Source organism: Pinus tabuliformis, chromosome 3_1 (genome assembly GCF_031772625.1).
Source record: "Pinus tabuliformis cultivar Carrire ecotype Pingquan chromosome 3_1, CPIR1, whole genome shotgun sequence".
Classification (NCBI taxonomy): Eukaryota; Viridiplantae; Streptophyta; class Pinopsida; order Pinales; family Pinaceae; genus Pinus; species Pinus tabuliformis.
In genome coordinates, this window is record NC_142301.1 from 404,100,541 (window position 1) to 404,388,898 (window position 288,358).

A 288,358-nucleotide genomic window follows, 5' to 3' on the forward strand; every position below is an offset into this window, starting at 1 on the left:
GGAACCATGTCAAGAGCATTAAACTACATATTAAGCTTAGCATGTGGTGTTACAACACATGGCTTGGAATGTTATAACATTTCTAGCAGTTTCCGTGGCACTTCTTGTTATATCACGCCATAGAGTTGTAATCCCAATACTTTATTGCCACCTTTGACTTGCCATTGGTACCCATGTTAACTCTGCTTACCAAAGCCACCATGTAACATATGTTTGTAATTAAATTCCATTTTCCATAGTTTAAACTTATATCCATTTTCCATTCTGCTATATAGTTTGTACATAGGTTTTTGGTTAATAAATCAAATGCGCACTATACATGTTAGATCGATATTAAAAAGATGGCTCCGAGGAACCCTAGCTTTACCGCCTTCTTGCCCTCGGCCGCCATTGGATCTCTGATCCTCCCTGCCGCGGATGGTCTTGAGATACGCATGCACAGGTCCCGGGTTCTTTCCCTCTCTGCAGACAAGCAAGAGGCTCTTTCTAAGACAGCCGTTGCAGCAAACACGATTGCCCACGCTGATCTCTCTGCAGAAAGATATGGGGAAGCATGGCCTCAGCTACCTGCTTCCACAACGCGATTAAGGAGCCAACCCCAGATTGCAGGCGCAGCAGCCAAGGGCGTCCATGCAGAACCCTTCACAGCTCCTCCTCGGATCTTGGCTGGCGGAATGGAAAAGCCTGAACCGTCTGACTGTAAGCCTCTTCCGCCCGAGAATCAAATCCAGGAAACGATTATCAACCTGCGTGCATGCTGCCTCTCTTCACAGATCTGCAGGGGAAAGAGGCATACGGAAAGGCCTGCACCGTTTGATGGTAAGCCTCATCCGCCCATGAGGCAAACCCAGAATACGGAAACAAAACAGTGCGCATGCTGCCTCTCTTCACAGATCTGCAGGGGAAAGAGGCAAACAGACACTTCTTCCTCATTTCAGATACAAATCAAGCTCATTACTGGCAAAACTATGCTTCAATGGGTAAGCCAGTCGGATCTAGTGCAGAATCTCAAGCACGCTCTGAGCATCAAACTTGGGATCCCCTCTGCTGCTCAACGGCTTCTGCATGAAGGTAAACAACTTGAGGATCCCTTTCCTATTTGTTTTTACGGCATTAAGACAGATGCATCCATCATTTTAACCCTTCGTTTGAGGGGAGGAGCTGCTGGAGAGTCATCCACAGCTAAAGCATTCTCATATAAAGATGCAGTCCATGCTAAGAAGCCTGAAAAGTCAGATCCACAAGTACAGGCTCCACCCAAGCCTTTTCAGGTGGACAAATCGGAAGAGGTTCCCTCTGTTGAGATCTCTTACCCTGACCTGGCAGACGATACCCAACAATTTGCTGAAAGGGCCATCATCTGCAGATTCAATGGGCTATGGCCACGCTCAAAGGATCTTCAGGACTGGATCAAGGACAACTGGACTCACCGCTGCAAGACTTTCTTTTGTGCAAAGGGATATTTCATAGTGTTGTTCGACAATCTCGAGAACTACGAAGCAGCCTTAGAGGAAGGACCTTGGTTCATGGGTTCGGCAGGCCTCTTCCTAACTCCATGGTTCCCAGACTTTGATCCAGCTTCTGCAGTTATCACTAAAGCCCCTGTCTGGATCAGACTTCCAAATCTCCCAATTTACCTGTGGCGCACAGAAGTATACAGGCAAATAGGCAACACTTTGGGCTGCTTCCTGATGGGAGATTTCGAGAGGGAACAGCAGGGTCTCTACACATATGCGAGAATTTGTGTGGAGCTAGATTTAAGCAAGGGATTGCCAGAGCAAATCAATCTCAAGATCAAAGACACTGTCTGGACTCAGTTTCTAGACTATGAAAACACTGCCTTCCGGTGCCGCCATTGTCATCTAACAGGGCACCTTCAGAACTCCTGTCCATCGCTTACAGCAAGATCGAAGAAAGGAACCTTCGCAAAAACCAAGCCCAAGCGTTGGGCTCCCTGCCCTCCTCCGCCTTCTGGGAGCTCCAGCTCCCCTGATCCGGAGAATGGGATAAGCGATTCAGAACCGGACCAGGCACCTCAGCAGATGGTTCCACCCATGGATAACATGGGATGCACCCAGGACATGGTAATCTCCCAGAAACGTGCACATGAGACCTCCTCGGAATCAGAAAAGGAATTCCCGATGTCAGAGAATTCCAATCTACAAGTTGTCTTAGCTCATCCTCCCCATAATGGCTGGACAAAAGTTAACAAAAAAAAGGGAAAAAACATTGTGTTGTAGCTTCTACCCCTATGGGGTAAAATTCAGTTAGTCTGTCTGGGATTTCTAGTCATATGCTGTAGCTATGAGTCAGTCTGTGATTTCATGTCTTCTGCTGTAGCTATGAATCCTTTCTCCGGGACCGAGGTTGATGTATTCATCATTTCCGGTTTGCCGGTCTCTTGCTTCTCCTGATTGTACTATATTTGCCACTTAATAGAATTAGTCTTTATACAGAAAAAAAAAAAAAAAAAAAATGCGCACTATACATGTTTAATATATGTTATGTGACTTAAATCATTTTTGTGCGTAGCATATAATTTAATATATGGTTTTTGTAAACTTTGAAGTTTATATGTCATCATGTATAATAAGAAAATCACCTTTTAATCCATTCAACCCATCATTTCACCTTGCAACCAAACTGAAGATGTTGCACCTAAAACTATAAACGCCATGTGTCGAGCAATAAAAATGTGACGTGCATTGATTCATCACAAACTTCAACAAGCAATTTCTCATTCATCCGGAGGAAAAATGCACCCATTCAAGCTGCATTGGAGTCGTTTCTGCTAGCTCTACGCAATGGTGATGTTTCCACTTGAATCCAGTAACTTTGACTTTTAGGCCTTTCCATATCCTTAATCAATTTCGGATCATTGAAGATGGAAAATATTCAAGTCATATGAATGACATAATGCTAGAGACACAACCTGTTGATGACAGATTTCACCCCTCCTGGGCTATGTCTTTGGGCCCTGCTCAAAAGGCTAAGCCATTTTATTGGTCTCACTACAAAGTGAGTACATTAATATTCTTTGTCTCTTTAGGGTTAAGCTGGTGATGAAGTGGAAATATTTCCCTTCAGGAAACGTCATCCTACAAAGAACTCTCACCTTTGAACTAACTCAATTCTACAAATGGGAGATTGCGCCATTACAAGGAGGACTAAGAAGCAATGGTCTTCGTACTCAACTCAAGATCAAAAAGCAATATGCGGGCTTCAAAAAAGTATCATTACTTGTAAGAAGAACTTCAGCGTAAATCACATCAGGAAAGACCTTTGTCAACGCGTTTCGAACCAACTAGTGTGGTTCATCGTCAGGACAAGTTGAAGAAACAGATCCAGCTATGCAAGTTAAATAGACTGAGCAGAGCCCCCAACGGCTATCTTGGTCAACGGCTAATTTGACTTTGGGACCAGAGTCAAAAAGTCATTTTTATAATAAAGTTATATTTGGTGACCATTCCTTTAAAATATATATAAAAAAACATTTAAATAAATAAATTAATTTAATAGGTGCTAATGTATTTAGTTAGTTAACAAGTTTAATAATTAAAAATAAAAGTTATAAAAGATATTATAATAACAATATACAAATGGTACTTTATAGGATAATAGTTAGTTAGAATTAGAACAAGAAAATAAGTTAAAAATAAATAAATAAATAAAATAAAAGAACGTAGCTGGTAAAAGTTAGTTGAAAAGTCAAAATTAATAATAAAAATAAAAGAGGAAAAACAAATGAATAAATCAAAATATAATAAAAAAGGAACATAGTAAATAAAGGTAAAAGTTAGTTTAAAAATTAATAAAAGTAAAAATAAAGTAAAGGAATAATTAAGAACATAGTAAATAAAAGTAAACGTTAGTTTAAAAATAAAAGTAAAAATAAAGTAAAGGAAAAAATAAAAAATAAAAAATAAAAATAAATAAATAAATAAAAACAAGACAATAAAACAATAAATAAAAATATAAACTAAAACATAAAAATATAAACTAAAACTAGGAGGGGGAACAAAGAAGTGTCTTGTTTTTATTTATTTATTTTTATTTTTATTTTATTATTTTTATTTTTTATTTTTATTTTTTATTTTTTATTTTTTATTTTGTTATTCCTTTACTTTATTTTTACTTTTATTTTTAAACTAACGTTTACCTTTATTTACTATGTTATTAATTATTCCTTTACTTTATTTTTACTTTTATTAATTTTTAAACTAACGTTTACCTTTATTTACTATGTTCCTTTTTTATTATGTTTTGATTTATTCATTTGTTTTTCCTCTTTTATTTTTATTATTAATTTTGACTTTTCAACTAACTTTTACCAGCTACATTTTTTTATTTTATTTTATTTATTTATTTATTTTTAACTTATTTTCTCGTTCTAATTCTAACTAACTATTATCCTATAAAGTACCCTTTGTATATTGTTATTATAATATCTCTTATAACTTTTATTTTTAATTATTAAACATGTTAACTAACTAATAACATTAGCACCTATTAAATTAATTTATTTATTTAAATGTTTTTATATATATTTTAAAGGAATGGTCACCGAATATAACTTTATTATAAAAATGACTTTTTGATTCTGGTCCCAAAGTCAAATTAGCCGTTGGCCAAGATAGCCGTTGGGGGCTCTGCTCAGCCTATTTAACTTGCATAGCTGGATCTGTTTCTTCAACTTGTCCTGATGATGAACCACACTAGTTGGTTCAAAACGCGTCGACAACGGTCTTTCCTCATGTGATTTACGCCGAAGTTCTTCTTACAACTATTATGGATCACAGAAGCCTCAATTCATTAAGTATCATTACATCAACATCACCATTTTAGAATGTGCTCGTAGGCATCAATGTCTACTGTCAGAAGACATGCCTCGATCTCAACTTCCCAATGCAACTTACTGATCTAAAAAATAACAAATGCAACTCCTGAAAGAACAATAGTCCTTAAAGGAACGACCATTACTAACATTTTAGAGAAAGAATCTCACCTTCTCAGGATGGTTAAAAGTATCTCTCAGCAAAAACTGGATTATGGTAGGGTGATCAATCTTCGACTCCACTATCAGCAATTCAGTTCTATTCCACCCCCTCCTCCAACCATGTGGCAGTGATGCAAGAAATTTTCCAATCCTCACATGCTTCAAATTGTTCGTCCATGGGGTTTTGCAGCTTCACACCAAGCATCCACGTCATCTCGTTGACCATGAATATCATGTTTATTTCACTAGTGATGGCCTTTGATTTTACTTTCCAGTGGTTTTTACCTCATGTTTATTATGTTTTTAACAAGACATTCTATTATGGTTAAGAGAGTTGTTCCTTTAAGTATGATCAAATTTTGATTCATGATTTTTGTAATGATAATAAATATCAAGAAGGAATGTCTTCTTAATGGCCTATGCTTCAGAGGATTTTTGGTATATATACATTCTTGAAAAGGAAAAACAAGTTCAATATCCGAAAGAAGAAACTCTATGTTATTTTTGATAATTTATGACTTTGATATATGTATCTGTCAAAATGTTAATGAAATCATGGTGATTCCTCGTTCTAGTACTATAGTATGTTATCTCTCTGTTTAAATTTTGATTATGTTCATTTTCCTCTCTAATTTCATGTTATTGTAGTTGCCATAAGCATTTCATGTGTTCTCACAGGCTCATTTGTATTAACGTGTTAATGCCTATGTATGTATGAATATTCGAAACTAATCTTTAAATTGAACTCCATGAATCATCACACCCATTACTCACTAATCCATTATGTCTTTCCTAACTCATAAAAGTATAGAATTCTTGATGTTTCAAGCTCTATGTGATGAGTTATCCATTATATTTATCTTCCTTCATCTCTCTGCTAAAGCAATTGAACTGTAAGTCCTTGAACTTCTCAGCCTTCATGATTTATCATATATATTTATGTGTGTTACATATGTATGAGAATGTATCAAGGAATACATGCACTATTTCTTTTAATGAATGAACCAACCAAATGTTGTTTATGATATATGTATATGTGTGTATAAGGAAAATATATGTGATGTCTCCAATCTTCGAAGAACTATCTGAGACACCTAAGATCTATATGTTCTAGGCACTAGTATTGTAGCAATATGAGGTTGTTTCTATAATCAAAACAAGTACCTTGGTTCTTGCATATATCAATGGAAATTTTCCTTGCTATCGGCAACATGTTTACATCATTGGCCTTCGAACAAAATATTTTGTGTGTTCTTCGACATCAACTCATTTATTCACACCATACGGACTGTACTTGAGTACCTTGAGATGCATTAACATCATCAGTGATTTTTATCGCGTTTGTTAACAACTTACATCATTGGCTAGTAATCAGACAGTATGTACCATGTTCAACTTCATCTCATTGATTCACATGGTTAGACTCACATGTTGGTTGGTCGTGTGAACAAGATAAAAGACCCCAGATATATTTTCCACCATTCAGGCTGCAATTTTAGGATTATACATAAATCACTATGTATGATGGCTATGATCATATTAATAGTAATCTAATCATGGGTCCACCATAAATAATCAATTGACATGTTTTTTAATCATTATACATGTAATTTTAGCTTATGTGTTAAGTATGGGTATGCCTCCCTCAACAAAAATATGTCATGATGTAAATGTATTGTAACATAAGCTTAAGCTCACCAATTGTTCTTGATCATAACTTGCCATAAGGTAAAGCACTTCATCTTCATTCATCATCTTTGACTTTGTGATTTAGGGGGCACTATATTATAGGATATTTTGTCTCATTTGATCAATCAGCCTCCTATTGGGATCATTCACATCTTATGCCCCGTTTACATCATCATTGCACAAAGCCCTCTGCATGACTCTCTCATTCCCCATAGTTTCTACCCTGAACTGCATCTTCTGAACTAGTTTTAGGACCAAAGCACCCTAGCCTCTTGTTCGAAAATGTTCACCTACAGGTTTCTCCACTATGGCTTGCATACATCACCTATAGGTTTCTCTCCTTGCACCTAAATTATTTCTAGAATTTTGGAAAAAAGAGAGAGAATCTTGAAGCCTCCATTTACAAAAGCTTCCAAGATCTATTGTAACCATTTACCTACGATAAAACTTTAGAATCCTATCATATCCTAAGTTGGAGTTTCTATCCCTTATTCTTAGATATCATCCTCCCATAAAGAGTGTGAATATCAATTCTAATTTTGGTAAAAGGATAAGAACTACCAACTTACCTCACTCCTCTATCTATTTATAGCCTTCCATATACAGGGGGTTTGCCTTTGGAGAGTGATTATATCCTTATGCCTATATTATGAGAGTTATCCCTTACATGCATTTGGGGTTATTGGAGGTTTACTTTGTGACAAAGGAAGAAGAAGTCAAATGAACTTGGAGGAGCTCTTCTACAAGATCAACACCTATTTATGGTTGTAACTCACTCCCTTTATAGTTGAATAAAAAGATTTATTTTGTTTTCCTATATATATTGTCCTTATTTCATATATTTCAATACCATTTTGATTTGTTGAATAAAGTAGATAGATGATTCTACATAGATTGTGTAGTTTCTTGGCTTGTGGTGTTTGGTCATGCAGGTTCTAATTTTGAAAGCTAGAGCTAGGAATGGAGCATTCAAGCCAAACAAGGAAAGAAACATATGATAGACTCCAAGTAGGTTTATTTCCCTCATCTACTTACTTTAATGAAAACACTATTTCATTTTTCATTTTTTTGTTCTTGCTTAGCCACCAGACCTACGGTAGATATTTCTGTCTACAGTCATAAATCCTGCATAACAATTTTTTATGCAGGATTTATGACCGCAGATAGAAATATCTCCCCTAGGTTTGTTGGATATCATAGAACAATAGAATGAAAAATGACCCAATGTTTTCCTTATGTAATTAGATGAGGGGAAGAAACCTACTTGGAATCTACGTATATTTCACCCCTTGTTTGGCTTGAATGCTCCAATCCTAGCTCCAGCTACTAAAATTAGAACCTGCACAACCAAACAACACAAGCCAAGAAACTATGATATCTATGTAGGAGAATATATCTACTTCATTCAACAGATCAAAATGGTATTGAAATATATGAAATAATGACATCACATACAAAAAAAAAAAAAAAAAAAAAACTTTGTATTGATATAAATGGAGTGAGTTACAATCAAAAATAGGTCTTGGTATTGTATAAGATCTCCTCCAAGTTGCTGACTTGTCCTTCCTTTGTCACAAAGTGCACCTCTAATCACCCCAAATGCATGGAACAGATAACTCTCATAATAACAACATAAGGGTAGAATCACTCTCCAAAATCCAACCCTTTCACATCAAAGGTTGTAAATATATAGAGGAGTGAGGTAAGTTGGGAGTTCTTATCCTTTTACTAATATTAGTATTGAGATCCATTCTTGATGGGAGGATGAGATCTAAGGATAAGGGATGGAAACTCCAAGTTAGGATGGGATATGATTCAACAATTTTATCTGAGGTAAATGGTTACAATAGATCCTGGAAGCTTTTAGAAATGGAGGCTTTGGGGTTCTCTCTCTTTTTCTTGAATTTCTAGAACTAATGTAGGTGCAAAGAGAGCAACCTGTAGGTGATCAACGCAGGCCACCGTGGAGAATCTTATAGGTGAACATTGTCCAAAAAGAGGCCATGGTGTGTTGGTCCTAAAAATGACTTAGATGATGTGGTTCAAGGCAGAAACTGTGGGTAATGAGAGATTCATGCATAGGGATTTGTGCAATGATGATGTAAAGGGGGAATAAGATGTGAATGTTCCCATTAGGAGACTCATTGATTAGATGAGAAAAAATAGCCTATAACAAATTTCCCACTAAAGCGCAAAGTTAGAGATGATGATTGATGGCTGAAGTGCTTTACCTTGTGACAAGTCAAGATCAAGGACAACTGGTGAGCTTTATCTTATGTTACAATACATTTACATCATGACACATTTTTGCTGAGGGAGGCACATAAGCTAACATTACATGTATAATTATCAAAAGACATGTCCACTGATGACTTATGGTTTACTTATGACTGGATAATTTGGTCAATATGATCATAGCCATCATATATAGTGATCTTTGTATAATCCTGAAATCATAGCCCAAATGGTGGAAAGTAGATCTGAGTTCTTTTATCTCATTCACATGACCAACCAACGTACGAGTCTAACCATCTGAATCATTGATATGAAGTTGAACATGGTATACACCATCTGATTACTGACCAATGATGTAAGTCGTTAATCAGAACTGTGTGGACTTGCAGTAGCATATATCGTAACCTCTGGTGAGCATTTACACTCCAAAACTATGGATACATATCATGTAGATCTATAGTATCATATACTTCAAACTTGTGGTGAGTTTTTACATTCTAGAAGTGTATATACATATCTTTTGGATCTATAGTAGCATATACTTCAAACTTGCGGTGAGAATTTACACTCCAGAACTATGGATACATGTCTTGCAAACTTACAATATCATATCTTTCGAACCTTTGGTGGGCATTACACTCCAGAATTATAGATATATTTCTTGTGGACCTATAGTAGCATAATCTTGGACCTATGGAGATTGTGAACCTGTGAAAGTATTTTTGTGCAAATTATATTGCAGAACTGTAGAGAAGCTTTCCTTTCATAGACTTAGCAAACTTGTGGTAGCTTATTATTGCATACAATTTTGAGATACTTGTATTGATATGGTTCATTATTGTAGAAAAAATCTCACCCTCTTGAAGACTTTTGATTGCTCATTAGAAGTGTTATTCTAGACTTCTAAAGACATCTTAATTGAATATATAGTTACATCTTGGTTATCCTTGCAGATAGTTGTTGATGTAGTTTGGTAATTTTCTTTACCATTAACATTTTGGGATTGGTGTCCTAGTATAAGATTGTATTTTGGTAAAGGATTGGTGTCATGAAGGTTGGAGCCTTGAAATTTTTTTGAAGCTTGTATTTGGTTGAAGGATTGGAGTCCTCAAGGTTGGAGCATTCGAACATCTTTGTACAAGTTGGAGCTTGTTTCTATTGTAAGAGAGGATTGGTGTGCTCAATTTCTTATTAATAAAATCACTTTATTTTGTTTTGGTTAAATTTGTGAAAAAATATTAACTTGCATAATAAAAATGGTAAGAAATACTTTTTCACCCCACCCTCTCAGTATTTCAACAAAAAATGGGTAGATGGAGGTGAAAAGTAGAGCTTTGAAGAGCATCTTAATCAACATTTTTAGCAACAACAAAAAAGGATTGGGAAACCAAATGCATGGAAGCCACTTGGGGCTATAATACCACATGGAAAACCACCACTGGGTTCACTCCCTTTGTATTTGTTTACGGAAAAATGGAATTGTTGTCAATTGAGTTTGAGTACAACACCTTGAGAATGGAAACACAATTGGACCTAGACATAACCAAATCTCAACAAGAGAAGTTGCAACAACTTAATTCTCTTGATGAATTTAGGTTGCAGGTTGTCATGCATACTAAGGTGGTCCAATTGTAGAGGAATAATTGGCATGATAAGAAAATCAATAAAAGTACCTTCCAAGAGGGTTATTGGACCCTTTTGTATTACTTCAAATTTATAGGCTTCAAGATAAAGCTAATGATGAGATGGATAGGTCCCTACCTAATAAAAAATGTTATGGAAATGGCTCTATCCAAATCATAACAATTGATGAGTAAAAATTTTGAATGTTATTCAATGGTTATTGTCTGAAGCTTTACAAGAAAACTTTGTCAAAATAGGAGTTTATCAATTCAATAATATAAGATGTTAATTTGATTGGGAGCCTCAAAGCTATTGATCTATCCAGCCTCCGATTAGCAAAAAGAAAAAAAAATGAAAAAATAAATAAAAAAAGATGGAATACAAGTCCTGGGTGAAAACCTCTATGAGGCACCTAAGGTGAGCTCTTGGATTGAAAACCTCCATGAGGTAGTCCAAGAGTCCCTCGGTGATGAAAAAAACCAAAAAATGATGAAAAAAATAAAATATCCCTAGATGAAAACCTCCATTAAGGCGCTTGGGGTAGTCTTATGAGTTGAAAGCCTCCTTTGAGGTAGCTTGTAGGTCTCAAAAAAAAAAAAACAAACACAAAAGAGGAGAAAAAATGGGACCCTTACATTATTGTTTTCTAATATTTCTATAGGGTTCCAATGACAATCGATGGAGGTCAACAGATAGGGAAGAAAATTCAAAAAATTCAACTTCACACCCTCCAAATTGGCTCTCTGAAGGCACTCCATCCCTCCATTGATTTATCCCAAGTTTTCCATCATTAAATGGCCTTCCTCACCCAATTCTTCCTCAGTCCTAAAATTCTACAGGATTTTCCTCTACTACTACAAGATTATATCCATCAAAATCACTCATCTTCGCCCCTTCTTCCACCTCTTCCACAATGGAAAAGGCCTGTGACCATTGTCAACAATTTATTCATGAATTATCAATGATTTTTGAGGCAACTCTTGAAGGAAATTTTGATACTAGAATGTTGGATGTGTTCTATATTCTTTCCACGAAAACGACACGCACAGGGGGATGACAATCCCCCCTGTACATTGCGTTGCTCGCAGCAGGAGGAGGTCTGGGAAAATGCCCCAAGAAACGTTTTTTGGACCCTATATTAGGTGGGCAAACCTAACTATGGTTTTATGCATGGATTTAGCACACGGTTTTGTGCATGGCCTTATGTCCATGGTATTTTGTAGATCCAGTCAAGGGAACTGCGTTTATGTTCTAATCCAAGGTTAATGGATTTTGGTTTATGGATGCTTCAGAATGTATACATATGTATTCTAACATTGAAAGGAATATAATGAAAAATCTTTGTGTATATTTGTTTTATGTTTTATCCTCCCACCATTGTTTATTTTCTATTTTTTAGAATTCGTATGCAGGTAATTTTTATACAGGGTTAAAACCTATAGAGAAGGGTTTGCGTGATTTCTACAAGAAGACACATATTCTTATAGAATTCTACACAAACCTTATAGGACCATAGCTAGCACACCATATTGATAAAACAAACATCATTGAAGCATTAGAGGTCTACCACTCTGATATTATGCAACTACAGGACCCTTTGCAAGTTGTTACAGGATCCCTGTTCACCCACGAGCAACAACATCTAATCCACATCCTGAAGAACCTGCATTATCCAACTTCAATCAACAAGGAACACTTCAAAAAACAATTCTCAAGCAAACAAATGCATTGAGCAAGGGAAAAAAAATATGACATCTCAAAAAATATGCAAAGCAACCTCACACATGTTTAGAAATTCCATGCAAGCATCAAGTGATCAACACATCAACGAGGAACACCAGGTAGGCACAAGTGTGAAAAAAACCTAAATTCCTTTTTTAAGCACATCATAGTATTAAAACATGTTGCTAATGCATGAGAGGCGATGTTTTATAGGGGATAAGTGTATCAACAGTCATGGCCACCCTTAAACAGTTAGTTGGAGTTATCTTTCTCTCTCATCACATGTGGATAAAACAATAAAAGAAAAAGGGTAATGAATACAAGGAGTGAGCCACTAAGTGTTGGGCATGGAATTCCCCCAAGGCATGTTTTTGGGCTCAAAGCCCAAGTTTTGACTAAATCTTGTTGTAAAGCTTCGTGAATTGCAGATGTAGGGCGCGAAAGTATGATGGAGTCACAGGGTTATTCACCCTAGTTTTATAATGTAATGTCAGCTGGATAGACCTACCCATGGTCCACAACCATGGGATTGTATAAATAGAGTGAGGCTCTAAGTGTAAAAGAGAACCAATAATAGAGAAGTAAGGAAAAGAGTCTAAGTGACTGAGTCGTAAGTTGAAGTTTTTCTTTGGGTCTTAGGGTAGGAGAAGGCTCTGTAGCTGAGTGCGCAGAAGCCTAGTAGTCCACAACTGAATGCGCAGACTCCTACAGTTGAGTGCACAGGGCGAATTTGAGTGTGTAACCAAGGAAGGAATTAATAAAGAGAATTTTTATCATAATTCCATGTATCTGTTCTTGGGTTAATGCACGTTTGATATAATTTACAAATGTACTATTTATTTACGCACCTGTGTGAATGGTTTATGTTGTTAAGTATAACTTAAAGCATGAAAGTAAGCTAAGATAATCAACTAACATTAGAATACTAGTAAAGTCTTGGGGAATAATGCAGATCGTGGTGTTTAGCCCCTGGATAGGGCAGCGTGAAGGCAGTATATCAGGCTGCGAGGTATGGGAAAGTGAGCAAAAAAACTTGCACGCAGGGTAAAATATCTGACCACTTGAACTCATTAGACATCTCTAGGATACAGAAACCTGGTTCTAGCACCCACCCATACTAGTTCAAGTGAGACCTCAGTCCGCACTCTGTGTATTATTGCCAAACGGGCCAGTAGTACCAAGATTTGTTTGGCTAACTTAACTCCAAACCTAGGTCAGGCCCCAATAAGCCAATAAATGGTTCTGTTGCCGGGACGGGGATTTGCATAGAGATGTCTGATGTCGTATCACTAAAATCCAACAAAGAAAGAAATTGAAGAGTGGTTGGATAGAAATATTCACGAGTTCACAGCGTAGGAAAATAGGAATCTACGATTATCAAAGGAAGAGTGGTTAGATTGCTACTTATATATGTAAATCCATGAAATTTTCTTTTCAACCTTCCCCTCTGAGTTGTACGAGTGGATTGTGAAGCTATCAGACAGTCAAAGAAGGTGTAGGCTTGACAAATCTATTGTGTTGACTCCAAAGTTGGTGTGCAAATTGGAAGCATCGAAAGATAAGATCATGCACATTGTGTATCACTGGCTCAATTGAATTATACGAGGATTTATCACAGAATTCGCAGTAGATACTTCAGTCAGCTCTAGCGAGGCGGAATGACGCTTCCTCAAAGGACCGTAAGGTAAGTACGTTAAATCTTTGAACACTTGGATTAAGATTATATTGTGTGAAAAGTGGGTTATGCGAATAAATTGATGTTTGGGGCTACGCGGAGTGGGAGGATCTACAGAAACGAAGGTAGCGAAAAACTAGAAACTAGCCCCTTGATTTCACCTCCACGAGAAAGCGAGGAATAAATCGCAAAGTTTTCACCAAGAAGTGCAATTAGTTGGATAAAGCAGTGAATTCTACACATACCACTGCCACCTACACCACCACCAATTTCACCATCTTCACCCCCATCTCCACCCACACCACCTCCGCCACCACCACAATTCAATATGGCAAGCGCGATAAAGTTGATGGTGTTTAAAGGAGTAGGGAATGAAGATCCGGACTAATTTTGGTTCATGGTAAGGGTTGTATGGGAAGTGCAGGGAGTCATGGATGACAATATAAAGAAAGAAACGTTGGTCATCACTCTACAGGATTATGCACTGGCTTGGTATATTAAGCATTCCAATGACAATCCAAATGCAGGGATCATGGATATCCAAGCTGCGCTAAACAAGGAATTTAGCAAGCCAAAATCAGAGACACCGTCGATCATTGGATTTAAGGAAATTGTGATGCTTCCAGGTGAGACCCCCTGGGAGATGGATCAAAGACTGAAGTGTACAAATCGTGAAGCCAATATGACCTTGACAGATGGACAACACCGCGCATGGTTTGTAGCATCGCTAATGCCACATCTAAGGAATTGTTGTCGCAAAAAAAGCTAACCACTCAGGACGAGGCCTTGGAGATCGCAATGAGACTGCACGAGACCTTGATACAAGATCCTAACCTAAGAGTTCAACAGATCCACGTGCAGTTGAAAATCTTGTGCCTTGAGATGCCAAGTTTGAAATAAGACAGGATGGCTCACCCAGAAGTGCGTGAGGAGGTATGGTGCGTAAAGTGAAAAGGCCAGGGACATGACAAGGACCATTGTCCAGTCTTTGCGAACTACCTAGCGGGAGGAAGACCAATGCCATTGAGACCGGAGGCACAAACAAGACCAAGCATGATGCCTACATTATGGTGCATGATTTTTCAGATAGGAGGGAAGCATGCAATAGATAACTACCATCTATTACAGAAGTATATGCAGAATTCCCAACAGTTGGTCTATAATTTATCTAGGTCAGTAGGCCACGCTAAGTGCACCTGTAGAAGTTATGAACTGATGATGGATTGGACTCCTACCTATAGAGTTTAAACCAAAACACAGGCCCTCGATCAAAATGTAGGGATGGCACGCACTGGATTTCAAGGGTACAAATGAGATTGAGGTGGAATGGGACCAGGAAGAGGTCATGGATAACTGATATGTTACAATTGCAGAGGGCCAGGGCATTATGCCCGTGATTGTACAAATCCAACAAGACCATCATGTTTATATTGTACCTATTTTGATCATGAGATGGAGGATTGTCCCAAGATGGTAGCAAGGTTGTGCGATAAAGGAGTACTCCAACCACCCCCGACTCAGAACCTGCAAATGATGAGGTCTCAACTGTGTGAGGAAGACCTGAATGTAAATATCGTGCTCTAAAGTGGTATCACAATAGGAGATGACAAACGCAAGAAGCTCGAAGAGAGTGCCTGGGTTTGTAGGGATCCAATAAAGCAACTAGAATTTGATTTAGAGCGCGCTAAGGAGACATTCATGGAAGCTAAGAAGAGCTTCATGGATTCCTCCACTTAAGGAAGTAAAGACAAAATGGAATCTGAAATGGACCCATGAAGTTGTTGCGCAGTAGCAAGGCTATGAAGGGGCTGTAGGAACTCATAACTAGATTTGCTGGAACCACGCCAAGAGAATTGTGCATAGTCCGGAAGATTGGGAAGCACACAACATGAACAGGAAGAGAGATGAGATTGACCGCGTAGATCGGGGAATATGAAATGGATCAAGTGATTTTGGATCTAGGACCAGACGTGAATGTCCTACCAAAGTAGATGTGGGAGTGCATGGGAAGGCCTACACTGCAATGGTCTCCTATTCAATTGCAAATGACAAACCAGCAAAAGATCCTACCTATGGGAAGATTGCAGGGAATAATGGTAGATATCAAAGGTGCGATCGTGCTAGTAGATTTCGAAGTGATAGAGATTGTTGATGAAAATAATCCCTATCCCACATTACTGGGAATAGATCGGGCCACTGACATGAATGGAGTGATAAATCTAAAGAAGCGCAAGATGATTTTTGAAAAAAAGTCACTATGCGTAGTGGTACCTTTAGACCCTGCAGAAGGATCGTGCTACATGGAGCCAGTGCATGACTATAATAGTGACAATGATCTAGACTGTATCTACAAGATAACCACATGAGAGCAGGACTAGGTGAATTTAAGAGCAGATGGCAGACTCTCGTGAGAGCGCGAAAGCTCCTACACCTCAGATTCGGACAAGGAAATAGAAATATGATAGAATCAGTTACACGAGGTAACCACGCTCAACTGTAACATGATGACAAGATCATTGCATTGCATGGAAATAGAGGTAAGAGATCTACCTATGTATGATGTGTTGAGAAAAGTGGATGTTTTCTTGAACAAATTTGAAAGAGAAGTATCGGAACAGTAGCATTTCGACACTCTAAAATGGGTACTACGCGCTACACCCGCAAGATGGAGGGATACGCATGAAAGAAGTTTTAAGGACTGGTGCGAATGAAGAAGGATGATGCACATGTGGTTTGGGATGCCTCAGATGTGGCTAATAGACAAGTATGACGGACGGGATGATCCACATGCACACCTCGCGAAATGGACCAAGTTCTATAGGGAATAGCCACAACTTGAGTAGGTGCACCTGTTCTGTCATACCCTAGATATCATACCCATGAATTGTATATTGAGATGAAGCTCCACCATGGCACGAGTGAATGTGATATCTTGTGTGAAGGATTCATATTAACCTTCATGTTTGAGGATCGTTGGTGGGATACTATTGACAATGCACTATAAGCAGTAAAAGCAGCTATCTTCAAAATACCTTAGGAGCCAATGGAAATGTTTCAGCTGGAATGGGCGACCCAGCTGAGCTGTGCACTCGAGTGTTACAATGTAAATATGGAGGAGGATGATGATGATCCACGAAAAATTAACATTCCAAAAATGGAAGGCTATCACGAGGTTCAAGGACCATTGATTGAAGATCCTGACATCATCACGCTAGTAAAACCGAAGAAGTCAAACATTGGGATGGAGGCCGAACCAAAGTATACAATGCTTGGTGACTATTGGGATGATGCCATGGTGGATAAGGTTGTTGAGTTACTCCACGAGTACCAAGACCTATTCCCAACCAAGATTACAGACTTAAAGGGGATCGTTGGTGATTTAGGGATGATGAAGATCACCATAAAACTCGACGTGAAGCCGGTTTAGTAGAGGCCTTACCAATTGAATCTGAAGTACAAGGAAAAGGTCCATGTAGAACTAGAAAAAATGGTCGCAGCCGGAATGATTGAGCTAGTGGAAGAATCTGACTAGGCAAACCCTATGGTAGTGCAAAAGAAAAAGTAGAAAGGTGAGATAAGAATATGCGTGGACCTCAGGAAGTTGAATGATGCCTGTGTACGTGACCCATTCCCGACCCCATTCATAGATGAAGTATTAGAAAATGTCAACAGGAAAGAAGCATATTCTTTCACCAATGGGTTCTCAGGGTACTACCAGATCAAAATTGCACTAAAAGACAAGAGCAAGACCACCTTCACCACTGAATGGCACTACGTTTAATACACCATCATGTCGTTTGGGTTAAAAAACACACCAGCCATATTTTCCCAAATAGTTGTTGCCGCCTTCAAAGAATATATCCACAAATTCCTAGAGGTCTGTCTGGATGATTGGACTATCTTTGGATTGGTTAAGAACCATGTAGCAAGCTTACGCTTGATGCTGGATACTTGCCGATGACACCAGATTTCACTAAACCTTAATAAGTGTACATTCCTTGTTTCCTTTGGGAACCTACTCAGACATGTGGTCTGTAAACAGGGACTAATGGTACACCCCACAGTAATTCTGAATTTGGAAGCATCGCATAGTGTTAAACAATTGCGCGCTACCTTGGGACACACAGGGTACTACAGGAATTTCATCAAAAGTTATGCCTAGATCACTGCGCCAATGGAGAGGCTATTGAAAAAGGATGTCACATTCTACTGGAACGATGATTGTATGAAGAGCTTGGATGTCCTAAAGGGAAATTGACCTCCACTCCAATCCTAGTCTTCCCAAAATGGGATGTGGATTTTCATGTGCATGTTGATGCGTCATGTATCACACTGGGAGCGGTGCTCACACAAGGGGGAGGAGAAGGCTTGGATCACCCTATCGCATTTGCAAGTTGTAGATTGTCCAAAGCCAAAAATAACTATTCCACAACCGAGCATGAGGGATTGGCTATGGTGTATGCACTTCAAAAATACTGGCACTATTTTCTAGGAGGACATTTCAAGATGTATACAGACCATCCCGCGCTCAACACAGGACCGAATCACTTATCATGTATTGAGACGGGCGAGGAACCTACTAGTTTGGAGGAGGGATTACCTAACGCACAGCTCTTTATTGTGCCCATCACGGATGGACACTTCAAAGATATAATCCACTTTCTAACAACAGGGACTATGTTGAAGGAATATTCTTTCCAACAAAAGAAGGAATTGGTGGTGCGCATGATGGATTTTTCTGTCATTGTGGGGCACCTATACAAAATGGGAAATGATGAGATATTGCAAAGGTACGTACCTGAATTTGAATGAAGTCAAATCCTCGTGGAAGTACATGGGGGCACTACAGGAAGACACTATGCAGGATGAGTGACCGCACGAAAGATTCTTCGTGTAGGGTTGTGGTGGCCAACCCTTCATCAGGATTCAAAATCACACTGTAAGGTTCGTGATATATGTCAAAGGACTAGTAAACCATCGTGGAGGGATGAGATGTCGTTGAATCCACAAATGACGCTACAACCCTTTGAAAAGTGGGCAATGGACTTTGTAGGACCTATCAAACCTCAGGGAAAAATGGGCACACAATACATCATCACTACGATGGAGTACCTGACTCGCGGGGTGGAAGCGCAGCCAGTCAAAGACTGCATGGTCACTGCGGCTGCAAAGTTTTTGTTTGAACACGTGTTGACTCGGTTTCTCTATCCAAAAATCTTAATGAGTGATGGCAGTACACAATTCTTGAATGAAACCATCAGTGCACTCAAAAAAGAGTTCTAGGTGTATCATCATAAAAGCACACTGTATCACCCACAAGCCAATGGGATAGTAGAAGCATTCAACAAAATATTGGAGACTGTGCTAACCAAAGTGTCCAACGTGTAGCAAAGCGATTGGGACCTACGCGTACCTACAGTACTATGGGCGTATAAGACAATGTGCAAGAAACTGACGAGACAAACACTTTTCCAGTTAGTTTATGGCATGGAAGATGTCATGCCGATGGAATATATTGTACCTAGTCTGCGCATAGCATTGCTTACAGGTATGACAGACCGTAAAACTCTAGAGGAAAGGCTAGCACAATTGGAAGAACTTGAGGAGGAATGATTCCTCGCTGGTTTTCATCATCAGGTACAAAAGCAGCGTGAAAAGGCCTAGCACGATCACCATATTAAGTTGTGCAACTTCAAGGTAAATGACTTAGTGCTACTGTATGACAATAAGTTTGAAAAATTCCCGAGAATTTTTAGAATGCATTGGCTAGGACCATACGTGGTTAAGGAGGTCACAGATGGAGGTTTAGTATAGCTAGTCAAACTAAATGGAGAGCCTTTCCTAGGCAAAGTGAATGGTAGCTGCTTGAAGCCCTACACGGGTGGCCTGACTATTTGATTAACTGGTGGAAGCACAGTCTTGGCACTCCAAGGATTCAAGCAAAGGCGTGGGAATATAAACAAATGCAAGGGATACTGGCACAAATGCAGAGAAACAACTCAACCACAAAGGCCTCAGAACAATGAATACAACAAATCTAGCAAGCAACAACTCAGCGCGCTACTGACCTCCTCGCAGTTCGAGAACAGTTGGAGGGACTTTGTACAAAGATCGCTGCACTGATAGAGTGACTTGAGGGCAAGTCATGATGATTGTGTTGGGGGCCTGTTGGGCATGGAATCCCCCAAGGCATGTTTTGGGGCTCAAAGCCCAAGTTTTGATTGAATCTTGTTGTAAATCTATGTGAATTGTGGGCGCAGGGCATGGAAGTATGATAGAGTCACAGGGTTGTCTGCCCTAGTTTTGTATTGTAATGTCGACTGGATAGACCTACCCATGGTCCATGGACGATGGGATTTTATAAATAGAGTGAGGCTCTAAGTGTAAAAGAGAAACAATAATAGAAAATTAAGGAAAAGAGTCTAAGTGACTGAGTTGTAAGTTGAAGTGTGTCTTTGGGTCATAGGGTAGGAGAAGGCTTTGAAGCTGAGTATGTAGAGGCCTAGTAGTCCACAACTGAGTGCGCAGACCCCTGCAATTGAGTGTGTAAGGTGAAGTCGAGTATGTAACCAAGGAAGGAATTAATAAAGAGAAGTTTTATCATAATTCTGTGTATCTATTCTTAGGTTAATGCATGTTTGATATAATTTGTAAATATACTGTTTATTTACTGCGCACACTTCTGAGAATGGTTTATGTTGTTAAGTATAACTTAAAGCACGCAAGTAGGCTAAGATAATCAACTAACATTGGAATACCAGTAAAGTCTTGGGGAATAACATAGAGTGATGTGTTCAACCCCTGGATAGGGTGGTGCGAAGGTAGTATATCAGGCTGCAAGGTATGTGAAAGTGCACAAAGCAACTTGCATGCAGGGTCAAATTGCAGACCACTTGAACTCATCAAACATCTCCATGGTGCAAAAACCTGGTTCTATAACCCTCCCATACTACTTCAGGTGAGACCTCAATCCGCGCTCGATGGATGTTTCCAAAAGGGCCAGTAGAATCGGGATTTGTTTGGCTAACTTAACTCTGAACTTGGATCAGGCCCCAATAAGCCAATATTGAGCTTATGGAGGAGTTTGAGAAGGCAGTAGATGGGGCCCAGCTCATATAATGTGTTGAACCCACCACCCTACCAATGTTAGCATAAAAGTGGGCTTGATCCTCATTTGGCATAAAGGTTTCATACTAATAAAGGCAACAAGGCCCACTACCATCGTCGTAAGTCAAGCTACCTAGACCAAGGGTATCTAGGCTACTACAAAGGAAACTATAGGGTTGATGGATAGTTGCTAAAGAATATAGACCATGTGCTATAGGATACAAATTCCATGCTACATGATTGATCTCAAGTGCTATAGGATTGTCTCGAGAGGTGAAAAAGGGTTCGGGTATTGCACAATTTTTCCCACAGAACTGTAGAGTTATGAAGAAGCATCTAAGGGAAGGGTAAGTAAATAATTTCCCTCACCTCTTGTGAAAAAAGGGTCTATGAAATTGTTCATATTTTTCCATAAGAACATCTTGTAGCATATTTTGAAACTGAAAGGAACTTGAAGTATAAATATTTCTTGTGAATTAAGCATAATAGTAGTGGAATGATATTTTTTTGAGTTGGACATAAAAATTTCCTTCCCCTAACCAACAAAGAGAAAACCACTCCTCTTATCTCTGGTTTGAAACGCTAAACTACTCTAAAAATCATAATTGGTAGCATAATTGCCTTGTAAAACTTTGGAAAAAACTACAATATGCATCATGAGGGGTAGTTTTAAAAGAAGAGAGCCCATATAATCATCAAGGATCCACCAACACCCTCTTGTCAAAAATATATTTGAAAACCACCTGCTAGGTTCCTATACCAATAGGTGTCACCTATCATGATTGACTTGTTTTAACTCTGAAATATGTTCATACCTTTGCTTGTTGCAAATGTTTTCCATATTTGTGAAAAAATCAAAAAAATTAAAAAAAAGTAAGAGGGTATGCCCTAAAAGAAAAATCAAAGGGTAGAAAGAATAAAGAAAAGGTCAAAAAATGAAAGAAAATGAAACCCAACAAAAAGAAAAGACCATGAAAGCGTGCAAGTCCAAATGCCACTGCTTTACTTTTGTGTAATAAAGGTTGTGTGCAGCTTGTCACCTATGCCACAATCCATGGTAGCCAAATAGTTTAAACTTGGTTATTCCATGTTTTCAATTTCATGCTTATAGAGATAGAGAATAAAATCCGACCAAACTGTTTAATCTCGACAGATAAGTAGAAAGGTAGAGTGAATAAAAGGAGCTCAACAATTTAAGCTGAGCCCTTGTATGTAATAAGGCTAGAATTAGATAGATATCTATATGTAAAAGAAAAGAAAGTATGATAGGGGTTTGCCAATTTAAGCGCACCCTAATAAAGAAGTAAAAATGCTAGGTTAAGTAGGTAGGGTAAGTAGGTGATTGGTTGCAAAACAAAGGTGTGATGAATGGCTAAGTTTAATGCTTTAATATTTTTGCTTTCATCACTTGGACAAAGCATGGAGCACAGTAAAGACAGCATATCAAGAATTCAAAGTCAAATCAATTAGCTTCCTCACTCTTTTTCCCCTAATTTTTACTAATTTCCTCTAAAGTACTAAAGGCACCTACAACAAGTTAGAGGGGTTCAGAGCATTTCTATGACTTTTGGAGGGATTGAACCCTTAGCCCAATAATTTGAAATGCCTAAAGTACTTAAGCCCCCTTCATCAATATTTCCCCTTCATAAATTCATTCATCCCCTTTATAGTGTTTTTCCTAAGTCAAATCCTTATTTTACTTAGGAAAATTAAAACATTCTGTATATCAAAAACCCTCATATTCATTTAAACTAAGTCATAAATTTTATATGATGAAAATTCTTTCGAAAACATTTAACTTAGCGCATTTCATATCCTACAAGGTCATATTCATTTTAACTCGTATTATTATTTAACTCCCAAAGAGAATAAATAACCCCTTTCCCGCATTACTATTATAAAACCCAAAAATATGTATCCCGCCCCATTGGTTTACAAAATAACCATAATAAAGTTTGATAAATGGGGTTCATTAATCGACGCTTGACTAATTAGGAGCCAAACCCCCTGCCAACCTAATAAAGGATTAATTAATCATCGGATTAATTAATAACTTATTGTCCAATCACATCACCCCCAATATGATTAAGGCATTTAATTATGGCCAGGCCCCTCCATTTAGCTCCCTGCCACTTTCCAACGCCAACTACCATCTGATTAGACCTCCCAGATACAATGGCTATCACTCATATCACACGGGCCCTTCGGTCAAACGTTAAGCACGTGATATGGGAAATTTTCCAAAACTCATTGATGTAATGTGTCAATCGATTAATGGAATCGCGTGAACCTCCTCTGAAACCACTCGCCTCCCACAAGCAGTGCAACAAAACCCGCTTGCGGCCTCCCATAAATGACAAAATGTCTCGTCATTCAATTGATACCAACTGTCACTGTCATTAACCCACCAAAATATTGACTTATGCACAAAAACAAAAATGTTCATTAAAAACAAAAATGTTCATTGTTTTCCCTTTTTGTCTGAAAAATGACCTTTGCCTCCCATTCATGCGTAGAGTACATCACAGTCCATCAACCATGAACCACCATCAATTGCTGAACTCAAAAACTGTTCCAGTCTACTGTGCACACCCGCAGAGCTGTCACTATAGCGAATTGTCCCTTCGACCATCTAAAAATAGGTATTTACCTAACTTTCCAGAAACCTTGTTGTGAACTGAACTTCCCCTGAATTGCTTAAAAAAAAAATCCCAAAGTTTTCACTGCAATTGAGTCGCTAGCTTAGTCCCAATACTTCCTGGCAGCTCTCTCTGTCAGCAATTTATTGAAAATCCCCATTTTATTCCCTGAACACACAAGAACCAGGGATGGAAACCCCATTTTCCCTAAACATTTCTCCAATCACTACTCACAGGGATTTGGACCACCTTCCCTTAGCTAATAAGGATTTCCAAATTAAAGACCTTACATTTGGTGACTCCCCCCTGAAGCTATACTGCGAATACTGAGACAATTATCTAAATAATGCAGATAAAATTGGTCTTTGGGAATCAAACCTCCCTAAATACCAATTTCCCATTGTCCATATCTTCCCAGAGATTGTCCATCAATGCCACACAAATTATAATCCTAATTTAAGAGATGTGATGTCCCCCAACCAGAAAATCATTTTCACCATTACAACAAAATCTATCAATAATATGTTGCAACTACAGCCTAGCCAAGACCTTGCCTCCTATCCATTGCTGATTTACTTGAGAAATCCTCAAAACTATCCAGCTCAGAGATCACTCGAGTTTGTCAAACCTTCATGGAAGAGAGATACATAACAAAGGACCCCCCTCCTTACATGACATGTGCTTTTACTGGCCTAGGTAGGGACATTATCTCCATGATTGCTTGCATTCTAGGTTTTACAACTAATGAGTATGTAGATGAACTGACCTTTGCCTACATGACTATCTTCACCCCTGGTCAGCCTCCTGCTGCCAAATATGACTATGTTGCATTCATAGCTGACAAGATGCATGACCAATTCATGAGGCTAGAGAATGAGAGAGTGTTCAAATATTCCACAGTTCTGTATCACCTCTTCCTTTACTACCAAACTGACAAATTCCCCTTCTCTATGTATAAGCTTGATACCAAAGGGAACCCTAGGTCAGTCATTTTCTCGGCCTCTATTTTTCACTACTCACCCTCTTCTCCCTATTCATATATATATTTCATTGATCAATTTGTCCATCCTATAACTACCACGCTGATAGGATGTCCACCTCCTAGAATCAGTGATGATATCAAAAGAATCCTTCAATTATCCAAGTACTACAGGATTTGGGACTGGTACTTATAAAAGAACCATACTGAGATTAGAGTTTATGGGTGTGAACTGCCTCCCTAAAAATTGCCCAAGTATTTCCCCATGAGATTATTTTCCCTATAGTACTATAGACAAATAATCAACTCTGGTCAAAGCAATTTCATGAAAGCAAAAAGGAAAGCCCAACTGGGGATCAAAGACCACTTAGGCCCATTTGTGTGAAACAACAGGAAAGAAAGGCAAGAAGCAGAAGAAATCCTTGAGAGAATGAGATTGAAAAAGATTTTTATCTATCCATATGATCCTCACAGTTTCCTCTATGATAGAAGGATAAAACACAAGTTGTCACCCTACCTCCATCATATAATTCCTGAAATAGAACTATATGCCAATTTAAATGGGAGGGAAGGGACATTGATAGAAAAAGATAATGATGAGGTTGAATTTGAAAATGTGATGAAATATTTGGAGAAGAGACTTGACCTGGACTCCTTTTTATAGGTACCTGTAGAGTCTCCCCAAAGGCCAACACCAGAACCTAGCAAAGCTTTCACAGAGGCAAACCCAGGAACCAAGTGCCCCTACATCAAAACAACCAGAAACAGTAGAACAAACAAAGGAATCAAAGCAACCTAAGATCTTGGAAGAATTGGCTCCACCACAACTCAAACAAACATGGGTAATCCTCCAGTACTACAGACTCCTCTAAATGAGGAAAGAAACTTTAAAAGAGAAAGGGAAGTAGCTACCCCTTCTAGCAGACCCACAGATCAAACCTTTGCTAAGAGGCAAAGGTTGAATCCTTATTCAAAGGAAGAATTCATTGGAGAGACTACAGAGAGCATAAGGAGGGAAGCAACAGACAACTTATAGACTTTTCCAACAGGTGGGACACCCTCTAGTTCACACAGGTAGGTACTGGAAAGGAAACCCAACACAAAAGTATCATCTTTCAGGTCTTCTTCAGAGAAGATCATAGATTTAAAGGGGAAATACAAGGAGATCAAAACAAAGAATGAGCAACTGAAGGCCCAAGCCTATGCTCAATACTTAAAAATGGCCCCCACAAACCAGACCAGACTGATGTCAGCCTTTGACATCAAAGAGGGTAAAATGCAAATGAGTTTCCTGAAGCCCACAGTGCAGTAGCCAAAATCCTTGGTTGATTATCTTAAAAATAATTTTGAATTTTTAGCAAAGGACATCCACCCAATCGATCAGATTGAGCTTCATAAGCAAATGGGTGAGATGGTCTACTCAACACTAACCAGCAAAGAAATGATGGCTCATAGGTTGCAAAATTCATTGATCAACACTACAACTCAATTGCAGTTGGAAAAAGCCTCATCACAAGCTAAAGATAATAGAATAAAATCATTGGAAGAATTAGTAATTGAATTGGGTCATGATAGAAATGATGTTAAGGCAGTAGAAAGCTTAATCAAGAAGAAAAATGAAGATATAGCTGCACTTAGAAAACAACTTAAATTTCCACCCCTCATACACCCTCAAACTGCTAAGGTTATTGAGAAAAAAATTGATGAGGAACTTATGGACTTGATCCTTAAGTTGAATGAGAAATTAAAGAACACTGAGCAAGAATTAGAGAAAGTGTTGCAGTCAAGGCAAAGTGAATCAACCTCCCAGCCTCAAACTGTAGTGTCAATAGTTTCCACAATATTCCCTTCCAGTATGGCAACTGTTTTAGTGCTAAGCATTCCTTTTGCAATAGTGACACTAGTGGAAGCAATGGGTGCAACACAGGCAGATACATCAACACAGAGCACAGAGGACTTAATTAAGTCAATGGAAGAAATGAAGCTCCAAGTAACAGAGCTATAGAAGGTAAAAGAGAAATTGACTACCTTGGAGCAAAAGTATGATCTTTCAAAGATCAATTATGCAGAGGAGAAAAGAAAAAACAAAGGCGTGGCTAAACAAATCAAGACATTAGAGAAGGACCTGACATTTGACAAACCTTTAGCAGAGATCAGAAAAATATTGTGGACCAATATCATTGACTCCATCAACGATATTTGGTCATCCATTCAAATTATATTTTGAACAAATTGATTTGGTTAAGCTTGCTCTTGAGGCAATTCAGAAGACCGAGAAGAAATGGGTGGAAAGACTGAAGAGGCAGTCCAGTTAATAAATTTTCTAAATAGTAAAAGTAGGCAACAGTTGGAGCAACTGGACATTGAGGATAAGACTACTACTATCCTCGAACTGAAGAAATTTCTGACAAAAAGGAACTTAATGCAAGACCTGGAGCGAATATGTTAAAGTATGTAGGAAGACATAGATGAGTTCATGAGAAAGTTTGACATCTTAAGGAGTAAAGGACTTCCAAGCCCTTTAGTCATTAATGATAGGCTAATGGTTCAGATAGATTACATCAACAAATTAATCAGCAAGCTGAAAATCAAGCTAGTTCATCCTCAGTGAAGGCACTACCCATAGGAAAAGTGCTTTACGATGGTTTACAGAACCTCTTCTTCATTGAACATGAAGTAAAGAACTTATTCACTGTTCAATCTAATTTTGTGAAATATACTGAGGTTGATGAAATTTATAGGAAGTTGATAAGGACGAAAATACCAAAGGAAGAATGGTCGACTAGCATGACAGACATTCTTTAAAATTACTATGGAAACAACAAGGTAAATAGAAATATTTACCACACTAAAGTTGGGTAAAAAGGATGAAAGTTGGTGGACAAGTGTGTCAAAAATAGGTGAAAGAGTATCAATAGAGAAAAAGTAAACCAAAGTCCAACACAGATTTACTGAAGCAACAACAAGAAACAAATCCATATAAAAGACTCTAGCTCCTTCAACAATGTGGGGGATAACAACAATCAATTTACTATATGTTTCTATATTTGAGACGATCTGTCTCTATATTTTTCTAAAAGATATTATGTACTCCTAGAATAAATCTCATATAGTTATGAGATACTTTTTATGTAAATTTTTGTATAAATACTTCTCCATTTGAAGTATTAGGGGTGGATTCTATAACATTTCTATAACTCTATACTATCAAGCGGAGAAAGCTTTGTACTCAAGTCTGGATTTTTGATGGAAAAGGAATAAAAGTTGAGGACATTTCATTAGATTCATGTGCAGTCTAATTGCAAATAATTATTCTATCCTTGTGATTTATGTGTTTTCTACATGTTTCAATGTTTCATGCATCTTAAAACTTAATGGTAAAATAGTCAAAGTATATCAGAATTAGTTTCATTGCTCTCTGTTATCAATAGTATGTCATTTACATGATTTCTTCTAAACTATTTCATTAAAGGAATTCTTAATTGCTCCTCTATCCCTGTAGTTTTCTTTAATAAGTCCCTAGTATAGGATTCTTAATTGCCTTATGTTGGTTGACCTATCTTCCCCTCCTCTTTCTAATCCTCACTTGAAGATTCTTAATTTCCCTCTTGTTTTGAATAGAAATATCATCCATTCAAGCCCTGAATTTGTTTTTACTCTGTTATCCTGACCGTTGAACTCATACCTCAGTAATTTGACTTAATCTAGTGAATTATCCCTAATTGACTCCATAGCCCAATGGCCTGAAGCCTAGTTTTCCCATTTGTTTAATAATTCCACCACTCTTAAACAAAACAACCCTGAAAATTTATAACTAGCCTAAAATATTTTCAAATATAGCTAAATTATAAAGAGAGAGCCCTCTCTGACTACAGATTGGCTAGATTCTATACTTAAAATATTGGTTTGTGGTTACCTTGGACCCCTTTCCTTCTTCCCGTAACTTCTAAGGAAAATATGACTGCTAACATAGTGGCGACCATACTTGGGAATGAACAATTCCTAAGTTGAAATAAACCTTTAAGAAACCAAAGAGTTTTATTTAAAGCACCTTAGAGTATTTTAGAAGTTATTTTGGAAAGTTTATATAAGAAAATTCATAAAAATTTAAAATTTGTCTTCAAAAAAGACTCGTTACACTAGGGCTAATCCTGATCCCAATCCACCACCTATGTTTGAGAATCCTAACCTGATTCCAAGAATCATCAAAAGACAAGAAATTTCTATTAGCCCTAGCCATTGTACAGATTCCATTCATGTCCTGTTGAGTGGCTTTTCCTAGAAGACCTCCCTTTTGACGAACATTTTGAATTCTCTCTATTCAGAACCACATCTGACAGTGAACTCTTGGGCCAGGTCCAAGATCTCGAATTCCTTAGGGAACTTGAAACATAACGAGCTAATTTGTCAATTGATCAGTATTTGCAAAACTCTTGTCAGTCATCCCTTACGACTGAAAGCATACCTGGAATTTTTGAAACCACCTCACTTTCGGCTCGTTCATCCTTATTCCCTCCCTCTTCTGAGATCCATTCCACTCCCCTTTTCATCTCTTCACTCCCTCTCCAACCAATTACCACCCAACATCCCACCACCACTTCTAGTTCCTCCTCCACAACACAAACACCTCCCATTACCCCAACTCCTCGTTCTAGTCTCACCCAACCCAAAACAATGGCCAATAGATATGCTCCCCTGGTGCTACCTGCTGACCTAGGTGCAATGCCTGAAGACTATCATAGTAATATTACCACCTTTGATGGCACTAGAACCTACATTGCTCAGCAGCACATTAAGAAGATGACCAATTACTTCGAAATATATGCGATAGAAATTGTTGATGTTTAAATGAAATTTTTTGTTCAATGTTTGTCTAGAGAGGTTAGAACCTGGTTTAGAACCTTAAAACCCAACAGTATAGATAGCCTAAGAACTCTCTACCAACAATTCTTGAACAGGTGGGAAAAAAGGAAAGACCCCCTTCAAATTTTATTTAAATACGAGAACCTTAGAAGGGGACCCCATGAAACTGTCTAGGACTATTGCACTAGATTTAATAGTGTTTATAGTGCCATTCCACTCGAACTTAGACCCCGTCCTGGTTTAGCCCTGATCAAATTTCCTGATGGATTTGATTCAGACATGGATTTTTAGCTAAGAGAAAGAAATCCCCCCACTCTGGAAGAAATGAAAAGCGTAGCTGTAAGTGTTGAAGCGAACCTGCTCTCCAAAATAGCTAAAGCTAGAAATGAGAGAAGAATACCTACAAAAGATGAAATTTCACCCTTTGAACAAAAGCTTGATGCTATTGTTAAAGGAATGGACAAATTGTTTGACAAGGTTGATACAATTGAAATGAAATCCCCTTGGGATGGCTAGTAGGCCAATTCAAGGGAAATCCTAATTTTAGGAAAAATTAGAATCAAAACACTGGTAAGAATATTCTTGACCTAAATATCATACCACCTTTCCAAGAAAACTATGCAGAAGCCTCTCAATTAGAAGACCTTAAACAAGACACTCAGATAAATTTATTGGGTGTAGAAGGGGAGGAAGATGCATTTCTAACTTAGGATGACCAAGAATCCCATGTGCTGCAACAATTTAAAACCCAAATAGGAGATTCATTTGATTTCAGACAGGGACATGACTCTGCTATTTTTGAAGTACATAAGCAGTATAATTTAAGAAGTAGAAAAAGTACTAATAATCCTAAAAAAAAACAAAAAACAACTCCTAATCAACCTAAAAAGGGCAAAATAGGTCCAGTAAGAAAAACACTTCAAATCCTTTCAAGAACTAATAAAAACCCTTCCAGCCCCACCATAGAAGATGTGTCTGATAACCAGCCCAGTAATGAACAATATTCCACTTCACTTCCCTCCAAGGAAACAGTGGAAGAACCTCAAAAGATCACATCAGAGAAATTAGCAAAGGAGGTTTCAAATCCTAAAATAGCAGTAAACATAGAAAACACTACTGCCAGAAATCCTAAAGTTCAAACAGACAAAGTAACTCTACCCTTCAATTTGGAGTATAAGTATCCAAGCTTAAAATCTCAGTTCCTTTGACAGAACTAGAAAAACATGATGTTTACAGGTCTCAAATAAAGAAATCATTAAATATCATTGAAAATGCAGATTCTGTAAATCTCTTTGATGACCATCCTGAGTTGATCTTTGGCCCTGAAGTAAATGGGAAACCACTGGGAGGAGGGATACCACCTTCTTATGTCAGTTTCAATATCCATGATAAGATTTTGCATAATGCTATGTTTGACTCTGGTGCTTCTCACAACCTCATGCCCAAATCTGTTATGGAGAAACTGAACCTAGACATCACTAGACCCTATAAGGATTTATTTTCCTTTGATTTCAGTCAAGTGAGATGTTTGGGTCTTATAAAGGATTTATGTGTTTCATTGGTTCAATACCCTGCTAAAACTATACTTATGCACATAGTGGTAGCTGAAATTCCACCCAAGTATGGCATGCTGTTGTCCAGATCCTGGGGTGCCAAACTTCAAGGGTCTCTACAATTAGACATGTCCTATGCCACTATATCTATTTTTGGACAACCCAAGAAATTATATAGAGAAACATTAATGAAATATGTAGTGAGTAGTTAGGAGAAGCCTCAAAACTTTCCCATTTACTCAGTACATTTTGATATGGATTCCTTTATTCTCTATAATGCTAAAATAAATCCAGAAATTGATAATCCTAAAGATTTAGCAATAGAACCAAAAGAAATTGAAAATTTTAATGTTTTGGCAACAGAACCAAAAGAAATTGAAAATTTCAATGTTTTGGAAATAGAACCAAAAGAAATTGAAAATTTCAAAGTTTTGGCAACAGAACCAAAAGAAATTGAAAAAGAAGAAAGGTCAACTGTTCAAATTCAAGAGATATCAGATGACAAAGAAAAATCAGATGATGAAGAAAATCCAAAAACCTTAGCTAAGAAAGACTACACTACCCCAGATACAAATTATGAACATGAAATTTTATGGCATTTAGAATTTGATGGTTTAGAAAACAAACTAGGTGCAGGGGTAGGTGTATCAGTCCATAACTTAGAGAATGATCATGCAGAAGGGCATTCCTATAGGTTGAATTTCAAATGCACAAACAATATGGCAGAATATGAAGCACACTTGCTAGGCATCAAGTTCGTCAAAAGATTAGGAGCTATAAGGGTATCAATCATGGGAGATTCTAAACTAATAGTTAAACAGATAAAAGAAGTTTACATAATGAGAGATCCTAGATTGGGATATTACAGAGGGACAGTCATAGAAATTCTTAACACTTTTTTAGAAACCCAGCTTGCAACTATTCCTAGAAAACATAATATGCAAGCTCATAGCCTGGTCATGTTTTCCAATACATGCAGATTGCCTTTCCAGCCCAATCACCAATACCTGCAAATTGTCTTTCCAGCCCAATCACCAGTACACTACTAAGATTAAGCATGGGCTAGGCATCCCTGATAATCTTAAGAACTAGCAGGTCTTTGATAGTGATAAGCAGATTAATAATTTTCTAACTTTAAATGAGGAATTTTCTAACCTTAGTATAGATGTTGACACACTTACTAGTTTTAATCAGAAAAATGAGTTAGATATTAACAATCTGGAAGAGAATTCAATAAAAATGCTTCATCCTACTAAATGCTCACAAGCAGAAATCAAAGACCTCAAACAAATGGACCTAGATGAGATAATTGAAGAAGAAATAGAGGTTATAAATCTGAAGAATAATCATTTACCCAAAGGATTGACTCCATTGGAGGATTTGTTTGACTCTAATGACATTCCTAAAAAGCCTAAGATGGAGCCCCTAAAAGCAGACATGGAAGAGTATAACATAGGAATGCAGGATAATCCCAAATTGATAAAATTGTCAAAATATTTACCTTCTGATTAGAAGCTAAAGTATGTTGAACTTAGGAGGGAATTCCAAGATGTCTTTGCCTAGAGTTACGAAAATTTGAAATCCTATGACACCTCTATCAATCAGCACACCATCCCTTTGAAAGAAAATCAAAAGCCCTTTAAGCAAAAACTCAGAAGAATTAACCCTGTGTTGTTACCATCAATTGAGAAAGAAATCAAACACATGTATGAAGTAGGAATTATTGCCCCTATTAGATTTTCAGAATGGGTATCTAACCTAGTACCTACTAGGAAGAAAATGGGGGAAATAAGATTATGTGTTGACCTGAGAAATGTGAACAAGGTTTCCCTTAAAGATAACTATCCTTTACCCAAAATGGACCATATACTACAAAGGGTAGTGGGTCTTCTAGAATTTCACTTTTAGATGGGTTTTTAGGTTATAACCAAATCTTAGTTCATCCTGATGACCAAGAGAAAATTGCATTCTCTATACCATGGGGTACCTTTATGTACATTAAAATGCCCTTTGGACTAAAAAATGCAGGAGAAACTTTTCAAAGAGCATGGACATTTCCTTTGCAAAATAGATTCATGATTTTCTTGTTATATATCTTGATGATCTCACTATTTTTTCCAAATCAAATCAATAGCACTTGGAGCATCTCAGGCAAGTTTTTCTAAAATACAGAAAATATGGTATTTCCTTAAATCCAAAGAAATCTTTATTTAGTTTAGAAGAAGGAAAACTGTTAGGTCACATGATTTCTAAAGATGGCATCCAAATTGACCCCTCTAGGATTGAAGCTATTTTGAAAATACCTCACCCAAGAAACATTAAAGAACATCAGGCATTTTTAGGAAAGATAAATTTTTTAGAAGATTCATCTCTAACTTAGCTGAATTAATTAGATTATTGAATAACATGTTGAAAAAAGATTCAACCATTAAGTGGACAGTGGAGGCTAAACAATCATTCGAAGTAATGAAACTAGCCTTAACTCAAACACCAGTGATCATGAGCCCAAAATTTGACAGAGACTTCATTATCTTTTCCTTTGCTTCATAACACACCATAGTTGCAGTTTTACTACAAAAGGATGATTAGGGATGTGAAAAACCAATAGCCTTTTTTATTAAGGCTCTTAGAGATGCCTCATTAAAATAAAAAATAATGGAAAAACAAGATTTTGCTTTGGTAAAGGCTATTAAGGATTCCAGGGTCTATATTTTGTATTCTCATGTAATAGCTTATGTTCCTAATGCTGTAGTCAAAGACATCCCAACACATGATGGAGTTGATGGCAAAAGGGGAAAATGGATAGCTACTATTTTAGAATATGATATAGAGATAAAGCCTACTAAGTTAATTAAAGATCAGGGGTTTGCCAAACTCATGGCAGAAACGAATTTCCAAGCCCTAGACATAAATCTAATTGCAGAACTGGATGACGAACAGGGAATGGCGACTCCACAGATCATCCAGCCTTTTCTAGATTCGCCCTGGTATGCTAATATTATATATGTTTTACAAAACCTGCAGGCTCCTCCAGGGTTATCTAGAACTAAGAGTAGGTTTCTGAAAATGAAAGCATCAAAATTTTGCAATATGGATAATACTTTATTTTGGAAAAATGATGAAGGCATTTTGTTAAACTGTTTATTAAAAGAAGAAGCTGACAAAGTACTCCAAGAATTTCATGTAGGGGGATTGTGGTGGACATCTCTATTGGAATTCAACTGATGAAAAAATTCTAAGAGCTGGATTTTATTGGCCAACCTTGTTTGTAGATGTGAAGAAATTTGTAACTTCCTACCGTAAATGCCAAATCATTAAAGGCAAAAGAAAATTGTTACCTTTACCATTGAAACCTATTTCCACTGAGAAACCTTTTCAACAATGGAGTCTTAACTTCATTGGGAAAATTCATCCACCCTATTCTGGTCAACATAAATGGATACTCACTGCAACTGATTACTTTACTAAATGGATAGAAGCCATTCCCTCCAGACAGGCCACTAACACTGTGATAATAGGTTTTCTAGAATCTAATATCCTCTCTAGGATTGGTTTTCCCCACAAAATTATCACAAATAATGTTGTAGCCTTCAAGTCAAAGAAAATAATTGATTTTTGTCACAAGTATCATATAACACTTGGTCATTCCACAGCTTATTATCCTCAAGTGAATGGTCTTGCAAAATCTTCTAATAAAATTCTAATAAATATTATCAAAAAACTATTGGAAGATAATAAGAAAACTTGGAACAATAAATTAACCAATGATTTGTGGGCAGACAAGCTTACAACTAAGAAATCCATTGGAAGCAGTCCTTATCAGCTAGTGTATGGAATAGAGGCGGTTTTCCCTATTGGAAATAATACTGAGAGGGGGGGTGAATCAGTATTATTAAATTCTTTTTCAATTCATACAACGATTTGTATATGCTACTTCAGTTAGTGAAAATAGCGTGTATATGCAAATATGGTTAATGAAACTCGTGTATATCTTGCAGACTTATAATTTATTTATTCCTCAGATGTTGATCATTAATCTGTGTGTCAGAACTATATAAACAGTAACTAGGAATAGAAAAATAGAGTAAACAGTCACACACAAGAACACAAGATATAAGGTGGAAACCCAATGTGGGTGAGAACCACTTGCTGCAATTTGTCTCAATCTTCTTTCAATTAGAAAATTCTTTTTACAATGATTCTGTACTAGTGTAGTCTTATACCAGTACACAAGCTGCTACCTGCAGAAGGCTACAACCTTCTCTCGTTCTCTAGTTTCTCCTGGAAGGAAGCTCCAACCCCCTTAGCTCTTGTACTAGTTGAGGTACTAGTACGTAGGTGTTGACCTACAAAAGGCTAGAACCTTCTCTTTTCTTCCAGGGACCACGTTTCATAAATTTTTAGACTGGATCCATGAACAACATCAATCAAACATCAAAATCTGCATCAATCAATCTCCTTTGTACAAACCAATATAGAATCAACCAATCACTTCTCAAAATTCTGTAACTAGAAAATAGTAATAGTAACCAGACACCAATTTTGAACCTAGAATACTGCAGCAATAAACAAAAGCAGCTAAAGCATATTTCATGAGATGTACACTACTTCAAAGTGTAGAAACCTGCATATAACTGTATCAAGGCCAACCAACATATACGCTATCTTCGCTTACTGAACCTACGTGTATAAGCGCCTCTGATGTATCGAACCTGTGTACAGATCTATAAAAGACGATTTTCCCTTTTCAAGTATTCAGACATCAGTTATACCCAGATTATCATATTTATAGAATAAAACAGGTGCTAAATATAATAGATCAGAAACATAGAAAGATACTTCTCTTCATGCCTTGAGATTTGACCTATCAATAGAACTTATCCATCTTGTAATGCTCAGGTTCCTCCTTGATTTAGATCAAGCTATGCACCACAAACCAATCACCAGTATTCCAGATCTTTCTCCTCTTAAGATATTCAATACTTTAGTCAATGCACTTGCCAAATGATCTCCTTCCCTTTTTATAGTCTTAGGCCTCACTCAAACCATGGTCCAAAACCATTAGGAACCAATACTAGGGACCCAATACCTGGGTTCAACACTTTGGATGCAATACCAAGGACCAAAACCATAGGTTCAAATATGTCGAACTAAATACCATGGACCAAAACATAAGTTTTCCTACATGTACGCGCTTTTCTCTGCATGAAAGTGCATGCGTACATATACGCGCCTTTTTATTGGTACACCCATGTGTATACGCGACTATGTTACGAGGAACCTGCGTATACCTCATTTTCTTTCATTCTGAGAGCCTGAACTATGATCTGTCAGTTGAGTGAGTTGCCATCAAGGACAACACCTATGTCATAGAGCCAAACCTGTGTCATAATGCCAAAAATCTCCCCCTTTGGACTTGATGGCAACCCCAAGTCACTCAAAGTCATTCTCCCCCTTTGACATCAAAGGCAAAGGGTTATGCTCCCCGTGAGTACATGCTAAATTCTCTGCGCTATTGTGTTGTCCAAGCTCCCCTTGACTGTAGGCAAGGTCTACAAGAAGATGTTCTACAAGAAGATACATAACTTAATACATTATAAATGACCTTCCTACCATCAAAGACTCATACATACATCCATCTCCCAACCAAGTGGGGATTGACTCTTCTACTTAACCAAGTGGGGATACACCAAGAATTCTCACATGATAAAACAAGATCATTACCTCATCCATCCCAGGCATAGTGGGGAAACCAAGATAGGTCGTTACATGACCTTGATAGGAAAAGAAACACATGACATAGAGACGAAATATCTACAGCAAGATTATGATGGTTGTCAACAACTATCATCAATAGCATCTATCAATCATTATTCAAACCAGTAACCACGTTCTCGCTCTGCACCAATTTCACCTGACATCAAAACAACTGCGAAATTGAACCAAGACCTTCTAGGATAATGCCAACAATACATTATTAGAAGAATATATGTTCCCCCTATACCTGTGCCAGATGGTCTACTTCAGACCCATATCAGACTCTTTTCATCATGAGCCTGGCCCCACTACTTTTCTTCAAACCAACACATACGCGACTATATCCACATAAACCAACGTATGTACACGGATTCCCCATATGAAACTCGTGTACAAGCATTAACCTCTAAAACAGACAAGATTGAACAGCAAGATGATGCATCAACTACCCCCAGCTTCTATAGAGGTATTCAAATGTCTCCCTGGGTAGTGGTTTGGTGAGTATATCAGCAACTTGTTCCTTAGAGGGAACACACTTCAATTTGACCTTTTGTTTAAGCACTTGTTCCCTGAGAAAATGATACTTGATAGGTATGTGCTTAGCCTTTGAATGCATGATAGGATTCTTTGAAATATTGATTGCACTTGTATTATCACAAAAAATGGAGATAGGTGGAGTACAAGTGATTTGAAGGTCTTGCAATGTTTGCATCATCCAAAGGACTTGTGTGCAGCAAGATGCAGCATCTACATATTCTGCTTCAGATGTAGATAATGCAATTGAACTTTGTTTCTTGTTGAACCAAGATACTAATCTAGGACCCATGAAGAATGCACCACCACTAGTGCTTTTTCTGTCATCCGCGCTTCTTGCCCAATCTACATCCATATATGCATGAAGTGTGAGATATGTACCTCTAGGATACCATAAGCCATAGTTTTGCATTCCTTGAAGGTACTTGAAAATTCTCTTGACTGCTTGAAGATGAGTTTCCTTTGGATTTGCCTGAAACCTTCCAACTATTCCCACTACATGCATAATGTCTAGTCAAGTACCCGTTAGATAGAGCAGACTACCAATCATGGATCTATAGGTTGGTTGATGTACTACTGCTGATTCATCATTTGCGCTGAGGCTGCATCCTGTTACCATAGGGGTACATACTGGTTTCGAATCCTCCATCCCATATTTCTTCAAGATCTGCTTGAGATACTTGGTTTGTGATAGAAAAATACTGTCTTTGTTTTGTTGGACTTGTAAACCAAGAAAATATGTGAGCTCACCAAGCAGGGACATTTCAAATTCTTTTTGCATCACCAAGGCAAAGTTTTGACTCATGTCTTCTTCATTTCTACCAAAGATGATATCATCAACATACACAACAAGTATTAGCAACTTATCATTGTAAATTTTTATATATAGATTGCTATCTGTTGATCCTTTTGTAAAACCTTGTTGATGAAGATACTTATCCAAATGATAAAACCAAGCCCTTGGAGCCTATTTAAGGCCATAGAGAGCCTTTTTGAGTCTACACACAAGTTTTGGATCATTTCCAAGAATAAACCCATCTGGTTGCTCAATATACACTTCTTCATCCAAGTCTCCATTCAGAAAGTTAGATTTAACGTCCATTTGAAATACTTTGAACTTCTGGAAGCTAGAAAGAGCAAGGAACATTCTTATGGCCTCAATTCTAGCAACTGGTGCAAAATTTTCTTCAAATTCTATGCCTTCTTGTTGAGCATACCCTTTACAAACAAGTCTAGCCTTGTTTCTAATAACATCTCCATTTTCATTCAGCTTGTTTTTAAATATCCATTTTGTCCCTATGACATTCTTATCTTTTGGTCTAGGAACCAACTCCCAAGTGTTATTCTTACCAATCTGCTCAAGTTCTTCCTCCATGGCCTTGACCCATCATTCATCTTTGCATGCCTCTCTTACATTTTGTGGTTCAGTGGAGGAGAGCAATGCTAGATAGCTTGAAGCTTCTGAAATAGTTCTTCTTGTTTGTACACCTGCCTCTTTCTGCCCCAAAATTTGAGTTTCTAGATGATTCTTCTAGATGTACCTGGATGGAGTATTTTATTCTATCCTTATCTATTCTTTTGGTGCCTCATGGGTTTCTTCTTCATCATGAATCTGATTTGATGTTGAAGGATAGTCCTTATCATCTTCGAAATCTTCAGATTTTACTTTCCTAGGAGTGTTTCCTTCTTCATCAACTACTACATCAATGCTTTCAACAAATTTTCCAAGTCTTTTATTGTAACACTTATATGCTTTGCTTTGGGGAGAGTAACCAAGGAGAATGCCTTCATCTGCTCTAAGTTCAAACTTGCCAAGGTTTTCATCAGTCTTTTTGATGTAGCATTTGCTTCCAAAAATTTTGAAGTATTTTACAGTGGGAGTCTTACCATACCAAAGTTCATGAGGAGTCCGAGTGCTATTTACCTGGACATTTTTCTTGTTGAGAATAGTAACTGCAGCAAATGCGGCTTCACCCTAGAAGGTTGCGGGAGTTCTAGACTCATCAAGCATAGCACGAGCCATTTGTTGAACCATTCTGTTCATCCTTTCCACTACTCCATTTTGCTGAGGAGTCCTTGTAGTAGAAAAATCCCTTCTTATTCCATGTTCTTCACAAAAATCAAAAAATCCATCCGAGGTAAATTCCCCTCCTCGATCAAACCTGAGGCATTTGATTCTACGATCTAATTCGTTTTCCACCAAGGCTTTGAATGCTTTGAACTTTTTTAAATCTTCATCTTTATGCTTCATAAGTCCTATCCAACACATCCTGGAAAAGTCATCAATGAACAATATAAAATATTCTTCTCCTCTAGGTGACCTTTTCCTAGATGGACCACATACATCAGTACGGACAAGTTCAAGTGGCCTGCTGGCTGATCCTTCCTTCTCATGGAAATTAGTCCTGGTTTTCTTACGAAACTGACATGATTTTCATATTGTATTGTCTGGAATTCTGATGTCAAGGAGATCATGGACCGCCTAATATTTGCATTCTTTCCTTATCTGAGAGAAGCTTAGATGCCCCAATCTTCTGTGCCATAGCCAGTGTTCATCATTCTTGCTTAGATAACATTGTTGTTGTCCTCCTTTGAGTATGTGTAAATTATTTAGAGTTCTTATGCCTTTGATCATTGTTTCTCCTATATCAAGCTCATGAACAATGCATCCATTTGATCGAAAGATAAATTCATTTCCTTGATCAAACATTTGACTGACACTTAATAGATTATGCTTTAAGCCATCAACATACATAACATTTCCAGCCTTGACCTTTTCTTTTAAAAGAACAAAACCTTTACCTTTTATGAGTGTAGGGGTGTCATTTCCAAATGAGACCTTCTTTTCTTTTTCTAAGGCACTATATGACTGAAGTTTTTCTTTATCACCTGTCATATGTTTCGAGCATCCACTGTCGATGTACCATTGATTTTCCTGTCCTTCTGCATATAACGCTGTCCCACATCTTTCTGGTTGCGATTCCTTCTTTCTCCATGTTTTAGGATTCAATGAAACTTGCTCCTTCTGAGTTGTTTGCCGAAACCTACTCCTGCATTTAGAATCTTCATGACCGCAGTTGTTACAATAGAACATTCTACTTCATTCTCAAGAGCAGAAAAGTTACTGTAGGTCCTTTTCATGATCCCAGTCATACTCCTTTGTTTTTGAGCTTCTCTAGTCATGATGGTCTTGTAGGCAACACATTGATCAGCTTTATCCAAAGTGAAGACAAGAGAAACATTGGCCATTGAAGAAATTTCTGTGATTATCAAACCTACCAACCAAATGATTGTAGTTTCCATTGACATCCCTTCTTGAGGAAAATTGAGAAGTATTTACCTATGGTCGGTTGTAGCATATGCTCATCCTTGAACTAGATTGCCCTTGATTTACTTAGTAATCTTTGTTCATTCTTGAAGTAAATTGTCCCTGATTTACCTTATGCTTTTGTTGTCGATTGTCAACTTGTTCACTTCTCTTTGTTGCATCAAGATAACTTTTGGAGGTGGATGGCTTCTATGCTTGCTTCTGTGCTTGAGATGCTTCATCAGTATATCCAAGACCTGTCTTGATTAGAGGAGAACTCTGCACTTTGATAATCTCATCTCAAGTTTCAGATCCTTTAGCAAATTTAAGATTAAGAGCTTTTGTTTTCTCAATATCTTTTCTAAGTCCCACAATTTCACATTCTAACTTTTCATTGTGTTTTTCCCTTTCAGCAAGTTGGAATGTCAGAGTGTCTATAATCATGTTCTTTTCTTCTAAATAAATTTTGAGTTTAGAAATTTCTTCATAAAGACCTTCTTCATCTATAGCATCCAAGAAGTCATCATCTTCAAAAGCCATCAAAAGTCTATAATCATTACCTTGTTCATCTTCATCACTATTTGAAAATCCATCACTGTCTTCATGTGTTTAATAGCTCTTCTTACTTACATTATGTTTTCTGTTCCATCTAACAGGTTCCTTACCTTTGTCTAGTTTATCTTTATGAGGACACTTTGCAGCATAGTGACTGACTCTTCCACAAGCAAAGCATTTGAAAGGAAAATTACCTCTGAATCTTCTAGTTCCTCATTGAAGGTTCTTGACAAAATTTGATTATTCCTCTTCTTCTGACATATGTCCTGACTCATTGTAATCTCTTTCTCCTGAGGATTTGAATGCAACTTCTCTCCTATCTGATGGTCCCCCCTTTCTCATTTCATAAGCAGTTAGGATTTCATGCAGTTGTGACATGGTAATGCTCTGTAGATTCTATTTTTCTTCTATGGCAGAAACTTTTGAATCAAACTTAGGAGACAAAGATCTTAGTACCTTTTCAACCAAAACAACTTCTTTTATTTCTTCACCCAAGTTTTTCATACAATTAACAATCTCATCTATATGTAGAAAATAGTTAGCCACACTTTCATCATTGTGCATTCTAAGATTTTCATATTGAATTCTGAGAGTTTGTAGTTTTGCTTGTTTTACCTGTTCATCTCCTTCATAGCTCAGAATGATCTTGTCCCATATTTCTTTTGCGGTTTTCAGCTGCATAACCTTGATGAATTCTGATTGAGATAGACTCCCTAATAGAGTATTGACAGCCTTTGCATTTGTTTCATACTGCTTCTTACCAGCCATATCTGTAGGAGTTGTTGACGGAAATGTGTATCCTGTTTCCACAATATCCCAAACTTCTGTACCAAGAGATTGAAGATAGGCATTGATTCTTACCTTCCAATAGATGAAGTTGCTCCCATCAAAAATTGGTGGCCTAATTGATGCTTCTTTCTCGTAGTTTCTCATGATGATAGATCTTCCTTCAAGCGATCAAGCTCCTTCTGAAGGACCTGCTCTGATACCAATTGTTGGAAATAATACTGAGAGGGGGGGTGAATCAGTATTATTAAATTCTTTTTCAATTCATACAACGATTTGTATATGCTACTTCAGTTAGTGAAAATAGCGTGTATATGCAAATATGGTTAATGAAACTCGTGTATATCTTGCAGACTTATAATATATTTATTCCTCAGATGTTGATCATTAATCTGTGTGTCAGAACTATATAAACAGTAACTAGGAATAGAAAAATAGAGTAAATAGTCACACACAAGAACACAAGATATAAGGTGGAAACCCAATGTGGGTGAAAACCACTTGCTGCAATTTGTCTCAATCTTCTTTCAATTAGAAAATTCTTTTTACAATGATTCTGTACTGGTGTAGTCTTATACCAGTACACAGGCTGCTACCTGCAGAAGGCTACAACCTTCTCTCGTTCTCTAGTTTCTCCTGGAAGGGAGCTCCAACCCCCTTAGCTCTTGTACTAGTTGAGGTACTAGTATGTAGGTGCTGACCTACAGAAGGCTACAACCTTCTCTTTTCTTCCAGGGATGACATTTCATAAATTTTTAGACTGGATCCATGAACAAAATCAATCAAACATCAAGTATCTGCATCAATCAATCTCCTTTGTACAAACCAATATAGAATCAACCAATCACTTCTCAGAATGTTGTAACCAGAAAATAGTAATAGTAACCAGACACCAATTTTGAACCCAGAATACTGGAGCAATAAACAGAAGCAGTTAAAGCATATTTCATGAGACGTATGCTACTTCAAAGTGTAGAAACCTGTGTACATACGTAGCTGTATCAAGGCCAACCATCGTATACGTTGTCTTCGATTACTGAACTTGCATGTATACGCGCCTCTGATGTATCGAACTTGTGTACAAATCTATAAAAGAAAATTTTCCCTTTTCAAGTATTCAGACATCAGTTATACCCAGATTATCAGATTTATAGATTAAAATGGGTGCCAAATATAATAGATCAGAAACACAGAAATATACTTCTCTTCATGCCTTGAGATTTGACCTATCAATAGAACTTATCCATATTGTAATGCTTAGGTTCCTCCTTGATTCAGATCCAGCTATGCACCACAAACCAATCACCAGTATTCCAGATCTTGCTCCTCTTAAGATATTCAATACTTCAGTCAATGCACTTGCCAAATGATCTCATTCCCTTTTTATGATCTTAGGCCTTACTCAAACCATGGTCCAAAACCATTGGGACCCAATACCTAAATTCAACACTTTGGATGCAATACCAAGGACCAAAACCATAGGTTCAAATATGTTGGACTAAATACCATGGACAAAAATATAAGTTTTCCCACATGTATGTGCTTTTCTCTGCATGAAAGTACGTGCATACGTATACACGCCTTTTGATCGATACACTCACGTGTATATGCGACTATGTTACGAGGAACTTGTGTATACCTCATTTTCTTTCATTCTAAGCTTGAACTGTGATCTGTCATTTGAGTGATTTGCCATCAAGGACAGCACCTATGTCATAGAGCCAAACCTGTGTCATAATGCCAACATTCCCCTCATTTTTATGAGTTCCTATCATGAAACTACTTCAAGAAGCTCAAGTGGAACCAAATGATATACAGAGAAGAATTAACCAGACTATCCATTTACAGCAAACCAAGGAGGAAGTATACAACAGAGCCCAAGTAATGCAAGAAAACTCAAGAAAATCTTTGATAAAAGGACCAAAGTAAAAGACTTTTATCTGGGAGACAAAGTGTTAAAGTGGGATTCAAGAAGAGAGGACAAAGGGAAACATGGGAAGTTCGACTTCCTGCGGAAAGGGCCATACATTATATCTGCCTTCAGAGGAAATAATGCTTATTTATTGAAAGAATTAGATGGTGCATAAGTTGAAGGAGGACCAGTCAATGGTCGGATTTTAAAGCACTACATTGACCCCATTTACTAATTTTACAAGTTAAGTTGTACATACTATATCCTTCATAAAGTTTAGTGTTGATTGGATGGTAAAAGTTTTGAAGTTGAAGCCCAAAGAGAAGGCCCTAAGCATCAGAAATATTGTTGCCATACATACCAATAAAGCAACAGGGAAAAGGAAAGTGTAGAGCACAATCAAAGTCTTTCAAAGGCCATTGATCTATAGTTATTGAATTTCCACCAGGGAAAGCCATCCCCAAGTGGAGCCACTGTTAGGTTCCTATACCAATAGGTGTTATCTATCATGATTGACTTGGTTTAACTCTGAAATATGTTCATACCTTTGCTTGTTGCAAAAGTTTTCCATATTTGTAAAAAAATAAAAATAAAAAATAAAAAAATGTAAAGAGAGTATGCCCTAAAAGAAAATTCAAAGGGAAAAAAGAATAAAGAAAAGGTCAAAAAATGAAAGAAAATGAACCCCAACAAAAAGAAAATACCATGAAAGTATGTAAATCCAAATTTCATTGCTTTAATTTTGTGTAATGAAGGTTGTGTGCATCTTGTCACCTATGCGACAATCCATGGTAGCCAAATAGTTTAAACTTGGTTATTCCACGTTTTAAATTTCATGTTTATAGAGATAGAGAATAAAATCTGACCAAACTGTTTAATCTTGGCAGATAAGTAGATAAGTAGAGTGAATAAAAGGAGCTCATCAGTTTAATTTGAGCCCTTGTATGTAATAAGGCTAGAATTAGATAGATATCTATATGTAAAAGAAAAGAAAGTGTGATAAGGGTTTCCAGTTTAAGTTCACCCTAATAAAGAAGTAAAAATGTTAGGTTAAGTAGGTAGGGTAAGCAGATGATTGGTTGTAGAACAAAGGTGTGATGAATGGTTAATTTTAATGCTTTAATCTTTTTGCTTTCATAACTTAGACAAAGCATGGAGCACAGTAAAGACAACATATCAAGAATTCAAAGTCAAATTAATTAAGTTCCTCACTCATTTTCCCCTAATTTTTACTAATTTCCTCTAAAGTACTAAAGGCACCTACAACAAGTTAGAGGGGCTTAGAGCATTTCTTTGACTTTTGGAGGGACCAGACCCTCAGCCCAATAATTTGAAATGCCTAAAGTACTTAAGCCCCCTTCGTAAATTCATTCATCCCCTTTAATGTTTTTCCTAAGTAAAATCCCTATTTTACTTAGGAAAATTAAAACATTCTGTATATAAAAAAAACCCTCATATCCATTTAGCCTAAGTCATAAATTCTATATGATGAAAATGATTTTGGAAACATTTAACTTAGCGCATTTCATATCCTACAAGGTCATATTAATTTTAACTCATATTATTATTTAACTCCCAAAGAAAATAAATCACCCCTTTCCTGTATTACTATTAAAAATCCTAAAAATATGTATCCCGCCCCATTGGTTTGCAAAATAACCATAATAAAGTTTGATAAATGGGATTCATTAATCGACCCTAGATTAATTAGGAGCCAAACCCCTACCAGCCTAATAAAGGATTAATTAATAACTTATCTTCCAATCACATCACCCCCGATATGATTAAGGCATTTAATTATGGTAAGGACCCTCCATTTAACTCCCCGTCACTTTCCAACGCCAACTATCATCCGATCAGATCTCCTAGATCTAACGGTTATCACTCATATCGCGCGGGCCCTTCGCTTGAACGTTAAGCACGTGATATGAGGGATTTTCCAAAACTCACTGATGCAACGTGTCAATCGATCAATGGAATCGCGCGACCCTCCTCCAAAACCATTTGCCTCCCACAAGTGATGTGATGAAACCCACTTATCGCCTCCCATAAACGACAAAATGTAATGTCATTCAATTGATACCAACTATCACTGTCATTAACCCACCAAAATATTGACTTATGCATAAAAACAAAAATGTTCATTAAAAACAAAAATGTTCATTGTTTTCCCTTTTTGTCCGAGAAAACGACCTTTGCCTCCCATGCATGCATAGAGTACGTCCCAGTCAATCAACCATCAACCGCCATCAGTTGCTAAACTCCAAAACTATTCCAGTCTACTGTGCGCACCCGCAGAGCCGTCACTATAACCAATTGTCCCTCCCACCATCTAAAAACATGTATTTACCTTACTTTTTGGAAACCTTGTCGTGAATTGAACTTTCTCTGAATTTCTTTTAAAAAAAAAAGAACCCCAAAGTTTTCAGTGCAATTAAGTCGCTAGCTTAGTCCCAATACTTCCCAGCACCTCTGTGTTAGCAATTTATTGAAAATCCCCATTTTCTTCCCTGAACACACAAGAACCAGGGATGGAAACCCCAATTGCCCTAAACATTGCTCCAATCACTACTCCTCACAGGGATTTGGACCACCTTCCCTTAGCTGATAAGGATTTCCAAATTAAATACGTTACATTTGGTGACTTCCCCATGAAGCTATACTACAAATACCAGGACAATTATCTAAATAATGCCAATAAAATTGGTCTTTGGGAATCAAACCTCCATAGATACGAATTTCCCATTGTCCATATCTTCCCAGAGATTGTCCATCAATGCCACGCAAATTATAATCCTAATCTAAGAGCTGTGATGTCCCCCAACAAACAAATCCTTTTCACCATTACAGTAGAATCTATCAATAATATGTGGAAACTGCAGCCTGGCCAAGACCTTGCCTCCCTATGCATTATTGATTTACTTGAGAAATCCTCAAAACTATCCAGCTCAGAGATCACTCGAGTCTGTCAGACCTTCATGGAAGAGAGATACATAACTAAGGACCCCCCTCCTTAGATGACATGTGCTTTTACTTGCCTGGGTAGGGACATTATCTCCATGATTTCTTGCATTCTAGGTTTTACAACTAATGAGTATGTAGATGAACTGACCATTGCCTACATGACTATCTTCACTCCTGGTCAGCCTCCTGCTACCAAATATGACTATGCTACATTCATAGCTGACAAGATGCATGACCAATTCATGAGGCTAGAGAATGAGAGAGTGTTCAAATATTCCACAATTTTTTATCACCTCTTCCTTTATTATCAAACAGACAAATTCCCCTTCTCTGTGCATAAGCTTGATACCAAAGGGAACCCTAGGTCAGTGATTTTCTGGACCTATATTTTTCACTACTCGCCCTCTTCTCCCTATTCATATATAGATTTCATTTATCAATTTTTCCATCCTATAACTACCATGCTGATGGGATGTCCCCCCCAAAATCAGTGATGATATAGAATCCTTAGATTATCCAAGCAGTACAAGATTGTCGACTAGTACTTATACAAGAACCATACTGAGATTAGTGTTTATGGGAGTGAACTGACTCCATACAAATTGCCCAAGTATGCCCCCATGAGATTATTTTCCATGGAGTACTATAGACAAATAATCAACTCTGATCAAATCCATTTCATGAAAGCAAAAGGGAAATCCCAACTAAGGATCAAAGACAACTTAGGCCCATTTGTGTACAACAACAGGAAAGCAGGGCAAGAGGTATAAGAAATCCTTGAGATAATGAGATTGAAAAAGAGTTTTATCTAGCCATATGATCCTCACAATTTCATCTGTGATAGAAGGATAAAACACAAGTTGTCACCCTACCTCCATCACAGAATTCCTGAAATAGAACAATATGCCAATTTAAATGAATGGAGGGAAGGGACATTGATAGAACAAGATAGTGATGAGGTTGAAGTTGAAAATGTGATGAAATATTTGGAGAAGAGACTTGACCTGGACTCCTTTGTATAGGTACCTGCAGAGTCTCCCCAAAGGCCAACATCGGAACCTAGTGCTCCCACAGCAGAGCCTTCACAGAGGCAAACTCAGGAACCAAGTGCCCCTACATCAGAACAACCAGAAACAACAGAACAACCAGAGGAATCAGAGCAACCTGAGATCTTGGAAGAATTGGCTCCACCACAGCCACTACCAGCTCAAACAAACATGGGTAATCCTCTAGTGCTACAGACTCCTCTAAATGAGGAAAGAAACTTGAAAAGAGAAAGGGAAGTAGCTACCCCTTCTAGCAGACCCACAAATCAACCCTTTGCTAAGAGGTAAAGGTTGAATCCTTACTCGGAGGAAGAATTCATTGGGGAGACTATAGAGAGCATAAGGAGGGAAGCAACAGACAGTTTACAAACTTTTCCAACATGTGGGGCACCCTCTAGTTCACACAGGCAGGTATTGGAAAGGCAAACCAGAACAAAAGTATCATCTTTCAGGTCTTCTTCAAAGAAGATCATAGATGTAAAGGGGAAATACAAGGAGATCAAAACAAAGAAAGAGAAATTGAAGGCCCAAGCCTATGCTCAATACTTAAAAATGCCCCCCACAAACCAAACCAGACTAATGTCAGCCTTTAACATCAAAGAGGGTAAAATGCAGATGAGTTTCCTAAAGGCAAAGTGTAGTAGCCAAAATACTTGGTTGATTATCTTAAAAGTGATTTTGAAGTTTTAGCTAAGGTCATCCACCTAATCAACCAAATTGAGCTTCATAAGAAAATGGGTGAGATGCTTTACTCAAAACTAACCAGTAAAGCAATGATGGCTCATAGGTTGCAAAATTCATTGAGCAACACTAAAACTCAATTGCAGTTGGAAAAAGCCTCATCACAAGCTAAAAATAATAGAATAAAATCATTGGAAGAATTAGTAATTGATTTGGGTCATGGCCCAAAGGATGTTAAGGCAGCAGAAAGCTTAATCAAGAAGAAAAATGAAGATATAGTTGCACTTAGAAAACAGCTGAAATTTCCACCCTTCATACACCCTCAAATTGCTGAGGTTATTGAGAAAAATAATGATGTGGAACTTATGGATTTGATCCTTAAGTTGAATGACCAATTAAAGGAAACTGAGCAAGAATTAGAGAAAGATTTGCAATCAAGGCAAAGTGAATCAACCACCCAGCCTCAAAACTATAGTGCCAATAGGTTCCGCAACAGTCCCTTCCACTATGACAACTATTTTAGCTCCAAGCATTCCTTTGGCAACATCCACACCAGTGGAAGAAACAGGTACAACACAGGCAGGTACATCAACACAGAGCACAGAGGACTTAATTAAGTCAATGGAAGAAATGAAGCTCCAAGTAACAGAGCTACAGAGGGTAAAAGAGAAATTTACTACCTTGGAGAAAAAGTATGATATTTCAAAGATCAATTATGCAGAGGAGAAAAGAAAAAACAAAGGCATGGCTGAATAAATCAAGGCATTAGAAAAGGATCTCACATTTGATAGGCCTTTAGCAGAGATCCGGAAAATATTGTGGACCAATATCATTGATTCCATCAATGATATTTGGTCATCCATTCAAATTGTTTTTTGAAAAAATTGATTTGGTTAAGCTTGCTCTTGAGGTAATTTAGAAGACTAGAGAAGAAATGGGTGGAAAGCCTGAAGAGGCTATCCAGTTAATAAATTTCTAAATAGTAAAAGCAGGCAACAGTTGGAGCAACTAGACGTTAAGGATAGGACTGCTACTATCCTCGAACTAAATAAAGTTCTAACAAAAAGGAACTTAATGCAAGGCCTGGAGTGAAGATGTTAAAGTATGCAAGAAGACATAGATGAGTTCATGAGAAATTTTGACATCTTAAGGAGTAAAGGACTCCCAAGCCCTTTAGCCATCAATGATAGGCTAATGGTTTAGATAGACTACATTAGCAAGCTGAAAATCAAGGTAGTTCATCCTCAGCAAAGGCACTACCCATAGGAAAAGTGCTTTATGATGGTTTAGAGAACCTCTTCTTCATTGAACATGAAGTAAAGCACTTATTCACAGTACAGCCTAATTTTGTGAAATATACTAAGGCTAATGAAATTTATAGGAAGTTGGTAAGGACAAAAATACCAAAGGAAGAATGGTGGACTAGCATGACAGACATCCTTTAAAATTACTATGGTAACAAAAAGGTAAATAGAAATATTTACCACAGTAAAGTTTGGTAAAAATGATGAAAGGTTGTGGACAGGTAAAGTGTATCAGAAACAGATGAAAGAGTATCAGTAGAGAAAAAGTAAATCAAAGTCCAGAAAAGATTTACTAAAGCAATAGCAAGAAACAAATCCATATAAAACCCTCCAGCTCCTTCAACAAAAAGGGGACAACAACAATCAGTTTACTATCTGTTTCTATATTTCAGATCATTTGTCTCTATATTTTTGTAAAAGATATTATGTACTCCTAGAATAAATCTCATATAGTTATGAGATATTTTTTATGTAAATTTTTGTATAAAGACTTCTCCATTCGAAGTATTAGGGGTGGATTCTATAACATTTCTATAACTCTATACTATCAAGTGGAGAAATCTTTGTACTCAAGTCTAGATTTTTGCTGGAAAAGGAATAAAAGTTGAGGACATCTCATCATATTCATGTGCAGTCTAATTGCACATAAGTATTCTATCCTTGTGATTTATTTGTTTTCTACATGTTTCAATGTTTCATGCATCTTAAAACTAAATGGTAAAATAGTCAAAGTATATCAGAATTAGCTTCATTGCTCTCTGCTATCAACAGTATGCCATTTACATGTTTTCTTCTAAACTATTTCGGTAAAGGAATTCTTAATTTCTCCTCTATCCCTGTAGTTTTCTTTAATAAGTCCCTAGTATAGGATTCTTAATTGCCTTATGCTAGTTGACCTATCTTCCCCTCTTCTTTCTAATTCTAACTTGAGGATTCTTAATTGCCCTCTTATTTTGAATAGAAATATCATCCATTCAAGCCTTGAATTTTTTTTACTCTGTTATCCTGCCTATTGAACTCATACCTCAACAATTTGGCTTAATCTAGTGAATTATCCCTAATTGACTCCATATCCCAATTTCCTGAAGCCTAGTTTTCCCATTTGTTTCAGAATTCCGCCACTCTCAAACAAAACAACCCTGAACATTTATAACTAGCCTAAAATCTTTTCAAATATAGCTAAATTATAAAAAGAGAGCCCTCTCTGAGTACAGATTGGCTAGATTCTGTACTTAAAATATTGGTTTGTGGTTACCACCCCTTTCCTTCTTCCCATAACTTCTAAGGAAGATCTCAGTGATAACACCACCAGTGTTTGGAATTTTTCCATAAATTCAAAGGTGTTTATGATGAAATTACTCATGAGTTTGTAGTAGGCCTCCAACCTCAAGGGGAAGATAGTGCTACCACCATTATGAAAGGGATTATTATCCATTTAAATGCAGAAGTCAATTGCAAAATGACCACATTTCCCCTAGGAGTAAGATGGAGCAAGGAGGAGAGAACAAAGGCTATCACATCCAAAAAGAACTTCTTCCTCCCTGAGGAGAAACTAATTGAAGATAAAAATGGGGTTAGAAGAGAGAGTCTACCCTACCCATGGGATGAGGTAGCCTATCACATTTTGAAATACATATCCTATGAGGGGAGACTCAATGTTGTCTAAGCCTATCATTTTAGACTACTTTATTAGCTAAGGTTCCAAATGGATTTGCCTGTCCCAAGTAGATGTCGCATTCCCCAATTTCTTCTTCGGTCCATAATATTAATGATCCAAAGGGTAAGAAGGGTAAAACATTAGTACATGGATCATCATGGCTTGATAAGTCTTATTTTCATGGATTCTCTGGAACATATAAAAGGCCCTATGTCTTGTATAGATTTTGTGGACATGGACAGGAAGGCTTTCCTTGAAACTCCAGCCCAAACCTTATTACAACATGGTAAGGCCACAAAGCATCATTGTACAAAAGTAGAGGTTGGTGAAGGAAAGGAAGATGATAAAGTAGAGGAAGATGAAAATGTCGGTAAAGGAAAGGAAGAAGAAACACTAGAGAAGGAGACAAAAGAAGGAAAAGGGGAAAAAGGAACCCCAAAGATCACTGGGGCCTATTCTAGATTTCAGAAGAGGAGACAAGAGTAGTAGGAAAGCCTTTTAGAAGTAAATAGTGAATAATAAGTGGTTGCCACTATGGTAGCCTTAAGAACACCAGTCAAGGTCAAGTGGAGGCCACCGTAGAAATTTCTTGCAGATTCAAACTGCTTATGTAATATGCTAAAACAAAAGACTTGAATCTATTCAACTCATTAGCGAAAACAATTAAACAATCATGAAATCATGAAGAATACAAGAAAAATAATTCAATCAACACATTACACAATGATTTCTTGGGGAAAGCCACAACTAAAAATGCTTGCCATCTTTATATTGCATTAGTGAGAAAATATCAGAAGATTACAATGCTTTTCTCAAGCCCGGGAAACCTTTGTACTATCTCTATCTGTCTCACTGCTTCCTAGGCTAACTCTAGCCAACACTTAGCCAATTTACTAGCCTTCAAAGCTCCTACTTCCTTGCACTATTAAATGAGGAATTAGGCCCCTATTTAAGAGGATTCATCTGTTGGATTATGCAGTTCCTGTAGTATCTTCCTCTCACTGCATGCACCACTTGTACAACTCATAAAATTGTACAAATGATAGTTCACTTTCTTTGAACTCCAATCTCAATTGGGTAACTCAAATTTCATGCATGCATGAGTTAATTATGGCTGATTTATTAGTTAACTAGTTGAACACATGAATTTTCATCCCACTGCTAGACCTCCTACTAGTTTCTCCAATAGTTGGAACTAGTTTAACTGACTTTAACTCAATTAAATTGAATTAATTAATTCAACACAAAATAAACTCAAATAGGTCTTGTATAATGTAAGATACAATCTACATGACTCTAGTTAGACTCTAAACTCAAATTAACTGAACCAACTAAATCAAATTAACTTATTTAACTCGTACAAGTTTTCTTGTGATGTGGAATTACAATTTTTCTCCTAATTCAATTCAAGGGGAAATTAAATCAAGATTTTTCTTATTGCATTATCAACACTCACTCTCAATAAGAAAGGGATCCACATCTACCTTGATCTAGCATGTTTGGAATGTATTGCATACAACACTTCGCATTTTTGTTGTTGCTACTGCAACATTTGCAACTGAAGAGCATAAAAAATAAAAAAATAAAAATCACTAAGTCAATCTGTAACTGCCTACTAGGAAAATTGTGTTGCTTCTAACTTTGATACTAAGCCTCCTGCTCTTATACCAACACTCTTCTTCACTCCTCAGTATTTGACTAACATTAATCCTCATATTACTGAATATTGTGGACCCCTATAGCAATGATAATGATCCATGAGACAAAAAACACCTCAATGGACCTTGCCCAAATTTTTGCAACTCTTGGGACTATTGCTTCACATTTCCCCACCTCTCACTTGGAGGTATGGATGCATGTGCTCCCTCTACCAACTTGGCTTGAAATTCCCCCTTACTAGAGGTCTCTTCTTGAGTGGATGTATCCACTCGGCCTCCTCTCCGCTTCTCCAATTATGGTTGCTCCACAACTTGTCGAGGTTTCTTCCAAGGCTGCATGTTGAGAGGTAATTCATGCTCCTGCTCAACCACCAAGTCTCTAACATTTTCCTTGCTCCTCAAGGCCTTGCATGCATATTTTATATCAAGTGCATATAGTTTCTTTACTCACACATCAATATGTTTCACCTGTCTCATGGTGATGTGTCTAAGAAAATCCTTCCCTTTGTTAAATACCACATCATAGCCACACTTCTAGTACCGTGATGAAAACAAGATTCTTCTTTAGTCTTGTTGATGGTGTTGGACCTTCCAACATTCATGGAATCTCCCTAGTATGAAGTCCCAACTATAGCTCACAATGTTTGGTGTAGGAGTCCCATCTAGTACAATGGACCGATTTCCATTTACTTAGATATTTTCCTTAGCTCTTTCTGTTCAGCACATAAGAGTGTTACGCTGGTATCTTCCAAAAGCGAGGTGAGTATACCTAGTGAGTGCATAATGTAACTCTGTGTCTAGGTTCTCTTACTATAAAGGGGAAGAGTAAAGTGAGCCTCTAAGTGAGAGGTAGTAGTACCACCCAAGAAGAGACACACACAAACCATAAAGGGTTTATCTAGCATCCAGTGGAAGAGTCCACATCGAATGTAGTAGTCGTTAAAACTTAAGTACAAAGGAAGACCCATACACCATCCAATGAAGTATTCCACACAGATGTCGCGGTCATTATAACCATAAAGAAGGAATGTTTGTCTAGTATCCTGCAGATAGTCCACAAGGATGAAATATCAGTGATAACTAATACATCACATTCTTAACAATGTAAGTACTAAAACAACCAAAGTAGTTCAACTATCTTAGTACAGGTGAATAATCATGCATTACAAATGCTGAAAGAATAGTCTTACAAACATCTACAAAACGTGCATGAAGATGTGTTGGCCTTAACAGGCTTCTGAATTAAGAAAAAGTTTCGATACACATCTGTACACCATACATCACTAGTCCTAGTAGTGGGAAATTGGAGCCACTCCTCGCTCCTCAAAAAACTGACTGAAAAATCTCAAGGCTATGTGGGAGGATCCAAGGTGAAAGTTACTTTAACATACAATGGGAGGGGTTTATATAGCCAAGGGTGATGCTTGACCCTTATGACTTTTGGACTACCCTCATAACTGTTAGACTTCATATGACTTTTCAACTAACATGACTCTTCATCTTTATGTGTACTGCTATTGGAATTTCACTTTACATTACATTCGGTGACAGCAGCTATGGCCCATAGTAGTGATGTGGCCTTGAAAACTCATGACACAACTTGACATGACATCATTGACATGGACTAGATGGATGTCGTGGCAATGTCAAGTTGTTGTTTTTGTTGAGTGGTGGATGTACTCTTGGGTGTGCTTTTTCTTCTCCTCTGCATGGCTTGATGCTACGAGGTATTCAAAGGTCTTGGTCTTGTAAGATGGTTACATGCATGTGTTCCTTTCGCTTGCTTTTGATGAGCTTCTTATATTCATCCAGTTGCAATTGAGCCTTCTAGCTTGTGTGCTCCTTCTTCATCTCGTTCGTCATATTTCCATGATATATGAGTGTACATTTTCCTACAATTCACTCATGATGCGACGAAATCAAGTCCGAAACCTCTTAGTTTAAGATATGCAATGTTTTTCATGGCCTAGGCCTGGGACAGATGATAGGCTCGAAAGAGGGCCCAGTAACTGCACATTTCATAGTTCCAAGTGGTAAGGAGGGAGACTAGTCACTCAAACTATGCAGAGCGTAGCTCAGGCTTGGATGAGGAACTCTAGGGCACAATATTCATTGTCAGGAAAAACTATGCAGTTTCCACTAGAGGCAGAATTGCGCAATTGAGGTCACTAGTGGCAGTTGTGTTGAAGAATCTAGGGAAATTAGAGTTAATAATATTCTTCTTCCCATGATAAATATTTGTGATATTTTCTTATTAGTACAATATTTCCTTATTATTATAGTGTTTCTTCTTGAGTTCATCAGATAGCCACCAAAATAAAGAGAAAAGAACACAAGATGTTGGCTTTCTGCCATAGCCAACATCTCTCACTCTTTTAGAGGAAAACCTGCGCAAAATTCTTCTTATAGAGATTCTAATTGATGAATAACAAGACCATAACCCTGGACCTACTATGCCACTCCAAGACCAAGACACCAATATTCTTCATCATCACTACTGAGATCATTATCATTGTTGCTTCACCATTGTTCCATTTGCACTTAGATCATTGTTGCATTCTCACTGAGATCATCTCTATTGCACCACCATTACTATTACATCATTGTTGCACCAAGTTGCACTACCATCAAGATCTTCATTAGAAAACCACCAAGACCATGGTTTCAATTGGGATCATTACTGTGTCTAGAAGGTATGTTAAGACTATATGATCACAGATATCCTCTTCATCATGAATACACCAAGACTGAGAGACAATGATCACTATGACTACGTTTATAATATATATGTCGAGACAGAGTGTTACCATGATATTTCTTCTAACATAAGACTATTATTATGTCTACTTCTGCACTGTGATCTTCACTGAAACTATGACAGTGTTCTCCTTGCACCGAGCTCTTCCAAAACTATGATGATACTGTATCACTGTGACCCTTTAACATGGTTGATACTTCGGAGATGTATGTGAATATATCACGGTAATTATCATAGAGATTTCAGAGGTATGTCGAGATTCTATCCTCATATGAAGATGTAGAGACTTGTCTGAGCTTCTGTCTCTCTGTGGTAACTCTAGCCTCATATATATAGTTGTTTTTTCTCCATATTAAGCTGACATGTTCTAGTGAACTATTGTGTCTTCATTTTTTAGCTGACATGACTATATTTACTTCATTTTGTTGGCTGACATGATGAAGAGGATTTTTCTTTTCATTTGGAGGTATTCTTCCAAGTATAACATGACTTATTAAATATTATAATGTCTTTATTTATTGACAAATCCCAAAGACATCAACAATAATTCTTTGACCTATAAATAACACTCCTTTCACATGAAACCCATGATGCAAGGAATACAATAAATATACATATTTTTTTCTCTTTATTACATCATTTACATCAGTCATAATTACATGTCATTATGAAGAACAAACCTAGTTTCACTTTCTTCAACACTCCCTCTTAACTAGGGAGGTATTCATAATGGTACTTGGTCATTCTCAATCTAAGGAATTTCTTATAAGAAGAATCGGATTGGTAACCCATATGTATAGCATCATAGTAACGAACATTGTTTCCACGATAAGGCCTTGACTAACAGCTCTATATCTTATCATATTAGAGCACAATGTTAGCAAGACCAATGACTATAGACACCTTCATGATTGTCTCTCAACGTACATACCCACCTGGGTGTTCATTGAATATGTCCTTCTAGGAATATTATTACATTGGGTTCCCAACCCTCAAAGAATATTGATCCTCTTTCTTACTCTTGTCTTGGATGCCCTACACATCCTCAAATAGCATTGGATGCTAGATGATAACCCTATCCTCCATTATTTCTTCCAAAGTCAAGACAAGAATGATGTGTCTATCTCTCCCTCTCAACAGGGGAAGATATGCTCATTCCTTGAAGGAATGTACCCAAGTTCCCTTTGATCAGGAACTTTCCCAAGCTCCCTCTTAGCTAGGGACTCTTTAATACATCATGAACCTCTTCTTCATGGTTCCTTTAGCTTCTTGATCAACTTCTCTTCTTGATGTAATGAAATTCAGTTGAGATTCTTCCTTGTATGGCAATAGCCATCGAGCACTTTCCTCCTTAGTTTGTCATGTCATTTCTTTCTTCATGGTAAGTTGCCTTCTTAATATTTGGAACCTTCATCATATGACTACTTCATTCTCATATTTCTTCTTCTATCCACCACTTGAATTCTAGTTGTACTTGTATTTACAACTCTTGTTTGAGTAGCCCTGCATGAACTTATCCAAACATTATTCAAGAAATCAAAAAATAATATTAAATTAGATCATACCTTACGAGATGGATCTTCATCATGACATATTTTTGTAAGTGTCATAATCCCACATACATGTTGACAAATCTCCCAAAGATATCCATTGTCAAGAGTCTTCATTTTTCTAGACTTCTATCAGAGTCTCCATATCCTTCTGGGATATTTCCTAGTTAAATCTTCTTCGTCTTTTGGATGTTGATTTCCTTCATCAAGGTTTCATATCTCATTATCTCTTCCTTCCTCACACATTCCATTCCTAGTATATTTAAATAAGAGTTTCTTAATTGTAGTCAACCACCTCATACTTCATATGAGGACATATTATGTTGATCTCATCTAGTGTGACTTATGTCTTCCTACATCCTTTTAGAGGAGGAGATTCTTTTTCTCTTGATCATTCTTCTCAAGATATAAGTAATGATTCTTCTTACCCACAATCATATGACATGACATTATAATATTAAACACAAGCATACATACCTTATTTTACCTTTAAGTCATCTAGGCTTATTTCAATGGCTTCCTTGACTAAAGTGTCTTCAACTCTTTGATTTCCTTCTTATCTTATGTCACCATAACATAAGCCATGAATTCCACAAGTTGAAGTTCTTGATGAAAAACTTGCTTCCTTTCTAGATTAGTGGACCCTTCAATGAGGATTCCATCATAGAATATTGAGGATCTTATATATCCCCATCTAGCATATTTTTCCTTTTTGACTTGATGTATGATGAACTTTGTCCTGGATGACTTCATTCTTTTCTTCAATGTTCAATGAGATTCCCACGATCCATATCCTTCATGTTTGAATTCTATAGATTTTTTCCTCCAGGATTCCCACGATGATGTCATGAGATCTTGTTTCTAATGATTCCATGATGCCAAAATGCATCTTATTATCTTGGTCATATCTATAACACAAGATTTAAGAGCTTATGATAGGACCCTTTTGTGAGGAGTACCATCTTACTCATAGTAGATATTTGTTACTCCTTCTTTCCTTGGCCCCTTTTCTTCAGCTTCCTCCATCTTTTCAATGATATGAGCTTCTTTCTATAATCTTTCCATAACATTGAATCTTAGCTATACTAATTATGTCTTGCTTGAGGACCAAACTTTACTTTCCTTTTTTGATTAAATGTTAGTGCATTATGAATCAATGATGGTTATATTCCTTCCTAGATCTTGTAGATGGGACCTTATGAAGATATCCTACATCCTTTGATACCATTTACTTTCATGTAGATCAGATTTCATGTGACCTTCTCTATTGCACCTTCATAGAATGATTTTAACATGTACATCTCTTTGATGTCTCCAATGTTGCTATATAAGGGGATATTTCATATGTATCCCTTTCCATGAATTCAAAGGAGACCTTTTGATTTGTTTGAATTCAACTACCTAGAGGACTATTTCCATCCTTGCTCTTCATGCAAGGAACCTTTGATGACCCAACCTATAGATATCCTTACAGTCATGAAATCATTTTACCAAATTGAGTAATGAAAATACTTACTTGAGATGTGAAGATGAAACCTTCACCTTGATCATGTTGAAAGTCGTAAATGCATTAGAGGTTCTTCTTGAATGGTCTTATTTCAAATGAGAAATTCTTTCCTCAATAGAAAAGGTTGCTTCTTTTGATGAGGATGATTTGGTACTTCCTGAGGTGATCTTCTTCTAGGGCAAGGAGATGATTCTTTCTTGAAGATGACCATGCCTTATTTTCTTCAATATATTTTTCCTTCTCTTGTAGATCAAGATTGCTCCTAGAGTTTCGATCTTCTCCAAGATGATGTAATCTTTGTTTTTGAGGTCCTTTGAGCTACCTTACTTTGTAGACAAATTGATGAGGGCCTTGGTGGCATTTTCGTGATGACTATGGAGATAAAAGCTCTTGTTGTTGTAGACTGTCTCCTTGATTGCGTAGACAAAAACCATTGCTGATGTAGATTGTTGTTGTAGACTGATCCTTCAATTTTGACAAAGCCCTTCAACTTGCTTTGATGCCCTTCTTGAAGTTGATCCTTGAATGTTTCTTTTTTTTTTTACCCTTCCTTTGACTTCAACACCTTATCTTTGATACCATGTTAAAGGATCTAGGGAAATTCGAGTTAATAATATAATTCTTCTCATGATAACTATTTGTGATGTTTTCTTATTAGTACAATATTTCCTCATTATTAGAGTGTGTCTTCTTTAGTTCATCAAATAGCTACCAAAACAAAGAGACAAGAACATGATATGTTGGTTTTCTGCTAGGGCGAAAACATCTCACTCTTTGATAGGAAAACCCACCAAAATTCTTATTATAGAGATTACAATTGATGAATACCAAGACCATGACCCTCGACCTACTATGCCACTCCATGACTAAGATACCAATCCTCTTCTTCATCACTACTGGGATCATCATCACTGCTTCTTCACCATTGTTCCATCTTCACTTAGATCATGCTACATTCTCATTGAGATCATCTATACTGCACCACCATTACTGTTACATCATTGTTGTACCCAGCTACACTGCCACTGAGATTTTCATTAGAACACCACCGAGATCATGGTTGCAGCTAGGAGCATGATTGTGTCTAGAAGGTATTCCGAGACTGTTTGATCACAGAGATCCTATTCATCATGAATACACCATGACTGAGAGACAGTGATCACTATGACTGCATTTATAATATATATGCCAAGATAGGTTGTTACCAATATACTTTTTCTAAAATGAGACTATGGTTGTGTCTTCTTATGCACTATGATCTTCACCGAAACTGTGAATATGTTCTCCTTGCACTGAGATCTGCCACAACTATGCCGAGATTGTATCACTGTGACCCTTTAACTAGGTAGATACTTTAGAAATGTATGCAAAGATATCACTATAATTATCACTAAGGTTTCAAAGGTATGCCAAGATTCTGTCCTCATCTGGAGTTGCAGAAACTTGTCTGAAGTTCATTCTCTCTGTGGTGACTTTATCTACATATATATAGTTGTGCATCCTCCATATTAAGCCTACATGTGCTAGTGAACTATTGTGACTTCATTTATGAGCCAACGTGACTGTATTTACTTTGTTGTGTTGGATGACATGATGAAGATGATTGTGCTTGTCATTGAGAGGGCTTCTTCCAAGTACAACATGACTTTATAAATATTACAATGACTCTTATTTATTATGACAAATCCTAAATACATCAAGAATAATTCTTTGACCTATAGATAACGCTTCTTACTCATGAAACCCATCATGCAAGGAATAGAATAAAGACATATTTTTGTTCTCTTTATTACATCATTTACACCAGTCATAATTACATTCCATTATAAAGATCTAACCTAGTTACACTTTCTTCAAAAAGTTTCAAGGTGGGACCCTAAGGGACACCTCTGCTTAGTTTCCTAAGGTAAGACAAGATAGGGTAGCATAGGGACCAGAAAGGATAGTTTTATGCAGTTTCTAGGTGTAGTGAGTACCAGTTGAGGGAAGACACTAAGAGGTCATCTCTATATAGTTCTGGATGGAAAAGTAGGCTTAGGTCACTACACATTGCATGGTTCCAGTAGGAAGGGAGGAGGCTTGATGACATATCTCGCGGAGTGAGTAGTTTAGGTCAGGAAATGAGGCATTTTTTACACAATTCTGGGAAGGAAGGCAAGTTGCTCACTTTTGGGATTTCACAATGGAACTATCTTGGAGGACAACCTCAAGCACTGCATAGTTCCAGACAATAGAGTAGCACCATTGAGGGTTGAGATTACACATTGCAGTTCAGTTGGGGACCATTAAGAGGGGGGTCGTTCGGTCGGAAGGATTTTTAGAAAAATGGCTAAGTGTGGGAAGCAAGCATACCTGTGAGCATTCAACATTGTGATCACACACTTAACAAACTTTGAAAACATGACAACATAGACTGCTAGGACAACAAGACAAAGCATTGCCCTCTGTGAGACTCTCTAGAGCTGAAAGCGACAAGTGTGACACTTGGAATAGACCTTTGGATGTCCGTGAAGACACTTATGCAATAATGCTTACAACTTTGTGTATGAGTGCAACCGATGTTTAGATATCTAGGACAACTCAAACACACAAAGACAAACCTTCGAAATCACCAGAAAAATAGCACAAGCGTGAGAAAGTAATCAACATCCCAAAAGACGATAGTTGGCCAAGAAATAAAAAGGGTGGAAAAGAATATTAAGGAGCTCAAGGGATCATCTCATATTTTCACAACCATCATGGAAAAACCAAGGAAGTCTCTAAAATTTGAGTGAAAGACAAAATTTTGGAGGGTGTTTTAGCTGCTACAACATTTGGCGACACCTTGGTTGAATACCAACTTCTCTATTTTGGTCCATTTTTAGCACAGGGCCTTGGTCCTTCAGGGAGTATTGATTCATCATGAAGATTACTTCAGCTTACCCACTTATCCCATGGACAGAAATGGTTCACATTGTACCTTCTCAATTGAACACAACATAAGATTCAGCCAAATCACAGTGTTTCAAATTGGGAAGCATAGTTTGGCTCATGAGCTTAATATTTTTAGAGTATATTTTTTCATCTCTAGTGTTTCTCTTTTGCCAGCAGGCCTAGATAGTAACTTGGTTGAGTCACGCGGGAACACTAGCATTTCTCCACTACTAGCGATCCTTGACAGTACCCTGGTTGAGTTTCCTGCTTCACCTCTCAGCACAGGAAGCCTTCCTCTTATTTCGCCTTTGTTACATTTTAAAGAGAATTTTGCATATGAACTTATTTATTTTTGGGGCAGAAGAGGGATCCCAACTTATTGAGAGTAGGAGAGATTGTTCCTTCAGAGAGGCATGTAAATACCTTTGATTTAGGTTTTCTTATATAAATTTTCCCCTTCTCTGGTTCTATTAGTTGGATAAGCTTGAACACTCCAAAGTAGAAAACTGAATGTAGGCATTAGGTTTCCTAGACTGGACAGAGGTTAATGGTTTAACCAAAACTCTCCTTACAGATGGATCATATTTTCTGTGAAGACTTCATCGAACCAAAGTTACAACCAAGCACAAAGAAGATGAACACAGGAATGACTAAGGGTTGTAGTGTCGCATGACTCATTGAACTTCAGCCTCATACACATTCAGAAGCCATAATGCAGTGAGGCACAACACTTACTGAAAAAATAGCATAACAATAAAAAAACAAAACAACAAGAAAAAACAACACAAAAAGCAATGGAAGTACTATGTACATAGCACAAGGCGCAGGCTTGGATCATTAAAAATAACATTTTAAGTCTTGGCCATTGATAGGGAGAGAGTCAATCTTCTTGTCAAGTGATTGAGGATAATATGTGTGTTGGCTAAGCCTCTCATGGACTGTAAAAGGACCAATCCATAGGGATTGAAACTTCGTGTGCTTTCCTTTGTCCTCTAGGATTTGTCCCACTTTAATACTAAGTCACCCACACTGAAGCTAATTCTCCCTAAAGGATTTTTTTCAAACAATCTTTTGATATAGTTCTGGTGGAGAGTAAATTTTTATTTTTCTTTCATCCTTTCTTCTTATAATTTTTGCAGTGTGTCCATCCTACATTTGACTAAAATACAAGGCTTTCCTTGAGATTCATGGGACAACTGGAGATCAAGCAAGTAGATTTTCGGTGGGAGGATGACTTCCTTTCCATATACTAGGAAATAGGGGGAGGTATTCCAAGATGGCTTAGGGGTGACACGGTTGGCCCATAAAGAATTCACTATAGTGGAGTGTCAGTTTCATTTCTCATAGTAAATGGTATTTTTGATTATGCAAACAGAGTTCTTGTTTGTATATTAAACAAGACCATTTCCCCACGGGTAGTAATTAGCATAATTCTTCAACACAATACACTTTTCCAATGCAAATTCATAGATATTTAATGAAGAAAAGTATGTTGTATTGTCAAAAAAGTGATGTAGGAATGACAAACCTAGAAATGATGTTCTGTTGTAGGAGGTTGATGACTACCTGGTCGTTCACTTGTTTTAGAGGAACTACTTCTGTCCACTGCATGAAGTAATCTATGGTTCTTTGATGAATAGTGGTGGTTCTTTGATGAATATAGGAAACTCTCCCCAATGATATCCGAGCCCTACTGTTGGAATGGTTCTTTCACTACAATAGGCTGTAGCAGAGATGTTGACCTTCAGTTTCTGTCGACTAATTGTGTGCATCCTTGAACAATGTAGGCTAGTAGAAACTGGCCTACATAACCTTCTACATTGTTGTGTTAATTGCAAAGTGTCCCTCGGTTGGTCCGTCGTGGAGATCACATAACACTGTTTCTAAATCTTGTGCCTCTAGGCACCTAAGTAGTATACTATTGTGGTGTTTTATGTATAGCACCGAATGCATGAACTGGTAAGATAGAGCTTTCAGTCAGAGTGCCCTCTTCTACCGCATAGAAAAATGGGAGGGCATGGTGCCATGCTCAAGGTACTGGCACACTTCTATGTACCAAGAGTTTCCATGTGAAGTGGGAGAGGCTCGCTCAACATTGCACATTTCTATTTCTTCCTCGCATCCTGTGAGCTCTTCTTCTTCCTCCTGCACATGTACTACTTCCGCTGCCAGTCTACAAAGACCATGACCCTTGATGGTGTGAACTAGCTTAATGTCAAGATCATACTCTTGCAATATTTTCATTGATTTCACCCTTCCTTCACCCATCTCTTATTGAACAAGCAGTGATTTGATCACTAGGTGTGGCACAAAGACAATGCAATGGTTTTTCAATAGATAGGGTCTAAAATGCTTCACCACCTTGTACACTACATATGATTTTTTTTCCATGATGATATAATTGAGTTTTGGTCCCTAAAGGCTCGCAATCATGAAGGAGATAGGTTGCTCATTGTTCAACTCATTCTTCTGAGTGACCACCAGAACAAGTGAAGTGACAAAAGCAAAAGCATAGAGCAAGAAATATTTGTTGAAGTTTGGGTTGTACAACACAGGTTCCTCTGCTATCACTTGCTTGGTACGAGTGAGCGTGTCTATTGTAGTGTTTTTGGAGCACAAGTGTACTAAAAAACACCCCCTTAGTATTTAGATTATTACCTGCAAAGGATCACAATCAAAATTGATGTTGTTAATGGAGAAACTTAAATAAACATAACATTGTAAATAATGGAAACAATTCATACATAAACATAAAGTTAAACAAAGAGGTACATATAGAAAAAAATGCTCAATGGGGCAAAAACATCAATAATATATGGGAAAATATCCTTTTACTGACTGCTAGTAGTAGAGGTTGAATACAATTAGAATCTCAAACACTTGAAGAGAATTCTTTGAGCTAGGGAGCCCAAAATTCCTCAACAAGGAGGTTTCTTTTCCTCAATCTCTTTGCAAGTTTCTCCTCTCTCTCAAAGAAGTGAGACTCTTTAAAGGGTGGATTCCTCTTCACTCACTAAGATGTTGGGTTTCTTAGAATAAATTTGGTGAACATGCTAGTGCTCTTCACTTCCTTGGTTTCAACAATGGAATGGTGGTTTTCTCAAACAACAATTTAGCCAGCATAAGAATGTCTCTTCTTTTGGTTCTCCCATGGCCTGTTTATATAGACGTTTTTGAATTCCTCTTCCCTCTCTTGGTACATGTATGATAAAGACACACAAGTAGGATAAGAGGATTCCATTAAGGGATGCACTCCTCCAAGGAAACTCAAATTTGGATTTCCTATGATGATCTGATGTCATAAAATCGGGTCCAAGTGTGTAGAGTGGTCTCAATTACTGAGTCATATTTTCTATGACCTCAGGGTTTTTTGGTGTTATAACACTTTCATGAGTTTATTGAAGAAATATGTGCATGAACTTCATTAAATTACTTTAGAAACTTTGGACTTGAGGAGAACCTTTGATTTTTTAATCTTCATAATGTATTCAGCGGGAAAAATGTCAACCTGTGCATTCTACTGGACACTTTTAGTGTCTTTTGGATTGTACTAATAGGTGTATGATTGTTTCGTGTTAACAACATCCTTTTCCCTCTTTCCAAAACTGTAAACTACGTTCTTATTGATCATCTCTTGAATGGGTTTTAACAATCTGCACGTAACCAGAGATGAACTTTCTGAGAAAGTTGATCTTCCCTAAGAAATACTGCTTGGCTTTCTTGTTCATGAGGTGAGGAATCTATGTGATGTTATGAATTCTGTCCGGATCTACCTCAATCCCAATTTTAGCAATGATGTGTCCAAGCAGGTTACCCTTGGACATTGCAAAGATGCTCTTCTTAGAATTCAAGGATATCCCATATTTTCGACATTACTCAATTTTTTTTTTGAGATGGCGCAGGTGGTCGACTGCTGCCTAGAGAAGATTGTCACATCATCGAGGTAGACCACTATGCTCTGCCTAATGATTCCATCAAAGATGATTTCCATTGTGTGCTGAAACATTACACCTGTGTTCACCAACCCAAATACCATTCTACAAAAAGCGAACGTACCCCACTTTGTACAGAATGTTGTTTCAAGTCTATCAGGATTTGCTACCAGAACCTGGTTGTATCTTGAAAAGTAATCAAGTAAAGGGAACATCTCTGCTACAGATACTATTTGCAATATATACTCCATGGACGAAACTGGGTAGTTGTCCTTGCCTGAGGCGCGATTGAGATTATGGAAACCTACGCACAGGCGGATCTCCCGAGACTTCTTTCTAACAGGGACTAAATTGGACACCAGTGCTGAATGTCAAACTTTGTAGATGATCTGAGCATCCAACAGCTTAGTTAGTTCTTTCTGTATGAGGGGCTCAAGTGATGGATGAACTTTCCTTAGCTTTTGTTGAAAATGGTTGGCCCCTTCCTTGATTGGTATGACATGCTGGATTATTTGTGTGTCATACGTCTTAAAATCATCATACATCCATGTGAATACATCATGGTATTGTCTCAAAAGGTGGATGAAATCTTGCCTCTCTTGTGATGTACAACATGTATCAAGATTTACAAACTTCGGATCCTTTTCCATTCCCAGATTAATTTGTTCGTGCAACAATGTAGATTTGTGGATTTTCACAGTTCCCTAAAAGTGGTTCTGCAAGTCATACAGCTTCTCAGGTGATACCACACCCTTTGGTATGAGGTTTCCTTTGCTTTCATCGACTATGTCTTGTAGATACTTCTTATGCTCATCCTCATCTATCACTGTGTCTTTGAAAACATTAATATTAGCGATGAAATGTAGTATTTTTTTATCATCATCAAAAACACATAATTAGTGATGTTGTCTGAGACAGATAGTTTATATAAATCCTCAATAAAAAATCTATCCCTTAACGGTGAAATCCTAGTAGTTGCTTTCGCCAATGCATCTGTAGTTGCATTACACATTCATGGTATTGAAATAATGTTAAAAGTTTGGAATTGAGAAATGGTTCGCCATACCTCTCATTGATAACTCTTAAAATGGAGTGACACACAATGTATAGTGTTACTTACCTGACACACCATGATATCTGAGTCACCTACCACTTTTAGAACAACAACATTGAGATTGATGGCTTTCTATAAGCCCGAGATGAGTGCTTCATACCCAGCAATATTGTTCGTGCACTCTAACGCCAAGCGGATAGAGGTTAAATGTTTGCTTTGTAGTGAGTCTATTAAAACAGAACTAGCTCTAGAGCCTTCTTGTGTCTTGGATTAGTCAAATTACATGGTCCACATGTCATATGTATAACGACTACTTGCCACATTAGTACTACTATCACTACTACTACTATTGTTACAAACTATTGTTCAATCTTCATTTTCACTATTTGGGCATGGTAGTACACCCAACTATGTATCTGGTGGGTCAGAGGATGGCTCTGCAAGATAACACCCCAACTATTTTTCTAGAAAGAAACTGCCAAACCTAAGTTCTGTGAAATCCAACAGTTCATTTTCTCGATTCAAGGGAGTCAAATTGTGCTTCATGTATCTTTATGACAATACTCGGATCTAGTTCCTTTTCCCTTGTACAGAAACCATAAGTGTGACCATTCAGTAGCAAAGTATCCTTGCAGCTTTCTTGACCAGTCTATGCTCAACAATATGTTGTATGCTTTCAGGACATCCAAAACTACAATGTTGATACATTTATGAACTCGTCCATCAAATGATAACCGAGTGATCACATCCCTGAGTTCACTAATTGCTAGTACACATGTTCTGTCTAATTGGATGATCTTTGTACTTGTGTTACTGATGGGCTAAAATCAACCAAGCAGTTGTGAGCATTTAAGTTAAATATTTCAAATGATAACAACAATGGTGGGCAGAGTGAGTTCATCTCCTCCATGCAAACCGTGTTGAGCATAGATGCGAGTATGTTAGGAGGCTTACTTGATCCCTCGTTGGAAGAGGTAGAATTACCTATAGAGGTATGCCCAAGTGCTTGCAGAATAATGTCCAGTTGACTCATGATTTTGGTTAGCTAAGATAGAAATATGTTTTCATGAGTCTTCTTCATACCTTCTACAATGTTATAGTCCAACATGGGGAGAGTCACCGAGGTGTCAGGGGGTGGACTTGAATTCATGGTTTCCAGTGGGATACTCTTGCCTTTGTTGCTTGCAGAAGCACATTTTGTTGTAGTTGTATTCCTTGACTTTCTTTGAGTTATCTTTCACCTTCATTGTCTTGTCCGAGTCATATTTTGTCCATACTTTCTCTACGTGTCTTGGCATCTTGTACAGAACACCCAGGAGTGCCAATGGGCCCTAAGTCATACATTCCATATTTTGTTCAGCCATGTTTTACTTTTCGTCATCCTCCTCCTCTTCTGAACCTGATGCTTCTTCCTATGAATCTGTTGGTTCTTCACCCTCTTCTCCTCCTTCTTCATTTCCTTCCCCTCCACCTCCTCTACCAACACTTGAGCCCGAGAGTAAGAGGTTGTCTTCTTCTTCCTTTTGAAATATTGGGGGTTCCTCTTCCTTTTCCATAACTTCTTCCAAATCTTCAAGAGTGGTGAAGATCACTTCTTCCATAGATAAAACTTCCACTATTGTGGGGGTAGTCTTCTGATTCCTATGAGAATATGGAAGAGTGTACACTCCCAAAATGAGTCCAATAATTTTTTGCAAATTGACAAGTGACATGATGGACAACTTAGATATGTTAATACAATATCTCACGTTCAGGTTTGGGAGGTGAGAAATGACCAACTTCAGAATTGCATGTAAGGGAGAGGGACTGAGTGTTACTACCTTGACTAGATGATGAGTGAGTTGGTTGGTGGGACAATCAGGCATAAATTGTTGGCGGTGCTCTTTCTAGTGCTAGAAATGTTGATAGTGTTGGACCCACCAACATTCAAGGGATCTCCCTGGTATGAAGTCTGAGCTAGACCTCACACCATTTGGTGTAGGAGTCCCATCCAATACGATGGCTTGGTTTCCAGTGTTATGATGTTATCCTCATAAGGCGAGGTGAGCATGCCTGGTGAGTGCATAATGTAACTCCATGTCTAGGTTCTCTTGCTGCAAAGGGGGAGAGTAAAGTGAGCCTCTAAGTGAGAGGTAGTATTATCACCTAGGAAGAGACACACGTGAACTAGAAAGTATTTTTTTAGTATTCAACAGAATAGTCCACAACGAAGACAGTAGTCGTTAGAACCAAAGTACAAAGGAAGATGCTTACACCATCCAGTAGAGTAGTCCACACGAATGTGACGGTCGTTATAACCAGTAAATAAGGAAGGTCTGTCTAGTATCCTATGGAATAGTCCACAAGGATGAGACAACAATGATAACCAATACAACACATTCCCAACAATGTAAGTACTAAAACAACCGAAATAGTTCAACTATATTAGTATAGGTGAACAAACTACTCTATTGATTAGTGGAAACAATTCAACGATCAAAAAATCATGAAGCATACAAGAGAAAGAATACAATAAACACATTACATAATGATTTCCTAGGGAAAGCCATCACCAAAAACCCATGTTATCTGTTAGTCAGAAAATATAAGAATATTACAATGCTTTTCTCAAGCTTGAGCAACCTTTTCACTATCTCTATCTATCTCACTACTTCCTAGGCTGACTCTGGACAACACTTAGCCAATTTCATAACCTTCTAAGCTCCTACCTCCTTGTGTTGTTCGATGAGGAATTAGGCCCCTATTTAATAGGAATTTTCCTCCATTTGATTGTGTAGTTCCTTTAGGATCTTCCTCTAACTGCATGCACCGCCTATACAACTCATAAAATTATACAACTGAAAGTACATTTCCCTTGCACTCAAATCTCAATTGGGTAACTCAAATTTAATGCATGCATGAGATAATTATGGTTGACTTATCAGTTAACTTGTTGAACACATGAAGTTCCACCCCACTGCTAAACCTCCTACTAGTTCCTCCAACAGTTGGAACTAGCTTAACTTATTTTAACTAAGTTAAACTGAATTAATTAATTACATCTCAAAATAAACTCAATCAAGGCTCCTATAATGTAGGAGACACTCTACGTGACTCTATTTGGACCCTCAACTCAAATTAACTGAACCAACTATGTCAAATTAACTTAGTTAACTCGTAAAAGTTTTCTTATGATGTGGAATTACAATTTTTCTCCTAATTTAATTCAATGGAAAATTAAATCAAGATTTTTCTTGTTGCATTTTCAACAACAACCAAAGTAGGGCCCTCCATATTTCAAGAAGAGGAGAATCAATATACCTAAGCAAGGAAAGCCTCAAACTTCATCAATAACCCCCATCATCATTGAGGGGTCAGCTAGCCACCAGGAGGGTTAATTGGAGAAGGATAAGGAGAAAATTAAATAAATAACCTCCCTCAATGTCAAATGAAAACAACCCCAAGCCTCACAAAGGAGGCCAAACACTAGGGGAGCAAATACTAGACAACTACAAGAGGAATATTCCATTGTATAGGAAGGCAAAGAAGTGCTACACCAACAATGGAAGGAGATGAAGGGACACAAGAGATGCAAGAACCTTATCACCAACTAGGCCTTGGGTCTTATTACAAGTTTTATGAAGATGGAAAAATAATACCCACTAAATTTGTAATCCCAATCCTCCTTGAGCTAGACAGGGAAATAAGTAGAAGCCACCAATGGAGGAACATTGTGAGGTCCAAGGGAGTTGAGGATGTGGACCTGATGGAAGAGAAAATGAAAAATATGGGTGAGGAGATGGTTGATTTGAGACTCAGAGAGGTAAACATGAGGGAAAAACCGTAGATAAAAAATAAGAGATTGAAAGAACAACTACAAGAGAAAGAGAGGTAGATTTCCACTATGGCAAGCTTGGTATGGAGGCCATCCAATTCAGACAACCCTCAAAACACTATGCCATGTTCCTCAAGGAAGAGTGGATTTGGTTCTAGATCAAGACCATAGCATAGTATGGTTCAATCCCTTTCCATGAATACAAAATGTTTATTGAATTTTGTCATAGGTCCATTGTGGAGGAAAAAGCTAGAGTGGAAGAATTCTATATGCACAATCTCATAGTGACTAATATGAAATTTTTGGATACTAATTCTAGAATGGGATATATACAACTAATGGAATTGGCCTCTTCGATTACTCATGAAGAAGTAAGGGTGGAATAAACAAAAAGGGTCATATCTAGGGAAACTGATGAACCCCTATGGATCAAAGCATAATTGAGAGCCCCTTATCTTTTCATCAACAACCATAAAATCATTTATGGAGATGCTAGATTGGTACCACTCCACATAGAAAAATAAGAACAACTAAGCCTACACTTTGAGGATATTTCTAGGTTGCTAGGAACCAAGAGTTTGTTTCATTTTCATAGGAGGTGGAACTCCTTACCACATAGCTTAAAAATCAGAGAGTGTCTCTCTCTACAAATATAGAGGAATGCTTTGGAAAATACACCCTTGTATAAAATATAGTTTAAAGGATGAAGGTCAATTGAATTGGGATTAAATTATGTACTCCTTTGCTATTGGGGATATAGGCAAGAAGAGATCAGGGAGAAGAGAAACAAGAATGGGCAAAGGGAGAGAATAATATAGGGTTCCACCCTTTAGAGGGCACTTCATCAGAGACACCTTGGGATGTCAATTATGCTACCAACGCTATGAATGAGTTGCAATTAAGTCAATGGTTTTCTGAGAGGGTGAGAAACACATTCAGTGGGAGGGTGATGATGTGATTCATTAATAGGTATAAATCAAGGCTCATCTAGCTATCCTTCATCATACATTTATCTCTCTCTTTGCGTTTGATAACAACTTTGTGGACTATAATGTGTTTATGAGGGAGATTAAGGAATATTTATCATATCTTATGGCCTAACATGATTAATGTGCAGGAATGTATGATCCTTGTTCCCTGCATTGACTGACCGAGCAACTTAGTTGGATATTGGGCTCTTACTACACTTAGTGGATGCGAGGATCTCAGGGAACTAGATCCACTTTTATAGGTATTTTGGAGGGAAGCAACCCTCCTTCAAAGGAGGCTTCGACCTCACTCATTTTTTATAAATAAAGGAGCCCAAGATCTCGAGTAGGATTCGACCTTTTAGAGGTGCATAGTGACTACTAGAGCTAGGAGCTCGTACTTGTAATTTTCATTTCCATATCATGTACTTGAGAAATTTTGATATCAATGAGAAATATTTATTTTACTTCAGTTTGTGTGTGTTCTAGAGGGATGAGCACCCTTGGGTTAGGGCCTAACTAAAGCACTCTAGTCTCTCTCCTTTGTACTTTTTTATCATGTATATTTCTTTTCTGTACTTAGTTTAGCAGTATTTCTTTTCTTGCAAGTTTTGTTTATATAAAAAGTTTCCTTTGTAAATTTATTAATCATATCTCTTGGAAAGTGTGCTTGTAGGCCTTGTATTGGAAATCATAAAAATATAGGTTTCCTTTTGATGCAATAGTTAGATCTTAAATAAAATTCAACTCATCCTTTCCTTTCTAGTTTACTTTTATGCAATTAGTATTAATAGCATGCTTTAGTGTATAAAATTTGTGATTGGTTAACCCGATAATGCAATATAAATCAAAGCAGAATACTATAACCTACTTCTACTATCAATTTGTGGAAGCTTAAAGATCGAGCTGAAAAATATAACCAGAAGAAGAATAATAAATGGCACAATACACATGAAAATACTTTTGGGGAAATCCTTAGATAAAAACCCCACACTATTGTATTATCATACATGGTGGAAATACATAGGAATTATAGCTAGCCAGCTCTCAGTAAAATCCTCACAGATGCTCACTGGAAATTGATGAGCCCCAACAATGGGTAACTTATTGGGCTCATTTTGCCTATTATTCTCGATTAATCCACCATTCTTCATAGTTTGTGCATGCTTTTGAGTATATTTACGTTAATTGAATGAATGAGGATAGTCACTTGACCAAGAAGTCTCATACGTGTTTATTGCAGATTTTTGGACAACTTTTGGACCAACGTCAACCATTTATGAGTCAGTTGACAGCCAAATACGAGGGAATAAGGCTGAGGATTTGTAGGAAGGTTATCTCCTGCACTAAATGGCCCCTTCCTTGAGTTCTCCACCATTAGCTCGGAGTTCAGCAGCCCACCAAAGTTGATTCCCAAGGGTAGCCAATCAGCGTTTGTAAAGTGGCTGATTACTTGCAGTTTGAGCAGCCAATCCCCTTGAGTTAAGGAGGGCTATTGGAGGTCCTCGTAGTGCATAATTAGGAAGGCTTCCAACCTTCGTAGTTTACTTCTTGAACATTTGTATTTGCAGTTTAGTGTTGCTCTGCCTTCCAGCCCATTTTGGAGCTTTTGCTATAAACATTTTTGTGACATGGTTATTTTTTGAGTAATGCAGATCAGTTTCATTTTGCATCAGCTCTGAGCTTCTTCTTAAGAGGTTGTAGCTCCTGGGGTTGGGCCCAACCCAAGTGCCAGTACCTCCTTGGTGTACTTTTATATGTTTTTGCTGCATTCATAGAATAATTTCTGCTAGTAGATTAAAATATTGCTTGGTTATGTAGGTCATTTTTATGGTTGAAATAGCTTTTCATGTTTCAGGTTGATTTGATAGGTTGGTAACATCAAATATCTTCGAAAAGGCCACCAAGCAACCCTTGATTTCACCTCTCCCTCCTTGGGACCATGAGCTGAGACCAAGGCGTCCTTGCTGCCACAAAAACATTGTTCTTGCTTCTTCATGCAATTGCTAGTGTTAGATTCTTAGTTGCAAAAGTTGATACCAATTGTGATTACATGCTTAGATCTATTCTTGCTTAGTTTTCATAGTTATCTTACATGATTTTCTACCAATAAAATTATGTTCATCATGGTTGCTGGTTTCTAGGTCAAATTAGGTCAAAATAGCTAGATCTTTGGTTTGCATAGTCTTTGTTTGGTCAGTTTTGGAAAATAGTGTGCAGAACACCTGTGATACCTCCCTGCCTACCCTTCCTCCATTAGACAACCTACTCCAACCCCATAACTCAAATTCCTCCCCTTCATTTGTCACCCTTTTCCGACTTGACCTAATTTCCATATCTTTGTTTAACCTTGCTCTATCCATCCTTGAACAAATCCAACCATCCTTAATCACTCCTCAACTTCATTCACCAGGTCCTAAAACCTCTCCACATCCTCATCCAACCTCCATCTCCACTTTTCCACCTTTCTTCCAGCATCAACCCTCCAAATTCCCCTTTTAGAACATCCTGTAGAACCCCTGCAGACTTCCTGCAGAAGTTCACGTGAGTGGTTTTTCGAGATACGAACAGTGTGAAACTCTCTGGAAGGGTGTTAGGGACCCCTTAGGCCCTATTCTCACCTTCCCAACCTCCTGCAAGCACCTACCCCATTTCCGTTCACCAATCGACCTCTGCACAGTCAAAAATAGTTAAAGCACATGCATAATAATTTTAAAAGATTACTCAAAAATATAAAAAGATGTTACTTCTCAAATTTCACTTCAGAAGTAGCTTAGACACATGCACTTTACTTTCCAAGATTCAATGGCATCCATTTCTATAGCTTTGATCCTTTTTCTTGCACCAGTAGGGTTAGTCAGTAAAATTAGGGTTTGCTAGGGTTTGCATTTCCTTTCAGCTTTCAGCTTCTTTCTGCAAGTAGATTAGCCTCCTTTGAGTTAGATTTCATCCATCACAGTTAAAAGCTTCTTCTAAGAGCTCATAGAAGTTGACTTAAGCTCCTAGCGGATTTGTGCCAGTTGATCCAGTGACAGCCTGCGGCAAGAGCTAGTACTTGTGGATATAGCACCATCGTTTCCAAGTTTGTTACGAACTACCGGGTTGATAAAAGTAAAGAAGGGAATCCCAGGAGTTGCAGCATTATTGCTGCAATATTGGAGCCCACCATATTTTTGGCACCATTGCCGAAGAAGCATCAGAGTATTTGTGATTGCTACTTTTCTTCTATTTTCTACTGCAACCTTCTGCTCAATAGTTTATTTTAGCAAGTGTAGAATAGTTGTTTCATTTCCATTCTACAATTTCATTTCCGCAAGAGTAGATTAGATATTTCCTACTTTCCTACATTAGCATTTCAATTCTGCAAGTGTAGACTAGCATTTCAATTCTGTAAGCGTAGCTTAGCATTTCCTTTCTGCGATTTCATTTCAGCAACATAGATTAGTCATTCCTTGCTTTCATTTCAATTCTGCAGTTTTCATTTCAGAAAGGTTTATCATAGTTAGTTGCAATTTTTTGTTCAGTCGATTTCAGTTTTGCAGGTACAAGCGGAAAAAAAAAAAAAAAAAATAAAATAAAAAATAAAAAAATTGAAGTCCCTGGTACCTTTTTGTTTGAATTTTCTGTCCTTTCTCGAACTTATGACTATTTAGAAGATGAGCAAAAGTTGAAACTCTTTCCCTCTATCCTCAAGGATGTGCCCTATTCTGGTTCATGGTTTTACCTAGAAACAGTGTCACAACTTGGGCTTAGATGCAACAAGCCTTTAACAACAAATACCGGGACTACTGTAGGTCAAAGGAAACGAAGGGAGAGATCTTTCAGATGACCATGGAAAGTGATGAATCTTTGGAAGCCTATGAAGAAAGGTTCCAACTTAGTTATAAAAGGGCTAGGTGCACACTTCACCCCGAATCTATGAAGCTCGTTCTACTCCGAGGAGTCCCTGAAGACCTTCTACATACCCTCCATCTGCTAGTTGGTGGAGACATTACCAACTACCTTATGATGAAATAAAGACTGTGTTTAGAAACAATTCTAGGGCAGCCTGGAAAAGAGGTAGGGGGAATCCACTTTTAGCCAGTGCCACCTTCTCCAAACATGAGTTTACAAATCAGATGGAAGACCTTAAAAGTATGGTGAGATAGACCATTTCCATGCAACTGGATACTTTCTGAATCCAACAGAAGAAAGAGGAAGCTGAGAGGGCTTTGGCCATCTTTTGTCCCAAATGTACAAGGAATCATCCTAAGAATGAGTTTCCATCACACTCAGTAGAGGTATGTTTCATTTGTGAGGAAGACCACCCTACAAACCAGTGCCCAACCTTACCCGGACTTAAAGCTATGTACCAAGCGGTTGAGGGTGTTAACACCCAGGTTGTTCCCTATGACTCCCAAGGGAATACGGCCGGGGTAACCACTAACCAATCTTTGGATCACTGTTTCTAGCCAAACTGTGATCAGAGAGGGCTCTCTCTTTATGATTTGTAACTGTTTATGATAGGGTTTTAGGCTAGCTATTATGCACAGGTTTTGTTGATGTTCTGGTTGATGAAACTCCTTTTAGATTCCAGTGATGTAGTTTTCAGAGAGGTTGAGTACCATTGGGCAATGGAGTCTGTGGCTATATGTGTTTGAAAGTTTGAGATGAAAGATGGGACTTACAGGGCCATTTGAGTGCTTAATAGAACAGATTTTTGATTAGATGACTGGAAACAGGTAACACAAGCAGTGAAAGCATTTAAGAATTTTCACTTATTGTCTATATATTCCCAACAGACAGCTTTAAGAGGAAAAGACAGAGGTCTCAGGGGCAAAAATTGAATCCCTGAGAATGCCTATCACAGTAAAAGACACAGTTTTGAAATGCAGCAATTAAGAATTACAATTCTGTCACTGTATCTGAGGAAAACATGTATAATAGCTCAGTTTGAGTCCAGGGTAATCATGGTTAAGTCCTGGAACTATCCTTTCACCTTGCTATCAAGTGTAAAACATTTGAACAACAAAAGAGAACAAAAGACTCGAAAACATATAACAAAGAGATTTGAGAATACTTATTGTTTTATGCAACACCCTGGAATCCTGTAACCTTCATCTTTCACCACAATACATCAAAGAACACCAAGCCTTGGAAATTCCATTCTTCCTTTGTATTACTTCTCTGAAAATATTACAACGAGCGAGAGCTCTTCAAAGGAAAATTACAACAACCCCTTCAACTGCTGTGAAGGGTGAATATATACTTGCGGTGATTTACAAAATATCTGAGTTCTGAGTTATCTCAGATTTTACATTCTTACCAACTACTTAAGATATTATGACCAAAATTTAATACAGCATTGATTACAGAGTACAGGCATTTTAATGCTCTGTCAGAAGATATTTTAGCTTTTGGAAACAGCTAAGTCGGTCGAGATATTCTGAATAAATGCTGGAAGACCTGTCTTTAAGGCTTGTACGCTGTATCCTGGACTTGTCACCTGTGATTGTGACTGTTGCTTGTGGTGAGTCAATGGTCCTGCTGAGTTGGCTCAGCCTCTGCCTCTTCTCTGTAGATATCTTTCTTCAAAATTGTGCCTGCGCATGTATGCTCACTCGCCTGGAGAATTAGCGCTACTGATTCTGGCCTGTCAAAACTGTCTGTGTCAAATTTCTCCAGACATCCTGTGTGGGCAGTTGGTGTGCTAAGATTGCCCCTAGAGTTTCATCTGCTTCTGTGAATTTGAAGAAGTTAGGTGGTGTATCAAACAGATGCTCAACTTCATTCATGAGTAAAAACAGGTTCTCCACCCTGTCATACATAGTCTGCCCGGTGGCTGGCCCTGTGTCTGTTGAAGTGCTGGGCGGTTTTGCAATCTCTGCTACTACATGGGCATCAATTCTCTTATTGTAATTGTCTAGGGTGAGCAGTCTTCCTACACTGCTTAAAATGCTGGGGAGGCCTCTGTTCTGTAGTGCCACGAATTTTTCCAGGAATCTATTGATTTCAGTCTGCATATCCTGTGTCCTCCTCTCTAGCGTTCCAACCAAGTTCCTCAATGTTATGACTCTTTTGGCTACAGCAATTGTTTCTGTCCTGTTGGTGATTCCCATGACAGCTAATTGAGAGCTAGTCTTATAGTTCAGAATATTGATCATCCTAGTAGCAGCTTCTGGCATGTGTCCGAGGCTTGCCCTGGCTCTCTGTATTTCTTTGTTTGCTTTAGTGATGAGCACCATTTGCTCATCCATGGTCTCAATATATTTCCACTGGTTGGCAATGGACCGCCCAATGTTGCTCCATAGCACTGCTTTCATTTCAGCTGTCACTTTTTCTAGTGCAAGCTCTTTCTCTAGTTCAGCAATTCTCCTCTTAAGAGCTTTTACCTCTCTCTCCTTGGCTGCCTCATTCTGTTTGCTCTTGTCAAACTTTTCATTTACCTTAGTCAAGGTTTTCTTAAGTTCATCCAGCTCTTTCATTTGAGATTCCATGGCTTTGATCTCAGCTTGCAGCTTTTGCATGTCTAAACTAGTAGCCTGTTCCGATGTTGTAGTTGTTGTTGCTGTGGATGGCGCTGTAGTTGGTGCTGTAGCTTCTGTTTGCTGAGGAGGAGGAGTAGACTTTGGAGGGACTTCCTCAAGATTTATTATCACAGGAGGAGGCTGGGAGGGTTGGCCCTCTTCTCTTTGCTTCAGTGCTTCTTGTAGTGCTGCCTTTGCAGCTTCAGTTTGTCCTAGCTGGTCTTGAGTCCTAACTAGCTCTTTGTATAGGGATACCAGCAGATCTGTAGCATCCTTTTCTTGCCTTTGCTGGGCAACTTCATCTGTTTGTGGATGTATGGTGGCCGGGAGTTTGATTTTCTTTCTTAGGGCCGCCATGTCTGCATCCCTTATCTTCAGGAGTTCTTGGATGCCTTTGACATCTTTAGGATCATGCCCTATTTCTATAATTACCTCTTCCAAGGACTTGATCCTATTGTCCTTGGCTTGTGATGATGCTCTTTCTAATTCCAGCTGAGAAGCTGTGTTATCCAGGCTGCTCTTTAGTTTATAGTTCTCCAATGTCTCATCTGCCAGGGAGGCATACACCATTTCACCAGTTTGCTTATGTAATTCAATCTTGTCCATAGGGTGTATGTCTTTGGCAAGAACCTCCATGTTGGTTCTTAGATAGTCCGAGGTGGACTGAGGCTGCAAAGTTGTGGGCATGAAGTGGCTCATTATCATTTTGCCTTCGCTCACATCGAAAGCAGACATGAGTCTCTGCTGGTTGCTAGGAGCTAGGTTTAACAAGTGATCATACAGCTGCACTTTTATGGGATCACTCTTCCTTTTGATGTCAATGAATTGCTGTTTTATACTTGACTGCCCTTTTCTGTGTTGACCGGAGGAGCTGACCTCTCCTCCCATAGTCATGTCATGTCCACGCTGAGATGAGCTGGCCGAAAGTTCTCCACTGGGTGGGCCCATGCCCATGGCTTGCCTTACTGTTATGTCCTCCTCTTGGGAGTCATTCAGTCTTTGTCTCTTCTCTCCTCTGATGAAGGATGGGGTGTGGGGGGTCTCTCTCTCCCTTTTCCTGGTCAAGTCCTCCTTCTGTGGTGTTTGGAGGACTGAGGTGTCTACATTGGTGTCTGTCCTGGGAGGCACCTCTGTTTGGGGCTGCTGCTCAGTGGTTTGCTGCTGTGCTGCTGAAGATTTAGCAGCTGTTCCAGTTTGCTTTCTGTAGGAGAGGGGCACCTGTCCACAAGTTTCCAAGTCAGCTTCTTTTTGCACATTCCTAGCTTCTTTCTCAAGTAATTCTACCTCAGTGACTTGTTCTACTAGTGTACCCTCTTCCCAATCTAGTGCATTGGCATACTGTTCAATTTCAGGTTGTCTTTTATGTGCATAGTTGCCCAATTTGTATCTAATTCTCCTGAGGGAGATAGAATGATTGGGGTCATAGGGAATCCATTCAAAACTGGTCTGCAATCTGAGGCCTTCCAGTATGCTGTGTGCCTCTTTCCACCCTTCCTCTTTCCTGTTATATAGGAAGGAACCTAGCTGGTTTCTTACCTTCAATTGTGACTTCTTGTTTCTACTCTGAAAGTGAAGGTAATCTGAGTTCCCAAACTGCCTGAAATATTCTAAGGCAAAAAGCCTCATGGGGACATACCTTGGCAACCTAAATGGGTTCAATTCACAGCCATATATCCTAATGACTGTGTGGTTCTGGTAGAAATACCAGTTGCCAATATTGTAAGATTTGTTCAAATGTAGAATCCTCTTCATATCATCGGTTAATCTAGGAGGAGGAGTACCTTGCAAAGCTGTTAGGGCTGGATGAACAAATAAATCAATAAACTCACAGTATGTATAGGGTGATACTGAGGTAGAATGAAAAACGGAGGTCCAGAAAACAACTGATCTTGGGATTCCTTGGGCATTGAGTGGCCTCAAAGGAACAGAGAAGGTAGCTGGCTGGTAGAAAAGGAATAAATGATATATATAGGAGCTGTACCTGAACAGTCTCTCCCTTTTCAAATTCATGAACTGCTCATGGATTTTCTCTGCTATGTAAGTTGCATAATCATACTGCACAGCTGGAGGCTTACCAGGGGCAAACATAGACAGCATTGCCATTATGCTGTCATCTACATCTTCCAACCCCCTGAATCCTAGGACATAGCCAATTAGATCCACCAACATCCTGCCCAACTCATTTAGATAGTGGTACCCAATAGGAGGGGTTCTGACTGTTTCAGAGCCTGGTGTGACAAACAGTTGGTTAATTTTGATAATCTGGTCACTGGACAGCTTGATCCCTGTGTTAATCAGATTCTGCATGGACAGAGGGGTCAATTTCTTGGCTGTTTTGAAGCGCAGCATCTGGTTTATGCTCTCTGGGGTGATCTGGAACAGGACTAGGCCTGTGGGGCTTATGACTGCTCTTTGGCTGGGGTCATAGCATTCCTGGCAGCTATAAATGAGCTCTGGCATAGGATTGACTTGGGGAAGGTTGTATATGGGCAAATTTGACTCCCAAATCCCCAAGATATCTGCCCCACTGAGGTGCTGGGCTCTTAATTCATTCAACATTAGCACATTGTACTTGGCTCCCATGGGGAACCAATCCAGCATTTGGTAGTCCATGTCCCCCAGGGCTTTCCATGCTAATTCCTGGTGAGGGGCATTGATGGGCTTAATATTCAGTGCAATAGGGGTCTCCATAGCTCTTCAAGTTGCAATAATTGTAGGTAGACAGGAGAAATGGTAAAAACACAGTCTGGAGGCAGTTTTCTGTGGAAACAGTTGATGTTTTGAGTATTCAAGGGGAATTCTCTCAATAGCAATTGAAATACTACTGGAGTCTAGTGACAGAACTTCTCTGTGGCCTAACTGAACTCTCCAATCGGGTGAATTATGTCTATTAGGAGTTCTGCCGGGAAAACGCAGAATTACAGAGGTTTTATGTGAATTGCAGGTTTCTAAAGCTCTGCAGGTACTTCTTGGCCCTCACAATGACAATGGTGGATGAATGAATGGAAATGAACGGTGTAAATATCGTTTTTATGGTTCTATTATCCCTCTGAGCAATTTTAAGCTTAATGAAGGTCGTATGGAGGGCGAAACGGTCTAAATACCTGTAATTCGACGAGCAGAGGTTGAAACACAGGTGCACAGTTGCTGTTTGAGGAGGTCGCCCGGGCTAATTGACTGGTTGGCGAAAATTCGAGTTCAAACGGTCATGCAGAGCAATCAGCAGAAATCACAGTGAAAATGGTAAAAAACACGGGAAAATTGGTAAATATGGGTTATTTTACCAATTTGGCGCTTTTTCCTGCTGACGTCAGCATGACGCCATTGGTGGGTCATGGTGAGGTGACGTCAGCTGACGTCATCGGGCGACGTGGCAGTGGGTGACTGGTCAAAGGGGCGGCGAGGTGGCAGCCCAGTCAGCAGTGAGGTGGGCCAATAAGAGAGGCTGGTACGAGCAGGCAAGGACGTGGCGGTGAGTCAGCGGTGGGTAGGTGGCGGTCAAACTGCAGCGGTCACGGTTAAGGCCTTAACCGCCGTGGTTTCTCGGGGCGGTTTAGGTACGGCGCAGAGGCTGTCAGAGCGGGCTCCGAGATGGTTCAACGGTTGACGCGTGGAGGAGGCGTGACAAGGCGCAACGTCACTTTCCCGGAGGTTAAAGCGCCGCCATAGGATGCGCTCCGATATTGCTGTGGACCGTCGGATCTGATGGGCTTGATCCGACGGCTGGCGGAGGGGAAAGACGCGCGTTTAATACTGCGGGCGGAAAAATTAAAGTTTGTGGGTTTTATGGGTTTTTTTCAAATGTTTTGCTTAACCAACCATGCGGTAGGATTGGGAAACGTGCCAGAGGCGGGTACTAACCTTTGCAAAGGTTTTATAGGCAAAAGGGGTTTGGAGAGGGGTTTTATCAGTGCAGAGGTGATTTGAGGGCAAATTGACTTGCAGCAAAGGGGAAATAGGGTGGAATAGGTTCACCAAAGTGGCCAGATGCCATTTTGGTCCCTTTTGAACAATACACGGCTATTATGCCTAGGGGAGGGAATATACATAAGATTTGGGGTTTTATACACCTTAGTGTTAATAATATTAGGGGTGGGGGTAAGATAGGGGAGGTTATATAGTAGAATTAGGAGTTAATATGAATGAAGGAGGGGAATTAGAAAGGGGGTGTTAGTGATGGAGTAGAGAGGGAAAGAACAGAAGTTAGTGATGCTCTTCGCTGTAATTTCATGGAATTCACCACTTTGTTTGCTGATAGATTTGTTGCCTTGGCAAGAGACCTATTGATGCCTGAGTAATGGTGATCATATTGTTTCTGCGACCACAACTGCCTACCCAACTATTTTGCCTAGCATTTTTTTGTTTCTTCTTGGAGGGGCACTTGGACTTGCAACCCTCAATTGCCTTTTCTTTTCTTTGGCTTTTTTTTCTTTTCTCTCTATCTACTTCTACCCTTATGTCTTCCAAGGTCCCAGATTAAACTTTTGGGAACCTTTGCTTCTCTACCTGGACTACTTGTCTGCCAAGATTAAGCTGTTTGGACAGACCACTTTCTCTATTCTACAACTCAAAATTGAAACATGGCATGATCCAGCTTAGACTGTTGAATCATCCACAAAATTTGAAATAAGGTCCTCAATACTTGAAACACTTTACCCAGCTCTTGCTTTCTAGGAAATATGGGATCTTTGGGATACCAGAGCAGAGCATATTTGGCTTTTCTCTTGCCAATCATGAAATATGAAACCTATTACTATAGGTATCCAACAGAGGGAACCACTGACCACTCCACTTCCTCGACCAAACGAGACCACATGGATCCAGACCTTACCAACAGGGGATGCAAGGGACATCCCAAACTTATTACAACCCCAACCAATCTGCTCATATACTGTCTTGGGGTCCCCCTGCTCATCCTTCTTGGTCCGCACCTCTTCCTTGGTCTTATCCATCTCAATACCATACTCAACCTGCTACTCATTCGTTTCACTCTCATGTTCAGCCACAACCTCAGTGGAATGCACCTCAGCCGGGGTGGAGGCCTCAATACAACTCTCCTCCCACTATTTTTCCTCCACCACTTGCTCAACCACAACCATTACCTCCTACTCCTCCAAGACAGCCCCAGATACCTACTCAATTGAACCTGAACCCCAATAACAGACAGGTCCAGCAGGTATATACTAGAGAGATAACATGCCCTACCTATGATGTCGAGATTCAGGAGATCAACCTACGATCTGGGAAGGTCCTTCCAAATCTCCAACCTCATCCTCCGGAGGATGAAGAGAAACAGGAAAGTTAACCCAAAGCCATTCCACCCTTTCCTGAGAGGCTAACAGCAACCATGCAACCAAACCCAAAGGAGACTGAACTTCTGGGAGAACTTAAAAAGTTGTGTGTAAAAATACCACTTCTCTAGGCCATAAAATATGTACCAATCTACAACAAATTGATCAAGGAGAAGTGTTTCAGGCACCCGGGCAGGCGCAAGAGAGATGCCCCAACTATCAATGTCATAGGAAAATTGTACGATCTGATGTTGGGACAAGTAAGCTATCCAAAATATTTGGACCTTGGGAGTCATGTAGTTGATGTCCACATCAATGGCACCATAATCCCCCACACCTTGATTGATTTAGGGGTTGCCATTAATGTAATGACCAGGGACACTATGCTCAAATTGAACCTTCAGAATTCCCTAAGAAAGACCTCGACAGTACTGCAATTAGCAGACCACTCCACCATGACTCCCGAAGGGATTGTGGAAGATGTCATGGTCTCTGTTGATTCTTGGGAGTACCCTGCGGACTTCTTGGTCCTTCAGCCAAAGGAAAAACTCACTGGATACCCCCTCATTTTGGGAAGTCCTTGGTTAGCTACTGCGGATGCTTACATCATTTGTCTAGCTAGGAGCATGACCATCAAGAATGGGCCTATGTCCAAATAGCTAGTACTATATCCTCTTTCCCAACCTCTAATAGGACATGACTTACCTCTCTGGTTGGAGGAGGGAGACGAGGATGAAGTCTACTCCGCACCAGTGTGCGCAGTGGAAGACACTCGGGGAGGTCCTCAAACCAAGGATGACTTGATTGAGAATTTGATTCAAAATCCACCTCCCAATGTGCTTCCATTAGAGGATTTGGTGGAAGGTACCAAAGCTAGTGCTTTAGTGGACCTTCGTGTGGCTGATCTGACCTCTCGCAAAGTTAAGAGTTTGGAATTTGGCCTTGAAAGAACCTTGAATATCAGCTCATCCCTATCCCCATCTCAGGAGAAGGAGATGTGTAGCCTACTGAACTGCCATTTGGATGCTTTCGCTTAGAGCTATAAGGAGATGAAAGGAGTCCACCCTTCAGTCTGTACACATCACATTTACATTAAATAGGATTGTAAACCAGTTAGGCAACCTCAGAGGAGAATGAATCAAGCCCTTAAGGACATTGTTAAAGAGGAATTGCAAAAGTTGTTGGATGCAGGATTCATCTACCCCATCTCTAACAGCGAATGGGTTTCTCCTCTGGTGCTTGTGCCCAAGAAAAATGGGAAGTGGAGAATCTGTGTAGATTATTGAGAACTTAACAAATCCACCAACAAGGACCATTTCCCTTTTCCTTTCATAGATCAAGTGTTAGATGGGCTAGCGGGGAAGAAGTTCTTTTCTTTCCTAGATGGGTTCAGTGAGTATAATCAGATCCAAATTAGCCCGGAAGACCAAGATAAGACCACTTTCACTTGTCCATGGGGTACCTTTGCCTACCGGGTCCTTCCCCTTGGGCTATGCAACACTCCTGCCACTTTCCAGAGAGTAGTACTGAACATATTTGCTGAGTTGGTTCATGATTCGGTGGAAATCTATATGGATGATTTTAATCCCTATGGGTCCAACTTCCAAGAAGCATTGACTAACCTGGAAAATGTTTTAACCAAATGTATTGAAATGAACCTGTCCCTCAGTCCTGAAAAATGTAAATTCCTGATGACTAAAGGGACCGTGATAGGTCATATAATTTCTCAACAAGCATTACAGGTGGATCCTAACAAAATTGCTATCATCCAAAAGGTTCTACCTCCTCAAAAGGTAAGAGATGTTCGGAGTTTTCTAGGCTTAGCAGGATATTATAGAAGATTCATTAAAGATTTCAGTAAGCTAGCCTCGCCATTGTTTGGTCTTTTGGGGAAAGATGTTGAGTTTAAATGGACTGACAACTGTCAAGAGGCTCTGGATGAGTTGAAAGATAAGCTGGTAACTGCCCCAATCTTGAGAGGTCCAAACTGGGCCCTACCTTTCCAAATCCACACGAATGCCTTGAACAAAGCCATAGGGGTAGCCTTAGGACAAGTTGAAGAGCAGCTACCATATACCATATACTTTGTCAGCAAAAACCTGTCCAAGGAAGAATTAAACTATACTGTGACCAAGAAAAAGCTCCTAGCTATAGTCCATTCCCTAAACAAGTTTAGACACTACATCACTGGTTATCAAACATTCGTACACACTGATCATGTTACGATTAGGTATTTGATGAATAAACCTGATGTAAATGCTCATATCATTAGATGGTTACTTTTGTTGCAGCAGTTTGACTTAACCATTGTTGACAAGTCAGGTAAGGAAAATGTTGTTGTTGATTTTTTGTCTAGATTAGATTTGCCTGCAGGTGAAGAAGGGACTGTAGATGGTCAAATGTTAGATGAACACCTGTTTTCTATTTCATTACTCTCTCCATGGTTTGCTGATATAGCAAATTACTTGGTTTCAGCACAGTTCCCTCCACACCTATCCTCAAAAGAGAAGAACAAAATCGTGAAGAAAAGTGCCCCATTCACTTGGATTAGGGGTAACCTGTTTAAACATGGCCCAAATCAGATCTTGAGGCATTGTGTTAGGGAGGAGGAAGTTTTTGACCTTCTCCTAACCTGTCATGATGGACCCTATGGAGGCCACTTTGCAGCAAAAAGAACCACCTTCAAAATTCTACAGGCAGGCTACTATTGGCCCACTCTTCATCAAGATGTCAGAAGATACATCAGCCAATGTGACCGATGTCAAAGGATGGGGAAACTGACTCCAAGGGATGAAATTCCCCTCGAAACTCAAGTGACTTTCAAGCCATTTGAGAAGTGGGGCATGGACTTTCTGCCTATCAACCCTCTTTCAAAACAAAAGTCTTACATCATTGTGTGCACAGACTACCTGACAAAGTGGGCAGAAACAAAGGTAACCAAGGCAGTGACAGAAGAAAAAGTGGCTAAGTTTTTGAGGAAAAATATCTTCTACAAGTTTGGCTACCCAAGAGAATTAGTCACAGATCAAAGAAGTCAGTTCACCTCTAACCTGATTGAAGACTTGCTCGCTCATCACAAGATTAAGCACAGAACTTCCACCCCTTATCATCCACAAGAAAATGGGCAAGTGGAGGTCACTAATAAGGCTTTGGAAGAGATTTTGACTAAAGTGGTGAGCAGCAGTAGAAAATATTGGGCAGATCACTTGGTTGAGGCCACGTGGGCCTACAACACCACTTGGAAAACTACAATAGGTTTCACACCTTATGAGCTGGTCTATGGGAAGAAGGCTCTACTATCCATAGAGCTTGAGTACAATACACTGAGGTTGGCAGCTCAGCTGGACCTAGATCTTAGCCATGCACAACAGGAAAGGTTACTACAACTGAATGGATTAGATGAACAGAGAATGCAGGCCCTCCTCCACTCAGAAGTGGTCCAACTCCAGAGAAAGATATGGCATGACCAGCACCTTAACGAAAAGCAATTCCAACCAGGAGATTGGGCATTGTTATATGACTTGAAATACAAGGATTTCAAAGGGAAGCTGAGGTGGTTGGGACCATATACAGTGGAGAAATGCAATGAAAATGGTTCAGTCCTTATCAGGACCATTGATGAAGAAGCCATCCCCATGCTCGTCAATGGGCATCAATTGAAAATCTACAGGAAGCCCCTTTCTAAGCAAGATTTCAATTGAAACTATGGATAAATCAGTGCTGGTAGTGGAGCAGGGCCCTTTCTCTACTCCACCCACACCTTGATTGAAAAAAAAGAAAAAAGAAGATGGAGATGTGCAGCCAGCACGTGTGGAGTGTCCATTCAGGGAGAAATTTTCGAGACTGGTAGTAGTGATGGCGGATAATGGTAGAGGGGAGATGATGGCGGTCAGAAACACGCAGAAGCATTATGGTCATGAGGTCGATTCAATGGTCTGGTTCGGCCACCTCATTCACTCACCACGAATCACGCCACAGTTAAAATATGCCCAGCTAAAACTTACACCACCTTCTATTCATTTTTCACTTGCAACATCCTCAACTGGAGTACGCATCCTCCACTTCCAAAAATTGTTAAATAGTCGTCCTCCATCATTTTTTCTGCCTGTTTCAAAAAGGGAGGCCTTCTACAGGAAGGTTTCTATAGGAAAGATTGCACAGCTTTCCGGAGCAGGAAAGCCTGGGATTTTTTTCGTCGAATTTGGAGTTCCAAACTAGGTAGGCCTAAAAAACTCCTCTATGCATGGTATGTTTTGCAAAGGTGGTGAATTGAACGGCATCAGGTTGGAAAATCAGAGGAAAAATATACATGTGTATTGGAAGTAAAGCGTTTTCCTGTGTATTGCACTAGGTTTCCCAGTTTTTCTGCATCAAAATTCTTCTCCACGTTTCCTTTATTTTTTAGAATTCTCCTGTAGGAAAGATATATGCAACTGTGGAGGCAAGCCTGTGTATGTCAAAAAAAAAAGAATTTTCAAATTTGAATATCTGTCTGTGTGCTAAGAAGAAAACTTGATCTATGTACTCTATCTGTAGAAACAAAATGCTTCCTTTCATAAACAGACAGTCGAGTTCTCGGTGGCAATAGTCTTAAAACTAGAGAATTGTTGCTAGTTGATACTGGACACTCGAGAAATTCCTTCTTGGGTGCAGGGGAAACCATAAATATCATTTCCTTTTCTGATTAAAGCATAAAAAGATCACTCTCACCATGTCAGGGGGATTCATAAGGAAAGAACCCTCAGACTCTAGCAAACTACGTGAGCATCCTGAGGTGGCGGACCTCTTCACCCGAGCCAATTGGATATCCTTCTTTGACAAAATTTAAGGTCATGACGAGGAGATAACTGAGGAATTTTTAATGTCCCTGAGACCTCAATAAAAGACACAAGCCACAGTTAGTTTTAGGGGTTTAAACCTAGAACTTACCCTTGAGCTCATCAGTCGAGTTACTGGTCTACCATTGGGACTCCCTTGGAGCAAAGAAGAGAGATCATTGGGCCAAGTTTCCAAGAAAACATTCTTTCTACTTGAGGAACATCTTGTAGAAGACAACAACGGGTTAGAAGAACCAGCTTGTCTCCTCTCTAGAGTGAAGTCAGTTTCCAAATTATGAAGTACATTACATGTGAAGGGAGATTTAGCATTATCTATGGTTATCATTTCTGGTTGTTGTGTGAACTAAGGCATGGGATTGATTTGCCTCCAGCCAAGAAGCTGAGCATTCCCTATTTTCTTCTTCAGTAACTAATTGAATGTGGTACAAAATTAAATGAAGGGATCCCATATCAGTTGGCCCATCATGGGCTAATCAAACTATTAGTGGAAGATGCCTTGCACACCTACACTATCCCCATATCTTGGGAAATCTTCCGAAACATGTCTAGCTATGAAAATATTAGAATTTTGGCCGAAAACATCACCCCATCCAGTAGTGAGGAGGGAGAACACACTAAAGAAGGTGAGAAAACCAATGGTCAAGGAGCACAGGACATTCAAGCACAGCAAGAACAGTAAGAAAAAGAGGAAATGGACCAGATTGTTGAGCCTAAAACAAAGGAGGAAACAACAGCACAAACACCAAGGGAAAAGAGAATGCAGAGTAGAGTAGAGAGGGTTGAAAGATCCCAAATGAAGGCTATCACAGCCAAAGCAGGCACACAGAAACAAAAGGAAAGGCACATCCTGAAATAGCAGTAACACAGACAGAAACAGTTGACACAGGGATTTCTACAGGAAGCAGGGAAAAAGAATAGCAAGAGGAGAAATCACCTGAGATATTGGCCAGGGAGGCAGCAGCTGTGCTTGCTGCTTTAAGCACACCTCCAAAAAAAAAAGGGAATAGAAAGAGGAAAACCTCCATGTACTTTAAAGCAAGGAGGAGCACACGGATCAAAGTGGGCAGACCCCAGCCACAGTCAAAGAATCTAATTGTCATTGAGGACACAACAACTAAACCAAAAGAGGAGTCTCCTTCAAAGATATCCATCATCTATGAACGAGGAAGCCCCAAAACCTCCACCTGGAGAGAGAGAATTAGGATTATGGACTCAAAGACAGCTCTACAGGAAGCTGAGATGGCTCTTCAAGAAACTCTGTGTAAGATAAAAGAGACTGAGGAATTGGAGGAAAGGTAGCCAAACAAGCACAAGGAGAAGAAAAGACTGAGGAAATACTGGAACCAAGCCCTCAACCTAGTTTGGGCTCATACTATAACTTGTTAGAATCCAGGAAGATAATACCCTAGAAATTTACGGTTCCACTCTTCTTTGCACTAGAATAAGAAAGGGTTAGGACCCACACTTGGATGAGGATTGCCAATTCCAAGGGTGTGGCAAACATAGGCCACTTGGAAGAAAAACTCAAGGAATCAAGGAAAGAATTGGCCATGGTAAGGCATGTGGAAAGTAGTCAAAGGGCCAAACTACAGGAAGAGAATGAGTTGCTGAAATAGTAGCTACAACTACAGGGAAGTCATAGGGAAGATAGCCCCTCCATTTTTGGAGAACAGCAGCAGCAAGAAAGGCCTCCAGTGGGCAAGGAAGCATCTGATGAACAATGGAAAGAGAACAAGCTATAAGTTGAGGTTGAGTTGCTAACAAAATAGGTACAGGAAAAGGAGTCACAAGCAACATATGAAATAAAGTTTCTAAGGCAACAGGTACAAGAGAAAGAAGCCCAACTGGCCTGCATGGCTAGCTAGGCAGTAGAATCCTTACAGTGTAGGAAACCTGCCAAGTCATATGCCTTATATCTTAAAGATCAATGGTTGCAATTCCAAATTAACACCTTGGCCCAAAGGGGCACCATTCCATTTCAAAATTACCATCAATTCATGGCTTTGTGTGACAGTAGCTCAGCAGAAGATAAGGCCAAGTTATCAGAATTCTATTTACACAACTTGGCCCTTCCAAACATGAATCTGTGGGACCCCAATGCTGCATTGGGCAATGTGCAACTTATGGCCATGGCCTCTTGGTTAAATCATGAGGAAAAGAGAGCAGCAAAGATTCAGAATATTATGAACAGGGAGCTAAGTGAGCCACTCTTGATCAGAGTAGAACCAGAGGATCCATCAGCCTTAATATATGCCCATTAGCACCTGGCCAACAACCCTTAGGTTCTTCCAGATTACATTGAAAAACAAGCCCAGGCCATTGCTCACTTTGAGGACATGGAAAGACTGTTGGGGGATAACTGCATTCATGCTTGCACAAGGAGGTGGAACACACTATCCCACAGTCTAAAAATAAGAGAATACCACTCCCCAACAAGGATGAGGGAGGCCTTGGCAAGAGTACCACTCTACAAACAGTCAATGCAAAATCTGCAGGCCAACTGGATCGGCCTAAAGTTCAGTCCTCCCTTGCTTTTAGGACTACTGGAAGGGGTCAAAGAAGAAGAGGAGCATAGGTAGTGGGAGGAAGTAGAGAGAAAATCAGTGTTTCATGACCGAGAAGAGGAAATCACCTTGGAAGCCTGGGATGTTAGCGAAGCAGTCAAGGAAATCAAAGATGACGAGCTGGATTAGTTGCTCAGAGGATGAGCAACCCATTTAGCAGGGGGTGATGATGAGCCCCAATAATGGGTAACTTATTGGGCTCATTTTGCCTATTATTCTCGATTAATCCACCATTCTTCATAGTTTATGCATGCTTTTGAGTATATTTATGTTAATTGAATGAATAAGAATAATCACTTGACCATGAAGTCTAATAAGTGTTTGTTGCAGATTTTTGGACAACTTTTGGACCAAGGTCAAGCATTTATGAGCCAGTTGATAGCCAAATATGAGGTAACAAGGCTGAGGATTTTTAGGAAGGGTGTCTCCTGCATTAAATGGCCCCTTCCTCGAGTTCTCCACCATCAGCTCGGAGTTGAGCAACCCACCAAAGTTGATTCCCAAGGAAAGCCGAGTAGCTTTTGTAAAGTGGTTGATTACTTGCAGTTTGAGCAGCCAAGCCCCTTGAGTTAAGGAGGGTTGTTTTAGGTCCCTGTAGTGCATAAGTAGGAAGGCTTCCAACCTTCGTAGTTTACTTCTTGAAAATCTGTGTTTTGCACTTTAGTGTTGCTCTGCCTTCCAGCCCATTTTGGAGCTTTTGCTATAAACATTTTTGTGACATGGTTATTTTTTGAGTAATGGAGATTAGTTTCATTTTGCATCAACTCTGAGCTTATTCTTAGGAGGCTGTAGCTCTTGGGGTTGGGCCCAACCCAAGTGCCAGTACCTCCTTGGTGTACTTTTATATGTTTTTGCTGCATTCATAGAATAATTTATGCTAGTAGATTAAAATCTTGCTTGGTTACGTAGGTCATTTTTGATGGTTGAAATAGCTTTTCATGTTTTATTTTGATTTGATAAGTTTTTAATAGAAATATCTTCGAAAAAGGCCATCAGGCAACCCTTGATTTCACCTCTCCCTCCTTGGGACCATGAGCTGAGACTAGGGTGTCCTTGCTGCCAGAAAAACATTGTTCTTGCTTCTTCATGCAATTGCTAGTGTTAGATTCTTAGTTGAAAAATTTGATACCAGTTGTGATTACATGCTTAGATCTATTCTTGCTTAGTTTTCATAGTTATCTTACATTATTTTCTACCAATAAATTTCTGTTCATCATGGTTGCTATTTTCTAGGTCAAATTAGGCCAAAATAGCTAGATCTTTGGTTTGCATAGTCTTTGTTTGGTCAGTTTTGGAAAATAGTGTGCAGAACACCTGTGATACCTCCCTGCCTACCCTTACTCCATCATACAACCTTCTCAAACCACCTAACTCAGATTCCTCCCCTTCATTTGTCACACTTTTCTGACTTGACCTAATTTCCATATCTTTGTGCAACCTTGCTCCATCCATCCTTGAAAAAATACAACCATCCTTAATCACTCCTCAACTTTATTCACCAGGTCCTAAAACCTATCCACATCCTCATCCAACCTCCATCTCCACTTTTCCACCTTTCTTCCACCATCAACCCTCCAAAATCCCCTTTCGGAACATCTTGTAGAACATCCTGTAGAACCCTTGCAGACTTCCTGTAGAAGTTCACGAGAGCAGTTTTCCGAGATACGAACACTGTGAAACTCTCTGGAAGGGTGCTAGGGACCCTTTAGGCACTCTTATCACCTTCCCAACCTCCTGCAAGCACCTACCCCATTTCCGTTTGCCAATCGACATTTGCACAGTCAAAAACAGTTAAAGCACATGCATAATAATTTTACAAGATTACTAAAAAATACAAAATTATGTTCCTTCTCAGATTTCACTTCAAAAGTAGCTTAGAAACATGCACTTTACCTTCCCAAGAGTCAATGGCATCCATTTCTGTAGCTTTCATCCTTTTTCTTGCACCAGTAGGGTTAGTCGGTAAAACTAGGGTTTGCTAGGGTTTGCATTTCCTTTCAACTTTCAGCTTCTTTCTGAAAGTAGATTAGCCTCCTTTGAGTTAGCCTTCATCCATCACAGTTAAAAGCTTCTTCTAAGAGCTCATAAAAGTTGGCTTAAGCTCCTAGCGGACTTGTGCCAGCTGATCTAATGATAGCCTGCGGCAAGAGCTAGTACTTGTGCATATAGCACCGTTGCTTCTAAGTTTGTTACGAACTATCGGGTTGATAAAAGTAAAGAAGGGAGTCCCAGGAGTTGCAGCATTATTTCTACAATACTGGAGCCCACCAGAAATCTTGGCTTCTCTCCAGCCTTCTTCTCTGCCCTCCAAACTCCTATTTCCTTGCATTGTTCCTTGTGGATGATGACCCTATTACCAAGTGGAAAACCAACCTTCAAAACTGCACAATCCTCACGGATGAATCCTTGACTGCATGCATGAGTTTTCTCCATGAGAAAACACATGCAACTAATAGTACACTGTCCTTGAAAATAGACATGCATGAGTTTCTGATGAGGGAATCTTCAGTTAACTGGAGTAGCACTAGTTGAGTGCATTATTGCATCAACTGACTGTTAACTCACTATTAGTTCCTCAAACAGTTTGGAACTAATTTAACTGGACTTAACTCAGTAAAATAAGTTAACTAATTACAATTCAAATATAACTTAATCTTATCTCCTTAATTTAAGGGATAGCTCTTGCATGACTTCAGAAAGACTTCTAACTTGAATTTCTCCAATGAATTAATTTAAAAAAAAATTAATTAATTATTTCCAAGTAGTTGTTAAGACTAAATTCGATTCTAATTCGCAATTTAATTCAAGGACAAATTAAATTGGAATATTCTTGTTGCCATATTTCAACACTCCCTCTCAACAAGAAAGGGATTATCTTCCACCCTGATCCTGTCTCTATGGAACTCGAATTTACACTTTGACGGTGCCTTTGTCAAAATGTCAACATCTTGCTCCTCTGTCAAAAGATACTGTAGCAACATGATCCTCTCGACCTGTGAAAAGCCACGAGCAACAAGTCTTGCCTTAAGCTTCTCCACACTACCATCAATAACTTGCTTTACCTTGTAAAGCCGACGGGAACTCACAACTAACTTGTTCTCTAGTCTCAGAACCATGTCCCAAACATTGTTACGAACTATGGAGTCATACTCCTCTACCATAGCATCAACCCAAATTGGCTACAACATTACTTCCTCAAAGGAAGATGGCTATATCTCAACACATTCCCTAGAAAGGGCCATGTATCCAGTGTACATCTAAGGTAGCCTCCTCTCGCTATGCTGAGAATATGGTGCTCCCACATTCTCTCTCACATCCTCCAACAATATGTTAGATTCTCTTATGTGCTTTTGTCCATCTCTCGAAGACTCTGCTTGAGTGGATGCCTCCACTTCCGAAATCTTTGCATGCAGATGCTATACATCAGTCTAAGGCTCCTCCTCCTCAGGAACCAACAATTCCTCCACATCCTGTAGTTGGAGCTCCCTCTCAAGGGAAACTCGCATGGCCTTATGTTCATCAAACTTGATATCTCTACAAAACACTATCCTCTAACTGGTAGGAAATTACATCTGATAGTTGTGAGGTGTATTAGCATACCCCAAAAATATCCCCACCTATGTTGTCGGCTCAAGCTTCTTCCACGCATCCTTTGTCACATGGAAATATACCGATGAGCCAAAGATCCTGAAGTGACCCACATCTTGTCTCTTACCAAAGAAAGCTTCCTCTGCTGTCTTCATCCCAAGTATGCGATGTGGGCTTATATTATGCAAATAGACTATTGTGTTGCATGCCTCAGCCCATAAGTGAATTGGTAGGCCTTGGTCATGCAGCATTGCCCGTGCTGCCCCTACAATAGTTTTGTTCTTCCTCTCGACCACCCCATTCTGCTGTGGGTTATGAGGTGTCGTCAACTGTTGTTTGATTCCTTCCATTGCACAGAACTCCTTAAACTCTTAAGATACATATTCTCCATTGTTGTCACTTCTCAAGGCCTTGATCTTCTTCCCTGACACTTTCTTGACCAAAGCTTTGAACTCATAAAACTTTGTGAAAGTTTGGTCCTTCTTCTGCATGAAATAAATCCAGCATTTACGAGAATAGTCATCAATGAAAATCACATAATACCTTTTCTTATTTGTGGATTCCGTCGAGAATGGTCCACACAAATCAGTATGAACTCACTCTAAGATAGCCTCTGCTCAACTACCTTGATCATGAAAGGAAGACATGGTGTACTTTCTGTTGGCCAGATAAATCGATCTTGCGGACAAGACCGATCTCCTTAGTATCAAAAGATAGTCTAGCAACAAACAAACAAACAAATCTATCTTTCTCTAGACATATGCGATTTATAATTAAATAATACAAAGGTGTTAAGATCCTACTTTAGATCAAGTGCTTGTTCATAGTATTCATTCTCCAGTCGTTCGAAAGAGTTATCTTTGAAGACTTGCAATAAAAAACAAGCAAACATTAAATAGCACCTGCATAGCAAATATTATAAATCATGACTATTATGGTGATCAAGTAATCGATAAAATAAGCAATGAATTAAGAACTTATTGAGAAAAACAAATATATTTGTATTAACTTTGAATACTAGAAGAAATTTACAACCTTTTCAGCCTTGATGTTGAACAAGTTCTTCTGGGGGTCTGAAATAGGAATTTCCTTTACTTTGACAAGTCTTGCACTCTTCCAAATGAGATTTGTAGAGGTAAGTAATCTCTCCTCATAAAGACTCAACTAAAGGAGACTAAGTTCCAACAACATTTTTCCTCAAAAAATACTAAGCTTCTAACTCTAATCGGTTAACTAGGTCAATCCTTCTTTTTATAGTGCAGAGGAGGAGGTTACAGCTCCACCTATGAAGGGATAGAATCTTGCTTCAAAGGAATATGCTCCTTCAAAGGTATGGGTTACATGAACCTTAAAAGAGAGAACTTGCTACCTCAAGATTCCTTCCAGAAGCTTCTAGAAATAACTGAAAGTGAGTTTTTTCAGAATATATTTGTGCCTTTTTAACTTCTACAGGGGTCCGCACCTTTAACACAAAGACAGTGCAGCCAGGTGCGCCGGAGACATGACCATTAGGTGCGGGACCACAAGTAAGACAAATATAAAGTGCGAAACCAGAGTTTTAAAAACTTTTGAGAGTTTTTCTCTTATTTTCAAGACTTGATATGAGGAACTGATGTTTTAGACTTGCAAAGGAGGAAAGTATGAGTGGTAATGAACTCACACAGATAGCAGAATGTCAAGGTGACAATTTTTAGTGCACCACATTGCCCCCTAAAGTGCAAGGTTTGTAATAGATGAAGATAGAGTCTGTCATGTATGAAGAGTGAAGTACTTTATCATTTCAAGGATCATCTTTTGGACACCCCAGTCGGAACTTGTAAAAACATTCAATGCAATATATATATATATATATATATATATATATATATATATATATATATATATATATATATATATATATATATCTAGAGAGAGAGAGAGATATATATATATCATCGCTGAGGTAGGCATTCCCATACTCAGATCAAAACTAACTAGAAAATTGACTAAACTGTTCTGATACAGGAATGATTTTGTAATACATCAAGAGTATAGACATGTGTAGACACAATATGGATGCAGCCATCTGTTTATGAATAGTCCACTATATAATGAATAACAAAATTCCTCGTAACCTGGATGGTAGAAACTAGATACAGGGTCTTGATTTCTTCTTCCCGAACTAGTACGATTCTATCCATGTGAATGAATGTGTCGAAGTCGAACATGGTAGAAACCACTTGATTACCAGTCAATGATATGAACTGTTAACAAGTGTGAGAGAAACCACCAGTAATGTCAATGGCTCTCAAAGTACTCAGTACAATCCATGAAATGTGAATAAATGAGCTGAAGTCGAACATGTCATAGAATCATTCGATCAAAGGTCAATGATGCAACCTATCATCGAAGGCGAGAAACCTACCATTAGGGCATGCAAATTTCAAGGTACTAACGATTTCTAGATCCACTTCCTAGTTAATGAGCTGAATTCGATAGAAAGTGATCCGTCATAGGCAAGCCCACAACACGAAATCATAGATCAAGTTTTGAAGAAATATATTGGCAAGGACTGACTAAGGGATGGTCAAAATGGATGACAAATATTTCACAGATGAATGGTTTGTTTGAAATGTTCTCTTGAACACATAACGACACTGAAGATGGCTTGGTGACAATTGACCCAAAGCTAATACCCAGAAACCGACTAAAGACTTTCAATGTGATTTGATTAACTGTTAGGCAAAGGATTTTCCCAACCCAGGTGAAAAAAAAGTGTCATGTTCAAGAGTCGTTAACGGATTTTAAAAAAAAACAGTGTAATAAACAGGTTCATTTTTCTCTCTTTCCCCCACCATTTCTGGCAAGTTCCTCTTTATTTTTTACAAGCTTGAGGAGGATAACATTTGCTTCTTTATAAGCTCATCCAAACTTAGTTTAAAATTTGAACCCTAAGAAGGAGTGGTTCGTTCCTGTTTAAGATTGAACAGGTCCTTTAATGTTAAATTTTAACAAGTCCAGTATAGGAAAAACTCGGTGTTTTTCAATTCTACGGAGTCAGAAGAAAAACTTAAGAAAACTCCATGGGGGTAATTTTTCATAAATTTAGTCCCTCGAGCCCGAAAAAGGATAAATAATGCAAGAGAGAACTCCATTGACCGTAATTAGTCAACATATACCTTTTTCGTAAATAGTCCATAAAAGGGGTAAACTTATGCTGAAGGGACGATTATTCATTTATTTTAACAAGTTCAAACAATCAAGTGCTTGGCAATCTTTTCAATTTTCGAGAGTCTGAAAAGGGCTTAAAGAGGACTCCAATGTTTTGCTTTTTTGTAAATTTTTGAAAGAGTCCGAAAAAGTGATAAAAGTATGCACTTTGTTGAAAAATGATCAATTTTCTCGAAAAATCCAATATTCTCCACAAAAACTCGAAACATTACACATGCCTATTTAAGATAAGTAAAAATGTTTTTAAAAATTTACCTTTTTAAAGTGAAAAATAGATAAATTAAAAATTCATTTATTTGAAAAAAACTTATAAAAAGGGCTTTTCTAACTTCATTTTTACCATTTGAGTTCAGTGTGAGAAGTGAGAGCTTTTGGGTAAATAAGTTCCTGTGAAGATTCTGGAAAATCCATCTGTTGGAATCGAAAACCATCAGCTCCAGGTAATCCACGTCTCCTTAACTTGCATTTCATCCTTTTACATTTTGTTTTTAAGCTTTAAATTTGATTTTTAAAGGAAAAATAGGTTTAAAAAATTGCTCATGGGGGTCCGTAGGTGTAACATGTGGGCCTTACGGACCCCGAATTTTTTCTATAAAGAAAAATTCATGGGTCCACACCTATTGCTCACAACCCATGCAGACCTACGCACTATTTGTAAGCAGCGGGTACAGACCCCGCGCAATGAGTTTTAAAACTTAAATTTCTCCATTTTTGCCCAAAATTTTTCAAACAAGCTTTTTCTAATATGTCTTTTTATGCATTATAGGGCATTCAAAATGCTTATTTGGCAAGAAGGCAAGCACGAGGATGTAGATAATGCCGCAATAAATCATATGCCCACATTGCAGGCATTGAAAGCATGCAGACTGTATAAGTTTTGGGCCATACTGGGCATGAGGGTCCACGTAGACCTCTTGACATGACTAGTAGATAGATGGAACACACAGGACCAATGTTTCGTGCTTGGTGGCCACCAGCTCAAAATCGAGCTGGAGGATATATATACTTTTTGACCGGTTTGTCCAAGAGGGGTGAACAATTATCTCTTTTTGAGACTAGGCCAGGTGGCCAGTCTGTCGCTAGTCTCCGATTGGAGTTTTGCAATGATTTAGCAGACCCCAAGGATAAACAAATTGATATTAAAACCACCATCCATCCCAAGCTTAAATTTATTGCATTCACTATTATCAAACTATGAGGGAGTGTAGCATTGCATGTGGCTACTAGATCCTAGATGCAGATGGCTGTAGACTATTTTCAAGGCACCATATACAACTGGTTCGAGGCTATGTTGGCAAATGTGAAAGGCCAACTAACCAGAGAAAAGAATGGAAAGCTGAAAAGCTTTGGATATGGATTTATCGTAGTCACCTTTGCTCTAGAGAGGATCCCAATGCTAGCCTCGCAGCATATTCCCATTGATGTTGGCCTTCCTCGAGAGCCTAGAATGGTTCATTAGGTTGCTTTGATGGCCCATCACACTGAGGGCATAGAGGTTGTTCGATTTCCACCTACATATTTCCATTGTTTGAACAACCAAATTTTTGTGATTCAAGACTTTCCATACGCCAGGATGGATTATCGCGACGATCGAGACATGATTTTTCCACTAGGAGAGCAATGGGATGATTCAGGTAAAAGCCATTTTCAACACTTTCTAAGTTTTATTTTTTATTTTTATTTCAAATCATCCAAATTGACAATCAAATTAGTTTAAATGCAGATGTGGTTCCATGATGACCAATTGTTCTCCAGCCTTACGAGAGAAGACACCTAGCTATAGCAGCACCAGCCCCATAGGGCCAATTGTTATAAACATATTTGGGCACTGCAACCCCAATCACATATGTCGATAAACCAAGCGATCTTAAACCCCTAAAATTTTTGTTTCACACCCTAAAGGATCATGGTCAACTGATTACATCATTTCCCAGAAGTTCCACTTGAAAAACCACTCAGAACTGGCCAAAACTAGACCATACAGACTGCTCCATGCTGAGGATGCGATGCATGCTAACTGTAACACTGGCCAGATGCGATGCATACTAAAAGAGCCTTTTGTAGGGTGCGATGGGCGAGAGTAGACAAATAGCAAAGACAATTTGCTAAGTGGAAACCCAGGGAATCTTCTAGAAACTTCTCATATGACACTTGCCTCTTTGAATTCGCCCAGGGATGAGTAAGAGATCATGAAATCTCCAAGTGGAACCAAGAAATATCAGTGAAATGACACTAATAAAAAACCCAGAAGCTAACTCACCCCTCTACAAATATCTATAAATGGATCCCTCATCCCAGAGATCCAAAAGGCTGGAATTTTGTAATTGGTAAGGAAGTGTTGGTGTTTTCTCTTTGAGACATTATATTGTTGGGTGATCTTGCTTTTCATAAGGTGAAGAGGGCTTTCATGCTGGGAGGATAATGCTGGATCAGATAGCTGGGTTGTGATCCTCTCTTCTACTTCTACTATCAATAAAGTTATTTGAGTTTTCCTCCATATACTTGTGTACTTGTAAATATTGTGATGGTGAATGCAATTGTATGGTTAATGTACTTCTAATTCTGCATTGTTTACGGTATTATAGATCTCTATGCTTTGATGGTTTTCTGTTGCTTTGTCTCTATAGGTGTTCTTTGAAGTGGGACAGGTGAGAAACGAGTGACAAATTCTAACAAAGGAGAGAGAAAACAAGAAAGGAGCCAATTGAAAGATCGAGATTGGTGCTCTCTACTTCTCTCTTATCTATCATCCATAAAGGAAAACACAAGTTACTTTGAATTGTTTGTTTCTGAGATAGCTACCCATCTTAGTGGGACTAGTAGATCAAATAGACACTAGTTTTCCTGGAAACAAAATGGTAACTCCACTGGGGAGTGAATAGTTTGTTTGTTTGTTACTATTGTTTTCTTTATAAACTATAGACAGAGCTTGAAGTTAAGCCAGCTAGCTTTCGAACTTCACTTGTTATGCAAGTGAAAAGTAGATCAACGCTTCTTCAGTCAATCTCTAGGTTGGTTTATGAACTGAACATCTGACTTGAAAAAATCCTAGGTGCCCTATTGGTAGCTCAATAACCTCATAATATCATACCCCTATACTTTGTTGTTACTATCCATCATAAGCTCAACCTAAATCACTGAACTTAGCTACAAATTGTGAGTGAAAACCAAGCATAGTTTCATTCCCTGGTCCATCACACTATCTCTAACTAGAAATCTGGATACATCCCACCTCTCATGTGTTGCAGGTGAGATGCATCCCTGTTTCCCTTAAGGATAGGTGCGATGATTGAATGAGATTGTTTCCCTCTCTGGAATTTGGTTTTTTCTTCATTATTTTTAGCTCTATTCAGTAGTTTTGCTGTCTATGATCAGTGTATCATTGTTAAAGCCTTATTCCTTTACATTATTCAGCCTCCATTGATCAGGAATTGTGAATGTTTTTTATGTATTTTTCATCATTTACAGTCCTCCTTTGCAAACAGTAGGGTAATCGAACTGTCGTCTTTTGATTCAAAAGTGTCGCAATTGTCATCGTGAGTCAAAAAGAAGAGTGTCGTAAAGTCTTCCTCTTCTAGATATTCAATTTTACTTTTGCCATTGTATTTGATTTGAATTGTCAATATTTGAAGTGTCAAAAGTAGTCGCCCATTTGAAATTGTAAGTGTCATCTTAGTCTTCCTTTCGTTTTGAAAATAAATTGCTAAAGTGTCACTTTGAAGAAAAGTAGTTCAGATCTGTACTTAGTTTTCTTTTTGGCATTCTCACATTAAGGAAACGGAAAAACAAATACATGCATGTGCATTTGCATTTAGACTGCATGTGGAAAATGATTTAGGAAAAGTGCATTTAATGTGTGCTCTCTGCTCTTTGTCGAAATAATCGTACTCTTCTTTCCTTAGTAGCTAGGATTTTCATTGCTAAAAGAAAACAAATCACTGTTTATCATTTTAGATTGCATAGTTAGGAATTTTACATCTACATCACACGGTGAACCTTGAAAGGCAAACTTCTTAAAAAAGATCAACTATAAAATAAACCTCAATGAACATAAAAATGCTTTGGAACCTAATGCACAACATCTAGAAGTCTAGGCTAGATATGTATTCTGGCGTCGTAAAGCCTAGTAACTATCGTTTTCATCGAAGGTTGGGTGATTCCTCCTCTTTGATATGACAAGTGCCAGTACGGACTTGTGCTCCCCGTACCATCGAGTATATATTGGGAGACCACAATAGGCTGATATCCTTTATCCTTAGGAAGTTGTGTCTGTCGCCCTATCGATCGTAATGCACTGAACATAGCATTCAGGAAGATTGACTGCCGTAAGTAAAGTCCTTGGTAATTTCTCTTTTATTTACCACCAAGGTGTATATTGCAGTTTTGCAATTGGTTTGGTAATCCCTCTGTCTAGATTTCCAGAGTAGTCACTTTCGTTCCTTTTTGACTCCTTAAAATAAAAGGTCCATCTAAGCACTTGTCACTTCAGGCTCATTAAAAATGGAAGGCGACTAGAGCCACCTTTAGCTTTTTCTCGACTCTTAAAAATTTGAAAAGCAAGTCGTGTCAAAGCGTCATAAAATTTATTTAATTCGGAATAATACTTTCCCCTTTTAATTTTGAGTTGATCAAGTAATCCGCAATTGTGGAATAAAGTCAATCAAAACCCTGTCATTCACAGAGACTAATGAGTCAATTGTCTTTGACTCTAGAAACGAAACCATTCCAAGAAAGACGATCTCATTTAACTAGGTCAAAATCTCTTGGTTTATTTGAAACTTGTGTTTCAACATCATCAGAGACTCCAGTTACTCCAATTATCTCCGATACATTTGCCTTTACAGAAGAAGTTCCACGATTACAAGAGGACACTAGAACTGACCCTAGTGTAACAGTAGATGCCTCGATACCTGAAACAACTCCACCTAGAGCTGATCCAGAAACTGAAGTTCACTCACCTGAACATCTGGGAGTTGAGTTCCAAAATTCAGAAGTTGTCACCCCTCAGGTATCTATCACTGCAGAAACTATACCTTCTTCGGCCCCAAAAATATTTTATGGACCTGACGATCTACCTCTTCCACCTGGATTGACTGCTATAGAAGAAGTTGTAGAGGATCTTCCATCCAGTACTCCATTACATTTTGGAGCTAGGATCAACTTATATCCTTCTATTCCCGAAGTTAGTTCTTTCAATAATCCTTCATCGCAAGTTCCTATCGAATCGCTAGGAAATATTTTGGATAGACTTAATATGTCTGAAAAACCATCAACATCTAGGACTATGCCATCTGATACATCTGCAAAAAAACTTCTTGCTACCACTCCTACGATATTTGTTGGTATACCATTTGTCCCAACTAGTTATCAATCACTAGATGGAGTCCACCCAGAGACTGTTTTGACGACATGGTCTGTTCCCGTTGGTTCTTTCGGGACCTTATCTGGCATTTCTTATGTTGAAGCTCAGCAAATTGATCATGCGTACCAGTTTCAATTTGGGCAACCCAGTATTCAAAGACCCATCTATCCTTTGAACACTGGATTACCACCATACGGGGGGTAGTATGCTTTTTCATTGTTCCCTCCTGGAGAACAACCGTATGAGAGCTCACAACAAAAGTCAGGTCAAACTGGAATTACATCTAGTGGTTGGATACCAATATTGCCTCAACAACCAAGGGTTGTATATTCAATGAAACCAACCCAACCTGTGTCGAATATTACCACTACACCTGCTATTGTGACTGTGTCACAAGAACAAGCACAGCTTGTTGTATGTCAACCTCAAATTACTCAAGTTGTAGTACAACAACCTCTTATCTCTGTGGCGCCATAATCTCATATTAGTGCCTCCTTAACCAAAATGACTCAGGCTCAAACAGGTGTTATGACTCCGCATCTTAGTCAATCATCCAGTATTGGGCAACAGCAAATGGTTCAACAACCATGGCTGGTGGAATATCAACAAACCCAATTCCAGCAAGTTTACCGAGGACCTGAGAAATAAGGCTCTTTAGGTAATGGACAACCGCATTGCCAAAACTGTTATCAACAACCATTTTATACTGGTTATGTCCATCAACCTTATCAAAGTTATCAGAATTAGATACATTATGTTGGTATGCAAAGACCCACTGCTAAGGCAATCCCATCTTATCTTGGGTACGCTTTGCCAAACCTGAATCAATAGTTGCTCTTTGTAGCAACTCTAGAGTTACCAGATTTAAACCAGTTAACCAATGATCCAATTGTGTATGCAACTTGGTGGCCGGCAATTCCTCATAAAATTCCCTCAAATATTCATAAATTCAATGTAAATCTGGGTGAAGATCCATCAAATCACGTAATGACATTTCATTTGTGGTGTTCATCCAACACCTTCAATGATGATTCGATTAGGCTTCACCTTTTTCAATGAACGCTAATTGGTCCGGAAGTGAAATGGTAAATTGAATTGCCTAGAGCATCATTTGATAACTTCAGCGCCCTTGCCACTACCTTTTTAACCCACTTTTAATTACCCATAAGGTATGAAACAGGAACATAACTCCTTACGAATTTTAAGTAGACAATAGCCACTCACATATCTGATCATATTCATGAGTGGTGACAATGTTGTCGAATGGTAAAGACCCATGTTCCTAATCAGCTTATAGCTGAGTGATTTATTAAATCATTATTACCTTCTATTACAGAAGATGTGGTGAAAGGAGGAGTTGTCACTGAAGAGCAAGTAATTACTCGAGCACAATATTTAGACTTGATCTATACTCAGTCTGGCACGCTCTATGACAAAATTCCTAATGCTCCTAGGCTGGAATTTTCCATTCCTTCCCCTCCTAAATCAAACAGGGACTCTCATGCTAGCAATGGCGTGATTGGTACCTCAAGTATGCAAACTGCAAAGGATCAAACTATTAAAGCCCTTGCAGTTTCTAGCAAAAAAGCAAATGACAAACTTCCTGCCTCGAAGGTTAATTTCATGTCAACTGAAAAAGGAAAAGAACCGAAGCAACCAGGGGGCAAGAACAAAGGGAAAAACAAGAAGAAGAAACAGGAAGATTCACCTCCTGAAAAATCTTCTAAAAACCCTACTGGGCAAAAGAAACCTAATCAGCCATGTTTCATATGCAATGAGGACCATTAGACAAGAGATTGTCCGCATTGAGCTGAGGTCAAGAAATTTTTAAAAACTTCAAGCACCTCAGCAGTATTGACTGATCCGTTTCCAAACCCGGAAACTAATCTGGTTGTTATTGATAATGCTTCCCCATCCCAAGTGCTTATGTTATCCATATCGGAGCAGCAAAATGATGCTTTGATATCGACAAGGAATAAAGATTACAGGAATCCATAAATGTCGAACAAAAAGGCTATAGATCAACCTAGTAGTTTGACAACAACTTTGTCAAAAGTTGTGCCACCCATCATTCTTGAACTAACAATAAATCTGCAAAAGGGAGTAGTACACAAAATGATATTTAATCCTCGTGCTGGAGCAACATAGAATTATAATATAGTAGAAGATCTAGCTCAATCGCCATCCTCTATGTCAACACATGAAGTACTGTAGAATTGCCCCTCCCAAAAGCAAGCCTTATAATCAGCAATAGGTGGGATTGACCCAAAGGATTCCAATCATGTGGCCTTTAACCACAAAGGATATGAACCTCTGTTACCAACCCAACTCACTTTCCTTATACAAGTAAAAGCCCTCAACAAAACTGTTCATCAAACAATCATTGACAAGGACGCATCCACCTATATAATGTCAACAAGTTGTTGGAAAACTTTAGGTTCACCACCCTTGTCGCGATCATCAACGACATTAAAAGCATTCGATGGAAGAACATACATTCCGTATGGGATATTAAATAACTTACAAGTGGAACTGGGGGGAAAGACAGTAGAAATTGAAGTCGAATTTATCGATGGAAACCTTGATTACACTATCCTACTGGGAAGGCCCTGGATTGATGCTATGGTTGTTGTTGTGTCAGCATATTTTAGAAAGATTGCATTTCCCTTCCAAGGTGGAATTACAATCGTTGACCAACTAACCTTTCTCCCCAATAGTTCACAAGTTACGGGAAGCATTCCAATGATCCATGGAAGCTCTCAAATGCTTCAAAATGTTGGAGTAGGCATCCTAAAAGACCTTCCCTTAATGGGTACTTTTTCCCTCCCGCCTCCAAGTAATCTGGTGAAAGTGGCCACGATGGAAACCTGTAATATGGTATCTTATATATCAGCAAAGATTAAGAAGATTTCTGAACATTTTATTAGCATGGATCATCACTAGGTATTGCCTCCAAGCCCCATAGAAATTTTGTAGCAATCAATTTTCTTGGCCTAGGTGGCAAACCCAAATCAACGCTCATCGAGTGTTTGGATAGATAGGTCTCAAGAATATGGCACCTCTTCAAATCCTTGGTCACATGTACATTCTACAGATGAAGGAATCATTCAGTCAATGATGATAGGAGAGGCTTCATGGGAAGATTACCACCATCGTTCCCATCTTCAAGATAACAACGAAGATTATTCCAGCAACCTAGATCATCCTTCAGTTTTTGATTTTCTATCACATACTGTAAATATGGTGGACTTCGAGTGAAATCTATCCAATATTGAAGAAACTATCACCATAAATATCTCGACCAAACCTAACGTTGTAGAGAATATTCATGTCGGCAAATCTTACTCTTCTTCAGAACTGGAAATATACTCCACTCTCTTTTGTGAATTCGGAGATGTCTTTGCATGGTCATATGAAGAAATGCCAGACATCAACTCGAGCATCGTTGAACATGAAATAAAGATGTATCCATATGTCAAACTAGTATGACAGTGGCTTCGACAGGTTCACTCGAAGAAAGCTGTTGCCATCAAGGCAGAAGTTGAAAAAATTTTACATGTTGGTTTCATTTACCCTATTCCTCTAATTGATTGGGTATCAAATATTGTTCCTGTCATGAAAAAATAAGGAACGATTAGAGTGTGCATTGATTACAAGGATGTAAATCAAGCTTGTCCAAAGGACAACTACCCTACACCCTTCGTCAACCAGATAATTGATGAATGTGCTAGATGCGAAATCTTTTCATTCATGGATGGATTTTCAGGATACAATCAAATAAACATCCGCCCACAGACCAGTTGAAGACTGCATTTATATGTCCATGGGGCACATTCGCATACCGTAAACTACCATTTGGCTTAAAGAATGCAAGGGAAACTTTTCAGAGGGCAATGAACTACACCATCCATGACATCAAAAACATCGTTCAACCATATCTCGACAATCTACTGGATTATTCGCAAAAGTGGACTAATCATCCACAACATTTGAGAGCTATATTTCTATGTTACTAACACTACAAGATATGACTCAATCCACACAAGTGTGTGTTCTGTGTTGGCTTTGGTCGTTTACTTGGTTTCGTAGTTTCTAAGGATAAGATTCGACTTAACCCATGTAAGGTTCAAGAAATCATTGACATGCCTCCACCTTCAAATTTGCTTCGGATTTAGAAACTCCAAGGGAAAGCAAACATTCTAAGGAGGTTCATTCCGAATTACGCCAAACTTGCTAAAGGTTATACATTTTAGATGAAAAAAGAAGTGCCCTTCAACTAGAATCAGGTTGCGCAAGATTCCTTTGACGCTTTAAAGGATTCCCTAATAAAAGCATCATTAATGTGCATTCTTGACTATCAAAAGGAATTTAACCTGTATCTTGCTGCAGTAGATACAACCATCGTAGTGGTCTTAGTACAAGAAGACAATGGAATTGCACATCCTATCTATTATTTAATTTGAAACTTAAATGATACAGAAAGCAAGTACTCTTATGTTGAAAAGCTGGCTCTGGTGGTTGTTCACGTAGTACAGAGATTTCGACACTACATCCTCTTTCACAAAACTACCATTCTGTTAGATTGCAACCCTATGACCTACATTCTATCGCATCAATTACTAGGGGGAAAATATTCAAAATGGATAGCCATTTTGCAAGAGTTTGATATGGAATTCACAAAATCCAAATCAAAGAAATCTCTAGTTTTTGTAGAGTTACTATGCGACCTCCCATCATTGTCCAACAATTCAACATCTAAAGCATCAATCATGGATGAATCTCTATTTTTGATATCAACAAGTGCTTCATGGTATGGAGATATACTAATCTATCTCCAAACCCAGACCTTTAGGCCTAACACCTCTCGCTCCAAACAACGACGTACTAGATACCAAGAAAAAGACTACATGATCGTCGATGATACCTTTTACCGTCATGGTGTCAATATAGTTCTGCAAAGCCTCACGCATGAGGAGGCCGAAAAAGTCTTGAATGATTGTCATTTAGGCACATGAGAGGGGCACCAATATGGTTACGCTACAGCACAAAAGATCTTACGAGCAGGTTACTTCTGGCCTACTATATTCAAAGATTGCATAATCACAGTTAGAAGTTGCCATTCCTTTTAGATCTTCAACCACAAAACCAAACAGTAGCCCGCACTGCTGCATCCAGTAGTTGTTGTTGGGCCATTCGCCAAATGAGGCATAGATTTCATGACATGTAACCCCACCTCGGCTGGGAGGTTACAAAATGGGCCGAGGCGATGCCTACATTAAACAACAGTGGCAAAACGGCTGCTCTTTTCTTTTTCAATCATGTAGTCTCTAGATTTGGTGTTCCACAAGCTATAGTCACAGATCATGGATCATATTTTCACAATCACATGATGGTTGAATTGGCTGCCAAATTAGGACTGTCCCACGATAGTTCTACTCCATATTATCCGCAAGCTAACGGACAAGTTGAGGCCATCAACAAAGTCCTGAAGCGCATGCTACAAAGGATGATTGGAGTCCACAAACGGAGTTGGCACTTAATCATGTACTTGGCCTTGTGGGCATATAGGACATCGGTGAGAAATGCGATTGGATTTACACTCTTTCAGTTGTTGTATGGCCTGGAAATGGTCTTACTAATTCAGTGTGAAATTTCATCTCTCAAACTCGCAATCGATCTACTTCCCGAAACTTCGGAGGAAGAGGCTTGTTTCTTGGAACTAATCCATTTGGATGAAACCATCGTGATGCTACCCTAGCTAACGAAGCTCATAAGAAATGAGTCAAGGCACAATTTGACAAAAATGTTAAACCCTGTATCTTCTTAGAAGGTGACCTAGTCTTGTTGTACGATCAGGAATCCAATAAATTGGAGTAGGTAAGTTCCAACCATTGTGGATGGGCCCCTACATGGTTAAATGGATATTAACAAAAGGAGCCTATGATCTAGTAGATTACGATGGGATTCCACTATCACAACCCCAAAACAAGTTGTATCTTAAGCGTTACTGTGCTTGATTAAGTGTAGTAATCTCTTTATATGATTTTGTTATGTTTTGTTTTCGTCAAGACTGATATTTTTGGTTAGGTAATCCACTTTGAATTTGTTTCAGATATCGGGCCTATTGCAATCATTCATTGGATACGCCAATGGAGCTAGTCGTAGTCCTCAGAATCTATCTTCTGTAACCTGGGCCATTTTTTATCCAAGCGGCGAGTTAGTGACTTCCAAAGGGATATGTATTTCTAGGTCAACAAACAACATCGCTGAATACAGTGCATTGATGGAACTTCTCTTTGATGCCATCACACATGGCATACGCTGACTTTTTGTCAAGCTAGATTCACAACTCATCACCCTACAACTTACTGGCGTTTATTCCATTTGGAATCTAGCTATCCATCATATGTTCCTAAGGGTCAGGATTTTGGAAAGGTAGTTTGATTCTATTCAATATCAACACATTTCCAGAAACTTAAAGACATTAACTGATTCATTATAAAATTATGTGTTAGATAGACATTTGCAGCATTTATAAAGGAAAAAGCATTTTAATCAACATTTGAATCAAGATCATATAACTTAACCGAAATAAAACTCCGAAAATAAAAAAATATATATAGTTGTTTATAGTTTTTTACAAAATGTTATGTGTCTAGGACAAAATCGGTCATACGACTCAAAAACTAAAAAATGCAAAAAATCACCCTAGCCTAATGGTGCTGGTGATAGCAAGTCACTGCTTATGCGATCATACGTAAGAGCCTAGTCCATCGTCTCGATACGCCGATAGTATGGCATTGTAATCTCAGAGGTAACTCATCGGTCCTCACATCCTGAATACCAAGGGTAAGACCCTCAATCTAATCCTGCAACAATGCAAGGGTTTTTGTTATGTCCAGATCGCGAAGGACAGCCCTCCCTATAGCCTCTCCTACTGGAACGATAGCTGCTACCCTCAGGCGCGTTGTTAGTCACACTGGTCCAATATCTGCACACATATATGAGTCTAATTAGTCTTGATAACCTTTAAAAAACACATGAACATTATAAAAACAATAAACAAATATACAATCAGATCTTTTTACCTATAATACCCCACTGCTCACTAGCTAGTAGTGTAAAATATGGGTTGCCTCAGAAATCCATCCCAATGTATGCATACTCTATGAAGACCATCTCCTAATGGTCAAACCACTCAAATAAGGCATCAGAGAATGAAATCTGTGATTGACCAGCATGCCTTCCATGAGATCAACCCATCTCTGCATCCGTGGTTCCCTCGGTGCTGGAAATCTGAGTGAAATGTATTGTGGCTGCATTAGTGGAATCCTCTCCAAGGCGAAAGTAGTTAGGATGGAACCATAACCAAAGTTCTTGGATCTTCCATTCTTCACCTTGGAAAGCTATTCTTTTATAACTAGAAGTACTACATCACACCAGTTGAATACCTTTGGTTCAAGGCATTCCAGGGTATACTGCATATAAGACCTGTTGGCCAAATGAAGAGCCACGCTACCAACCAATCTAGAAAAGGTGAATAAAATAGTCCTCAAGGACCAATCAGTGACATCTCAAATACTAATCTTTCCATCCCTACTTAGCTGAGATCCATCTCTACAAAACTGGTGAATATAATGCCTCACAGATTCACCCCCACGGGCAGATCCTGATAGTGAGAGAGGAGCACCACGCCTCGATAAACCAATCAAAAAGTAGATATCCTCAACTGTCAAAGGGATGGATTTGCCTCTAATCTGGAACACCTGGTTGGTCAGATCCCATGCATTGAGAAGATATTGCAACAAATTTATTTGTTGCCTCATGTTGGATATGTGGAAGAATTTGAGCAAGCCACAGTTTTGCAATGCAGTAACCGTACCCGAATTGTGTCACACAATCATGTCCTCTTCTTCATGCTCACGTTCACACCATGTAATGACCATCTTGATCTGATGAATATCTGAAACACAAACAAGAGATGAATTAGGATCCTGATTTGGGTAAAAAAGGGCAAAATTTCCATGAGAAAACACTGCATAAACTTTCCCTCCTGCGCCATCGCACCCTGGCTATGTATAGGGTGAGATGCATACTGATTGGCCAATGGCTAGCTCAGTATGCATCACACCTTTTGATGCATACCAGGTGTGATGGGGAGAGAACGAATTGTTCAAACCACTGAGGCCCATAAAAACAGGAAAAGTTGCTCAGAATCAGAAAAGGAAGGAATGTAATTGAAGAGCTCAAGGTTAGCTCCTACTTGGTCCAGACAGCACAGAAAATAGTCCACCGAATCTCCTGAAATCAGCTGATGAAATTCGAGGGGGAAAACACCTCCAAAGCTCCAACAATCCCAAATTTGAATGAAATGGTAAAAATGAGAGGTAAAACTGCTTTTATGTTACTATTCATGTAATTCAAGTAAAATGTTAGTTTTTAACTCATTTTTCAAGCATGTATTTGCATTTCTAATCAATTTGATGGAGTAATTGAACAGGTTGTATGACCGTCGAAAGAATACAATGTTAATGGTAAATTGAACATCTCTGACTATTATCACGAGCAGTGTTACCACAGGGTTCAAACTCGTTAAAAAATAAACCCACCACTAAGCATATTTTCTAAAGATTCAAGCTCATTAAAAAAGGAATCCACCCTCGGTAAATAACCTTTGTGATGGCATTGCTATCAGCCTTTTGAGCCTTGGTCATGTTCTTACAATCACCTCCACTCTTTTAGTCGGTCATACGCCTCCACTTGATTGTTTACCCTTTTGAGGAAGCGACGTGACAAGTTATTCTATTAGCCACCCTCATTACACTGCCATGTTTGAGAAGTTGCAAACTTACCTAGAACCAGTTGCTACCCAAAAATACCACTCATTCCTTAGAAACGAGTCTCTTTTAAGCTCTTTTTAGACTCGTAAAATATGAAAATATTGTCAAGCTACTGGCCTTTCCAACTTGTTAAAGTAAAGGGAAGCGCCATCTCTCCTCTAAACTTTAATCTTTTTGGACGTGAGGGATCATTACACAAAAAGATCGAGCGCTTGTCTTGTTCGGCTCGGTAAAACTATCAAAAAGTCATCCCTTTCGTATTATTTTATACTTTTTTGGAATTAAGGGATTATGCCAAGAAAAAGGACTACTGGAGCTTCCTTTCTGTCTCTTTTCAAACTCTCTAAACATGAAAAGGACTAAGTTATCTTTGTCATTAAACTCATTAAAAAAATAGCGACAAACTTGTCCATCTAGACAAGAGCGAGTTTCACTATAGCTAGGCTCGCTAAAACATAGCGACAGGTTTGGCCGAAGGGAAAATTATAGAACAAGCATATGTTATCCTCCTCAAGCTTGACAAAAATAAAGAGGTACTAATAAAAAATGACTGGGGAAAAAGGGAAGAAAACTTGAAGAACTTCATTGGTAGCAGGTCGCTCTTGAACATGACACTTTCACTCCATCACCATGATTGAGTCGGGTAAGGTTATTTCGTTCATCATCACCATTGGTCCTCCATGCCATCCATGGGGTTAACACTACCGATCCATCTCATTGTCACCGATATGTTCAAGAGAAGTCATTCAGAAAATTCACCAACCCAGCTAATGCCTCATCCACTGCAATGGTAAATTGAACATCTCTGACTATTATCACGAGCAGTGTTACCACAGGGTTCAAACTCGTTAAAAAATAAACCCACCACTAAGCATATTTCCTAAAGATTCAAGCTCATTAAAAAAGGAATCCACCCTCGGTAAATAACCTTTGTGATGGCATTGCTATCAGCCTTTTGAGCCTTGGTCATGTTCTTACAATCACCTCCACTCTTTTAGTCGGTCATACGCCTCCACTTGATTGTTTACCCTTTTGAGGAAGCGACGTGACAAGTTATTCTATTAGCCACCCTCGTTACACTGCCATGTTTGAGAAGTTGCAAACTTACCTAGAACCAGTTGCTACCCAAAAATACCACTCATTCCTTAGAAACGAGTCTCTTTTAAGCTCTTTTTAGACTCATAAAATATGAAAATATTGTCAAGCTACTGGCCTTTCCAACTCGTTAAAGTAAAGGGAAGCGCCATCTCTCCTCTAAACTTTAATCTTTTTGGACCTGAGGGATCATTACACAAAAAGATCGAGCGCTTGTCTTGTTCGGCTCGGTAAAACTATCAAAAAGTCATCCCTTTCGTATTATTTTATACTTTTTTGGAATTAAGGGATTATGCCAAGAAAAAGGACTACTGGAGCTTCCTTTCTGTCTCTTTTCAAACTCTCTAAACATGAAAAGGACTAAGTTATCTTTGTCATTAAACTCATTAAAAAAATAGCGACAAACTTGTCCATCTAGACAAGAGCGAGTTTCACTATAGCTAGGCTCGCTAAAACATAGCGACAGGTTTGGCCGAAGGGAAAATTATAGAACAAGCATATGTTATCCTCCTCAAGCTTGACAAAAATAAAGAGGTACTAATAAAAAATGACTGGGGAAAAAGGGAAGAAAACTTGAAGAACTTCATTGGTAGCAGGTCGCTCTTGAACATGACACTTTCACTCCATCACCATGATTGAGTCGGGTTAGGTTATTTCGTTCATCATCACCATTGGTCCTCCATGCCATCCATGGGGTTAACACTACCGATCCATCTCATTGTCACCGATATGTTCAAGAGAAGTCATTCAGAAAATTCACCAACCCAGCTAATGCCTCATCCACTGCAATGCCTTCACTCTCCAGTTTTCATGACCGCCATTCCTAAACCTTGTATCATCAGATCGTTTTCACCTCCAGAAAATTTTCTTCGTTTTGTGTCATAGATGTGGGATTCATTAAGGACCTCCTATGATGGGTCACTTCTTGTCGACATTAGCTCATTATCCAAGAAGTTGACTTAGGAACAACCCTTTCAGTACTTTGAAGCTTCCATGCCTTAATGGCAAGTTTCTCACTTTTGGCAACAGGTTTACATCAATGGCCTTCAACCGAAAAGTTTTACGTGGTGTTTGAAATCAAGTCCTATATTCACACTACATGAATTATACTGTAGTACCTTGAGGGTCATTATCATTATTGGTGATTCCTCTCGCACCTGTTAATAGCTTACATCATTGGCTGGTAATCAGGCGATGTCTTTCCATGTTTGACTTCAGAACATCTCTTCACATGGATCGACTTGTACATTGAGCGAAGATTGAACGAGTTTGAAGACCCCAAATCTAGTTTCATCCATCTAGACTGCGATATATTCAAGAAAATAAGGACATCAAATGTACTCCATAGCTGCACAGATGATCATCCAAGCTAAGGGATGATGGATCTACAAGAATCATCAGTCTGCAACACAGATGATTGTTTGTCGTATATACATGAAAATGAATTTATAAAGCTGAGCATGGGAATGCCCACCTCAGCTAGATCATGAAAATAATATGAAGATAATGTATTGTATTGTATTTTATATAGATCACCTTCCAGTTCAAAAAACCTTGGATCCTCATGATAAAGCATTTCACCCGATGTCAGAAGATTTACGACCTCATGCTTTAGGGGGCAACTGTTACAAACATATTTGGGCACTGCAACCCCAGTCACATATGTTGATAAACCAAGGTCTCTTAAACCCCTAAAATTATTGTTTCACACTCTAAAGGATCATGGTCAACTGATTACATCATTTCCCAGAAGTTCCACTTGAAAAACCACTCAGAATTGGCCAAAACTGGCCCATATAGACTGCTCCATGCTGAAGGTGTGATGCATACTGACTGTAACACTGGCCAGGTGTGATGCATACTGAAAGAACCTTCTGTAGGGTGTGATGGGCAAGAGTAGACAAATGGCAGAGACAGTTTGCTAAGTGGAAACCCAGGGAATCTTCTAGAAACTTCTCATATGATACTTGCCTCTCTGAATTCACCCAACAATGAGTAAGAGATCATGAAATATCCAAGTGGAACCAAGAACTACTAGTGAAATGACACTAATCAAAACCCAGAAGTTGACTCAGCCCTCTACAAATATCTATAAATGGATCCCTCATCCTAGAGATCCAAAAGGTTGGAATTTTGTAATTGGTAAGGAAGTGTTGTTGGTTTCTCTTCGAGACATTGTATTGTTGGGTGATCTTGCTTTTCATGAGGTGAAGAGGGTTTTCATGCTGGGAGGATGATGTTGGATCAGACAATTGGGTTGTAATCCTCTCTTCTACTTCTACTATCAATAAAGTTATTTGAGTTTTCCTCCATATACTTGTGTACTTATAAATCTTGTGATGGTAAATGCAATTGTATGGTTAATGTAATTCTAATTCTGCATGGTTTATGGTATTTTAGATCTCTATGCTTTGATGGTTTTCTATTGCTTTGTCTCTACGGGTGTTCTTTGAAGCGGGACAAGTGAGAAAGGAGTGACAAATTCTATCAAAGGAGAGAGGAAACAAGCAAGGATCCAAGCGAAAGATCGAGGTTGGTGCTCTCTGCTTCTCTCTTATCTATCATCCATAAAGGAAAACGCAAGTTACTTTGAATTGTTTGTTTCAAAGATAACTACCCATCTTAGTGGGACAAATAGATCAAATAGACACTAGTTTTCCTGGAAACACCAATCAAGAGAGATCCTGACCGACTTGGAGCATCATCTAGAGTGCTTGACACTAGATATTCCAGAGACTGATATAGATGATATTCCACTTAGGTTACAAAGATATGTGATTGGAATCCCAGGACCTTTTAGGAGGTTCCTAGGTAGGGTGGCCCGTGAAGTAGTTTCTTATCGTGATCATCACTAGGGATAAAATGATTGATTTTGTAGACTCACGACATTTTTGTCTTTTTTTATTATCATTTTTGCCGATCATAAGGTGTTTTTCAACCAATGATCGAAGACGATGTATATTTTGAAACACACTCCTATGCCATGATATATCATTATTACCGACTATCTCGTGAAACATGTCAAATATTATTAAATTTACTGTTTTGATTATTGCAAATGTCTATTTATCATACTAGAAGCAACTGCATCTGCTAATGTATTTAAATGTCTTGGAATATGCTGATATTCAATGTAATCAAATTCACGTTCCAAGAGACGAACTCTCAAAAATAACCTTAATAACACTGGATTTCTAATGGCATAAACCCTGTTAAGCTATAATACAACGAGTTCAGAATCCAACCTAACAATCAAACTCTGAATCCCAAATGAGATGGATTCAGATAATAACTCAATCACTGCACTATACTCTACAATGTTATTCGTTGTTTGACCGAGGCTTACCCCATGCATAGACACTAACTCATTAGAGGGTGAATCGATAACCCAAGCTGCAAAAGAAATGTTTCGTGTACTACGAGAAGCACCATCAGCAAAACCAATGTATGTTTGAAGAGACGTCAACATCTGCAATATCAAGAGTAAAATCAAGATAAGCAGGAATAGTGATAAGAGCGCTCTCTAAACTAGGCACACTTTTCTAATCTAAAACACACCAGTTGTAAAGAAACTAATCTAACAAAAAATCTCGACACAAAATTTAAGCATAATATTTCTTCAAATAAAGTCCATTTCTGGGTCTACCCAAAGAGACATCGTCAAAATTTATCAATTCATAAGCCTCTTTTGTCAGCTTTTGCTTAACAATGTAAGGACCATGCCACATAGGTACAAATTTTCTAGCCCCTAGCTTATTGTGCGCTTGATCATATAGTAAAACTAGGTATCCTTCTGAAAAATTACGAGGTGTAACATTTCTGTCGTACTAAGCTTTCATTCATTTCACATGAGTCTTGTTCGCTATTGTAGCAATGCGTTGATTCTCATCTAGCTTAGCTAAGTACAAAAAGCATTTATCTTCTTCAAAAGTAGCTGGGAGTAATTCTATGGCTAATTGTAATGACGGAAGTTTGCATTCAATAGGTAACACTGCTTCCAAACCGTAGACCAGTTGAAAAGGAGTGAAACCAGTCGATGTTTTCACTAAGGTCCGATATGCCCAAAGTGCTGAAAATAACATTGTATGCCAATTTGAATTATGAATACCAATGATTCGTTTGATCATAGTGACTAAAACTTTATTGGTAGCTTAAACCAAACCATTAGCCTTCGGGTAATATGGAGTAGAACTATCATGGCGCATGCCAAGTTGATATGTCAGTTCAGTCATCATGATATTTCAAAAGTGGCTTCCATGATCAGTAATAATAGCTTGAGGAACACCGAATATAGCAATTATATGATTGAATACAAAAGTTGCAGCAATCTTTCCATCTACCGAAAATGTAGGCATTGCCTTGACCCACTTAGTAAAATAATCTATCGCTAGGATAATATATGCATGCCCCCCAGCCAAGTGAGGGTTACATGTAATAAAGTTAATGCCCCACTTTGCGAAAAGACTGATAGCAATTATAGGGTGAAGAGGAGAGGGTGGAGCACACATTTTACGATTAAAGATTTGACAATTGTGGCATTTCCAGATTGCATAGATACAATATTTGAATAAGGATGGCCAGAAATAACCAGCACGCAATATCTTTTGGGTTGTGGCATACCCAGACATATGACCACCACATGCTCCAAAATGACAATCATTTAGAACCTTTTTAGCTTCTTCATGAGTTAGACAACGTCGGAAAACAGAATCTGCTCCACGATGATAAAGTGTATCACCAATAATATTGTATTGTTGGGATTGGAAACGTATTTTCTGTCACTGAGATCGTGAGATTTTAGGTCGAAAATATTGGGTTTGGAGATAAACAATAATATCTCCATACCAAGGATCAAGAGTACTGATAAGAAACAAGGATTCATCCGCAATGGGCTGCTCTGCCACAGTTTCAGTATCAGTACTCGGGAAATCACACATCAGTTCGAAAAAAACCAGAGATTTCTTTGCCTTGGATTTCTCAAATTCCAAGTCAAATTCCTACAGGATAACTATCCATTTGGAATACTTTCCCCCTAGTAATTGTTTAGTTAAGATATACATCATAGGGTTACAGTAAAAAATTACCGTGGTTTTGCATAATAAGGTGTAGTGACGAAACCTTTGGACAACTTGGATCACTGCCAAGGCTAATTTCTCCACATGAAAATATTTAAGCTCATTCAGATGCATATTTCAACTGAGATAGTAAATCACATGTTCATTGTTGAATTCATCTTCTTGAACTAAAACCATGCCAATGGTGGAATGAGGAGCCACGAGATACAAAAAGTAATCCTGGTTGTAATTGGGAGGATGCAGTAACGGTGCATGGGTTAATGCGTGTTTAAGTGCATCAAAATATTGATCAGCAATCTCATCCCAAAAGAATGGAATATTATGTTTTAACAACCTGGTAAAACCTTTCGTTATCTCGGCATAGTTATGAATGAAATGATGTAAAAAGTTTTCTTTGCCTTGCAAACTTTGGAGTTGGTGAAGAGTTGAAGGAGGAGGTAGATTGACGATAGCTTCAACCTTCGAGGGGTCGACATGAATGCCAGCCTTTGAAATGACAAATCCCAGTAAGCGACCCATTTCTACACAGAATACACATTTGTGTGGATTCAGTGGACTTCGATAATGCCTACATCTCATAAAGATAGCTCGTAAACGAGTGAGATGATCAACTCTATGTAATGAATGGGTAGGTAAATCATCGAGATAAGGCTACACAATGTGCTTGATGTCATGAAATGTGTAAGACATAGCCCTTGGAAAAGTTGCTCCAGCGTTCTTCAATCCAAATGGTAATTTGCAATAAGAAAATGTCCCCCGTGGACAAATGAAAGTTGTTTTAGGTTGATCAGTAGGGAGTATGTTGATTTGATTGTAACCAGAAAAACCATCCATAAAGGAGAAAATCTCACTGCCGGCACAATCATCAATAATTTGATCGATATAGGGAGTTGGATAATTGTCTTTAGGACAAGCTCAATTAATATCCCTATTGTCGATACATATTCTTATCATTCCTTTTTTTTTGTTGACATGAACAATATTTGATACCCAATCGGTTAAAGGAATTGAATAAATGAAACCTATGTGAATTAATTTCTCAACTTCAGCTTTGATAGCAGTGGCTCTTCTCGGATGTATCTGGCGTAAGTGTTGCCGGACAGGTTTAGCATCTGGGTAATCTTTAATTTCATGGACAACAATTAATGGATTGATTCCTGGCATTTCTTGATATGACCAGGCAAACACATCACGAAATTCTTGAAATAGGGCTTTATAAGTTTGAATTTCATCGTCCGTACAGGATGCACCTATATGAATGTTTTCAATAATTCATGGCTTAACTGAAATGTCAATAGCAACCGTTCGAGATATATTTTCCAAATTTAACTCAGAATCATAATGTTGCAATGGGTTTTGTGGTTCTTTGACATAATCAGTAGTAAAAATAGAAGAAAAATCATTTTCAAAATGATCAAGCTCAGGTAAAAACGAAGATCGATGATGAAGATCTTCCCATGGTAAATCATTAACAAACAAAATTTCACGAATCTGCTCATTAGTATGAACAGGATTAGAAAGTGTTGTTGTAGTTGAGGTTGATATCAAAAGTGATTCCCCATGGACCACATTCATTAGATCAGTTTCGGTTGAACAAGAATCAGAAAACGACTGTACAACCTGATATGCAATTTCAAAGGGACTCAAAGGCATCGCACCATCAAATGAATCCACCTTAGAATTGGAAGGTATGATCCAAGGATCATCAAAAGTAATAGTATTCAATGAAATCATATGAATATTTGCAATAGAAGTTGATACATTAGGAGGAGGGAAGGAAAAAGTTCCCAGTAAACCAGAACCCTAAATCAAACCTCTACCAACATCCTTGTAAGGGATAGTCGTTTTACTGATGTGCTGAATATTATCTATAGAGGCTGGTTCGGATGAGAAATAAGTCATCTAGTCTATCGTAATGATCTTTCCATTATGAGGAAACTTGATAAGCCAAAAGACCAATGAAATAATAGTAGTCATAGCATAAGACCAACTACGACCTAGGAGAAGGTTGTAATCTAGAGGGGCATCAACCACTTCCACATCTAGATTTATGTTTTTGCCTTCGACCCCTATAGGTAAATCCTACAAAATATCAAAAGGATGGAACCCTTGTCCATCAAAAGCCTTTAGAATTGTCGGAGACTAATTGAGTGTGGGAGAACCAAGCGATTTCCAACACTGGATCGACATAATACAAGTAGAAGCCCCTTCATCAATCATAGTCCGAAAGCAAGGTTTGTTTTTGACTAAAACTGGAATCTGGAAAGCCATTTGAAGAAGTAGGTGGGGTGTACTATTCTCTAAATCGAAGATTATTAGGTTTGTATCTTGAATATCGACAACTCCTATAGCAGATAATACTTAATTTATGCTATGCTAGGCACGATTGCAACACTTCCAAAACCGACATTGTTGAAGGGGAAATAGCTAAGTCTTCAACAATGTTGTAATTCTGAGCAGCTCTTGCATGTGGATTGAAAGCTGATTTACTAAGTACACCTTTAGAAAGTGGTTTGATTACTAAGTCAGTGTTGGGTTTCTCGATCTGTAGTGGACCAGAACTAGGAGGAGGTGTAGTTGATGTGTTTGAATTAGAAGATTCTACTTTGTTACCACCAACAGGATTTTTACTACCATAATCTTACGATTGAGTCACAATCTTGACATGAGACATCATCATAATGGGTTCTTCTGAGGCATTCGAGGAAGAACCAATCATTTTACTATCTTGAGTAGGAAAAGGATCCTTCAAGATAGCAGGCATTTGAGAACCTTTAACAAATTTCAAAACCTATGCTCAATGTGGGAATTCTTTGGTAAAATGATCCTCATCGCAAATGAAAAAAGGATAGCGAGGTTTCCGTTTTTCGTCAGAAGATTCATTTTTATCCATTTTATCTTTTGAATTTTGTTTATTTTTCTTCTTCCCCTTCTTTTTACTACCGGATTTTGATTTGGTCGTAGATGATTCTACGACATGGATGTCGGCAAAAACTTCAACAGAAGAATCTCCTTTCGGGAATCAGGTAAAGTTATTATAGGAGAAGAATTCTCTGAAGATTTCTTCTTAATTTTAGTACTAACTGAACCAATCATACCATCAGCGGCATGAAACCCTGAAGGTGCTGCAGTTATTTCACTGTGTTTTGGAAGATCAGGGATTTTTTTCATGTAAAGTACCTGACTGCGTATAGACGAGGCCAAGGTACTGATCATAAGCAATGACTTACTCTTCAGTGACAACTCCTCCCTTAGCTACATCTTCAATGATTTTGGGTAACAATGATTTAATGAACCATTCCGCTAAAATTTGCTTCGAAATGAAAACTTTCACGCACACCTTCTACGTCGCCATTCATGAATATGATCAGAAATATATGTGGACATGGATTGTTTCAGAGAAGTTAACAGTTCCATGCCATTGTCGTATCTGATAGGCAACTGAAAATGAGTTAAGAAATCATTGGCTAACTTATTGAAATTATTAAAAGAGCCTCGTGGTAACTCAATGTACCATTTGGTGGCGAGACCAATAAGAGTTCGTTGAAAAGGACACAATTGAATTGAATCATCAATGATTGAATTAGATGCACACCAGAGGTGACAAGTCATAATGTGATTTGACGGATCCTTGCCTGACTTACCCTCGAATTTTGGGATATCACTAGGCAACTTACTAGGCATTGGCGGCTAACACGGAAGATAGTAAATCAGATCGTTCATAAGGCATGACAAATCAGGTAAATCCAAAGTTGCAATAAATGGTAACTGAAAGTTAGGGTCGCAAAAACCTTGAGTAATGAGACCAGTTCTAGGAGGAGGATATTCAAGATAACCTGGAATTGGATTTGCATTAGGAATGTTATAACCTCCTGGAAAACCAGGATTAACTGGACCAAACTGGGGTTGTTGAGGTTGTTGATAAGTATAGACAGGATATGGTTGATACTGATAAACTAAGTTTTGTATAGTAGGACCAAATCGTTATTGTCCTTGGTATGGTTGATAGATGAATTTCGGTTGACTTGTGGCAATCCTACTTGTACCAGCTTTTCCTGTAGGCATCTGGACCGAAGTATGAACTGTAGGTCCTGACTATGGCACAGAGACTTGAGGAATTTGCACTGATGCAGGGATAGTAGAAACCGAAGCTACAGATGCTCCAGAAATAGGTGTTGTAGGTTGAACAGAAGTTGAAGTACTTGTAACAGTTTGAGGTGGAGACTTAGGTGTGCTAGGCCCAGGCTGCTGAACTAGACCAGGTGTAGAGATTTGAATAGTAGGTTGGACAGGTTGCTGGGTTGGACCAGAAACCAAAGGCTGTCCAGGTTGATTAGGTACTTGTACATTAGTTTGCATAGTCTGTTGAGTTTGAGATGATTCCACACCATGTTCATTCTGGGGTATGGACCCATAAAAGGTTGTGCATATGGAGGACCATAACCTGGTTGAACGTAGGGCTGATAATTAAGCGGTACACTTCCAACTCCTTGTAAAAATGATTGACTAGAAGGCGGTTGGAAACCTTGAGTTTGGTACTGACCTTGAGGTTGATAACCCTGAGGCACGTACTAAATCTGGGGTTGATAAGCACCCTGAGGAATATACTGAGTCTGGGATTGACCTTGGGGTATGTACTATCTTGAAGGTTGAAAACCTTGAGGTAGCCCTCTAGGGGGTAACTAACTACCTTGAGGTTGCCCCCCAGGTGGTAACTGACTACCTTGGGGTTGCCCCCCAAGTGGTAACTGACTACCTTGAGGTTTTCCCCCAAGCAGTAACTGACTACCTTGGGGTTGCCCCCCAGGCGGTAACTAACTACCTTGAGGTTGAGGATTTGGAATACTACCAGACATCATATGGATTTGCTCTGCATTCAACATTTGAGTTCCATTACTACCAGATGATAAATCTTTTCCAATCAGTCGAGGAGTTGCTCCTGAAAAAGTACCAAAGAGTGACTGGTACCTTGAAGGAACAAAAGGATCGCCGTATAAAAATGTTTTCGGTGATTAGGAAAACATAGATGACTATCTTGACATGATTGATGAAGGATAATAATCTCTTGGTGTAGGATGAAAAGGAATTTGAGGTGGTGAAAAACTAAGACCCGGGTTTTCTAAAAAAGTTGTCAATGACAAATACCAAGTGTCACTCCTAAAAGGACTGTAGAATATTGATTCACGCTCCCTAAGATTTAAATTCTGTTGGTTTTCGGGAGGAGTTACGTCTTCATCTGGACTGACATGTTCTTCAATAGAAATGAGGCAAGAAGGAAGATTTTGAGTAATGATATTTCTTACCCTAGGTGAACCCCGATCACTAGAAATTGGAGTAGCAAATCCTGAAGATGGTCCCAAAATAGCAGGTTCAGTGTTAGGCTAAAAAATTTCAAGTTCTTAAGCTAATTCATTGGAAGGAGAAATACTACCAATAACTTCGGAAAATGAAATTAGCTCTTGAATATGCTCTATTGTTTGTATTTGATAATTGAGATGAACAATTAGAGATGACTCTCCGGCTTCTGGTGATCCAAATCTACTGTCACTAGGTGATACAAGAGCTCGCAGCCCTTCAAGTTGTCTTGGTGTATACTCAGGAGGTTCCCCTGGAGTCTACGAGATTGTCTCGGTAATTCAGCCATGATTAAATATTAATTAATCACACGTAAACAAAGAAAATTTCAATAAAAACACCTTAGGTACCTATAGAAACAAACAACTGAATCACATTCCTAAAAAATATAAGAATTCAAACCAGCCACAAACAATAGCCTCCCGTACTAAAAACACTAGTTGGTGATTAAATCCAACTTAGTAGAAGTTTAATACAGAAAGGGTGGTTGGAACAGTTACCACGACAACCTGCTTAATGAAACAGACTAGCACAAGTTTCTTCATAGAACCATCTCGAATGAAGAGAACCCCCCAGAGAGTCCAAGTGAGTCTAGTCGACATCTGCTCTAGGTACAGTGAGATCTTTCCTTCACTATCACCTTAGGAAATAATCTTAAGTTTATGGGCACTAAGGTTACCAACAGCAAAAAATACAACTGGGGGGGCAGTCGACGATCCGATTCTACGCGCAAGGGCAGAGTAACAAAGCTCAATCCCCTTGAAGGCTACTCGACATGGTCAATCCGAGGTTTATGAACAAGTGACCCCAGGTTCCTCGACAATGGTTAATCCGAGGTTTACCATTTATAATACACGCAGTTCTTGTATCTTTCCCAATGAAACAGAAAGGGGGAAACCAAACAACTATTGTTACTGATGCAACTAATGAGAAAAATCTTCCAACCAGCCCAGGAAAGTAAAATTCCCTTGCATGTTATGTAAGGGTGACCACCTTCTTCAGAATTGTCCTGGTAGTCTTAGAAGTGTGGTCCACGACCATTGTCTCAAAGGTTCGGACATGATCTCATGATTGACTCCTTTAAGAGAAGCTTCCCGAAATGTATCAATTATAATTGGATTTATTTCCTACCGCAAGATGTATCTACTTGTTTGTTTTAACTATCTTGGAGAGTTAATTACTCCCTACTCCAAGATACCAGCCTAAGCTATATTGGTGATAAGAGCTCTAGAAATAGAAAAGATTACTAGATCAATTTTAATTAAGCATTACTTTTATGGGTTGTTCTTTAAGTCAATAAGTATGGAAATGAAACTTTGATGGTGTGAAGACTCAAATTCAAACACACTAAAAAAATGCACCTAAAATGATAAGCAATTCTTTTTTCTTTCAACATGGAAATGGAAAGAAAATCTTTTTCTTTTTTTTAAATAAGAACTCAAAATGAGAGAAATAATTAATGCTCACAATAAATCCCTTTCACTTTTCAAAACTCAAAACTACAAAAAAACAATTTGCTTCAAAAGAGATCTACAAGTTCTAGAAAAACACTCAAAACTACAAAAAAATAATTTTGAGATCTAAAACTTTAAAAATCTAATTGAAGAAAAGCTTCAATTATTTTTTGAGGATGTTTTACTTAGTTGTTCAGCAAACTAAGGATTCATTTGTACAGAATAACAAAACAAAAAAAAACATCCAAATATGTTTTCTTTTGTAAAAATGAAATTCAGAACTTATAACAAAGTTTGTTTAAAGATTTGCAACGAGAAAACTAAATCTATTTCTCACAAAGGATAGATTTCACAACCAAGTCAGACTCATCAAGAAGACGAAAAGAAACTAGGTTGATCTAAGGTTTCTCAAGCTTCTGATCTTTGATTCACTACAAAGACAAAGTGAAAACCACTTCAAGGATGCAAAACTTCTAGAAAATCATTCAAAACAAAAATACTATCGGAACTCACTCACAAGAGATTTTTGACAGGAAATATACAGATCTGGGTAGATACTAAGAATCCTAAATCAAACCTAAACTTAACTGGAAGAAGATATCTTAAGTTTTTCAAAAAAAATTACAAGGTCCATAGGCTCCAGAAGCAACAAATGTGGTCCCGCATTGTTTACTCAAGGAAAATGTGGAGATGTCCATACTGTCTGTGAAGACAAAGTGCGGTCCCTAGAAAACTTAAAGAAAAACAAAAGAAAAATACTTCACGATTTTTGAAAGCTACCAAGTCAATGTACATTAATCAAAAACCAGAAAAAATGATTTTCTCAAGTCAAAACAAAGGAAAACCAAAAATCAAATACCTTCCCTAGTGAAGTCGCCAATTTGTTGGCCAGATAAATCAATCTTGTGGACAAGACCGATCTCCCTAGTATCAAAAGATAGTCTAGCAACAAACAGAAAAACAAACCTATCTTTCTCTAGACATGCGTGATTTATAAGTAAATACTACAAAGGTGTTAAGATCCTACCTTAGATCTAGTGCTTGTTCATAGTAGTCATCCTAGAGTCATTCGAAAGAGTTATCTTTGAAGAACTGCAATAACAAACAAGAAAACATTAAATAGCACCTACATAGAAAATATTATAAATCATACCTATTATGGTGATCAAGGAATCCATAAAATAAACAATGAATTAACAGCTTATTGAGAAAAACAAATATATTTGTATTAACTTTGAATAGTAGAAGAACTTTACAAAATAGGAATTTCCTTTACTTTGACAAGTCTTGCACTTTTCCAAATGAGATTCATAGAGGTATGTAATCTCGCTTCATAAAGACTCAACTAAAGAAGACTAAGTTCCAACAACATTTTTCCTCAAAAAATACTAAGCTTCTAACTCTAGCCAGTTAACCAGCTCAATGATTCTTTTTATGGTGCAGAGGAGGAGGTTACAGATCCACCTATGAAGGGATAGAATCCTCCTTCAAAGGAATAAGCTCCTCACATCAAGGGGTTAGCTCCTTAAGGTATGGGTTACATGAACCTTAAAAGAGCGAACTTGCCACCTCAAGATTCCTTCCCGAGGCTTCTAGAAATAATTGAAAGCGAGTTTTTTCATAATATACTTGTGCCTTTTTAATTTTTACAGAGGTCCACACCTTTAACACAGAGACAGTGCGGTCAGGTGCGCCGGAGACATGACCATTAGGTGCAGGACCGCAGGTAAGACAAAGATAAAGTGCGGAACCAGATTTTTAAAAACTTTTGAGAGCTTTTCTCTTATTTCCAAGACTTGATATGAGGAACTGATGTTTTAGACTTGTAGAGGAGGAAAGTATGAGTGGTAATGAACTCAAAAAGATAGCAGAATGTCAAGGTGACAATTTTCAGTGCAACACTTTCCCAAGGTACAACCTTTGCATGTGTTAACTTGCTCAAGTTTACCTTTGGGAAGTCATGTAGATATTTGTTACATTATATTCAAAGCCCCATGATGCAAATGGCCCAACTGCCTGTGCCACAACTCACCAATGTTTTGGCTTTGCACCAATTCTACTTTTGTACTCAATACTGCACAATCATCTACCTCTAGTTTATTAAGATTCTTCACGTGAATCCCTATCCTCTTGGTCTAACCCGTGGCTATGTGTCTTAGGAACTCCTTTCCTTTTACTGAAGACAACATCATAGCCTTTTTCCTCCAACATCACGACCGATACCAAGTTCTTCTTCAGTCCAAGCACATACATCACAACTGTCAAGGTGAGAGGAGCTTCATGCTCCCTCTGAAAAGCAATTGTGCCCACTCCTAAAACACTATACCTTCCATCGTCACATGTCTCTATGCGCATCTTGAGGTCTTTCTCCTCCAAGGGACTAAATAATTTTTTATCACCGGTCATGTGGAATGAGGCTCCACTGTCAGGATACCAAACACAACCCATCATCGATGACACCATGAATGTGATGAGGGTAAAGTCCATTTCAAACTGAGAGGCTAATGCCTCACCTTCCGATCCTTTCGAGCATCCCTTCTAGGACTTCTTTGATGGGCAATTAGTCACATAATGTGTCATCTTGTGACAATTAAAGCATCTTACTTTAGACATGTCACCCTTCTTCCCTACATGAGAAGAATTCGATTTGAAATGGGAAGCCTTCCCCTTCCCTTTCCTTGCCTCACTTGCTAAGGCCATATTTTCTTCATCACCATTCTTGGATGAAGAACCATCTCGTGTGCTCCTCCTAATCTCCTCCTACATAAGATCCGACCAAATTCGTTCCTAATCTAACAGTTTCTTCCTTCCATTCACATAGTCCCAGTAGTTATTCCAACTCTTTGGAAGGCCAAGGAGAGTGAGGCTCACCATATCATCATTGATAGTAGTTATTCCCACACTGCCAAGCTCATCTCTGCAGGTGGTGAGCTCATTCAAAGCTTATCCTTGAGAGCCAATTTCCTCTGGTCGCTACTGTTTTGGTAGAGGTCCTCCAATGTCTTCCACATTGTAAATGGAGTATCCTTCTTGTTGAAATGTGGCAACAAGAGTATTCAAATTTTAATTTGTCCTTGAATTAAAATTGAGAATTAAAATTCAAATAGTCTCACCATCTATTTGAAAAATAATTAATTAATTCATCCTGGATTAATTAGTTGGAGAAATTCAAGCTAGAAGTCTTTGTGAAGTCATGCAACAGTTATCCCTTAAATTAAGGAGATAATCCCTTAATTGAGGAGATAAGGATGAGTTATAATTGAGTTGTAATTAGTTAACTGAGTTATGTCCAATTAAATTATTTCCAAATAGTTTGAGGAACTAATTGGGGGTTCAGTCAGTTAATGCATGCATGCATCAAACTAGTGTACTCTAGATAACTGAAGATTCTCTCATAAATAACTCATGCATGTCTATTCATAGAAAGATCTATTCTAGATTAAAGATAGGAAGAGTGTACTATCAGTTGTTAGAATTTTACTATAAGGAAAACTCTTACATGTAGAAGGAATTCATTCCTTGAGATTTGCATAATTTTACAGGGTGTAAGATCAGTGTGAGTGATCAATGTTACACTTGGTAATAGTTGGATCACCCAGGGAACAAAGTGCAAGGAAATAGGAGCTTGGAGGGCAGAGGAGAAGGCATACGAGTAGAGTATTTTGTCTATGAGCACCAGTGAGGATTTTATTGAGAGTTGGCTAGCTGTGAGAGCTAAAGTTGTGTGTAATCCTGAGATATTTCCACTTGTATGATAATACAAATAGTGGGGTTTTTAGCTGAGGCTTTCCCCAGAGTATTCTTCTGTGTTTCATGTGCATTGAATGCTACTTTAGGTTATATGTGTTCTACTTGATCTTGCTCAAATCTATTAAGCTTCCACAAGTTTGATTGTAGAAGTAGATTGAAGTATTTTGCTTTAGTTATATTGCATTATCAGGTTAATCTACAGTCAGAATTTCTACACTTCCCTTGGAGATGGTGAGCTCCAGTATTGTAGCAATAATGCTACAACTCCTGGGGCTTCCTGTCTCTCATTTTATCAACCCGGTAGTTCGTACAAACTTGGAAGCAACGGTGCTATATGCACAAGTACTAGCTCTTGTCGCAGCTGTCACTTGGTCAGCTGGCACAAGTCCGCTAGGGCTCAAGCCAACTTCTATAGGCTCTCAGAAGAAGCTTGCTAATTGATGGACGAAAGCTATTCTCAAAGGAAAACTACTCTACTTGACAAAATGGACTGAAAGCAAATCAAAGCATGTAAACCTAGGAAACCCTAATTTAACTAGTCTAACCTCTACAATGCAAAGAATATGAATGAAACCTCTACCAATGCTGCTGTTACCTCTAATAAGTGAAAATGCATGGATCTAAGCTGCTTGCATCATAAAAGACATGTTTTTGTATTTTTCCTTGAAGTGTGTGGAATGATTGTGATTTGGTGCTAACTAGGGTTTGGTTGTGCAGATGGAATGGAGAAGGAAGGAAAGCGTGGGACAGGTTGGGGAGGCTAGGAGAGGTCCCTAGGGATCCTTAGCATCCATCCACAGAGGTTCCTCGCATTCAGATGCTCAGCAACCGAGAGAGTGGCCTCCTACAGGATGGCTGCAGGGGATCCTACAGGATACTTTGGTTTCTACAGGATGTCTACAAATGGCTACAGGATGACCTACCGTGAGTGTTTGGCGTGATGGAGGGGTGATGAAATGGTAGAGGGAGATGTGCAAGGTAGGAATGAGGCTGGTGATGGCTGTAGAAGTGGAAGAATAGGATGGGAAGTGAGTGTAGGGAGTAGGGTGGAAGGTAAAGGGCTATGTCAATGAAAGGGCTAGAGAATGGAAGTACGTGAGGAGTGAAAGACTTTGGGAGATGGCAGAGCGGAGCAGGGATCAGAGATGTGTTTGCATGCGTGATCAAGATGGAGGACGAAGTGATGGAACGAGATAAAGCAGTGTAAATGAAACAAATGCTTATGACTGTCACCAAACCGAAAATGCATTAACCTAAACTACCTATGCTTGTAAATTCAATGAACAGCAATCCAAAACGCGAAGGAGAATGTGCATGAAGCTGTGGTAAAGGAGTTTGGTGCAGGTGTGAATCATGTGGAAGCATCTAACATAACGTGACTGTGTTTGCAGCAATCATGAAATAAAGAAATGCGTATTTTTGGTGGTTAGTCATGGACTTCACTCCAATCCCAGATGAGACGGCAGTGAGCCTTAACAACCTTTTTGTTGGAGCGCCAATTGATTATATCTATCCTATGCTACACTAAGCAAGTGGAAACAAATTCACCATAAGCAACTCCTATCTAACTCATGAAAAAGACCAACTTAACAACCTGTAATTCGAATTGCATGTGCAAATGAAAAGCTCAAAGTGCTAAAATGAAATGGAAACAACACTACAGCAGAGGGGATCTATGGCTCTCAGGTTGGGCCCTAACCTGAGAGCTATAGTCTCCTTAAGAAAACTTAGAACTAGATCAGAATCTGCCTTCTTTATTCATAATCTGATGTCATGCCAAATTGGCTTACAAAAAGGAACAAAAACTGAGCTGTGCTCCAAAATTACAATAGCAATACGAGAGTTTCAACAACCTATCTAAGGCTAAGGCCTCTATACTTATACAAAAACGATGATCCAACAAGTGTCCTTGATTTTAGGAGCTCGGCTGTCCAATCTAGAGTTTAACTGCTGATCCTGTAGGACGGTCATAACTGTTGTTCCTGTAGAGCAGTTTATAACTGCTGTTCCTGTAGAACAGCTGGCTGTTTCTAAGCTCGGAGGGGAGATGGATTGGAGCTCGGAGTTCTTGGTGAGAATCACGAGGAATGTCCCCAAGACCGTGGACATCCTCTCCTAACAACCAGCAGTGCCACCTCATTGTCTCCTTGTCTCCTCTTTCGTTGTCTTTTGCTCCCTTTTAATGCCAAAACCTGGAATCATAATGCATTAGTCACGTAGATAGAGTGCCTACCCTTCTTCCTACAAACAACATGAATAAACTAAGAAATGCATGCATAAGCAATAAAAAATGAATGGTTTGAGCAAGTAGAATAGGCCAAAATGAGCCCAAATTGTACCAAAATTGGGGCTCATCATCACCCCCCAGCTGAACCATTTGCTCATCCTTGAGCAACTTAGTCAAGATCCTCATCCTTCATGGCTTTCACTGCTCCCCTTACATCCCAAGCTTCTGTGGTGATGTCTTCTTGGTCGATATGAAACCCTGCTGTGTTTTCTACTTTTTCCCATTGTGCCTGGTCATCCTTTCCTGTACTTCCTTCGACCAATCCTAGCAGCAATGGAGGGCTGAGTTTAAGGCCAATCCAGCTGGCCTGAAGTCTTTGCACGGATCTCTTGTAAAGGTCCACTCTTGCCAATGCTTCCCTCATTCTGGTCGGGGTATGGTACTCCCGGATCTTCAAACTATGTGCCAAGGCATGCCACCTACGTGCACAAGCCTGGGCAGCAGTTTCCCCCAATAATCTGTCCATGTCCTCAAAGTGGGCTATTGCTTGATAAATCCACCCGGCATGATGCATAATTTTCTTAACCGGAGGTGGTGATGGTGGAAGAGAGTTTAGTTTCGGTGACAGAGTGCAGAACAATGCGTATAACCCGCAAAAATTTTACAACACAGTCTAACCAGGCAACAATCCTGTAGAATTGCAGTATGGGCACACAGACAGCAATTGGTCTACTTTCTCATTTACCCTGACAGTAACTGACAATCCTACCACCTTAAATGAGCAATTGCATGAGAGTTCCAGTGTTACCTCGTTACTCGGCCACCTTTTTTCGTGAACACCCGCGTTCCTGTAGAAGACTGCGTCCTGTAGGACTGCGTTCCTGTAGAAACTGTTCCTGTAGGAACTGTTCCTGTAGGAGCAGTGTGCAAACTTCGGGGAGGACTGCAATTGGACTGTGGTTGAGGTGCGCTTCACTGGTGTTCAGTCGGCCGAAAGCTTGGCGTATCAACATGCAGAGGTATTCAGAAGAGTTACTCAAGTTTTGAAGTGGAGGTGGATGGATATACGCGCACAATCTAGCCGATTAGATTTTGAATCGGCGCAGCTCGTGGTGCGGAGGGTGAGCTGTCCCCGCCGGACCGTTGGGTGACGTCACCCATCATCTGCCTGCACATTCACTTGCTGCCGCATTCATTCCCACAGATCTGCCGCCGCCCTTTTCGGTTAAACTCGTTTCTCGGTTGACGGGACTGATCTTCACATGCGTGCTACGTGTTCCCTTTGTCGTGGCTGCCACCCCATCATCTGACTATCCCTTCATTAGCCGACGTGGCCAATCAACTGGCCTTACGGCTGCTCAACCATTCATTTCTACGCCATGCAAACAAATCAAAGTAATACTCATGCGATTTGATGGAAGGAAGGATTAGAACACTTACCTGCGCGCGTCTGCACATGATTTCAGTCTTTTGGACGACGGATCTACCTGCTGCATGTGGCTTACACAGTCCCGGAGGCTCGTGGTTACAGGATGCTAGCGCTGTGGTGGACGCTCTGGTTGCATGCGCCCGCGTGTTGCTTGCAGATGGTTGGGCGATGAATGGTATCCACTCCTGCAGGTTTGACTGCTACAAGATGCCCGCGGGGGCCTTGTAATAGTCTCACCTCCTTGGGTGCACGCTACTTGATAATGGAGATGACCTGCTAATCGCGCTCCCGAAGCTTCTGATGCTCGACATGGACATGGTATGAGCTCTCGGTGTTCATTTTTCTTTGACAACTGATTTTTCCACGAGAACTCATTGATCTGGTTTGCTGGTGCATGGATCTTAGTTGCATGGTGACGAGGATGGTGGAGCAAGGTATCAGCGTCGTGCATGAGCCCAAAAGAGGCTTGCATGTGTCCACACCAACCCGTAGTCATCAGATCTGCTCATGAAACGCATTCTGGCTCGTTCTGAGCTTCTACAGGAAGTTTCCTGTAGAAGTACAGAGCTTCCTGTAGACAGGCAGCTCTTCCTGTAGAAATTTGCGTGTAGAAAATCGCACCTTCCTATAGAAAATCTGCGTCTTCCTGTAGGAGACTCAGTTTATAATAAAAGTACACATACCTTGAAGAACATAGGCATTCTTGGAGGAGGTGCTGGTGAGGTGTCCTGGCTGCATGATAAGGACTTCTGGCTTTGAGTTGAGAGGCTTCCTCTCCTCCATAGAACACCTGCAATCTGCATGCAAATTTCACATAATGACTTATCGATTTTGTTTTTTTCTCTTTTTGTTTTTTTTCTTTTTTTTTTGAAAGATAGCAGGGGCGCCTCAATGAGGTTTTCACCCCTACCACCAGCCTTAAGCGCCTCAGAGAGGTTTTCACTCAAGGATCTTTATCTCTTTTTTCCTTTTTTTTTTTGAAAGATAGCAGGGGCGCCTCAATGAGGTTTTCACCCCTACCACCTGCCTGGGGCGCCTCAGAGAGGTTTTCACCCAACGATCTTTATTATTTTTTTATTTTATTTTTTTATTTTTTTTTTAGATGCTTCAGGGTGTGCCCAAAGCAGGGGCAGGACCCTTCTCTATGACCAATACTGCCTTCTCCATTGTTTTGATGAACTCTTGTCTTGAGGGAGGCTTCCTGTAGATCTTCAATCGATGCCCATTGACAAGCATGGGAATGGCTTCCTCATCAATGGTTCGAATGAGGACGGATCCATTGTCATGACACTTTTCCACTGAATATGGTCCTAGCCATCTGGTTCTCAACTTCCCCTTGAAATCTTTGTATCTGGAATCATACAACAAAGCCCAATCTCCAGGCTGAAATTGCTTGTCATGGAGATGTTGGTCATGCCACACCTTCCTCTGAAGTTGAACCACTTCTGAGTGAAGGAGGGCCTGCATGCGGTGCTCATCCAGTCCATTCAGCTGCAACAACCTTTCTTGCTGTGCATGGCTGAGATCTAGGTCCAGCTGAGCTGCCATCCTCAAAGTGTTATACTCAAACTCAATGGACAGCAAAGCTTTCTTCCCATAGACCAGCTCATAAGGTGTGAAGCCGGTGGTGGTCTTCCAAGTGGTGTTGTAAGCCCATGTGGCTTCAACCAGGCGATCTGCCCAGTCCTTTCTGCTGCTGCTCACCACTTTAGTCAAGATCCCTTCTAATGCTCTATTGGTGACTTCCACCTGCCCATTTGCTTGAGGATGATAGGGAGTGGAGGTTCTATGCTTGATCTTGTGATGAGATAGGAGATCTTCAACCAGGTGGGAGGTGAACTGGCTCCCTTGATCGGTGACCAGCTCTCTTGGATAGCCAAACTTATAGAAGATGTTCTCTCTTAGGAACTCGGCCACTTTTTCTTCTGTTGCTGCTTTGATTGCTTTGGTCTCTGCCCACTTCGTCAGGTAGTCAGTGCACACAATGATGTAGGACCTTTGCCTCGAAGAGGGATTGATTGGACCCACAAAGTCCATGCCCCACTTCTCAAATGGCTCAAGAGTCACTTGAGGTTGGAGAGGCATCTCATCCCTTTGGGTCGGTTTCCCCATTCTTTGGCATTGGTCACACTGGCTGACATATCTTCTGACATCTTGATGAAGTGTGGGCCAATAGTAGCCTGCCTGCAGGATCTTGAAGGCAGTTCTCTTTGATGCAAAATGTCCTCCACAAGGCCCATCATGACAGGTGAGGAGGATGTCAAAGACTTCCTCTTCCCTTACACAACGCCTTAAGATCTGATCGGGGCCAAGCTTGAACAGATTGCCCCCAATCCATGTAAATGAGGCGCTCTTTCTGATGATTTTGCTCTTCTCTTTTGAAGAGAGGTGCGGAGGAAACTGAGCTGAAACAAGGTAGTTTGCTATATCAGCAAACCATGGAGAGAGTACTGAGATAGCAAACAGATGCTCATCAGGCATCTGGTCATCCACCGTCCCATCTTCATCTGCAGACAAATCCAATCTAGACAAGAAGTCAGCAACAACATTTTCTCTCCCTGGTTTATCAACAATGGTTAGATCAAACTACTGCAATAACAGTAACCATCTAATAATACGAGCATTCACATCTGGTTTATTCATCAAATATCTAATAGCAGCATGGTCAGTATGTACAAAAGTCTGGTAACCAGTAATATAATGGCGGAACTTGTTCAATGCATGGACCACAGCTAAGAATTCCTTCTCGGTTACAGTGTAATTCAGCTCTGCTTTGGACAAGTTTTTGCTAACGAAGTAAATGGCATATGGAAGTTTTTGCTCAACTTGTCCTAAGGCTGCACCTATGGCTTTGTTCGAGGCATCAGTGTGGATGTGGAAAGGTAGGGCCCAGTTTGGACCTCTCAGGATTGGTGCTGACACCAACTTGTCCTTTAACTCATTCAAACTCCTCTGACAATCGTCAGTCCACTTAAACTCCACATCTTTTGCCAACAGACCAAACAATGGTGAGGCTAACTTGCTGAAATCTTTAATGAATCTCCGGTAGTATCCTGCTAATCCCAAGAAACTCCGGACATCCCTTACTTTTTGAGGAGGTGGAACCCTCTTGATGAGAGCAATTTTGTTGGGATCCACCTGCAATCCTTGGGAAGAAATGGTATGGCCTAGCACAGTCCCTTCAGTCATTAGGAATTCACATTTCTCAGGGCTAAGGGACAAGTTCATCTCGATGCACTTGGTTAGGACCTTTCCCAAGTTGGACAATGCTTCCTGGAAGTTGGCCCCATAAGGAGTAAAGTCATCCATGTGTATTTCCACTGCATCATGGACCAACTCCGAGAAGATGCTCAAGACAGCTCTCTAAAAAGTAGCAGGAGCATTGCATAGCCCAAAGGGAAGGACTCGGTAGGCAAAGGTACCCCAAGGACAAGTGAAGGTGGTCTTATCTTGGTCTTCCGGGCTGATTTGGATTTGATTGTACCCACTAAACCCATCCAGGAAAGAGAAAAACTTCTTTCCTGCCAGTCCATCCAACACTTGATCTATGAAAGGTAGAGGGAAATGTTCTTTCTTGGTAGCTTTGTTCAGCTCACGGTAATCTACACAGATCCTCCACTTCCCATTCTTCTTGGGAACCAACACTAGAGGGGACACCCATTCACTATCTGAGATGGGGTAGATGAATCCTACATCCAACAGTTTCTGCAATTCTTCCTTGACAATGTCCTTAAGGGCTGGATTCATTCTCCTCTGGGGTTGCCTATCTGGTTTACAATCCTCTTTGATGTATATATGATGGGTACAGACCGAGGGATGGACTCCTTTCATCTCCTTATAGCTCCAAGCAAAAGCATCTAAGTGGCTGGCCAATAGGCTACACAACTCCTTCTCCTGGGAAGGAGATAGGGAGGAGCTGATCTTTAATGCTCTCTCAGGGCTGAACTCCACACTTTTGACTCTGGGAGTGACAGGGCTGGTTGTACAAAGGTCCACTAAGGTGCTAGCTTGGGCATCCTCCACCACCTTCTCTAAAGATAGTGCACTGGAAGGTGGATTCTGGATCAGGGTCTCAATCAAATCATCCTCGGTAGGAGGATCTCTTCTAGTGGTATCTAGGGTGCACAGAGGTGCAGAGTACACCTCGTCTTCCTCTCCTTCCTCCAACCAGAGTGGTAAATCATGCTCTAAAGAAGGTTGGGCAGGAGGGTATAGGACTAGCTGCTTGGACATGGGACCATTTTTGATGGTCATGTTTCCTGCCCGACAACTTATGTAAGCATCTGCAGTAGCTAACCAAGGCCTTCCCAAGATGAGAGGATATCCAGTAAGCTTGGCCTTTGGTTGCAGAACCAGGAAGTCTGCAGGGTATTCCCAAGAATCAATAGAGACCAAGACATCCTCCACAATCCCTTCGGGAGTCACGGTGGAGCGATCTGCTAATTGCAGTACTGTCGAGGTCTTCCTCAAGGAACCCTGAAGATTGAGTTTAAGCATGGTATCCCTGGTCATCACATTGATGGCTGCCCCCAGATCAATCAAGGTGTGGGGGATAATGGTGCCATTGATGTGAACATCTACTACAGGACTTCCAGGATCTAGGTACTTTGGGCAGATGACTTGTCCTAGCATAAGGTCAGACAGTTGTCCTATGACATTGATAGTTGAGGCATCTTTCTTCCGTCTGTTTGGGTGTTTGAAACACTTCTCCTTAACCAGCTTGTTATATATTGGCACATCCTTGATGGCTTGGAGAAGTGGGATTTTTACACACAACTACTTGAGCTCACCCAAAAGCTCACCTTCTTCTGGGTTAGGTCGTGTGGTGGCTGTTAGTCTCTCAGGAAAGGGTGGAATAGGCTTTGGTTCACTCTCCTGATGGTTTTCCTCATCCTCTGGGGGAGGAGGTTGGCGATCTGGAAGAGTCTTTCCAAATCTAAGATTGATCTCCTGGATCTCCACAGCATAGGTAGGACATGAGGTCTCCCCAGTATATACCTGCTGAGCCTGTCTATTGTTGGGGTTCGGGTTCGGTTGAGCAGGCATCTGAGGTTGCCTTGGAGGAGCAGGAGGTAAAGGTTGAGGTTGAACTGGTGGTGGAGGCAAAATGGCAGGAGGAGTGTTGTATTGGGGCCTCCACCCCGACTGAGGAGCACTCCATTGAGGCTGCGACTGGGTATGTGAGTGATATGGATGAGAAGTAGGTTGGGTAGGGTACTGAGGTGGATAAGAACATGGAGGAGGCATGGACCAAGAAGGATGAGCAGGGGGACCCCAGGAAGGCATGGGAGTCGAGTGGTTGGGGTTGTAATAAGCTTGAGATGCCCCTTGCATCCCCTGCTGATAAGGTCTAGACCCTTGAGGCCTCCTTTGGTTGATGAAGTAGAGAGGTTCAGTGGGGGCTTCGGTTCCTTGGTACATGGCTTTAAACCCAGGTAAGGTTGGACACTGATTTGTTGGGTGGTCCTCCTCACAAACGAAACACACTTCAACCGAATGCAATGGACATTCGTTCTTAGGGTGTCTTCTGGTGCACCTAGGACAGAAGACAGCCAAGGCTCTCTCAGCTTCTTCTTTCTTCTGTTGGATCCTGAATGTGTCCAGCTGCATGGAAATGGTCTGTCTCACCTCACTCTTAAGATCTTCTAATTGGTTTGTAAGCTCATGTTTGGAGAAAGGGACACCAGTGGAGAGGAGATTTCCTCTACCTCGTTTTCTAGCTGCCCTGGAATGATTTCGAAACACAGTCTTGATGTCCTCATAGGGCAGTTGGTAAATGTCCCCCCCAGCTAACATGTGAAGGGTGTCTAAGAGATCTTCAGGGACTCCTTGGAGTAGAACCAACTTGAGGGATTCAGGGTCAAGTGTGCACCTGGCCCGTTTATAGCTAAGTTGGAACCTCTCCTCATAATCCTCTAAAGACTCATCATTCCCCATGGTCATTCGAAAGATCTCTCCCTTGGTTTCCTTGGACCTACAATAATCCCTATACTTGGTATTGAAGGCTTGCTGCATCTGAGCCCAAGTAGCGATGCTATTCCCAGGTAATCCCATGAACCAGCGTAGTGCTGCATCCTTAAGAGTGGAAGGGAAAAGCTTCAGCTTTTGCTCATCTTCAGTATAGTCATAGGTTCTACAAAGGACAGCAAGCTCAAACAAGAAGGTATCAGGATCCTCAGTGTTCAGTCCATGGAAGTGAGGCAAGGCGGAGGGGCTAATGTTTTTCATTTTCATATCTCCATTGGTCTCTCGGATGGGGAAAGCTCCTTCTATTCTCTCATCTTCTCTCCTATTATCAGCCATGGCTTCAGATGGAGTGGTCTCTAACTCTTCTTCTTCTATAGGGTCCTGGTATATCTCAGGATGTTCACCTATAGGTTCCTCTGGGTCACTGTCACCAAAGAAGAGAGAAGGGTGACTCAGTGATGTGGTGGGGGTGTTTGGTAGGAATTTGCCTGATCTATCTCGGTTCCTACGAGGCATGAAATGGAAAGGACTTTTCTTTTTTTGAGTGCTTTTGCTTTTTCTTTGGTACCTGCAAAACTGAAACAAAGTGATCTACAACTAACTATATTGCTCAAATGAAATTGCAGAATTGGAAAGCTAATCTAGGAAAGCAAGAAAAATTACTCTACGAAAGCAAGAAATATTAATCTAGGAAAGCAGGAAATGCTAATCTAGGAAAGCAGGAAATGCTAATCTAGGAAAGCAGGGAATATTAATCTAGGAAAGCAAGAAATATTAATCTAGGAAAGCAAGAAATGCTAATCTAGGAAAGCAGGAAATGCTAATCTAGGAAAGCAGGGAATATTAATCTAGGAAAGCAAGAAATATTAATCTAGGAAAGCAAGAAATGCTAATCTACTTTTGCAGAATGGAAATGAAATAAACTACTGAGCAGAAGTAAGAGTACGAAAGTAGAAGAAAAGCAACAATTACTAATACTCTGACGCTTCCCCGGCAACGGCGCCAAAAAGATGGTGAGCTCCAGTATTGTAGCAATAATGCTACAACTCCTGGGGCTTCCTGTCTCTCATTTTATCAACCCAGTAGTTCGTACAAACTTGGAAGCGACGGTGCTATATGCACAAGTACTAGCTCTTGTCGCAGCTGTCACTTGGTCAGCTGGCACAAGTCCGCTAGGGCTCAAGCCAACTTCTATAGGCTCTCAGAAGAAGCTTGCTAATTGATGGACGAAAGCTATTCTCAAAGGAAAACTACTCTACTTGACAAAATGGACTGAAAGCAAATCAAAGCATGTAAACCTAGGAAACCCTAATTTAACTAGTCTAACCTCTACAATGCAAAGAATATGAATGAAACCTCTACCAATGCTGTTGTTACCTCTAATAAGTGAAAATGCATGGATCTAAGCTGCTTGCATCATAAAAGACATGTTTTTGTATTTTTCCTTGAAGTGTGTGGAATGATTGTGATTTGGTGCTAACTAGGGTTTGGTTGTGCAGATGGAATGGAGAAGGAAGGAAAGCGTGGGACAGGTTGGGGAGGCTAGGAGAGGTCCCTAGGGATCCTTAGCATCCATCCACAGAGGTTCCTCGCATTCATATGCTCAGCAACCGAGAGAGTGGCCTCCTACATGATGGCTGCAGGGGATCCTACAGGATACTCTGGTTTCTACAGGATGTCTACAAATGGCTACAGGATGACCTACCGTGAGTGTTTGGCGTGATGGAGGGGTGATGAAATGGTAGAGGGAGATGTGCAAGGTAGGAATGAGGCTGGTGATGGCTGTAGAAGTGGAAGAATGGGATGGGAAGTGAGTGTAGGGAGTAGGGTGGAAGGTAAAGGGCTATGTCAACGAAAGGGCTAGAGAATGGAAGTACGTGAGGAGTGAAAGACTTTGGGAGATGGCAGAGTGGAGTAGGGATCAGAGATGTGTTTGCATGCGTGATCAAGATGGAGGACGAAGTGATGGAACGAGAGAAAGCAGTGTAAGTGAAACAAATGCTTATGACTGTCACCAAACCGAAAATGCATTAACCTAAACTACCTATGCTTGTAAATTCAATGAACAGCAATCCAAAACGCGAAGGAGAATGTGCATGAAGCTGTGGTAAAGGAGTGTGGTGCAGGTGTGAATCATGTGGAAGCATCTAACATAACGTGACTGTGTTTGCAGCAATCATGAAATAAAGAAATGTGTATTTTTGGTGGTTAGTCATGGACTTCACTCCAATCCCAGATGAGACGGCAATGAGCCTTAACAACCTTTTTTTTGGAGCTCCAATTGATTATATCTATCCTCTGCTACACTAAGCAAGTGGAAACAAATTCACCATAAGCAACTCCTATCTAACTCATGAAAAAGACCAACTTAACAACCTATAATTCGAATTGCATGTGCAAATGAAAAGCTCAAAGTGCTGAAATGAAATGGAAACAACACTACAGCAGCGGGGATCTATGGCTCTCAGGTTGGGCCCTAACCTGAGAGTTATAGTCTCCTTAAGAAAACTTAGAACTAGATCAGAATCTGCCTTCTTTATTCATAATCTGATGTCATGCCAAATTGGCTTACAAAAAGGAACAAAAACTGAGCTGTACTCCAAAATTACAATAGCAATACGAGAGTTTCAACAACCTATCTAAGGCTAAGGCCTCTATACTTATACAAAAACGATGATCCAACAAGTGTCCTTGATTTTAGGAGCTCGGCTGTCCAATCTAGAGTTTAACTGCTGATCCTGTAGGACGGTCATAACTGTTGTTCCTGTAGAGCAGTTTATAACTGTTGTTCCTGTAGAACAGCTGGCTGCTTCTAAGCTCGGAGGGGAGATGGATTGGAGCTCGGAGTTCTTGGTGAGAATCACGAGGAATGTCCCCAAGACCATGGACATCCTCTCCTAACAACCAGCAGTGCCACCTCATTGTCTCCTTGTCTCCTCTTTCGTTGTCTTTTGCTCCCTTTTAATGCCAAAACCTGGAATCATAATGCATTAGTCACGTAGATAGAGTGCCTACCCTTCTTCCTACAACCAACATGAATAAACTAAGAAATGCATGCATAAGCAATAAAAAATGAATGGTTTGAGCAAGTAGAATAGGCCAAAATGAGCCCAAATTGTACCAAATTTGGGGCTCATCAGGAGACTCGAGACAATATGGTCTCGAACTCCCTCAAGGATGATCTGTCTCACCTTCGCCACACACTTCTTCCACTCAGCCAACTCTTGTGCATTTGTTGAAGTTGCCTTTTGGATTTCTTGATCAATGAATCCCTTCAAGCCATTGTCTTCTAATACAACCTCCATTCTATCTTTCCATGCTATGTAATTCGAGCTACCTTCCAAGGCATACTCGAGTCTCAAGTCATAGAATGCCATTGGCCAACCTTGAAGTATGATATGAATTCGATTTGCACCTACAACCCCGAGCTTCAAACTTCGAATTCTCTTCTCAGTATAATGTTCAAAGCTCTGATACCATGTAGAAAATCTGTGATAGGTTAACCCGATAATGAAATATAAATCAAAGAATTATACTATAGCCTACTTCTACTATCAATTTGCGGAAGCTTAAAGATAGAGCTAAAAAAAATAACCAGAAGAAGAAGAATCAATGAAATAATACACATGAAAATACTTTTGGGGAAATCCTTAGATAAAAACCCCACACTATTGTATTATCATACATGGTGGAAATACATAGGAATTATACAAAGCCTTAGCTCTCACAGCTAGCCAACTCTTAGTATAATCCTCACAGATACTCATAGGAAATCTTGGCTTCTCTCCAGCCTTCCTCTCTGCCCTCCAAGCTCCTATTTCTTGGTGTTGTTCATTGTGGATGATTAACCTATTACCAAGTAGAAAACCAACCTTCAAAACTACGCAATCCTCAATGATGAATCCTTGACTGCACGCAAGAGTTTTCTCCATGAGAAAACACATGCAACTGATAGTACATTTTCCTTGAACATTTATCTCAACTAGGTCTTTCTCAAAATAAACATGCATGAGTTTCTGATGAGGGAATCTTTAGTTAACTGGAGTAGCACTAGTTGAGTGCATTAATGCATCAACTGACTGTTAACTCACTATTAGTTCCTCAAACAGTTTGGCACTAATTTAACTGGACTTAACTCAGTAAACTGAGTTAACTAATTATAACTCAAATATAACTCAACCTATCTCCTTAATTTAAGGGATAACTCTTGCATGACTTCAAAAAGACTTCTAACTTGAATTTCTCCAACTAATTAATTTATTATTTCCAAGTAGCTGTTAAGACTAAATTCAATTTTAATTCACAATTTAATTCAAAGACAAATTAAATTGGAATATTCTTGTTGACATATTTCAACATTTAGATGTTTTACAATATTGAGTAATCTTTGTGGTGTGCAGATCATATTATTGGCTTGTAGGGCGGAGCATTGTCATTTTCACTTCTAACCCTACCATCAATATCCTCTTTCCATCCTCATCAAATTCTTCAAGTGGTCTGCATATAGAAAGTTTAGGATAGATGTGTTAGTCATTATTTGCATTCCCTCTTTATGCAAGATGGGTTCCTGAGGAGTGTTAGGCCAAGAAAGGACTTTCATAACCTTTTCCCACCTTCCACTATTGTTCCTCAGCTAACACCTTTTAAGCCCTCGAAATGCTCTTGGATTCAATCATGTAGTAATATAAGGAAATCTTGTAGCATCTTGTACCACCGTGTATAAACCCTCAAAACTTGACCAGAATTGGTCTTTAAGCTTGATTTTTACCTCTTATTCCTTCATAATGCCTCCTAAGCCTTGGAACCAAGCTTGAGGAAGATCAGAGACAACTTAGGGCCTTTCTTTTCATGTTTGCAATTTAATTCTGTAATTAGGGTTAGTGGTTGAGTTCATGAATTTAATAACACAAAGATAGTTTACTTTTTCACTTCTTGAAGCTGTCATAGAATTTTGTCATTCGTATAGAATTTCCTTTAAATTCAATAGTTAAGAATTGGTTTCATGTTATCTACTTTATGCAGCTAGACTAAGGCTATTTCCTTGTAATTCATTTTCTCCAATAATTTAGGGTTTCCATTCCAAGCATTTACATTTCTTGCAAGTATATTATCATTTCCTTTACATAACATTTACATTTCTTTTAAGTAGATTAAAATTTCCTTTTATGAAACATTTAAATTTCTTACAAGTAGATTAACATTTCCTTTTATGAAACATTTACATTTCTTTCAAGTATATTAGTATTTCCTTCATTGCAAAACCTAGATTTAATTTGCAAAATGGTATTTGTATACATTAGCTTGATCCACTGCCTCAACACAATCACCTCTTAAGTTTGTATGAATTCATAATTGATAAATTAAAGTTGGTAGCCTTGGGAGTTGCAACATTCTTGTTGCAATACTAGGGCTCATCACCCTGGCCTACCACATGGTGGGAAAAAGGCTCGTAGAAAACTAGTAATGAAGTGCATCATGGTAGGATTACTATTCCCTATGACCAAGAGTTCAAAAGTCCTCCAGAAAGAGGTACATACCTGAGTTGTTGAACCACCTTCATTTTATGTGGCTATTGTGATTGTTCAACCAAAGTGACAGACACATCCTCAAATTTCAATTACATCACACCATGTATTACATAGAATTTAATTTATTATAAAACAGCCAACAAGAAAACCAAAAGGTGTCAAACTGACCTAGAGACTTTCCACTCATACTCACTAGAAAATGAGAATTTTTTACTTATATTAACTTGTAAGCTATCATCACTATATTTTAATTCTAAAAATAATATTGATGGTGCTATCATTTGTGCATTAATATATTATAATTCCAAAAATGGCATTGATATTGCTACTGTTTTTCAAACAATTTCCTAGTTCTTAAGAAACTCCCAATCCAATGGAATTTCTCAATCCTCATCCACATCATTGTCGCATTTACATGGTTGTGATGAGTAACTGACAATGATGTGGATGAGGATTGGGAAAGTCTATTGGATCGAGAGTTTCTTTGGAAATGGGAAATTGTTTGAAAAGCACTTGCATATCATCGTCACTTTTGGAACTAAAATACATTGATGTAAAAGAGATAGCACTATCAAGTTTACTTTTGGAATTAAAATATATTGATGATAATTTACAAGTAAGCATAAGTAAAAAGTTTTTAGGTCAGTGTGACACATTTTGGTTTTCCTTTTCTAGTGAGTACGAGGGGAAAGTTTTTAGATCAGTGTGACACATTTTGGTTTTTTTTGTTGGTTGTTTCATAATAGATTAATTTTTATGTAATTTGAGGTGTGATGTAATTGAAATTTGAGGATGCAATTATCATTTTAGTTGAACAATAACATTTCAATTTATTTATGAAATTAACAATGAAATAGAAATAATTTTAATCTTTTAACTTTGAGTGAAAAATTCATTATAATAAATTAAATCTTTTTCTTATTTCAATGTTATTCTAATGTTAGAATTGATTGTGATAATATTATTAATGATTTTAATATTAAGAAAAATATCTTCCAACATTATTACTTAAATGGAAATTCAAGAGACATTTTTTCTAATTTTTTATTTTGTTTTTTTCATATTAATTAATTTATTCATAAAAATGCTATATGTATTGTATATATTGCATGTAATTTTTTTATAATATTTATAATCAAACGTATTAGGCCGATAGGCCTTCCCTTTGAAAGAGACTTTCGTCGTCCCTTTCAATCTCAGGTTGACACCTGGCATCCATATTCGGCGGGCTTCTGTTTATTCTCCGTGCCGAGAACTTCCGGGTTTCCGTTTATTCGGCGGGTTTCTGTTTATTCGCGCCGAGAACTTCCTGCTTTCTCTGAGGTTCGTTGCCGCAGCTCCTCTTTTCTTCCTCTCTTGATTTTCTTGTTTGCCGACATCGACATTTCTTGTTATTCTTCAGCAGAGATGGCCTTCTCGTCTGTCTCCGTGACGGTGCTGATGCTCTCTGTCGCCTTCCTGTTGATTAATCTCTTCGCACCTTCCGCCAATGCAGAGGCTCCCACTCCTGCTCCCTCGTCCGACGGTAAGATCTCGGCCTTTTATTCTTTCTTTTTTTCTGCTTTTTTGGCATCATGTGAACTGGTACGTGCTATTTTATTAGACAGATCAGAGTTTACCCTCAGTAACTATGACTGGAAGTTAACCATTTAGGGGGCTACATTGATTATATCCTGAGTTTATCGCTTGGGATTTGAATATGGGATTCAACAAAGAATATAAGGATCGGAAATTGTATGCTCAATGAAAGATCTGATACCAAGTGGTCTGTAATCTTTGATGGCAGTTGATGTGTGCTAAATGAACACAGAAGCAAAAACAAGATTTTTTGGATTGCAAGTTTCTGTGGAGCGGTTTTTGAGAGATTGAGTTCGGATAATCCACAGTGTTCATCTTTTTTGTCGACGTTTCGAGTCTAGAGCAAGACTCATCATCAGGACTTGATATGCTGAGAAGAGAAAGGAAAGGGGTTTTGAGATAAATACGGTGAATGATGCTGGTTTGGGCTGCTGAGCCGACTGCTTCATTGATAACTGTCTAGCTGATATTTTAATATTTTATTATTTAATTATTTTGTTTTTATTTAATAATGTGAATGCTTTTAACCTAGATTAATGCTGCACCAATGTTATTATTCTTACTGCGCTCAGATATTACGTATGGCTTTAATTAACAAATTGCATTGATGATTTGAATTTAGTTTTATATTGAATCTCTATTTTAGTTATATGATTGTTAATTTGTTTTAGTTATAATTTTCTTAAATAATTTTAGTTTTATATTGCTTATTATCTTAGTGACATATTTTTCTTAGTTAACTAATTTATTTAACTAGATTTTAAGTTGTTTTATCAATTAAGTTCATATTGTATAGTTCTCATAGCTTTGGTTATAATTAGGTTTTGAATTGAATAAAGCTTCAAGGAATGTAATATTAAGATGTTATGAATAGTTTAATAACTAATTTTTATTATTGATTGAACTTGGTTTTATATTGCATAAGGTTTCAAGGAATGTAATGTTAAGATATTACGAATGGCTTTGATTAACAATTTTATTGTTGATTAGAATTTAGTTTATATTGAATCATTATTTTAGTTATATGATTGATGATTTGTTTTAGTTATAATTTTCTTAAATAATTTAGTTATATATTGTTTATTATCTTGGTAACATATTTCTCTTAATTAACCAAGTTAATTAACAAGATTTTAAGTTGTTTTATTGTAAAGTTCTCTTAGCTATGGTTTTAACTAGGTTTTATATTGTATAAAGTTTCAAGGAATGTGATATTAAGATACTATGAATAGCTTTAATTAACTAATTATTATTATTGATTGAACTGGTTTTATATTGTATAAGGTTACAAGGGATGTAATGTTGAGAAGTTATGAAAAGCTTTAATTAACTAATTTTTATATTGATTTGAACTTTGGATTTATATTGAATGGTTAATTTAGATCAATAATTAATAATTGGCTTTAGTTGTAAATTGCTTAAATGATTTAGCTTTATAATGCTTAACAACTTAGTAACATATTTCTAATTTACTAAGATGATAATCTTGGTTTCAAGCTGATTTATAAACTAAGATACCTAAAATAAACGAGAGGGGAGATAGTTAAGGCATGGAATTATGAGGGGAAGGGGAATGTTAGGTGGAAGAGGGATAACTTTTTCTAAGAAGGGAGTTCCAATTTTTGCTAATGTCCCAGCCTCCATCCCTATTAAGGTTACTAGGATGCTTAATGATTTCTATTGCTTCACGAATTTTCCGCTTGAAATGGTGCTTTTCATTAGCAATGACTTTGGTGTCTTCCAGGCATATGTGATGGTTTGTTTTTCCTACATGCTCGGCTAAAGCAGAAGAGTGAGTTCTTTCTTTACGGATATCAGCGCTGTGTTCTTTGAGCCTTATCCTCACAGACCTGCCAGTTTCCCCTATATATTGTTTACCACATGAGCAATTAATGACATAAACACCTTTTTGTTGAAGCTGATCTTGGCTGTCCTTAACAGATTTCATATTTTGTTTGATAGTAGACAAAGGTTTGAAAGAGGTTTTGATGTCTTTTTTCGTGAGAATTCTGGCTATTTTGTCGGTGACACCTTGAATGTAGGGAAGGTAGGCATTAGAAGCTGCGGGGTTACTTGTTTTGTTATTGTTGATCCCAGATTTTGCCTTTTTAATAGCTTTGTGGATGTTTTTATTATTGTATCCTAGGTTGGTGAAAGTTCTTTTTAGGTATGTAATTTCTTCATCAGTGTGGTTATCATCTGAAATTCTACAGGCTCTGGTGAAGAGGGTTTGTAGCACCCCCATTTTTTGAGCTGGGTGGTGATGCGAGACAGCATGGAGGTAATTGTCTGTGTGAGCTTTCTTTCTGAATACTTTATGACCTATGGATCCATCTTTGTTTCTTATAAGGAGAATGTCAAGGAAAGGAATGCAGCTGTTCTCCTCTATTTCCATTGTAAACTTGATGTCTTCAGATATGCTATTGAGATGGTTCAGAAAGTTCTTGAGCTCTTCTTCTCCATGAGGCCAATTAACACATGTGTCATCAACAAATCTGGCCCAGAACTTGGGCTTTAAAGGGTATGTATCAAGAGCCTTGGTTTCAAATTTTTCATGAAGAGATTAGCAACAATTGGAGAAAGAGGGGAACCCATGGCAACACCTGAAGTTTGCTCAAAGATTTCACCTTGGAAGGAGAAGAAGGTAGAGCGGAGACAAATTTCAGCAAGCTTTGCAGTCTGGGGGTCTGTTACATCTTTGATTACTTGAATGGCTTCATCAAGGGGAATTTTGGTGAAGAGCTGTACTACGTCAAAACTGACCATTTTGTCTTCAGGACCTAATGTTGTGTTTTTGATGAATTTGACAAATTGATTGGAATCTTTTATGTAAGAGCTGGTTTTTCCAACAAGCGGGGCTAGGATGCTGGCGACATATTTTGCTAATTCATAAGTGGGAGATCCTATGGTGTTGACTATAGGTCTTAACGGAACATCTTTTTTATGTATTTTAGGGGCTCCATAAATCCGGGGAGTGATTTCACTGTCAGGGTAAGGCGCTTTTTAAGTTTATCGTCAAGGTTGGTTTCTTTAATGGTTTTCTTTACTAGTCTAGTAATTCTAGAGATGGGGTTTTCTTCAAGTTTTTTATAGCTACCACTATTATATAAGTGGTCTTTCATCTTGTTTACGTAATCTTCATGATTCATGATGACAGTGGCGCCACCTTTGTCTGCTTTCAGAATGACAATGTCCTTATTGTTTCTTAGATTTCTTATGGCTTCGAGCTGTTGAGGATTTAGGTTTCTTTTAGGAGGTTTAGATTTTCTTAGGATGACAGCGCATTCCTGTCTAATTAGTTCTTTGTCTTCATTGCTGAGAGTCTTGATTCCGTCCTCTAAACTGCATATAATTTCTTCCTTGGGGATTCTACTGGGGGCTAAGGCAAAATTCAAACCTCTGTTAAGGACCTCGGCTTCCTCCTTTTTTAGCTCATAGGAAGAGATATTGACCACTTTTTTGTTAATGGTTTTCGAATCTGGGTTTTCAACTATTGGGTTAGCTTTCATATTATGGTTCTCAGCATTATTCATTTTGCCGGGTACGGTTTTCTTGGATGAATAATTTCTATTGTTTTTCTTATCTTCTATATTGGTTATACTATCCATATTAATTAAATTGTTCGAATTGCATTCTGTTAAAATATTATTACTATTGGTCATGACCTTGTTAATTAAAATATTGTGCGGTGTTTTAGAGTATACATACCTGCGCCCCATAGCCGGTTCTGTAGTGCTTTCATCTTCTGTTGTTGTCTCGGACCTAACTCCTTCCTCCTGCGGCATAGTTGCTGGCTTTTTGGTATGATCAAGCTGATCGCTGTGCGCTTGCTGTTCATCTTCTATTGACTTAGTATGTGAATCGGTTTCATGGACGTTGCTGCCACGGTGTTCATCTTCTTTAGATTTAGTGCGAGTATCAGCTACATGGATGCCGCTGCCCTTGCAAGATGTCATCTGCGGCCTGCGTTGAGGAGTAATGTCAATTTCTACTGCTGTTTTCGACATAGTTTCTTCTTCTGTCTGCGGCATTTTCTTAATATTGCTGTGCCTATTGGATCCGACTTCGGCCTGTTCACGCTGATTGTTGTGCGCTTGTTGCTCCAGCTTCTCGAGTTTTCTCTTATGTCTTGAATCTGAGGTTTGTCTTATTCTGTTAGCTTTTAGAGCAGCGGATGCATCTATAATTCTCCATATGTCATCTTTGACTGTAGCTGCAAGTTTCAAGTGGTTCTCGAAGGCTGCCGAGGATAACTTCCACAAGGAGATTCGAGTTCTGCGAATTTCAAGGCGAATAAGGGATTTACTCAGACGCTCAAATATTTTATGGTTTCTGCGGTTGTGTAATTTATGTTTTATGCAGGCAAAGGGCGGGGTAAGGTTCGAGTCGCGACACTGTTTGAGGAAATTTAGATCTGCTTCTCTTCTCTGTATTTTGATCCTTGTTTTTTCGAGATTACGTATCTCTTTCCATGTATCCCCTCCGTACAGGGCAACAATTTTGGATTGCAAGTTTCTGTGGAGCGGTTTTTGAGAGATTGAGTTCGGATAATCCACAGTGTTCATCTTTTTTGTCGACGTTTCGAGTCTAGAGCAAGACTCATCATCAGGACTTGATATGCTGAGAAGAGAAAGGAAAGGGGTTTTGAGATAAATACGGTGAATGATGCTGGTTTGGGCTGCTGAGCCGACTGCTTCATTGATAACTGTCTAGCTGATATTTTAATATTTTATTATTTAATTATTTTGTTTTTATTTAATAATGTGAATGCTTTTAACCTAGATTAATGCTGCACCAATGTTATTATTCTTACTGCGCTCAGATATTACGTATGGCTTTAATTAACAAATTGCATTGATGATTTGAATTTAGTTTTATATTGAATCTCTATTTTAGTTATATGATTGTTAATTTGTTTTAGTTATAATTTTCTTAAATAATTTTAGTTTTATATTGCTTATTATCTTAGTGACATATTTTTCTTAGTTAACTAATTTATTTAACTAGATTTTAAGTTGTTTTATCAATTAAGTTCATATTGTATAGTTCTCATAGCTTTGGTTATAATTAGGTTTTGAATTGAATAAAGCTTCAAGGAATGTAATATTAAGATGTTATGAATAGTTTAATAACTAATTTTTATTATTGATTGAACTTGGTTTTATATTGCATAAGGTTTCAAGGAATGTAATGTTAAGATATTACGAATGGCTTTGATTAACAATTTTATTGTTGATTAGAATTTAGTTTATATTGAATCATTATTTTAGTTATATGATTGATGATTTGTTTTAGTTATAATTTTCTTAAATAATTTAGTTATATATTGTTTATTATCTTGGTAACATATTTCTCTTAATTAACCAAGTTAATTAACAAGATTTTAAGTTGTTTTATTGTAAAGTTCTCTTAGCTATGGTTTTAACTAGGTTTTATATTGTATAAAGTTTCAAGGAATGTGATATTAAGATACTATGAATAGCTTTAATTAACTAATTATTATTATTGATTGAACTGGTTTTATATTGTATAAGGTTACAAGGGATGTAATGTTGAGAAGTTATGAAAAGCTTTAATTAACTAATTTTTATATTGATTTGAACTTTGGATTTATATTGAATGGTTAATTTAGATCAATAATTAATAATTGGCTTTAGTTGTAAATTGCTTAAATGATTTAGCTTTATAATGCTTAACAACTTAGTAACATATTTCTAATTTACTAAGATGATAATCTTGGTTTCAAGCTGATTTATAAACTAAGATACCTAAAATAAACGAGAGGGGAGATAGTTAAGGCATGGAATTATGAGGGGAAGGGGAATGTTAGGTGGAAGAGGGATAACTTTTTCTAAGAAGGGAGTTCCAATTTTTGCTAATGTCCCAGCCTCCATCCCTATTAAGGTTACTAGGATGCTTAATGATTTCTATTGCTTCACGAATTTTCCGCTTGAAATGGTGCTTTTCATTAGCAATGACTTTGGTGTCTTCCAGGCATATGTGATGGTTTGTTTTTCCTACATGCTCGGCTAAAGCAGAAGAGTGAGTTCTTTCTTTACGGATATCAGCGCTGTGTTCTTTGAGCCTTATCCTCACAGACCTGCCAGTTTCCCCTATATATTGTTTACCACATGAGCAATTAATGACATAAACACCTTTTTGTTGAAGCTGATCTTGGCTGTCCTTAACAGATTTCATATTTTGTTTGATAGTAGACAAAGGTTTGAAAGAGGTTTTGATGTCTTTTTTCGTGAGAATTCTGGCTATTTTGTCGGTGACACCTTGAATGTAGGGAAGGTAGGCATTAGAAGCTGCGGGGTTACTTGTTTTGTTATTGTTGATCCCAGATTTTGCCTTTTTAATAGCTTTGTGGATGTTTTTATTATTGTATCCTAGGTTGGTGAAAGTTCTTTTTAGGTATGTAATTTCTTCATCAGTGTGGTTATCATCTGAAATTCTACAGGCTCTGGTGAAGAGGGTTTGTAGCACCCCCATTTTTTGAGCTGGGTGGTGATGCGAGTCAGCATGGAGGTAATTGTCTGTGTGAGCTTTCTTTCTGAATACTTTATGACCTATGGATCCATCTTTGTTTCTTATAAGGAGAATGTCAAGGAAAGGAATGCAGCTGTTCTCCTCTATTTCCATTGTAAACTTGATGTCTTCAGATATGCTATTGAGATGGTTCAGAAAGTTCTTGAGCTCTTCTTCTCCATGAGGCCAATTAACACATGTGTCATCAACAAATCTGGCCCAGAACTTGGGCTTTAAAGGGTATGTATCAAGATCCTTGGTTTCAAATTTTTCCATGAAGAGATTAGCAACAATTGGAGAAAGAGGGGAACCCATGGCAACACCTGAAGTTTGCTCAAAGATTTCACCTTGGAAGGAGAAGAAGGTAGAGCGGAGACAAATTTCAGCAAGCTTTGCAGTCTGGGGGTCTGTTACATCTTTGATTACTTGAATGGCTTCATCAAGGGGAATTTTGGTGAAGAGCTGTACTACGTCAAAACTGACCATTTTGTCTTCAGGACCTAATGTTGTGTTTTTGATGAATTTGACAAATTGATTGGAATCTTTTATGTAAGAGCTGGTTTTTCCAACAAGCGGGGCTAGGATGCTGGCGACATATTTTGCTAATTCATAAGTGGGAGATCCTATGGTGTTGACTATAGGTCTTAACGGAACATCTTTTTTATGTATTTTAGGGGCTCCATAAATCCGGGGAGTGATTTCACTGTCAGGGGTAAGGCGCTTTTTAAGTTTATCGTCAAGGTTGGTTTCTTTAATGGTTTTCTTTACTAGTCTAGTAATTCTAGAGATGGGGTTTTCTTCAAGTTTTTTATAGCTACCACTATTATATAAGTGGTCTTTCATCTTGTTTACGTAATCTTCATGATTCATGATGACAGTGGCGCCACCTTTGTCTGCTTTCAGAATGACAATGTCCTTATTGTTTCTTAGATTTCTTATGGCTTCGAGCTGTTGAGGATTTAGGTTTCTTTTAGGAGGTTTAGATTTTCTTAGGATGACAGCGCATTCCTGTCTAATTAGTTCTTTGTCTTCATTGCTGAGAGTCTTGATTCCGTCCTCTAAACTGCATATAATTTCTTCCTTGGGGATTCTACTGGGGGCTAAGGCAAAATTCAAACCTCTGTTAAGGACCTCGGCTTCCTCCTTTTTTAGCTCATAGGAAGAGATATTGACCACTTTTTTGTTAATGGTTTTCGAATCTGGGTTTTCAACTATTGGGTTAGCTTTCATATTATGGTTCTCAGCATTATTCATTTTGCCGGGTACGGTTTTCTTGGATGAATAATTTCTATTGTTTTTCTTATCTTCTATATTGGTTATACTATCCATATTAATTAAATTGTTCGAATTGCATTCTGTTAAAATATTATTACTATTGGTCATGACCTTGTTAATTAAAATATTGTGCGGTGTTTTAGAGTATACATACCTGCGCCCCATAGCCGGTTCTGTAGTGCTTTCATCTTCTGTTGTTGTCTCGGACCTAACTCCTTCCTCCTGCGGCATAGTTGCTGGCTTTTTGGTATGATCAAGCTGATCGCTGTGCGCTTGCTGTTCATCTTCTATTGACTTAGTATGTGAATCGGTTTCATGGACGTTGCTGCCACGGTGTTCATCTTCTTTAGATTTAGTGCGAGTATCAGCTACATGGATGCCGCTGCCCTTGCAAGATGTCATCTGCGGCCTGCGTTGAGGAGTAATGTCAATTTCTACTGCTGTTTTCGACATAGTTTCTTCTTCTGTCTGCGGCATTTTCTTAATATTGCTGTGCCTATTGGATCCGACTTCGGCCTGTTCACGCTGATTGTTGTGCGCTTGTTGCTCCAGCTTCTCGAGTTTTCTCTTATGTCTTGAATCTGAGGTTTGTCTTATTCTGTTAGCTTTTAGAGCAGCGGATGCATCTATAATTCTCCATATGTCATCTTTGACTGTAGCTGCAAGTTTCAAGTGGTTCTCGAAGGCTGCCGAGGATAACTTCCACAAGGAGATTCGAGTTCTGCGAATTTCAAGGCGAATAAGGGATTTACTCAGACGCTCAAATATTTTATGGTTTCTGCGGTTGTGTAATTTATGTTTTATGCAGGCAAAGGGCGGGGTAAGGTTCGAGTCGCGACACTGTTTGAGGAAATTTAGATCTGCTTCTCTTCTCTGTATTTTGATCCTTGTTTTTTCGAGATTACGTATCTCTTTCCATGTATCCCCTCCGTACAGGGCAACAATTTTGGATTGCAAGTTTCTGTGGAGCGGTTTTTGAGAGATTGAGTTCGGATAATCCACAGTGTTCATCTTTTTTGTCGACGTTTCGAGTCTAGAGCAAGACTCATCATCAGGACTTGATATGCTGAGAAGAGAAAGGAAAGGGGTTTTGAGATAAATACGGTGAATGATGCTGGTTTGGGCTGCTGAGCCGACTGCTTCATTGATAACTGTCTAGCTGATATTTTAATATTTTATTATTTAATTATTTTGTTTTTATTTAATAATGTGAATGCTTTTAACCTAGATTAATGCTGCACCAATGTTATTATTCTTACTGCGCTCAGATATTACGTATGGCTTTAATTAACAAATTGCATTGATGATTTGAATTTAGTTTTATATTGAATCTCTATTTTAGTTATATGATTGTTAATTTGTTTTAGTTATAATTTTCTTAAATAATTTTAGTTTTATATTGCTTATTATCTTAGTGACATATTTTTCTTAGTTAACTAATTTATTTAACTAGATTTTAAGTTGTTTTATCAATTAAGTTCATATTGTATAGTTCTCATAGCTTTGGTTATAATTAGGTTTTGAATTGAATAAAGCTTCAAGGAATGTAATATTAAGATGTTATGAATAGTTTAATAACTAATTTTTATTATTGATTGAACTTGGTTTTATATTGCATAAGGTTTCAAGGAATGTAATGTTAAGATATTACGAATGGCTTTGATTAACAATTTTATTGTTGATTAGAATTTAGTTTATATTGAATCATTATTTTAGTTATATGATTGATGATTTGTTTTAGTTATAATTTTCTTAAATAATTTAGTTATATATTGTTTATTATCTTGGTAACATATTTCTCTTAATTAACCAAGTTAATTAACAAGATTTTAAGTTGTTTTATTGTAAAGTTCTCTTAGCTATGGTTTTAACTAGGTTTTATATTGTATAAAGTTTCAAGGAATGTGATATTAAGATACTATGAATAGCTTTAATTAACTAATTATTATTATTGATTGAACTGGTTTTATATTGTATAAGGTTACAAGGGATGTAATGTTGAGAAGTTATGAAAAGCTTTAATTAACTAATTTTTATATTGATTTGAACTTTGGATTTATATTGAATGGTTAATTTAGATCAATAATTAATAATTGGCTTTAGTTGTAAATTGCTTAAATGATTTAGCTTTATAATGCTTAACAACTTAGTAACATATTTCTAATTTACTAAGATGATAATCTTGGTTTCAAGCTGATTTATAAACTAAGATACCTAAAATAAACGAGAGGGGAGATAGTTAAGGCATGGAATTATGAGGGGAAGGGGAATGTTAGGTGGAAGAGGGATAACTTTTTCTAAGAAGGGAGTTCCAATTTTTGCTAATGTCCCAGCCTCCATCCCTATTAAGGTTACTAGGATGCTTAATGATTTCTATTGCTTCACGAATTTTCCGCTTGAAATGGTGCTTTTCATTAGCAATGACTTTGGTGTCTTCCAGGCATATGTGATGGTTTGTTTTTCCTACATGCTCGGCTAAAGCAGAAGAGTGAGTTCTTTCTTTACGGATATCAGCGCTGTGTTCTTTGAGCCTTATCCTCACAGACCTGCCAGTTTCCCCTATATATTGTTTACCACATGAGCAATTAATGACATAAACACCTTTTTGTTGAAGCTGATCTTGGCTGTCCTTAACAGATTTCATATTTTGTTTGATAGTAGACAAAGGTTTGAAAGAGGTTTTGATGTCTTTTTTCGTGAGAATTCTGGCTATTTTGTCGGTGACACCTTGAATGTAGGGAAGGTAGGCATTAGAAGCTGCGGGGTTACTTGTTTTGTTATTGTTGATCCCAGATTTTGCCTTTTTAATAGCTTTGTGGATGTTTTTATTATTGTATCCTAGGTTGGTGAAAGTTCTTTTTAGGTATGTAATTTCTTCATCAGTGTGGTTATCATCTGAAATTCTACAGGCTCTGGTGAAGAGGGTTTGTAGCACCCCCATTTTTTGAGCTGGGTGGTGATGCGAGTCAGCATGGAGGTAATTGTCTGTGTGAGCTTTCTTTCTGAATACTTTATGACCTATGGATCCATCTTTGTTTCTTATAAGGAGAATGTCAAGGAAAGGAATGCAGCTGTTCTCCTCTATTTCCATTGTAAACTTGATGTCTTCAGATATGCTATTGAGATGGTTCAGAAAGTTCTTGAGCTCTTCTTCTCCATGAGGCCAATTAACACATGTGTCATCAACAAATCTGGCCCAGAACTTGGGCTTTAAAGGGTATGTATCAAGATCCTTGGTTTCAAATTTTTCCATGAAGAGATTAGCAACAATTGGAGAAAGAGGGGAACCCATGGCAACACCTGAAGTTTGCTCAAAGATTTCACCTTGGAAGGAGAAGAAGGTAGAGCGGAGACAAATTTCAGCAAGCTTTGCAGTCTGGGGGTCTGTTACATCTTTGATTACTTGAATGGCTTCATCAAGGGGAATTTTGGTGAAGAGCTGTACTACGTCAAAACTGACCATTTTGTCTTCAGGACCTAATGTTGTGTTTTTGATGAATTTGACAAATTGATTGGAATCTTTTATGTAAGAGCTGGTTTTTCCAACAAGCGGGGCTAGGATGCTGGCGACATATTTTGCTAATTCATAAGTGGGAGATCCTATGGTGTTGACTATAGGTCTTAACGGAACATCTTTTTTATGTATTTTAGGGGCTCCATAAATCCGGGGAGTGATTTCACTGTCAGGGGTAAGGCGCTTTTTAAGTTTATCGTCAAGGTTGGTTTCTTTAATGGTTTTCTTTACTAGTCTAGTAATTCTAGAGATGGGGTTTTCTTCAAGTTTTTTATAGCTACCACTATTATATAAGTGGTCTTTCATCTTGTTTACGTAATCTTCATGATTCATGATGACAGTGGCGCCACCTTTGTCTGCTTTCAGAATGACAATGTCCTTATTGTTTCTTAGATTTCTTATGGCTTCGAGCTGTTGAGGGTTTAGGTTTCTTTTAGGAGGTTTAGCTTTTCTTAGGATGACAGCGCATTCCTGTCTAATTAGTTCTTTGTCTTCATTGCTGAGAGTCTTGATTCCGTCCTCTAAACTGCATATAATTTCTTCCTTGGGGATTCTACTGGGGGCTAAGGCAAAATTCAAACCTCTGTTAAGGACCTCGGCTTCTTCCTTTTTTAGCTCATAGGAAGAGATATTGACCACTTTTTTGTTAATGGTTTTCGAATCTGGGTTTTCAACTATTGGGTTAGCTTTTATATTATGGTTCTCAGCATTATTCATTTTGCCGGGTACGGTTTTCTTGGATGAATAATTTCTATTGTTTTTCTTATTTTCTATATTGATTATACTATCCATATTAATTAAATTGTTCGAATTGCATTCTGCTAAAATATTATTACTATTGGTCATGACCTTGTTAATTAAAATATTGTGCGGTGTTTTAGAGTATACATACCTGCGCCCCATAGCCGGTTCTGTACTGCTTTCATCTTCTGTTGTTGTCTCGGACCTAACTCCTTCCTCCTGCGGCATAGTTGCTGGCTTTTTGGTATGATCAAGCTGATCGCTGTGCGCTTGCTGTTCATCTTCTATTGACTTAGTATGTGAATCGGTTTCATGGACGTTGCTGCCACGGTGTTCATCTTCTTTAGATTTAGTGCGAGTATCAGCTACATGGATGCCGCTGCCCTTGCAAGATGTCATCTGCGGCCTGCGTTGAGGAGTAATGTCAATTTCTACTGATGTTTTCGACATAGCTTCTTCTTCTGTCTGCAGCATTTTCTGAATATTGCTGTGCCTATTGGATCCGACTTCGGCCTGTTCACGCTGATTGTTGTGCGCTTGTTGCTCCAGCTTCTCGAGTTTTCTCTTATGTCTTGAATCTGAGGTTTGTCTTATTCTGTTAGCTTTTAGAGCAGCGGATGCATCTATAATTCTCCATATGTCATCTTTGACTGTAGCTGCAAGTTTCAAGTGGTTCTCGAAGGCTGCCGAGGATAACTTCCACAAGGAGATTCGAGTTCTGCGAATTTCAAGGCGAATAAGGGATTTACTCAGACGCTCAAATATTTTATGGTTTCTGCGGTTGTGTAATTTATGTTTTATGCAGGCAAAGGGCGGGGTAAGGTTCGAGTCGCGACACTGTTTGAGGAAATTTAGATCTGCTTCTCTTCTCTGTATTTTGATCCTTGTTTTTTCGAGATTACGTATCTCTTTCCATGTATCCCCTCCGTATAGGGCAACAATTTTGGATTGCAAGTTTCTGTGGAGCGGTTTTTGAGAGATTGAGTTCGGATAATCCACAGTGTTCATCTTTTTTGTCGAAGTTTCGAGTCTAGAGCAAGACTCATCATCAGGACTTGATATGCTGAGAAGAGAAAGGAAAGGGGTTTTGAGATAAATACGGTGAATGATGCTGGTTTGGGCTGCTGAGCCGACTGCTTCATTGATAACTGTCTAGCTGATATTTTAATATTTTATTATTTAATTATTTTGTTTTTATTTAATAATGTGAATGCTTTTAACCTAGATTAATGCTGCACCAATGTTATTATTCTTACTGCGCTCAGATATTACGTATGGCTTTAATTAACAAATTGCATTGATGATTTGAATTTAGTTTTATATTGAATCTCTATTTTAGTTATATGATTGTTAATTTGTTTTAGTTATAATTTTCTTAAATAATTTTAGTTTTATATTGCTTATTATCTTAGTGACATATTTTTCTTAGTTAACTAATTTATTTAACTAGATTTTAAGTTGTTTTATCAATTAAGTTCATATTGTATAGTTCTCATAGCTTTGGTTATAATTAGGTTTTGAATTGAATAAAGCTTCAAGGAATGTAATATTAAGATGTTATGAATAGTTTAATAACTAATTTTTATTATTGATTGAACTTGGTTTTATATTGCATAAGGTTTCAAGGAATGTAATGTTAAGATATTACGAATGGCTTTGATTAACAATTTTATTGTTGATTAGAATTTAGTTTATATTGAATCATTATTTTAGTTATATGATTGATGATTTGTTTTAGTTATAATTTTCTTAAATAATTTAGTTATATATTGTTTATTATCTTGGTAACATATTTCTCTTAATTAACCAAGTTAATTAACAAGATTTTAAGTTGTTTTATTGTAAAGTTCTCTTAGCTATGGTTTTAACTAGGTTTTATATTGTATAAAGTTTCAAGGAATGTGATATTAAGATACTATGAATAGCTTTAATTAACTAATTATTATTATTGATTGAACTGGTTTTATATTGTATAAGGTTACAAGGGATGTAATGTTGAGAAGTTATGAAAAGCTTTAATTAACTAATTTTTATATTGATTTGAACTTTGGATTTATATTGAATGGTTAATTTAGATCAATAATTAATAATTGGCTTTAGTTGTAAATTGCTTAAATGATTTAGCTTTATAATGCTTAACAACTTAGTAACATATTTCTAATTTACTAAGATGATAATCTTGGTTTCAAGCTGATTTATAAACTAAGATACCTAAAATAAACGAGAGGGGAGATAGTTAAGGCATGGAATTATGAGGGGAAGGGGAATGTTAGGTGGAAGAGGGATAACTTTTTCTAAGAAGGGAGTTCCAATTTTTGCTAATGTCCCAGCCTCCATCCCTATTAAGGTTACTAGGATGCTTAATGATTTCTATTGCTTCACGAATTTTCCGCTTGAAATGGTGCTTTTCATTAGCAATGACTTTGGTGTCTTCCAGGCATATGTGATGGTTTGTTTTTCCTACATGCTCGGCTAAAGCAGAAGAGTGAGTTCTTTCTTTACGGATATCAGCGTTGTGTTCTTTGAGCCTTATCCTCACAGACCTGCCAGTTTCCCCTATATATTGTTTACCACATGAGCAATTAATGACATAAACACCTTTTTGTTGAAGCTGATCTTGGCTGTCCTTAACAGATTTCATATTTTGTTTGATAGTAGACAAAGGTTTGAAAGAGGTTTTGATGTCTTTTTTCGTGAGAATTCTGGCTATTTTGTCGGTGACACCTTGAATGTAGGGAAGGTAGGCATTAGAAGCTGCGGGGTTACTTGTTTTGTTATTGTTGATCCCAGATTTTGCCTTTTTAATAGCTTTGTGGATGTTTTTATTATTGTATCCTAGGTTGGTGAAAGTTCTTTTTAGGTATGTAATTTCTTCATCAGTGTGGTTATCATCTGAAATTCTACAGGCTCTGGTGAAGAGGGTTTGTAGCACCCCCATTTTTTGAGCTGGGTGGTGATGCGAGTCAGCATGGAGGTAATTGTCTGTGTGAGCTTTCTTTCTGAATACTTTATGACCTATGGATCCATCTTTGTTTCTTATAAGGAGAATGTCAAGGAAAGGAATGCAGCTGTTCTCCTCTATTTCCATTGTAAACTTGATGTCTTCAGATATGCTATTGAGATGGTTCAGAAAGTTCTTGAGCTCTTCTTCTCCATGAGGCCAATTAACACATGTGTCATCAACAAATCTGGCCCAGAACTTGGGCTTTAAAGGGTATGTATCAAGAGCCTTGGTTTCAAATTTTTCCATGAAGAGATTAGCAACAATTGGAGAAAGAGGGGAACCCATGGCAACACCTGAAGTTTGCTCAAAGATTTCACCTTGGAAGGAGAAGAAGGTAGAGCGGAGACAAATTTCAGCAAGCTTTGCAGTCTGGGGGTCTGTTACATCTTTGATTACTTGAATGGCTTCATCAAGGGGAATTTTGGTGAAGAGCTGTACTACGTCAAAACTGACCATTTTGTCTTCAGGACCTAATGTTGTGTTTTTGATGAATTTGACAAATTGATTGGAATCTTTTATGTAAGAGCTGGTTTTTCCAACAAGCGGGGCTAGGATGCTGGCGACATATTTTGCTAATTCATAAGTGGGAGATCCTATGGTGTTGACTATAGGTCTTAACGGAACATCTTTTTTATGTATTTTAGGGGCTCCATAAATCCGGGGAGTGATTTCACTGTCAGGGGTAAGGCGCTTTTTAAGTTTATCGTCAAGGTTGGTTTCTTTAATGGTTTTCTTTACTAGTCTAGTAATTCTAGAGATGGGGTTTTCTTCAAGTTTTTTATAGCTACCACTATTATATAAGTGGTCTTTCATCTTGTTTACGTAATCTTCATGATTCATGATGACAGTGGCGCCACCTTTGTCTGCTTTCAGAATGACAATGTCCTTATTGTTTCTTAGATTTCTTATGGCTTCGAGCTGTTGAGGATTTAGGTTTCTTTTAGGAGGTTTAGCTTTTCTTAGGATGACAGCGCATTCCTGTCTAATTAGTTCTTTGTCTTCATTGCTGAGAGTCTTGATTCCGTCCTCTAAACTGCATATAATTTCTTCCTTGGGGATTCTACTGGGGGCTAAGGCAAAATTCAAACCTCTGTTAAGGACCTCGGCTTCCTCCTTTTTTAGCTCATAGGAAGAGATATTGACCACTTTTTTGTTAATGGTTTTCGAATCTGGGTTTTCAACTATTGGGTTAGCTTTCATATTATGGTTCTCAGCATTATTCATTTTGCCGGGTACGGTTTTCTTGGATGAATAATTTCTATTGTTTTTCTTATCTTCTATATTGGTTATACTATCCATATTAATTAAATTGTTCGAATTGCATTCTGTTAAAATATTATTACTATTGGTCATGACCTTGTTAATTAAAATATTGTGCGGTGTTTTAGAGTATAACCAAGGAAGGAAGCACGCACATAATTTTTCTCGTCTCTCGTGTGTGTTTGCTTCTGCATGTTTTAATATATGAGCATATATCACTTACATATGGAAAGCCCACAAGAAATGTATAGCTCTTGAATTGAAGGTTCAAGCTTTTGGCAGCTGACTTCCTGCTATGAATGGTTTTTGATAACCATAGTTTGATTTTGTTTTGGGAAGTTTTTGCTGGTCTCTGAGTCCTGTATTTAAGGTTTTGGTGTTAACATTTGGCTTCATTGTTTATGGTTTTTACCAAGTTTATTTGTATATGATAAAAATTTGGTTGCCAAAGCCTTAGCTGTTGAAGTTACATAAAACCTTGATTTATTCAGACCATTAGCATCCTACTCTCTCGTGGCTTTTTTTTCACCCAATATTTGCTTCATGAATATCTTCAACTTTGGAGCAACATGGTTAGGACTTCGGTTTCTGACACAGCTTATCTTATGTGTTTTATTGCAGAACAGAGGTTTGAATTGTAGCCGGATGAAGAGAGGGTCTACAGTCTGACTCGAGCTCCGCATAGGCAGGTAAGGCCTTGGTCCCGAGCGCTGCTCAGGCAAGGTCTTGTCTCGGTGTCCAGTATTGAATTCTGCTGATTATTGCTTCAGCCATGGCAACTTATGTGCCAACTGCCTATCAGAATGGGACTACATCTCCTGATTGGCTTAACAAAGGAGACAATGCATGGCAAATGGTAGCGGCCACGCTTGTGGGTATGCAGAGCATGCCGGGCCTAGTCATCCTACATGGCAGCATAGTTAAAAGGAAGTAGGCTGTAAATTATGCTTTCATGGCACTCTATGCATTTTCTGCTGTTATGATCTGCTGGGTTACATGGGCATATAAAATGGCATTTGGGCATAAATTGCTTCCTTTGTGGGGCAAGGCAGGTCCAGCACTAGGCCAAAAGTACCTCATCGGAGCTGCCGACCTTCCTGCATCACAGCACAACCACCATAATGGCACCTTGGAGACCGCTATGATCGCACCTTTCTTTCCTATGGCTACCATGGTGTTTTTCCAGTTTTCTTTTGCAGCAATAACATTGATTTTATTGGCTGGTTCGGTGCTAGGAAGAATGAATATCAAGGCCTGGATGGAATTTGTGCCATTATGGCTCACCTTCTCATATACAGTAGGAGCTTTCAGCTTATGGGGAGGAGGATTCCTTTTCCAATGGGGTGTGATTGACTATTCAGGAGGATATGTCATCCACGTCTCTTCAGGCATTTCAGGTTTCACTGCAGCTTATTGGGTATGTTTAATTTCATATTAATTGAACTCGCTCATTCAACATATGATATGCATTGCTAGATCAGTGTTTCAAGACATGTGGCTACTTCCCTGCCATCAATGTGTGATTCAAATCCCTAGGTTAAGCACATTAATCTATGTCAATGTTAATGAGTTTACAAAGAATGCCATCCATGATTATGGGGAAGCATTTCTAGGTTCGACTCCTAGGTTTTCCTTGAGAAAAATATAATGTATTTTGCTTTCTGTGGAAGGGGTTTACAGTATATATATATTTCTACTTCTCCAGGTTGGACCTCGGTTAACAAAGGATCGCGAAAGATTTCCTCCAAATAACGTCCTGCTAATGCTGGCTGGAGAAGGTCTTTTATGGATGGGGTGGTCTGGATTTAATGGAGGGGATCCTTACTCTGCCAACATTGATTCGTCAATGGCAGTATTAAATACCAACATTTGTGCAGCCACCAGTCTCCTGGTATGGACTTGCTTGGATGTCATATTTTTTGGAAAACCCTCTGTCATTGGAGCTGTCCAGGGAATGATAACAACACTTGTCTACATTACTCCTGCTGCAGGTACTGTTTTAATGCTTATCTTTTTTAATTAATACCAATAATTCATTCACTATGAAAATAAAATCAAATGCCTAAAGAGTTCACAATTAAATTGTAGGAAGGGGTTTATGACAGCTTTAAGGAATCTAATTAGCAATTTTAGATGACTGATGCGTGGCTCTGTCCTCTGTGAACTCAAAATAAGATGAAATTCAGATGAAATTGGAAGAGACTTGGACCTAATTTAAAATACTGTGGAACTGAATTAAGATGAAATTGGAAGAGACTTGGACCTAATTAAAACACTGTGGAACTGAACTTCCTAGTTCAAAACAAAGAGCAATCTGATCATCCTTGGTATTAGAGGACATTTCTTCTTTTTGGTATTGAAACCTAAACTTTGATTTAAAAAATGTGTGTGCATATATCCCAAAAAAAAATGTCCATTTTCACCTCCATTCAATATTGCTTTATATTGAGGCATTTGCAAGTTACCCAAGAAGATGTCTTGATGTCCATTGTCTATGTTCCTTGTGCTTCAGGTGTTGTGCAAGGATGGGCAGCAATTGCAATGGGTGTGTTGTCTGGAATTATCCCATGGTTTACAATGATGGTTTTGCATAAGAGATCAACCTTATTACAGAAGGTTGATGACACGCTCGGTGTATTCCATACTCATGCTGTTGCGGGAGTATTGGGTGGCGCACTAACTGGTCTTTTCGCAGAGCCTGCTCTATGTTCACTCTTCTTACCAGTCACAAATTCGAAGGGAGCCTTCTATAGAGGTCCGGGTGGGGTGCAGTTCCTTAAGCAGCTGGCTGGAGCTTGTGGAACCAAAAATTTTCATATATAAATAAACATCCAAAGACTAAGAAAGAGTTATAAGCAAGGACTGAATAGTCCAATCATAAGCCATGAACAATAAACAAATAATGCATGCGAATGTAACTCTTCTAGAAGTTATATAATTTTTAGGCCGATAGGCCTTCCCTTTGAAAGAGACTTTCGTCATCCCTTTCAATCTCAGGTTGACACCTGGCATCCATATTCGGCAGGCTTCTGTTTATTCTCCATGCCGAGAACTTCCGGGTTTCCGTTTATTCGGCGGGTTTCTGTTTATTCGCGCCGAGAACTTCCTGCTTTCTCTGAGGTTCGTTGCCGCAACTCCTCTTTTCTTCCTCTCTTGATTTTCTTGTTTGCCGACATCGACATTTGTTGTTATTCTTCAGCAGAGATGGCCTTCTCGTCTGTCTCCGTGACGGTGCTGATGCTCTCTGTCGCCTTCCTGTTGATTAATCTCTTCGCACCTTCCGCCAATGCAGAGGCTCCCGCTCCTGCTCCCTCGTCCGACGGTAAGATCTCGGCCTTTTATTCTTTCTTTTTTTCTGCTTTTTTGGCATCATGTGAACTGGTACCTGCTATTTTATTAGACAGATCAGAGTTTACCCTCAGTAACTGTGACTGGAAGTTAACCATTTAGGGGGCTACATTGATTATATCCTGAGTTTATCCCTTGGGATTTGAATATGGGATTCAACAAAGAATATAAGGATCGGAAATTGTATGCTCAATGAAAGATCTGATACCAAGTGGTCTGTAATCTTTGATGGCAGTTGATGTGTGCTAAATGAACACAGAAGCAAAAACAAGATTAAATACCCACAAGATACAAAAGCAAGGAAGCACGCACATAATTTTTCTCGTCTCTCGTGTGTGTTTGCTTCTGCATGTTTTAATATATGAGCATATATCACTTACAGATGGAAAGCCCACAAGAAATGTATAGCTCTTGAATTGAAGGTTCAAGCTTTTGGCAGCTGACTTCCTGCTATGAATGGTTTTTGATAACCATAGTTTGATTTTGTTTTGGGAAGTTTTTGCTGGTCTCTGAGTCCTGTATTTAAGGTTTTGGTGTTAACATTTGGCTTCATGGTTTATGGTTTTTACCAAGTTTATTCGTATATGATAAAAATTTGGTTGCCAAAGCCTTAGCTGTTGAAGTTACATAAAACCTTGATTTATTCAGACCATTAGCATCCTACTCTCTCGTGGCTTTTTTTTCACCCAATATTTGCTTCATGAATATCTTCAACTTTGGAGCAACATGGTTAGGACTTCGGTTTCTGACACAGCTTATCTTATGTGTTTTATTGCAGAACAGAGGTTTGAATTGTAGCCGGATGAAGAGAGGGTCTATAGTCTGACTCGAGCTCCGCATAGGCAGGTAAGGCCTTGGTCCCGAGCGCTGCTCAGGCAAGGTCTTGTCTCGGTGTCCAGTATTGAATTCTGCTGATTATTGCTTCAGCCATGGCAACTTATGTGCCAACTGCCTATCAGAATGGGACTACATCTCCTGATTGGCTTAAAAAAGGAGACAATGCATGGCAAATGGTAGCGGCCACGCTTGTGGGTATGCAGAGCATGCCGGGCCTAGTCATCCTACATGGCAGCATAGTTAAAAAGAAGTGGGCTGTAAATTCTGCTTTCATGGCACTCTATGCATTTTCTGCTGTTATGATCTGCTGGGTTACATGGGCATATAAAATGGCATTTGGGCATAAATTGCTTCCTTTGTGGGGCAAGGCAGGTCCAGCACTAGGCCAAAAGTACCTCATCGGAGCTGCCGACCTTCCTGCATCACAGCACAACCACCATAATGGCACCTTGGAGACCGCTATGATCGCACCTTTCTTTCCTATGGCTACCATGGTGTTTTTCCAGTTTTCTTTTGCAGCAATAACATTGATTTTATTGGCTGGTTCGGTGCTAGGAAGAATGAATATCAAGGCCTGGATGGCATTTGTGCCATTATGGCTCACCTTCTCATATACAGTAGGAGCTTTCAGCTTATGGGGAGGAGGATTCCTTTTCCAATGGGGTGTGATTGACTATTCAGGAGGATATGTCATCCACGTCTCTTCAGGCATTTCAGGTTTCACTGCAGCTTATTGGGTATGTTTAATTTCATATTAATTGAACTCGCTCATTCAACATATGATATGCATTGCTAGATCAGTGTTTCAAGACATGTGGCTACTTCCCTGCCATCAATGTGTGATTCAAATCCCTAGGTTAAGCACATTAATCTATGTCAATGTTAATGAGTTTACAAAGAATGCGATCCATGATTATGGGGAAGCATTTCTAGGTTCGACTCCTAGGTTTTCCTTGAGAAAAATATAATGTATTTTGCTTTCTGTGGAAGGGGTTTACAGTATATATATATTTCTACTTCTCCAGGTTGGACCTCGGTTAACAAAGGATCGCGAAAGATTTCCTCCAAATAACGTCCTGCTAATGCTGGCTGGAGCAGGTCTTTTATGGATGGGGTGGTCTGGATTTAATGGAGGGGATCCTTACTCTGCCAACATTGATTCGTCAATGGCAGTATTAAATACCAACATTTGTGCAGCCACCAGTCTCCTGGTATGGACTTGCTTGGATGTCATATTTTTTGGAAAACCCTCTGTCATTGGAGCTGTCCAGGGAATGATAACAGGACTTGTCTGCATTACTCCTGCTGCAGGTACTGTTTTAATGCTTATCTTTTTTAATTAATACCAATAATTCATTCACTATGAAAATAAAATCAAATGCCTAAAGAGTTCACAATTAAATTGTAGGAAGGGGTTTATGACAGCTTTAAGGAATCTAATTAGCAATTTTAGATGACTGATGCGTGGCTCTGTCCTCTGTGAACTCAAAATAAGATGAAATTCAGATGAAATTGGAAGAGACTTGGACCTAATTTAAAACACTGTGGAACTGAATTAAGATGAAATTGGAAGAGACTTGGACCTAATTAAAACACTGTGGAACTGAACTTCCTAGTTCAAAACAAAGAGCAATCTGATCATCCTTGGTATTAGAGGACATTTCTTCTTTTTGGTATTGAAACCTAAACTTTGATTTAAAAAATGTGTGTGCATATATGCCAAAAAAAAATGTCCATTTTCACCTCCATTCAATATTGCTTTATATTGAGGCATTTGCAAGTTACCCAAGAAGATGTCTTGATGTCCATTGTCTATGTTCCTTGTGCTTCAGGTGTTGTGCAAGGATGGGCAGCAATTGCAATGGGTGTGTTGTGTGGAATTATCCCGTGGTTTACAATGATGGTTTTGCATAAGAGATCAACCTTATTACAGAAGGTTGATGACACACTCGGTGTATTCCATACACATGCTGTTGCGGGAGTATTGGGTGGTGCACTAACTGGTCTTTTCGTAGAGCCTGCTCTATGTTCACTCTTCTTACCAGTCACAAATTCGAAGGGAGCCTTCTATAGAGGTCCGGGTGGGGTGCAGTTCCTTAAGCAGCTGGCTGGAGCTTGTGGAACCAAAAATTTTCATATATAAATAAACATCCAAAGACTAAGAAAGAGTTATAAGCAAGGACTGAATAGTCCAATCATAAGCCATGAACAATAAACAAATAATGCATGCGAATGTAACTCTTCTAGAAGTTATATAATTTATACATGTATTAAGCATAAAACTATAGAAATCCTACTACAGAAACCCTTGATTCTTATAATGTGAACTGGCATTGCTAAATTAAAAGAGATTTGTGGAAGAAATTACATTCTACACTCGCAGAATTACCCGACCCTTTTCTTCATATCAAGAATCCATTCAAATTCTAGTCGGCCGGCATAAAAGACATGTTCGTCTGAATATGAAATGCTATGAGGTGAAGAGGTTTGAAAACTTGCCTGGAGCGATCACCTCTGTCACGGCTAAACTTGCAGCTAAAAATAGGCTGATGAACTGTTACTGATATGCACGATTGTGGCGTTGATGCGAAGATCAACATGAATTTCGGTATGTTTTCTGGTTGTTTTTAATGCTTGTTTGTCAATTCTTCCATGAACATCATTGACATGGCAAAGGTGGTTAGACTAAATTTGGGCATTATTCAAGTAGAAAAGTAGTTGTTGGCAATTTTGGCATGAACAAAAAAGGTGTAGTTTTTGCCTGCCGTTGTGGATTTAAGAGACCATTTGGGTCATGGCCTCTTCTTTCAGCTTCATACTTATATTCAGCAGTATTGCAAGCCTCCTACTTGCAGTAAAAAATGGATATGCCTACTCTACTTTAGACGAAAATATGGATATGCCTAATACCAATGTTAATGATGAGGACATAAGAGGAAACGTTATGGAAACTGTGTCAAGCGTTGAAGATACTCCACATGGAGAAATAGCTGCAGAGATGATTGACAGTGTCCCCTCAATCTCGAAACAAGTGCAACGACATGTGATCTGTTCATAGGGACATGGGTTCGAGATGACTCCTATCCTCTTTTTCAGGCTGGCCAGTGCCCTTATGATGATGACAGATATAACTGCAAGGGTAATGGAAGACCGGATTCCGATTATGAGAAATGGAGATGGCAGCCCAGCGGGTGTTCAATTCCGAGGTAAAAATAGCCATCCTTATTTTGATAGTCTATTTCCAAGAATTTTTTGGAATAATATGGATAGGAGTGAGATAAAATTTTCATTTCACTCTTAATTTCAAGAAAGGGCCTGGATTTGTATAATAGATGGAATTTGAGCATCGGATTTACGTTAGATGATGATGTCGTGCCTGGCAGATCCGAAGGGTTTATTTTTGGCTGCTATTTGATTTTTCTATTACTATTTGTTTTAGGTATTTGGCAATCTTTCTGATTTTTGACAGACACTCTGTAATCTTCACAATTTTTTGGCTCTGTGAATGCTATACTAAGTCTTTCAGACTGCTTTTGCTCCATTCTTGTTTAATATGATTGGGTGATTTTACTAATCCGCTAAATGTGGCGGTTATTTACGGGGTGTTGCTTCATGAGTTTTCCTATGCGGTATCTCAACTTAAAATGCAGCTTGGCACTAATTTGATCAAATTGTCAATGTTTTTGTGGCAAGAGGAAGCAAACAATTTATCGGCAGAGAGGTTTCTTGGGATAGTGGGGAGTTTCGAAACTTTGAAGGAACTTGACATTGGACTTTGGCCATCGCTTGAAAAGATGTTGGTTCCTTTCTACAAGCTACTTGAGAGACTTCCCAATCTCGAGCGTTTGGAGGTTCGTTGCATGTCTATTCGGGTAAGGAATTCATTTTTATGCTAATTTCTTCTTACTCTTATTCTCATTATGCATGTATAATGTTAAAGCCTTGCTTCCCATGGTATGATGACAATATGGAGTCCAAAGTTGTGTTGTGTATTTATGTGCATCATGGGAAAACTGACCTGCTCTTTATTTATGTGCATCGTTGGTGTGCATCAGCAAAGGCTAGGGCTAAAATCTCATCTAGGGCAGAGTTCACTGATATGCTTTCTAATTTAATGCAGGAGCTAGCCAGAGATCCAGCACCAGCACGCTTAAGCATTCCATTGATTAATCTTCAATTCTTAGGGGTAGATTTAGTTCAATTAGATGATAGGGAAATCGTTGTGGTAGGTTGCTTGCTTCAGAGCACTCCTGCTCTTAAAATTATGGACTTCAGCTTACCAGAGAAATATGCGAAGACACAGTATATAAAGTTTTTGGAAAGGATATCGGAATTGGGGAGAGCTTCCACGCAGACAAGGATACACAAAGAGTGGTACCATAGGAGCCGCTGAAAGATACTCACTTCAGTAACCGTTGATTAAACATATAATAATGGAAGATACATATTCATATATTTTATTTTACAGTGTTCAAATGTATTTCAGAGGAATTTCCTTCTCGAGGTTTATTGTTTGAACAATTGATGGTATTCACTGTGTAGGCTTTCGTAAATCACAGTATTATATATCGAATGGACATCATTTTCAGACATCGATAACAATTGTATCAGCGTGAATATAATTGTAATTTAGGCGTTCAAAGCTTTGACTAAGAAGAATTTGTTAAACACAATGGGCATTAATACTAAAATAATTTTCTATTATTCTTCATCCTACAGTATTAGATGAGAAACCCAGCTTGTGTTAGACTGAGGTGCCATAAATGGACAAGTTCCTCATTCTCATGTTATCCATGATGATGAACCAGCCCATAGATGGATAAATTTTACATTATCTTGGAGTTTCAAGTTACCAGCTGCTTGTGTGCAGTGTCTCAAGTATTGTAATTTCTTTTATTACACTAAAATATGGAATGTATTGTAATTTGAAATTTCTTTTATTACACTAAAATATGGAATGTATTGTAATTTCTTTTATTACACTAAAATATGGACTGCTTTTGCTCCATTCTTGTTTAATATGATTGGGTGATTTTACTAATCCGCTAAATGTGGTGGTTATTTCATTTCCTTTTTCTTTTTCTCACTAAACTGGATTTGCTATGCTGAAGTGCACTTCTGTAATCTAATGTTTAATTGTTAGCGAAAGAGATTAGTAAGCTTAACACTGTGGTTCTGCAAAATTAACTGTAAATCAATTGAACTGGAGGGTTAGTAAAGGGTTATTGTTGCATCAGATACACTAACTAAACTGTGAGTTAAATGCATTAAGTTTCAAAGGTTTCAACTTACTTTCAAGTGTTTTCTAAATTAAATTTTGATTATTTTAAACTTGTCTAACCTCCCTGGAATGTTACCATGCTCATCTCTAAACACCCCCTGCCCCGCAAGGCCTATATTGCCCTTGGATCTCCTATCAAAACAGAATTTACTCAATGCAGAGCGACTCCAAGTCTAGATGCAGCCTGCCATTTATGCAAAAACTACTTTCCTGAATTGTAGAAGATTTTATAAGTAATTTTGAGATGATAATATATTAAGTTTGACTGAAGAAATGAAATAATTGACCTCGTTGACAATGTATAGTGTTTTACAAAGTGGGCATGTCAATTGCGAGGACTTTTGCTCGCTGTACTGTTAATAATTATAAAATCTATAGTGTTTTACAAAGTGGGCATGTCAATTGCGAGGACTTTTGCTCGTTGTACTGTTAATAATTATAAAATCATTCATAATGGTTTCTTTGACTGGAATTGTTGTGTAAAATTCTTCTCTGTTGTGGAATCAGGGATGGGTGCTACTTTGAACGCAGGCAAACCCAAGAAGGGTTCGATAGTAGCAGTATTTGGCCTGGGGGCTGTTGGGCTTGCTGTAAGTACTAATAACAAGTGCCCTCTTTATGTTCCACTGTATGCATATTAGTATATGTTGCAGTTTTAAAGTCATCAAACCTTTTTCTAGGGACTATTTTGTTCACTTCCCCTACCTGCATTTTCATTGGGACCAATATGATGAGGGTAGAGTTTAATTATATGTTAGCCTTCTGACCCGAGTTTAACTACGCAGGCTTGTGAAGGTGCAAGAATTGCAGGAGCTGCTCGAATAATTGGAATCGATTTCAATAATGAGAGATATGAACGAGGTAATTGTATATTTCCCACTTCCATTATTGGAAAATCTGTGTACATATGTTGATATGTTGACTTGTAGAATTGCCTTTTTAACCCTTTCTTGTAATCTTTCCTTTCTCAGCAAAACAATTTGGAGTAACGGAATTTATAAACCCTAAAGAGTACGAAAAACCTATTCAGCAGGTACGTTGAGCTGCCCAAAATGATCATCAAACTCTCTCCCAGATCAGAGTATTGGTTGCTTTTGACTAGTGTGGTACTTTAGTACTTAGGTGGGGGAGATTTTAAGTTTTCGCATGGAGTGCACTCATTCACCATCCATTCAAAGCAGTGTAGACTCTTAATTTCCAAACACTTATAAAAAATGTTTACAGGTAATTGCGGAAAAAACTGATGGAGGGGTGGACTGCAGCGTCGAATGCACAGGGAGTATTGAGGCCATGGTTCAAGCTTTGGAATGCTGCCATGATGTACTAGCTCTTGGTTTCCTTTGGTTTAAGATACATCAATCCTTTCAATTCTAAGTTGTAGCTTTAAAGTTTAAACTGATTGCTTCGATTTAATTAAGAAAATGCAGGCAATGCATATGTTTGATATCAGAGTTCTGTTTTTGCAGGGTTGGGGTGTAGCCGTTTTAACAGGGGTCCCTCGTTCAGACGCAGTCTTTAAAACGAATCCTGTAAACTTTCTGAGCGAGAAAACGTTGAAAGGAACCTTCTTTGGAAATTACAAGCCTCGTACTGATTTGCCAGGCCTTGTAGAGATGTATTTGAATGGGGTAAGACTTCTGTTATCACAAAATCGTGTACTAAGGGCTGCTACTTAGCAAGATCTCATGTAACTATTTCAACCAGGCTTTAGACTAAGGCTTAGCCTCCTTAGTCAGAGAGGGCTCTCTCACAGATTTTTGATATGAATTAATAACAAGAAAAGATGGCTAACTCTTCAAACAGTACATGAAAATAAGCTGGTTGGAACAACAAAATAACACTTCTACCATTGGGCTCATGGAGTCAAACACCTCTGCAGTAAACTATTAACTACTCAATCATGGAAGCCAAGGCATATAATGTTTAAACACTCAGAACATTTCTCAAAAAGAACCTCAACTCATAAACATACACAGGAAGTCTGAGCACTAGGTGAATTCAGAGTGATTGCATGTCTATTGAGCTGTAAAACAGAAAGGATAAAGACAAAACCACATATATTCTGAGCCTTTGAACACAAGATGAATCTTGGGAAGAAAAAGTAATCTTTCTATTACTGTCAAAAGTCTTTTACATAAGCCAATATAAAAACTCTGTTTCTTTTATAAATCTCCAACCCTACTTACATCAGAGTTTTCACTATATATAGGAAAACCAAAACTAAAACTACCTTGAGTCTCCTCCTCAAGCATGAGGGGAGAGCTCGATGATCTATCATTAACTAACCTTATCTATTTTTAAACAAACTTATTAAATACATAAGGTATTGTGCTGTAAATACATAGAGTCCTAATTACATTGAAAGTCCAACTCTATCTCCTCGTATGCATGATGCCTTTCTTGAGCTTTGACACCTGTACATTTTCTGTTGTGGCTGAGATATGTTGGAGGAACATTCACTGAACAAGCTGGCCTCGGGTGCTAGCTGTGTAGATGGCTCATTAATTAGTAAAGATGAGTACCCTATTTTCACGGTCCCTGTCTTCCATTCTTCTTTACTATTTAAAGACCACGCTCCAAGCTCTTTAATCCTTCAATAACAACGCATAACACCATATGCCTCATGATCTGGATGCCCTGTGGACTGAACAGGTGTACAAACCAAAAATCCTGGTAACCCTACCAGAACCCTAGTAATTCGGTCATAAAGTGCCTTTAAGAAAACTTTAGCAAAAAACAAAATATTTCACTTTTTCTTCAAAACTTACACCTGTCATTGTTTGAATTGCTATGATAGCCTTGTATGATCTCCCTCCTGTCCTCGAGGCATTCCTTTCAAAATTCGCTGACCTCATCCTCAAATTCATTGTTTTCTTATAAAACAGCATCTACAGTAGTTTCGTAGCGCGCTACGAAACTACTGTTTTTGTCAAAACAAAACATATTTATCTTGAAGCGCTTTCTGCTTAAACTCATGATTTCTTCAGACATTTTGTACAGGTGTTAGGGACCTAAATAATTTCAAAATGATGGAACTTGAACCAAAATTTATCAAAACTTGAAAAGCACCTTTCCTCTTAAGTCAGTGAGCTAGTTTACCTAGCTTCTTCTTCAAACTGCTAACCTCTTTCTTCAAAGCCTTATTTTCTGATCTCAGGCTCATGTTCAGCTTTCTTATGAGTTTTGCTTGCTTAAGTGCTGGTACCATCCATGAAAATACATCAGACCTTGAGTCAGCTTTCCCCAGTAGACTTGTGCTACCTTTCAATACAGCCCTTCTATAACTAGCATATCTCACTGCACGTTCTCTAGAAAAACTCTTTATCTGAGCCACTTTTTCCTGGGTTGTTCCTGCCTGGTTCTTGATAGCTATGACATTTCCTCCTTGGCTAATAATAACCTTTTTACTCTTATCTCTACTCTTGGCTGCATGCACTGTTTTAGTCAAAACTTCAAGAAACTCTGTACTAGGCATTTTTACAGCTGCCTCCTCTTTATGCACTTTCTCGGCCTCTTTCATTTGTCTTCTTGTAATTGGCCTCCGTGGCTTGAACACATATTCTTCACTAGGCTCCTCAAACCGTAACCTTTTCGAAGCCTTTGACTTCTTCATGCTCTCTGGTGAGGATTGGGTTAAGTCAATGTGCATTGGTTGCACTGGCTGGTCCTGCTCAAACTCTATTGGCTCAATCTGCACTGACTGATCTTGTTCAAGTTCAATTGCCTCAAGTAAATCAGTTAAACTAGCTTTTGACATAGGACTTTCTTCAACAACAATTGACTTGCCCTTTTCCTTGCTTAACTGACCTCTGGCTTTTACTCTTGATACCTTTTCAACTTCACTTGGTGCAGGTGCATCCTTCTTCTGTTTGACCTTCTCTTTTGATGATGATTGAGGTGTCTCCTTGATCACCAAAGGCTTCACTGGTTTCTTCAACTTGGTTTTGGACTTCTTCTGATCTTTCACCTCCTTTCTGAGCTCAGCAAGAGTAGGTTCTTCAATTGCTTTTTCTCTTTCCCTAACAGGCAATGGAGTAAGGCCTGTCTTGCTCTGAAAGCCAGCCATAAAAATAAAGGAGTCCCAACTTTTACCAATCTTCTGCAAACCATCTAACACTAACAGCTTTACCAAACCATGGTGAAACAGTGATGTTTCACAGTCATCTTTTTTCAGTTGAATTTTATCACACATTTTACTGAGGCTTCTGAACAAGTAGAAAGGGATATCTATTGATGCTTTGCCTATGAAATGTAACAAAAGTTTAAAATGATATGAATAAACTTTGTTATACCTCCCTTCGCATGTTAAATATTTTTGGATGCATGTGAGGAGCAGGGCAAAATGTTCCTTCACGTAACTCCTTGACACAGCTTTTGTAAGATCCTCATTTACATAAGGCTCCTTCAAAAATTCCTTACAGGGGCTCATGTCGAATTTAAAATTTTTGAACCATTCATGTCCACCTCTAGGAATCTCAGTCACATTAGAAATGGCTTCTGGGGATACAGGGAATTCTAGCATTGACACCTTAGAGTTTAAACCAGTAAAATTCAATGTAAAAGCTTTTGTTACCTCTGCGTGCCCTCCTTGCAACTTCTCACAAAACCTCCAGCAACCAGCACTTTTAAAAGCTCTTGCCACACCTTCATCCTTTAACGTAATATCAAGCCCCTCCGGTTCTGTTCTTTGGCACCTACCGGATCGATGTTCCCTTTTCTCCATTTACTTTGAAAACTTTCGGACAGAGAACTAACAGCAGCTTCCACTCAAAAGGCAACTTCAAACTTTGGAATGCAGGCTCGCTTGCAATCAGGTTCTTTTAAATGAAAACTCGGGCTCCTTTGCGCTTCAACAGTCTTGTCCTACAAGCAAGTCAGTTTACGCACTAATAACAAATATCACGACACTACCATACATCATAAAATCACTTTGAATGATGTTTATGTGCGTGGTTCTGAACCTCATGGCGGAATGATGACCCATAATGACCTGGAGAGGACATCAACTGACAATATATGGACGGACCTAATGACTCATCCCCCCAGATTTGACATTTCAAGAAAACGCACTGCAAAATCCCCGAATCCCCGATTTCGTAGCGCAGACAGTTAAAAATTAACGAAATGCGCTACGAAATGGCTGATTATTGACACGCTACGAAAAGGCGGAAACATTATTGCGCTACCAAATTGGCCAATCAGACTGCGCTGCGAAACTGCGCAAAGGACCAATGACGCAAACAAGACAAGACATGCCTTAAACAATTATGATGGAGGATGATAAACGTTTTTTGAAAATGACTCACATCAATACCTTTTTAAAACATGATCCCTAAGTAACACACATAGGAACATAACCACTAGACAACTCTTTTTTGAATATGAAATTTTTTTGGACATCATTACATACATTGACTGCATTGGACATCATTACATACATTGACTGCAATTCTAAGTGATAACAACTTCATAACATAGTTGTAACAGCTTATTCAAACCATAATTGTAGATAATACTGTGTGGTCATATTTCCCAGTTGTTTTTTTTTTGTCCGTACCATGATGGGAGCAATCTATGCTTATCATATCTAATTAGAGTTATAATTACGGTTTTAATCTTTCCTTCCTTGATTGTTAAATTTGCAGGAGCTTGAACTGGATAAATTTGTCACAGACAAGGTTTCTTTTGCTGACATCAACAAGGCATTTGATCACATGCTTAAAGGAGAGGGTCTGAGAACTGTAATTAAAGTCATCCAGGATTAGTGACAAATATGAACATAGTTGGAATATCTCCAATGTTATGAAGGCATGCTGAACTATTTCAAACTGTTATGTGATTAATGTCGTGGCTTTTATGTGTAACTATGGTATGCAATTAAAGTCCTGGAAAGCATGTAAACAGTTATAATAATTTTAGGGTAAGTATGATGTTTAAGTTTTGACACTGCTTCCAAAACAGCCATCCAAAAGGTCATTACTATAATAGCTTGATTAGGAATAGATTGAATGAGAAGGTCCAGATGGGGTATTCAATCATCTCCATCCATCTATTCTGCATCCTCAGTGCTTACTTGAACAATATATCAGCCTTCATATTTATCCCTTGCAGACATGCTGAAAAGATAATGACATGGAATTTTTCCTTGCTTCTCTGATTCCGTCCAATGATGGGCCAGCTGCAAATTTTCATGATTGAAATTTCCATTTGACCTCTCTGCAATGTGTTTGGAATCTCTTATCACCTGTAGACAATTTAAACCTTTCTCTATTGCTATTTTCAGAATCTACCAAAAAGCATAAAGTTCTGCTCTGTTATTTGATCCATCTCCTACAGCTCTGCTTTGAAACTGATCTCGTAATTGTCTCTTAAAGTAATGCCTCATGATCCACAATAGCTGGGATTACCTTGACAAGCCTCCTTGAAATAACTCCACACTATTGTTATATATATATATATATATATATATATATATATCTGGGGATCTTAGTATTATTTGTTTCTTTTCCTTTAAAGGTGGTTGTGTCCCTTAATATGCATATCTATTCTTGTGTCAAACTTGATTAGGAATAACATCTTTGTTTTGAATTCTTTTCATTTCTTGCTAGCCAAATAGCTTAAGTCACTATACAAGGACAGTCTGATGCCCACATGTAGTTAATACAGAATGTATTTTGAAAACTAGGATTTAGCTTTGTAGTGCTTGAATCATCATTTCATGTTGGTTTTCATTTGTTAGTAGCCAGATCATTTCTCTTACAATATGATTGTAATATCTTTTGTTTCTCTTACAATATGATTGTAATATCTTTTGTTTATCTTCCGTGGGAAATTTTGTACAGGAGTTCAAACAATGTATATAAATAGAAAGATGCAGAAAATGACAGTCAAATTTTGTACTCAGAATTATGACAAGAAAGCCCCTGCTGGGTTTGTGAGGAAAGAGAGCTTCAACACCAGTTCTGTCTCCAACCGCCAAGATGATCAGTACGCTACTAACATGTTTAGTGAAGAATTTCTGCTATTCTCTTGTAATCTATAGGCCCCCAAAGCTCCTCATAGATGAGAATATTTGCAGGATGTTAATATTGTTGTAAGTTTGTAGTAGTTGTGGAATGACTTACTTTTGTGCTGCTTCTCATCTTCAACAACAAGAGCTTCTGTGGTGAATAAGCAGAATCCATGTCCTGCCTTGTGAAGCAGCTCTCCACTGTGATAGCGTTCTTTGTAATGTCTCTGATAAATCCTTTAGACTTCTATTTCATTATGTAATATGATGGGATTCACTCTACAAGATTAGGGGATTCACTCTACAGAGTCCATGTCATACCTTCTGAATCAGCTCTCCACTTATGTTAATTTTCTGTGTAATGACCCTAATAAATCCTATATAATGAAATTTCATTTTGTAATATGATGGGATTTCACTCTACAAGATTGGTTTCAGTTTTACTTGTATTGTGGTATATGAAATTTCTCAGTTTTACTTGTAATAGGATGGGATTTCATTCTGGAATATCATGGAATTTCCCTCTGCAATATTTGCTACTAAATTTTACAATTCCAAATTAATAATCCTATCGGCCTCTCTTTGTACCTTTTGGGACAATTGCTAGTAATATTATATTTCAATTTCTTATAATATATTGTTGATCAACCGATAACATCTTCACTATACCATAGAATGTAAATCTGGGTGTTTTTATTAATAATTTTACCAAATATTCTAATTTATTGTTTTATTTTATTATAATTTTAATAATTAACCCAACTTGTTTAAAATAAATATTTACTAAATTATATTTATTATTTTTTATAAAATATTTATATATATATATATATATAAACATTGAATTGACGTACACTTACGCAATACTAGGTTACGAAATGATGGATGCGTAAATACATATAACAACCAACCAACCATAGATTTACAAAATAGTTTGGGTACGTAATCATGGATGGTGCCTGTGATGCAGAAATTAAAGGAAAAGTTCAGGAGAGAATCTAGTGGCGCTGATCTCTTCCATTGGCGAATTCATAGAGTGTGTAGGTTGGGTTTATCCATAGTTTGCCTGTAGCTTTCATTTACATGAGGACTTGGCGATGCAATTCATTTACCTGAATTGAATTGCGCAAGTTTTAATGTGAGTGAAAGCCCCACACTAAATGTGGACATCTAATTTTATTTTTCATGCCTCACTGCCTACCACATTCGACATTCGAAGGGATCAGTGTTGGTGTTTCTATAGTGGTTTGTTAAACCATTTTTAGTGGTTGATTATGAGATTTTGGAACTTTTACCGCGTTTATTTTGAGTTTTCGAGTGAAGACCATGTCTTGACCCATTATCAGGAAAAATTTCCAGAGTAGAGAAGAGAAATACAGGGATAAATAAGAGAAGAATGAGAAAAAACAGAAAAGAGTCTACCAGAAACTGGCACGATGTGCTTGAGGAGTCTTAGTGTTTGTTTGTGAGAAATTAAGCATAGTTATTGAGTTGATGATTTATTTATTTTTTGGAAAATTTTCAACAATATACATCTTAAACATATATATATAGTTTTCGAGTCAAGACCATGACCCATCACCAGGAAAAATCGAGTCAAGACCATGACCCATCACCAGGAAAAATCTCCAGAGTAGAGAAGAGAAACACAGGGATAAATAGGAGAAGAATGAGAAAAAGGAGAAAAGAGCCTACCAGAAACTGACCCGATGTGCTTGAGGAGTCTTAGTGTTTGTTTGTGAGAAATTAAGCATAGTTATTGAGTTATGATTTATTTATTTTTTGGAAAATTTTCAACAGTATACATCTTAAATATATATATATATATATATATATATATTATTTTTCATGTAATAACATATTTTTGTACTCATTTTCTTCTTAAATAATTTTTTTTTACATGTACTTATTTTCATTCTTAAATATTTTTTAATAATTTTAATAAGTATTAACAATTTTCCAATTGTAATTCAGAAATCAAAACCTTATTCAGACTTGAGTGTTATCTCTAAAATCTATTTTTAAACTAGATCTTCTATTAAATTAAACAAAGTCTTTCGGTATAAATCACATTGAGAGAATTTTTTGGCTTACTGGTTCATCATCAGCACAGATGAAAAGGCAAAAGCTTAAATAGAGAGCAATGTAGAGACATAATTTCGAACCAACAAGTGTGGTTCATTATCAGGACAGATGAAGAGGCAAACCATGACAAAAGCTTAAATAGAGAACAATGTAGAAACATAATTTCAAGTAACCACTAGATCTTCTATATTTTCAAATTTTATCTAAAAACTTTTTATAATTAATATATATTTAAAAATTAAATATTCAAAACTCAAAACTACATTTTAATTTCTAATTTTATCTATTTTTTTATAATTAATAAATATTTAAAAATCAAATATTCAAACTTATTTTTATTATATTCTTCTTAATATAAAGATTTTAAAAAAAATATTACTTTTATAAATTCAAAACTTAGTTTTATAATATTCTTAATAATTTAAATATATTTAAAATATCACTTCTTATAAAATTCGCTCAACTCAAACTCTTTAGGTTTTTTAAATGATCAAAGCAATCCTGAAATTAAAAACAGAATTTTTTTTCCCACTGACAACTAATTTCCATTTCCTACATGCGATTCCGCCTCCATCGATTTTGCTCCACTTACCATTCTGGGCAAACAAATTAACAAATCGGTGCAATAAACCATAAACCATGTATTTCGGTCATCAACGCGAACCGAATCAAATCTTTATAGAATTCGATATAAAATCAAATTCTCGAATTTATATTTTTTTCTTCCATTGGAATTCGGCAACTACTTATAATAGTCATGCTATATAGACAAACTCTCCAGGCTCCGGACCAAGTTATTCATTTGGTACAATGAAAATAATACGCATTACTTGCTCACAAAAAAATTCTTCAATTAAAAAGGAAACCTACGAGGTAAATAATTCTTTGGGTGAAATGAAAATAATGAGTGATTTATCCGAAATCTTAAAGCTTAAAAATAGTCATGTTAAATTAATAAATACTTTTAAACTTCAATTAAAAAGAAACCTATGAGCTAAATAATTTTTTTGGTGAAAATAATACGTGATTTATTCCCAAATCTTAAAGCTTAAAAAAATAGTCAGGTTAAATTAATAAATAATTTTTAATTCAAGTAATTTTTGTGGTGCAATGAAAATAATATACATGATTTACTTTGAAAAAATTTAAGCAAAAACGAAATAATCAACAATAAATTTAGAAATATAATAAGAGTTAAAAATAGTCATGTTAATCTAACAAACACTCTAGCCTTGGCTGAAGTGATTCCTTTGGTGCAATGAAAATAATATGTATACATATTTTGAAAAACCAAAACCTCAACTAAATGTGCAAGCACTCCAGCCCAACTTAAGTGATTCCTCAATAAAATTTAGAATTATACCTTAGATTTTTAAATGTTTTAATTACATGTAATATTATGGACTAAATACTATAGTCATGTAATATAGTGGGTTCAATACTATCAATGCCACAAACATGTAATACTATGGACGTAATATCTATTTAGCTCTAAATCTACCAAGCCCTAAGAGGGATCAAATGCAAATTTCTTTTGGAAAAAAGAGATCTATCCCTCTCTGTACTTGGTAGATTTGAAGTTAAGATGGATTTAAGCTAGTTTAATTTCCTCCTTTAAATAAACTATACTCCACGTGAGTTCCATGGGTCAATACCATGGGTTCTCATAAATTTGGAGCTCAAAAACCACTAGTAACTTGACCAAGTCCAGTTTACCATTTTATTTTAGTTTAAAGTTATTTTTATTTTTATTTTATTTTCACTGCAAAATTGTTTAACATTTTATTTTTCTTTTATATTGTTTAGAGAACATTTACATTAGTTAGTTACAAATCTCTACCATATTGGATTGGAGAGGGCCTCTCACCTAACAATCTTGATCCTTTCATCACGTCAGTTTAACTAACAAGATGTAAAAAACATACTTAAAAGAGTTACTTCCTACCATTATTTATGTTGTCTTCAACACTTATGTAGGAGTAAAATTAAGTGTGTAGGCATACAAGTGGTTACTACCCAGCAAAATTTATGGAAGTTCTTATGCTTGAGCAAAGAATTTAAATTTTTACACTACAACATCTACACCATACTTGGTTCTATATTACTTTTAACTTTTCATTATTTTTTAATAAAGGCCACATATAAATGTTAAATGGTTACATCGAATGTTAAACATTTATTTACGTTTGACATCTACCCCATATTAGGTTGTACAGTGCCTCTAGGCACAACAAAATCCATAAATAAAATATTTCAATACATTTCAATGTCAACTTTGTATATATTTGGTTTTAAAAAAACAATGTATATATTATATAAAGTAATTGAATTTTTTATTTTTTTCAAAAGAAAAAACATACTCTGGATATTCCATGGGAAATCAAAAAGTGCACTTGATAATTTGAAAACTCACTTAACAACAAAATCCAAGTTATAACTTAGACCTTAAACATATTTGGAAACTTAACTAATTGAATATGATTAAGCATATTAAAGAAAAAAACAAACAACACTTTACCATTAAACAACTAACCCAACATGTAATAGCAGAGTTTCCTTGGATAACATATGTTCCAAGGAATTATTTTCCCTATATGGATGAAGAACTTGCACATAATCATATTTCTCTTATAACTGGTGAATTTTCCTTTTCCACTATTCATTGAACCAATTCACAAGGACTTTTGAATCCTTGTGTCCTCACGTCTTCTTCTTTTATTATAAAGAATATTCTTCATTACATCTTGTACTAGAGGATACAACCTCCACTCATTCTCCAGCGCCTACTGGAAGGGAGTTACTAACCCCTAATCTAGTTTACCAACAACTATGGGAAGGAAGCTCCTACTCCCTTAACAATTTTTAATTATTAGCTACCAATGGAAGTGATGCAGGAGCATGAGGCTTGAAGGCAAAAGGCTTCGAACTTATTCCAAAAATACAAAAAAAAAAGCTTACAAGAAAAGGAGTGGGATCCTTTAGCTGTCAATCTACAAGCTTTCTAGATAGCATTTGAACTAGGATTTAGGGATTGAGTGATTTTGTAATTAATTCATGCAGTTTAGATTCAATCGAGATTCTCGAGGACAATATCACAGATTAGATATTGTTTAGATATCTTCGGCAAAATCACATAACCAATCTTTTGTCGACGCGTTTCGAACCAACCAGTGTGGTTCATCGTCAGGACAAGTTGAAGAACTGATCTGGCTTAGCGAGAATAAATAGAGTGTGCAGAGATTCCAACAGCTAAATCTTAACGGCTAATTTTGACCAGGTCAAACCACTAAATTAGTTAGTTAATATTTCTCGAAGAAAGCTAAATTAGGTAAATCAAGGAAATTCAATTGTTAATTTAAAAATAAGTATATTATTATTATTATCCCAAATATTAAGAGAAATTAATATTATAATTATAATGGTCATAATATATATTAATTAATCTATAATCAATTATTATTCCAATATAAATTACAAGTAAAGATAATCCATTACTAATATTTTTAGAATTTAGTTACCCTAGGTAATTGAGTCATAATTATTTAATGGTCCTTGGTAAGATAGATCTTGTTCTTTAGAATATATCATATTTATTGTTTAAACTAAATGGTCCATTAAAATGATAAGTTATATAAAAATAATTATGAAAAATATATGTTTATTAAATCATCTATATCTACTAATAATTAATATCATCAAACAAATTGTTAAACCATTAATATTTCTAGAAATTAGTTATATTAGGTAAATCCATAATCTAGGGTCGTTAAAGCTAGGTCTTTCCCCCTCCTTTTTTCCCCTTTGGCAGATTTGTCCTGTTATTATGGAGTGTTTGGGTCATTATTATGCTTTGTTTGAGTTTTGGGCTTATTATTGTATTAACCTTACCTACTAGTGGGCATATTTAATTAGATTTGTTTTTTCCATAATTTCATTATTTATACTTTATATATTTCTTAGCCTTAGAATTAAGTTTCCCTTTAACTAATGACTAGAAAAGACCCGCTTTATTCCTCACAATATTAATGACATAGTTAACTGTAATATTTTTGGAATAAATAAATATTGATTAAATAATGATTATTATTAGAATTTTGACCATTAAGTTTTAAGGATAGATTATGATATATCAACCCTAGATTATGATATTCATCTTGTAAGTAATAATATGTTTACCTATAGTCTTAGTTAACCTCAATATTTTATTGGAATAATAAATATAGTTCTAATATTGATTATTTGACCTTTAGGTTTAAAAGATTAGTTATGATATTAGTTATACTATTATTAATAGACCTAGCTTTAACGACCCTAGATTATGGATTTACCTAATATAACTAATTTCTAGAAATATTAATGGTTTAACAATTTGTTTGATGATATTAATTATTAGTAGATAAAGATGATTTAATAAACATATATTTTTCATAATTATTTTTATATAACTTATCATTTTAATGGACCATTTAGTTTAAACAATAAATATGATATATTCTAAAGAACAAGATCTATCTTACCAAGGACCATTAAATAATTATGACTCAATTACCTAGGATAACTAAATTCTAAAAATATTAGTAATGGATTATCTTTACTTGTAATTTATAGTGGAATAATTATTGATTATAGATTAATTAATATATATTATGACCATTATAATTATAATATTAATTTCTCTTAATATTTGGGATAATAATAATAATATACTTATTTTTAAATTAACAATTGAATTTCCTTGATTTACCTAATTTAGCTTTCTTCGAGAAATATTAACTAACTAATTTAGTGGTTTGACCTGGTCAAAATTAGCCGTTAAGATTTAGTTGTTGGAATCTCTGCACACTCTATTTATTCTCGCTAAGCCAGATCAGTTCTTCAACTTGTCCTGACAATGAACCACACTGGTTGGTTCGAAACGCGTCGACAAAAGATTGGTTATGTGATTTTGCCGAAGATATCTAAACAATGTTATGGATCACAGAAGTCTAAATTCCTTAAAGATTAGATATTGTTTAAGATTAGGCAGAATCGATCTAGTGATTAAGGATTAGATTGCTAGAATGAAATGGTATTTCTGTAAGTTTTGAATGATTGTAAAGGGATTTTGACTGATTTGGCTTGGTTTGGCCATATAAGATTAACTTGCAGAAATTATATTTCTGTGTATTTTTGTGTATAACTGGTCAATCCCGGAGGTGTTGCATCCCTCCGTAGTATCTCTGTGTATTATTGAATTTCCAGTTTGGCCTGAGAATTAAAGTTCTGTGTGATCTAGTGTGATCACATTTAATTTCTTTTCACCGTGTATTAGCAACTTCGAGGGTGGAAGTGTACGGATTTCTTGATCAGGGTTGAAGCCCCGCACTCATTCCTAGTCGTTGATTTCATTTTCAACGTCTTACGTTCACAATCAACTGCAGGGGTTGGGCTTGTTTTTAACCTATGTGTTAATAGAAGTCTCGCGAGTCGTAGGATTTAATGGCCTCTGTTATCCAATGGATATCGGGTCTTAAGATGATCGGACATTAATCTTAAAATCGGGCCCGAACTTTTATAGACCAAGGGTTTATAAACCTTATCGACTCCATGAGGATGGGTAAACATCGCGCAGATTTCCGTGCGATATCATTGCTCACCGTTGGATCATTGTTGGCTACTGACCGTTGGATTAATATCACATCGCATCATTCATGAGTGAATGAACCCTGGCCTGGAGAAATTGCGATTTGTTATGTGTGATGCTTAGAGGACTTGTAAATCACTTGTCATTGCGGCTAAAATTTAGCAGTTATGCTAAGTTAGCAAAATATCCAAGTTTGGAGGTATATGACTGATACACCAAAGGAAGTCCAAGAAGAAATTCCACTTGAAATTGTAGAAATCGTTTCTGGATTTGAACGATTGTCCATTACACTTGCACCCAGGCCACCATTTGTGGTATCAAAGCAGCCTACTGACACTGAATAGGATCTCAAGGATTAGAAAAAAGAAATCCAACACGGGTTTCAGAGTTAGAGGAAGAGGTGGTGGTCGAAGGAGAGGACGACCAGTTGCAAATGCTGAAGTGTTGGAAGCTATGCAACAGATGCAAGATAGATTGGAAGCAGTGGAAATGGGAAGAGATGTAGATGCTAGGGATGTTAGTGAACCTAAAGTTGAAGCTGCAGAAGAAGAACCTGCAAATGTAACTCCTGAAATGAGATTCTTTAAGTTAGTATTGAGATCCACATCCAGGCTTAGACTTGAAGTCTCAATCTACATAGGAAGCTTAAGCCCTGAGGAATTGATAGACTGGATAAATGACATGGAGAAATTCTTTGATTATGAAGAAACAGATGAAGGAAAGAAGGTGAAGCTTGCTGTCACAGAAAAGACAAGGACATGTAACACTTTGGTGGGACGGAGTGTAGGCAAAAATAAGAAAACTTGGCAAAGAACCAATTAAGAATTGGAACAGGGTGGTGGAAAAATTGAAATGTAATTTTCTGCCAAGTGACTATTAGCAAACATTATTTAGACAGATGCAGAATCTTAGATAGAGTTCTATGACAATAAAGGAATACACAGAGGAATTCTACAAAGTGAGTATAAGAGTGGGACAAATCCAAGATACAAATGAGAAGGTTTCCAGATATGTGAATGGTCTTATAATGGACATTCAAGATGAGATAAGTGTATTGTATCCTAAAACAGTAGAAGAGGCTTATCAGATGGTACTGAAGGCTAAAGAAAAACTCATGAGGAAGCAGTCTACTAGAAGTAGAGGTATTTTCCAAGGAAGGGGAAGTCAAGGTGGTAGAGGAAGATCTACGACACCTAGAGATGGAGCTAGTAGCAGCTCAAGTGAGCATGCACCCACAGGAGGTGATGCAAGTGGCAGAGGGAGTTTTTCCAGAGGAAGAGGAGGTAGAGGTAGAGGAAGAGAAGTTAGATGCTATAGATGTAACAAGCTGGGGCACAGATCTTATGAGTGCCCAGAAAAAATAGGAACTAATCAGAGAAATGCAATTGTTGCAAAAATTAAAGAGGAAGCAACAAAGGTAATAGATGAAGAGAATGTACCAGAGAAAGGGGAATCTTTGGTAGTCAACAAAATTTTGTTAAAACTAGCTAAGGAAATTGTTGAACCAGCACAAAGGAAAACCTTGTTTAGGACTGTGTGTAAGGTTCAAGGGAAGTATTGTCAGATGATAATAAACAATGGTAGTACAGATAATTTGGTCTCCATAGAAGTGGTGGAGAAGTTGAAATTGAAAACAAAGAAACATCCAACACCTTACAAGGTGTCATGGCTTCAAAAGGGATATCAGTTGATAATGAATGAGCAATGTGAAGTGGAGTTGCAGTTGAGTAAATACAGAGACAAAATTTTGTGCGGTGTAATGCCTATGGATGTGTGTCAGATATTTTTGGGTAGACCTTGGCAGTATGACAGAGAAGCTATGCATGATGGAAAGAAGAAAACATACAAATTCAACAAAAATGGGGTCAATCACACATTGCTACCAATATAAGAAGAGGACACATCAAGGAAACCAGATCCAAAGACCTTTTTGCTAAGTGGAAAGGAGTACTTGCAGCAGATGGAAGAAGATGAGGTAAGTTTTGCGTTGATTTGCAAACCCAAGGTAATAATTACTTCCACAAAATTTTCTGATTTACCAATTGAAATTCAAGAGATGTTGGACAGTTATTGTGATATCCTTGTAGATGATTCGCCTGATGAGTTACCACCCATTAGAAAAATCAGTCATCACATAGATTTGATTCCAGGAGCAAATCTACCTAATAAAGAAGCTTACAAGATGACTCCCATAGAGAATGAAGAGATCAGGAAACATGTTCAGGAACTGTTAGACAAGGGACTCGTTAGAGAGAGTTTGAGTCCTTGTGTATTGCCAATAGTGTTGAGCCCAAAGAAAGATGGAGACTGGAGAATGTGCACTGATTCGAGAGAAATCAATAAGATAACAATCAGGTACAGATTTCCTTTACCTATAATTGAAGATTTGATGGATTGTTTGAGTGGAGCTAGATATTTTACAAAGTTAGATTTAAAAAGTGGTTATCATCAAATCAGAATTAGAGAGGGAGATGAGTGGAAAACTTCTTTTAAAACCAATGAAGGATTGTATGAGTGGATGGTAATGCCTTTTGGATTGTCGAATGCCCCTAGTACATTTATGAGGCTTATGAATGAAGTTTTGAAGGAATTTATTGGCAAATTTGTAATAGTATATTTGGAGGATATATTAGTTTACAACAGATCTAAGGAGGAACATGTGAGACATCTTAATTACGTCGTACATAGGCTACAACAAGAAAAGTTACTATTAAATTTAAAGAAATGTTCATTCATGAAGGAGGAGTTGGTGTATTTGGGCTTTGTTGTTTCCGTTGAGGGGTTAAAGATGGATCCAAAGAAGATCAAGGCTATCATGGAGTGGCCTTCACCAAAAAGTGTCTTTGAGGTAAGAAGTTTTCACGGTCTTGCTAGATTTTACAGGAAATTCATAAGGAATTTAGTAAGATAAATGCTTCAATTATTGACACAATAAAGAACGGCAAGCAACCATTTAAATGGACTGTTGAAGCAAAAAATAACTTCCAACTATTGAAGAGAAAGATTTCTAAGAAACCTATTTTGATTTTGCCTGATTTTAATAAACCTTTTCAAGTGAAGTGTGATGCCAGTGTAGAAGCCATTGGAGCTGTTTTGAGTTAGGAGGACAAACCTGTAGCTTATTTTAGTGAAAAGTTGAATGAGACAAAGTAGAAATATTATTCTTATGGCAAGGAGTTTTATGCAGTGGTGTGGTCTTTGAAGAAGTGGAGACATTACTTGATGTCTAAGGAGTTCATATTGTATTCAGATAACCATGCATTACAGTACATTATGTAGCTGCCAAAGCTTAACAAGAAGCATGCAAAATGGGTAGAATAGCAGCAAAGCTTTAATTTTGTGTTAAAACATATAACTGGTCAATCAAACAAAGTAGCAAATGCCTTAAGTAGAAAAGGCATTTTAGTTCAAGAAAGTCAAATTCAAGTGTTGGGTTTTGATTTTCTTAAAGAGTTATATGAGAAAGATCTAGATTTTAAAGAGGCATTTGAAACTTGTAGAAATCTTGTTTTGTTAGACAGAAGAAAGTGGCTGGATTATTTCCTGCAAGAGGGACTGTTGTTTAAAAGAAATCAACTATGCATACCAAGTTGTTCTATGAGGGAGAATTTGATCAAGGAGAAACATAGTGGAGGACTTGGAGGGAATTTTGGTGCAGACAAGACTTATGAACAGTTGAACAGGTTTTATTTCTGGCCGAAAATGAGGTCTGAAGTGGAAAAGTATGTGAAAAATTGTAAAGTCTGTCAGTATGCAAAGGGAAGGAGTCAAAACACAAGTTTGTATGTTCCATTACCTATTCTAGATAGGCCTTGGGATATGGTAAGTATGGAATTTGTTTTGGGTTTACAAAAAACTCAAAGAGGAAATGATTCAATTTATGTAGTAGTTGACATATTTTCAAAAATGGCACATTTTATTCCATGTTATAAAACCATTGTTGCTACTTGTTATCACCCCAAAAAACTCACCTAGGTTGTATATCAGTGATGCTCGGGAACATTACAATCTCAACAAAATGTTGGATAAAATGATGGATGAATGAAAGAAATGTTGCATTTCTTTCAAGCCAGATAACCACTCCTACTATGACTAACCCCAGACATGGGTGAACACCCCCAAACTACAAGGCTTTCAACCACCAATTACTCACAGCTTCAAGGTAAAGGTGATGATGGAGAAGACTGACCACACTAGCAGATGCACAGGACCCTGTGATGGCCGGCTGCAACCAGTTAAAGGTCTGTAAATCTGTTATTTAACACACAGACAAGATGACAACTCTCTATGCATTAGAACAACAGAAACCTGCAAGCAAAATTCAATGAAACAACTAAATTCTAACATAGAGGTGGGATGACAGCCCCTCTAATGCTAAACATTCATAGCACATGAATTAATGCAAAACAGGTATAGCCTGGAACATAGAAGAAGTGGAAACTGAGCAAATGACAACAAAAGAAGTTTGCATTAGTTGGAAATGAAGACCAAACGCTGCAGGTCTCACAGTATTTACAGTCTCTAGAAGTTGAAACTTACAACATGTTAGCACTCATCTAACACTCATCAACCTGATTACATAGTCTTTCTGGGTATATGTAGGATTTGTTTACAAAATATCTCTACTAGTCTATGCGTAGAGGTGTCTTAATGGATCACCAACCACATTTACAAAATGCATGGGTTCTCTGATACACTCTGGTTGTTTTAATGAACAAATTTGACATGCACTGGTACTTTATTGTACCCCTCGAACAGGCGGAAGGTTGTATGGATAAATGTCCATAACTATTGAATGAATTCAACTGCTCAAGGCAGTACATTCTCGTCCTTGACCGTGTTATTCTTTGAATGTGGTAGCTGATGATTAAATGTGCAGGTTGCTGGATCATGGCTTCCTTCTTCACACGCCTAACTCAGGACAAAAACACTTGAGAATACCTTGAAAACGAACCAAAGCCGAGATGAAATACTAGTCGTTGGATGGATTACGCGGACGATCAAGATCTGCTAGTGGGAGGCAAAGACACCACTAAGACATTATAAACCGTTGGATCGCTTAAATGAATGGTGCAGAATGGATGACAGAGGCCATCGGGGAGGAACGAAGATAGGCAAATGATGGTCGTTGGATCACAGCGGAATGATCCAACGACTGATATGAGGCGAAAATGACCACAGGCTAACGGGCGGGGAGCTGGGTACGGTGGCGGGAAGTGGTTTACCCACACTGTTTTATGGGGATGGTGGTTTCCATATATGGAAGGGTGATGCAATGGTATGATAGCGCGTGGCAAGTAGGTTGGTGGGGGAAACCGCTTTCCCGCGGGCTAAATAGTCTTGCGATTTATGGGAGCGGGGAAGGCGTACACCGTCAGATCTTCGTGGGTTGATCGGACGGCCACGAATTAATGCACATGCTTCGGGGTTGATGTGACAGGTATGGTGACAACGTGGTATGATTTTTATTATATGCACAAGTTAAAAGGGTTATGACTATAGTGTCGAGGTAAAACGAATAAAAGGTTTATATGGGGTTTAATAGAATTATAAACAAAAGCATGCGGGCTCTAGGGAAAAGGGTTTAAAGGGGAGTAAACGGGAGTAAACGGGATATAAGGGAATGGAGGAAAAGGAGTTGTGGGAGTTATAAGGTGAAAAAGAAAAAATGAAGGAGAAAGCATGAAAACCGTTGCCAGCCTTACAGAACCAACGAACACTCCTTATCCATATTTTACCCATCAGATGCTTCTAACTGTAGCAGAGCTAACACTGGCTCCTTCTGGGGATGAGATCCTCGCTGTGAGGTCTCAAGAACTTTCAGATCATTGCCTTCTTGATGAAAACCAATTAGCAAAAATTCCTAATGTTCCATTGGGCATGGAGTCTACTTTGCCTGTATTAGAACTAAGAGAAGCACAATATTTACAACCTTTACGGCCCAAAGACCCTAAAGCACATAAACTTTCAAAAACTACCCATTAACTGGGCCATCAAAAATTGCTTCTCCTCCCATACTTTTTAGTATGAAGGTGTTGTTCCCTTGAACCTATGAAATGATGAAAGGCCCTGTCCACAAAGCATCAAATTTCCCATGATTTCCTTTCCTCTCTTTCAGTGCATCCCATTTCAACACCAAGTCACCAACCTGAAAATTATTTGCTTTTTCCTTCTTGTCAAATGCTTCCTTGATCTTTCTTTGATGTGCTGCAACGTTTTCAACCAGTTGTTCTCTGATCTGATGCAACTCTGTTAAATCAGTGATTCTCTGCGCCATCTCCTCTTCTTCATCCTGCTCTGTTTGAAGGAACTTTGCCAGAGGGAGAGTTAATTGAATTGGGAATATAGCATCAGTACCATACACCAGTTTGAATGGAGAACTCCCTGTGGATTTCTTTATGGTCACTCTATCAGCCCACAGTGCATACTTGAGTTTTGAATCCCAATTCTTTTTATTGTCCTCTAACAGCTTTTTAATTACCCTGATCAGACTTTTATTAGAGGACTCTGCTAGACCATTTCCTTGTGGATAATATGAGGTGGAATGAACAAGTTTAATGCCCATTGAATCACACATTTCCACCAATTCCTTGGCGTTGAAGGCTGTTGCATTATCTATTATTAACTTATGTGGGCAACCAAATCTGCTGAAAATGTTCTCTGTCAAGAACTTCATAACCACATTGTGATCAACCTTCCTTGTAGGGACTGCTTCAATCCACTTTGTGAAATAATCAGTGGTTACTAATATCCACCTGTGCTGGCCACTAGAATGTGGATTGATTTCTCTAATAAAATCCAAGCCCCACTGCCGAAAAGGTCCTTTTGCAACTACTGGTTTTAGGGGCAGGGATTTCAACTCCTAATTTCCTTCAAATCTTTGGAACCTATCACAAGACCTAACAAAAACAAATACATCAGAAAATAAGGTGGGCCAATAGTACCTGGCTCTGAGAATTTTATGGGTTGTATTTTTCCAATAATGGTGCCCTCCACACATGTTTTTATGAAACTGCTGCATAACTTCTTTTGATTTCTCTTTGTCCAGACACCTTAAAAATACTCCAGATGGATCTCTCCAGTACAACAGATTTTCCATAATACAAATATTTTGCTGCTCCGAGTTTTAAAGTTCTAGCTTGGCTTTTCGTAAACTCTGAAGGGATTTCTAGCTTCAACAAGAAATTAATTATTACAGAATACCAATCACACAAAGCTAGATTCTCGGCCACTGACTGTTTTCTATATGTTTCAGTTATTTCCTCTTCTTCTACTTGACCATTTTCTGCAATCGTGCATAGGAGATCAATGCCTAATGACCTGCAATTTTCTTCAGCCAATAACTTGGCAAGCCCTTGACCTTTGACCAGCTTGGTGGGCTTTAGCTCAATATTGAATACTATCATTTTTGCGATCCATTTTTCCCTTCTTCCATGAGCATCAGGCTGTGTTAAGACATCTTTTATTGTAGCAGAAGGTACATATGCTATTATCTTGGAATGCAAGATATAGATTCTAAAAGCTTTCAAGGATTTAATAAGAGCATACGCCTATTTTTCTATAATATCATACCTCAGTTCGGCATCCCTCATATTCTTGCTGAAAAATGCTACTAGATGTTTTGAACCCTTTTTATCTTGCTGCAATAAAACAGCTGCAATAGTGTCTTCAGAGGCAAATGAGAAAATATGAAACTCCTTACTATAATCTGGGCTAATCAATGTGGGAGCCTGCATAATAACCTTCTTAATGGACTCAAAATACTTCCTTGCTGTATCAGTCCATCTTACCTCTGATCCTTTCTTCAACATGTAAGTCACATGCTTAACCAACTCGGCAAAATTTGGAATAAACCTCCTGACAAAATTAATCTTACCTAGAAAGGATTGAACATCCTTCTTTGATCTAGGGGTAGTCAAAGTCTATATTACTTTGACTCTTTCTGGGTCAATTTGAACACCTACTGCAGATACCATATGTCTTAACAACTTGCCTTCATGTAAAGCAAATTGTGATTTTTTGGGATTGACTGGTATTCCAAACCTTCTGCACTTCAAAAATACTCTTTTCAAGTGTTGCAAATGATTTTGATGGTTGCTGGAGTAAACTGTTATATCATCAAGGTAGATAAGAACAAATTTGTCCTTCTCTCCCACAAATGCTATGTCCATAGCTCTCTGAAAGGTAGCTCTAGCATTCATCAATCCAAAAGACATTTTGGCATACATGAAAGTGCCCCAAGGAGTGGTAAATGCAGTGTTTTCTTGATCATCTGGGTGCACAGCAATCTGATTAAAGCCTGAAAATCCATCTATGAAAGACATCACTTTAGCTCCTGAGACTTTTTGCAGCAAATGCTCCATTTTTGGTAAGGGATAATTATCTTTCTTCGAGCATTTGTTCAGATTTCTGAAATCAACACATAGTCTGATTTCTCCATTCTTCTTTCTCACCACCACTAGATTGGCTACCCACTTTGAATATCTAAGAGGGACAATTATCTTGGCAGCCAACATCTTTTTAATTCTTTTTCAATGAGAGGGAGAAGCATAGGATTTATTGGTCTCAGCTTTTGTTTGAAAGGGATAGTGTCTTTCTCCGGAGGGATTTTATGTTGAATTATTCTTTTGTCATATGTTTTCAGATCGTTATATTCCCAGGCAAACACATCAGCAAATTGCCTCATTAAATTGCAGTATTCAGCACTTTGATCAGCAGATAAATGAGTGGACAAATTGACATACTTAGGCTGACCTGGAATTAGGCCCTTAGGAATATGGTTACTAGGAAGCTAGACAATGCTGTTTTTACCAATTTTATTTCTAAGATGGGACTGGGAGCTTTCTAACAAGGCATCATTTTCTTGGTCAATTTGCATCTTATAAAATTCATCAATGACTTGCAAGAACCTATTAATCTCATCATCATCATTAAAAAACTTCCAATGGTGGACATTGTTAGGCAAGGATGGTCTGTACTTCGTTTGGACTTCATACACTAGCCTGGGAGGCATTGGGGGAATAAATAAACTAACGGAAATAGCAAGGGAATCAGCAAGCTAATTTTGGGCTCTAGGGATATATGAAATACATAAATAATCAAAAGATTGTCCGATTCTCCATACCTCATCTCTGTATGCTCTTAGCCTTAGGTGCTTTGCCTGAAATGTTTTATTAACTTGCTGAATTATCAGATCAACATCTCCAAATACTTTCAGATTTTTGATCCCTCTGTCTTTTGCTGCATTAAGGCCCAATAGCAGAGCTTCATATTCTGCTATATTATTTGTGACTTGAAAAGCCATCTTAAAAGATAATTGAATGCTTTCTTGTTTTGGAGATACTAGCACCACCCCTGCTCCCGCAGTCTCCTTGGTACATGCTCCATCAAAGAACATCTCCCAAACCTGACTTCCTTGCTCCTGTTCGGCCTGAACTGTTGGTTTCCTGATCTGCATTTTGGCCTTCTGAGATTCTTTTATTTGGAGAATAAACGCTCCAAAATTGGTGTCCACTGCATATATTGGATGATTTGTAGGATTCCTCTCATCACTAATGATGTATGCCAATACTTTCTCCTCCAAAAACTGGGACAATGGCATAAGATAGATCATTTTGTAGTGTCCCACCTAGTCTCTTAATCCATCCTCTAGACAATAGCATACCAAACTTAGGAGGAACATCTGCTACCACAATATCCATCATCATACTCTTCATGGGCAGCTGAGTTAGGGTAATGGCCAGATCTTTAATCAATCCAAGGCATTTCACCTTCCTTGAGTCAAAAGAGAACAAATCATGATATGGTCTAGTGATGTCAAGGCCCAACTCTTTCATGACAGCTTTAGGCATTAGATTGTGACTGGCCCCTGTGTCTAGCAGGCAATTATGGAGGATTTTGTCATGAATGGTCAATGAGACATAAAATGATGGAGAATTATTGTTCGCAGGCTCAATCATAGGACTAAGCACAACAGTAGGCTTGTCATCTTGCAAGTTGATAGAGTCAGTGGTGGTTTGTTTGGTTTCTAGCTGAAGAGTTTCAAGGATAGGCTTCCTAAATAATTCACTCTTCATCAACTCAACCAGAGGCACAGATATCTTCAACTTCTAAACCTTCGATTCAAAGCTGAAAGAAGAAGATGACTTATCATAACTTTTTACCTCTTGAATTGAAGCTTTGAGGGTAACCGGATCAGCTGTTGATCTTCTCCGCTTGATATTCTGTAACTCTGTTTGGGCAGCAGCTCTCTAGGTAGGGTTCTCCTTGACATACTTTTCATTTGACCTCAGGTTATATCTTTGTTGTTCACCAGCCTGCAAAATAGCTTCTCTATCCCACCAATTTTGTTGTTCTTGCAGCAAAGATTCTTCATATTCAGTCAATGTCAAGAAGGCAGCACTGCCTTTATCTTCCATGCAATGTATTTTATCCTCATCTTCGATTTGTTCCTCCTCCATGACTATATTTTGGAAAGGAGCTTTAACTTTATGTTCTTCTTTTGGTTCTTTACCCCTCTATATGATTTGCAGCTGCTCATTTGCTCTCCTGAAAGGATTGGAATTTCTTGGAGCAAATGTATTCTGCTGGCTTGTTTTTCCCGAGTTCTGTTCAACCTTAAGCTTAGAAATTTCAGCGGCCAATGAATCTATCATCTTAGTCATTTTATCTAATTTAGGCTCTGAATATGAGGTAGAGGAAGAAGAAGCCTCGCTTCTTTGTATTCTTCTGTCAGAGTGACTCTTTAGCTTTTCTGCAGCCATAATATTGGATTCTACTTCTAGGGCTGCATCTTGCATATCAGCCAGAGTTGCACATCTTCTTTCTCTTGGCAACAGGTAGAAATCAGAGTCAAAAGCATTGGCATATGTAATTTTGGCTGATGTAGGAGTCGGTTTTACCTCAGCTGGTATTTTACTATACATTCTGTTGAATCTTTTATTAAAATCGGGCAATGATTTCCCACTCTCTTTCTTTAAGTTGCCAAACTCGGTATGGTAATACAGCAAGTCCTTCTTATCTCCCCATTTTTTCAAAAATGCATCATCTAATGCTTCTATATCTATTATGGATCTCTGCGGTAATTCTCTGAACCACTTCTTAGCCTCTCCATCAAGGCTCTGGACAAAAGCTCTCATCCATACATCATTCTCAATTATATCCAAATTATCAGCATAACTGTAAAAAGCTTTAAGGTGCTCTTCTGTTGTTACTCCCTCTGTACCAGTGAATTTAGGCATCTATTTTTGATATTCTCCCACAGGCATAGGATTTAGAGGGACAGGCAAGACTAGAGGTCCATATCTAGTAGCTACAATTCTTTCTATCCTAGTAGGTGCTTGTTGTCTTGCCATGATTGGAATATGTGGAAGACTATTGGCAGACTGACTAGTATGGAATAATGAGATGGATGGCAGAGATACAGGGATGTTATGGATAGTATGGGATGCAATCTTTGGATTGATATCCAAAGGGGAACTAACTGTACAAGGAGCTGCTTGAATCTTTGCAGGTGATTCTTCACTAGCAAATAAAGGTTCTAATTCTTCCAACTAGTTACTCTCAACCAAAACTTCCTCTTGCAGAGAAACAAAAGATTTCTTGGGCTTACCTGATCCCGATGCCCCTTTCTGTGATGATTTCTTCGATTTGACAGTCCTCTCAGGTTCAGGCAATGGTTCAGCTGGAGATTTCTGAGGATTTCTTCGAGTATGTTTCACAAATTGAGCCAAATCTTTGAAATGGATTCGCCAAATGTTATTCTTCCTCAAATGGAGTCACCAGACAGATGATTACAACCATAAATTGTGCTCAAACCTTGTCTGTCGTCAAAGCTTGAAACTGTGTCATTTTCCCAAGGAAGCTAAACTTCGATTCTCCTCCCCCCAGCAACGGCGCCAATTAATGTTATCACCCCAAGAAACTCACCTAGGTTGTATATCAGTGATGCTCGGGAACATTGTAATCTCAAAAAAATGTTGGATAAAATGATGGATGAATGAAAGAAATGTTGCATTTCTTTCAAGCAGATAACCACTCCTACTATGACTAACCCCAGACATGGGTGAACACCCCCAAACTACAAGGCTTTCAACCAAAAATTACTCATAGCTTCAAGGTAAAGGTGATGATGGAGAAGAATGACCACACTAGCAGATGCACATGACCCTGTGATGGCCGGCTGCAACTAGTTAAAGGTCTGTAAATCTGTTATTTAACACACAGACAAGATGGCAGCTCTCTATGCATTAAAACAATAGAAACCTGTAAGCAAAATTCAATGAAACAACTAAATTCTAACACAGAGGTGGGATGATAGCCCCTCTGATGCTAAACATTCACAGCACATGAATTAATGCAAAACAGGCACAGCCTGGAACATAGAATAAGTGGAAAGTGAGCAAATGACAACAAAAGAAGCTTGCATTAGTTAGAAATGAAGGCCAGACACTGCAAGTCTCACAGTATTTACAGTCTCTAGAAGTTGAAACTTACAACATGCTAGCACTCATCTAACACTCATCAACCTGATTACATTATCTTTTTGGGTATATGTAGGATTTGATTACAAAATATCTCTACTAGTCTATGCGTAGAGGTGTCTTAATGGATCACCAACCACATTTACAAAATGCATGGGTTCTCTAATACACTCTGGTTGTTTTAGTGAACAAATTTGACATGCACTAGTACTTTATTGTACACCTCGAATAGGTGGAAGTTTGTATGGATAAATGTCCATAACTACTGAATGAATTCAACTACTCAAGGTAGTATTGTCTCGTCCTTGACCATGCTATTCTTTGGATGTGGTAGCTGATGATTAAATGTGCAGGTTGCTGGATCGTGGCTTCCTTCTTCACACACCTAAATCAGGCCAAAAAAACTTGAGAATACCTTGAAAATGAACCAGAGCTGAGATGAAATACTGGTCGTTGGATGGATTACGCGGATGATCGAGATCTACTAGCAAGAGGTAAAGACACCACCAGGACATTATCAACTGTTGGATCGCTTAAATGAACGGCGCAGAATGGATCACATAGGCCATCGGGGAGGGACGAAGATAGGCAAATGATGGTCATTGGATCGCAGTGGAATGATCCAACGACTAACGGGAGGCGGAAATGACCACAGGCTAACGGGCGAGGAGCTGGGTACGGTGGCGGGAAGCGGTTTCCCTGCACCATTTTATGGGGACGGTGGTTTCCGTATTTGGAAGGGCAATGCAATGGTATGATAGCGTGTGGTAGGTAGGTTGGCGGGGGAAACCGCTTTCCCGCGGGCTAAACAGTCTTGCGATTTATGGGAGCGGGGAAGGAGTACACCGTCAGATCTCCGCAAGGTGATCAGACGACCACAAATTAACGCACATGCTTCGGGGGTGATGTGACAGGTATGGCGACAGCGTGGTATGATTTTGATTATATGCGCGGGTTAAAAGGGTTATGACTATAGTGCCGACGTAAAACAAATAAAAGGTTTATATGGGGTTTAATAGAATTATAAACAAAAGCATGTGGGCTCTAGGGAAAAGGGTTTAAAGGGGAGTAAAGGGGATATAAGGGAACGGAGGAAAAGGAGTTGTGGGAGCTATAAGGAGAAAAAGAAAAAATGAACGAGAAAGCATGAAAACCATTGCCAGCCTTACAGAACCAACCAACACTGCTTATCCAGATTTTACCCATCAGATGCTGCTAACTGTAGCAGAGCTAACACTACTCACATTGCTAATCTATTTTTTAAGAAGATTGTAAGCTTACATGGGTTACCTAAGAGCATTGTTTCAGACAGAGACACCAAATTTGTTAGACATTTCTGGAGGACCTTATGGAAGAAGCTTTGAAATAAACTGAGTTTCATTTTTTCTTATCATCCTCAGATTGATGGACAGACTGAAGTTGTAAACAGAAGCTTGGGTAATCTTCTGAGAAGTCTTGCAAGTGAACTTCCAAAATAGTGGGATCAAGTATTGGCACAAGAAAAATATGCATATAATGATTCTCCTAACAGGAGTATAAGGCAGAGTTCGTTCCATATAATCTATGGAATGCACCCAAGAGGAGTGTCTGAATTGAGAGACTTGGGAAAACTTGAAAGGAGAAGTGATAAAGGAGAATATTTTGCTACAGAAGTTCAAGCAATACATGAATAAGTAAAACAACAACTATAGGACAACAACATAAAGTACAATAGCAAAGCAGATTTGAAGAAAAGAGAAGCTAATTATGAGGTTGGAGATTTAGTTTTAGCACACCTGAGGAAGGAAAGATTTCCAGAAAGGGAGTATAATAAACAAAAATTTAAGAAAATTGGACCATGCAAAGTCTTGAGGAAATTTTCAGAAAGGCATATGAAATTGAATTAACTCATGATATTGGAATATCTCCAATTTTCAATGTTATTGATTTGTATGAGAATGAAAGTGAAAATGCAGATAACACAGCATAGGATTAAGAATTACAAGAGATTGACTGGGTAAAGAAGTTGCCTATAGCAAAGGAATTGAAGCCAGAGAGGATTTTGGACAAGAAATTGTCAAAGAGTATTTTCAGTATTTAGTCAAATGGAAGGATCAACCAATTGATGAAGCTACTTGGATGACAGATTCCCTGCTACAGAAGTTGGGTAGTTCTGTAGAAGAGCTCATGGATAGGAGCCCACGAAGAATTTTGTCCTCAAGAGTTTGATGCAGGAGCATGAGGCTTGAAGGCAAAAGGCTTCGAACTTATTCAAAAAATACAAAAAAAAAAAAAAGTTTACAAGCAAAGGAGTGGGATCCTTTAGCTGTCAATTTACAAGCTTTCTAGATAGGATTTGAGCTAGGATTTAGGGATTGAGTGATTTTGTAATTAATTCATGTATTTTAGATTCAGTTGATATTCTCAAGGAGAATATTAACCAGATTAGATATTGTTTAATATTAGGCTGATTCAATCCAGTGATTAAGAATCAGATTGTTAGAAAGAAATGGTATTGTGTAAGTTTTGAATGATTGTAAAGGGATTTTGACTAATTTGGCTTGTTTTGGCCATATAAGATTAAGTTGTAGAAATCATATCTCTGTGTATTTTTTTGTATAATTGGTCAATCCCGGAGGTATTGCATCCCTTCATAGTATCTTTTTGTATTATTGAATTTCCAGTTTGGCCTGAGAATTTAGAGTTCAGTGTGATCTATTGTGTTCACATTTAATTTCTTTTCGTTGTGTATTAGAAACTACTGGGGTGGAAGTGTACAAAATTCTTGATCGGGGTTGAAGCCCCGCACTCATTCCTAGCCTTTGATTTCATTTTCAACGTCTTATGTCATAGTCAACTGTGGGGGTTGGGTATGTTTTTAACCTATGTGCTAATAGAAGTCCCACAAGCCGTAGGATTTAATGGCCTCTGTTATCTAATGATATCGGGTATTAAGATGATCGGACGTTAATCTCAAAACTGAAGCCGAAATTTTATAGACCAAGGGTTTATAAACCTTATCGGCTCCGTGAGGGTGGGTAAACATCACACAGATCCCCGTGTGATATCACTGTTGACCTTTGGATTAATATCACATTGCATCATTCGAGTGAATGAACCCTGGCCTGGAGAAATTGTGATTTTTGATGTGTGATTCTTAGAGGACTTGTAAAGCACTTGTCATTGCGGCTAAAATTAAGCAGTTTTTCTAATTTAGCAGAATAGCCAAGTTTGGAGGTAAATGATTGATACACCAAAGGAATTCCAAGAAGAAATTCCACCTGAACTTGTAGAAATCATTTATGGATTTGAATAATCATCCATTACACATGCACCCAGGCCACCAAGAAGGTAGCTCAAACCCCCTCATTGAAGGCTCCAACCCTTAGTACCTTTGTGGACTACATTTCAAAATGTTTCACACTCGATCCACTTGTCTCAAACAACCATCAAAACATGCAAGTCACCTTTCATCATATTTTCAAATTGGACCCACATCAGTATTAAGCTCAAAACCAATATACTAATGTCAAACAATTATCAAACTCAATCATCGAATAACTAAATTACTAAATCACTGAATACCAAAATTGAATCACAATTGCAGTCAAATCAAACAAATATACCAATGCTTCCAATGCCAAACACTAAATAGTCAATCACTGGATCTTTGAAACACTGAATAAATGAATAGCCAACCACTGAATAATTGAATCAATCCAACCATATCACTAACCAAATTAATACCCAAATTAATAGTACATGAGACGTCTATTGAAGGAATATCTATGACAATATTTAGGGAACATACAATATCATTAACCAATCAAATAGTCTCATTGTTAAGGTTAAAAATATCTTTGTAAGTCACAACAACCTCTACCATTTCAGAATATTTATCGAGTATAAGAAACAAGAAGATATTTGTGATACAATGAAGAATAACCTCTGCAAACTATAATAAAATGAAACACAAGCCTACTAATCTATCATTTCTAAATAACACACTACTTCTATAGAATCAATGCAAACTTTTGATACTTTGAGTATCCCCTGCAAGAAAAACAATTCCATTATAGAACTTTACTTCAACATTTCATAGCCATGGCTCTCCACTGATCATCTACAGTTATATAAGCAGATCAATACTCCTCCATTAGATCACTTTCAGATCTATTATTGGAAAACATATTTGACTCCCCTTGTGTGCACCTGCTCAAGATAAAACACAGAGGAAATCATCGAATGCACACACCAAAATATTTGGTTGATATTATTTTATAGTCTTATAATCTTCCAATGCCTCAGGTAATTACCAAGGATTTCTAAATACCACAAGTGAGAAACCAAAGGGATCATTGACCAAATCAATCTAGCCTACAATGAAAACCTCATTAAACATCACCCTACACTTGTCTCTCCAATACTGCACTTATACATGCAGCACATCACTTTTGCAATGCCCCTTTACTCCTACACTAGAGGCTGACATATCTTGTTTTCACAATTATTAATCCATGGTATTGACATACTAATATGAACATGCAAACAATCTATAGACAATTTGACACATTCATTAGTGTAGGTTTCCATCAAGGACAACACTAGAGCCATAATGCCAACAATCTCTCACTTTGGACTTGATGGCAAAGGGTTGAACCAAATCAAGATAAGAACTCCCCCTGTCATGTGCAACATTATAAGTCTATTCTTTTGATGTGAAACAAAAATATTAGTTGACCATGCTCCCCCTGAGCATATACTCGATCTTCTAGAGATATGAAATAGAGGTACAGGAATTAATGAAGCAAGCATAAGTACATCCATAAGTATGATCAACACAACCATTCATCTCCTAAAGAAATATGACCCTGTATCCATCACAAAGTAGTATCTCAAGACCAATTTCATTATCATCGTGATATCAATCAATAGTAGCAAGTAGAGAAACATATGTGAAGTAGTATATCAACCAATCATCAACCATGATATGAAATTATAAAATAACCATGTGCATGAAGTATAGTATTAATATCGAGCAACAACCCATAGAATCATGTTATATCCTCCTTATCAAATAAGTGCCACTCAATGATAAGGAATGCAAGAAGATTGATCTACAACAACATCAACCATGACATAAATATAAGAAGATTGACATCAACAATAATTATATATGAGATGAATTCTGCTCATGCTAATCATAATGAACCATTAGAAGCATAAAGGATGCTCCCCCTCAACCTATGTCGGTCAATACTAATCAAAATAGGTGCGTATATAAACAATCACAACCATAATGACAACAATGATATATTAGAAGAAAATGAGTTGTGCCCCCTGATCATGTCATATATTATCATTTTCATCATATATAAGCCATCAACAATATATAAAATGATCATCAATTCAAGGCTCATCTTGAGATCATGCACCATAGATCCTGTGGACTTGATTGCTCCATATGCACTCATGTGGTCCTTTCATAAATAAAATCAAATATAATATACTATAGTGGGGACTATTTTACTTTACTCTAAATCTGAAGAAGAGGAACTAGACCTTTTGTTTATGCCTAGATTCTTCTTTAGTACTTGTAATTTATCTGCATTCCTAAATCCTTTTTCTATAGCTTCTCTAGTGTCTTCTTCTATAATGTCGCATCCATTTGATGTAAAAATAATTGCATTCCCTTTATCAACTATTTGTCACACACTTGAAATGTTTTTCTTTACCCCTTCAAGCAATAATACATTATATGCTTCTCTATTCTTAACATCAAGATCAACATTAGTCATTCCTAGTACCTTTGCAGATGAACCATTTCCAAGAATAATCTTACCACTCTTGTTTTTTATAAGGGAGATAAAATTTTCCTTATTTATAGACATGTGATGAAAACATACACTATTAATGTACCATTTATCTTCTTCTTCAAATGTGCATAGAGAAAGGCAACTCCTTACTTAACTTATTTGTTCTACTTAATATGAGGAGTTCTAGTCGATCCAACAATGTTCTTTTTTTCTACATGATTTGTTATTTGTATGAGTTCACTATCTTGTTCCTGCATTCTTTTTCTACATGTCCAAAATTTTTACATGTATAACACCTTACATGACCAAAGAAGGGAGCAAGAGAATAATAATATTTTTGTTTCATATTTCTCCTATTGCAATCAATAGTTTTGTGACAAAATACATTGCACATAAAACAATACCCCTAAAATAAACTTGAGTACCTAGGAGCTAATGATTGTCCTATGGAGTAAATGTTTTCTTTAGATCTGAACAATCTACTTCTATAGTTGGCTGCAATGTGTCCATAGTTATGATAGATAACACATTCAACATCATTGATCAAAGGAGAGAATCGATTGTTGTTTCTATTATTTGGAGAAAATGATTTGTTTTGAAACTTCACTTTCCTTGGTCGTTGGTCTAGCTGCCTTCTTAAATCTTTACCAAGATTCTCAGACTTTTCTTTGTTATCCTCATAATTGTTTGCATATGCTTGTGAACTAGATTCTCCCTTAATAGATTCATGAAAACCAAGGCCTAATTTGATGGAAGGGGATCTTTGACTATTAAGAATATTATCCAATATCTTAGAGCTATCTTAAAATCTCAATTGCTTATTCTTTTATGTTAATTTACCTTCTAACATGCTTACCTCATCCTCTTTTTCTCCTCTTGTTTTTTCAAATTTATTTCTCAACTTGATGATATCCTTTTTAAGCTCATTTTCTTGTTCTTCAAATACTTGAAGTATCTCCTTGTATCGTTTGTTTGAACTTTCAAGATCATATTTGAGAGACATGATCTTTGCTTCAAGTCCTTCTCAATAACTAGTTCTTTCTTTAAGCTCCTTGATTGGTGCATCTTCTTCGGTTCTTATTTCCTCCTCATTGATTTTCTTTCCGAGTTCATTTCTCAATGTGTCTACTTCATCCTCCAAGTTTTGACACTGATCTTATTTTTCGTTATATTACTTCCTCATTCCTTCTGTCACACGGAATCTGTCAAGGGTGCGGACACGACTGACCTTCCTAGAAGTCTAAGACATTCTAATGACAAACAAGACAAAATGGAGTGATCTTTCTCTAAATACACCTTTTACAACATGAAAACTACAAGTGTTTAGGCTTACCTTATTCCAAAACGCTGTTGTTGAAGTCCGTTCTTGACGATCCGGATGAGCTCCTCCTTCAAGTCAATTCCTGCAACCACAAACAATCAAACAATTACCAAGCACTTGCATTTCATATAATAAAACATATATTCAACATGCAGACCAAGGAACACATGAAATAACTCATTAACACAAGCTATTGAGAAAAATAAACCAGTTTGTATTAATAACGAAACAAAGAAACTCTTACAACCTGGCCTTGGTGTTGTGCAAGTTCCTCCCAGGGTCCATCAAGGGTTTTCCTCTACTTTGACAAAGCTCACCCTCTCCCAAGTAGAATCAAGTGAAGACAATCTCTCCTCACAAAGGCTCTAATGGAAGACCTAAATCCTGCAGCATTTACCCAAAGAAAATGTATAGCTCCAACCTCCCCTCCTTCTGGCTCAATGCCTTTATTTATAGTGCTGTAAAGAGGTTATTCAGGTCCACTATCAATGGGATCATCCCCCTCTTTGGGTGGGATAGCTCCCTTATTGATGGGATAAGTTCCCCCTTAATAGAGATACATGAACCAACTGGAGGCGCATCCATTTCATCAAACCGACCTCTAGAATGTTCTAGAAGTAACCACAAGTAACTTTTTCAAGATAAAACTCGCGCATTTTGCCTTTTACAGAGGGACGCACCTGTCCCTTAACATACAGAGCGTCTATGGACGCAGATTTTGTGAACATGGTCAGCGTCCCCGCAGGTAAGGCTAGAGAGAACCTGCGACCCCAGAGATAAACATGATTTTTACAAGACTTTCTCTCTTCTTTGAGTTTGAGATGGATAACAGAGGCATGAGACTTGCCTAAGAGGGTAGCATGACTTGTTGATTTGAGCCATACTAACTGTAAGTAGTCAAGGTGACATTTTTTAGTGTAACAGATTGCCCCCTAAAGTGCGAAGCCTGGAATAGAATAGGGTTTTGTAATTCTAGGAAGGGTGAAGCGCTTTATCATTTCAAGGATTGCCTTGTGGATGGCCTGGTTGGAACCTGCAATTTTCAACACAAAATACATGGATAAGATTATATCATCACTGAGGTAGGCATTCCCATACTCAGATTCAAAACTTTAACTAATGGACTAACTATCCTGATACAGGAATGATCTTGCAGTACATTATTTTTATAGACTTTTGTAGACACAGTATGGACGCAGCCATCTGTTTATGATAAGTCTACATAGACAATGAATACAAAACTCCTCGCAGCCTGGATGGTAGAAACTAGATCCAGGGTCTTCACTTCTACTTCCCGAATTGGTACGATTCTAGCCATGTGATTAAATGATTCGATGTCGAACATGGTAGAAACCACTTGATTACCAGTCAATGATGTAAACTGTTAACAAGTGTGAGAGAAACCACCAGTAATGTCAATGGTTCTCAAAGTACCAAGCACAACCCGTGAAATGTGAATAGATGTTTTGATGTCGAACACTTCACGGAATCCTCTGATCGAAAGTCAATGATGTAAACTGACGTCAAAGGCGAGAAACCTGCCATTGATGCATGCAGACTTCAAGGTACTGTCGATTCCTAAGTCATCTTTCTAGATAATGTGTCGATGTCGATAGAAAGCGACCCGTTGCAGGCAAGCCCGCAACACGAAATCATTGTTCAAGTTGAAGAAATGTTGCTGTAAGGACTGACTCAGGGATGGTCAAATGGATGACAAGTATTTTGCAGATGAAAGTTTTGCTTGCAGACCTCTTGAACACATAACGACACAACAGATGGTTTGGTGACGAATAACTCAAAGTTGATCCCTGAACCCGGTTAAAGATTTTCAAAGTGATTTAGTCAACTGTGAGGTAAAAGATTTCCCAACCCAGGTGAATGAAAAGTGTCGTGTTCAAGAGCGGTAATAAAGTTTCTTCTGAGGCAAAAGGTGACAAATAGGTTCATTCTTCTCTTTTTTCCCCCACCATTTCTGGCAAGTACCTCTTTATTTTTAACAAGCTTGAGGAGGATAACATATGCTTGATTATAAGCTCATCCTTCGGACGAGTCCAACCTAGTTTAAATGCGAACCCTAGGAAGGAGTGGTTCGTTCCTGTTTGTAATTGAACAGGTCCTTTACTGTAAAAGTTTAACGAGCCCAGTATAGGAGAAACTCGGCGTTTTTCAATTTTAGAGAGTCTGAAAAACTTAAGGAAACTCCACGTTGAACTTTTTCGTATATTTGTGTCCCTCAAGCCCGAAAAAGTATAAAATAATACCTGGGGGAACCGCTTGATCTTGCGACCAAGGAGTACTTTCATAATAGTATCGTTGACCTGAAAAGTAAAAAGCGATCAAAGACACGTCGTTTTATTTCCTTATCGAGTTTGAAACGACAAAAACCCGGCAATCTTTTCCTGATTTTGCGGTCAGAAAAGAGCTAAAAGGGGACCGTCTTTTAATTCCGTTTTAACGAGTGAAAAAGAAACACTCGGCGATCTTTTCATGTTTTAGGAGTCAGAAAAGGGCTTAAAAGATGACTCTGAAATTTTGTTTGTGAAAAATTACAATTTCCCTCGAAATCCCTTCGTCCTGCACAAAAGCGACACATTACTCATACCTGTTTAAAATAGGCAAAAATACATTCGAAAACATCTTTTCATGGTAAAAAATGAACTAATTCATCCAAAAAACCTATAAAAAGACCTTTTACCATGTCATTTTTACCGTTTCACTGTTGAGGTTGAAAAAGGAGCTTTTGACAAGAAACTTCCCGTGGTTGCTGCGGAAAATCTGACCGTCGGAATCGAACGCCGCTTCACCGAGGTATTTTACACATCCCACTCTTCATTTTTATCCGTTTAGCTTTTTGTTTTTGGTCTCTGTTTCATTTTTTGGGGGGGTTTTGGGTTCAAAATGCGCCCCTCGGCGGACGCAGGTGCCCTTCGGGTGACCCGCGTCCCCCGACTTTTTCTCACACGGGAAAAAGGTCTGGGGACGCAGTCCGCCTTCAGGCGAGCTGCGTCCGGACGCCCTGTGCTAAAAAGCCGGGGTGCGTCTTCCGCAAAGGGCGCATTTCAAAACCCTAACTCTCTCAAAAAACCACCAAATTTTCTCAAATTAATTTCTAATTGACTCTTTTGATGTGCAGGGCCCAAAACATGTTAGACTGGAGAGAGAGAGAGCACGTAGAAGACGATGAAGCTGCGATTAACCACCAACCCTCTCTGGATGCCTTAAGAACATGTGGATTGTACAAATATTGGACCATACCGGGCATGAGGGGCCAGGTAAGATTTTTGGAATGGCTGGTTGAGCGATGGAACGTTCAAGATCAATGCTTTTACATTGGAGGGCACCAGCTCGAGATAGAGCCCTCGGATGTATACTTTCTCACTGGCTTGCCAAACAGAGGTGAGCAACTCAACCTTGCGGGGACCAGGCCGGGTGGCCAATCCCTTGATGATCTCCGCGAGGAGTGGTGCAGACCAGGGACTCGCCATAAAAAAGGCGTGGAGATAAAGCACATCGCTCTGGCGGAACTTAGAGTTATTGCATTTACGGTCACTAGGATTTGTGGCGCGGCCGCCTTGCACATTGCCTCCGGATCCCAAATGCGGATGGCAGTTGACTGTTACCAAGGCACCATCTTCAACTGGTGCGAAGCTGTGTCGGCTCATATGAAGAGCCAACTAACCAAGGCAAAGAACGGACGACTAAAGACTTTTGGATATGGGCCTCTAGTCGTGAGCTTTGCCTTGGAGAGAGTTCCTATGCTGATCCCTCAGCAACTCACTGTTGATGACTTGGGTCCTCGGGAGCCAAAGCTTGTTCGATGGGTTGCGGTGATGGCCCGGCATCCTGACGAGGGTGCTGCAGTGGTTCGATTCTCAGACAGTTACTTCGACTGGCTAGAGGGCCAGCTTTTTGTGATACAAGACTTTCCATATGCCGGAATGGATTTCAGAGGTGATCCGGACATGGTTCTTCCACAGGGAGAACAATGGGATGACAGAGGTACTTTCATTTTCACAAGTTTTCTAATTATGTATTTTTTATTTTTCATATATATCGTCTCAAAGTAACAGTAAAATTTTAAAAATGCAGATGTTGGACCACAGCGTCCAGCCAATCTCCGGCCTTACGACAGACGACATCCAGCTGCACCGGCACCGGCCTTACAGGATGCGACAGCAGAAGTACTAGCCGATTTGGAGCATGATCTAGAGCGTCTCACGGCAGATATACCTGAGACTACTATGGATGATATTCCAATGAGGCTTCAGCGCTTCGTGGTCGCAGTCCCTGGACCGTTTAGGAGATTTCTGCGCAAGATAGCCCGCGCAGTGGTGTCGTACAGAGAGCACCACCAGTGATTGACTAGTCACTTTTGTAGTCACATGTGACATTTTTGACTTTTTGCACTATCATTTTGCCGATCATAAGGTGTGTTAAACCTATGATCGAAGACGATGTATATATTTTTGGACACACTTCTATCTATATCTATATATCACTATTATCGGCTTATCTTGTTTAACATGTATGATGAAATGTCTTTAAATTTACTTGCATGATTATTATAAATGTCTGTCCAACACTCGAGAAGCAATTGCATCTGCTAATGTATTCAAAGACCTTGGAATATGTTGATATTCAATGTAATCAAATTCACGTTCCAAGAGACGCACTCTCAAAAACAACCTTAATAACACAGGATTTCTAATGGCATAAACTCTATTAAGCTGTAATACAACAAGTTCAGAATCTAACCTCACTATCAAACGTCGAATTCCAAATGAAATAGATTCGGATAATAATTCAACCACTGCACTGTATTCTGCAATGTTATTCGTTGTTTGACCGAGGCTTACCCCATGCATAGAAACTAACTCGTCAGAGGGCGAATAGATAACCCAAGCTGCGGAAGAGATATTCCGTGTACTACGACAAGCACCATCAGCAAATCCAATGTATGTTTGGAGAGGCGTCGACATCTACAATATCAAGAGTAAAACCAAGATGAGCCAAAATAATGACGAAAAACCACACTTGCTAAGCTAAGCACACTGACTAAACTAACACACTTGCTAGCTAGAAAGGAAATCTAACCTATCTAAAAATTTCTCCATCCATCATTTTAAGCATAATACCTCTTTAGGTAAAGTCCATTTCTGGGTTTGCCCAAAGAGTCCCCATCAAAATCAACTAACTCATAAGCCCCTTTTGCTAGCTTTCGCTTTACAATGTAGGGCCCATGCCACATGGGAACGAATTTTCCAGCACCTAGCTTATCGTTAGCTTGATCATATAATAGTACTAGGTCTCCTTCCGAAAAACTTCGAGGGGTTACATTTTTATCGTACTGAGCTTTCATTCGTTTCGCGTGAGTCTCGATAGCTAAAGTAGCGTCACGTCGAGTCTCATCTAATTTAGCTAAGTATAACAACCGTTTCTCCTCTTCGGAAGTAGCTGGAAGTAATTCGACAGCCATTTGAAGTGATGGGATTTCGCACTCAATAGGTAACACAGCTTCTAAGCCATAAACTAGCTGAAAAGGGGTGAAACCTGTTGAATTTTTCACTGAAGTTCGATATGCCCATAGCGCCGAAAATAACATGTTATGCCAATTCGTTCGATGGATACCAATGATCCGTCGAATCATGACGACTAGAACTTTGTTGATTGACTCAACCAAACCGTTGGCTTGCGGATAATAAGGTGTAGAGCTATCGTGGCGCAAACCAAGCTGGCTTGTAAGTTCAGTCATCATGACATTTCGAAAATGGCTTCCATGGTCCGTAATGATTGCTTGTGGGACACCAAACCTAGTTATGATATGATTGAATACGAAAAGTGCAGCTGTCTTGCCGCTTGCGTCGAATGTAGGCATCGCCTCGGCCCACTTAGTAAAATAATCAACCGCAAGGATGATATACGCATGCCCCCCGGCCGAGTGAGGGTTACAAGTAATAAAGTCAATGCCCCATTTGGCGAATGGACCAGCGGCAATTATAGGGTGGAGAGGAGCAGGTGGAGCGCGCATCTTGCGATCAAACACTTGACAGTTGTGGCATTTTCTGACGGCAAGGATACAATCTTTAAACATAGACGGCCAGAAATAGCCAGCGCGCAACACCTTCTGAGCTGTGGCATACCCAGACATATGACCGCCACATGCTCCAGAGTGACAATCATTCAAAACTCTCTCAGCCTCATCGTGAGTTAAACAACGTCGAAAAACTAAGTCTGCCCCCAGGCGATAAAGTGTATCTCCAATAATTCTGTATTGCTGGGATTGAAACCGAATTTTTCGACGGTTTTCCTTGGAAGCTTCAGGCCGAAAGGTTTGGGTTTGGAGATAGATGATTATATCCCCATACCACGGATCTACAGTGCTAATAAGAAACAAAGATTCGTCCGCAATGGACTCCTCTGCCACAGTCTCTGTGTCAGCACTCGGGAAATCACACATCAATTCCGCGAAGACTAAAGATTTCTTAGACTTGGACTTCTCAAACTCCAAGTCGAACTCTTGCAGGATGACGATCCATTTAGAGTACTTGCCCCCTAGCATTTAGGGTTGCAATCCGAAATAACAGTAGTTTTGCGGAGAAGAATGTAGTGACGAAAACGCTGGACAGCTTGAACGGCTGCCAGGGCCAATTTCTCCACATGCGAATATTTTAACTCAGTTGGATTTAAGGTTCTGCTAAGGTAATATATCACATGCTCTGCCTTGAATTCATCTTCTTGAACTAACACCATTCCAATGGTGGAATGCGAAGCTGCGAGGTATAAGAAGTAGTCCTGGTTGTAGTTGGGAGGATGCAATAACGGTGCATGGGTCAACGCGTGTTTCAGTGCATCAAAAGATTGTTGAGCAATCTCGTCCCAAAAGAATTGTACGTTCTGTTTCAACAACCGTGTAAAACCTTTAGTGACCTCGGCGTAGTTAGGGATGAATCGGCGTAAAAAGTTTGCTTTCCCTTGCAAACTTTGGAGTTGGCGCAAACTCGAAGGAGGAGGCAATTGGATGATAGCCTCGACTTTCGAGGGATCGACGCGAATGCCGGTTTTGGAAACAACAAATCCCAGCAATCGACCTGTTTCTATACAGAAAACACACTTGTGGGGATTCAACCGAATTCGATAATGCCTACACCTCATAAAGATTGCTCGTAAATGGACAAGGTGATCAGCTCGGTGTAAAGAATGAGCAGGCAAATCATCGAGATAGGGTTGCACAATGTGCTTGATGTCATGAAATGCATAAGACATGGCCCGTTGAAAAGTAGCACCGGCATTCTTAAGGCCAAAAGGTAATTTGCAATAAGCAAATGTCCCCCATGGACAAATGAATGCCGTTTTTGGTTGATCGGCAGGTAGAATATTGATTTGATTATACCCTGAGAAACCATCCATGAAGGAAAACATCTCACTTCCGGCACAATCATCAATAATTTGATCGATATAAGGCGTAGGATAGTTGTCTTTTGGACAAGCTCGATTGATATCCCTATAATCGATACAGATTCTTATTGTTCCTTGTTTTTTATTGACGGGAACAATATTCGATACCCAATCCGTTAACGGGATCGGATAAATGAAACCTGCTTTCAACAGCTTTTCGACTTCGGCTTTGATTGCAGCTGCTTTTCGAGGGTGAATCTGACGCAACCGTTGCCGAATGGGTTTAGCATCCGGGTAGGTTTTGATTTCATGAACAACAATGGCAGGATCAATTCCGGCATTTCTTCGTAAGACCAGGCAAACACGTCGCGGAATTCTTGGAATAGGGCCTTGTAAGTTTCAATTTCTTCGTCAGTACATGCGGCACCTATATGAATGTTCTCCTTGATTCCGGGCTTCACTGAAATATCAATGGGAATAGTACGAGAAATATTCCCTAAATTCAGCTCTGAATCAGAATGTTTCGTTGGATCCTGAGCGTCTTTGACATATTCAGCGGTAAAGATAGATGAAAAATCATTTTCAAAGGCATCATCCTTAGGTAAAAACGAAGATCTGTGATGGAGATCTTCCCATGGTAGATCATCTACACTTAGGATTTCGCGAAGTTGTTCGTCAGATGACACTTCTTCGGGAAACGTTATCCGTTCTAAGGGTGAGGTGAAAAGTGACTCTTCACTGACCACATTCATTTGGTCGGTTGAATGAAAGTCGGTAAAAGACATAAGAGCTTCATAAGCAATCTCATACGGACTCAACGGCATAACATCACCGAGTGAGTCTAGCTCAGAGTCAGAGGGAACATACCAAGGATCATCATAAATAATGTTTTCTGACGTGATCATATGAATTGTTGCGAACGAAGGGTCTGCATTGAGTGGAGGGAGAGGAAAAGTTCCCAGTAAACCGGAATCCTTAACTAAACCTACACCAATGTCCCTATAAGGGATTGTCGTTTTACCAACATGCTGGATAGTTTCTAAAGAGGTTGGGTCGGATGAAAAGTATGTCAGCTGATCAATAGTCACGATCTTACCGTTATGTGGAAACTTAATGACTCTGAAGACCGATGAAACGACCGCTGTCATAGCATATGACCAACTTCGACCCAAAAGAAGGTTGTAGTCTAGAGGGGCATCAACCACTTCCACATCCAGACTAACGGTTTTACCTTCGACCCCTATAGGCAATTCTTGTAGAATACCAAACGGACGGAACCCACGGCCATCAAAGGCCTTAAGGATGGTGGGGGATTGGTTCAACGAAGGAGAACCAAGCGATCTCCAACATTGAATCGACATAATACACGTAGAAGCTCCCTCATCAATCACAGTCCGATGAATAGGCCTGTTTTTGACTATCACTGGAATTTGGAAAGCCATTTGATGGGGGAGACGCGGTGTACTACTTTCTAGATCAAAGATCATTAGGTTCGGGTCCTGAACATCGACAGCTCCAATAGCCGACAAAAGCAATTTTCGTTGCGCTGGACATGATTGCAGCACTTCGAGTGCCGACATTGCTGAAGGTGAAACAGCTAAGTCTTCAACAATGTTGTAATTCTGGGCTGCTCTCGCATGTGGATTGAAAGCAGACCTTCGAAGTACACCCTTGGCGGGCGGCTTAATCACTAAGTCTGGGTTAGGTTTTTCGATCTGTAGTGGATCGGAACCAGGAGCTGAGGTTGATGGGTTAGAGTGAGAAGATTCTGCTTCTTTACCATCAACAGGAGCCTTACTACCATAATCTTGCGATCGAGTCGCAATCCTGACATGAGACATCATCAAAATGGGTTCTTCACTGGCATTCGAAGAAGAACCTATCATCTTATTTTCCTGCTCGGGAATGGATTCTTTAACACAGCAGGAGTCGGAGAACCTTTAACTATTTTCACTACCTCGGCCCGATGAGGGCAGTCTCTCGTAAAATGATCTTCTTCACAAATGAGACAAGGATAACGAGGTTTGCGCTTTTCGTCATTGGTTTCCGACTTTTCCGTTTTCTCCTTTGGAGCCTTGTCTGCTTTAGCCTTCTTCTTTCCTTTCTTCTTTCCACCGTTTTTGGATTTGGCCGTAGATGACTCTACAGCGTGAATGTCGGCGGTAAGTTCAGGAGGAGAAGACTCTCCTGTCGGAGAATCAGGCAAAGTGATAATTGGAGTATTGGAGGTCTTGGAAGACTTCTTCTTACTCTTCGTAGTCACGATACCGATCATACCATCAGCGGCATGAGATCCCGAAGGAGCAGCAGCGATTTGGTTTGACTTTGGAAGATCCGGAATTTTCTCGTGTAACGTACCCGACTGAGTGTAAACTAAGTCAAGGTATTGTGCCTGAGCAATGACTTGCTCCTCAGTAACTACGCCGGCCTTAGCTACATCTTCAGTAATTCTTGGTAATAATGATTTTACAAACCATTCAGCTAAAATTTGGTCCGGGATAAAAACTTTCACTAATCTCCTTCGACGTCTCCACTCATGGATGTGATCAGAAATGTACGTGGATGTCGATTGTTTTAGCGAAGTTAATAATTCCGTACCATTATCGTATCTGACTGGTAACTGAAAATGAGTTAAGAATGAAGTAGCTAACTGGCTAAAGTTGTAAAAAGAAGCCCGTGGCAACTCAATGTACCACTTGGCTGCGAGACCAATGAGTGTACGCTGGAAAAGACGTAAGCGGATAGAATCATCTGAGATGGAATTTGATGCACACCAGAGGTGGTAAGTCATCACGTGATTAGACGGATCCTCTCCAGACTTACCTTCGAACTTGGGTATATCGCTGGGCAACTTATTTGGCATTGGCGGCCAGAACGGAAGATATTGAATTGGATCGTTCGTTAGGCGCGTCAAGTCGGGTAAATCTAAAGTCGCAATAAATGGTAACTGCCGGTTAGGATCTCTGAAACTCTGAGTCACAATACCAGCCCCAGGAGGAGGATATCCAGGATAACTAGGAACAGGATTCGCATTGGGGATATTATATCCTCCTGGAAAACCAGGATTAACCGGACCGTACTGGGGTTGTTGAGGTGGTTGATAAGTGTACCCAGGATACGGTTGATACTGGTAAACCGGTTGTTGGGCAGCTTGCCCAGGTTGATACTGTCCCTGGTACGGAGGTTGAACAAATTGAGGTTGAGTAGTAACAACCGTACTTGTACCAGGTTGACCTGCAGGCATCTGGACTGTGGTTTGAACCGTGGGTCCAGACAACGGTACAGATGTCTGAGGAGCGGTTACAGGGACAGTAGAAACCGGAGCTGCCGATACTCCAGATGTAAGCATGGTAGATGAAGCGGTAGTTGCTGCAGCCGTGTGAGGTGGAGTACTCGGTGCAATTGGCGGCTGAGTAACTACAGAAGTTACAGGGGTCTGAACACTTGACTGGACAGGTTGCGGTTGCTGGGGTGGACCAGGAACTGCAGGTTGTCCTGCTTGAGGTACCGACTGTATACTTGGTTGCGACATCTGTTGACCCTGTGACGGATCCCATGTTAACATTCCAGGGTATTGACTCGTAACAGGTTGAGGATACTGAGATCCATAGCCGTATTGAGGATAGGGTTGATAACTGTAAGGTGTAGTCCCATATGATTGCCCTTGAGGTGGTTGATAACCTTGACCAGGGTATTGACCCGTAGGTTGATAACCTTGAGGTAAATACGAATACTGGGGTTGACCTTGACCTTGAGGTTGGTATCCTTGAGGTTGGTATCCTTGAGGTTGATACCCTTGGGGTTGATACCCTTGGGGTTGCCATCCTTGAGGTTGCCATCCTTGAGGTTGATACTGATACTGAGGTTGACTTTGGGGTACGTATTGAGGCTGGGGTTGATACCCTTGGGGTTGATACCCTTGAGGTTGCCCCCCAGTCACAAATGAAGTACCTTGAGGTTGCCCCCCAGGCATTAACGAAGGTTGCCCCCCAGGCGGTAATTGGCCACCTTGAGGTTGGTTAATGGGAGTTGAACCTGACATCATATAAACTTCACCTATACTCAATGGTACATTACCACTGTTTCCAACTAATAACCCATGATCAACAGGTTGAGGAGATGCTCCCGCAAAGGTACCAGAAAGTGATTGATACCCAGTAGGAACAGAAGGACCGCCATGTAAAAATGATTCAGGACTTTGTGAAAACACAGATGACTGACCAGACATATTTACAGGAGAATGAATTCCTCTAGGTGGAACCGGAGTACGAGGTGTAGAAAAACCTACTGAGTTGTCTAAAAAATTGGTTAATGCAAGGTACCAAGATTCACTTCTAGGAGGACTGTAAAAGATGGATTCACGCTCCCTTAGATCAAGGGTAATTAGATCTTCAGAATCAGAAACGCCTATTTCTTCCTCTGGAACAAGTTCTTCTATAGCAATTAATCCAACAGGAAGATTTTCGGTGATAATTCTTTCTATTCTTGGTGAATCAGGAACACTAGGAGTTGGAGTAACAGGTTCTGAAATTTCAGGTTCTTCGCCTGTTTCACTGGCAGATGAAAAACTACCAGCAAGCTCGGAAACTGTAACAGCTTCGGGATTGTAACCTGTTTCTAATCTTTGGTAATCTGGATGGACTACCAAAGAAGATTCTCCTTCTTCAGGTGAACCTACTCTACTGCCACTAGGAGGAGTTACAAGGACCTTTAACCCTTCTAAATGACCCGGAATGTCTTCAGGAGATTCACCCCGCGATTTACGGAGTTTTCTTAACAAATCTATCCCGGTAACAATCTCAGGAGACTTGCCCCGAAGTCTACGGGACTGTCTCGGTAATTCCGCCACAATTAAAGATTTTAACTACAACACACGAAATCAAAGTAAAAAATTTCAAATCAAACCACCTAAAGTCTTCTAAAGAACCAATCAAATTTGAAGCACACGCCTAAATAATCTAGAGCGTCAAACCACACACAAACAGTAGTCTTCCGGACCAAAAGCGCTAGTTGGTGATTAGGCCCAACCTCGCAGGATTCAGTACAGAAATAGTGGGTGGAACAGTTACCCCGGCAACCTGCTTAATGAATAGACTGGACCAAGTTCCTCCACTTTAACCGTCTCGAAGTGAAGCGAACCCCCCAGAAAATCCAAGTGAGTATAACCGACGTCTGCTCCAGGTACAGTGGGACCTTCCCTCCACCGTCACCTTGGGTAGAATCCTAGATATTATGGCCACTAAGGTTACCAATCACAACAATTACACCTGGGGGAACAGTCTAAACTCCGACAGCACGCAAGGGCAGAGTAGCAAGCTCCAATCCCCTTACCGGCTCCTTGACAACAATCCAAGGTTTACCGATAAGTGACCCCTGGCTCCTCGACAATGGTTAATCCGAGGTTTACCGTTTGTAATACGTACTGCCTGGCGTCGTTCCCAACGAGGGAGGAATGATCCCCTCACTGGTTCGGACACGAGCTCGTGTTTCTCCTTTAAGAGGAGCTTTCCCAGAATGTAACTGAAACAATTGGATTTGTTCTACTCAAGATAGACTATCTGTTTGGTTTTGTAGTCTTGGAGAGTTAAGTACTCACCTACTCCAAGACCCTAGCCTAAGCTATGTTGGTGCTTCAGAGCCCTAGAAAAATAAAGATTACTAGATTGATTTTAATTTAAGCGTTACTTTTAAGGTTGTTTCTTAAGTCAAAAGGTGATGGAAGTGAAACTAGTGGTGTGTTGACTCGACTCGAAACCACTACAAAATGCACCTAAAATGATTTATCCACTACTTTACTTTTTCGATGAATTGCTTAACTAAAAAGTTGAGAGAATGCAATCTTTATAAAAGCAACTTCTTAATTGAAGACAATCAAAGAAACAATTCGTTTTTCTTTTCCAAGCATAAAAACATAACTTCTCTTTACATGCACGAAAAAAACTCTTTTCTTCTTTTGAAAACAAAAAGCTACTTGAAACAAGACTTTTTAAGAAGATGTTTTTGTATTTTTCTTTTAATAAAGCAAATAAATCTAATATAACCAAAAAAACAATCTTAACAACTCTTAAAATCTATGAAAATGCACTCATAAGCAAACTAAAGGCAAATTTACTCTAAGCAATCTTAACGAGGCCAAAACTAACAATGATTATTTCTAAGGTGTTTTACTTGATCACAATCAAATCAAGGACTAGCTTATTGCAGAACCAAAAACTAGTCAAAACAAAATTCTAATCTTTTTGTCCTTTTTGAAAATGGAAATCAATACTTTAAAAACAAGCAATTCGAAATTTGACCCAAAACAACTCAAATGACAAGTTGCTCAAACAAGGAGACTTTACGGCAGGCTCAACTTCTAAGAAGGTTGACTAACCAGAGATATCTAAGGCTGGACAACTTTCTAAGCTCAAAGTCACTACAAAGCCTTTCCAAAAATCAAACCCTAGGTCTAAACTTCGTTGAAAACCACTAAAACACTCAAAGCTCACAAAACGAGTTCAGGTGAGAATTCTTGACAGGGTACTAAAGGATCTGGGCAGAAAACACTAAGAAAAAACAAAATCTAAAAGTAATTTAAGGCAAAAATGGAATTTTCTTAACTTTTACAGGAAGACGCAGGCCACCCGTTGTCACAGGTGCGGCCCCGCACTGTGCAATCGACAACAGCGCGTCCAAGGACGCACTGTGCAGCACACAGAGACTGCGTCTTTCTGGAAAAAGGAAGAAAAACTAAAGCCAACTAAATCTACAGCTAAGCCACCCAAATACTAATTCTCACAGTCAAAAACCAGAAAATAAAAATGATTTTCTCAAAGCAAAGTTCATATAAAGGAAAAGACTCTCTCATTAATGGATTCCCCAGCGGAGTCGCCAATTTGTCACACGGAATCTGTCAAGGGTGCGGACACGACTGACCTTCCTAGAAGTCTAAGACATTCTAATGACAAACAAGACAAAATGGAGTGATCTTTCTCTAAATACACCTTTTACAACATGAAAACTACAAGTGTTTAGGCTTACCTTATTCCAAAACGCTGTTGTTGAAGTCCGTTCTTGACGATCCGGATGAGCTCCTCCTTCAAGTCAATTCCTGCAACCACAAACAATCAAACAATTACCAAGCACTTGCATTTCATATAATAAAACATATATTCAACATGCAGACCAAGGAACACATGAAATAACTCATTAACACAAGCTATTGAGAAAAATAAACCAGTTTGTATTAATAACGAAACAAAGAAACTCTTACAACCTGGCCTTGGTGTTGTGCAAGTTCCTCCCAGGGTCCATCAAGGGTTTTCCTCTACTTTGACAAAGCTCACCCTCTCCCAAGTAGAATCAAGTGAAGACAATCTCTCCTCACAAAGGCTCTAATGGAAGACCTAAATCCTGCAGCATTTACCCAAAGAAAATGTATAGCTCCAACCTCCCCTCCTTCTGGCTCAATGCCTTTATTTATAGTGCTGTAAAGAGGTTATTCAGGTCCACTATCAATGGGATCATCCCCCTCTTTGGGTGGGATAGCTCCCTTATTGATGGGATAAGTTCCCCCTTAATAGAGATACATGAACCAACTGGAGGCGCATCCATTTCATCAAACCGACCTCTAGAATGTTCTAGAAGTAACCACAAGTAACTTTTTCAAGATAAAACTCGCGCATTTTGCCTTTTACAGAGGGACGCACCTGTCCCTTAACATACAGAGCGTCTATGGACGCAGATTTTGTGAACATGGTCAGCGTCCCCGCAGGTAAGGCTAGAGAGAACCTGCGACCCCAGAGATAAACATGATTTTTACAAGACTTTCTCTCTTCTTTGAGTTTGAGATGGATAACAGAGGCATGAGACTTGCCTAAGAGGGTAGCATGACTTGTTGATTTGAGCCATACTAACTGTAAGTAGTCAAGGTGACATTTTTTAGTGTAACACCTTCTTCCAATTTTCTTCCTTCTTCCAGTTGAGCCTTTAACCTAATATTTTCTTCTTTTTAGGTACAGTCCCTTTCATCAAAAAGTTGTAGTAACTTTTGATGGTCTCTATTCTCATTTTGAGCCTTTTAATCTCTACTTCTAGGGCAATTATTTTTTAATATGAATTCTCTATAGAATGGTTACTTTCATGTTTACCCAAAAGAGTGATTTAGTTTATTCTCTTTCATCATCACTACATGGGAAATAATTTATACAATGTTCATCACGATTACATTTAAAACAAAAATAGTACCTAATAATTCTTGATCATTATCTTCACTAGCCTCCTGATCCTTGGTCAACAAAAAACATGGTGCTTTTGAATCTCTAACTTTCTTCAGTATTATTTTCCCTTGGTCTATGGTTGATGATAGTGCCATGACATCATATACATCACTATCATGCTTTCCTTCCCATTCTCCCTCATCCAATCTCTAGTGGTTAAGCTTCTACTCAAGAGACCTTATTTGATACAAATTGTTAGAAATACTGAGATGGGTGGAGGTGAATCAATATTTCATTTCCAATTTATATTTCATTAACTTATTCTTTCGTTTCATAGTTATCTTGAACCATTACTTCATTAGCAATTTATTTTGTTATAAACCATATGCAACATTAAGAATAAACGCATGTAAATCATAAAATCCAAAGCACATCATTAACATAAGACACACTAGAACACCAAGATTTTAGGTGGAAACCCAATGTGTGAGAAAACCACCATTGTTATCATTATGTCTTCTTCTTTTATTAAAAAGAAAATTCTTAATTTCATCTTGTACTGGTGCAAATGCTTTCCAACATGCAGTCTCCTACCTGTAAGAGGCTACAACCTTCACTCATTATCCATCTCCTACTAGAAGTGAGCTACTAGCCCCTAATCAATTTTACAACTCCTTCCAGAAGGAAACTCCTACTCCTTGAGCATGTTTACTAGATACCAATGGAAGGAATATCAGACTCCCTCATTGAAGGCTCTAACCCTTAGTACCTTCATGTACCATGTTTCAAAATGTTTCACACTGGATCCACCTATCTCAAACAACCATCAAAACATGCAATCCACCTTTCATCATATTTTCAAACTAGACCCACACCAACAATAAGCTCAAAACAAAGATACCAATGTCAAACACTGATAAAAGTAAATGATTGAATAATTGAATTACTAAATAATTGAATCATAATCACTAAATAGAAATATCGAATCACCACTACAATAAAATCAAACAAATATACCAATGATGGTAATACCAAACACTGAATAATTGAAAAACCAACCACTGAATAATTGAGTCAATCCAATCATATCAAAAATCAAGAAAATACCCAAATGAAAACCAAGTTTATCAAATAAATACTTGAAGCAAACCATCACAACAATACTCTCAATACAAAGAAATCCAAGCCATAACACATGTTCATCAACATAAGACATTACCCATCACATCAACTGTCATAGAGAATTCTATCACAGGCCCTGCCAGAAACCAAGAACTCTCAACAAGAAAATGCATTCACCGTATCAATAGAACATCATGACAATATGAATAGACTAAACCACATAACAATTTCAATCCAAGCCTAATCAAAATATGTCAAGAACCATGTCAAATCCTTGTTGTCCAACACTATCAAATTCCAATCTCATCAAGTAGATACTATTATTTACCAAGTCACAGCTAAGTTCTATCATTGTTCATCAAAATCCTCTAAAGATCACAAAGCCTCTAGCAATATGGGAAACAATAATCAAATCTCTATCCCAACAAGTCACTATAGCAATATCCTTAATGATGCCAAATTGTCCAACATTCATATTTAATCAATCATTCAAGTCTTTCTTGACAAACAAGCCATAAAATCATATATAGTCTCTTGCAATATCATTTAAGATCAATATCATGCATAATAAGTGTACCCAATCATAAGAAATTCTTGCAATTATCTATAAGTCAAAAAAAGGAGTTAATTCCATTCATAATACATAATAACCCTTGCACACATACAACTCTGCACATTGTCATAACTCTCTGTATTCATTTATAAAAAGAACGCTGCATACTACAAGGTCTTCTCTCTGTTGCAAATAATATAAGCTTTCAACGGGTGAATCATAGAGGCATATCAGAATACAATCAGTCAAGTTATTCTCTACATAAAACTAATCTCAATCCACAAGGAACCAATCAAAACACACAAGACTATACATCAAGAAATAATCATGAATCTCTGCTCTTCAAAACATATTTTGGTTCCAAGAAACACACAATTCTTTGCAAGATATGAAAAAGACAAACAACAACACTAAATTGAGTGAATTACAACCATAAATAGGTGTTGATCTTATAGAAGAGCTCCTCTAAGTTGTAGACTTGTCCTTCCTTTGTCACAAAGTGTACCTCCAAACACACTTATGCTGATGTTGTGAGAGTTATCCTCACCCTAATTAAACTTGAAAAAACATCAAACAATGATGGACTTCTTGAACATGACAAGACCGAACAAATCCTTTTCAGGGTTCATTAAATATTCTCATAGGGATTCATCCAAAGGATGGACTTACATATCAAGCATATTTTATCATCCTCGATATTGCTAAAAATAAAAGAGGTATTGACCAGTATGGTTGGGAAAATTGGGAAAATAGGGCACTCCATTTTATCGCAGCAAGTCACTCTTGAACACAACAATCTTCCGCTTCATCTCTGTAGTTCTTAGATTGGGTAATTTGTTTGTATTTCGGTTCATCGTACCTTCAAATAACATCCATTTCGGTTTTGGGTCAATTCTACCAACTCCATTCAGTGTCTTTGTTGTGCTAAAGAGAAGTCATTCAACTTATATATGTTAAAATACTCATAAGCCTTCATTCCATGTTTTCCTTTCCTGATCCAGTTCCATATCAACATAATTATGATCATTTTGTCTCGGTCATCATACCCGTTTCGTGTCATTCATGGGGGATACTTCAAATCCCTCCTTCAACGGGTCACTTCCTACTGACATCAGGACATTATCCAAGAAGTTGACTTTGAAACACCCATTGGTACCTTAGTTCTTGCATACCTCAATGGAAAGCTTCCTCATTATCAGTGAAATTTTTACATCATTGGCCTTCGAGTGAAAGATTTCGTTTGGTGTTCGACATCAACTCATTTATTCACACCATACATATTGTACTCGAGTACCTTGAGAGCCATTAACATCATCGATTTTTTCTCTCGCATCTGTTAATGACTTACATCATTGGTCGGTAATTAGATGGTGTGTACCCTATTCAAATTCAGCTCATTTATTCACATGTTTAGGTTTGTACGTTGGTTGGTCATGTGAACAAGATAGAAGACCCCATTTCTAGTTTCTCCCATTCGGGATGCGATTTCAAGATTATACAGAGATCACTATGTATGATGGCTATGATCATATTAACAACCATCCAGTCATGGGTCCACCATCAATAATCAGTGGACATGTCTTTTAGTCATTATACATGTAATGTTAGCTTATCTGTTGAGTATGGGCATGCCTCCCTCAACAAAAAGATGTCATGATGAAAATGTATTGTAACGGAATATTAAGCTCACTGGTTTTTCTTGATCCCAACTTTTCATAAGGTAAAACACTTCAGTCATCATTCATCATCTCTGAATTTGTGATTTAGGGGGCACTCTGTTATAGGCTATTTTTTCATTTGGTCAATCAGCCTCCTAATGGGATCATTCACATCTTATCCCCCCTTTACATCATCATTGCATGAATCCCACTGCATGACTCTCTCATTCCCCATAGTTTATGCCCTGAAATACATCATCTGAGCCAATTTTAGGACCAACACACCGTGGCCTCTTTCTGGATAATGTTCACGTAGAGGTTGATCCATTATGGCTTACGTTGATCACCTACAGGTTGCTCTCTTTTCACCTGCATTGGTTCTAGAAATGTGGGAAAAAGAGAGAGATTCTTGAAGCCTCCATTTACAAAAGCTTCTAGGATCTGTTGTAACCATTTACCTTAGATAAAAAAATTGAATCCTATTCTATCCTACCTTGGAGTTTCCATCCCTTATTCTTAGATCTCATCCTCCCATCAATAGTGGATCCCAATTCTAAGATTGGTAAAAGGATAAGAACTCCCAACTTACCTCACTCCTCTATATATTTACAACCTTCCATGTGCAAGGGTTTGGATTTTGGAGAGTGATTCTACCCTTATGCTTATATTATGAGAGTTATCTCTTTCATGCTTTTGGGGTGATTGGAGGTGCACTTTGTGACAAAGGAAGAACATGTCAAATGAACTTGGAGGATCTCTTCCACAAGATCAACACCTATTTATGTTTGTAACTCACTCCCTTTATATGAATACAAAGATTTATTTTGTTTTCCTATATATGATATAGTAATTTCATATATTTCAATACCATGTTGATCTGTTGAATAAAGTAGATAAATGATTCTACATAGATCTCGTAGTTTCTTGGCTTGTGTTTTCTAGTTGTGCATGTTCTAATTTTGGCAACTAGAGTTAGGATTGGAGCATTCAAGCCAAACAAGGAGAGAAACATATGACAGATTCCAAGTAGCTTTATTCCCATCATCTACTTACTTTAAGGAAAAAATTGGGTCCTTTGTCATTTTGTTGTTCTAGGTTAGACACCAGACCTACGAGAGATATTTTTGTCTGCAGTCATAAATCCCACATAATAATTTTTTATGTGGGATTTATGACTGTAGACAGAAATATCTCCCCTAAGTTTGGTGGCTAACTAGAACAATAGAATGACAAAGGACCCAATTTTTTCCTTAAAGTAATTAGATGAGGGGAAGAAACCTACTTGGAATTTTTTGTATGTTTCACTCCGTTTTCCTAAATGCTCCAATCCTATCTCTATCTGCTAAAATTAGAACCTGCACAACTAGAAAACACAAGCCAAGAAACTGTGAGATCTATGTAGCATCATCTATCTATTTCATTCAACATACCAACATGGTATTGAAATACATGAAATAACGATATCACATATAAGAAAACAAAAGAACTTTGTATTGATATAAATGGAGTGAGTTACAACCATAAATAGGTGTCGATCTTGCAGAAGAGATTTTCCAAGTTGTTGGCTTGTCCTTCCTTTGTCACAAATTTCACTTCCAATCACCCCAAATGCATGAAAGGGATAACTCTCATAATAGCAACATAAGGGTAGAATCACTCTCAAAAATCCAACCCTTGCATATGGAAGGTTGTAAATATATAGAGGAGTGAGGTAAGTTGGGAGTTCTTATCATTTTACCAATATTAGGATTGAGATCCATTCTTGATGGGAGGAGGAGATCTAAGGATAAGGGATGGAAACTCCAAAGTAGGATAGGATAGGATTTGAAAGTTTTATCTGAGGTATGGTTACAATAGATCATCGAAGCTTCTGGAAATGGAGGCTTCAAGGTTCTCTCTATTTTTCCCAAATTTCTAGAACCAATGTAGGGGCAAAGAGAGAAACCTGTAGGTGATCAACGCAGGCCATAGTGGAGCAACTTGTAGGTGAATGTTGTCCAACAAGAGGCCATGGTGCGTTGGTCCTAAAATTATCTCAAATAATGTAGTTCAACAAAGAAATTGTGGGGAATGAGAGAGCCATGCATAGGGCTTTGTGAAATGATGATGTAAAGGGGGAATAAGATGTGAATGATCCCATTAGGAGATTGATTAATCAGATGAGACAAAATAGCCTATAAAAAAGTGCCCTCTAAAGCACAAAGCTAGAGATGATGACTGATGACTGAAGTGTTTGACCTTGTGGCAAGTTAGGATCAAGAACAACTGGCGAGCTTCATCTTTTGTTAGAATACATTTACATCATGACGACTTTTTGCTGAGGGAGGCATACCCATACTCAGCACATAAGCTAACATTACATGTATAATGATCAAAATACATGTCGACTGATGACTTATGGTCTACCTATCACTATATTACTGTCAGTATTATCATAGCCATCATATATAGTGATCTTTATACAACCCTACAACCGTAGCCTGGATGCTGGAAAGTAGGTTTGGGGTCTTCTATCTCGTTCACACGACAACCAATGTACGAGTCTAACCATCTGAATCAATGACTCAAATTCTAACATGGTAGACACCATCTGATTATCGACCAATGATGTAAGTCCTTAATCAAAACTGTGGACTTGCAGTAGAATATATTCTAACCTATGGTGAGCATTTACACTGCAGAACTATGGATACATGTCATGTAGATCTATAGTAAAATATAATTTGAACTTGTTGTTGGGCCGTTAACATGCCATTATTACTATCACTTTTGAACACTTATTCCACCCATTTCTACCATTCTTCATCACGTCATGTATCATAATTTATCATATAATTCTATTTTACAATGATTTATGTTCTTATGAATGAATATTATTTATTCTCTTTTATTTCTAATAAATTGATGAGTATGCATGATTTTATCAATGATAGTTTTAATAAATTTTTTGTAACATTATTTACCACTTTTACCCTCCAATACAATTTCCAGATTGAAGATTTGATCATTAAATATTCCAACTTAGAAATTCGTTGGAATACGAAGTGACAGTTTTGCGGTTGAGATTCTCGGCAAATGAAGAAGAATATGGAAAATCAGAAACATGGGTTTTGTCCAGAACGGGCCAAATTAACTTTAACGAAGAATGGTTTGCCCAAATTCGGCTTGTATTGAAAGAAACACAGGGTTCTTTGAGCATGATTTTCTTAGATTCGCTGTGTGGTCGTTTTCCAAATCTCAGCTGCAAAGCCAAATTCACCTTACTCTTGTTGAAAGATGAATGGAAATATATTTTCTTATTGATCAATTGGTTAGAAACAATCCAATTTTTTAATAGAAATCATGTTGTAATTATCTCTATTGTAACTTCTCTCTGATCTCTCTCTATTTAAATGAAAATAGAGATCAGAGATGGAGATGGAAAAATGATGGAGAATTGAGGATTCCGAATCGGAAATTCAAGAATGATGATGGGATAGGATAGAATAGGAGGAAAAGGAGATTGCTGCATTACCATTGTAATTCTCAAAGCTTCAGCTGTTGTAATGATTTCACAGTTTGATGATTAATACATGATTTGGGAGTTGCCGTTCATTCTTCTCGTATGAAGTAGCCTAGCAGCATCCGCTAGCGGCTAAGGGCCCAGCCTCTGGTGGAGTATGTTGCTGCTGTTGTGTATCATATCTTTACAATTGCTGTTGTATATTATATCTGTAGTTTATGCATGGTTTTGCTTATCAGCTCTATTCAGTAATCTGATATGTTCTGTTATTTTACATCACAGCTCTGTTACGTTTGATTTACTGAGTAATATCATTTCTGAGACAGAACCATTATATTAACTTTGCAACGTATTACTATTCCTTTTAGTACTGATATAATATTTCTGGTCTTTACAAAATATTGTTGTTGTTCAATTACAGAGTATCTGTGTTGTACACTTATCCATTGGTATTACTGAATTCATCTTAGAGATTATATTTCCTTACGATTGTTGAATCTATTAACGTTACCGTTCCATTACAAAATACAGTCATACTCTTTATAACTAAGATTGATAACTGGATTACCAAGATCAGATTACTATTAAGGTGTGTCGTGTGCATGTATGTGTGGCTTTCAAGCGTTGTTCTATAGTCCATTATTAATCAATGTTGTTCTATTTCGTGTGCTGCTCGATTCATTCTTAAAAGTAGGGGATTGACTTTTGATTTCTGTAGGACATGATTGTTGCATTTATTCTTGTAGACTAAGGTGTTGTTGCTTATTAAATTCAGCTGATGTTACAATTTCCTAGTCACTATTCCATTTCCTGTTATTCGCATTATCTTTGCTTTGGTGTGCAGCAGGGCTGTCAACTGTAGAGGACATTAGTTACTGCTTCCATGTTCACAGATTGATTGTCTTGTTCTAGTTTGATTTCAGTTGCATCAACCTCTAGAGGAATGAGTTATTACTACTGTATCCCCGATTGATGGTTTTTTGAGTGAATGATTTATTTGCAGAGCATTTGAGTTTATGTTTTTGTAGTTAGATTTATTTTTCAAGCATTCATTTACTTTTACATCTTACGCACTATACTGCAAAACATTACTCTTGAGTAAATAATCGCCTCAGAATGAGTACACTCTTGAAATAAAAAGTTGTCCCTGGGTTGACAATTAATGTCAAGATAATTAGGAGTTAAAAAGACACCTTTTTATCACTCGACATTTTGGCGCCATTGCCAAGGAGAGTGTAGCCATTTTTAAAGAGTAGTGTGCATCTGATGAGTCCCTGTTAGGAAAGAATTGGATATTAAAAATGGAAGGTAAGAAACTGTGTATGGAGCATGTAGAAGCCCTGCTCCACCACCCGCTTTCCAACAGATCTGTTAAAAAACTTAGGGTAGAAATAGATGTTTGAATTTATGTGTGAATGACTAAAAAAAATAGAAATTTTGAAAAAACAAATCTCATGATTTCACTTAAATGGTGATGTAAGCACCACCCATTTCACTAATCAATTGACAGGAACATTTGAAGAAGGAGCCTCAAATAAACACATGAAGAAAATCTTATATTATGGTAGAAATGTCTCACATTTTTACTTTTGAATTTCCTATCAAAGATCTAGGAGGAGTGACACAAATGCACATAATTCCCCCATTGTCTCTACCAAATTTTCATGGCTTGACAAATGAAGACCCAGATACATTTTTATTTGAGTTTGAAATACTTTGTAGATGATATGATTATTGTACTAATGATCAAAGATTGAAAGTGTTTCCTCTTACTCTAAAAGGAGCAGCTCTCTGATGGTTCATGAGCCTAGGTGGGAACTGCATCCAAACATGGGAGGAAATGAAGAACATATTCTTGAAAAAGTACCAAGACTATTGCAAGGCCGATAAAGATATTTTAAATATGATACAAGGGGAAGATGAAAGCTTGGAGGACTATGTAGATCGATTTCATTACAACCTTCAAAAATCAAAGCATAAGCATTTGGAAAAAGAAATCTTAAAAACACTCCTACTCAAAGGAATCAAAGATGAAATTTTAGAACTCTTAAATCTAATAGGAAAAGGTGATGTTTTTTAGTTATCATATGATGATGTTTGTGAATTGTGCATAAGGTATTCAAGAGGAATCTTCAAGGCTGGTAAGAATTCTAGAGATGTTTGTTCTTTCTTTTCCAAATCTGCTACAAGAACATGAGACATAAGAGCTGACATCAATGTTTTATTTGAAAATTTTAAAGTTGATTTTATTAGCTCTCTAAATTCAAAATTGGATGTTTTGCAGGTTCATAAAAATTAAGAATTCGATGAAGTGTTTTGCCCTCATGACCGAAAGGAGCATCCCGTAGATAGTCGTTCTTCCTTATCTAATTTGGAAGTGGCATATCAAAGAGATAGGGAAACTGCAACAAGGTCAACAGGTATGGTTCAGAACACTTCCTCTTCATTCTCTTACTTGCATAATCCAGCATGGAATACTCACATGTTAGAGCAGCCATGTCAATCGCAATATAACCACCACCAATCTTGTCTACAAGCTTGGCATGGTTCATCTTATGATGGCATGACTACTCTCCCTCATCTTGTAGCACAAGCACATTCTCCATATTGTCTACCAGCTCTTCCACAACATCTTTCTTGCCCATCAAAACCATTCACACAACCCAATCAACCACATCATCAAAATGCTCCATTCCATACACAATTTCCTGCTCAACTAATTCCACACCCTCAACACAATAAACCAATACAACATGCTTACAATGTTGAACTGCAAAATTTACCCACCCTTCCCACCCATTTTATCTCACATGCACCAGTGAAGAAAACTTACAATGAGATTCAGAATGTTTCAAATTCAAAAATTGTAGAAGCTATGGAAGAAAATGAGGTTTCTTTTAGTATGCATCAACAAGTCATTTTAAAAGCTCAAGAACTTCATGATATGATGGCTATAGGAAATCAAGAAAGTAATAGATACTTTGAAGATTAGTTTCACTCCATCATTTGTTTGCAGCATCACTCCATACTTCAACAATTTTTTATACCATTTTTTCAAGGGAAGTTGGCTTCTCATACCCTAATATTCATTAATATGCATTCTTCAAATTTGGGTATGTATATACATGAAGCCTTATTTCGAAAATTGCTCCACTGGAAGTACTCATATACGTAGTCATATTCATTTTTTAAATCAAAATAGGTTAGTGTAGAAAATAAAATAAATAAGGGAATAAATAAATGCATTTTGTTTTTTAATGTAAAACTAGTTGTTTTTTGTTGCAACACGCTATCGAAATCAACATCGGTGATAATTTTTTTAAATAATTTGTGTATGTAGATGAATTATAATGGAAATAATAGTTCTAAAAACACTCATTTTCATTTTTATCACCAATTTGAAAAAATGCTTGAATATCATTTTTTTGGCTTGCGGGCTTGATGAACTTTCTGGAAAAACAGTCGGGACAGTCATGTTTTGAGGGACCAAATGACAATATTTTTAAAACCTATTTCTATCCTAAGTATCCATTTATGTTTACTTTCCAACCTAATTTGAATCACTCAATTTGGATTGGAAACGAAAAAGTTAGAACCAAAACATTGACGGGTGTCTAGCGGGCAGCCAGGAACAGAGTTAGGACAGTCAGTTTTTGTAGACCTAAATGTCTGAATTTTTAAAACCTATTATTATGGTAGATTACCCTATGAATCTATTTTACAACGCAATCACTCATTTTCGATATCATATGGGGAAGTTATGATCAAAATACTGACTGTATATCGTAAATCAGCACCCTTAAAACTCTGTTTTTCCGGATATTCCTTACAGTATTTGACCTATCAATTCTTCTTGTCTTCAAAACCTATTTCTATTGGAAATAAATAAATGAATCTACTTTCAATTCCAATTTGAATCATTCGAATCCGACATCAAACAAAGAATCTATGCTTAAAACATTCACTATTGTTCTAAGTAGGGTAATCGAAAATGACTTTGTTATCCAGGTTGTTCTAACTAAATTTGACATCTCATATCATTGAATTTTTAAAACCTGTTACTATTGGAGATAAAAAAAATTATTAGCTCTCATTTGGCTTTGGAATCACTCAATTTGGATGAAAAACAAAGAAGTTGTGATCAAAACACTGCAGGTTAGCATGATTGGCCACTGCTCTCCCGCAAGTGACAAATAAATCTTACTTTGTTATTTTCTCTGTGGCTTTGTTCGACATAGTAACTACTTGTTAGTTTTTTGCATAATTCTTGGATTATGGGAGCCCGCGCACCTCTCTTTCTCCATGATTTAATGTTTTATTGCGGGTAGATACTTGTTTTTTGCAGGTCCTAGGAGAAAAAGAAGGTCAATTTATGGACGAGCGATTCTTGAGAGAAATTTTAGTGAAACAAGGACATTTCATCCAGTTCATTACCTAACGGATTCATAATAGAAGAAATGAAGAATTAATTTCCATTTGAAGATTCATGTCATGTTTTTGCTGCCAAAACATTTTTCGAAGAGATCATTTTTTTGACATAACATCATAGCTGTTGTAACTTAATTTATTTATTTACATACTGTTTTTTAAATAAAATGTTGTTTCTTTCCTGATTTCTCTTATATTTTGTGTTTTAGGTGTTGCTTCATTCAAACTGTAACCCATTCTCAACATCAATACAGTAAACAGCTAATTCATTCTTTGCGTGCTTGCATTTTATGCTTGTGCATTTTGTTGTTCATTTTCTGAAGGGACAACATTTGTGTGCACTTTCGTTGTTTCTGCTGTTCCTCTTCCAAAGGGACATCATTTTTGTTTTGCTGTTCCTTTTTCAAAAGAACAGCATTCATTTTGCTGTTCCTTTTTCACGGTTCACTTTGTTGTTCCTTTTTCACGGTTCATTTTGTTGTTCCTTTTTCACGGTTCACTTTGCTGTTCCTTTTTCACGGTTCATTTTGCTGTTCCTTTTTCATGATTCATTTTGTTATTCATTTTTCATGTTTTGATGTTCCTTTTCGAATGGAACAACACTTCTGCACTTTCACGTTTTGTTGTTCCTTTCCGAATAGAACAACACTTCCGCACTTTCACTTTTTGTTGTTCCTTTTCGAATGGAATAGCACTTCTGCACTTTCACGTTTTTTTGTTCCTTTTCGAATGGAACAACACTTCTGCACTTTCACATTTTGCTGTTCCTTTCCAAATGGAACAACACCTCTACACTTTCACATTTTTGCTGTTCCTTTCTAAATGAACAACACTTTCACATTTTTGTTGTTCCTTTTCAAAGGAACAACATTTTCACATTTTTTTGTTCCTCTTAAGGAACAACACCTTTTCACATGCATTTTTTTGTTGTTCCCTATAGGGAATAACACATTTTTCGTGTGTATTTTTGTTTTTTGGTGTGTATTTCCTTCGTTGTTCCCTACAAGGAACACCACTTTTTTTTAGTGTTTTTGTTGTTCCTTCAAAAAAAAGCAACACTTTGGGAGTATTTTCGAGTGCAACCCTTCCTTCCTCTTGTGGGATTATCCCTAGTTCATCTCAACCACATTTTACTGATTCCCTTTCATGGCATGAAGTACACTATTTTTATGAGGACAAGAATTATGGATTTTATTGAAGTGAGTTAATATCATTCACGTTATGATCTTTAACAAGACAACTCCTTGATGATAGATTCTTTTCAAAAGGGACACAATTATTTATATACTACTTTACTGCATTGTTTTCTATTGAACATGATATTGATTGATCATCTTAATACCATGTTGGTTCCAGCCTTCCTGGTTATAATCTTCTCTATCTGTAATAAATGAGATTATGGGTATATTTTTTTTTTATTGACATGTTCAACTTCTTCCACCATTCTTACTCTTAAGGAGTACTGAGCCTCCCTCTTTTTATCATAAAAATGTGTAATGACGACAAAATTTTGTTCGCAGATAGAGGATAGGGGGTCTCATTACGAGCTAGCCTACCATGTTCATAAGGTTGTAATAAAGTGATATTCCCATTATGGCCACCAAACCAGGGTTATGATCCATTGGATAGCCAAATTATCCTTGGAACAGGGAGTCTCATCACGAGCCGGCCTGATCACTTTTGCTACATCCCAGTGAATGGCAGTGTGGTTATCTGGTTACCACGCCAACACACTGATCTCTTATGTAGAACAACATAGGAACTCTCCATTTATAAATTGAGGATCCTGGCTCATATGGGTTAAAAGGCAACCTTGTCGAGGCTATGGACGCCTGCTGGCAGTAGAGGCTCTGCTTATGGTATTGAAGTTATATCTTATCGTCAATTATTACTATAATACCATTTTCTTTTTTTTTTCTTTTTATCGGAGAAGTTATTTCCTTAATTTTTTTCCCTATTTTGAACCTTTATGCATGAGAAATTGTTTTATGATCAATTGCATCATTTTTAGCTAGAATACCGTCAATAAAGCATATTTTTGACATATTGTTGTTCTTTTTCTTTTTCGCATAACTTATCATCAATCCAAAGCATCCTATCTCTTATTCATAACTATCTTTACACACTCTGTTCTCATTATAACCATAATTCCCGTTGTCCTATCATTGATATGTGTACTCTACTTCATTCACTGCCGTATTGTTCATTCCTTTGCCTTGTCGTCACCACACCACCTTTCATATGCTTTATGGTCGTGGAATCCCTTTTCCAATTGGAGGAGGGAATGTATGCATCATGAGAAAACATGCGCTCTGCCATAACTTGTTGATTTCACAAAATATTAGTATTGCATGTATACAAAAGTTTTCCTGATTGAAATTTTTTGCATGCATCTTATCTGTTGCTATTCAAAACTAACACTATGGATTCAAGAACATTATATGCAAAATAGTGATTTGTCTACAGGAGAACAACAAGTATGGGAAGAATTCTATTCACAACATGACCACACTATTGCAACTAACAGAAGAGGCTCGAGCAACTCGCAACGTGAACAATTCTTCAGACATGATGTGCTTACCTAGATTCCACCTTTTGCATCACTTTCAGCACCAACTCTGCCTACATCAATTTCAACAATTGCCAGTACATATATGTCATTCCACATTTTTCTTTTTGGAGGTAAAACTTGAGGTAAAATAGCATAATTTTCTAATTTATTACGAATTTAGGAGAATCCATTTTGAGCATTATTTATCATCGTTCATTCCACATCTTTACCACTTCCCATTTTTTAGCGGCATATCGTCTTTCAGTTTGGGGGAGTGTTGTTTTCCTTCATTTCTTTATTATGACCATGTTATTCATAATCTTTATCATCTATTGCTATTCTTATTCATTCTCAACACCTCCCTTATTCCATGTTGTTTTACACCAAGCATAGACTTCAGCAGATAGTAGCAACCACCTCTATTTGTTTTCTAGCATCGCATGAGGGCATGCTAATTTTTCAGAGAGGGGGAGGAATTGCTACGCATGATGGATGTTTTCTACTTTCTTCCTTATTTAAGGCATACAATTTCATTTTTACACAGTGCAGAAATTGATTTCCATAATACTTTTAAAACTATGAACTTAATTCTTGTGATTTCTAGATAACACAGATGTATCATTAAAATACACAAACCCATATAATTTCAAGTTAAATTGGTTCATGAAATTTCGGAAATCATGCACTCTCACCTAGAGCCATTTTTTTTATATCTCATGATCCGTGCATCAAAACGATCTGATTCTTGGATTATAAAGGCATTCATACATTACAAATTTACTTGCAACGTTTCAACAAAAGTTGGTTTGTAGTTTTTGGGAAAATGGTTAATGAAGGTTGCTATCACTTATATCATATTTTGCTGCAACTTCATTGTTATGCCTTCATCAAAATTGCTAAGTTTGAATATTCATTTCTTAAGGAAGAATTCATTTGTTCTATCCATTTCATGAGCTGAGAAGAACAAATTTTTTATTGCTTGGTTAACACATGGGTTTTGTCTTTGGGTTGCATGAGGACATGCAACATATTGAGTGTGGGGGTATGTTGGGCCGTTAACATACCTTTATTATTATCACTTTTGAACACTTATTCCACCCATTTCTACCATTCTTCATCACGTCATTTATCATAATTTATCACATAATTCTATTTTACAATGATTTATGCTCTTATGAATGAATATTATTTATTCTCCTTTATTTCTAATAAATTGATGATTATGTATGATTTTATCAATGATAGTTTTAATAAATTGGTTGTAATATTATTTACCATTTTTAGCCTCCAATACAATTTCCATATTGAAGATTTGATCATTAAATATTCCAACTCAGAAATTCGCTGGAATAAGAAGTGATAGTTTTGCGGTTGTGATTCTGGGAAAATGAAGAAGAATCTAGAAACTCTGAAACATGGGTTTTGTCCAGAACAAACCAAATTAACTTAATTAAAGAACGGTTTGCCAAAATTCAACTTTTATTGAGAGAAACGTAGGGTTCTTTGAGCATGATTTTCTCAGATTCGTTGTGTGGCCGTTTTCCAAATCTCAGCTGCAAAGCAAAATTTTCCTTGCTCTTGTTGAAAGATGAATGGAAATATATTTTCTTGTTGATAAATTGGTTAGAAACAATCCAATTTTTTAATATAAATCATGTTATTAATATCTCTATTGTAACTTCTCTCTGATCTCTCTCTATTTAAATGAAAACAAAGATCAGAGATGGAGATGGAAAAATGATGGAAAAATGATGGAGAATTGAGGATTCAGAATCGGAAATTCAAGAATGATGATGGGATAGGATAGAATAGGAGGAAAAGGAGATTGTTTCATTACCATTGTAATTCTCAAAGCTTCAACTGTTGTAATGATTTCACAGTTTGATGATTAATACATGATTTGGGAGTTGTTGTTCATTCTTCTCGTATGAAGTAGCCCAGCAGCATCCGCTGGCGGCTAAGGGCCCAGCCTCTGGTGGAGTATGTTGCTGTTGCTGTGTATCATATCTTTACAATTGTTGTTGTATATTATATATGTAGTTTATGCATGGTTTTGCTTATCAGCTCTATTCGATAATCTGGTATGTTTTATTATTTTACATCACAACTCTGTTACGTTTGATTTACTGAGTAATATCATTTCTGAGACAGAACCATTATATTAACTTTGCAACGTATTACTGTTTCTTTAAGTACTGATATAATATTTCCAGTCTTTACAGAATACTGTTGTTGTTCAATTACAGAGTATCTGTGTTGTACACTTATCCATTGGTATTACTGAATTCATCTTAGAGATTATATTTCCTTGCGATTGTTGAATCTATTAACGTTATCATACCATTACAAAATACAGTCGTACTCTTTATAACTAAGATTGATAACTAGATTACCAAGATCAAATTATTATTAAGGTGTGTCGTGTGCATGTATGTGTGGCTATCAAACGCTGTTCTATAGTCCATTATTAATCAGTGTTGTTCTGTTTCGTGTGCTGCTCGATTCATTCTTAAAAGTATGGGATTGCCATTTGATTTCTATAGGACATGATTGTTGCATTTATTCTTGTAGACTAAGGTGTTGTTGCTTATTAAATTCAGCTGCTGTTACAATTTCCTAGTCATTGTTCCATTCCTTATTTGTTGTTCCATTTCCTATTATTCGCATTATCTTTGCTTTGGTGTGCAGCAGGGCTGTCAAGTGTAGAGAACATTGGTTACTGCTTCTTTGTTCTCAGATTGATTGTCTTGTTCCAGTTTGATTTCAATTGCATCAATCTCTAGAGGAATGATTTATTGCTACTGTATCCTCGATTGATGGTTGTTTGAGTGAATGATTTAGTTGCAGAGCATTTGAGTTTATGTTGTTGTAGTTAGATTTATTTTTCAAGCATTCATTTACTTTTACATCTTACGCACTATACTGCAAAACATTACTCTTGAGTAAATAGCCGCTTCAGACTGAGTACACTCTTGAAATAAAAAGTCGTCCCTGGGTTGACAATTAATGTGAAGATAATTAGGAGTTAAAAAGACACATTTTTATCGCTCGACACTTGTGGTGAGTGTTTACACTCTATAAATGTGGATACATATATTTTGGATCTATAGTAGCATATACTTTGAACCTGTGGTGAGCATTTACACTCCAAAACTATGGATACATGTCTTGCAAACCTATAATAGCATATATTTCAAACCTCTAGTGAGCATTACACTCCAAAACTATGGATATATTTCTTGTGGACCTATAGTAGCATATTCTTGGACCAATGGAGATTGTGAACCTATGAAAGTATTTTTGCGCAAATTATATTGCAGAACAGTAGAGAAGCTTGCCTTTGAGATACTTAGTAGACCTGTGGTGGCTTATTATTGCAGACAATTTTGAGATACTTGTATTGACATGGTTCACTATTGTAGGAAAAAGCTCACCCTCTTGAAGACTTGTGATTTCTCATTAAAATTGTTATTTCGGACCTCTAAAGACATCCTAATTGAAGATACAGTTACATCTTAGTTACCTTGCAGACAATTTTTTTTGTAGTTTGCTAATTTTATTTATCATTAAAATTTTGGGATTGGTGTCCTAGTAGAAGCTTGTATTTTGTTAAAGTATTGGTGTCCTCAAGGTTGGAGCCCTGAAAATTTTTTGAAGCTTGTAATTGGTTGAAGGATTGGAGTCCTCAAGGTTGGAGCCTTAGAAAATCTTTGTACAAGTCGGAGCTTGTTTCTATTTTCAGAGAGGATTCGTATGCTCAATTTCTTATTAATAAAATCACTTTATTTTTATTTTGGTTCAATTTGTGAAAAAATAATAGCTAGCATAAATAATAATGGTAAGAAATAATTTTTCACCCCACCCTCTGAGTATTTCAACAAAAAATGGATAGATGGAGGTGAATTATAGAGCTTTCGAAAGCACCTTGGCCAAATTTGTTAGCAACAACAAAAAGGATTGGGCAACCAAACTTGTGGAAGCCACTTGGTGCTATAATACCACATGGAAAACCACCACTGGGTTCACTCCCTTTGAGTTGGTTTATGGAAAAATGGAATTGTTGTCAATTGATTTTGAGTACAACACCTTGAGAATGGCAGCACAATTGGACGTAAACATCACCAAAGCTCAACAAGAGAGGTTGCAACAACTTAATTCTATTGATGAATTTAGGTTGCGGGCTCTCATGCATACTGAGGTGGGGTGATTGCAAAGGAATATTTGGCATGATAAGAAAATCAAGAAAAGGACCTTCCAAGAGGGTTATTGGACCCTTTTGTATCACTTCATATTTAAGGACTTCAAGAGAAAGCTAATGATGAGATGGATAGGTCCCTCTCTAGTAGAAAAATGTTATGAAAATGGCTCTATCCAAATCAGAACAATTGATGAATAAACAGTTCCACTGTTAGTCAATGGTTATCGACTAAAGCTTTACAAGAGACCTCTGTCAAAAGAGGAGTTTACCAATTCAATAAGCTAATATCTTAATTTAATTGGGAGCCTAAAATCTCTTGAACCATCTAGCATCTGATTAGCAAAAAGAGAAAAAAAAAAAAAAGGGAATAAATATCCTGGGTGAAAACCTCTATGAGGAACCTAAGGTGAGCTCTTTCATTGAAAACCTCCATGAGGTAGTCAAAGAGTCCCTAGATGATGAAAAACCAAAAATTGATGAAAAAACAAATTATCCCTGTGTGGAAACCTCCATTGGGGCACCTGGGTTAGGCCTTTGAGTTTAAAACCTCCTTTGACGTAGCTTGTAGGTCTCAAAAAAAAAAAAAAACAAAACAAAAACAAATAAGAGGAGAAAGACAAAGAGGGGAAAAAAAGGGACCCTTACATTATTATTTTCTAACATTTCTACAGGGTTCCAATGACAACCAATGGAGGTCAACAGATATGGAAGCAACTTCAAAAAATTCAACTTCACATCCTCCAAATTGGCTCTCTGAAGGCACTCCATCCCTCCATTGATTTCCCCCAAGTTTTTCCATCATCAAATGGCCTTCCTTGCCCAATTCTTCCGCAGTCCTAAAATTCTGCAGGATTTTCTTCTATTTCTACAGGATTATTCCAAATTTGCTATAGGATTGTGATTGGTAGAAAAGAAGGGACATTTCTTTTATCCTCTAGTTAAGAAAAAGGTGGGGGGGGTCCACCATAGCATCATCATTCATTTTCCACAACACTTGACCATTCTCCACCCTCATTCCCACTTATGTTCATCAAAATCACTCATGTTCACCCCTTCTTCCACCTCTTCCACCACAGAAATGACCTCTGACCATTGTCAACAATTTATTCATGAATTATCAATTATTTTATAGGCAACCCTTGGAGGAAATTTTGATACTAGAAGGATTTGTGTGATTGCTACAAGAAGACACACATTCCTGTAGAATTATGTACAAACCCTATAGGACCATAGCTAGAGCACTAGATCGATAGAAAAAACATCATTAAAGCATTGGAGGTGTACCAATCTAATATTTTGCAACTACAACACCATTTGAAAGTTTCTACAGGATCCCTTCTCACCCACAAGCAACAACATCTAATCCACATCGTAAAGAACCTGCATTATCCAACTTCAATCAACAAGGAGCACTTCAAAAAAAGAATCTCAAGAAAAAAAATGCATAGAGCAAGGGAAACCAAAAGATGACATCTCAAAAAATATGAAAAAAAACCTCTCCCATGTTTAGAAAATCCATGCAAGCATTAAGTGATCAACACATCAAAGAGGAACACTAGGTAGGCACACGTATGAAAAATTCCTAAATTCACTTTTTAAGTGCATTGTAGTATCAAAAAATGTTGCTAATGCATGAGAGACGAGCTTATGTATGGTAGAAGTGTCTCAACAGTCATGGCCACCCTCAAACAGTTAGTTGAAGTTATCTTTTTCTCTCATCACACATGGATAAAACGACAAAAACAAAAGGATAATGAATACAAGGAGTGGGCCAATGAGCCTATGAAGGAGTTTGTGAAAGTGGTAGGTGGGGGCCAGCTCATACAATGTGTTGAACCCACCACCCTGGCAATGTTAGCATAAAAGCGGGCCCAAGCCTTATTTGGCATAAAGGTTTCATACTAAAAAAGGAAAGGAGTCCACTACCATCACTGGAAGCCAAGCTACCTAGACCAGGGGTTTCTAGGCTATTATAGAGGAAGCTACAGGGACAATAGATAGTTGCTACAGGATATAGATCATATGCTATTGGATATAGATTTCATGCTACATGATTGATCTTGAGTGCTACAGGATTATCCATAGAGGTGAAAAATGGCATGTTCTTGCACAATTTTGCCCACAAAACCCTAGAGTTACAAAGAAGCCTCCAAGGGAAGGGTAAGTAAATAATTTCCCTCACCTCTTGTGAATAAAAATTATGTGAAATTGTTCATATTTTTCCATTAAAACATCTTGTAGCAACTTCTAAAACTGAAAGGAACTTGAAGTATAAATATTTCTTGTGAATTAAGCATAATAGTAGTGGAATGAGATTTTTTCAAGTTGGACATAAAAAATTTCCTTCCCCTAACCAAAAAAGAGAAAACCACTCCTCTTATCTATGATTTGAAACCCTAAACTACTTTGAACACTGATAATTGGTAGCGAAATTCCCTTGTAAGACTTTTGAAAAAACTACAATAGGCATCATCAGGGGTGGTTTTAATAGAACATAGCCCATATAATCATCAAGGATCCACCAAAACCCTCCCGTCAAAAATATCTTTGCAAACCACAAGTGGTTGGATTTTTTGAAAAATTCAAAGGGATTTATGATGAAATTACTTATGAGTTTGTAGTAGGCCTCCAATCTCAAGGGGAAGATAGTGCTACCACCATTATGAAAGGGATTATTGTTCATTTAAATGAAGGAATAAATCACAAGGTGACAACATTTCCCCTAGGAGTAAGACGGAGCAAGGAGGAGAGAACAAAGGCTATCACATCCAAAAAAGTACTTCTTACTCCCTGAGGAGAAACTAATTGAAGATAAAAATGGGGTTAGAAGAGAAAGTCTATCCTACCCATGGGATTAGGTAGCCTATCACATTTTGAAATACATATCCTATGAGGGGAGACTCAATGTTGTCTAAGCCTTTCATTTTAGGCTACTTTATTAGCTAAGGTTCCAAATGGATTTGCATGTCCCAAGTAGATGACTCATTCCCCAATTTCTTCTTAAGTACATAATATTAATGAGCCAAAGGGTAAGAAATGGAAAACATTAATACATGGCTCATCTGGGCTCATAAGGCTCATTTTCATGGATTCTCTGGAGCATGTAAAAAACCTTGTGTCTTGATAGATTTTGTGGACATGGATAGGGATGCTTTCCCTAAAACTCAGCCCAAGCCTTATTACAACATGGTGAGGCCACAAAGCATTATTTTGTAGAAGTAGAGGTTGGTGAAGGAGAGGAAAAGAAAACAATAAAGAAGGAATAAGAAACACTATAGAAGGAGACAAAAGAAGGAAAAAGGGGAACGAGGAACCCCAAAGGTCATTGGGGCATCTGGGCCAGACCTCAGAAGAGGAGACAAGAGTAGTAGGAAATCCTTTTAGAAGGAAATATTGAACAAGAAGTGGTTGCCACTCTAGGAAAACTATGTTGCCACTAACTCTACTACTAAGCCTCTTGCTCTGTTGTCAACACTCCTTTGCACTCCTAAGTATCTGAAGGACATTGATCCTCCTATTACTAAATATTGTGGGCCCTTGTAGCAATGGTAATGATCCATGAGACAAAAAACACGTAAATGGACCCTGCCCAAATTTTTGCAACTCTTGGGACTATTGCTTCACATTTCCCCACCTCTCAACTGGAGGTATGGTTGCATGTGCTCCCTCTACCAACTTGGCTCAAAATCCCCCCCTACTAGATGTCTCTTCTTGAGTGGATGTACCCACTCGACCTCCTCTTCGCTTCTCCAATCATGGTTTCTCCACAACTTGTCGAGGCTACTTTAGAGGCTACATGTTGAGAGGTAATTCATGCAACCTCTCCACCAACAAGTCTCTAACCTTTTTGTTGCTCATCAAGTCTTTGCATGCATCTTGTACCTCAAGTGTATATAGGTTCTTGACTCGCACATCGATTTGTTTCACTTGTCCCGTGGCGATGTGTCTAAGAAAAAACTTCCCTTTGTTAAATACCACATCGTAGCCAGGCTTCCAGTACCGCGATGGAAATAATATTTTTCTTTAGTCTTGTTGACAGTGTTAGACCCGCCAATTCAAGGGATCTCCCCAGTATGAAGTCCCAACTAGACTTCACAACATTTGGTGTAGGATTCCCATCCAATATGATGGCCCAGTTTCCATTTACTTAGATATTTTCCTTAGCTTTTATTGTTCATCACATGAGAGTGTTATTCTGGTATCTTCAAAAAGAAAGGTGAGTATACTTGGTGAGTGCATAATGTAACTTCGTGTCTAGGTTCTCTTACTACAAAGGGGAAGATTAAAGTGAGCCTCTAAGTGAGAGGTAGTAGTACCACCCAAGAAGAGACACACGCGAACCATAAAGGGCCTATCCAACATCCAACAGAATAGTCCACATTAGATGCAGCAGTCATTAAAACCAAAGTACAAAGGAAGACCCATACACCATCTAGTGAAGTATTCCACACTGATGTGATGGTCGTTGTAACCAGTAAACAAGGAAGGTCTATCTAGTATCCAATAGAGTAGTCCATGAGGATGATATAGCGGTGATCACCAGTACAACACATTACCAATAATGTAAGTACTAAAACAACTGAATTAGTTCAACTATCTTAATACAGGTGAAAAAACATGCATTACAAATGCTGAAAGAATAGCCTTACAAACATCTACAAAACATGCATGAAAACGTGAAGGCCTTAACAGACTTCTGAATTAAGAAAAAGTTCCAAGACACATTTGTACACCATACATCACTAGTCCCACTAGTAGGACATTAGAGCCACTACTCGCTCCTCAAAGAAATGCCTGAAAACTCTCAAGGCTATGAGGTAGGAGCCAAGGTGAAAATTACTTTCTCATACAATGGGAGGGGTCTATATAGCCAAGGGTGATGCTTGACCCTTGTGACTCTTAGACTACCCTCATGATCGTTCAACTTCCTATGACTTTTCAACTAACATGAATCTTCATATTTATGTGTGCATTCATTGGACTTTCACTATACATTACATTCAGTTACAATAGATATGGCCCATAATAGTGATGTGGCTTTGACAACTCATGACACAACTTGACATGAAACTGCTGACATGGATTGATTGGATGTGGTGGCAATGTTAAGTTGTTGTTATTGATGAGTGGTGGAAATACTCTTGGGTGTGCTTTGTCTTCTCCTCTGCATGGCTTGATGATGTTCGGTCTTTAATTGCCTTGGTCTTGTAAGATGGTTACATGCATGTGTTCCTTTCGCTTGCTCTTTGATGAGGTTCTTTCGTCCATCTAGTTGCAAGTGAGTCTTCTAGCATGTGCGCTCCTTCTTCATCCCATTTGTCATCTCGCTATGATCTACTAGTGTAACTGTTCCTACAATTCACTCATGATGGGATGACATCAAATCCAAAGCCTCCTAGTCTAAGATGATGCATTGTTTTCCATGGCCTCGGCCTGAGACAGATGATAGGCTTGGAAGAGGGCCCAGTAACTACGCATCATGCAGTTCCAAGTGAAATCGATGGAGACTACTCACTGAGACTACGCAAAGTGTAGCTCAGGCTTTGATGAGGAACTTCGAGGAATAGTATTCACTGTCAGGAAAAACTACACAGTTTACACTAGGAGGAAAAATTGCACAGTTGAGGTCACTAGTGGCAGTTGTGTTGAAGAATATAGGGAAATTAGAGCAAGTAAGATTATTCTTCTCATGATAACTATTTCTGAGGTTTTCTTATTAGTACAATTTTTCCTTATTATTACAGTGTGGCTTCTTTAGTTCATCAAATAGCTACCAAAACAAAGAGACATGAACACAAGATGTTGACTTTCTTCCAAGGCCAAAACCTCTCACTCTTTGAGAGGAAAAACCACAAAAAATTATTCTTATAGAGATTCCAATTGATGAATATCAAGACCATGACCCTTGACCTACAATGCCACTCCAAGACCAAGGCACCAATACTCTTCTTCGTCACTACTGAGATCATCATCGTTGTTGCTTCACCATTGTTCTATCTTCACTTAGATCATTGTTTCATTCTCACTGAGATCATCTCTATTGCACCACCATTATTGTTACATCATTGTTTCACCTAGCTACACTACCACCGAGATCTTCATTAGAACACCACTAAGACCATCGTTGCAACTGGGATCATGATTGTGTCTAGAAGGTATGTCGAGACTGTATGATCACTGAGATCATCTTCATCATGAATACACCAAGACAGAGAGAAAATGATCACTATGACTGTGCTTATAATATATATGCCAAGACAGAGTATTACCAATATCCTTCTTCTAACATGAGACTATGACTATGTCTTCTTTTGCACTGTGATCTTCATTGAAACTGTGACTATGTTATCATTGCAAGGAGATCTACCACAACTATGTCAGGATTGTATCACTATGACCCTTTAACTAGGCCGAGACTTTAGAGATGTATGTGAAGACATCACTGTAATTTTCACCGATATTTTAGAGGTATGTTGAGATACTATCCTCATCTAAAGTTGCAGAGATTTTTCTGGAGTTCCGTCTCTTTGTGGTGACTCTAGCCACATATATATAGCTGTCCATCCTCCATATTTAGTTAACATGTGCTAGTGAATTGTTGTGTCTTCATTTTTTAGCCAACATGACTGAATTTACTTCATTTTTCTGGCTGACATGACTATATTTACTTCATTTTTCTGGCCGACATGATGAAGAGGATTGTGCTTGTAATTTGGAGGGCTTCTTCCAAGTATAACATGACTTTATAAATATTACAATGACTCTTATTTATTATGAAAAATCCTAAAGACATCAAGAAGTTATATTTGACCTATAAATAACACTTATTGCTCATGAAACCGATGATGCAAGGAATACAATAAATATAGATTTTTGTTCTCTTTATTACATCATTTACATCAGTCATAGTTACATGTCATTATGAAGACCGAACCTAGTTACACTTTCTTCAACAAGTTGCAAGGTGGGAATCTAAGGGGCACCTCTGCACGGTTTCCTGAGGGAAGACAAGATAAGGAAATAGAGGTATTAGAGAGGACAATTCTACGTAGTTTCTGGGAGCAGAGAGTATTGGCTGAGGGAAGAAACTGGGAGGTCATCTCTGCATAATTCTGGGAGGAAACGTAGGCTCAGGTCTCTATGCATTGCGGGGTTCCAGTAGGCAGGGAGGAGGCTTGATGACTGATCTCGTGGAGTACATAGTTTAGGTCGAGCTATGAGGAATTTCATGAGAAATTCTGGGAAGGAAGTCCATCTGCTCAATTCTGGGATTGCACAATGCAATTGTCTTCAAGGATAACCTCAAGCACTGCGTAGATCTAGATAGTAGAGCAGCATCACTAAGTGATGAGACTGTGCATTGTAGCTCAGTTCGGGTCCAGTGAGGGGTGTTTTTTGATCGAAAGGATTTTCAGGAAAATGGTTAAGTGTGGAAATCAAGTGTACTTGTGAGTAGTCGACATTATGATCACACACTTAACATACTTCGACAACATGACAACATAGACCACTGAGACAACAAGACAAAGCATTGCCCTTTGTGAGACTATCTAGAGTTGAAAGCGACAAGTGCAACACTTGGGATAGACCTTTGCACGACCGTGACGACACTTATGCGACAATTCTTACCACTTTTCATATAAGTGTGACCGATGTTTACATAGCTAGGAAAGTTCAAACACACAAAGAAAAACCTTTGAAATCACCAGAAAAAGACCGCAAGCAAGAGAAATCAATCAACATCCCAAAAGACGAAAGTTGGCTAAACAAGCAAAAAGGGTGGAAAAGACTCTAAAGGAGCTCATGGGATGAGCTCACATTTTTGCAACCATCAAGGAAAAACCAAGGAAGGATCCAAAATTTGAGTGCAAGCCAAAAATTTGGAGGGTGTTTCAGCTGCTACAACACTTGGTGACACATTGGTTGAATATCAGCTTCTCTGTTTTGGTCAATTTTCAACGCAGGGCCTTGGTCCTTTGGGGAGTATTGATTCATCATGTAGATTACTTTGGCTTCCCCACTTACCCCATGGAAATACATGGTTCACCTTGTACATTCTCAGTTGAACAAAACATAAGATTCAGTAAGAACACATTGTTTTGAATCGGAAAGCATAGTTTGGCTCACTAGCTTAAGATTTCCAGAATATATTTTTTCATATTTGGTGTTGCTCCACTTCTATTAGGCCTAGACACTACCCGAGTGGAGTCACACAGGAACACAAGCATTGCTCCACTACTAGCAATCATGGATAGTACCTCGGTGTTACACTAAAAAATGTCACCATGGCTATTTACAGTCGGTATGGCTCTATCAACAGTCATACTACCCTCTTAAGCAAGTCTTATGCCTCTGCTCTCCATGTCAAACTCCAAAAAGAGAGAAAGCCTTTCTAAATGTATTTATCTCTGGGGACGCAGGTTCTCTCAACCTTACCTGCGGGGACGCACCCAAGGTTCACAAAAGCTGCGTCTTTGGACGCTCTGTATGTAAAGGTGCAGGTGCGTCCCCCTGAAAAGGTTAAAATGCACAAGTTTCATCTTTAAAAATTCACTTGTGGTTATTTCTAGAGCATTCTAGAAGGTTGTTCGACGTGTATTGAGCGCCTCCAGATGGTTCATGCACTCCTACCAAAGAGGAACTTATCCCATCAATAGGGGAGCTATCCCATCCAAAGAGGGGACTATCCCATTGATGGTGGACCTGATTAACTTCCTCTTGAGCACTATAAGTACAGGCATTGGGCCAGAAGGAGGGAGGTTGAAAGCTATACATTTCTAAGGGTAAATGCTGCAGGAATTAGGACTCCCATTTAGAAGCTTGTGAGGAGAGATTGCCATCTTTACTTGTTCTATTTGGAAGTGGGTGAGCTTTGTCAAAGTAGAGGAAGACCCTTGTGGACCCTGGAAGGAGCTTGCACAACACCAAGGCTCAGGTTGTAATGGTTCCTTTTGATTACCTTTAATGCAAATTGGTCCATTCTTCTCAATAACTTGTTGTTTATGGGTTATTTCATGTACTCCTTGGTCTATATGTTGAATATGCTTTGTTTTATGTTATAATCAGGTGCTATTTAATTGTTTGACTGTTGGTGATTGCAGGTTTTGGAGAAAAGGAGGAGCTCATCCAGATCAACAAAACTTGGACTTCTACAACAGCGTTTGGACAAAGGTAAGAACGAAACACTTGATTTCTCATATCATAATGCATGTTTAGAGAAGGATAGCTCTAATTTGTTTTGTTTGTCATTAGAATGTCTTAGACTTCTAGGAAGGTCGGTTGTGTCCGCACTTTTGACTGATTCCGTGTGACAAATTGGCGACTCCACTGGGGATTCCATTGATGTGAAAGTATTTTCCTTTGAATGAACTTTGCTCTGAGAAAATTGGTTTATTTTCTGGTTTTTGGCTCTGTGACTTTGTTTTTGGGTGGGTTAGCTTAGGGTTAGATTCATTTGAGTTTTTCTTGAATTTTCCAGTAGGACGCACCCTCTGAGTATTGCACAGTGCGTCCCTGGACGCACTGTCGCTGTGTGCACAGAGCGGGCCCGCACCTGTGCTAACGGGTTGCCTGCGTCCCCTGCTAAAATTTGAGAAAATTCCATTTTTTGCATTTTTTCTCTTAGATTTTTCTTTTTCTTAGTTTTTACTGCCCAGATCCATTAGTCTCTTGTCAAAGATCTTCATCCAAGCTTGTTTCATTGGCATTCCTACTTTAAGCTTTCATCAATTGGGTGTTTTGAGTCTCTTTTTGAGAAATTCTTGATTTGTTTTCCTTTGGTCATTACTTGGCGGTTTGTCTCAGTCCTTTCACAATTTTGCATCTTTTTGCTTTCGTTTTTGCAATTTTGTATGAGTGTTAATCGCCTTTGAGTGTTTTTATTTTTGATCTTTGGAACTCTCACCCAATTTTCTCAATTTGCACTTGATTGGTTCTTAGATCACATTAGAATCGTCTTGTGTTTGAGAATTCTCTTGCATAGATCACATTTGCATAATTAGAATTCTCATTTTCAGAATATGAATGAAAATTGTGCATAGATTACATTTGCATACTTTTCAAGTGAATTGTGCTTAGATTACCATTGCATAGTTTACATTCTGAAAAATCAATTGTAGATTTAGATCAGCTTTCTTTGATTTGAATTTACACAAAAATAAAAATAAAAAAAGGTTTGGAATTGATTTGCATTAGGTTTTCTTGATAAAATTAGTGCATTAGAGAATTTGTTATATTTTCTCTTAGTGATCAATTTTTGCATTGTTGGAAGTGAATGGAAACTCTCTCCTTACTTTAGTTAGGATTCATCGAATTGAAAAGATTACATTATCATATTCGATTGCATTCAGTTAAGTCGGGTCATAACACCATTGGTTTCGTATCCATTTACCCATTTGAGTAATAACAGCCTTAACAACACAGCGCTTAATTAAAATTCATCTAGTAATTTTTACATTTCTAGGGCTCTGAAACACCAACATAGATCAGGCTAGTGTCTTGGAGTAGGAGAGTAATTAACTCTCCAAGACAGCAAAACCAAACAAGTAGCTCATCTTGTGGTAGGATAAATCCAATTGTTTCATTTGTACTCTGGGAAAGCTCCTCTTAAAGGAGAAGCACGAGCTCGTGTCCGAACCAGTGAGGGGATCATTCCCCCCTCGTTGGGAACGACGCCAGACACGCACGTATTACAAACGGTAAACCTCGGATTAACCATTGTTGAGGAGCCAGGGGTCACTTGTCGGTAAACCTTGGATTATTGTCAAGGAGCCGGCAAGGGGATTCAGCTTGCTACTCTGCCCTTGCGTGCTGTCGGAGTTTAGACTGTTCCCCCAGGTGCATTTGTTGCGGTTGGTAACCTTAGTGGCCATTATCTTTAGGATTCTACCGAGGTGACGGTGGAGGGAAGGTCCCACTGTACCTGGAGCAGACGTCGGCTATACTCACTTGGATTTTCTGGGGGGTTCACTTCACTCGAGACGGTTAAAGTGGAGGAACTTGGTCCAGTCTATTCATTAAGCAGGTTGTCGGAGTAACTGTTCCACCCGCCATTTCTGTACTGAATCCAGCGAGGTTGGGCTTCATCACCAACTAGCGCTTTTGGTCTGGAAGACTACTGTTTGTGTATGGTTTGACTCCTAGATTTGATAGCGCGTGTTAATTTGTTTGTTTTTACTTTTAGAGACCATAGGTGTGAGTTGTGAATTTTAATTGTTAGGTGTGTATTGTGAATTGTTAATTTTAGTTTTAAGAATTGTTAATAAAATTCACTGAAGTTGAATATAATGGCAAATGTTTCGGAATTTACCAACCTAGGAACCCCTCCTAATGAGAATCCTAGTACTTTTCCTTACTTTGGAAATGTTGGTCCTCCTTATATGGCTACTTTGTCATTACCTGGATTTACAATAGGTTTACCGATATGGTTATTTTCAACTTCGTTGGCCCAAAATACTCCAATTGTTCCATCTCAACCGGATGCTTCACCTCAACAGAGTTCACCATCTCAACATCACCAACCTTCTGTTGACCCTTTACCTTCTTCGCCTAATTTTTCTTCCTCCATTTCTTCCTCTTCGCCTGGTAAAAGCCTTGATTCTAGTAACCAGGAGGCTAAGAAGAAGAAGAAACGGAAGAAGAAGAAGAAGCAAGATAAGAAAGAAGTCAACCAACCAACCATGGCTGTCAGTGTTAGTTGTGTTGAGGAAAATTCCGACATGCATCGTAAACCCAAATACCCTTGCAGGCTTTGTAAGGGTGACCACTTCCTTGTCAATTGTCCTGGTATTCCAAAGGTCTTGGAAGTATGGTCAGAAAAATCTCATCAACTTTCCATTGATCCATCAACCAATGATAGTCAGGTTCCTGGGAAAAAGGGTAAAGTTAGGTTTCCTTGTAAGTTATGCAAAGGGAGTCATCAAACTCACATTTGCCCTCACATGGATGAAGCCTCAACATTGTTGGAAAACCTTACTGTTCCACAGCAAGAATTTCCAACTGGTTACCGTAAACTTTCTCCCAACCTACCGTCAACTGACAGAGTGATTGATCTAAATTCAAGTACAGTCGATCACACTCTCCCATTGGAGAGTGAAACTCATGTCACTCAGGTTGATGATCCGTTAGTTGATCAAGTGGTCGATTTAATTTCACATTCGGTCGATCCCACTTTCCATTTAGAGAGTGAACTTCATACCACTCAGGTTCTTCTAGTTACATCAGATTCTTCTATGCCGGGGGGAATTTCACTTGTTTCTACAGAACCCCCTCCAAGTATTGAGGTCTTTTCCTTTGATTGGAATAGACTAATAGAACCTCGTCTTCCTTCCTCCATCCCTTTCCAAATCATTGTTAAGGCTGGTGGTAGGGACATACATCGTACTCAGGTAGATGAAGGTGCTTCTGTTAGTATTTTATCCTCAACTGTTTGGAAAGCTTTGGGTTCCCCTCAGCTTGCGCCTATTACGCAGAATCTGAAAGCTTTTAACAGAACCATTAGTGAACCTTTAGGGATCCTTCCTAAGTTTTCTATTACCTTGGAAGGTAAAACTGTCTGTATTGATCTTATGGTAGTTCGAGGTCCCTTGGATTTCAATTTACTCCTTGGGCGAGACTATGTTTATGCAATGAAAGCTGTCGTATCGACACTCTTTCGCGTGATGTCTTTCCCTCACAATGGACATATTGTGACTGTAGACCAGCTTTCGTTCCCTAGTCTTGTTTCAACTACCAATAATATGACACCCCTAAATGTTCCTGATTCTCGAGTGGTATCTACCCTGCCACGGGTTAATTATGTGGCAACCGGTCCCATGATTTCAGTTACCGATGTAAGTGAACCTCTCACTGTTTGCTCATCTTCCTTTGATTTAGATCCGGTAATTGACATGGAAAACTCTATGGGATTATTTGAACATGATGTTCTTATCCCTTTTGAGTCCCTTGACATGTGTTCCTTCCAGAGAACTATTCTTCCTTCTGATGAAGACCTCTTGGAAGCCATGATCAAGGTGTGTCCATTGACATGTCTTTCTTCCAGTTGGAAGCCATGATCAATGTTGTGAGGAAAGTTCCTTTTACTGTGTCAACCTCGTTAACAAATGAATCAGTGTGTACGAGGATAGTTTTGTTCCTGTCTCAACCTCGTTAAAAAATGAAATAGGGTTCTATGAGGATAGTTCTTTTACTGAGTCAACCTCATTAAAAAATGAATCAGGTAGATTTTAGGATATGTAGGTAGATTGTAGAAAGTAGGGTTTTGAGGACAGTTCCTGTTACTGAGTCAACCTCGTTAAAAAATGAATCAGGTATGAGGATAGTTCTTTTCTTGTGTCAACCTCCTTAAAAATGAAACAACTCCCTTTTCAAGTTAAATATTGAAAGTAAACCTTCATTTCATCCAGCCGGTTGAATGCAATGAAGCCTGGGGGGCATGTACCTCACTTTGCATCATTATGCTGGGGGCATGCGAAATTTTTGAGCATAGTTCCTTGTCTTGTGTCAAGCTCGTTAACAAATGAAACAAGGGTAGGTTAAGTAGGTAGATTGTAGAGTAGTTATGAGCATAGTTCCTTGTCTTGTGTCAAGCTCCTTAAAAAATGAATCAAGGATTTTAGAGCATAGTTCCTTGTCTTGTGTCAAGCTCATTAAAAAATGAATCAAGGATTTTAGAGCATAGTTCCTTGTCTTGTGTCAAGCTCGTTAAAAAATGAATCAAGGTTTTTAGAGTAGAGTTTTTGTTAGGTAGATTGTAGAGAGTAGTTATGAGCATAGTTCCTTATCTTGTGTCAAGCTCGTTTAAAAAATGAAAAAAGGGTTTTGAGGATAGTTCTTTTCCTGTGTCAACCTCACTAAAAAATGAAACAACTCCCACAAGTCTTTCCAAGATCTTGAAAGTAAAGCTTCATTCCATCCACCTCATTGAATGCAATGAAGCTTGGGGGGCATGTACCTCGTTTTGCGTCATTATGCTGGGGGCATGTGAACTTATAACAAGCATAGTTTTTCGTTTCAAGCTTGCGTAAACATGAAACTGAATCCGAGCATAGTTCTTTTCCTGTGTCAAGCTCGTTAAAAAATGAAACAAATCCTCCTCTACTTGCGTTGAGAGTTTGACTAGACCTCATAGTTGTATATTTAGGTTAGTTATTTCAGTGTTTTTCATAATTTTCTTACAGTTTTAGGTCGAGTCTTTCAAATGATCTCGTAACTCAACCTTCATTTCATCCAACTGGTTGAATGAAATGAAGCTGGGGAGCATGCGCTCTAGCAGTTATGCTTAGGGGGCATCAAGCACAGTTTTATCTCTGTTTCAAGCTTGTGTAAAAATGAAACTACTTTGAAGCATAGTTTTTCTTTGTTTCAAGCTTTTGTAAAAATGAAACCTATGTTGAGTCAATTTCAGTTATTTTCAAGACTCGTTAAACTCATGAAAATCCCGAGATTATTTTGCTATCTTTCATTCTCGTAAAACAAATGAAAATGCCGAGTTCTTTCCGTCTTTTCCTACTCGTAAATTAAATTGAAAGTCGGCCATATGAGTACATTTTTATCATTTTTTCGAACTCGTTAAAACTTACGAAAAAGTGAAAACCATGAGTACATTTTTATCCCTTTTTCTAACTCGTTAAAACTTACGAAAAAGTGAAACATCAGAGTCATCTTTTAAGCCCTTTTCTGACTCCTAAAATATGAAAAGATTGCCGAGCGTTTCTTTTACACTTGTTAAAACGGAATTAAAAGACGGTCCCCTTATAGCTCTTTTCTGACCGTAAAATCAGGAAAAGATTGCCGGGTTTTTGTCGTTTCAAACTCGATACGGAAATAAAACGACGTGTCCTTGGTCACTTTTTACTTTTCAGGTCAATGACACTAATTATGAAAGTACTCCTTGGTCGCAAGATCAAGCGGTTCCCCCAGGTATTATTTTATACTTTTTCGAGCTTGAGGGACACAAATCTACGAAAAAGTTCAACTTGGAGTCTTCTTAAGTTTTTCAGACTCTCTAAAATTGAAAAACGCCGAGTTTCTCCTATACTGGGCTCGTTAAACATTTCACAGTAAAGGACCTGTTCAATTACAAATGGGAACGAACCACTCCTTCCTAGGGTTCGAATCAAAACTAGGTTGGACTCATCCAAAGGATGAGCTTATAATCAAGCATATGTTATCCTCCTCAAGCTTGTTAAAAATAAAGAGGTACTTGCCAGAAATGGTGGGGGAAAAGAGAGAATAATGAGCCTATTTGTTACCTTTTGTCTCAGAAGAAACTTTATTACCACTCTTGGACACGACACTTTTCATTCACCTGGGTTGGGAAATCTTTCACCTCACAGTTGATCAAACCACTTTTGAAAGTCTTCAACCGGGTTCCGGGGATTAACTTTGAGTTATTTAGCACCAAACCATCTATCGTGTCGTTATGTGTTCAAGAGGTCTGCAAACAAAACTTTCATCTGCAAAATACTTGTCATCCATTTGACCATCCCTGAGTCAGTCCTTACAGCAACATTTCTCCAACTTGAACAATGATTTCGTGTTGTGGGCTTGCCTGCAACGGGTCACTTTCTATCGACATCAGCACGTTATCTAGAGAGATGACTTAGAAATCGTCAGTACCTTGAAGTCTGCATGCATCAATGGCAGGTTTCTCGCCTTTGACATCAGTTTACATCATTGACTTTCGATCAAAGGATTCCGTGAAATGTTCGACATCAACTCATTCATTCACATCTCATGGATTGTACTGGGTACTTTGAGAACCATTGACATTACTGGTGGTCTCTCTCACGCTTGTTAACAGTTTACATCATCGACTGGTAATCAAGTGGTTTCTACCATGTTCGACATCGACTCATTTATTCGCATGGTTAGAATCGTACCAATTCGAGAAGTAGGAATGAAGACCCTGGATCCAATCTTTACCATCCAAGCTGCAAGGAGTTTTGTATTCATTATCTAAGTAGACTAACCATAAATAGATGGCTGCGCCCATACTGTGTCTACAAAAGTCTATGATTATGATGTACTGCAAAATCATTTCTGTATCAGAGTAGTTAGTCTGTTAGTTAAAGTTTCAATCTGAGTATGGGAATGCCTACCTCAGTGATGATATAATCTTATACATGTATTTTGTGTTGAAAATTGCAGGTTCTGACCGGGTTCTCCACAAGATAATCCTCGAAATGATAAAGCGCTTCACCCTTCCTAGATAATACAAAACCCTAATCTATTCCAGGCTTCGCACTTTAGGGGGCAATCTATTACACTAAAAATGTCACCATGGCTATTTACAGTCGGTATGGCTCTATCAACAGTCATACTACCCTATTAAGCAAGTCTTATGCCTCTGCTCTCCATGTCAAACTCCAAAAAGAGAGAAAGCCTTTCTAAATGTATTTATCTCTGGGGACGCAGGTTCTCTCAACCTTACCTGCGGGGACGCACCCAAGGTTCACAAAAGCTGCGTCTTTGGACGCTCTGTATGTAAAGGTGCAGGTGCGTCCCCCTGAAAAGGTTAAAATGCGCAAGTTTCATCTTTAAAAAGTCACTTGTGGTTATTTCTAGAGCATTCTAGAAGGTTGTTCGACGTGTATTGAGCGCCTCCAGATGGTTCATGCACTCCTACCAAAGAGGAACTTATCCCATCAATAGGGGAGCTATCCCATCCAAAGAGGGGACTATCCCATTGATGGTGGACCTGATTAACTTCCTCTTGAGCACTATAAGTACAGGCATTGGGCCAGAAGGAGGGAGGTTGAAAGCTATACATTTCTAAGGGTAAATGCTGCAGGAATTAGGACTCCCATTTAGAAGCTTGTGAGGAGAGATTGCCATCTTTACTTGTTCTATTTGGAAGTGGGTGAGCTTTGTCAAAGTAGAGGAAGACTCTTGTGGACCCTGGAAGGAGCTTGCACAACACCAAGGCTCAGGTTGTAATGGTTCCTTTTGATTACCTTTAATGCAAATTGGTCCATTCTTCTCAATAACTTGTTGTTTATATGTTATTTCTTGTACTCCTTGGTCTATATGTTGAATATGCTTTGTTTTATGTTATAATCAGGTGCTATTTAATTGTTTGACTGTTGGTGATTGCAGGTTTTGGAGAAAAGGAGGAGCTCATCCAGATCAACAAAACTTGGACTTCTACAACAGCGTTTGGACAAAGGTAAGAACGAAACACTTGATTTCTCATATCATAATGCATGTTTAGAGAAGGATAGCTCTAATTTGTTTTGTTTGTCATTAGAATGTCTTAGACTTCTAGGAAGGTCAGTTGTGTCCGCACTTTTGACTGATTTCGTGTCATGATATCTGTGTCACTTACCACTTTTATAACAACAACATGAGGTTGATGCCATTGTGTAAGCCCAAAACGAGTGCTTCATACTCAGTGATATTGCTCGTGCACTTGAACTCCAAGGGGATATAGGTTAAATGTTTCCTTTGTAGAAGGATTATTAAAACACAACCTGCTCAAGAGCCTTGCTATGTCTTGGATCCATCAAAGTACATGGTCCACATGTCATATGTACAAGGACTGCTTTTCAGAATAGGACTACTATCACTACAACTACTGTTGTTACAAACTACTATACAAGTTTCACTTTTCTAGTTGGGTATGAAAGGAGACCCAACTATGTGTCTGGTGGGGCAGAGGATGGCTCTACAAGATAACACCCCAATTGTGTTTCCAGAAAGCAATTTCCAAACATAAGTTCTGCGAAAGCCAACGGTTCATTTTCTCCATTCAAGGGAGTCACATTGTGCTTCATGTATATTTTTGACAATAGCTAGATCTAGTTGTTTATTCCCTTGTACGGAAGCCATAGTGTGATCGGTCAGTAGCAAAGTAACATTGTCACTTGCTTAACCAGTCTTTTCTCATCAATACATCATAAGCTTCCAGGATGTCCACAACTACAATGTTGATGCATAGATGAAATCATCCATTAGATGATAACCAAATGATCACATCCTTGAGTTCACCAATTGTTGGTACACATTTTCTGTCTAATTAGATGATCTGCGCACTTGTGTTACTCGATTGGGAATTGATCTTCTTAGAAATGGAGTGTGGCATGACATTGACCAGTGTGTTAGAATCAACCAAGCAATTGTGAACAATTGATTTGAATATTTCAAATGATAACAAGAATAGTGGGCAGAGTGAGTTCACCTCCTCCATGCAGACCACGTTGAGCACAGATGTGAGTGTGATAAGAGGCTTACTTGGTCCCTTGCTGGAAGTGGTAGCATTACATGTAGAGGTCTTCCAAAATGCTTGCAGAAGAATGTCCCGTTGACTCGTGATTTTGGTTAGTTCATACAGAGATATGTTTGCATGAGTCTTCTTCATACCTTCTACACTATCATAGTCCAAAGTGGGGAGACTCACTAGGGTGTCAGGGGGTGGACTTGAGTTCATGGTTTCCAGTGGGTTTCTCTTGTACTTTCTTCTCACGAAAGCACTTTTAGTTGTAGTTGTCTTCCCGGACTTGCTGTGAGTTTTATGTGTTGATTTGTCTAGCAGACCTATTGCCCTTAGCATATCTGGTCTTATTTTATCTCTCGGTATATCAAGCATAGTGGGTACTCCTTGGCTTCTTAATTTGTATCAATTGTTTTGCTTCGAGGCTAGACCGTCACTCGGAGGCTCTTTCTCGGTGGTGGTCTTCTGGGCTATGTGATTACATTGATACATGCTTACTATATGCCTATTACTTGGGGTTTCATAAGATACAACAAATTCTTCTTCTTCATGGTCAGACTTAGCCTACTCATTAACTGGGATGGTGTTGAAAAACTGCGTAGTCATGGTGCTCATTCCACAGTTCCATTCTAGGCATGTTCTTTCCGAATGATGTTCGTGATGAAATGTGCAGTATGAATATATTGTGAGTTGGTCAAGATTCAACACCAGATTGAAGCTCTGTGCAGATTTGGTCAGTTGGCTACTACTGTTACCTGAAGCCATGTTCTTCTTCTTTAGGTATCTAGGAGGCATGTTTTTCATGGTTGTATCACTCATCCATTGTTTGAGTTCAACAACTTCAGTGGTTAGGGACATGAGGAGACGGGTAAGTTTCTCACTTTCACTTGCTTCTTTTTCCTTAGCCTTACTCACAAAATTCTGAGACCTCTTTCCCGTGTCTTTGGAGTCCTTAGTGGATTCATCATCTGAAACGAATCCAATAGCATGCAAGTCTTTCTCCATGGAAATAGGCTCTATACAATTCTCTTCCAATTCTAGTTTCGCCACTCACTTGATGAATTCCACAATACTAGTTGGCAAGGCAGACGTGTAGTAGTAAATGGTGATCGAGTCATAAGGTTTAGTGTCTGCTCAGAACTTGTTCATAATGTGTTTGAACCTTTTATTGAAGTCTTTGACCTTTTCTTTCTACTCCATATTGATACTACCCATCTCTTTCATAAACATGGCGGGGTATTGTCTTTAGCAAACATTTCAAGAAATATCCTTTGAATGCCTCAAAGTTTTGGATGAAATTTGGTGGAAGGTTGTGGTACCATACAAATGCTTTAACATCCAAGATACATGGAAACAGTCTGCATGCAACATCGTCACAACATACCTCGAGTGTCTGTAGATGTATGTAGCATGTGTCTAAGTTATCTTCTACCTTCACTATCTTATCAGGGTCATATTTCGTCAAGAGCTTCTCCGCATATCCTGGCATATTGTGTAGAACACCTGGGAGCGCCAATGGGTCTTGAGTCATCCATTCCATATTTTTTTCAGCCATGATATCCTCTTCCTTGGCCTCCTCCTCCTCTTTTGAATATGATGATTCTTCCTCTAAATTTGTTGGTTCTTCGTCCTCTTCTCCTCCTCCTTCATCTCCTTTGCCTCCACCGACACTTGAACCCGAGAGTAAGAGATTGTCTTCTTTTTCCTTTTTAAATATTAGGGGTTCCTCTTCCTTTTCCACAACTTCTTCCAACTCTTCAAGAGTGGTGAAGATTTCTCTTCCATAGATGAAACTACCACCCATGTGGGGATAGTATTTTGATTCCACTAAGAATATGGAAGAGTTTACACTCCATGAATTAGTCTAGCAACTTTTGAAAATTGACAGGTGATGGAACAAACAAGTCAGATATGCTGGTACAGGATTTCACGTCTAGGTTTGGGAGGTGAGAAATGACCAAGTTCAAAATTGCGCGTAAGGGAGAGGGACTGAGTGTTACTACCTTGATCAGATGATGAGTAGGGTCAGTGGGACAATCAAGCATAAACTATTGAAGGCCCTCCTTCTAGTGCTAGAAATGTTGATGGTGTTGGACCAACCAACATTTAGGGGATCTCCCTGGTATGAAGTTTCAGCTAGACCTCACACCATTTGGTGTAGGAGTCCCATCTGGTACAATGGCCCAGTTTCCATTTACTTAGAGATTTTCCTTAGCTCTTGTTGTTCAAGACATGAGAGTGTTATGTTGGTATCTTCAAAGAGTGAGGTGAGTATGCCTGGTGAGTGTGTAATGTAACTTTATGTTTAGGTTCTCTTACTACAAACAAGGAGATTAAAGTAAGCCTCTAAGTGAGAGGTAGTAGCACCAACCAGGAAGAGACACACGTGAACAAGAAAGGGTATTTTTAATATTCAATGGAATAGTCCACAGTGGATGCGGCAGTGGTTAAAACCAAAGTACAAAGGAAGGCTCGTACACCATCCAGTGGATTAGTCCACACAGATGTGACGGTCATTATAACCAGTAAACAAGGAAGGTTTGTCTAGTATCCTCCAGAATAGTCCACAAGGATGAGACAAAAGTGATAACCAATACAACATATCCCCAACAATATAAGCACTAAAACAACCAAAGTAGTTCAACTATCATAGTACAGGTGAACAAACATGCATTATAAATGTTGAAAGAATATTCTTACAAACATCTACAAAACATAGATGAAAACCTGATGGCCTTAACAGGCTTCTGAATTAAGCAAAAGTTCCAAGACACATCTATACACCATACATAACTAGTCCGAGTAGTGGGACATTGGAGCCACTCCTTGCTCCTCAAAGAACTGACTGAAAACTCTCAAGGCTATGTGGAAGGAGCCAAGGTGAAAACTCCTTGCTCATACAATGGGAGAGGTAGATATAGCCAAGGATGTGATTGACCCTTGTGACTCTTGGACTACCCTCATGATCGTTCAACTTCCTATGAATTTTAAACTAACATGACTCTTCATCTTTATGTGTGCGTCTGTTGGAATTTCACTTTACATTACATTTGATTACAACAGATATGGCCCATAGTAATGATGTGGCCTTAACAACTCATGACACAACTTGACAGGACATTGCTGACATGGACTGGCTGGTTGAGGTGGCAATGTTAATCTGTTGTTCCTGTTGAGTGGTCGATGTTCTTTTGGGTGTGCTTTGTCTTCTCCTTTGCATGGCTTGATGTTGTGGAGTCTTCAATGGTCTTGGTCTTGTAAGATGGTTACATGCATGTGTTTTTTCATTTTCTTTTGATGAGCTTCGTTCATCCATCTAGTTGCAAATGAGTCGTCTAGCATGTGCACTCCTTCTTCATCATGTTCTTCATCTCTCCATGATCTATCAGTGTACCTGTTCCTGCAATTCACTCATTACAAGACGACATCAAATCCAAAACCTCCTAGTTTAAGACGATGTATTTTTTCCATGGCTCAAGCTCAAGACAGATGACAGGCTAGGAAGAGGGCCCAATAACTACACATTGTGTAGTTAGAGGTGACAAGGAGGGATGATAGTCATTGAGACTGTACAGAGCACAACTCACGTTTGGATGAGGAACTCTGGGGCATAATCTTCAGTTTTGGGAAAAACTACGTAGTGGCCACTGTGAGTCAGAATTGCACAATTGAGGTCGCCAGTGGCAACTACAAGGTGGGAGCTTGAGGGGCACCTCTACACAGTTTCCTGAGGGAAGAGAGTACAGGGTAGCAGAGGGACCCGAGAGGATAGTTCTACGCAATTTCTAGGAGGAGTGAGTCTCAGCTGAGGGAAGACACTAGGAGGTCATATATGCACAATTATCGGAGGAAAATCAGACTCAAGTCTCTATTCATTACAAGGTTCCAATAGGCAAGGAGGAGGCTTAATGAATGATCTCTCAGAGTGTGCAGTTCAGGTCAGGCATTGAGGCAGTTTTTGTGAAATTTTGGGGAGGAAGGCAAGCTGCTCACTTAGGGGATTGCACAATGCAACTGTCTTGGAGGAAAACCTCAAGCACTATGCAATTCCAGAAAATAGAGTAGCATCACTGAGGGTTGATACTACACAATGCAGCTCAGTCGGGGTTCGGTGACAGGGGGGTTGTTTGGTTGGAAGGATTTTCAAGAAAATGACCAAGTGTGGGAAGCAAGTGTACTTGTGAGGACTTGACATTGTGATCACACACTTAACATACTTCTAAAACATGAAAACATAGACCACCAAGACAACAAGACAAAACATTTCCCTCTCTAAGAATGTTTAGAGTTGAAAGCGATAAGTGCAACCCTTGGGATAGACCTTTGGACGACCGTGACAACACTTATGCAACAATGTTGAAAAATTTGTGTATGAGTGTGACAGATGTTTACATAGATAGTACAACTCAAACACATATAGAGAAACCTTTGAAATCACCAAAAAAAGACCGCAAGCGTGATAAAGCAACCAACATGCCAAAAGACGATAGTTGTCTAAACAAGAAAAAGGGTGGAAAACACTCTGAAGGGGCTCATGGGATGAGCTCGAGTGTTTGCAACCATCAAGGAAAAACTAAGGAAGGCTCTGAAATTTGAGTGCAAGCCAAAAATTTGGAGGGTGTTGCAGCGAATACAACAAGTCCTCGAACAAGCATCACATATGAGAGTCCAAGAGGGGAGTCAAAATCCCTCTTAAAAGTAATTATATCGATATTGGTCTCACTATACCTCTCATCTCCAAACTCAATGTTTTTCTTAAGATCTTTCTTCTCCAAGTCACTGAAAAGATCTTTATTCCCTGTCATATGGAACGAGGCACCGATATCGAGATACTACATGCTTCCCATTACAATTCTTTCCATGCATGCAATGAGAGTGAAATCAAGTTTGAAATATGAAGCTAGAGCTTCTCCTACTATTGCTACTATAGGCTCCTTCTTGCTTGCCTTCTTCTATGGAAACTTTGTGGCATAGTGGCTAAGCTCATGATAGTGAAAAAACTTGTTGTTGGACAAGTCTTTATTCTTTCCCTCCTCTTCTTGGGACTTCTTTCCCTTGTCTTTATTTTCTTTGTTAACTAATGCAAAGTCCTCTTCCACTTCTTTGGATGTAGTCCCATCTCTGGTGTCCCACTGAATATCTTCTTGCACCAATTCGGACCATAAATTCTCCCACTCTGGTAGCTTCCCCCTCCCATTTACTGAGTCAAAATACTTGTGCCAACTCTGGGGAAGGCCTTGAAGTGATAGGTTGACCAGATTATCTTCAAAATTTCTAACACCAACACTTAAAAACTCATCCCGAAATTGGGTGGACTTGGTCAAGTACTTTGGTATTGTGTCACCCTTATCCATCTTGATTTTCCTAAGCTTTTCCTTCAGTGCCAGCTCCCTGTGGTCACTCTTGTTTTGGAACGGGTCTGTTAAGGTCTTCCACATTACATATGGAGTTTCCTTACATTGGAGGTTCGAGATAATATGATCTCAAACTCCTTCTAGGATAATCTTTCTTACCTTTGCAACACATTTTCTCCACTCTGTGAGATCTTGAGCATCAGCTGCTTGAGGCTTAGGAATATATTTGTCTATGAATTCCTTAATCTCGTTGTCTTCCAACACCACATATATCTTGTCCTTCAAAGAAATATAGTTCAAAATACCCTCAACAGCATATTCGAGTCTCAATCAGTACAAAAACATCCTGTTGGCTCTAAAGTATGATACTACAAATTCAATTTCGCTTGCAAAAGACAAACAGGTATTATCCTCTTCTATAGTGATTTAAGTTGTGATACCATGTAGAAATTCCTTGTAGATTCAAATTGCTTATGTAATGTGCTAAAACAATAGAATTGAATATATTCTACTCATTAGTAGAAATAGTTAAACAGTCTCAAAATCACGAAGCATAAAAGAGAAAAAATTAAATAAACACATTACCTAATGATTTTCTAGGGAAAGCCACAGCTAAAAACCCTACTATCTTCAAGTCAAAAAATATGACAATATTACAATGCTTTGCTTAAGCTTGAGCAACCTCTACATTATCTCTATATGTCTCATTTGTTCCTAGGTTGACTCTGGACAACACTTAGCCCATTTCCAAACCTTCAAAGCTCCTACTTGCTTTTGTTGTTCAATTAGGAATTACACCCCTATTTAAAAGGAATTTTCCTCCATTGGATTATGCGATTCCTTTACGCTCTTCCTTTGACTACATGCACCACCTGTACAACTTGAAAAATTATACAATTGTTAGTACACTACCCTTGAACTCCAATCTCAACTGGGTAACTCGAATTTCATGCATGCATGAGTTAATTATGGTTGATTTATCAGTTAACTTGTTGAACACGTGAAGTTTCACCCCACTGCCAAACCTCCTACTAGTTCCTCCAACAATTGGAACTAGTATAACTCAGTTTAACTTAGTTGAACTGAATTAATTAGTTATAGCTCAAAATAAACTCAATCAGGGCTCCTATAATGTAAGAGACACTCTACATGACTTTAGTGAGACCCTCAACTCGAATTAATTGAACCAACTAAGTCAAAATAACTTAGTTAACTCATACAAGTTGTATTGTGATGTGGAATTATAATTTTTCTCCTAATTTAATTCAAGGGAAAATTAAATCAAGATTTGTCTTGTTGCATTTTCAATAACAACCAAAGTAGGGCCCTCTATATTTCAAGAAGAGGAGAAGCAATAGACTCAAGCAAGGAAAGCCTCAACCTTCCTCAACAACCCCCATCACCATTGAGGGGTCAGCTAGACACCAGGAGGGATTATTGGAGAAGGATAAGGAGAAAATTGAATAAATCACCCCCCTCAAGGTCAAATGAAAACAACCCCAAACCTCAAAAATGAGGCCAAACACTAGGGGAGTGAAGACTAGACAACTACAGGAGGAATCTTCCATGCTACAAGAAATCAAAGAAGTGCTACAGAAAGGTAGGGAAGTGCTACAGGAAAGTGCTACACCAATAATGGAAGGAGGTGAAGGGCCACAAGAGATGCAAGAACCTTATCCCCCACTAGGCCTTCGGTCTTATTACAAGTTTTATGAAGATGGAAAAATCATACCCACTAAATTTTTAGTCCCAATCCTCCTTGAGCTAGATAGGGAAAGAAGTAGAAGCCACCAATGGAGGAAGATTTTGAGGTCCAAGGGAGTTGATGATTTGGGCTCGATGGAAGGAAAATCAAAAATATGGGTGAGGAGATGGTTGATTTGAGACTCAAAGAGGCAAACATGAGGAAACAACCGCAGATAGAAAATAAAAAATTGAAAGAACAGTTGCAAGAGAAAGATGGGTAGATTTGCACTATGGCAAGCGTGGCTATGGAGGACATCCAATTCAGACACCCATAAAAATCCTATTCCATGCTCCTCAAGGAATAGTGGCTTTGGTTCTAGATCAAGACCGTAGCACAATATGGTTCACTCCCTTTCCATGACTACAAAATTTTTATTGAATTTTTTCATAGATCTAGTGTGGATGAAAAAGCTAGATTGGCATAATTATACATGCACAATCTCATATCGACTAATATGAACTTTTGGGATACCAATTCTAGAATGATATATATACAACTGGTGGCATTGGCCTCTTGGGTTACTCATGAAGAAGTAAGGGTTGAATAAACCAAAAGGTTCTTGTCTAAGGAAACTAATGAACCACTATGGATCAAAGTAGAATTGAAAGCCCCTTATCATGTCATCAACAACCATAGAATCATTTATGGAGACACTAGATTGATAACACTCTACATAGAAAAATAAGAACAACCAAGCCTACACTTTGAGGACATTTTTAGGTTTCTAGGAACTAAGAGTTTGTTTCCTTGTCATAGGAGGTGGCACTCCTTATCACATATCTTAAAAATCAAAGAGTATCACTCTCTAGAGAGATAGAGGAATGGTTTGGAAAATACACCCTTGTATAAAAGATAGTTCAAAGGATGAAGGTGTTGTAGTGGCTACAACCACCCTCAAAAATTTTGGCCTGCACCCAAGCCCAGAGCCTCCCTTGAGACTTTCACTTGATGACTACACACCCTCGGGTTCACTCCATGAACCCATGTAAGCCTTTGCATCTATCATGCTTATTCATTCCATCCAAGTTTTGGCATATTGCTATCTAAGTCATGTTTATGACCATGTTTTGGTTATGCTCAAAGTCTTCGCTTCATGTGTACTTGTTATGTTCACTATGAAATCATTTGTCGCATTCACACACGGAGTCACATTCACTGTCGCACAAGCATCATCTCAATCGATTAACGATCAATCATGAGTGTCACGCTTGTTGCTTGCACCGTCGATCAGTCATGTTGAACATGTGTGTCTGGATGGTATGATTCATCTCGTGATCGAGTCATGTGAGTGTGTGTTTACATGATCACCTATGCATCTTTCGATTGTTCACACACTTAGTCATTTTGCTAAAGTTCTGACAACGAGACTCCCCTTTGATAGCCAGGCCATCAACCCACCATCGACTCGATCAATTGTCACCTAGAACAACATAGAAGCACCAAGAAAGTCTTTCCAACCTACGTTGATCACAAGTGATCCAATCAACTTTCATGCTGGCCACCTGGAGAGTCGGGCTCGGCAACCACCCGGGGACTGACTCCTCTCAAAAATTGCACATAGGTTGCTGACCTTGCCTACTCTACTGATTAAGGAAATTGCGCAGACAAGCCAGATAGAAACCAAATTCCATCCCTGTATCCTTCAGAAAATTGTGCAGTTTTCCCAATCATTCCTCCCAATAGTCGATCAGCTGCTCATCAAGGAAACTGTGCAGTTTTCATGAGCAGGCTTTTGGCTACCCAACAATCCACTCAGCTTAGAAATTGTGCAGAGATGATCAATAGGCCGACCTCCTAGCCTCAGTGAAGTTTCCCTCACCAGCAGCTCATAATAGCAAACTGTCAGTTCCCTATGGGAATTTTGCAGTTTTTGCTACCAAGCTCTGAGCAGCTGACTGCATGTTCCCTCTCAGAATTGTGCAATTTTGGATACTAGTGACCCAGCAGAAAACTGCTAGTTTCCTCTGGGAATTGCGCAATTTTGGCTGTCAGACTCCTGGCCAGTTCCTTCAAAAAACTGTGCAATTCCTACCTGATGATCCTCCATGTAGCTCGACCTATTTGTCTAGAAAATTGCCCAAATTTTTCCTTCCAGCCCATGTTGCTTGTTCATTCCAGAAAATGCGCAGAGTCTATCTGCCTTTCATTCCTACAACCTAGATTGTCCCTCCCAAAATTTGTGCAATTTTTCCTTCTAGCTGAGCTGGACCTTGCGGATAGTCACTGTCGACTCAGATTTCCCATCTTCATCACCCAGTGACTATTGCACAGATTTCATCAGTACTGCCCAAAGCCATCGTCCCATCTCACAACCTTGCTACCTCTCCCAGTGACTTGCATCTAAAATGATCATGTGTCATGGTAGACTAGGAAGTTTTTGGATTAGATGTCGTCCCATCATGAGTGATTGCAAGTATAGGTACACCAACAAACATGGCGCGATGACGAATGGGATGAACGAAGCGAGCACATGGAAAAGGACAGATTCACTAACTGATGAATGATGCATGGAAGAGATGTACTCGTGAACGGATGATCATTCGAAGATGAGCTCACGGAAGGATAGACGAGAAAACATGCAATATGTGCTCACGAATGGATGAACGGATGAACATGCACGTTTCACAAACAGATGAGCTTGTCAAGCCTTCCAACATACAAGCAAGGATCAACATGCCAAAGCAACATCAAGCGAACCAATGACCATCGAATACTCTGCTGTGATACACCATGAAGACATCCATCACCCAGCAAATTCAGCTCAACATGTAGTAGCACGAATGTACCAGCACTATCATGTTGAGTCGTGTCATGAGTCACGTTATCCACATCTTTACTGTGGGCCAAGTTTTCAATCAATGTAATGTAACATGGAAGTCCAAGAGACCCACTTGTTGTACAAAGAGTCATGTAAAGCTGAAAAGTCATGGAATTCAAATAGTCATGAGTTTAGGCGAATAGCCACAAGGGTCAGTTTCAACCTTGGCTATAAATGCCCCCTCATTTGTACATGCAAGGGACTTTTCACCTCAACTCCTCCCACATAGCCAAGAGAGTCTGTAATCCTTCCTTTGAGGAGTAAGTAGTGGCTCCAATGCCCCTCACATGGGGTTAGTGATGTATGGTGTAACAATGTGTCTTGGAACTTTCACTTAATTCAGAAACTTGCTAACAGGCTAGCACATTTTCACACATGTATTGTAACTGTTGTAAGACTACTCTTTAACACTTGTGATGCATGTTTCTTTAACTTGTGTTCTACATTTGAACTATTTCACTTGTTGTAATACATAATCTATTAATGGAAATGTGTTGTACATGTTTTTAATGTTGTCTCGCCCATGTAGACTACTCTCCTGGACATCAGACAGATCTTTCACATAAAACTTGTCGTAGACAACTGTTGCACTTGTGTGGACTAATCCGCTGAGTGTTATACGTGTTATCTTCCCTTGTGTGTTGTGATTTCTGCATCCATGTGGACTACTTCACCGGAAGTCATCCATGTGGACTACTTCGTTGGAAGTTGTGTATGTCCTGTTGTGTTATGTGTTCCTAGTAGCATTGGAACTACTCCCAATTGATGTGGAACTCACTCTCATCCTCTCCCTCGATAGTGAAAGAACCATTGACACAAGTGACACTTACACTCACTAGGCACGCGAACCTCACTTCTCAAAGACAAAACAGACCACTCTCCTATGCTGACATGCAAGAGTTGAGGCAAATCATTAAGATAATGGCAATCGAGCCATCATATCGGATGGGACTCCCACACCAATAGCTGGGACTTCATACCGAGGTGATCCCCTGAATGTTGGCAGGTCCAACACTGTCAACATTTATGGCTCTAGAAGAAGGGCAGTCAGTTTTATATGGCTGAATATCCCCTCACACTCATTCATCAACCATCTAGTCAAGGAAATAACTCACACTCCCTCTCACCTACACATGACTCTGCAGTTGGTTAATCCTCACCTCCTAGGATTGAATACGAGATTCTGTATCATCAACTTTGCTTCATCCGTCCCATCACTCACCAATTCGTGAAAGCAGTTCGACTAATCCCAAGCATACAACAACTTCCATACGCACCAAGGAAGCCAAAAGCCACCCCTACAGGAGTTGTTTTATCATCAATGGAAGAAGAAATCCTTGCCACACTTGAAGGTCTGGTAGAAACTATTGAAGATAGAGAGGAACCTCTGGTCTTCTAGAAAGGTGAATGAGACATTCTTGTGATATTGGGATCAGACTCCGGTTTAGGAGGCGGAGGGGAAGGCAGTAGAGGAGGAGGAGGTGGAGATGAACCAATAGACTCAGAGATGGAACCATAAGACTCTAAAAGGGAGGAGGAGGATGAAGAAGAAGAAGGGATTGCTGACCCAAATCTAGAATGGATGGTTCAAGGACCATTGGCTCTCCGAGCTGTTTTTCACAATATGCTAACGCGGGTGGAGAGAATGAACATCAAGTTCAATCCTGACAGCATGGTGGTAGCAGAAAACCATTTGGATAACTTCTACCTGCACCTGCAGACCCTTGAGGTACGGCATGACGACGTAGCTTGTAGATTGTTCCCATTTACCTTGGCTAGTCACGTAGTTGCATGGCATAATAACCTTCCAGCAAACTCCATACAAAACTGGGCTACATTCAAATGCATGTTCCTTGAAATTTTTGTTGATGACAAAAACCCAGCTATGTTACTGAAATAATTGAGAATATTGAAGATGGAGGGGAAGAAAAGGTAAAAGACTTCAACCAGAGGTTTACACGCATATTGAAGAAATTTTCAATGGACACCAAACCTCATGACTCCATCACTATTGATTACTACACATCTGCATTGTCAATCAGCATTGTGTAATTCATCAAGCGAGCTATGAAACCAACACTTTTGGAAAAATGTGAAGAGGCTATTACTATAGAGAGAGACTTGTGCATGATTGGAGTTATCAAGGATGATGAACCAGCAAAATACTCCAAAGATGCGAGCGGGAAGTCCCAAGTGATGGCGAGTAGGGGTAGAGACAAGGAAGCTAATGATATTGAAACCCTCACTTTCCTCATCAAGAACTTGATGTCAGAAGTGTCTGATCTTAAACAACAGAAAACAAACACATCTACAAGTAGCTCATTAGGCAGCAACTGGTTCGCTCAAAAAACTGTGCGGGAGCAGCTTGATGATAAAGATAATGATGAAGGTATTACACGTATTGAAGCCTCAAGTTTTGGGCATGTGGTGAATGGATATCAGTGCTCACAAGCATTGTCGAAGATAAACACTAAGAAGCAACCCCAAAATCAAAATGATCGTTACAATCTTAGGAGTAAAGGGGCTCCCCCTACACTTGGGGAAATGCAAGGAAATATAAGGTTGCTAATGAGGAAGGATCACCCACCAGGTGCCCCAAAGTAGAAAACAGAAAACAAGTCTAGGAAGATAACAGCAGACAAGAGTACATCCATGAGCAACAAGTTGTAAAACACTCTGCCAGACAACATGAACACTCGTTCTACCCCAGACACCTCGGTGAGTCTACCACCTCTAGAATACAACATTGTAGATGAAATGTGGAAAACTTGAGCGAACATTAGTTTGTTCAAGTTAGATAAGATCTAGAGTCAGCTAGACATCCTGCTGTGTGCATTGGGACAGACAACAACGGATAGCGCAACCTCTACTAGCAAGGGAGCAAGCACACTTCCTAGATCTCTTTCCACCATGCTCAACACACTCTGGATGGAAGAAGTGAACTCAAGTTTCCCTCCATTCCTGCTATCATTTGAAAATTTTAACTGCAATGTTCACAACTTCTTGGTTGATTCTGGTGCAGTAGCCAATGCCATGCCGCTCTCCATTGCAAAAATGATCAATGCACAATGGAGCAAGACATCCGCACGGATAATCCAACTTGATCGAACATCATTGGCAGCCATTGGTGAACTATGAGACGTGATCATCCGACTATCTCATGACGGTCGAGTCCACAAATGCATCAACATAGTTGTTGTGGACATCCCGAAAGCATATGGTCTACTACTCAACAGAGACTAGTCCAGCAAGTTGGACAGATATTTTTCTACAAACTGGTTGCACATGTGGCTTCTCTACAAGGGAAAATGCAACCAAATATGGGTAGTTTCCGAGAGGTATATGAAGCACAATATCACTCCCCTTAATGGTGAGAATGAACCGTTGGCCTTCGCAGAACTCATGTTTAGCAACTGCCTCCTGGAAACAATGTTGGGGTGTTATCCTGCATGGCTAGCTCTAACCCCACTTGACACACAGTTAGGCCTCCTTCCTTTCCCAACTAATGGAAATGAAACATGTATATCACATTGTAACATTAGTAGCAGTAGCAGTAGCAATAGTACTAGCATGTCGAGCGGTTCGTGTACAGACGAGATGTGGGCCATGGATTTTGATGAATCAAAGACATATGATGGCTCAAGGACGAGGTATATCTCAGTCACCCAAAACAATAGAAAATGCATGATTTCAAGTTGTTTGAAGTTCGGGTACACAAACAACATTGCTGAGTACAAAGCACTCGTGTTAGGCTCACAAAGTACCATCAACTTCAATGTGGCCACATCCAAAGTCATACTACATCCCACAAACAATGTCAATGCTTTCAACAACATAACAACTAATGAAAGTGAGCATGAGCGGCCCCTTAAAACTATTGTTGATGGCAGGAAAAGCAACCCCATTCCTGAGGGTGTGGCTTCTCTCGACCAGCTCTATGATTTACAGAACTTTTGTCAAGGGCCGAGAAACAAAAAAACACTTAGACCCACCACTACGAATGAATAGAGCAACCTGGGAACCAATCACGATCTAAATATGGCAAATCTCAGTACAAATCATACGCCACAACAACGGCAAGTATTTGGTCGCTTAATCAAATAGTACCGAGATGTGCCTGCATGGGCCAATGATGACCTGAGTTCACACGAAACGTAAATAATCCAACACGGGATTCCAGGTAAAGGAGGAGCCAAGACATTGCATAAAAATCTAGGTAAAACACATATGTCATTTGAACTCTAAATGCAGGAAAAATTGACTAAGATTTTTTATGATTGGATTACTTGAAAAGTTTGCCATCATATTTGGGTTTATAATTTAAATCTCGCATGTAAGAAATCTGGGGAAATCTGCCTATGCATTGATTTCAGGAACTTGAACCACTTCCAGAATAAAAACAACTACCCCGTGCCATCAGCTGAGCCTATGTTGCACGCAGTTTCTGAAGCAGTGGTGCCATCTTCACTTAATGGTCTTTTGGAATACCACTAAGTTTGGTAGCAGAGCCCAGTGGACTTACATTGGTCCATGAGAAGCTTGGCCCACACACGTATCATTTACAATCCCTTGGCGGGAGGATTGACAACCTTCTTTTCAATGGCGAAGATATCAAGCATTACCTTCAGTAGGTCGGGTTGCGCCTGTGCCATGTACATAGTCTGCTTGCTGCTTGTTTTCATCTTGTTTTCTTTGCTTATTATCTTTGTTTTTACATTGTTTGATTCTGCTTACTATTTTTATTTATGTTTGTTTTTTTGCTTGGTATATTACTATTTTTGTTTCCGAAAATAAGTGCTACCAACTACTATGTTTTGGCTTTTGAATAGAGTATGTGGCTAAAATTTGAAGAGACTTGTGAAACTGCAGCACTTGGCCAGTCTTGTGTCCGTATTCTATGTTCTTGGTTATAACATTCGATCGATGAAGTCTTGACGGAAAATATGAACCATCTGCAAGGGCATTTCTGGTCCAACCATGAACCTGTGTCAACACTGGGAAGCCCCATGTTTGTACTCAGCCTTCTGCTCTATGTGTTCAAGCTCATCCAACTAGTAGAAACGAAGAAGGGGAAAATCTAAACGAGAAAACATATGTCAGAGGTCTTACATGATTCTGTGAAGAAACAACTTATTTTTCTCTCAATATATTGGGATTCCTCTTCTGCCTCCAAAATAAATAAGTTCCTAGGCACAGTCCTCTTGAAAATACAAAGGAAAAAGAAGAGAAAGGCTTCCTACGAAGAGAGGTGAAGCATGCAACTCCACCAGGGTACTGACCAGGTTGGCTAGCAGTGGAGCATCCTGTGTGACTCCGCCGAGGTACTGTCTAGGCCTGCTGGCAGTGGAGCAACACCAGAGATGAAAACTTATACTCTGAAAATATTCAACTCGCAAGCTAAACTACCCTTCCCGGATTCGGAACACTAAGATCAAGATGATTTTTTTATTGTGTTTGACTGAGTTGGAAAAGGGTGAACCATGTATGTCCATGGGGTAAGTGGGGAAGCTAAATTAACCCACACATCGATTCAATACTCCCCAAAAGACCAAGGCCCTATGCTATCAATCAACTAAAACAAAGAAGTTGGAGTTCTACGAGTGTGTCGCCAAGTGTTGTAGCAACTACAACCACCCTCCAAAATTTTGGCTTGCACCCAATTTCAGAGCCTCCCTTGAGAGTTTCACTTGATGACTACACACCCTTGGGTTCACTCCATGAGCCCATGTGAGCCTTTGCATCCACCGTGCTTGTTAATTTCATCCAAGTTTTTGCATGTTGGTATCTAAGTCATGCTTGCGAGCATGTTCTGGTTATGCTCAAAGTCTTCGCTTCGTGTGTACTTGGTATGTTCGCTATGAAAGCATCTATTGCACTCACACATGGAGTCACATTCACTGTCACACAAGCATCGTCATGACCAATTAATGATCAATCACGAGTGTTGTGCTTGTTGCTTGCACTGTCGATCAGTCATGTTGAACATGTGTGCCTATATGGTATGATTCATCTGGCTGTCAAGTCATGTTTGTGTGTGTTTACATGATCACCCATGCATCTTTCAGTCGTTCACAAACTTAGTCATTTTGTTGAAGTTCTGACGATCGAACTCCCCTCTGATAGCCGAACCATCACCCTGCCATCGACTTGATCGATTATCACCCAGAAAAATGCAGAAGCACCAAGAAAGTCTTTCCAAGCTATGTTGGTCGCAAGCGATCCAATCAAGTTTCATGCTGGCCACTCGAAGAGTCAGACCCGGCAGCCACCCGGGGACTGACTCCCCTCAAAAATTGCGCAGAGGCTGTTGACCTTGCCTGCTCTTCTCACTGAGGAAATTGCACAGACGGGCCGGATAGACACCAAGTTCCCATCCCTATCTCCTTCATAAAATTGTGTAGTTTTCCCAGTCAGTCCTCCCGAGTGATGGAAACTGCACTGAGGCTGGGAGGTCAACCTGCTGATCATCTCTGCACAATTTCTGAGCTAAGCAAACTACCAATTCCCTCCAGGAATTGTGCAGTTTCTGATGCCAAGCTCCCAGCAATTGATTTCCTTTTCCCTCTCGGAATTATGCAGTTTTGGCTTCTAGTGACCCAACAGCCAACTACTAGTTCCCTCTTAGAATTGCACAGTTTTGGCTGCCAGGCTCCTGGCCAGTTCCTCCAAAAAAATGTGCAATTCCTGACTGTTGATCCTCCATGCAACCCAACTTGTTCCTCCATAAAATTGCGCTAATTTTTTCTTCCAGCCCCTGCTGCCCATTCATTCCGGAAAATGCGCAGAGTTTGTTTGCCTTGCCTTCCTGCAACCCAGACTGTCCCTCCCATAATTTGCGCAATTTTGCCTTCCAGTCGAGCCAGACCTCGCGGATAGTCATTGTCAACTTAGATTTCCCATATTCATCACCCAATGACTATTGCGTAGTTTTCATCAACAGTGCCCAGAACCATCATCCCACCTCACAACCTTGTTGCCTCTCTTGATCACTTACATCTGAAATGATCATGTGTCATGGTAGACTAGGAGGTTTATGGATTTGATGTCGTCCCTTCATGAGTGACTACGAGTACAAGTACACCAACAAACATGGCACAATGACGAATGGTATGAATGAAGGGAGCACATGCAAAAGGACAGGTTCATCAACGGACGAACAAATGATGCATGTGAAGGGATGTGCTTTAATGGATGATCATGTGAAGATGAGTTCACTGACAAATGGACGAGAAAACATGCAAGATGTGCCTGCGAATGGACGAACGGACGAACATGCACCTTTCCCAAACAGATGAACCTGTCAAGCCTTCTAACATACAAGCAAGGAGTAATGTGCCAAAGCAACATCAAGAGAACCAATGACCATCGAAGACTGCGCGCACTTTTCCATGCAAAGGTGAAGCTATGATACACCATTAAGACATCCATCACCTAGCAGCACTGCAACTTGACATGCAATAGCACAAATGTACCAGCACTGTCATGTCGAGTCATGTCATGAGTCACGTTTTCCACATCTCTACTGTGGGCCAAGTTGTCAATCAAAGTAATGTAATGTGGAAGTCCAAGAGACCCACTTGTTTAACAAAGAGTCCTGTAAAGTCGAAAAGTCATGGAACTTAAACAATCATGAGGGTAGTCAAACAGCCACAAGGGTTAGTTTCACCCTTGGCTATAAATACACCCTCATTTGTACATGTAAGGGACTTTTCACCTCAGCTCCTCCCACATAGCAAAGAGAATCTGTAATCTTTCTTTTGAGGAGTAAGTAGTGGCTCCAATGCCCCTCACATGGGGTTAGATGTATGGTGTAATGATGTGTCTTGGAACTTTTGCTTAATTCAAAAGCCTACTAATAGGCCATCACATTTTCACATATGTATTGTAACTATCGTAAGACTACTCTTTAACACTTGTGATGCATGTTGCATTAACCTGTGTTCTACATTTGAACTATTTCAGTTGTTGTAATACATAATCTATTAATGGAAATGTGTTGTACATGTTTTTAATGTTGTCTCATCCGTGTAGACTACTCTCTCAGACATCAGACAGATATTTCACATAAAACTTGTTGTAAACAACCATTTCACTCATGTGGACTAATCCGCTAAGTGTTATACGTGTTATCTTCCCTTATGTGTTGTGACTGCCACATCCTTGTGGACTACTCCGCTGGAAGCTATGTATGTCCTATTGTGTTTTGTGTTCCTGGAAGTTTTGGAACTACTCCCAATCGACTTGGAACTCACTCTCACCCTCTCCCTCGACAATGAAAGAACCATTGACACAAGTGACACTTACACTCACCAGGCACGTGAACCTAACTTCTCAAAAACAAAGAAGACCACTCTCCTGTGCTGACAAGAAAGAGTTGAGGCAAACCCTTAAGATAATGGCAACTGAGCCATCGTACTGGATGTGACTCCCACACCAAACCATGTGAGGTCTAGTTGGGACTTCATACCGAGGTGATCCCCTGAATGTTGGCAGGTCCAGTACCGTGAATATAACTTCAATTTAATTGAGCTTAAATTCCAAATTCCTATGCTATTGGGGATATAAGAAAGAAGAGAGCAAGCAGAAGAGCAAAAAGAATGGACAAAGGGAGAGAGTAATGTAGGGTTCCACCCTTTAGAGGGCACTTCATCATAGACACCTTGAGATGTCAATGCTGCTACAGGGCTATGAATGAGTTGAAATTAAGTGAATGAGTTTCTCAGAGGGCGAGCAACACTTTCAGTGGGCGGGTGATTTTGTGCTTCATTAATATGTATAAATCAAGGCCCATCTGGGTATCCTTCATCATACATTTATCTCTCTCTTTGCTTTTGATAACACCTTTGTGGACTATAAGGTGTTTATTAGGGATATTAAGGAATTTTTATCATATCTTATGGCCTAACATGATTAATGTGTGGGAATTTAGGAGGCTCGTTCCCTGCATTAACTCACTAAGCAAATTGGCTGGATATTGGGCTCTTACTACACTTAGTGCCTACAAGGATATTAGGAACTAGATCCACTTTTATAGGTATTTTGGAGGGAAGCAACCCTCCTTCAAAGGAGGCTTCCCCATCATTCATTTTTTATAAATAAAGGAGCCCAAGAGCTCAGCGGGATTCAACCTTTTAGAGGAGCATAGTGACTACTAGAGCTAGGAGCATGTACTTGTCATTTTCATTTCCATATCATGTACTTGAGAACTGTTTGAGATTAATGAGAAATAATTATTTTACTTCAGTCTGAGTGTGTTCTAGAGGGATGAGTACCATTGGGTTAGGGCCTAGCTAAAGCACTCTAGTCTCTCTCCTTTGTACGTTTTTATCATGCATATTTCTTGTCCTACTTAGTTTAGTAGTATTCCCTTTCTTGCAAGTTACGAAGATCAAAGACCACTTACGACCTTTCTTTTCATCTCTGCAATTAGGGTTAGTGGTTGAGTTCATGAATTAAATAGTACAAAGATAGTTTACTTTGTCACTTCTTGAAGTAGTCATTTAATTATGTCATTAGCATAGAATTTCCTTTTAATTCAATAGTTTAGAACTAGTTTCATGTTATTTACTTTATGCAATTAGACTAAGGCTATTTCATTGTCATTCATTTTCTCCAAAAATGTAGGGTTTCCATTCCAAGCATTTACATTTCTTGCAAGTAGATTAGCATTTCCTTTACATAACATTTACATTTCTTGCATGTGGATTAAAATTTCATTTTACGAAACATTTACATCTCTTACAAGTAGATTAACATTTCCTTTTATGCAACATTTACATTTCTTTCAAGTATATTAGAATTTCCTTCCTTGCAAAACCTAGATTCAGTTTGCAAAATGTCTTTGTATGCATTAGTTTGATCCGCTGCCTCAAAGCAGCTTAAGTAGAACTTAACTTACTATGCATACAACATCTTAAGTTTTGTATGAATCCAGAATTGATAAATTAAAGTTGGTATCCTTGGGAGTTGCAACACTCTTGTTGCAATATTGGGGCTCATCACCATGTCCTACCACATGGTGGGAAAAAGGCTCATAGAAAAGTAGTAACTAAGTGCATGAGGGTAGGATTGGTATTCCCTATGACTAAGAGTTGAAAATTCCTCCAAACAGAGGTACATACCTGAGTTGTTGAACCACCTTCATTTTATGTGGCCACTGTGATTGTTCAACGAAAGTGACATAAACATCCTCAAATTTGAATTACATCACACCATACATTACATAGAAGTTAATCTATTATGAAGCATCCAACAAGAAAACCAAAAGGTGTCAAACTAACCTAGAGACTTTCCACTCATACTCACTAGAAGGTGAGTATTTTTTACTTATGTTAACTTGTACGCTATCATCACTATATTTTAATTCTAAAAGTAATGTCGATGGTGCTATCATTTGTGCATCAATGTATTTTAATTCCAAAACTATCATTGATACTACTGCTTTTCAAACAATTTCCTAGTTCTTAAGAAACTCTCAATCCAATAGACTTTCCCAATCCTCATCAACATCATTGTTTCCTTTACATGGTTGTGATGATGTAGCCATGTAAAGTGACGATGATATGGATGAGGATTGGGAAAGTCTTGGGATTGAGAGTTTCTTGAGAACCGAAAAATTGTTTGAAAAGTAGTAGGAGTATCACCGTCACTTTTGGAATTAAAATACATTGATGCAAAAGAGATAGCACTATCAAGTTACTTTTGGAATTAAAATATATTTTTGATAGCTTACAGGTTAGCATAAGTAAAAAATACTCATCTAATATTCATCTTCTAGTGAGTGCTAGTGGAAATTCTTTAGGTAGTTTGACACATTTTGGTTTTTTTTGTTGGTTGTTTCATAATAGATTAACCTTCATGTAGTTTCCAATGTGATGTAATTGAAATTTGAGGATGCGACTATCATTTTAGCTCAACAATTGCCAATTTTTTTTATTTATGAAACTAACAATGAAATAGAAATAATTTTGATCTTTCAACATTAGGTGAAAATTTTCTTTGTAATAAATTAAATCTTTTTCTTATTTCAATATTATTGTAACTTTAGAATTGTTTATGATAATATTATTAATGATTTTAATATTAAGAAAAGTATCCTCCAACATCATTTCTTAAATAGAGATTCAAGAGACATTTTCTCCAACTTCTTAATTTGTTTTGGTTTCATATTAATAAATTTATTCATAAGAATGCTATATTGCATTACATATATTGCATGTAATTTCTTTATAACATTTATAATCAAACTTATAATAATATATTTCAATTTCTTATAATATATTGTTGATCAACCAATCAAACATCTTTACATCTTCATTACACAGCTGGATGTTTTTATTAATAATTTTACTAAATATTCTAGTTTATTATTTTATTTTACATATAATTTTAATAATTAACACAACTTGTTTAGAATAAATGTTTACTCGATTGTATTATATATTTTTTATATATTTTTTTAATTAATATATTTATTTAGTTTATCGACCAAAGGAAAGTTAGCTATTAAGATAATCTATTAAGCAAGATACACATTAAATAGACATACACTTACACAATACAACGTTAAAAAACAATGCATAAATACAAATAACAACCAACCATAGGTTACACAATTTCTCATTCTCCACCTACAAAATAGTTTGGTAGCTAATCATGGACGGTGCCCCTGATGCAGAAATTAATGGAAAAGTTGAGGAGAAACTATTGGTGCTTATCCCTTCCAATGTCGAATTCATAGAGATGTGTTGGGCAGTGAGGCCTGAAAAATAGCTTGGGTTTATCCATACTTCGTCAGTAGCTTTCATTTATATGAGGACTTGGGCATTGCAATTCAGCAAAGACTGAAAGCGCCAGACTAAATGCGGATACCCAACTCTATTTTTCATGCCTCACTACCCACATTCGAAGGGATCAGCGCTGGTGTTCCCATGGTGGCTTGTTGAACCACCTTCAGTTTACCTGGCCGCTGTCCTAGTCTTCGTGTTTTTTTTTTTTTTTCCGAAGGTGGTAAAACCTATCAACTCAGGTGTCAAACCAACAGTGAGGACAGCCATCTCTGGCTGCTATCCGCGAATGCAGTGAGGAATTAAGTTTAGGTATTGACTTGGAAAAATAAAAATAAAAAAATTAACAACATACATCTTAAATATATATATATATATATATATATATATAGATATATATATTATTTTTTATATTAAAAATATGTTTTTTTACTCGTTTTATTTTTAAATAATTTTTAACATGTTTTCGTATTTATTTTCTTCTTAAATATGTTTTTAATAAATTTTTATAAGTATTAACAATTTTCAAACTGTAATTCAGAAACCAAAAAAGCATTCAAGCTGACCTGTTATTTCCAAAATCTATTTTTAAACTAGATCTTTTATATTTTAAATTTTATCTAAAATCTTTTATAAATAATATAAATTTAAAAATTAAATATTCAAAAATCAGAATTAAATTCCTAATTTCTAATTTTATCTAAAATATTTTTTTAAGCTAATAAATATTTTAAAATTAAATATTCAAATTTATTTTTATTATATTCCTACTAATATAAATACTTAAAAAATAACTATTATCTTTTATAAGTTTAAAACTTATTTTTATAATATTCCTTCTTATGTAAATATATTTAAAATATCAATTAAACTCAAAACTTTTCTTCCCTTATTACACTTTTCTTCCCTTATTATAACAATTTTTTAAACCATTAAAACAACACTAAAATTGAAAACTGAGAATTTTTCCTCACTAACGATTAATTTAATTTCCATTTCCTACGATCCCCCTTCATCTATTTTGTATTTAGTGGTCGCTCCACTTACCATTCCAAGCACGCAAATTAACAAATCGGTATAATAAACCATAAACCATGTATTTTTCCTACGATCCCACTTCCATCTAATTTGTATTTAGTGGTCGCTCCACTTACCATTCCAAGCAAGCAAATTAACAAATCGGTGTAATAAACTATTATCAACGCTAACTGGATAATTTTTATTTTTAATTTTAATTTTTTTGGTATAGAATTTGAGTTTATATCGAATTTTAAAATAATACACATGATCTATTCTAAAAAAGTTAACTAAAAAATAAACAACCAATAATAAATTTAGAAAAAGGATTAAAAATAATCATGTTAATCTAGCAAACACTCTAGCCCCACCAAAGTGATTCCTTTGGTGCGATGAAAATTATACACATACATATTTTGAAAAACCTCAACTAAATGTGCAAGCATTCTAACCCAATCCAAGTGATTCCTCAAAAAAATTTAGGGTGATTCATTTGCTCAACATTCACACATTGCAATGGATAATCTCTAAGGCTTTTAAATGTTTTAATTAAATGTAGTACTATGGATTAAGTATCGTATCCATGTAATATGGTGGGCTCAATACTATCAGTGCTACAAACATGTAATAATACTATGGACTCAATATCCATCTTAACTCTAGATCTAACATGTGCATAGAGGGATCACATGCAAACCTCTTTTGGAGAAAAGAGATTTGATCTGTACCTGGTAGATCTGAAGTTAAGATGGATTTAAGCTAGTTTACTTTTCTCCTTTAAATAGACTATATTCCACATGAATACCATGGGTTCTCATAAACCTAGAGCTCAAAAACTACTAGTAACTTGACCAAGTCAAGTTTACCTTTTTATTTGAATTTAAAGTTATTCTTATTTTAAGATAGGCTATTTTTATTTTTACTTTATAATGTTTACAGAACATTACATTAGTTGCATTACAAATCCCTATCATATTAGATTGGAGAGTGTCTCTCACCTAACAACCTTACTCTTTCATCACGTCAAATTTAACTAATAATGCCCTAGGAAATCCACATTCTTCTACCTATACCTAGTTCTAGAGCTAAACTTTACCAAATACATGTTTAACATGTAACCAACCTAGATCCATAAGTCTATCAAGCACCAAGAGGGATCAAATCTCTTTTCACTCTAAGGCTACATTAGAGAAGAATACGATAAAATGATATTTTTTTTTCTTTGACTAAGTTAAAACATTAAATCTTACTACATCTCTACCATACTTGGTTGGAAAGCACCTCTGAGCCTAATAATATCTAAAGTAAATATTTATGCATTTAATTGTTTCTTGGATTGCTATGTCATTCTCTAGCCTTCAAACCTCACACTAGTGTTGTTGTCATGCTTAAAACTAGTTATTCATTACTTACCTGAGAAATGTATAATGTCTTTTGTGCTCAACTAGTTGAAAAGTGTCACTTTTAAAATGAAAACAAAATATTTTTTAAATTAAAAAGCAATGTCAGCTATAATATATATAAAAAATGAATATACATATTCTATTAGTTTCAATTAAAAATATTACAAAACATAGTCTTTCTTATTGTGTTGGATCTGTTTGTTAATATTATAAAACATAGTCTTTCTTATTGTGTTGGATCCTTTTGTTATTGAGACATATATTTGGGTAGCTTTTAATTAAAAGTATTATAAAACATAGTCTCACTTTAACTATACTCGATCCAATCATTCGCATTACTACAACCCATAAAACATATGTAGTTCTCACTATGACTTATTAACATATTTCAATTTCCATGTGAACTAGCATAATTTTATATTACGGAAAAAAAACAAAATAAAACAAAGCAAAAACAACTTATCCTCTTGTCTCAAACAACCATAAAAACATGCAAGCCACCTTTCATCATATTTTCAAACTAGACCCATGACCCACATCAGTATTAAGCTCAAACCAATATACCAATGTCAAACAATGATCAAACTCAATCATTGAATAACTAAATTACTGGATCACTGAATACCAAAATTGAATCACTGCTGCAGTCAAATCAAACCAATATACCAATGTTGCCAATGTCAAGCACTAAATAGCCAATTACTGGATCATTGAAGCTTTGAATAAATGAATAACCAACCACTGAATAATTGAATCAGTCCAATCATATTACTAACCAAGCCAATACCTGAATGCAAACCAATTTGACCAAATTAATATGTCAAGCAAACCCTCTAAACAATATTGTCAATACCAAGACAACCAAGCCATAACACATGCTTATCAACATAAGACATTACTCATCACATCAATTGTAATAAAGAAGTCTGTGATAGACCCTACAAGAAACCAAGAACTCTCAACAAGACATCACATTCACTGTATCAATAGAAAATCATGGCAATACCAATAGACTAAGCCACATAACAATGTCAAGCCAAGGCTAGTCAAAATTTGTCAAGAACCATGTCAAATCCTTGTTGTCCAGAAATTTCAAATTCCAAACTCATAAAGCTAATACTCATCATGCAAATATTGACATTTACCAAGTCACAAATAAGTTCTATCACTATTCATCAAACTCCTCTAATAGATCACAAAGCCTATAGCAAAATGGGAAACAATAATCAAATCTATCTCCTAACAAACCACTAAAGTAAGATCCTTAATGATGTCAGACTGTCCAATATTCAAATCTAATCAATCATTCAAGTCTATCTCAACAAACAAGCCATACAATGGTATATAGTCTCTTGCAATATCATTTAAGATCAAGATTATTCATAATAAGCGTACCCAATCATAAGAATTGTCTTTTGTTATTTGTAAGTCAAGCAAAGGAGGTCAGTCCATTCATAAACATACTATCCCATGCACACACACATCTTTGCATACTAGCGTAGCTCTTTGCATTCATTGTTAAAAATAACTTTGCATACTACAAGGTCTTCTCTCTATTGAAAATAATATAGGTTTTCAACAAGAGAATCACATAGGCATCTCTAGATACAATTAGTCAAGATATTCTCTACATAAAACTAATCTCAGTCCACAAGGCACTAATCAAAATACACAAGACTATACATCATAAAATAATCATAAATCTCTGCTCTTCAGAACATATTTTGATCTCTGCATACATAGTCAAGAGACACACAATTATATGCAAGACATGAAGAAGACAAATAACAATAGTATAGGATGTATCCTTCCATAGACTTGTTCAATCACTCCTACAAAAGGCTCTCCATATTCTAGCCATAATCAAGGTATCGAACAAGTCATTAAGATTTCAAACTTAATTTTGATCTCTACAACAAATCACTGTCGTCAAGCAAACTAGTCACTTTTGCCATTAAATTCTCTACATACACAAGAGGTCTATTGAAAGAAACTATGTCACAATATTCAAGGAACATACAATACCATTAACAAATCTTATAGGCTCATTGTCAAGGTTAAGAATATCTCTGCAAATCACAACAACCTCTATCATTTCATAATATTTCTTGAGTATAAGCAATAAGAAGATATTTGTGATACAATGAAGAATAACCTCTGCAAACTATAACGAAATGACAAACAAGCCTACTGATCTATCATTTCTGAATAACACAATACGCCATAGAATCAATGCAAAATTTTCAGACTTTAAGTTCCCCTGCAAGACAAACAAGTCCATTAAAGAAATCTGCTTCAAAATTTCTCAACCATGGCTCTCCACTAATCTTCTGCACTTATATAAGCAAATCAATACTCCTCCATCATATCACTTTCAGATCTATTGTTGGAAAACAGATCTGACTATCCTTGTGTGCGTCTACTCAAAATAAAACACAGAGGAAATCATCGAATGCACACACCAAAATATTTGTTTTGATATCCTTTTATAGTCTTGTAATCTTCCAATACCTTAGGTAATTACCAACGATTTCTAAATACCATAGGCGAGAAACCAATCATTGACCAAATCAATCTAGCTCATGCATACTTCAATTTTATTATTTTCTTTAATTACATACGTGGTTGCACACACCACAAATGGAAATATCAGCTATAGTTGCACCCATAGGCTTACCTCCATGGGGTTGAAGGCTTTTGGATGCACCCTTAAGCCTTCTTCCATGCGGATGGGGCATAGAATATGGGAAAACAATAGTTCCTCCTTTTAGGATTTCTCTTGGTTTCTTACATACTTTCATCAACACTTGTTTAGGTGTGCAAACCTCATTAAACATCATCTTGCACTTGTCTTTCTAATACTACACTGATACATGAATCACATCAGTCTTGGAATGTCCCTTTACTCCTACATTGATACATGAATCACATCAGTCTTGGAATGTCCCTTTACTCCTACATTGATACATGAATCACATCAGTCTTGGAATGTCCCTTTACTCCATCATATTGATATACCAAATTGAACAAGAAAATAATCCATAGACAAGTTGACACAATCATTAGTGTAGGTTTCCATCAAGGACAACACTAGAGCAATAATGTCAACAATATCTCCCTTTGGACTTGATGGAAACCTTCTGCAAAACACCTAGTCTCTCTTCCCCTTTGACATCATGTGCAAAGGGATAAACCAAATAAAAATATGAACTCCATTTGTCATGTGCAACATTATAAGTCTGTTATTTTGATGTGAAACAAAGAGATCAATTGACCATGATCCCCTTGAGCATATGCTCGATCATCTAGATATATACAATAAAGTCACAAGAATTAATGAAGAAAACATAAGTATATCCATAGGTATGATCAACACAACCATTCATCTCCTAAAGAAATATGACCGTGTATCCATCAACAAGTAGTATCTCAAGACTAATTTCATTATCATCGTGATATCCATCAATAGTAGCATGTGAAGTAGTATATCAACCAATCATCAACCATGATATGAAATTCTAAAATAACCATGTGCATGAAGTATAGTGTGAATATCAAGAAACAACCCATAGAAGCATGATATATCCTCCTTATCAAATAGGTGCCAATTAATGATAAGGAATGCAAGAAGACTAATATGAAACAACATCAACCATGACATAAATATAAGAAGACTGACAACAAAAATAATTATATATCATATAAATTGTGTTCTTGTTAATCATAATGAACCATCGGAAGCATAAAGGATGCTCCCCCTCAATTTGTGTTGATCAATACTAATTGTTGGGTTGTGTTATATTCTTTCCACGATTAGTTGCCTTGGTCAACCGGGGGGTTAGAGGGGGGAGGAGCCCCCCCTTCATTGCATCGATTGTGTAGCGGGGGGGTCATAGGGGAGGGGGGGGGGGGGGGGGGCAGCCGCCCTTATGTGGGGGATTTGAGGGAGATGGTTAGCCCCCCTCTATTGGGTCTGGGGCAGCACCCCGGGGGAAATTTTTTGGGACCCTATATTAGGTGGGCAAACCTACCTATGGCTTTGTGCATGGTTTTCGCACATGGTTTTGGGCGCGATGGTTTTCGGTCCATGGTATTGGATGCTTCAGCATGTATCTATCTATCTATCTATCTATCTATCTATCTATATATATATATATATATATATGTGTGTGTGTGTGTGTGTGTGTGTGTGTGTATGTATGTATGTATGTATGTATGTATGTATGTATGTATGTATTGTAACATTGAAAGGAACATAATGAAAAATCAAGCTGGTAGTCCCAGTTTTGGGATCTAGGGGAAATCTCTGTGTAAATGTGTTTTATGTGTTATGCTCTCGCATTGCTTATTTTCTGTGTTTTCGAATTCATATGCAGGTAATTTCTGTATGGAGTTAAAACCTACACTAATCACAATAAGTGCATGTATAAATAGTAACAACCATAAGGACAACAATGAGATGTTTGAAGAAATAAGTAGCTCCCCCCGATCATGTCATATGTTATCATGTTAATCATAGATAAGTCATCAACAATATATAAAAATCATCATCAAGGAAAGGCTCACCTTGAGACTATGCACCACAGATCTTGTGGACTTGATTGCTCCATATTCACTCATGTGGTCCTTTCAAAGCTAAGATCAAATTTAAGATACTATAGTGGGGACTATTTTACTTTACTCTAAATTTGAAGAAGGGGCACTATACCTCTTATTTATGCATGGATTCTTCTTTAGCACATGTAATTTATCTGCATTCCTAAATCCTTTTGCTATAGCTTCTCCAGTGTCTTCTTCTATAATCTTGCATCCAGTTGATGTAAAAATAATTACATTCCCTTTATCAACTATTTTGCCTACACTTAGAATGTTTTTTTTCATCCCTTCAACCAATAATACATTATATGCTTCTCTATTCTTAACATCTAGATCAACATTAGCCATTCCTAGTACCTTTGCAGATGAACCATTTCCAAGAATACTCTTACCACTCTTGTTTTTTATAAGGGAGATAATTTTTTCCTTATTTCTAGATGTGATGAAACCATCTGCTATCAATGTACCATTTATCTTCTTCTTCAAATGTGCATAGAGCAAGTCCACTCCTTACTTATTCTTCTTTATTATAATTAATATGAGGAGTTCTATTGGATCCAACAATGTTATTGTATATCTGCATGATTTATTATATGTATGAGTTCATTGTCTTGTTCCTGCATTATTTTTCTACATGAACATAGAAGGGAGCAAGAGAATCATACTATTTTTGTTTCATATTTATCCTATTACAATCAATAGCTTTGCGACCAAATACATTTCATGTAAAACAATACCCCTAAAATAAAATTGAGTACTTGGGAGTTGGTGATCGTCCTATGGAATAATTCTTTGCTTGAGATCTCAACAATCTGCTTCTACAATTGGCTGCAATGTGTCCATAGTTATGATAGATAAATCATTCAACATCATTGATTAGAGGAGAGAATCAATTGTTGTTTCTATTATTTGGAGCAAATGATTACTTTTGAAACTTCACTTTCCTTGGTTGTTGGTCTGCTTGGCTTCTTAACTCTTTACCAAGATTCTCAGAGTTTTCTTTGTTATCCTCAGAATTGGTTGCATAGGCTTGTGAGCTAGGTTCTCCCTTAATGGATTCATGAAAATCAAGGCCTAGTTTGATGGAAGGGCATCTTTGACTGTTAAGAAGATTATCCAATATATTAGAGCTATCTTAAAATATAAATTGCTTATTCTTTTATGTTAGTTTACCTTCTAACATGTGTACCTCAACTTATTTTTCTCCTCTTGTTTTTTGCAATTTATTTCTCAACTTGATGATCTCATTTTTAAGCTCATTTTCTTGTTCTTCAAATACTTTAAGTATCTCCTCGTATCGTTTGTTTGCATTTTCAAGATCATATTTGAGAGATATGATATTTGCTTCAAGTCCTTCTCAATAACTAGTTCTTTCTTTAAGCTCCTTGATTGTTGCATCTTCTTTAGTTCTCATTTCCTCCTCATTTATTTTCTTTCTAAGTTCATTTCCCAATGTCTCTACTCATCCTCCATTTTTGACATTGGTCTTCTCTTTCCTTGTACTGCTTCCTCATTCCTTCTTCAATTTTTCTTCCTTCTTCCAAATGAGTCTTTAACCTAATATTTTCTTCTTTTTAGGTATAGTCTTGTTGATGGGCTAGAATTTTACATCAACAGTCAAGGGGATCTCCCCAGTGTAGGTTCCCAACTAGAGTCTGCACCGTGTGTGCTGGGGATCCCTTCCAGTATGTAGGCCCGACTGTCGTTCAGTTTTATAGAGCTAACTTCGGATGGAGGTGGGATATGAACTTAATTAAATGTATGAACTTTAATAAACACAAGAGAATAATTGACAAATATCCGGTACCATATATACCATGAATAGCCAAAATATAAACAACACAACCTTATATAAAGTTATTGTTAGCAGGACTTTAGATAAGACTTATGTATACCAGATAAATAATGCTTAACGATTGCAAATCAGTTCACAACAATCAACCATTTATAAGCGTACATAACTTGTGCAGTCAAGATAGATTATACTAATACCAAAATAAATAGTTCACCAGCACGAGTATAGAGTTAGTAAAGCAAATACCATTCATACGTAGTGAAAATAGATTTGAAGGATGAGATAGCATGTGAGGAGACCGCACATCAAATAGCTTTCAGGAACACTTGATGCATCAAGTGAAGAAAATACTCATGGCACAAGCACAAAGAGATTTGAAGAATCCAATAGTGAAGATGTACAATCAACTCTTGCATTAATTAGAAGGACATAAATTCTCTCAAGTAATATATATATGTTTCTCCAAAATAGTCCTCAGCAAAAAGCCCTTACAAATGAGGCATGAGGTTATATATAGGATAAAGG

The 288,358-nt window shown here is 38.2% G+C and overlaps 4 protein-coding genes and 1 long non-coding RNA gene across 5 annotated transcripts; 4 read left to right on the forward strand and 1 right to left on the reverse strand.

Moving 5' to 3' along the window:
* Nucleotides 1-159,725: 159,725 nt before the first annotated feature.
* LOC149187444 (uncharacterized) lies at nucleotides 159,726-161,684 on the reverse strand. The gene has a single exon (XM_089409667.1). It carries the CDS (start codon nucleotides 161,682-161,684, stop codon nucleotides 159,726-159,728), a length of 1,959 nt encoding a protein of 652 aa, XP_089265793.1.
* A 261-nt stretch (nucleotides 161,685-161,945) lies between these two features.
* Nucleotides 161,946-164,986, forward strand: LOC149187445 (ammonium transporter 3 member 1-like). Its single transcript, XM_089409668.1, has 5 exons — nucleotides 161,946-161,965; nucleotides 162,342-163,137; nucleotides 163,426-163,716; nucleotides 164,746-164,840; nucleotides 164,923-164,986. Exons 2-5 carry the CDS (start codon nucleotides 162,673-162,675, stop codon nucleotides 164,984-164,986), a joined length of 915 nt encoding a protein of 304 aa, XP_089265794.1. The 5' UTR covers nucleotides 161,946-161,965; nucleotides 162,342-162,672.
* An 898-nt stretch (nucleotides 164,987-165,884) lies between these two features.
* Nucleotides 165,885-168,721, forward strand: LOC149187446 (ammonium transporter 3 member 1-like). The gene is made up of 3 exons (XM_089411356.1): nucleotides 165,885-166,642; nucleotides 166,931-167,216; nucleotides 167,738-168,721. Exons 1-3 carry the CDS (start codon nucleotides 165,998-166,000, stop codon nucleotides 168,046-168,048), a joined length of 1,242 nt encoding a protein of 413 aa, XP_089267482.1. The 5' UTR covers nucleotides 165,885-165,997; the 3' UTR covers nucleotides 168,049-168,721.
* Nucleotides 168,722-168,798: 77 nt separating this feature from the next.
* Nucleotides 168,799-172,862, forward strand: LOC149187447 (alcohol dehydrogenase class-P-like). The gene is made up of 8 exons (XM_089409669.1): nucleotides 168,799-168,913; nucleotides 169,031-169,111; nucleotides 169,727-169,777; nucleotides 171,694-171,776; nucleotides 171,972-172,047; nucleotides 172,158-172,219; nucleotides 172,411-172,506; nucleotides 172,653-172,862. Exons 1-8 carry the CDS (start codon nucleotides 168,799-168,801, stop codon nucleotides 172,860-172,862), a joined length of 774 nt encoding a protein of 257 aa, XP_089265795.1.
* A 3,985-nt stretch (nucleotides 172,863-176,847) lies between these two features.
* Nucleotides 176,848-178,237, forward strand: LOC149187448 (uncharacterized). The gene is made up of 2 exons (XR_016255766.1): nucleotides 176,848-177,055; nucleotides 178,029-178,237. It is a non-coding gene; the product is annotated as an uncharacterized LOC149187448 (long non-coding RNA).
* Nucleotides 178,238-288,358: the final 110,121 nt, after the last annotated feature.

What these genes read in the sequence shown, in the direction of transcription:
- LOC149187444 (XM_089409667.1), bottom strand. Translation starts at nt 161,684, where the DNA reads ATGAATAATGCTGAGAACCATAATATGAAAGCTAACCCAATAGTTGAA.
- LOC149187445 (XM_089409668.1), top strand. Translation starts at nt 162,673, where the DNA reads ATGGCACTCTATGCATTTTCTGCTGTTATGATCTGCTGGGTTACATGG. An exon ending in TTACTCCTGCTGCAGGTACT is followed by an intron (nt 163,717 to 164,745) that starts GTTTTAATGCTT and finishes CATATTCGGCAG; the next exon opens with GCTTCTGTTTATTCTCCATG. An exon ending in AACTTCCTGCTTTCTCTGAG is followed by an intron (nt 164,841 to 164,922) that starts GTTCGTTGCCGC and finishes ATTCTTCAGCAG; the next exon opens with AGATGGCCTTCTCGTCTGTC.
- LOC149187446 (XM_089411356.1), top strand. Translation starts at nt 165,998, where the DNA reads ATGGCAACTTATGTGCCAACTGCCTATCAGAATGGGACTACATCTCCT. An exon ending in GTTTCACTGCAGCTTATTGG is followed by an intron (nt 166,643 to 166,930) that starts GTATGTTTAATT and finishes CTACTTCTCCAG; the next exon opens with GTTGGACCTCGGTTAACAAA. An exon ending in CTGCATTACTCCTGCTGCAG is followed by an intron (nt 167,217 to 167,737) that starts GTACTGTTTTAA and finishes CTTGTGCTTCAG; the next exon opens with GTGTTGTGCAAGGATGGGCA.
- LOC149187447 (XM_089409669.1), top strand. Translation starts at nt 168,799, where the DNA reads ATGGATATGCCTAATACCAATGTTAATGATGAGGACATAAGAGGAAAC. An exon ending in TAATGAGAGATATGAACGAG is followed by an intron (nt 172,048 to 172,157) that starts GTAATTGTATAT and finishes TTCCTTTCTCAG; the next exon opens with CAAAACAATTTGGAGTAACG. An exon ending in ACGAAAAACCTATTCAGCAG is followed by an intron (nt 172,220 to 172,410) that starts GTACGTTGAGCT and finishes AAATGTTTACAG; the next exon opens with GTAATTGCGGAAAAAACTGA.